The sequence below is a fragment of the Takifugu flavidus genome, chromosome 16 (genome assembly GCF_003711565.1).
Source record: "Takifugu flavidus isolate HTHZ2018 chromosome 16, ASM371156v2, whole genome shotgun sequence".
Classification (NCBI taxonomy): domain Eukaryota; kingdom Metazoa; phylum Chordata; class Actinopteri; order Tetraodontiformes; family Tetraodontidae; genus Takifugu; species Takifugu flavidus.
In genome coordinates this window covers 4,314,781-4,592,247 of record NC_079535.1, presented here as the reverse complement: position 1 = coordinate 4,592,247, position 277,467 = coordinate 4,314,781, and the positions used below count along the sequence as shown (strand labels likewise).

The 277,467-nt window shown below is 48.5% G+C and overlaps 16 protein-coding genes and 2 long non-coding RNA genes across 37 annotated transcripts in view; 10 read left to right on the top strand and 8 right to left on the bottom strand.

The window, feature by feature from the left end:
• Positions 1-3,277, top strand: part of LOC130512943 (pentraxin-related protein PTX3-like) — a 3,819-nt gene extending 542 nt beyond the window's left edge. Inside the window, exons 1-2 of the mRNA XM_057011445.1 lie at positions 1-1,590; positions 2,459-3,277. The exon at positions 1-1,590 is cut by the window's left edge and continues 542 nt beyond it. Coding sequence (XP_056867425.1) covers positions 1,455-1,590; positions 2,459-3,090 — 768 coding nt within the window. The 5' untranslated portion in view covers positions 1-1,454 and the 3' untranslated portion in view covers positions 3,091-3,277. The remainder of the gene's footprint in view (positions 1,591-2,458) is intronic.
• On the bottom strand, positions 1,875-2,466 carry LOC130512969 (uncharacterized). The gene is made up of 2 exons (XR_008946570.1): positions 2,037-2,466; positions 1,875-1,972 (listed from the first exon to the last, which is right to left on the bottom strand). It is a non-coding gene; the product is annotated as an uncharacterized LOC130512969 (long non-coding RNA).
• A 986-nt stretch (positions 3,278-4,263) lies between the features above and the next one.
• Positions 4,264-7,911, bottom strand: slc35g2a (solute carrier family 35 member G2a). Its single transcript, XM_057059549.1, has 2 exons — positions 7,667-7,911; positions 4,264-5,814 (listed from the first exon to the last, which is right to left on the bottom strand). The coding sequence occupies exon 2, from the start codon at positions 5,789-5,791 to the stop codon at positions 4,436-4,438; it is 1,356 nt and encodes a 451-aa protein (XP_056915529.1). The 5' UTR covers positions 5,792-5,814; positions 7,667-7,911; the 3' UTR covers positions 4,264-4,435.
• Positions 7,912-13,079: 5,168 nt separating this feature from the next.
• stag1a (STAG1 cohesin complex component a) lies at positions 13,080-32,726 on the top strand. Its single transcript, XM_057059497.1, has 32 exons — positions 13,080-13,288; positions 23,774-23,972; positions 24,105-24,225; positions 24,331-24,486; positions 24,652-24,748; positions 24,827-24,903; positions 24,985-25,189; positions 25,312-25,463; positions 25,606-25,679; positions 25,753-25,876; positions 25,953-26,051; positions 26,141-26,220; positions 26,346-26,453; positions 26,632-26,746; positions 26,949-27,066; positions 27,177-27,280; positions 27,448-27,540; positions 27,696-27,989; positions 28,081-28,151; positions 28,325-28,493; positions 28,857-28,949; positions 29,075-29,249; positions 29,326-29,465; positions 29,550-29,651; positions 29,744-29,892; positions 30,014-30,142; positions 30,223-30,425; positions 30,507-30,675; positions 30,749-30,865; positions 30,979-31,093; positions 31,165-31,245; positions 31,336-32,726. The coding sequence occupies exons 2-32, from the start codon at positions 23,944-23,946 to the stop codon at positions 31,357-31,359; spliced, it is 3,783 nt and encodes a 1,260-aa protein (XP_056915477.1). The 5' UTR covers positions 13,080-13,288; positions 23,774-23,943; the 3' UTR covers positions 31,360-32,726.
• Positions 32,727-32,820: 94 nt separating this feature from the next.
• On the bottom strand, positions 32,821-36,900 carry pccb (propionyl-CoA carboxylase subunit beta). Its single transcript, XM_057059522.1, has 15 exons — positions 36,602-36,900; positions 36,002-36,121; positions 35,850-35,918; positions 35,718-35,774; positions 35,523-35,636; positions 35,337-35,447; positions 35,137-35,245; positions 34,874-34,994; positions 34,717-34,798; positions 34,518-34,641; positions 34,325-34,432; positions 34,149-34,249; positions 33,962-34,060; positions 33,783-33,882; positions 32,821-33,690 (listed from the first exon to the last, which is right to left on the bottom strand). Exons 1-15 carry the CDS (start codon positions 36,842-36,844, stop codon positions 33,569-33,571), a joined length of 1,680 nt encoding a protein of 559 aa, XP_056915502.1. The 5' UTR covers positions 36,845-36,900; the 3' UTR covers positions 32,821-33,568.
• Positions 36,901-37,450: 550 nt separating this feature from the next.
• On the top strand, positions 37,451-42,503 carry msl2a (MSL complex subunit 2a). Its single transcript, XM_057059515.1, has 4 exons — positions 37,451-37,633; positions 38,288-38,436; positions 39,176-40,566; positions 40,662-42,503. Exons 2-4 carry the CDS (start codon positions 38,295-38,297, stop codon positions 40,962-40,964), a joined length of 1,836 nt encoding a protein of 611 aa, XP_056915495.1. The 5' UTR covers positions 37,451-37,633; positions 38,288-38,294; the 3' UTR covers positions 40,965-42,503.
• A 227-nt stretch (positions 42,504-42,730) lies between these two features.
• Positions 42,731-46,804, bottom strand: LOC130512938 (tumor necrosis factor ligand superfamily member 10-like). The gene is made up of 6 exons (XM_057011437.1): positions 46,555-46,804; positions 45,395-45,532; positions 45,259-45,304; positions 45,070-45,186; positions 43,726-43,970; positions 42,731-43,648 (listed from the first exon to the last, which is right to left on the bottom strand). Exons 1-6 carry the CDS (start codon positions 46,756-46,758, stop codon positions 43,439-43,441), a joined length of 960 nt encoding a protein of 319 aa, XP_056867417.1. The 5' UTR covers positions 46,759-46,804; the 3' UTR covers positions 42,731-43,438.
• Positions 46,805-49,973: 3,169 nt separating this feature from the next.
• nceh1a (neutral cholesterol ester hydrolase 1a) lies at positions 49,974-53,406 on the bottom strand. The gene is made up of 6 exons (XM_057059552.1): positions 53,255-53,406; positions 52,857-53,148; positions 51,745-51,991; positions 51,593-51,662; positions 51,237-51,408; positions 49,974-51,171 (listed from the first exon to the last, which is right to left on the bottom strand). Exons 2-6 carry the CDS (start codon positions 52,995-52,997, stop codon positions 50,551-50,553), a joined length of 1,251 nt encoding a protein of 416 aa, XP_056915532.1. The 5' UTR covers positions 52,998-53,148; positions 53,255-53,406; the 3' UTR covers positions 49,974-50,550.
• A 7,235-nt stretch (positions 53,407-60,641) lies between these two features.
• ppp2r3a (protein phosphatase 2, regulatory subunit B'', alpha) lies at positions 60,642-95,396 on the top strand. 3 transcript variants are annotated; one of them, XM_057058873.1, is made up of 13 exons: positions 60,642-60,844; positions 78,472-81,876; positions 89,745-90,029; positions 90,138-90,241; positions 90,322-90,424; positions 90,884-90,958; positions 91,859-92,102; positions 92,373-92,421; positions 92,516-92,605; positions 92,688-92,863; positions 92,958-93,076; positions 93,211-93,317; positions 93,401-95,396. In XM_057058873.1, exons 2-13 carry the CDS (start codon positions 79,174-79,176, stop codon positions 93,495-93,497), a joined length of 4,152 nt encoding a protein of 1,383 aa, XP_056914853.1. In that variant the 5' UTR covers positions 60,642-60,844; positions 78,472-79,173; the 3' UTR covers positions 93,498-95,396. The 3 variants fall into 3 exon arrangements, with proteins under 3 accessions (XP_056914853.1, XP_056914854.1, XP_056914855.1); XM_057058874.1 differs by lacking the exon at positions 93,401-95,396 and having other exon boundaries at positions 93,211-93,321; XM_057058875.1 differs by lacking the exons at positions 60,642-60,844; positions 78,472-81,876 and adding an exon at positions 87,405-89,015.
• A 4,251-nt stretch (positions 95,397-99,647) lies between these two features.
• Positions 99,648-161,641, top strand: fndc3ba (fibronectin type III domain containing 3Ba). Its single transcript, XM_057011565.1, has 28 exons — positions 99,648-99,770; positions 116,194-116,339; positions 119,029-119,104; positions 132,490-132,566; positions 134,509-134,740; positions 134,818-134,989; positions 135,077-135,376; positions 135,895-136,025; positions 145,821-145,879; positions 147,387-147,538; positions 147,620-147,679; positions 147,759-147,897; positions 148,138-148,191; positions 148,306-148,430; positions 149,103-149,277; positions 149,438-149,524; positions 149,990-150,125; positions 150,453-150,524; positions 150,987-151,105; positions 151,229-151,334; positions 151,501-151,673; positions 151,805-151,918; positions 151,996-152,145; positions 152,263-152,543; positions 154,214-154,438; positions 156,525-156,691; positions 157,101-157,228; positions 157,529-161,641. The coding sequence occupies exons 2-28, from the start codon at positions 116,223-116,225 to the stop codon at positions 157,838-157,840; spliced, it is 3,939 nt and encodes a 1,312-aa protein (XP_056867545.1). The 5' UTR covers positions 99,648-99,770; positions 116,194-116,222; the 3' UTR covers positions 157,841-161,641.
• A 1,456-nt stretch (positions 161,642-163,097) lies between these two features.
• On the bottom strand, positions 163,098-166,514 carry ghsra (growth hormone secretagogue receptor a). The gene is made up of 2 exons (XM_057059322.1): positions 164,800-166,514; positions 163,098-164,358 (listed from the first exon to the last, which is right to left on the bottom strand). The coding sequence occupies exons 1-2, from the start codon at positions 165,626-165,628 to the stop codon at positions 164,054-164,056; spliced, it is 1,134 nt and encodes a 377-aa protein (XP_056915302.1). The 5' UTR covers positions 165,629-166,514; the 3' UTR covers positions 163,098-164,053.
• Positions 166,515-166,855: 341 nt separating this feature from the next.
• On the top strand, positions 166,856-185,452 carry pld1a (phospholipase D1a). 3 transcript variants are annotated; one of them, XM_057059319.1, is made up of 26 exons: positions 166,856-166,874; positions 173,830-174,045; positions 174,151-174,320; positions 174,396-174,538; positions 175,036-175,147; positions 175,300-175,365; positions 176,103-176,161; positions 176,258-176,350; positions 176,812-176,964; positions 177,292-177,441; positions 177,974-178,057; positions 178,886-178,967; positions 179,087-179,197; positions 179,281-179,466; positions 179,552-179,765; positions 179,827-179,955; positions 180,037-180,155; positions 180,267-180,380; positions 181,497-181,607; positions 181,695-181,783; positions 181,876-181,989; positions 182,064-182,113; positions 182,200-182,334; positions 182,711-182,864; positions 183,023-183,140; positions 183,307-185,452. In XM_057059319.1, the coding sequence occupies exons 2-26, from the start codon at positions 173,862-173,864 to the stop codon at positions 183,529-183,531; spliced, it is 3,165 nt and encodes a 1,054-aa protein (XP_056915299.1). In that variant the 5' UTR covers positions 166,856-166,874; positions 173,830-173,861; the 3' UTR covers positions 183,532-185,452. The 3 variants fall into 3 exon arrangements, with proteins under 3 accessions (XP_056915299.1, XP_056915296.1, XP_056915297.1); XM_057059316.1 differs by lacking the exon at positions 166,856-166,874 and adding an exon at positions 167,979-168,139; XM_057059317.1 differs by lacking the exon at positions 166,856-166,874 and adding an exon at positions 169,068-170,635.
• Positions 185,163-187,006, bottom strand: LOC130540280 (uncharacterized). The gene is made up of 2 exons (XR_008954348.1): positions 186,501-187,006; positions 185,163-186,390 (listed from the first exon to the last, which is right to left on the bottom strand). It is a non-coding gene; the product is annotated as an uncharacterized LOC130540280 (long non-coding RNA).
• On the top strand, positions 185,656-220,399 carry tnika (TRAF2 and NCK interacting kinase a). Of its 13 annotated transcripts, XM_057059304.1 has the most exons (35): positions 185,657-185,934; positions 185,965-186,043; positions 191,834-191,899; positions 201,147-201,203; positions 201,744-201,869; positions 202,598-202,708; positions 203,180-203,270; positions 203,502-203,632; positions 203,702-203,756; positions 203,856-203,934; positions 204,010-204,185; positions 204,377-204,642; positions 205,259-205,375; positions 205,979-206,065; positions 206,896-207,084; positions 207,526-208,047; positions 211,336-211,485; positions 211,786-212,046; positions 212,136-212,236; positions 212,683-212,798; positions 213,200-213,297; positions 213,477-213,500; positions 214,149-214,217; positions 214,377-214,483; positions 214,614-214,716; positions 215,224-215,373; positions 215,474-215,570; positions 215,645-215,815; positions 215,893-216,036; positions 216,138-216,272; positions 216,469-216,569; positions 216,659-216,808; positions 217,763-217,922; positions 218,110-218,249; positions 218,591-220,399. In XM_057059304.1, exons 2-35 carry the CDS (start codon positions 185,987-185,989, stop codon positions 218,672-218,674), a joined length of 4,491 nt encoding a protein of 1,496 aa, XP_056915284.1. In that variant the 5' UTR covers positions 185,657-185,934; positions 185,965-185,986; the 3' UTR covers positions 218,675-220,399. The 13 variants fall into 13 exon arrangements, 12 of the variants coding, with proteins under 12 accessions (XP_056915284.1, XP_056915283.1, XP_056915286.1 ...); XM_057059303.1 differs by having other exon boundaries at positions 185,657-186,043; XM_057059306.1 differs by lacking the exon at positions 205,979-206,065 and having other exon boundaries at positions 185,657-186,043.
• Positions 220,400-220,526: 127 nt separating this feature from the next.
• slc2a2 (solute carrier family 2 member 2) lies at positions 220,527-225,139 on the top strand. 2 transcript variants are annotated; one of them, XM_057059321.1, is made up of 12 exons: positions 220,527-220,808; positions 221,137-221,229; positions 221,726-221,925; positions 222,012-222,136; positions 222,215-222,330; positions 222,410-222,572; positions 223,343-223,449; positions 223,589-223,669; positions 223,774-223,878; positions 223,963-224,064; positions 224,393-224,596; positions 224,680-225,139. In XM_057059321.1, the coding sequence occupies exons 1-12, from the start codon at positions 220,794-220,796 to the stop codon at positions 224,881-224,883; spliced, it is 1,515 nt and encodes a 504-aa protein (XP_056915301.1). In that variant the 5' UTR covers positions 220,527-220,793; the 3' UTR covers positions 224,884-225,139. The 2 variants fall into 2 exon arrangements, with proteins under 2 accessions (XP_056915301.1, XP_056915300.1); XM_057059320.1 differs by having other exon boundaries at positions 221,134-221,229.
• Positions 225,140-225,841: 702 nt separating this feature from the next.
• eif5a2 (eukaryotic translation initiation factor 5A2) lies at positions 225,842-230,456 on the top strand. The gene is made up of 5 exons (XM_057059323.1): positions 225,842-225,999; positions 226,643-226,833; positions 226,985-227,089; positions 227,395-227,526; positions 229,006-230,456. The coding sequence occupies exons 2-5, from the start codon at positions 226,672-226,674 to the stop codon at positions 229,072-229,074; spliced, it is 468 nt and encodes a 155-aa protein (XP_056915303.1). The 5' UTR covers positions 225,842-225,999; positions 226,643-226,671; the 3' UTR covers positions 229,075-230,456.
• Positions 230,457-243,569: 13,113 nt separating this feature from the next.
• slc7a14a (solute carrier family 7 member 14a) lies at positions 243,570-257,666 on the top strand. 3 transcript variants are annotated; one of them, XR_008954325.1, is made up of 10 exons: positions 243,570-243,701; positions 249,438-249,954; positions 250,035-250,271; positions 251,071-251,288; positions 251,378-251,524; positions 252,278-252,486; positions 252,565-252,712; positions 252,807-253,305; positions 253,378-253,763; positions 253,800-254,059. XR_008954325.1 is itself a non-coding variant. In XM_057059159.1 (10 exons), exons 2-10 carry the CDS (start codon positions 249,648-249,650, stop codon positions 254,254-254,256), a joined length of 2,301 nt encoding a protein of 766 aa, XP_056915139.1. In that variant the 5' UTR covers positions 243,570-243,701; positions 249,438-249,647; the 3' UTR covers positions 254,257-257,666. The 3 variants fall into 3 exon arrangements, 2 of the variants coding, with proteins under 2 accessions (XP_056915139.1, XP_056915140.1); XM_057059159.1 differs by having other exon boundaries at positions 253,378-253,614; positions 253,958-257,666; XM_057059160.1 differs by lacking the exon at positions 243,570-243,701 and adding an exon at positions 243,734-244,050 and having other exon boundaries at positions 253,378-253,614; positions 253,958-257,666.
• Positions 257,667-259,007: 1,341 nt separating this feature from the next.
• On the bottom strand, positions 259,008-261,666 carry cldn11a (claudin 11a). Its single transcript, XM_057059411.1, has 3 exons — positions 261,266-261,666; positions 260,968-261,132; positions 259,008-259,974 (listed from the first exon to the last, which is right to left on the bottom strand). Exons 1-3 carry the CDS (start codon positions 261,489-261,491, stop codon positions 259,712-259,714), a joined length of 654 nt encoding a protein of 217 aa, XP_056915391.1. The 5' UTR covers positions 261,492-261,666; the 3' UTR covers positions 259,008-259,711.
• Positions 261,667-277,467: the final 15,801 nt, after the last annotated feature.

The following is a 277,467-nucleotide window of genomic DNA, read 5'->3' as shown; positions in this document are numbered from 1 at the left end:
CCTGTCTAAAAGCAAAAGTCCATTTCTGTCACCCATCTCTGACTTCTACCGCTTCATCTCTTCTCTCCATCATGTTTTTCTGTCCATTCCTCCCACTCCCAGCTGGTCTTCTTTCGCGCAACTGACATCTTAAAATGTAGGCGTGGTGGCGGTTGGAGCTGTAATCAACGTCTGGTGGCTGCTGGTTAATGTAGCTGCGAGTCATGTGATGACGTTTAGGACCCTTTAAATGCTAAATGAACTGTTTTTGACAACATTAACTACACGGCAGTGTCCCATGTGCTGCCCATCTCTCCAAATATTTGCAATTTTGTGGAACTAGGAAAGGTTGCTGCATACATTTTTCAAAGGGGACTCTTATTTCCCCTGCTTCCTCTGCAGGTTGCCTTTTTTTCCTGAGATAAACCTGTCTGTCCTCACTTCACTGAATCCCTCTGCAGCTATTAAAACCAGTGGCACTCTCAGATCTTCAGTCTGGAGGTCTGCAGAGAGTAGGCTCTTCCTCTAACCTCGACCTTGCTCCACTTTTGCAGTTTAATCCTGTCGCCTGTCCAACACTTTGTTTGCTTCCAAAGTCATCAGGATCTGTCAACGGTCCGGTGATTCAAACATCCAGCAGGATAACAGGGAAAATGCAACGGCAGCAAGGAGAGAAATGTCAGTATTGACACATGAAAGCTAAAAATACATCAGCAATACTGCAGAGTTGCTTTTATCAAATAGGGCTGTAAAAACAGACTAGGACCAATATACCTCCTACTGTAGGTTTTAGGGTACTGGACTCCTTTACCAAACATGGCTGATGGGGAAAGGTCAGTTTTTGATGCTCATGTATGCCTTTTTCTGTTATTTAAGCTGTCTTCAACTGTCAAAGTATCTTTATATTTAGTAAGATGATATATATATATATCGTATATATGAGGTGTTTGTGTGAATCTGTTTCAACACCCCCCCATAAGACATGATCGTGTAATAAAATATCAAAAGAATAGAGATTCTGTTTTTTATTGATGCAAATGCTTTTTGCTTTTGTTCTTTTGTTTAGCATATGATGCGTGGAGGTTCTGCCCTTCCGGGTCAAAGATGACCAATTTTCTTTCGCGTTTGATAAGAGTGAAATATAGATGCATCTAAAGTCCTGTGTTTGAGTTTACTGCTGTTCCCGCTGCCAGCTGGGCCTCCGTCACCTCCTTTTCAGCCCAACTTTCTTCATTTAGCACAAACACGTTTCACCAAAATGCCCCACTCTCTCCCCAGTCTGACTATTGCCCCAGAACCTCTGTTACTCACCCACCTTCCACAGCTCCCCTCTTCTGTCCCACCCACCTTCACTTCCCTTCATCTTCTCTTATAAACTCCGGCCCACGGCAGCCGGGTCAGTGCGCGGTGCCTGCGAGGTGACGGGGGTGACAAAACCAGGAGGCTGCAAATCAGGGTCTGCACCAACCTTCATTATGCATGTGTGTTCTTTTGTGCACGTTTTGTGTGTCCTTGGCTGTCTGGGCGCCTCCACATGTGTGAAACAAGCAGAATATGAAGCTAACTACGCTGACAACTATGATAACGAGATCTCTCAGGACCAGCAGGGGGGTGAGTGATTTTAGTCATCCTGTTACTTTTTGCTGTGAAGGAATTCCCATGTCTTTCATGAGTTCATGAAAATAATTTCAGTGGTTGTTAGGCAAGCAAACCCAGTTTTATTTATAGTAAATGTGCCCTAAATGGACCAGTTTTTGCACAATTTTTACAATTTATACAATACACCCAAAATCTCTGTGGCTTTGATGCATTTACATTTTAAGTTTGATGGAGCCAACACCATAAAAACCCTATTTCTCTGCAAACTGAAGAAAGAAGGACCAGTTCACAAATAAAAGGGTCAGAAATATACATATATTTATTGGTTTATCATGCTTCATCTCTAAACATTTAGTGGGGAAACATAGGAAAATAAAGCTACGCTTTAAAAACACTCTTATACTAACACTAAATAATCCAAAGGTTAAATGCTTATCATGGGCAGTAGTTTAATTTACATTTTTTCTTATTTAGCAATGTTTGCTAAATAAGGAGAATCCCACTTTAAGGATAGGATCAACTTTATTGATCCCACATCAGGGAAATTCACGTGTCACAGCGTATTACAGCGGTAACACCTTTTTCACAGGAGTCCTGGCAACGGCAAATATTATGTAATGAGGAAGAGGAATGTGCTAATTGAGTTTTATTTGACATCTAATTCAGAGGTTTGACTGATTTAAAGTATTAGAGTACATATATTCAGATTCCATCACTGCATGACCCCGATAATATTGATTTTGTCCCTATGTGCCACCCTTAAGTATATTTTCAAACTACTACTATATATGAACTTCTGGATTCATAAATAATATTTCTGGTTTGTGTGTCAGAAATTTGTAGGTTTTCTTTTATTTTTAACATTTTTGCTAATTGACAGAGAAAGCCACACCTATGCCATGCAAAGCTGAGGAGTTCTCCAACTGGGACAGGCTGTTCATCGCCCTGGAGGACTCCCACATGAGGCAGAACGTGCTGCTGGACTCTTTGGGTCAGTGCTGTGGAGGAATGGTCTCACTCAGGACTCAGTTGGACAAGCTGGTCAAGGGGAAGGGTCTACCTGGCCTGGAGTCAGTGTACAGGCTGCACATGGAGCAGGTGAGGGTCTGGCTGCAGCAAGACTTGCTGAAGCTCAGGGAGGAGGAGACCCAGAGGGAGAGGAACCTGAACGCCACCATGCAGCACCTCCTCCGCCGAAGCCACGAGGGGAACTCCCTGCTGGAGAGGTTGGAGGACAGTTGGAGCCGCAGTGGGACACCTCTGGGAGGAGCGGAGAGCAAGATCAGACACCAGCCAACACAGACGCCAGAAGGTTTAGGGGCGGCGTACGGGTCGGGGACGAAGCCGGCGTCTCCTCTTCTGAGGGAGCAAGACATGACTCCATTGCCGGACACGGCCACGGTCAAACGGGCCCTGGTTGCCATAGCAACAGAGCTGCAGACGGTGCACCTGCAGCTGAGTAGAGTGTTAGAGCAGGTAGGAACACAGAGGAAGGACAGAGGAGACACATAAACCAGGGGCAGAAGAATGATGGAGACTTTGGTCATAATCATTTTGTATATACCGTACACAGAATTTTTAATTAACTATCTGAGCTTGTTGTTTCTTTTTCTTGTTGTAACCAACTTGTATGTACCACAAATGTTGTGGGTTCACTATAACATGAATTAAAATACTATTAAACAGTCTTTTTGAAAAAGGTTTCCTCCTCCTTCCTCCCCCACAGCAATCAACTCCTTTACAGGCTGAAGTTTTGCTGTTATTCGTGGGTCTGACTCAGTCATAGCCTTTGCTGCATTTGCCACATTTTACACCTCTACCTCGGCGCTTGTGCAGTGTGCAAATACCCGAGAGCCGTTAAAAAAAATGTCGTAAATCACTTTTAATTGTGTTCAAGACCTCGCCCTGGAATCAGATGCTTTAAGACTCTGGATGCTAACGAGGCCGCGGCTCACAATGCTTCAACTATTTATGATACACAAAACGCTGCCAGGGCTGTTAGACTGCTGCCAAACCCTCCTGCGGCCACAGACACACATTAATATAAACCTCACATTGGCCGCTTTGGACTGGAGTTTCCACAGAATACGACGAGGCGTTTGTATGTAAGTGCTTTCTGAATTACATGTAATCACAACCGGTCTATGGCAACTGTTTATTGGAGAGCTTGCACTCGTGCACTGACGGCATTATTTACACAGGAATTCCCTCTACGTCTGGTGTGGCAGGAGCTTTAGTGAGGGTTTATCGTTAATGTTCCCAGAAGAGGAATGGGAACAACAGGAAGTGAGAGCGATGAGGAATACGGGGTAGCCTCCCAGAAGAGGAGAGTGACAGTGCACGTGTGTCTGACAGTGCTCATCAAATGCAATAACCGCTCCCCGTACCGCCGAATTATCAGCCAGCTGGCCAGGCGCAGAACCAGCCCTGGCTTCCATCCCTTTGATCTCCATTGTCGTCATCTGCCATCACACGTTCCTCTCTCCATGCCAAGCCTGTGGCCTTCTCTCTTTCAACCCACCTACTCTTCCTCTGATTGTGACTCCTTCTTCCCTTATTGCTATCCGGATCTTAATCGTCGGTTCTTGGCCGAGGCTCAGGCGATGAAAAGTAACCGATGAGCCACTACTGTGAAGAGAATGAGCTGAATAACAACAACATACTGATGACAAGGTGCTTCAGAAATGTGTTGTAGTCCAGAAATCTTTTAATATCACATCACAAGGTCACAGTAACAAACGACACATCAGTGGTACGATGCGAAGAGGACAATAAAAAATGAAGCTCCAGTCAACATTTAGCAGTCTCTTGTGTCCATCGGATCCAATCTTGTGCTGTGAGAGGAAGACCTACATATCTATTTAATGGGCGAGTCTAGAATCTCCTCATACTCTTCTCTTGGGCGGCGGCCTGCACCACGTGAGGGTAGCAGCTTCATTGCCACCAGCCAACCAACGCTCAGCATCACCATCACGCTGCCGACAACCTCTGGTGCGGTGGGGGCCGCTGGCAGCACGGCCAGGTGCAGCAGCATGGAGAAAGGTACCTCCAAGCTCTGAGAGGCAGAGACCAGAGCTGGGTGGAGACGAGTGAGGGCGTGTGTCATCCCCAGAAAGGCAGCCACCGAGCAGGCGGCCAGTCCTAGGACCAGGCCCCAGGCCGGAGCGCTTGTTGGCCAGGACCAACCTTCCCCTACCAATACCAAAGAGGCCGGGGCAAGCAGGCAGCCTGTCCAGCTTACAGTGAATAACGCCGTGCCCACTCCCACCCGCTCCTTCAGCGAGCGATACCCGACCAGCGCTAGAGCCATCCACAGCCCCGCCAGAGCCGAAAGAGACCATCCGAAAGCACTCCTCCAGAACACAACCGGGTCTGTGGGTGCATCTGAATTGCTGTCGTCCTCTGTGGGAAGTAAAATGAGCCCGAGGCCACACAGTCCTGCAGATAAGGTGATCCCGTCAGTCAATCCCACTCTTTCTTCTAGGAGCAGGAACGCCAGCATCGCTGACAGCGCTGTGGTCGTGAGGCGCCAAGTCGTCACGCCAGCTCCGACAGAAACGAAAGTCAGGGAGGAGTAAGCACAGCAGAGAGCGAGGGAGTAGGCCATGCCATAACAGAGGAGACGCAGACGGTATCCATCTGGTCCGAAAGGATTCTCCCCCCTGTGCAACGGCACAGTCACTGAGAGCAGCTGGACGATGGAGCGAACCAGGAGCAGAAACAGGGGGCCCAGAGCGAAGCGGTCGGAGGCCAAACGTGTCAGGACAATCAGACAGCCGTGAGCCAGCGCGGCACCAAGCAGCCCCAACCAGGTGAGCCGAGATGCCGACACGGACGCCTCCCCAAAACTGGCCAGCTGCTGCCCTACACCCTTCCCGGCACCCTTTCCTTCTTTCACCGCACCATCGCTTCCCTCTCCTGGCCCCTTGCTCTGAGGCTTGCTGGTCGAGTCCTTGTCTTTGGAGCCAAAGAGGGTCAGGGGCCACCTCTTGGCCTCAGTCAGCTGCTTCCTGTCTGAGGTCTCCTCCAGAAACGAGCCAAAGTCCTCGAATGACGGGGCATCGTCGTAGCCCTCATCGCCCGGCTGGGGGAAGTGCGTATGTACGCCGGGTTGAGGGGAGTAGGGGGTGTGCGTGGCATATTTAGCTGTGACGGTGTGGGGATGGATCTTCACTCTTTTTTTAGAGCTACTCAGGAGGTGAGTGGACTCCATTTTAAAACTTCAATGACGACAGACTGCAAGATATAAAAAGAGGACACTTTTAGAGCCAAATGCAATATTTATTTTACACTCCCACTGCATCCGCTCTCTCTCTCTCCTCTGGAGCGCTGCCTGATGTCTCATATACCGTTAATATCGCAGACCACAATAGCAACCAGTCACGCCCTGAACCGGCCATGTGGAGCGAATCCAATGGGAGCAACGTGACCTTCATCTGGGTTAGAGATTGCCGGCAATGACGGTTACATAAGTAACTCCTCAGCGCCTCATTTGACTCCCCACCGTCTCACTCGCTCTTTCCCTTCTGCACCATCACCAAGACACAAAACGACATTCAAATTGATTTTTAGGTCATAGTGTGTTTGGGGAGATGTCTCATAAATGTGTTTCCTCCGGTGCTGCTCCAGCGATGGATCCCTGCAGCAGAACACCGCAGATTTGGAACCCTTCCTGCTGCTGCATTTAAGGTTCAAAAACCTTAGATGACATTTTAAGGGCTGTTAAATATGAAATCCCCTCTCTTGTGTACTAATGTTCAGAACTGATTAAGTATAATAATATATCTAATACTTTTTGATTTCTACATTTCTGACATTGCTTGGAAGCGATGTGTCATGTTCAGGTTGTTAAACTTCTTGCAAGGTTCTTTATATAAATGACAAAAGTGATGATGGTGTTTTGAGTGCTGGGTTCAGCTCTTCTACTAGAAGCAGCTTCTGAATTGCTTTCTTTTACACCGGATAGGTCGCTGTCTGATTTTTGAGGAACCTGTTTGACCATTTTGAGTTGTTTATTTTCCAAATGCAAACAGGCACACCTGTAGTATACTGCAATTAAGCGCCAGTCTGGTCTGAAATGGAACCGTAGGACTGAAGAGGACGTAAAGATAAAGAATAACCGCAGGCATGGGTCTGCGCTGATGACATTTGAGATGATCCAGCCATTAACTGCCTGTCACTGCAGAGCAGACGCAGAGGTTTCAACTACAGCTCACCGCAGGAAGCCAAAAAAAAAGGACCTGATGTTCCAGTGTGATTCTTTACAATCTGCAATATTTATGGTTGTGAGAGGCTGCTGACGCAACGCTGCCGTTGATTTAAAAGCCTGTTTCATACCTCACAAAACCTTTGAGTATTGGTTGTGAGTCCGTTTTTAAGGAAATTTGGCTGGCTGCATCTGACAGAAAATACTTTCATAACCATCCTCTCGGGCTCCAAAGCCCAACAAGAAATTTGTTATTAATTGGTCAATTATGCAGTCAGCTTTCCTCACGGTCACATTAAGGCTGATTAGAGCTCATATCTTGTGTAATTTATCACATTGGGTGTCTTTGGTCTTTGAACACTGTATTATGTAAATGGACATGAACTAGGAGATGAGCGTCTGCATGTTCTTCTCAAGGTTAAAGGTTCCTACAATGCGCTCCATGTGACGCGCGCGCACACACACACACACACACACACACACACACACACACACACACACACACACCACACACACACACACACGCACACGCACACACACACAGATAGACGGGAGGGAGGGAGGGAAATGAAGGCTCGGACTGAATCAGTTTAATGATTCATATATTTACCATAAAATCTCCCTCAACACGATGCGACCCGACTGACTGTTAATGCCGTGATGCGTTCACGTCCTCCACTAAAAAAGGACGTAAGTGTGTCCAGCCATAATACTCTGACCCGTGACCCTTCAGACAATTGTTAACGGCTCGTGCGTGAGTCTACAGACATGCACAAGGAGTCACCTGCAATCATTACATAACCGGATCCCATCAGCGCACCGTAAGGTGCGTGATCTACAACACGAGGTTAAAGCCGCCTCATCTCGTCCACATCGACCCACCTGCTTCTCCGGAAAACCAGCAGATCCCGCCGCAGTCAACCTCAGTCTCGGTCAACCTCTACCATCTCCATTTCCTCTCCGTGTCCATGTCTTTTATCTCTTCAGATACCAGCGTCTCCGTCCTCAAGGTCGATCCCACCTGCGCCCTCCTCACTCTGCTTTGCGGGGAGGAAACGTGTGTTTTATTGACCTGCTGCCTGGTCCATCCCTCTCTGAGCACTGATGGAGATGTGCTGCCTAACGTGTGTGTGTAAGGGGGGGGGGATCAGACAGACAGAGAGAGAGAATGGGGTAGGGAAGAATAATCATAAAGTCTGAGCATGCGTAATAACCAGTGAACGCCAACACTACAACCCCATGATCGATCTGTATTATTTATCACCATTAGTGCGTGTGTGTGCGAGATGAATGGAGCCATAATGTCAGAGTGTTGTCGCTATAAAAGCCTGTAGGATATCAATTTATGATTTAATTCTACAGTGTACATGTTTGAGTTTATTAAAACTGTTGATTATGTCTTGAGGCTGGGACCCCAAAGAGCGATGTTAGGTGCTGTATATAAATTAGCATGCAAAAAATAAATACTACCAAGATATGTCGGGTATATTTATTATTTTTACCTTAGAGGACCAACATGTAGAATGTCTGATGCTGCCATGATAGTAGTCAGAAGGGATAATCCCAAAAACACATAAATAAACTCACATGGCTGCTGGGAGATCAGTCTGTTTGGATTCACGGAAGGATCAGCGGACAGGAAATTGGCCTTTTCCCTCTCAAAAAGTTCCTCAGTGATCTTAAAGGTCAACAAGACTTCTGGCTCAGAGGTTTAGAAAGTCCATTAAAAGAGCCTCAGATAGAAGAGCCCAGTCCATCCGCTCACAGATACCAAAGTGGCCCTCAGAGATATGAGCGCTTCCTGGTTATCTGTCTGTAGGTCTGACAGTAGGAACAACAGAATGACATATTAGAGGTTTGGTACCTGAAAAAAACATAAAGAAGCAGAGTTAGAAAAGGGATGCGCTGTTGTGACCCCGGATAACCGCGCACACTTCCATCTTTTATCCATCTGACAGTAATTGCTTTGACATTTTGCAACTGTAGCATTTTGCGCGCGCCATTCTCTTTCCAGCAGGACTAACCTTTGTCAGGTACAGCTGGGTACGCCGCGCTTAGCTTGAACGGTCAAACCGCTTCACGAAACGCCGGCGGCTGCTTCATCGAGCTCAAACATGTGCACCATTGGCAACGTAATCGAAACACACGCTAACTGCCTCTCGGGTGTGAATTCAGGAGACACTAATTTAACTCTAAAGTAACATTTTCTGGTTCAAACAATACGTCTAGCTCGAAAAATTGCTTATTTACATGTAGACATATGAGCTGTGGCTTTGATTATTTATGTAATTATTCTAAGGGGAAAAAAAGGTTTCATGGGGCTTAAAAGAAGAGCACTTTATTTTCTACTCAGGATGTAGAGGAATATCTAGTGTTTCCATGGTTACTAGGACCAAGAGACAGATCTGGCCCAGCAATTTAGGGTACTGCTGTTCAAACCCTGTTGGACTGTGTGCAGCCAGGTTTTTAGAATTAGCTCAACATAGTCAGACGGAGAGACGCAGCCTCCAGGGAGGAGTCATTGATTCACTGGGAGAAGAGTGTGCTTGGTGAGGCACAGATTAGCAGGACAGGAAGATGGAGATGGAAGGTGGTGGTGTTGGGGGAGAGAGCGTTGGAGTAAAGCTGAACAGGGTCTGATGGCCCGGCGGCTTCTCTTGCATTGCGCCGGCCAAAGCGAGATGAATTCTAAAGTGTAAATGAGGACGCCGCTGCCAATTTATTCATTCATCAAGGTCAGAAGATTTGCTGGAACCGATCCTCTAACACACTGTGGCCAAGCCATCACAGGGCCCACATATCACACACACACACACACACACACACACACACACCAATGAGGAAATAAGAGTCAATAAATCAACCTAATGTGCATGTTTGGAATGTGGGAGGAAACCTGACTATGGTGTGGAAACCCAGACAGAGGAGGACAGACAGATGTCCAGCCCCAAACGGAAGCCTGTTGCTGTGAGGTGACTGTGCTAATCTGTTCACACTAAAACCATTAAACCTCTTCCCATTGCAACATCACGGCGAACATAAATAAAGTGAGAAAGAAATAACTGAGTCGTAACTGCGAGCTGATGAGAGGCATCGATCACTGTGGAGAGGGGAAGAACTGGGACAAAAGGGAGATGACAGCAGCAAAAAGAACCTTGGCTCTGAACAACACATTATTTGTGTATTTGGCTGCAATCTGGTTGAAAATTTGTCTCTCTGGTAGCTCTTCATTTTATGCTAAATGGGCCACTCAGACTAGTGCATTTTGCAATACCACAGTGGTGGGAATTGAGGGAGGGATGGTGAGATGAGAGGAGGCTGAAACATGTGGAGAGGCAAAGGCAGGAAACGCCGCAGGGCTGAAAACGCTCTTGGCAAGTTTGGAACGGATTAAAAATAGAGCAGGCGTAGATCGTAGAGTCTCTCTCTTAGTCAACAGCTCCAGGAGGGATGAGTGAGCACTGAATAAACCAAACATTTGTTCCAAAGATGTCAAAGATGGGGACGAAAACAGTTGGAAATGAGTTGGGAGGCTAAAGTTGCCTCTGACACCTGCATTCCCCACACGTGCAGATGCTGTTCAGCGGAGTAGAACCTGACCGTTTCAAACAGTTTACTGCACCTTGCAGCTTCTGTTTCCATGGTTACGGCCCCGGGAAGAGGTTTTTTTTAGATTGCAGTCGATGCTGGTGCTGGAGGACGTTACGTGCGTATCTCCAACAATAGCCATGGTTACCATCCATTAGCATTAGCGGCAGAAATCCTAGATGTAACCAACATTTGAACAAGGAAAACTTGAGAAACTTTTTGTTTTTACCCTTGGCCTCAAGGTAAAAACAAAAAGAAATCCTTCCAAACCACCATACCTCTGCATGCCATGGCAGCTAGAGCTAATCCACATGTATTTCACACCACAGGGTGTGTTTACATTGGCACTGTTAGTGCGGGTTAGCACTCAGATAGGCCGGTCCGTCATAATCCAGTGGTCTTGTGGATATAACAATTCACAGTGTAGTTGCAAGATAACAAAAACACTCTGAGTTCAGTTTTTATTCCGTTTTCTCTCAAAAACGCCCATAAGTTTGATTGGAGACTGTTGATTGTTGGTCATTATGTTGCTTCTGCTTCTCAGTCTGATGAGGGATGGATGAGTCCTCTTTGTGATCAGGTACTCTGCGAACACTAGTCCTGCGTGTCTTAAAGATCACCAATGATCCGAGCTTTACCACCTGTTTCCTCAGAAACGTCCTCAGTCCAGATACTTGATTGCACCCCCTCTCCATTTTCTTATCACTTTAGGGCAGTCTTTTGCTAATACCACACCCCCACCCTCTGACATTCAATCTCCTCCATCTTTTGTTGCCCTTGTCAAGTAAGAGTTCACCCTCTCCCTCTCTGGTAGAACCTGCACAGCAACCCTGGTTTTACCTGTGTAAATCTTAGACCTCAAGAAGGGGTTTGAGTTCACTGGTAGAACTCAAATATTTGTGTATTTCTCTCCCAGTTGAGAATCCTGTACTCACATGTATTCAGCAGGGTTCTGTTCTTGGACCACTGGTCACAATGATGCATGTTTAGATTTAAAAGCTCTAAATTTGCAGCACAAATGATACTAGAATTGTGTGCTCGTTCATGCAAGAAGTGAGGGAAAATCCAAACTGTTCTACAAATTAAACAATAAAAACTAAAAACGAAAGAGTCGGAGGTTAAAGGAGTGATGCTGCTGGTTCTCCAGTGAGAGCTGGAGGTCAGAATTTACGAGGTGCAAAGGGAGACTCATTCTGACATCTGCAGTGATTGATCCTGCTGTTATGTGTTACACCTGCAGTCTCCACGTCAGCACTCAGTGACACACCTGATTTGATTTCTCATTTCCTCAGTTTGTCGGCTACTCACATTTTAGCTCCTTTTTTCCCACCGAAACTATACAAACGTGTGGTTCAACATCTCTGACATCCACACACCTGATATCTTCATGCAGCGGTAGATTTTTTTTCATCAAAAGCGGAAACTTTCCCTAAAACAACAGTTGTGATGCTCATAAAGCCATAAATGAATGTATATGAACCAAAAAAAATATATACCCACCTGATCTGCACATGAACAGTAAATTACTTGAACAGATATTGGTATCACAACAGTATTTGTACATTTCTGGACCCTGATGGAGATGTGCTGTTGCTATGGCAAACAAGAGGGCATCCATCGGATGAACCACCAGACATTTACGTGTGTGTGCCTGCGTCACAACCTTATCTATTAAAAGGATTAAAATAGAAAGAGAAGCCTGGCCCTGAGACCCTCATTAGGAATAAGGGGTGGAGAAAATGGATGGCTAGATTCTTATCATCATTACATACACGCACGCGCTCACAAGAACACACACACACACATACACACACACACACACACACTCACACACACATTCAGACACAAAGTGCTTGATATCTCTTGATGATTTGTAAATGGGATGATAAAAGTTAATTACGGCCTATCCATTTTTTAATCTCTCGCTCTCTGGAAGTGTAAAACTGTAGTGAGGGTCAGTGAGTAATGTGCAAAGAGTTTATACACGTGCCATTTCTGCACAAGCAACCTCTTGAAATGTAAAAGTGTTTGGCTAGTTTGCTGAAGAAAAAGTGTTGTCCAAAGGACTGAAGGAAAAACAAAGGTAAAGAAAGCACCACATATTAAAGGTTAATGATAAACCCATTGCAAAGACTGTGCCTATTTATTCTTGGAAAAATTATTTTGAATTAATTTTTAAAAAAAAATGTTTCCCTCCTCTGGGCAGAACTAACTAGAACTAAAAAGTAAATTCATCAGTAAAATACATACATAAATAAAAACAATTAAATATGCAACTTTTTAAAAAGAAATCCTTTAATGTTTTAGTCTTTAGCAAGGCTTTGTAAATTTGAGATGCAATTTATTATTTCTCATATATAAAAACTCTAAAACCAACCTTAAAATGTCTAGTACTCTTAATTCTGAAACATATATTCAGTGGTATGATGCTCATATGCTTTATATACGATCTACAATCGCCTCAGATTTTAAGCTCTTGATAATATCCTTATCGTACTCTCTGCCCAGGCTTGTACACTGCATACCCTGCTATAAAGGTGTCTTCACTCCACCCGCTCATTTTTGAAAATAAAAGCCTATTTAATTGAAATAAGAGGCGTCTAATTTCCGCTGCGCGTCCCCGTCAACGTCGGCGGCTCTCGCGCTCCCTCCCCGCCAGGAGCCGGAGGCGCGTGTCCGGCGCTGCTCGCCGTGTCCGCCAGGGGGCAGCTGTGTCCCGGTCTGAGGCTGCGCCGCTCCCGCTGCATCGCAGAGAGGAAAATACCACCAGATGGCGGTTTAGGATTGCTGCTCTTCTTTGAAGGCGCGGTTCCGCTCGCCCGGCCAATTTTCAATATTAAAATAAGTGCAGTTATAAAGCCAAAATCGATCGATAGGTTCGGCAGGTGATAATCGATACAGCGATGGTCGTGAAAGGTGAGTGCATTGCGATTTTGTCGCATTTTGTGAGGCGGGAAGGGAGACGGCGCACAGATTAAAGATGGTGGACAGACTGGGGAAGACTGGTGGGATGGGGGATGGGCGTTAGCGGCTAACGGAGGCGAATGTGCTTTCTCGCTCGTCCCCACTCACATTATAGCCTAGCAGAGCCGTTAGCTTGCGAGCTAGCTGCGAATTTTCGGCAAGTCAACTTGCGAGAGGCGTAAGTGGTCGCCGCCGCGCAGCTCTGGGTTCCAGCCCCTGGATTTGAGCCGGAGCCCCAGTTTTGGCTTGTCAACAAACAGGAGCCATGCGGGTGTGACGTGTTTTCTCGCTCTTTCGCAGCATCTCCTCTGTTTGCAGCCGCGTTTGGGTCCAGCATTACTGTCTTGCCCACCTGGCGTTCGCTGCCCTCCGTTGGTTTGTTGTCACAGGCGAAAATGTGATATCATTTCTCTCCCGGTCCGTTTAACCTTCGGACGGAATCAGATTCAGGTGTATTCCCGTGTGCATAACAACAAGGCGTCTTTAGTTTGTACTTTTGATGGGGTCAACATCTGGATCTCTTCCCTTCAAGTTTGCAGATTAGTGCTGACTGAGTCCCTGTTGGATGAGAACGGGTGGTGGTATCTAAGTACCAGGGCGGGTGGGGGGGTTATAATGCAATATTTTTCCAGGATGGACTCGAGTGTGTGTTCCACATTATTATTATGGCGCTTCTTTCCCCTTCCCGCCCCCTTCTGTGCGGGAACCAGGCAACACTGATGGAAGGGGGGGGGGGGGGGGGGTCCGCCAGGCCTCCCTGCAGGGCTCCACTTGTGGCCCTTACCTCCCCTGACCCCTGCAGGGTTCACCCGCCTGCAGCCATGAGACAGTTCACGACCCGTGCACAGCGTTGCGTAACGGCTGTGTTTACAGTGATCATGTGATTTCTCTTCCCCATCAGCCTGTCGGGACTTTTGATGTGCAGCCGGCCCGACCTGTCCTCCACGATCCCGGGTTATAAACTACGCTGCACAGTTTTTAGGCCTCTCCCAGTGCACGCACACACACACACACACACACACACACACACACCTCTGACCCTGATTACAACTCAAATCCTCACAACCCATAGAGAATCAACTTCCATAGTTTGATTCTAAAGATTTCTAGTTTGGGAAAAGTATGAAAACAAATGTATTCCCGAGGCTGTGACCACTGTTCTATTTTGTTTTGCATAAAATCATGAATATTTATGAACAAAGAAAAGGATGGGTCTGTTTTTTGTTTTTTTTACAGAGAAGTCTGGGGAAAGTACGTGTATGTGTATGAATCCTGTTAATCTATTTTTGTCCCGGCGTACAAGCAAAGGAAGGGAATTGATTCCTGAAGCCGAGTTCCCAGATGACCTCTTACATCATCGACCAACCAGTCATTGAGAAGGTTGCATATTGTTTCAGTGAGCATGACTTTTGGCTTAATTATGGGTTATAAAATTCTATCAGTGATAAGAGAGTAAGGACCTGGTGATCTGTCTCATATGGATCATTTATCCAGGGTACTTCAGGTTGTTGTTGGATATATAACTTGCTATAGGGTGGTATGAAAAACCCTTCACACATATATGAACATAGTTTATGTGTTTTTAATGCTGTTGTGTTGTTCTGAAGCTGCTGCCTCCTGCCTCCGGCCTGCAGTGAGCTTTCAGACATGTGCTGGAATGATACAGCCGAGGATGATGGAATCTGCTTGACATTTGTCCAAGTCTATTACACGGCGACCTTGATTCCAGAGACGTTGACTATAGGGAGAAGCGCCTCCCCTCTGTCGGTCCTCGGCCTTTGGCACATTTATACAACAGTCAAAGCCATGCTAAAGAAGGAAAAATGGACTGCTGCTTCATATTCCTCAGAATGTGTTTTACAGATGCCTAATTAGCTTTTTTAGCTGCTTTTGCACGGGCTGTTTTAAACGCTATCCCAAAAATCTCAGGTGCCGTCAAGATTATTCTACAGTGTTGTTGATCATAGATTTGTCTGCAAGTGTGATGAACAGGGAGTCGTTATCAGTCAGGGAGAATAACATTTCTGCTGTAATGGGATCGATGGATAACACAGTGACACCCTCTTCTATTTTTAGTCCAGTCGGGAGTACGTTGTCGGGGTGTATGTTAAAGCTCTGCTCTTCAGCTGTCTAGTTAAGCAGTAATGAGACGGGATGTGTGTGTTCGTTGGGGAGCTGTTCCGTGGTTTGTGATGCAGCTGGTATTCCAACATGGTTCAGTAACTGGTTAGACTGAGTCAACTCTTTTTACCTGGAGTTCAGAGCCGTCTCACTTCGGGGAGAACTGGAATATTTAAGGGAAGTTACTCAACCAGATGCAACAGCAATAAGGCTTCGGTCTCAGACTGGGTGGATCTGAGAGGATCCACATGATAACTGTCAGCCTTCCTGCACCTCTGAGTTGATCCCCGTTCACATGCTATAGGAAGAGCTGTGGGTAGGAAGAAAGCCCCCAACACTCGTGCAGCAGAGGTGCTTAATTAGCTGCAACACTGCAGGACATACTGGAATGTGTCGCCTGGTTAGTCCTCTGGTTGGTTCTTGGTACTCAGACAGGCACCAAGGTTTGACTGGAGGAATGTCTCCAAAGCTGCCAAATACCAGTGAAAGGCCCAGATGATTCAAGTCCACTGTTGTTTCCTCTGCACTGGAAAAGCAATTGTGTTGCTAAATACAAAAGATCTTCCCATTTTAGCCCTTCTTGTGGGAAAATAGTTCCCCATATTTTAACTTTCACTGCGGTTGAAATAAGTAATGTTTCAGGAAGTTGCGCAATGGCTCTGTAGGGTTTGTTTCCATGGCTTTTTAAGTATGAAGAAGGTAATTACAGTCATTTTTAAAGAGGTTGATTTGATCTTACTGCACCAACAAACTTTCACCCATTATCAGCTGCACATTATTTTACATAATGGCTAACGAAATGGACCCGGTGGTGCAGAATTAAATCTAGTATCTAGAAATTTTACAATATTGGCGCAGCCTGTAAGTGAAACGGTGAGCGTGTGATAAAATATGCTCCGAAAACGTCCTATTAGGTTGCATTTCTGTGAGGAAGTGGCCCATTATTACATCTGTGTTGTAAAGTGGAGCTTTGTAGCCTGGAACACATGAATAAAGAGTGAGCCCCGGAGAGACAGCTCAAAGAAGAAAATAACACCGGCGCTTTCATTTAGCACGGGCGCGGGGTGGGATTACTGCTGGAGGAGTGTTGAAGAGCACAGCCGTGTTGCAAAAGCACTCAATTCTAGAAGGACTTCGACCAATAATTGCACGTGGTCAGACTGCACGGCCGAGGCTCGCCTGTTTGTCTTATATATATATATATGCAGCGCAAGAGTTTGGGTTGGCTCATATTCAAATTTACATCGGTCTGTCAAAGCTGCCAGGTTCAAACCAAACACCAGAGCGGAGCCACAAATGTCATTTATCAAGCGCTTAGGAGCATTAGTGTAAACACCGTTGTCAACTTTGGCTGGGGCTGCGTGTGTGTGTGTGTGTGTGCACGTAATGCAGTGGTCAGTGTTATTTGTACACACGCTCTTTAATATTGATTCATTTGCCGGTGCCAAGTCCAGTTCTGTGCTTGTGCGGGGCTGAAAAGGAACACGGGCATGAAAGCAGGGAGCTGCTTCCTCCAGCTTCTGTGGAATCTGCTCATTTTCCAGATGAATAATATCCAGAAAGAGTGTAAAGGATGCAAGGATAACGGCTGGATATGGGCCACCGTGGTGTGCATCTTTTGCTTTGTTTTGGATTGGGATGGATGGGTCGGGTGGATGTGCGCTGGTGTAGCTTGTCTCCCCGCCGTGCCCTGAGACATCATTAGTTTTTATCACTCAGAAGCCATCTGCTCTCCCAACACATCTACAGACATCTTGAAGGCTTCATTCTCTCCCTGGCTGGATATATCGTGGTATTCCCCGTTCAGCTGTACACAGAGAGACGTCCTGAATCTGATTGTGTTTGCCACCAAACAGCGATAAATGCTGTGTTAGCAGTGCCTAAAACTGCTGCTGTATGTCATTTATCTCATTTAGTCTGCGCACTGCTTGAGTTAATGATTTGTAATCAAAATTCCAAATGGGCCCAGAGCTTGTAGAAGTGTTTTCCGTGCCTCAGCAGGAGAGCTTCATCCCTAAACACAACCTGCTTGGGACCATGCAGCTGATTGTGTATTTATTGAAAGTTAATGTGCTTGACAGATTCCCTTTTGTCACTGTGAATCACCTTAAGAGGGAATAAAATGTGGATGAAGCAGAATTAGATCCAAGGCCAGAGGAGAGGAGGGTGCCCAGATGGAGGGGGGATTATTATTTTTCTATACACTGTGTCTCCTTCTGCTCCCCCCTCTCTGCGTTGCTGTCTTTACTGTCCCCATTTCCCCCACCTTCCCATCCGCCCCCACCCCCTTCCCATCCCAGCTCTCCCGGCTCCATTTTGTGTCCGCTGCAGCCGAGCGGGCAGCCATTGCATAGTGAGGGAGAGAAGCCTCCACGGCCTCACCTTTCCCCCTCCTTCAATCATCCATCATGGCCTTAATCACGGAGGAAAACCCTATTTCCTCCTGTTATTGTCCTCCTCGCAGGGCTGTGCATTGTCTGTCTTTGACACCGAGTCAGATGGCTAATCTTTGTGACTTAGTCCTAATCTCATTAAAGCAGGCCGCCACGTTTGGCCTGGAGGTTGTTATACATTCTGAGGCCGATGCTTTTCAGCCTGAGCCTCCAGAGGTTGAAGCCGTGGCATTGAGAGATTTCTGTAATGCAACCTTTTTTTTTCCTCTGCCGTTGCTGTAGCCAGAGATCTGCTTGGATTGACCTCGCTACGTGCTCTTTAATTCTGCGGCGCTTTGAGAGTGTTCTAATATTACATTTGAATGACATTTCTGTTGGGTTCTGTGCATCAAATCTCTAGGAACGCGCCCGGTTGCTCTTTGATTGGCAATGTGGCTCAAAATCTGACATTTTGGTCATGGTTGCCATGGCTTGTGCCTTTGTGTGAAATTCTTTGCCGACACATCTCCATTGTGCGCTAGCTTGACACACAAGTGACACTTAAGCTTTTTTTGGCACAGCCCGACCCAAACCCCGCAACCACAGTGGTGCTGTGGCACCGTCGCTTCATAGCAACAATGTCCTGGGTTTGATTGTGGCTCTGGAATCTATCTGACGTGCTTCTCGCCCAGTCACTGCTGGGATTGACTCCCTGTTGCCTGGTTATTCAGAGTGGAAGCAGTTTATGGAATAAAATCCAAAGGCGTTGAGTTCAGAATGTTTGAATTGTTTGGTTCGGGTTGTGCCCAGAGATCCAGCGGACAGTTGGCTGGGAAAAACTCAACATCGGGGTGAAAAGCCATAAAGAAATTGCAGTGTTAATACAGCAGAAAAGGGCAGAAATAATCGTCTTTGTGCTGTCGTGGGTGATGGAGCTCATCAGCATGTGATTAAAGGAAGAAAGTGGAATAGTTGTCTGGCTCTGCTCGCGCAGCTCCTGATAGATTCACCTCCAGGGCCGCTGAATATTTACAATCTGTAAAACTGAGAGGCTCAGATTTGCAGACCCTGCGCCCGTTATGAGAGCGTACAAGCTCTGACAGAAAGGAAACGGAAGGTTAACGGAACAAATCAGTTTCTATAGACGATAACAGGAAAATCCCCATGTGATGTCTGACGCCTCCTGCTCTGGCTCTATAAATAAAGACTTACTAATGTAAAGGAGCCATAATGGAGGAGGAATGAGGTTTTTTGTGGACTGTTTCTCTTATTCATCATCGAACAATCAGTCGGTTGAATTTGTCTGTGAAGCAAAATAGAGACGAGTTCACGAGGTCAGGCTGTGCTAAAGCTAGTTAGCTTATCTCGTTAGCACGTGTGAATGTGTCAGTGTGTCATAAGTAAACCTTTTTGGAGTTAAGTCTGCGATAGTGTCTGTTAGTCTAATATACCCTCATAATCCACATTCCAAGGCTCTCAGCCTTTCAAACAACTGTTTGTTCCTTTAATCTTTTATGCAAATCCGACCTGAGAAGCGTTCTGCTCTTCTGCTGCAGGCTAAGGAGGAAAAATCCCCCTTTTATTAGATGCAGAGACTCCTGATTGAGACTGCTGCAGATAAACCTGCAGCCAGGGTGACAGCAGGTACATCTGGGACGACTCCAGCGCTTTAAGGATGTCATTTTACTAATCATGACTTTGACTCCACAACCAAGAATTTAGAATTTATTCCTGGATGTTGGATTTTCCTCTGCTTTAAAACAACAAGGGGAACTTTACTCTAATACTATAAATAAATGCCAACAGGTCCGCTTCTGTTAGCTCTACCTTGATTGTATTGTATTGTACCTTGACTGTAGCTGCTTAGCAACCGCTTCCAGCCTCTCATAAATGACCTTGTGCAGCTTGATGGAATTTATGACACGCTCTTAGAAGCCGTCAGGGAAACCATTGTTGTTTCGTCAGTATTGATCCCCGGCTGCAGTCGGACCTTTAATGATGCACACCGGCCCACGTGCTCAATCCCCACGACGAGGTTAAAGTGGACGTCCGAAGGCCACTTGTCTTCTTCACAAAACGCTGGTTTATTGCATCTGTAAGCAGGAGGAAACGGCTTTTCCCTGAATTGTCGCGCTAGAACGGCTTGACTCACCTTCAGCTGCTGTAATTAAATTTACGCCTTCTGAAGAGTGAGGGGAATGAAACAAGTGGATATTTACTGGAAACGCTCCATTTGGCTCTGATGGTTTTATATTAAATCAGATTAGAATTCATTATATTGAAGCACATTTTCACATCATTAATAGGCTGTAGAATCTCGTCTCGGGACGAGCAAACGGGGCAGAGGGAGTCAGGCGGAGGCGGTTTGGTCTGCCACCTGTAAGGACTGCTGCAGCCTTCTTCAGGGAGCAGCCTTGAATGCTTCTGCCTCTTCTGTGATAAACTGCTGTGGTGGATAAAGCAAAGGAGCCCACAGACAGAAAGGGACACGATTAGATTTGTTACCGCCGTGATGTGGAAGAACAGCCGATGAAGAGGAGCTCCTCGCCGCCTGTGTACGCTCTTCAGTCATTTTTCAGGCTGCCAAGTTGCTGCACAGATTTTATTTGAATGCAGTAATGTTGCACCTCGCCCTGAGCTGGATATGAGGCGTGTTGGGCGCCGGGGAAGACGAACTTAAGCGGCTTTGACGCGTCTTCGGTCTGAGCAGTGCCGACTGGCAGTCAGTCAAAGACTTTTCCACTTCCATCATCTCCCATATTTTTTTACTCATCCAACTTTTAAACTTCTGTGTCTTTAGAATTTGATGTTTTCCCCACAGTCTTCGGGATTAATCAGCATTAATACCTCAACTTACCTCTGTTATGGTGTTTCTGAACTTATTTACATTTAAATGGCGGTGAAATTAAGCAAGGTTCTCGTTTGCGGCAGGTTTTTCAATCCGAGTCTTTGTTTTTTTTACATCCTCACCTTCTGGCCACCCAGGGAAAAGGGCTCAGCCCCTGCCTGAACCAGGATAACTGTCTCACACTTTGAATATCGACTACAGAGACAGCACTAACAGACAGGCTCGATCGGCTTTCTTGATGGCAACGCCAATAAAAAGACACAAGCAGCATCTGGGCTGTTTGAAAGTCACGTGTTCTTTCACTCCTGATGTCATTTGTGGGGAATCCGCTGTGAAATGCTGCACAGTTGTAGCCGCAGCTTTGGATCCACAGACTTGAAGCTGTCTGTCCCCAGAGGTAACAGCCAATTATAGCAGATGCAGGGCAGGTTAGATCTGTCAAAAGAGTCAACCGGCAGCAACAGCAAGAAGGTGCGTTCGTGTGTACAGACGAAGCTCGGGAAAGTATTCTATCACTCGGAGGCTTTTCTGGGAGAGAGCCAATTCCTGTGGGAATGCTGCGATTACACATTATCTTCCCTGTTCCATCACTCTCTCTTAATAACTAATACAAGTTGGATCGACATAAACGTCACATTAACAGTTAAAGAATTTTCCCGTTTAACCGGTGTCCCCTCCCGCCTCCACTCAGCCAATCAAACATGCTATCACCACCAGTCTTATGACCCACGCCAGTTGCTATAGTAACACCAGCCTTGGCGATATCATGACACGCATGTTAAGTGGTTCTCAGATCCTCCTTCATTGTCTCTTTCTTGCATTTTTAAATACAGGCACGTGCACAGGCTGAGGTGTCTCTAGAGACGCGTGTTGTTGCATCAGGTGCACATCGCAGTGCTCACTGTAGGAAAAGGGTGAAACACCCGTCTTCTCTGCCGTGGATATTGTTCTTAAAGTTGTAAAAGTTTCGTGCTGCAGCAGCAGGAAATGTATGTTGATGGTGCTTGTCGTCCTCACAGGTCCTGAGAGAGAACGCAGGTATTCCCCCGTTACAGGGCAGCCAAAAGTCGACTAAACTGAGTGGAAAGGGAAGTCGTTTCACATGTATAATTCAGGGATGGGATGGATGAGAGGGAGAAAGAGAGATGCGGGCTGAATACTTTTGTGAGCTGCCATTATGTCGTTTAAAATCAAAGAACAGTTCAGGAGAACTCCATCCTGGCTTTCTGTGGAACCAGCAGAGATCTGTTTGTGGATGTGGGTGTGAAACAGCCAGCGAGGGCGTCAGAAGAACTAATAAAGCCATCGGGGTTTGTTGAGTGCTTAATCAGTCGCTGCTAGCTTCCCTGAATAGTTGGGGCTCGGGGGAAGAAATGACCCTTTTCCGGCAGGATAATATGATGAAGCGCTCTCCAGTGGAAGAGTGAGCAGCAGAGTTGGGAGTGTGAATTACACAGGGCTTTGGAGATGTGCAGGAGCAGCATCTCCTGCAATAAAGGGCAGACCTGGCAGGTATTGCAGCAAGGGGAATTAGATCAGAGCGGCCTCCTTTATTGCTCTGAACCAGGCTGGCGTTAATTAGTTGGAAAGTGTTATTTGTAGGCATCTCCAAGTGTGAATATTAGTAGGCTTTCATGCAGGATTGCCCCTCCTGCCATGTTTTTGACTGATGATAATGTAGATCTTATCGACACCAACTGGCTTTTTCCTTGTTTATGCGGGTGACATTCCTGCTCTCCTGTTTAAATGTACCGGATTAGGCGGTAATTCCTGTTGTTTGGAGTACATCTTGTGACTTTCAGTGGAAAATGTGTTGTCGAATGCTCCTGTGGCGGTTTAATGTCTGAGCATTCCTGCTCCTGCGTAGCAAAAACAAGAAATGGACAGTTCTTTAGTTGGCTATCATTAAGTTTTCACCGTCTGCGTCACCAGAATTACTCTGTCAGGAATATCAAGAGTTTGTCATCTTGTCTGTGGCAACTGGGAACAGCCGAGTTGCCACAGGATACAAAATTACTGGCTTAGAAAGTGGACCGTGGTGTGCTGATTGAAATTCTGTGTGTGTGTGTGTGTGTGTGTGTGTGTGTGTGTGTGTGTGTGTGTGTGTGTGTAAGAGAGAGGGATGGAGAGAATGAAACGGGGCCTCTCCGTTATGTCCGTGCTGATTCCCAGTACAAACAGTGTGAATGACTGACTGTATTTAAATACACACTCTCTTAGCCTGCCCCCTACTGTTGCCCTGATCTACTTTCAAATACACACTTATGCACTAATGCACAGTCTAGGGAAAATAGACCCGCTAAACATTCCGTAGGTGACCAGAAGTGGGCTGGAGCTGGGCTGGTAGTTAAATGAGACTTTGATCATTTGGTACTAATCCCATTTCCCCAGTTAAAACCCAATTAAACATTTGGGCAGAGGACTTTGTGGATCATACTGCCTCCTGTGGCGGAGAGTTGCACTGCTCCTCTGCTGATGCTCTCATTACCATATAAACAGATCTGGAAGTTTGTGGATTGAATAAACCCGCTGTTCGTCTGTATGAGAATAAGAAAATCACATTTCCACATTTCTTTGTCTAAAAATGTTGTTATGCGTATTTTGCTGCTGTTAATGAATTTATTTGTTTCTCCAGTCACTTTCACAGTTTGAACTCATATTCCTTGATTTTCATAAAATAGTGTTTTATGGATTATATATTGTGGTGACTTTACGATACATTCCAGAGGTATTAAAAAATAAATTTTAAAACAATGGTTGTCAGCTATATACCTTTTGAAAGGGCACAGGTTCACTTTATGTTTGATCTGTTCAGTGGTTTTGCTTTTGTAGTTCCTAAAGTGGCCAGTTGGCGTCAGCCTCTCCCCGCTTTCACTGCTCGCCTCCATCAATGGGGGGAAAGTTTCAGCATATTGTCTCAGGGAGTTGTCCCCGAGGGACATGGGGATTATTATTATTATTACCTCAATGAGTTGCTTGACACATTCACATGTCTACTTTTTTCAAAATATGACTTTTTTGGGGGGTTTTATATTGATTGACTGATTTTTTTTCAAATTGACCTCAGTTGCTAACTTTCATTTTTGCTTGTTTCAGGAGCTAAGGAGCATTAAGTGCCAGATAGCTGAGTGCAGTCCTGGACCCTCGTTTTGTCTCTTGCAATATTTTTACTCATCAAAGCTGCTGCACGTCCATTTTTTGGACCTAAATAACAGTTGACACAGAAGGCAGAGTTACTCATCGACAAACCATCACAACAGAGCAGAATGATCACCTCAGAGCTCCCTGTCCTTCAGTAAGTCATACACGCCGCATTAACTTAATTATCCTCAGTATTGTACAGTGATTACTCAAATTTGCATTTCCTGAGTGTTTAAAATGTGTACATGCTCCTAAAACACAGATTTTCTCGTCCTTCATTCTTTAGGGACTCGTCCAACGAGTCTGGAGCAACTGATGCTGTAAGCTTAAGTATGAGCATGAGTGAGATTGAAGATCCAGAAATTAAAGGCAAAAAGAAGAGAGGGAGGCCTGGAAAACAACAGCTGGTATGCATCTAGTCATGACGAAACCCGGTTTAAAGGGTGTAATGTGAGGTTTCGCTCTGAAAACTCATACACGCCAGTCTTTGCTTATCCATTCTTACTCTGCAGACCTCTAATAAGAAGCCGCGGAAGTCACCAACAGACAAGGCCACCAGTGTAACGAGAGGACGAGGGAAAGCCAATGGGGTCGCTCAGCATAATGGAGATGGTGGAGACCCAGTCACTCTGTTTGAGGTCGTCAAATTGGGAAAGAGCGCCATGCAGGTACGCAACAGATCTGTGACCATAGCGGGGATGTAAAGATAAATAACTAATAGTTGTCCAGTTATGTTCAGCTGTTTGTTCTTACTGTGTATTACACTCCTGTCCCAATGAAAAGCATTTTCCACTGGCAAAGGAAACGATTGAACTCTCCTTCTGTTTTTGCAGTCTGTGGTGGACGAGTGGATCGAGTCATATAAACAGGACCGAGACTTGGCGCTGTTAGATCTCATCAATTTTTTCATCCAGTGCTCGGGATGCAAAGGTAGATCGAGCAAAAGTACAGCCTAGAGACGCCTGTTGAGCCCGTGTCAGTCACCCGTCTCTGTGTCTCTGTAACCAGGCACCGTGAGGATCGAAATGTTCCGCAACATGCAAAACGCTGAGATCATCCGCAAGATGACCGAAGAGTTCGACGAGGTAACCGTTTCGGCCCCGCGGGCATTTCAGTCAATGTAAGAACGGAAACTCTAAACTCTGAATGCATTTCACCGTCCACAGGACAGTGGGGATTATCCTCTCACTATGCCTGGACCCATGTGGAAGAAGTTCCGCTACAACTTCTGCGAGTTCATCAGCGTTCTGATCCGCCAGTGTCAGTACAGCATCATCTACGACGAGTACATGATGGACACGGTCATTTCACTCCTCACGGGCCTCTCGGATTCTCAAGTGCGAGCATTCAGACACACGTCAACACTAGCAGGTAACTAGCATGTTATCGCATATCAACAAGACGTGAATTGCTACACAAATGACTGGTTATTAATGAATAAAGAGTTAAACAATGTATCACTGAGCTGATTCTAATGATTCTGTTCCTCATAGCCATGAAGCTGATGACAGCACTAGTGAATGTGGCACTGAACCTGAGTATTCACCAGGACAACACCCAGAGACAGTACGAGGCCGAGAGGAACAAGATCATCGGCAAACGAGCCAACGAGAAGCTGGAACTGCTGCTGCAGAAGAGAAAGGAGGTGGGTCAAAGATTTCTATTTGGGTTGTCTGAAATGTGGCTCACCTGCTCTCTTTTTAGCACTTGAAAAGTTACATTTTCTGTTTATGAATTCCTGGAGTTTAGCATTTGTCCAGTGTAAATTGGTGCTTTTCTGTTTGCAGCTTCAGGAGAACCAAGATGAAATCGAGAACATGATGAACTCCGTCTTCAAGGGAATATTTGTGCATCGTTATAGGTATCTCTCATTGTTATTTCTATTTTTTGTTCCACTTAAGGGCGTTTAAAAGCGACTGGTTGTGTTTGTTCAGGGATGCCATTGCTGAAATTCGAGCCATCTGTATTGAGGAGATCGGCGTGTGGATGAAACTGTACAGTGATGCTTTTCTTAATGACAGTTACCTGAAGTATGTAGGCTGGACACTACACGACAGGGTAGGCACCCGAACACCGGCCCATCCATTCTGTGAGTTTTCCTTTGGCTCACTTTAACTGAAATCCATCTTTTCAGCAAGGAGAGGTGCGTCTCAAGTGCCTGAAAGCTCTACAGAACCTTTACACGAACCGAGAACTGTTCCCCAAGTTAGAGCTTTTCACCAACCGCTTCAAGGTAACGCCTGTCAGGAAAAAAGGGGGTTGGCTTGAATGAAGTCCAGTATTTGAGTTCAGAACTCACGTCTGTCCCGCTCAATCTTTCAGGACCGCATAGTATCCATGACACTGGATAAAGAGTACGACGTGGCCGTGGAGGCCATCAGACTCGTCACTCTCATTCTGCAGTGAGTAACTCCAAAGGTTCTGAACATGAAAGTGGTCCCACATCAGCACTTTAACTGGCTCTTGATTTTCTGGACCTTTTAATCTTACTGCATCAAATGTGACTTATTGTGACGATGTTTTGCAGAGGCAGCGAAGATGCCCTGTCTAATGAGGACTGTGAGAACGTCTACCACCTGGTGTACTCGGCTCATCGACCAGTGGCAGTTGCTGCTGGAGAATTTCTGCACCGGAAGTGAGCCCGGTTCACTTTTTAGTCGCCCTAAAATAATATGGAACTTGATTTGGGTTGAACTTCTGATGAACTTTGCTCTGATAGTTTTAATTAGCATATTCAAATGTATTGCCGTTGGTTTTATTGATTGATTTTTTTATTTTTTTTTATTTTTCCCGTCTGATTTTCTGCCTGTAAGGTTGTTCAGTCGGCACGATCCGCAGGCTGAAGAAGCTCTGGCTAAGCGCCGAGGAAGGAGCAGCCCTAATGGGAATCTAATCCGCATGTTGGTGCTCTTCTTTCTGGAAAGTGAGGTAACCAATACTCACAAAATATGATTTTCTGGGGGGAAGTTGTGGATTATGTGTGCGCAAAAGCATATTTGGGTGTAAATGATTGCGTCCTTCAGGTATTCAGGACAACCTGACAGATACCATAAATAAAAGCCATTTCTTTCTTTTTCTTTCACAATTTCATTTCTAAAGTTTCATACAACTCCTCTTTCCCTGCATGTAGCTGCACGAACACGCTGCTTACTTGGTGGACTCACTGTGGGAAAGTTCGCAGGAGCTGCTTAAAGACTGGGAGTGTATGACTGAACTCCTGCTGGAGGAGCCCGTGCAGGGAGAGGAGGGTAGGGCTCGTGCTCGCGCTGATTTTTACAATCAAGAGTTTCATTTTAGCCCAAAAATCACAGCACAAGAAACTGATGGAGAGCTTCTCTCATTTTTCTGCTGCCTTCAGTGCTGTCGGACAGACAGGAGAGCGCTCTGATCGAGCTGATGGTGTGCACCATCCGACAGGCGGCAGAGGCGCACCCGCCCGTCGGTAGAGGCACCGGCAAACGGGTAAACACACATTACACAATTCGCCTGTGTAAGGATGTGTAGGAAACCTTTCATGTAGCACACACTTAATAGCAATAACTGTATGAATATAAGTAAAAACTAGCGCAGGAGGGTCTTCACGCCTTGGTCTTATTTCCCCGTTTCATTTCAAATGTTTTGTCGTCCAGGTTCTGACGGCGAAGGAGCGGAAAACTCAGATTGACGATAAAAACAAACTGACAGAACACTTCATCATGGCTCTGCCCATGCTGCTGTCTAAGGTGAGCAATGACGGGACCGAGCTGTTGCTCCAGATCATTAGTTAAGGTTGTCAAAGTGCTGAACGTAAGCTGCACCAGATGAGATGGATGCCTTAATTAAAATGTCTTTAATGTGAAGAATTAAGAAGTAAATAGATGTTTCTTTTCCTCTGTAGTACCAGGCAGACTCCGAGAAGGTGGCCAACCTCCTGCAGATCCCTCAGTTCTTTGACCTGGATGTGTACAGCGCCGGGCGCATGGAGAAGCACCTGGACGCCTTGTTAAAGCAGATCCGACTGGTGGTGGAGAAGCACATCGAGATAGACGTGCTGGAGGCCTGCAGTAAGACCTACAGCATCCTGTGTTCTGAAGAGTACACCATAATGAACCGCGTGGACATCGCCCGCTCACAGCTCATCGATGAAATGACCGATCGCTTCTCACACTCTGTTGAGGATCTGCTGCAGGAGGTCAGGCCAGGAGGGGCGGTCCTGAAAATGGAAGCCTTTGGCCTAACAGAAATCTAGATTTGGTGTGCTAACAGATGCCTGCTGTTTTCAGGCTGAGGAGGCGGATGATGATGACATCTACAACGTCTTATCTACTCTCAAGAGACTCACGGCTTTCCACAAGTACGCTGCTTCTCACTATGCAGTGTTTCAGCTGGTTTTAGGTTCTTGGTTCCTATCTGAAAATGTCACGAAATAGTTGCAAATTGTAAAAGGGAACAGCGCTAGTGTTTGAAATACAAACACTATACTGTCCAACTTGACAGTCTGTATTTTCCTCTCTCCTCTCGTCCCAGTGCTCACGACCTGACGAGATGGGATTTGTTTGGGAACTGCTACCGGTTACTGAAGGCCGGCATCGAGCAAGGCTCCATGCCGGAGCAAATAGCCGTCCAGGCTCTGCAGTGCTCCCACTACTCCATCCTCTGGCAGCTAGTCAAGATCACAGAGGGGGCTCCCAGCAAGGTGAGTGAGAGAATTACCTCTCTAATGAATCTCAGATCAGATTTGTTTTTTAACTTTACCCTCCGTTTTAGCTCTACTCTCCAGGAGTCAGTACTGGTGAAAGAAAACCGTCCTAATCACAATCAATAGCTCTCTGCAGTTTCCTTTTGTCGCCCATCGAGGGGCTCTTCCAGCATCAAAACAATGTGTATTGATTTTTATTTTATTTTTTCGTCTCTGGAGGTTTGATGATGTGATTTTCACCTTGTTTCATTGGCATCAACCTTTATCCTGACTGCTGCCGCTGTGCAATATTGATTTCTGCTTGGCTGATGGTGTTAATTCCGTTGGTCTTTGTGTTTTTGCGTGCGCGTGCGCCGGTAGGACGACCTCGTGGCTCTGAGGAGGGTGGTGAAGTCCTTCCTGGCTGTGTGCCAGCAGTGTCTGTCCAACGTCAACACACCTGTCAAAGAGCAGGTACGGACACACCTGCAGCCACTTCACCAGTATCCAGATGTTACAGATGTATCTCTATTACCAACAGGAATGCTGGAGAAGAAAATTCCAATGAACATGACCTCATTTGTGCATCTTTTTTTCAGGCATTCATGCTTCTGTGCGACTTGCTGATGATCTTCAGTCACCAGCTAGTTTCCGGTGGCAGGGAGGGTCTCCAGCCCCTGGTCTTTAACCCCGATGGCACACTGCAGAATGAACTGCTCAACTTTGTCCTGGACCACGTGTTCATCGACCAGGATGATGAGAGCCAGAGCATGGGTAAGCGAGACAGAGGATGAGCTTGTTTGTTTTCGCTCCTAATTTTAAATGAGGTAATGCTTCTCTTTGCCTGCAGAGGGAGACGAGGAAGACGAAGCCAACAAGATTGAGGCTCTGCACAAAAGGAGAAATCTGCTCGCTGCTTTCTGTAAACTCATCATCTACGACATTGTTGACATGCCTGCTGCCGCTGACATCTTCAAGCACTACATGAAGGTAAAGTAACCTGGCAGCAGGAAATGAACCGGAAGGCTTGTCTCTCCAACCGTCAGTGGTTTGAGTTCTATGATTGTGTTTCAGTATTATAATGACTATGGCGACATCATCAAGGAGACTCTGAGTAAAACCAGACAGATTGACAAGATCCTCTGCGCCAAGACGCTCATCCTTAGCCTGCAGCAGGTAAGATCAGAGGGAATCAAAGACTGAAGCACTGTGTTCTTCGGGTTCCGAGCGCGCTTGTGCAGAAACACTTTCCACCATCTGTCTTGCAGCTGTTCAACGAGTTGCTCCAGGACCAGGGACCCAACCTGGACCGAACCTCATCTCACGTCAGTGGCATTAAGGAGCTTGCACGTCGTTTTGCCCTCACATTTGGTCTGGACCAGATCAAGACCAGAGAGGCTGTTGCCACGCTGCATAAGTAAGCCTGAGTGCTCTGAAAGGGTTTTCCTTGAGGATAATGAGAGAAATGTTGGTTGTTGTCTCCCATCTCAACATTTGAACCATTCATATTAATTTTCTGTTTCTGACTCTTTCATCAGGGATGGAATAGAATTTGCATTCAAGTACCAGAATCCTCGAGGGCCAGAGTTTCCCCCGACTAACTTGGCCTTCCTTGAGGTTCTCAGTGAATTCTCCTCCAAATTAATTCGCCAGGACAAAAAGACAGTGTAAGTGCTCCCACCTCTCTTCAGTCTCCATAATTCCAAGCATTTGTAAACATGGTGAAATTTGCCGTGCGTCTCCGCAGTCACTCGTACCTGGAGAAGTTCATGTCGGAGTCGATGTCGGAGCGACGGGAGGATGTCTGGCTGCCGCTGATCTCCTACAGGAACAGCCTGCTGACCGGAGGAGACGAGGACCACATGTCCGTCATATCAGGCTCCAGCAGCAAGACCGGGTCGGTCCGCAGCAAGAAGGGTCGACCGCCGGTGCACAAGAAACGCATCGAAGGTGAGGAGACGGCCGCACAAACATGGGCGCCACTCTTTTTGTCGCTCCCGTCTCACATTTGACCTCTGTGCTCATTTTCAGAGGAGAGTAGCGTGGAGGGCTCGTGGATGATGCGTAACGACACTCTACAGACGCCAGGAGCGCTGCAAACGCCTCAACTCACATCAACAGTCCTGAGAGAGAACAGACCAGCAGAACACATGCCGGACCCAGACTCAGAACCGGGATCGGAGAATGACTACGTACACAAGTGAGCGGGAAAATACACACACAAGCACACGAGTAGAGCTGATTAAAGACACGACGTGTGTGTGTGTTCACAGTTCTCAGATGCAGATGTCATGGCTCGGTCAGCAAAAGATGGAGGAGGTGACCAGAAAGGACCGGACTGGCATGAACTACATCAAGTCTCGCAGCAACCAGGGCGTCCGACAGACTGTGTAAGGACGGACGTTGTTAGCAGGAACCCGAAGCGTTCCAAATATGTCACGAGCGAAAAGCCGATGAGACACACGTTGACGCATGCTGCTTCCTTCTGTTTCGCTCCCGCTAGCCGTGGGTTGATGGAGGACGACGCAGAGCCCATCTTCGAAGATGTGATGATGTCGTCACGGGGCCAGCTAGAGGACATGAACGAGGAGTTTGAAGACACTATGGTCATCGACCTGGTGAGCAAATTCACTCTTTCTCACAACGCGCCATCTGGGAAATGGCTCATTTCGGCTCTTGTCCTTTGTAGCCGCCATCGAGAAACAGACGTGAACGAGCAGAACTCAGACCAGACTTCTTTGACTCTGCGGCGATGATCGAGGATGAGTCGGTGAGTGAAATGGTGACCGATCACTCCGTATCAGCCACTTGGTTGGACATGTTTAAGTCCTGACTGACGCCCTCCTGTCTGTTTTTCCAGGGATTCACCATGCCCATGTTCTAATCTGGGAGATAGAAAGGTTCCTTGCATAACCTGCCAGTGAAACTCTCAAGAATAAGACAAAATCATTGTTGAAGCTTCGACTTTTCTCTTTCCGTGACATGATGGAAGGATTTACGTCATCCACTGGATCCTCCATAGGCTGGGTCTCACCTGGAAGTGTGGAACAATGATCTTAAGGACAGATCAGATGGTCCAGAATCATGTTCAAAACTATTCAAGAGCTTTGTCTTGATTCTAATTTTCCTTCCCTTTTCTAGACAGTTGGCTTCCATCACTGTTAGGCGTAGTTCTGATCGGGTTCTGTTTTATGGTTCCCTGTTACAAGGATCTACAGTTGGTCAACGGAACAGCCTGTACAGACCACATCCCTTGTTTTGGTGTTGCACTTTGATCCATCTGGTTAACTCAAACACAGAGATCTTAATACTAAATGTTCTTTATCTTCGCTCTTATCATCCCCCCCTTCCCTTCCCTTCCCTCCCCCCACGGAGTCCTTGTATGTGGTGGTGCTGGTGCGTGACGTGTGTCAAGTGTTGATGGTGGTGATGAGTAGTCACACGTGCACACAGGTCAACAGCTGTAGACTTTCCTGGAGGAAGTGACGTAACCGTGTCGTGCGTGATGTCAAAGCAAAAGCGCGTGTTTGTGATTTGATGGAGAAGCCACACCCCCCCACAGACGTCCTCCGGCCGAAGCCCCGCCCACTCAGAACTCAGATTACTTCTACACAGACCCTCCAGTAATGGCTTTTTGAAATTAAAATTTAAAAAAACAAAAAAACAAGCATATTTTCAATTCTGTAGCTTTAGTATTAAAGTTTTACATCAAGTGTTATAGTCCGTTTGTACAGGTTTTTTTCTTGAATATGTATCTTGTTTGTTGCCAAATGGTGGCCTACATACTTACAGTATATTCGTGCCCCCCGCACCCACACTCTTCAGTCGTGTGTAAACGTTACCAAACACGGATCATTTGCTGTAGGATAGCAGCTTTCTGGAGCGCCGCACGGCCCGATTGGAATGGTTTCAGAGTTTCGTGTTACAGCAGATTCTGTTGGGTTCGTGGGTGGAAAACAACCTGCTGACAGCGTCAAATGATCCAAAACGGTTTGTCACTGTTCATATCCACTTCGGTTCCGTCTGAGGTTTGTTTGAATGTGTTCTGAATGTTTTCAGCCATCCTTCACATAACGTAGGTCAAATCATTTACCTTCTTCGCCTGGCCTGGCAGTCCTGTAAATATCAGAGACGGATGGATCTTTTCTGCAGTGCAGTTCACATCAGTTGCCCTTAAAATCCTTTGGAAAGCCTGTTTTGTTTTTTTCTGTGAATCTAAAGTCTTTTTAAATAAATAAAATCTGTTATCAATTTCTGGTGAAGCGCTTTTGTTTCTCAGCCGTAAATCAGATTAAAACGGGTGTGTTTTGAAACCAGCATGCTCATTTAATTACAGTCAACAATGGTCCGTGAAACAGCTTTGTTTATTCTGGGAGGTTTCAGCAGTTTTGTTGATCCCCGAGGAACTGCCAGTAATTTCTGAGCAAGTTATCACATTTGAACTTTGTCAGTTCAAAAAGCTCCATCATTACGTTATTGAACTCTTCAAAAGAAAAGTTGGACATCGCTCGGTGGAACGAATGTATTCTATAATTACAGTTGTTTGGACATGGAAGAAACACCAGCCGATGGCAGCTTTCTAAATCTGATCCGGAACAACTTTACCTCTGAAATGGATACCTCGGGGATCCAGGTTTCAGCTCCGGGTAGAAAAGCTGCTGGCTTTGAATGCATGATTGGGATAAAATACATAGTCCAGAGAGAAGGCACATTCCCGGAGTCTAAAGATGTTTCTCTTTATGTGGAGAAACGCAATACAGCAATCTGGGAGCACTGCATAGCAAAGGACCATAGTAACGTCTGCATAGCTACTAAAACAGACTAAAAGTTCTGCAAATCATCCACCATTGTGGAGACGGTTGTCGGTGTTCCTCGGACCAAAGATGACCACGGCTGATCAGATGGTTAGCTTCACAAGGAAAGGGCTGAAATCACCTCCGTTACTTGAGAAACTGAGCAGGAAGTTGCGTATCGTGGAGTGGTAAAACAAGACAAGTGTCATAGACGCTGACGCTGTATAAACGCATTTCACTGACGGAAAAAAAAAAAGTCCCACGGCGGCGGCCGTTACATAACGTGATCGCCAGAGCGCATCACAGAGGAATGTTGGCGTGCTTCTTCCAGGGGTTGACCTGCTTCTTGCTGGCCAGCACCTCCAGATCTCTGCAGAGCTTTTTACGAGTGCTTGACGGCTCGATGATGTCGTCCACGAAACCTAAATTTGGTCCACAAAAAAGAAGACTTGGCACAAACACATGGAGAAAGACGGGAGCTGTTCAGAGAATCTGGAGAGTTGTGAACATTCACCTCTGACAGCGGCGGGGAAGGGGTTGGCGAACTTCTCCACGTACTCGGCCTCGGCCTCGTTCTGGTTGTCCTTGCCTCTAAAGATGATCTGGACTGCACCCTGAGAAGGAAACCAAGAGAACTGATGCTAAACCTCCGATTCAAAAAGGGATTAACCAAGAAAACGGTCATGAGTCCACCTTGGCGCCCATGACTGCGACCTCGGCTGTGGGCCAGGCGTAGTTCACGTCTCCTCTCAAGTGTTTGGAGCTCATCACGTCATACGCTCCTCCGTACGCCTGACACACACAGACACACACAGACACACAACCCGCATCCATTATCTGATCTGGAAAGGCTTTTTTAAGGGCGTTCTCCCACACGCACCTTCCTGGTGATGACCGTTATCTTTGGGACGGTGGCCTCTGCGTATGCGTACAGCAGTTTGGCTCCGTGGCGGATGATGCCCCCGTATTCCTGAGCAGTACCTGTGGATGGAATAACAACACCTGTGTAACGGCCTCTAATTGGTCAATGGTTGGAATCGCTGCTTTAAAGATAACCTGGCAGGAAGCCTGGAACGTCTACAAAAGTGATGATGGGGATGTTGAAGGCGTCACAGAAGCGAACGAACCGCGCTCCCTTCACCGAGGAGTTGATGTCCAAACAGCCTGAAAAAACAGAGCGACGCTAAAATAAACCCGACAGAAAAGACGAAACACACTCAGAAATCCGGCAGTCCTTTCGTTTACATACCAGAAGCCACTTTGGGCTGGTTACCCACAATGCCTACAGTGCGTCCGTTCATCCGGGCAAATCCCACCACAATGTTTTTAGCGTAGCTGGGCATAATCTCAAAAAAGTCCCTCTCGTCCACAATCTAAACAGACAAATGGGAGAAGTTGTAGCGACTTCTGGAGGCTAAATTAGAACTGCGAGTGCCTTGTGCGCGCACCGCGTGCACGATGTCCAACATGTCGTATGCTTTTGTTGACTCAAACGGGACGACAGTGTCCAACGAAGGCACCAGGCGATCACTGAGGAGAGAAGATCTCAGAGATGAGTTCCATATGAAAGAAAAGGTAACAGACGAGGCCCCGGTGGTCGGTTACCTGGGGTCATGGCTTTCCCTGACGGGGGCGGGGTCCTGATTGCTCAACGGGAGGAAGTTAAAGAACTCCCGCATATTGAGCAAGGCTTCAACATCATTCTCAAAAGCATGGTGAGCAACCCCTGAGAAGAAGACATCGGTTACTTTAGACACTCAAGCAGACGTGATGTCCAGGCTACTGGTGGTTGTGGCAAAACAAGGCTAATTGTCCTGGTTATTGTATAAAAAAACCAACAGTTTAAAAAGAAGGCTGTCCCAACGCACCAGATACAGTGGTGTGAGTTTTGGCTCCTCCAAGCTCTTCTTGAGTCACGTCTTCATTGGTGACAGACTTGACAACGTCCGGTCCGGTGATGAACAGGTATGACGTGTCCTGGAGACAAACATACAGGATCACTGCAAGTGTGCATTTCAAATACCGGGACCATTTAGGGAGGATTGAGCAACATTTGACAGCACGGTACCTTAACCATGAAGGTGAAATCCGTGAGGGCGGGAGAGTAAACGGCTCCTCCAGCACAGGGGCCCATGATGAGGGAGATTTGAGGGATGACCCCCGAAGCCAGAACATTCCTCTGAAAGCGGCAACACGAATGAGTCGGACCTTTTTGACCAGATGAACGACAACAAATGTAAGGCTGAGCAAATACCAGGAATATGTCAGCGTAGCCGGCCAAAGACTCAACGCCTTCCTGGATCCGAGCTCCGCCAGAATCGTTCAACCCGATGACTGGAGCTCCGACCGTCATGGCCTGGTCCATAATCTGTGCACAGATAGCATTAAAAAGCACCAGGCTAGAGATAAAAGGTGCCGACAGGTGCAGACTCCTCATTTATCTGTTTACCTTGCAGATCTTCTGTGCATGAGCTCCTGACAAACTGCCACCAAAGACTGTGAAGTCCTGCAACAAAGAGTGACACAACGGTGAACACGGCGCAGGTAAGTTATTGTGCGCTTCTTTTCACAGCTACTGTACCTGACTGAACACGTACACCAGCCTGCCATTGATCCTGCCTCGGCCTGTCACCACGCTGTCACCAGGGAACTTTATGAAAGATAGCAAATGTTTAAAACCTCAAAGAATCAGAGTAGAAGACTTGAAGACCGGGGGTAACAACCGGCCATCACCTTGTTCCTGTCCTGGTCCATGCCAAAATCGGAGCAGCGGTGCTCCACGAACATGTCCGTCTCCACGAAGGAGTCCTGGTCCAGCAGAAGCTCCACTCGCTCCCTGGCTGTCAGCTTACCCTGAAGAACATTGTGATACACCACAGATTATAATGTTTCTGAATACCCATTCCTGGAGAAAAAGAGTTTTGCTTTTATAACACACCAAGTTCTATTCTTTGGCGAAGTTTTGCCAACAGGAGCTGAGAGTACTGGAGCATTTGTTAAAATGTAAAAGATTTATTAGCTATGCTGCAAATGCTAATCTTTATCAGTGCTTATTTTTTGACACTGGCAGTTTGTGGGTAAACGTCATTGACAGTCATCGAGACAAACGCTTATGGATATTTACTGCTTTAAATATACGAATTTCATCCGAAAATAAGGAGGTTAGAACTTTGGTTTATATTTCATTTAGTTACGGTAATAAGAAGTGACACTAATCAAGTTCCACTGCAGACCCTTAGCCAATTGTTGAACATACCCCATCAGCAGAAAGCACAACTTAAAGAGTATTTTAAATAATAAATGCATGCTTTTTTGGAGTTCAGCTGTAATTACCCTCTTGTGCTGGGCATCTATTCTGTTCTGACCTCCCCCGACCAGCGCCGCCTTCCGTTTCTTGTCAATTCTTTCCTTGACCGACATGTGGCTGATAGAATAGCGGCGACACTGGCGCAGCAGGTTCGTCTGTGGAAGAGCAGCAGCGATCGCACCATGTTTCGGTATGGTCAGACATCCAAAAGATACCCTTAAACCGTGAATCAGGCCGCAGCTGCTCCGAGCAACAGTGAAGGCCGCCATTTTTAAGCTGCGTGCCCGAAGGTGACGGGGTTGGTTGACTTGACAAAGGTTTGAGCCAATAGACAAAGGGGGTGGGGTCAGACAGCCAATGAAACGCAGTATCTTTGCGATATGGGCGGGACATAGAGAGAGAATGTTATTTTCCTGCCGTGACTCTTTCAAATGGTAAATATTTGCCCCGAGTTTGGCTACAAGGCAAAAATTATCTCGCGTCTTCAAATTTTTGGAATTTTCTGCTTGTTGCGAAGATAAATATTATCCTACCTCACCCGTTATCAGTAAAGGTGTGGGTTTAGCTTTCATGAAGGTACCTGGCATAAAGTCTATTTACCATATCCTAAAATTTACAAAGTTTAATCCAAAATCTAAAAGTAATTTTAAAAGAATAACGAGTTTCTATTAACATGATTATTGTGTTGATGCAACGTATGCTTTGATAATAGAGTGTACGGAATTAACGAACGTACTATAAAACTTCAATTTCAATAAAAATTAAGTGAATTAATATAATTATGAAATCGATTTCCTCTGGGTACACGAGGAAGGAAAGTTTAGATACAGGGTAAGGTCCCGTCGTACATTACGGTAACCAAGGTAACTAGACAAAGTCTCGCGTGATTATGCCCGTGGAGAGGTTGATGCGAGGAAAACTGGAGAATCGACTGATTGATGCATTTGTAAAACGGATATTTGGCTATGTTTCAAATGCTGCTCTTCAAGTATCATAGTAAACCTTACAAAAACCGCATGATTTCAAATTAGAGCCCGTGTTTCCTTCAGTCGCTTAAGGTATGGGGTGGTGCTAGGTGATTGGATATTTTTTTGCTTGCGAATTGCTTGCTAGCCATGCTAACTTTAGCTGGTTAGCTTTGTTTACATCAAGTGCGCGCCTGGAATTTTAAAGCTGCATTCGAACCAAAAATGTGGGTTGTTCGGATGAACTCTTCGTTCAGTTAGGCATCGATGAGGAAGGGTGTTTTGAAGTAAATGGGCCGTAAGGCCAGTTTCGATCCATCCTGTTAAACGTCTTGCTGATCCAAGCTAGCACACGCTACATGATGCTAACCTTTTGATCGTTTGATTCAATTTGAGCTGTTAAGTAACGCAAGTTAACACGATCAATCGCTAATTTGCCTTCAAATTAATGGAATCTCTGCAATCCAAATAAAAATCTCGGTTGGTCGTTAGGAACTAGTGATGCTAACTTCAACGGTTGGCGAAGCTACCGTCCCTGTTGTGCGTGTCATTCGGTAACCGCGACACCATGCTCCGTGTTGGCAGTTGTGTTTATCATCCATTCACGTTTGCATTAACATTCTGGAGCGGCTGATTTTTGCTCCCCAGGGCTAGCCTGTATCTCGGCTATCCACCGTAAGCCTTGGCTATCTTTGGTACTTCGCAGCGTCTGATCGGATCTTTTTTTGCCGTGTTTCCCGACATCAGCCGAGCGATGAACCCCGTCAACGCAACCGCTCTCTACGTGTCCGCCAGCCGGGCCGTTCTGCAGTGCGATCCGAGGAAGCCTCACACCTTTTCGGATATGTACACACTACTGCCCTTCTTCCGTCAGTCCCTCGCATGCCTCGTCTGTGGTAAGTGTCCCGAAGTCACCGCTTTATAACAGTTGCTCTATAACCACACCAAGAGATGGACTGTGAATGTCATTTTACCAAACGTTTTGCGGGTTTATTGGAGTGAACGTGGGCGTACGTGTACCCGGAGCAGGTGACGATGCGTCGGGCTGCTCATTGCCTCCGGTCTCCTTGGCAACCGAAACTGAGCCCCAGTCATCTGTCCACTCGTGAAGACAGATGACTCCTCTGTTGTGTCTACCGCAGAGCCATGTGTCTCCTGTTCCTGCTGTATTTACCCACTCCGCTTTGCCACTGGGACATCAACACCTGAACCGCCTGCATCTACAGACACGCAGTACTGACTCTTTAGTGGGGGTCTGATTATATTTGTGTCCTGATGCACATTTAAACAGGTGCCAGCAGAAAATAGTCACGCGTTTGGTTGTGAACTGGTTCAAAGCCTTTATTTGATTAAATTGACAGAACAGTCGTTGCAATTATATATAGAGTTCCTTTGAAAACCATTGACTGTGCAATCATAAATATATTGTGCTTTTTTTCACTGGTTATCAAACTATGCAACTGGTTGAAGAGGTAATCTTCCATACTAGTCTATTCTATAGGTGTTATGGCCATTTCTAAACAAACATGAATGATAGAAACTACTTTAAAAGACTCCAGCTTGTTGCCACAGGTCAGAACGTAACTGAGGAACGAACAACCATGTGTGTTCATGGCTCTTTTATTACCTTCCCAGGTAAACTGCTCCAGGACCCCGTTTCCCCGACGCATCCAGAGTGTGAGCATTACGTCTGTTCGGGCTGTAAAGGCCAGAAGATGCAAATCAGGACGTCGTGCAGCCGCTGCAAGGATTATTCTTCCTTCCAAGAAAACAAACAGCTGTCTTTACTGGTGCAATCATATAGGAAGCTCTGTCTCTATGTTACTCATTCACCATTGCTGCAGTTAATCAGCAGCCACGTCGGTGGGTCTCCAGAGATCCTGGGCTTGTTAGAGGAGGTTCTAATGACTCACGATGAAGACATAGAGGCAGATGACCCGGGCTTAGCTCCAGAAGAAGCGAATCCGTCTCTCCATGAATCTCTTACGCCAACAGAGGCTCCTCCTGCCCCTGCAGAACTCTCAGCTGTACCACAGAGCTCCTCCTCTGACCCTCCCCGTTCAAACGGACCCCAGGGATGCAATGGAGAAGTGCTAGAAGACCTAGAACCTTCATCTCCTGAGCTGGAAGTGTGTGAGCTGGTAGAGGAACAACAACAGGCAGGCCTTTCCGTGTCCAATCCTGGCTGCGGGAGTCTCGAACTAAGCCTGAACACTAGACCTCTAGCCCCAACACCGGGCACCGTGTGCTCACTCAGGGATGGAGAGTCCAGTAACAGGGAGCTGGAGGAGGGGGAGGTGTTGCTTCTTAGCGTGGAGGAGGTGTTACAGACATTGGATCCCCTTCAACCCGGTTGCGATTCTCACATACATCCAGACAGGACTCACACAAACATAACTGACAGAGCACACGCACAAATGTACATACAGCTGGACGCTGCCCACAACTACACGCAGATTCGAACAGATCGGACTAACGCGGTCACAAGCCAAGGTGCTCACATAAACTCGTCCTCCTTCGATCCCGCTCCCGCCTCCAAACGCCCGCCCGTGCGCCTTAAACGTAAGCGCTCTCGTTCAGAGAGCGACCGTGAAAAAGTGAAACCGCTCCCCATCGCCTCCATCTTGCAGGGCTCCTCCCACCCGCAAACGCCCAACTCCACGCAGACACTACACACACAAGCCCCCCCGTCCTCCCTAAGAGTTCCAGCTCACACGTACTCATCGCTCCCTAACGGGGGGCCTGCGAAACAGAGTCGCTCCACGCAGAACCATGGCAAAAACGCCAGGAAGCACGTGGAGTCCGGACCCAAGAAGCCCCACTCAAAGGCCCGCGGGGGCTCCAAGACCAAGGACGGAAGCAAAGATCAGCGGCTGATGTCAGGCTGCCTCGTCCCCCCAGCGCCTGTCAGGCCCCCCTATAAGAAGCCGGTGGAGAAGAAAGGATGCAAGTGTGGCAGGGCCACCCAGAATCCTTCAGTGCTGACCTGCAGGGGGCAGCGATGTCCCTGCTACTCGAACCGCAAGGTAGGATGGGGATTTTTTTTTCACCCTGGAGGTCACTTTTTACAGTTAAGGCAGTTAGGCTCAGACAACTCACCGGTGGTTGTGTTCTTTGCCAGGCGTGTTTGGATTGTATCTGCCGAGGCTGCCAGAACTCCTACATGGCCAACGGCGAGAAGAAGCTGGAGGCTTTCGCCGTGCCCGAGAAAGCCCTGGAGCAGACGCGGCTCACGCTCGGCATCAACCTCACCAGCATCACCGCCGCCGCCGCTCTCCGCAACCCGGCGACCACCAGCATCCGAGCAAACACCCTCCTCAACGTCGCCACGGCGACAGGCACCCCGGTCACCACGGCCTACCTGTCCCCCAGCCCCCCGCATGAGCCCAACTACGAGGACAGCCTGGAGCTCCTGATCGGATGAGACGCCGACTCTCCCAAAAATCCCAAACCCCACACACACTCGTGCATACAGTAGACAGCTCGGTGCTGATCGAATGTGATGACTGATGGCTGCGTCTGTCAGTCAACCCGCACCTCCCCAGTGGAGGCTGGGGAGGTGACCCACGGCAGCTACGGCCCTGTTGTCTCCACTAACCTGCTCTTCTTCTGTTTCGGGAAACGCTGAGTCGTCAGAATAGCATGGATGTGCCAAAGCCTCCTGTATCGTGCCTGTGTGTTGGTGTGTATTATTGCCTGTCTGTAGTTAGACCCTAAATACCCAGTTCCAAATGTATTCTGGACTTCAGAGGTGCTATTTCTTTATAGCCCGTGCACATACTGTAAGAGGCAATAGGAACCAATAGCAGGTATTTCAGTCTGTCTGTACGTTAGCATCCAAGTGTAGTTCACGTGTCTACTGTTTTGTTTTGTTTTGAACAAAAGCAGCATTGCGGCATATCCGCTCACAGCATTTCCCACTTTTTGTCACTTGTATTACACCACGTTTGTGTAAGAAACACATCATTGGAGAAAAGGACGGCCCTTACTGCTCCTCAACCTCGCACCGGTTTGCAACTCGACTGTATGCCTTTTTTGTCTACTTAACTCCATCTAAGTACTGCTAACTAATTTGTCTTAATGAACCTGACCGATGCAGGTCTTGTTGAGGCATCGAGATCACGTCAAAGCACTTGGCTGGCTTCACAGTGTCTCTTTGTGTGTGTGCGGGCGCCTGCTGAGATTTACTGTAATGGCGGCGGGGAGGCGGTGTGTAAGCTGTAAGCACTTAGGACTGATTGACTGGCCAAATCACAATAAAAGCGTTCTTGGTTACCATAGCAATAGGAGCATCGGCGGGGAGCCTCGGCTTTGGTGCTCACACACAGTTGTTTACAGTGATGCCATGGATCCTGATTTACTGTCATTTGGAAGTAAAAATAGGCATTCGCGTTCCACGTGTGGGATCGTACGTGGCCGTGTGTTTAAACTGAAGCCATAGGTATCGTTTGAAGCTAAAAATCCTGTACATGCTCGCCGTTGTGGTATCCCAACTGACCAGAGATTATTTTTGACACTAGTCACATCTTCCGTATGGTGGGTGTTTGCGCTTTGGTCTTTCCTCCTGTCCGTTGGGGTTGAAGCACCTTGAGACCCCGCCATAACTCCAGAGGCCGTCGTCGTTTGTGTCGTATTCCGTCTCAACTCCAGCGTGTTTGTCAGTCCAGCCATGGTGACCAAAAACAAAACGACTAAAGAGGACACTGGCAGACCAGGCCCACACCTTCCGCTCTCCTGGAGACCAGGACGTCCCAGGCAGGTTACAGTATGGACAGAACCCCCCCCCCCTCTGTCCGTGTCTACGTTTCAAAATGTATTTCTGTTGGGCATTACTTGAACCCTTTTTTTTTTTTAAATGTTAAAACTTGTTTGCAGAGTGACTTATTATTGCTGAAACATTCACTGCCATAGTATGAAAACATGTAATACAGCAGGAATTAAATGATAGTTTTTTACTTTTTCACTTACGTCTCTTTCTGTCTCCAGGAAACATTCAGTTAAACATTGACATAAACATAACAGCAGACGAAGGGTCTCACACATCGGGCCCCGATTACAACCTTTAAGAGTGGCTTTAGATTGTGAATCCACAGCGAAGGCTTGATTTTTAAGGGCTGCTTTACCATCTACAGGCTTCACAGAGAAGGTTGGGATTAGCACGCCTCAAAGAGTCAAAGCTAACGCGATGAACCGGCTTTTACGTACTTTAATGTTACCATGTTGCGACAAAGACAAGTCATTTTTCATTAAAGCGAAGAAAATGCACGTTTCTCCAGGGGATAATTTCCCAAATATATACACCCAACAGCTGTGAAGACATTTAGAAACGGAACAATTGCACAGTTTCTCATTCTAATTGAAGTGCTTTAATGCTGAGTCCGCGTATACTCGATCAGCGCCCTTCCAGCCGGCCGCAGCACGCACCGATCCGTGGCCCGCGGCCTTCGGGCAAGGCATCCAGCACATCTGTAAACAACAACCCTGATTTTCTCAAAGGGTCTAAACAACTTGCAGCAGTTTGGATAGAAGCTCCTGAAGGGACTGGGAAGCCCACGGCTCACCCCGCTACCAAATGAAATACTCTGGCTTAATCCACACCGAGTGCAGGTCGAGCGCTCCAGGCGTACTTGGCGTGGAGTGTAATCCATGTTTGCTCTGGTAAGTAGCCCTAAAATCAGAGTTTAATGCTGTTGTGAGGCAGGGGATTACTTCACTTCCATGACTTTAAGGATAGCTGGGCGTCCACAGCTTTGATTGTATCCAAACAACGCCGTGGCCTTGAATAATAACCCTGGACCCTGAGCGATCCATTCTTCCACCCTTCACCCACAGACAGCCGCTCATAATACCAAGAGACCCTCTGGCATCTTTGTCCATCACGTCCCTCTTTGGCCCATTTTAGCCCACGAGGAAGGCTCCAAAGTAGCTCGCCCTCCCGTCCATCTCCATGGTGCTGGCGTTGCTAACGGTGATGAAGAGGCGGTCGGCAGGCTGCAGGAAGGCGGTCCCGGCCTGATGCAGGGAGAAGAGCCCCGGCTCCTGGCCCCGAGGCCAGCAGACGCTCCGGGAGGACTTCATGAGCAGAATGGGCACCGTGTAGGAGCTCATCTGTAGGAAAACAAGGTCAAAACCTTCACCGTCAGCAAACGTACCAACGGCCTTCCAAAACCTGAGCAGAGCCAAACCTTCTTGTAGATATACTGGACGAGGTGTGCCCCGTCCTCCTCTGCTGCGTCTCCATTCGCCTCCCCCTCTGTCTCCCCAGCGGAGGACAGCCTAAAATAGGTCTGGGCGTAGATATAGTAGAGGCCTGCTCGGGGCACCAGCAGCTCTCCCGCCCTCAGCTCCATGTTTTGCAGGAAAGACAGACCTCTCTGGCCCTCCCACGCTCCGATCCGCTCCCCCAGGTACCCCCTGCCGGCCCGCGCGCCTGCAAGACCCGGCCCAGGACAGATAATGAGCATGAACCCACAGACAAAGGCATCATTTCAGACAGAAACTGGTATTTTGAAGGTAAAACTGTAAAGCTGGTTGGCTGTCTGAGCCTTTTCTCATGGTTAAGGACTTCAGAGGGAACAGATGACATCCATTTATCATGAGGTAACTGTTTGTAAAGAAAAGAATGCCGTCCGACCGTCTTGCGTTGCAGCAGAAATGCATTCCTTGGGTACAAACTTGAAGGCTGAGCCCGGCTGCGTTCTTCATTTTGGATTTTAACCAAAACCTGCTCCTCATCACAACCTTTTTAGTGTCACAATTCATCTGAATTTATTCTTTTTTTATACAGATAAAAGGACAATTTCTGGGCCTGGTTAGCATTAGCATCATTAAGAAGGTTTATAAATTCTTAAAATAATACAATGTGTGTATTTTAGGCCATCTTATGGTCAGTAAAACAAGGCTGGGTTGTCTCACCGACACCTTTTTAACCTGAACATCTGACCAAACAGGAAATATGGTCTTGATTTCCACCATCTGTTCTAGAATTCTGGTAGTCAGGAAGCATTATGCTGTGGCGGGAAGTTTACTTTGCCACAATTGCTGCGTGACCCCATGGTTTACAGCTCCAACATCTGATAGTTCACCTCACGGCCATCTTGGCGTTTCAGCGCTGCAGTTCCAATGAGCTCATGTTGGTCTCCGAGTGGATGTTTGTGCAACGTTTAATGAAATTTGCTCCAATAGTCCCCGGGAACGGCGTCGCAGCGAGGCCATCGTCTTCTACAAGAACGGGATGGAATAACAATCCGATAAGGGGGCGACCGAGCCAAGGGCGCGCTAGCGGTTGAGGGTTTCCATCCAAGTGTACAGAGCACGAGTGAACACACGCAGGCGTCCAGCAGCCGGCCGTGGGACGTGCTGCTGAAGAGTGTGCTGGTTGTGACGGGACCTTGAGGCACATTCCTCACCTCTGGCCCTGAGAAGACGCGGGCGAAGCAGCACTGAGGTAACCAGCCGTCAGCTCTCTGAGGAGAGCTCTGCATGGCTAACCAGATATTTAACCCTGTACCTCGCTAAAGGATCCTCACCGTCCGCCACCGGCTGCTCCGTGAGCGGGGCGACGCCAGTCACGTGGGCTGCGACTTTAGGGAGGGGGGCCCCCTGCGGCCCGGGGCTGAGGACGGGCAGCAGACCTGTCAGCTTATCTGGGGGAAAAAAGATGATTTTCAAGTGGGAAATTCTCCGCGAGAGGGAATCAATGGAGGGATTGTCGTCACCTCTCATAACATTAGAGATCTCTTTCTGGAATCTGTCAGCCATGGCCTGAAAAGGAAAAGGAAGCAGAAAAGAGGCTGTCAAGGTTCTTCTTCTCCTATTCTGCAAAACTCGACGAGAAGGAAATGAATCGGACACCTTCTCTATGTGGTGGTGAAGCTGTTGCGTGACTTGCCAGCAGGGGTCGCTCTTCTTATCCTCTGCTAGATCTTGGTCGGTGTGAGGGTTGGCGTTAATGAGGCAGGAGAGGCTACCCCGTGAGAAGCTCTCCTGCATCTGCCCCAACAACAGCAAGAAAAGCACCCGGGCAGCCAATTATTGTGTCAAATAACAATCACCGCAACAATAAATACAGCGTTTCCACATTAACGCGAGGAGAATGACCAGAACTGGCCCATCCATCAGTCCAGAATGAACTACTGTGAATGCCTTCGTACAATGGGAAGCAAAAAATAAAGAATCCCCACGAGGGAGGCGCCAGCCCGTGCAGCAGTATCGGGGGAAAGCTAGCTAGCCACAACAATCCTGTTTTTACCCACAAAGCACCAGCCCTGAACAAATCACCGCTGAAGATAACGATGGAAGACGTTGTTCCAAGTACTCCACCACGGTCGGCCGGGCTATGGGAGCACCGACAACGTGCTGGAGACGGAGGGAACCTTTCCTGGGACTACACTGTAGAGTCATATGTTCATAAACAGCTATTTATTTCATACCAGCAGGTCACAGGTCCAGTGCTGAAGACTAAAGGGTGTGTGAGGGGGTCACTGAAGGGGTCACTGGTCATAGGTGTGGTGGGCGTGTCGGCCAATTAGAACTCACTCAGGTGACCTTTAACTCAGGTGTTCAGGGCTCCATGTCTGCTCTAAAGTCTGAAAAGGGCCGTTTTGGGCCGTCGGGGTGGCCTCGTCTTTCCTGCCTTTGTGTTCTGTTATCTGCTCTGCCCACTTTCTCCCGCTGCATTGTTCAGGATCACCGAATGGCACAAATGATTCATTCAATCACTAATAACCGCATCCGAAACGCGAGTTTTGCTGTTTACGCGCCTGCGGAGTGCGCGTAACTGATCATATGTTCTCATGCACGCTAAAGGCGACGGAAACTTTCTCTCGTCTACATTTTGCTTGGAAAGTTCTCAAATTCGCGCACATCTGGGAGTGGGGGGGGTAGTCTTTTAAGAAGAAGAAAAGAGTTACACGACGCCATCAAAACGTGTCTCCTGTCCCAGATTCAGCTGTCAGACCGCAGTCGCCGGAGCGGACCGCCGTGCGTGGAGAGGAACGAACGCGCTTTCTTACCGTGTTCAAGACTTTATTGAAGTACACGAAACTGACGGCGACGGCGATGATCTGGAGGAGGATGGCTGCGAGGGTGATGAGCCCCAGGCTCTGCAGGGAAGCTGAGCTGGCCATTGCGCAGCGTGGAGAAGGCACCCAGATGAGTCCCGAGCAGCAGGAAAACACTTCCAGGGGCAGGACAAGCCAGTTCAAGCTCTGTTGCATTATCAGCTCCAGAGGGAGGCGGGGAGGGAGTGGAGAGAGTGAAGGGAGGGAGGGAGGGAGGGAGGTGTGGGGGCACGGCGGGGGAGTGAACGGGTCGGTGCGAGCATGGACATGGAGGTGAGGAGGGTCCCATTTCGTGATTAACCGTTACTTTTCCCAGGCATGAAGGGATTGGTGGGAACCTTGTGACGCCCTCCAGTACCATCGGGGAAAACCCCGGAAACGTGGCTGTGCGCGTTCTGCTGCGTGCATTCTGCAACCGCAGCACCCGAGTCGTGTCACATGACATCCATCATCCGTTTCCCCTCTGTGCGTTCAGAAGGGTTCCGAGTATGGCTCCCCCTGGTGGACGGTTCCAGTACAGGCGGCGTGGGTCAGACCTGAACAGTTTCCCCTTAATTGGTTGGAACGCTGCTGCACTTTAAAGACACGCTTGAACTCGGGTTTTGGACGCGGGCGATGTCGTGGGGGGTGGGGGGTGGCAGCACCCTCATGAGGGGTCCAGGGTACCCGGTTTGTTTTACATCGTGCCGGGGGAGGGGGGATCTTTAGGAAGAACATTGCGTCCTGGACTTCCCAGCCAAGCGTGCGTACCGTGCATGCGCCACTCATGGACAGCAACTGTTGTCAGTGGAGTGCACGATGTAGTTGTTGTGTAATTGTGAGCAGATGTACAGACACACTCTGCTTTTCCAGGCCTTGAAAACAGGCTGTTGTGTTTTCAGTTGGACCTTGAACCAACATCAGTGCGTTGCTGCAGACATCCTCCCTCACTAAAGCTCTGACTGACACACGGGGTGGACCTTGAGCTGAGCCGGGCTACAGAAAAGTGAAAATGATGTTCCCAATGTTTGCGTATCGGTAGGAAATCATCAGGGGGAGGGAGCTTTGTACTTTTTTCCTGCTATTGTGAGTGATCTGAGATTAAGCGTGCCGAACGTCCCGCCATTGTTAGCGAAGACCTGTGTCGTCCTCCGCTGAGGGGATTCATTTACATCCTCGCTTTAATGATCCCAGCAGAGCTTCCGTCTTGTCGGTCGGGGCCGGTTTGTTGGGGTGTCGGTAGGAGACGGCCACTGCAAAGCTAAGTGTTTAAGTGGCTGAATGCATCCCGATGCATTCCGGCAGCCAATTCCCAGAGCTGTCAGGGAGAAGGTGTGTGAGATCTGGAGAGGGCCTCAGGGGGGAAGACGACACCCTGAGAGAAGCGTCTGTCTCCACTCCCATGGCGAAGTGCCCAACAGAGAGACAGCAACACAGCTTTACAGCATTTATACGCAGGGATGGCAGCATTTTATGGCGTGTTTGATCATTTCTGCAGATGTCGTGACGATTGTTCTTGTCATTTATGACTCTCGGGCCAAATCGGTCACCGACGAAGAACTCTGTCAAACACCAGAACAGGTCCTGACTGGCTTCAAACCTCCCGATGTTTGAACATTTTAAAGGCACCGCTTGACATGTTGAGAAAACAGTCCATCTTGGCGAGACTGATGGCGAGTGAGATGGAGGGTCCTGCTCTTATATCCATCATTAAGCCAGTCATCTTAGATTAGAACATCTAGATTAGAACATCTAGATTAGAACATCTAAGATAACTTTCCATTTAAAGCTGTTAGACATGTGACCAGTAAACAGCAGAGACACTTCTTCTATGTTGTAATCCTTTAAGAATGTCTCTTTAAATCCAAAAGAAATGCAAAAAAACTGCATAAAGATTTTAGAAAAGTAAGTTGCTAAAGAATCTCAGTTGTATTACAACTTTTAAGAGATTCCGAAGAGAGAATTTTGAGTAGTAAATGTAATATTCATCTTAATGTTCATTTTGCTGGCATTGACTCTGCTGTTGGAAGGAAAAAACAGCCTGCAAAGTAAATTATTCCAGGCCAAGAAATGAGGTGGGCTGCAGGGGATTCCCTCGCACACTCGGTGTGGAATCCGCTCATTGGGAAGGGAACAAGGGATCAAGAGATCTGACCCGCCAGCCAGAAAGAGAGGGTCAAAACAGTAAACGACAGAAATCACCTGAAGGCATCTCCAGGCCTTCAGCTGCGAGGTTAAAAGAATGTGTGAGTGTGGCAGCGCAATTGTTTGACTTCCTCTCTCTTGCCCTCTTCCAAAAGCTGTGGAATTTCCCTAAATCCCAGCGTGAGCATGACGACACCTCTTTGTCTTACATATAACACAAAGGCAGGAGCTGAAAAAGTGCCAGAGCAGCACAATGCTCGCAGACATTCTCCAGCGTGTCAGTGGAAGGGTGTCTCCCTGATAGGAAACTATGTGAACGTGGCACATGGGGAGAGTTCTGAACTCCTCAGAGCTCCATCGGAGAGCCTGGTGGGCCAAAGTCTGTCACTTTTGTTACTTCCTCTGTGCTGAACACTTCCTGTTTTCCTGATTTACTTCCCTCCACTGAGCTGATCATGCTCACCTGTGCCTTGTTAACCTGCCGCCCCCTGCCCTCCGGGCCTTTGGTGAGAGAGTACAGCTGGAAAAGCTTCCCTTAAAATTTAAACTGTATTTTTGAGTTTTCATTCACTCATTTTGGAACACCATCAACGCCATTGATAGAATGCTTAGAATTTACGTTTAATCAGCTTTAAAGACTGTGGCCTGTCAAAATATCGGCTTGGAAAGGGAAAGAAAATGTTGCGAGTTCCCAGTCACTAAATCCATGTCCGACCAAAGCAGAGTGATAAAAGCAGCACTCAACAACTTAATTAGGTATTTTATTAATTGTGAGTTACTGCTGGTAAATTTATGTCTATGGTGGAGTTTAGGTTGCTTCCAGGCTGATGGAATAAACGTGTCTCTGCTTTCTAGTAATGCAAAAATCCTCACTGCTGCGCGTCGGGCTTGGTGGAGGCATCTTGAAACTGTTAGACCGGCTGTATTTGAAGTCCACAATAAAGGAAATGTTTCCTCCATGAGTTGGCGTCTTCAAATAAGCTGCATTTTATAAACTTTTGGAAGAAGCTGGAAATTATCCTCATAGAGCTTCGCAGATTAATTGCAAGTTGTTCTGCAGTGACCGAAAGTTGCACGGGGTCCCGTTGCCTGGGAAACAGGAAACATCACTGAGAAATGATTTAAAAAAAAAAAAAAGATTCTCAAAACAGGGATCGGAATTGACTCCCAACAGCACTTTGAAGTATCAAGCAAACCATGGTGGCAGAAAACATGGTGACGGCCCTCAAAAGTCCTGGAAACAAGTGTGAACGCTGTGGATTTATTACCATCTGCATTTGAATGAACAAATAATCAATCCATGTGGTACAAACGTGGAAAAGGAACCCAAAAATTACTGCTGTTTTATAAAATTAGAGACTGTAAACACAGAAGACTTAAATGTAGCAGCAAACCAACTTAATTGATCATTGAGGCAACACAAAGGAAATTCCATTAGCCTAAGATGGTGCTGTTAAAGTCCACCAGCGCTCGGGGTTAGCATGAACGCCACGCAAAGTTAATATAATGTGGGTTTTAGGTTAGACCCGGAGCCCCACTGGTGAAGATGTTGATGAAGTAAGTTGCAGGTCTGAGCTTTAAAGCGTTTAAGTGCCATCGAGCGCCCTCAGTTGTGGGGAAACACCCCCCTCTAGTGGTTTTGATTTGCATAGGCTGCGTGGCAGAGATAGAAGCTTTTGGTTCTGGTACAGGAATTTTAAAGGATTTAGAAGTATTTCCACCCTCTGCTGCAGAATCTCTGGGCATACAAATCTCTGCAGCTACATGAAGTTCCTGAGCTCAGATCACGTGAACAGATTACCGTCTCGCGTCTTGTGGGCACGCTCATAAGTTGTCCTTGAGCCAGTTCAGGTAAGCCCTGACTGCTCTCTTCCCCAGGTCAAAGTCAAAAGGCCATACAGCGAAGCTGAAACAGCCGTGGAAGCCGTCCCCGTAGTGGTCGTTGGTGACCTCCACCCCTGCGTCCTGAAGGCGGCGTGCGTACATCAGTCCGTCGTCCCTCAACACGTCAAACTCGCACGTGAGGATGTAAGTCCGGGGGCACTTGGCCAGCACTTCCGGACCAGCCAACAGCGGCGAAGCCCTCACGTCCAGCAGCCCAGGCAGTTGGACCGTTTTCCCAGGAGAACCTTTGTCCACGATCACAGGTTTGTGCTTCTTCCTGTACTTCGGCGCCAGGAGGACGGTCCAGTCCAGGCGAGCTCTCACCTCCGGGCTAATGTCAGGGTGGTCCAAGGAGCTGTGGTTGTTCTCCAGACACTGGGACTCCAGCGAGAGGTCCGCGCTCAGGTACTGCAGCCAGAAGCGCACCATGAGTGGACGGTACAGGATGGGGATGTGCTGGTTCTGCAGGTAGGACGGCGTGTTGAAATCCAAGGCCTGCAGCACCGGGTAGATCAACGCCTGGACGCTGAATTTCACGCTAACGCCGTCATCGCTCGAAATCTGGAAAGACACACAAAGCCCATTGTCTCTCCTTGCGTGTCCAGAGTGTCTTCCATGCGTCCTACCTCTTGGACGACGGCGGCGGCCAGGTTCCCTCCAGCACTGTCGCCGGCCATGCCGACGCGCTCGGGGTCGACTTCGTACCTGGACAGAACCTCCGGGGACAAGAAGTGCTTGGCAGCAGCCAGACAGTCCAGATACTGCACAGGGAAGTGCACCTCTGGATACAGGCGATACCTACACAGACAGCAGCGTGAGACGCTCCGGCTTCATCGGGCATCTGCTGGCGCCATTTACTGGCTTTGATGTGCTTTATTGTAAAATTCCGTGGTCCTCCGAGGGAAATATACCCACTTCCTATTTAGCTAAAGGGTGATTCCACCATTTTACCTGAAGCTGCACCAGGAGGGGGCGTACTTACTCAACGGAGACCACGACAGTGTTGAGCTCATCGGACAGCATGCGGTTGACCATGTCGTATGACCCTTTCTCTGATGGTGCGAGGGAGGCGGAACAGTCGTAAGAACACTGTCTAAATGAGCAACTACACACTTGTGCGTTCTTTCCACTCACTGCCGCTGCCGAGGGCCCAGCCCCCGCCGTGGAGAAACACCAAACCTCTCCGCAGATGACCGTCCCCGCCAGCCAGCGGCTCGTAGACGCGGACAGGGACCCCAGCAAAAGTGACATCACTGACCCTGACCCCGGGGGTGACCCCTCCTCCGCTGGACCCTGGCCGGAGGATGCTCTCCATGCCTTCGGTGGACCGCCTGATGGTGTGGATGTAGTGGCCCAGGCCGAGCCAGGACTTGACCGCGGCCTGGGGTCAAAGGAGGAGGGAGGGGGGACGAAGCGGATTATTGCCAGTCAGCCACAATAAAGAAGGGTCGTGTATATTTCTGTGATTTTTTTTCTTTTTTCTTCAACTTCAAATTCGAAAAGTGAAAAAAAGAGACAGTAAATGAATGTAACTGTTAGCCAGCTTCCACACAGGTAATAAAACAGCGACAGCAGCTGTGTTGCTTTTCACCTACATTAGGAAGTAGAACAAAGGTGAACACCAAGGGCTGAATAAACTCTTGACGTGACGCCTGGTGAAAAAGCTGCTGGGTGTCATTAACCCTGAATACTGTGCGCTGCCGTGAAAAATTCAGGACGTGATGAATCATTTACTTTTGACCCTCAACCCTGACAGGGTCAGGTCCATTAACGCGCTATTCACGGATTTCTGCTGCGCCTAAACATCACATGTGGGATTCAATGACAATCAGAATTTTGAAATTCCGTTTTATATATAGATTTTTTTGTTTTCTTATTTTGTTTCCTTGTTCTAATAGATAATATTCATCTGTACCCAATTACAGTGAGTTTATTCATTTGATTATGTGTAATTTCACAACATGAATGTCTCGAGGATGTAGGTTTTTTAATTTTTTTTAAATCATCAACCCTGGGGGGAAAAATGCTACTAAATCTCTCATTAAAAAGGTTGAAAGTGGAAGTCTGCGCGTGCACTTGTGCTGCAGGTTAAGCTGTGTGGCGTTCAAAATTCAAAGCCTGTCTTTACTGAACGCAACTGTTATTAAAAACGAAAACAAAAGCCTCTGCAGTCCAGAGCAGCTCTGTAGTTTAACACCTGCAGAATGACACCTGTCTCCTACTGCTACAGTCAAATCCAAGCTCACCAGGGTCATGGTGGTCCTCAGCGCAGCATCCAGCATCATCAGCCGCCACGGCTCCTGGATGGCGTCCGGCAGCGGGATGTAGATGTAATAGGCGAGCGCCGCCGTTAATAACACGGTAACAAAGACAGGCAGAGGCCGCATGATGGCTCCCACAGGCTGGATAATCTCTCCTGCTCTGATCTCACTCCGCACCGCGTTGCCAACTCCTCAGTAAGGAAAGTCGCTATTGGCTCTCCAAAAAGTCGCTAGATTGCGTCTTCATCGAATTTGTATTATTAGTGCGAGGAGAATACTGATGAAATAGAGACAAAAGTGAGCGGAAGGACAAATTCATTACGTTTCATACAGCATTTTTATACGTATATAAAAAAAAATCTATTATCTTTTCAATATCGTACCTGGTATTTTGTATTTCTTTCTGGAGGTGCTGACTGTGGTTGAAATAACAACGATGTAACATGAATCACAGCTATACGACCTTTGAGCACAGACAGCTGGCGCTGAACGCCAGCGGCGGTTGTGCGCATGCGCGCTGCGGACCGCGTTTATGCGCCGACCTCATGTGGGAGACCTATAAGAGCCGATGCAGGATTTGTATGTGTCATTTTTGACAAAACGTCGCCATGACAATTTGAAAAGTATGTTTAAACTTTACGTTTATTAAATTAAATAGGTAATGCCTATTTGTATGCCCTTCTCCTCTCTTCCACCCTCCCATTATGAGCTTGGTCCTGCTTAAGGTTTCTTCCTGTTGCTTGTTAGGGGTCAGGCCCTGGGATTATATAAAGCATCTAGAGAATTTTGATGGTAACAGACTATATACAGACCATTTTGATTTGATCATTGATAATATAAATCATATCCAAGCTAATCTAGAGATATTTTCCAAAGCTACTACAAAAATTTTACAGCATTTCTTTTTTACTATAATAGTTTATTTTTACTACTATGTATTTAAGTGCACCATCTTTCCCAAAAGGAAGTCAATAATGTGTAAAACAGTTTATATAACCAGATTTATATTTGTTTCATTTATTTATAAAAACAAACAACCCCAACAACAATCAAAACATCGTAGGTAGGAATCCCCGTAGATTCTGATTTCTTTATATTCGGCACATCAATCGGGCATGTTTGTTGTTTGTCGCCCTCTACAGGATATTTCTTAATAAAACGTTTCTCTGGGAAAATTCTTATATTAATTTGACGTCTCTGACGTAACCGAATGTACCTCTGGGAATTGAAGTTTTTAATCGACAGCCTCATTTAACAGGCAGTAGTTGTTCAAAATGACCACAGGGTGGCAGCGTAGAGCTGCCGACTCGGTTGTGCTCAGCCACAGCCGCAAAGCAAGTTAGTTTCTGTGTCCACAATATATCTAATTGCGTCATGGTTTTACACAGCATGAAAAATGAGTGTCAAAAACTGTAGATTTGTGACTATGGCTAATTACATTTTCTTAGATGCCAAAAAATCACTACTATATCATTCGTTAAAGTCTAATCCATCAGAGAGACATGATATTTACACATAAATCAACGAAGAGTGTAGAAGTGGCTCATTTCCCCGCATATCGGGATTTACACCCAAAACTAATACTCACTATTTGAGCCGTCACATTCTTGACTATGAATCCGATTAGAGAATCAAGGCAAAGAGAGGGAGAGAGTTGCCTTCGTACTGAAATACTGATGTAAGACAAATTAAAAGTCAACATGTCAATGCAGGACGTTGTTGGGGGGGGGGGGCTTTGTGACACGTGTTGGTAAAAAAGATTAATCCTCATCAATAATGGACTACTTACTGGAAACCATTAAGAGTGCATGTTGTTGAAAATAGAAACAGCTCATTGTCACAGCATTGATCGCTGCTCCTCTGGTGGTGCCTCTGTTTCAAAGCTGTTTTTAGCTGTTCAATCTTCTGAAAAAGTGCAATTTTGACAGGGCGCAACTAATCAATTACAGTAACTATTTGGCAAAGGCTTTCTTGTTTTGAATTCGAATCTGGGAAAGATTATTTAATTGGATAAAACTCAGTGCACAGAGCAACATTATTAAAGAAACCAAGCCGCCAATTTCAAACACATGGCATTGCAATTACACTGCACGCATCACTGCCCACTGAAGTCATCGCCCCTGTAACTGGTTTCAAACTGGTCTGAATCCAGGTCACAGAGCAGCACACGCTGCCAATCGTGTTGAGGGTGTGAAGAGGCTCACTCTTCCTATCTGGGCTATTTATTGCACCCTGTCTTCCCATAATTTAACATTTAAATGAACATCGTGTCCCTTGTGGCTCTGTGTTAGCATGTAAAACAAACACAGGCTGTTCCAAAACACAGTGGCTGGACCACCAGACCGTGTCGGTTCCAACTCCTGACAGACCAGAGAGAGGTTTAAATCCAAGGAAAAGGTCAGAGGGAGCAGATCCAAGAGTGTGTAGTGAAGCTTTTCCATAATAACGAACCTATAGCTGTGGCTATTTCACATACGTTAACGTTGAGTGTTTTCTGGTGTCTCAGTCTGTCTTTGGTTGTGTGTTCATCTTCCCTCCTGTGTTCATTCTACCCACCTGTGTAATAGGCTCCGCCCTCTTCCTGCTGCGTATGAACTGTTTCCTCCTTCCCTTCCGTGCCAGACTGTTTACTTTCCTTTGTGTGTTTGTTCTTAGTGTCAACTTCTCCCTCTTGTCTGATCTTGTGTGTTTAGCTGTAAGTTATTTATTTATTCTACCTTTGATTTAATCGACCGGAGCAACTTTATGAACTGTTCTCTCTGTTTGGGGTCGGATCGAGGCCTGGCCAGACTTGAAGTTGCAATCATGTCGTGCAGGTTCTGACACATATTTGTTGGCTTTTGTAGTCTGAAAAGTATCCGTCACACCTGTCAACGCTGCAGCAAACCTACCTTCACCACAGTTGCAGAGGACAGTCAGCCTATACGTCCTTTGAACTCCATCAAGGAGACCATCAATCCTGCCTCCTCTCAGCAGGCAGGGCCGAAGGCATCAGGGCGAAGCTTAAAACTGTAAATGCTGATGTCATATATCATACGTGCCTCCGCGTACTGCCCGTGATTGATTGTTGCTGCTCTGTTATGGCCTCCCTCTGCTAATCCTGATGGATGGAGCACCCCCCCAGGAAGCAAATGTGCTCTGGCCCCAAATACCAACCAGGAGTGTCCCGAGGAACACAACTAAAGAACCCGAAGAGCCAAAGGATTCCCGGCCCCGGTGACAGATGCCGCAGAACGTCAGCCACGACTTCTGGTGACACAAGCAGAGGCAGAAACCCGGTTGTGATGCCGCGCTGCAGCTGAGCGGGAAAGCGTTCCTCCTAAACCCTAACAGGAGGGCAGGTAGACGACAGCCACGCCGCAGCTGGCAGGAAGTGCCATTCAAAGCAAACAGGGAGAATTTATTGGATTTCCAACCCTGGTGAAGCAGTGCAGATGGAATCAGTGCAGCTAATTCACTTTCATGCTTCAATTCATCATATTCTGAGGCTTGTTTTAAAGAAGAAAAACCTCCAGATAAAACTACCAAGAGGCAAAAAATGGGATTAAACACACCCGCAGAGCATCACGTCATGCTATTTTTAATACTTAAATACTTTTATGTGTGCTTATATGGCTGCATACTTTGTGCAAATATCACTTTGCACAGGAGTGCTTGTGTTTTTAATCATTAGCACTACAGCTGATGATTGTTGACCCTTTCAGAAGGGTTTTCACACACTGTCATGGTGCACTCAACATTCTTACCAAAAGACGTCCCCAAATGGTACATATGTGCTTTAAAGGCCATGTTTTGTCATGCTATTTTGATGTGCAGGACCACAGACACACACACACACACACACACACACACACACACACACACACACACACACACACACACACACACACACACACACACACACACTCACACACATGTATCCGTTGTATTGGATGCTGTATTTCATCTTTAACGCTGGCCAATGTTTGTGTTACCCGCTGGGATAAAGATATGAAACAGGAGGGTTGAGAAAGAATATGTTTTCACTCATTAGGAGAAGGATTACAAGGCCTTCCCATCATGCTTGAGAGCATCTGGTAGAGAAAACATGTCCAGATCTTCAGCCATTCCAGGGAGGGACTCTTGGGATGGTGTTGTCAGAGACAAAAATAACTCCAAATAATCTCTGTAACTGAGCACAACAGTGTCTCAGCAGAAGTGGAGAAACAAAACCACAAAGACAGTCATAAATATGGGGGCTAAAGTCAACACAAACTTCAGGATTGCCTTAAAATCTTTAAAATGCAAAGCGAGGACAGCTCTGATCCTCTGCGGTGTGGAAGTGTTCTTAGACATCTCACTTGTCGGAGGTTCAAAAGTTTCTCCAATTTTCCGCTAAATTCCGGACCACCACCTCCAACTATGACTTTCCACCCTCGACTCACGCAGAATTACAGGAAGCCAGTTTCCACTGGTCTTCTGGGAATACCGTGACCGATGTGGAGACGGTAAAGCTTCAGCCTCCCCGGGCTGCACCTCCCACCACCCGAGGCAGAGTCAAGCACCTATGGGGTGTGATGCGATCTGCGGGCGGTGACCTTTGACCTCTCCATGCATGAGGACAGTGGTACGCTGTTGCGTGGCCTTCACAACATTCGTGCAAACTTCTGCAGAGACAGGAGGACGGGATCGTCCTCGTGGATCACATGACTCACCACAGCAGCCACAAATAAACCCGTGAACACGGGCAGACTTGCATTCTCCAACTTCCTCTCTGGCGCACTCTGCCGCCGCCCTGTCCCCCTTCAGCCTCTCTCTGGTCCTAATGGGATCCTGATGTTCTGGCAGCATTAAAAAAAAGACCCCAACCCCCTCCTGAAGGCTCCCCTCCACCAGAACCAAGGGTGCTGAACAGTGCCCCCCCACCTCCTCAGCTGCTGCTGCAAAGTGACGTTGACATGAAGCAGCTGTTGGGGCGGCGCAGGGGTGTGACTGATGCCAGAGCAGATTCACAGATAAGCAGGCAGATAATTGGACATACAGCGAAGGTGACTTTCAGCTTTTTAGGATCTTCTGTACCGGACCTGGCTGGATTCTGACCTGAGCAACCAGGCAGTTTAGATGCCCCCCTCCCTTGCTGACCTTCCTCTGCAGAGACCGGCGCGCTACAAATCAGACTCACACTCTAACCATGCACGTGCAGTCAGTTTTAAAATTCCGGCTCAGGGAGGCGGCGTGCCTGAAAGTGCACGAGAGCTTCCCTCTTTGTCCTCGTGTTGACATGTGAAGCTGTATTTCTGCCGTTAGTAGCTTTCAGCAGAAGCTCGCACAGAGGTGTTGTCTTCCTTAAAGCCAGCGCGCATGTGCAGCGGGCGTGTGCACAGGCTATTGTCGGTGTGCGCGGTGGTGATGGATGCTCCCTGCTCTATTTTGTCAGGACCTGTCAGCACCCATGTGTTCCTCCGGCCATCTCTTTTGATTTGTGAGTCAGCGTACGACTCATGATCTCATCAGAAATAGATTTTTCCAAACTCTCTTGAAAGGTTTTAGGGAGCTGTGCTGGGAGGGTCTCTGTATTTTAGTGTAGGGGGTTGTGGCGGAGCAGGTGAGTGGTGCACAGCTGTGCAACCTGGGCCTGGAAGCCTGGAATGGGTCTGGGATCTAGGCTTAGAACCAGCAATTTTGATCTGCTTTCACCAAACTACAGAAATGCCCGAAATACGCAAGATTCTCTATTAATTTTTCCAAACTCGACGGCGTTAAGCTTTCCTCCAACTGTTGCAGCGTGTGTGGTAGCGTGGCTCCATTATTGCCCAACGGGCTAAACAAAATTAGACGGAGGGTAAAAGTGTACTGGTCCTGGCGCTGCCATCAGAGACCTGTTACGTAAAAGGTGGAAAACGTTTAAGGAAATTTCTTACCGGTGCTGAAGCTGTTTTTGTGCCCCTCTTTATGTGGCGGACAGAAATTGATACTTTTGGGCTCCAGAGATGGAGATAAATGCACTTCCTGTTTGAATGCAGATCGTGTGACAGTCGGTGTTACGTGAGAGATGCCGCAGCGGCTTTTGGAGGTGCGTGTAAAACACTGATATCCTTCGAAATGACTCCACACCACATCGCTTGTCAACAGGTTCCACTCCCACTCATCGACGCCGTAACTTCACACTGCCACGATGCGGCTGCAGACTACTGCGTGTCCCATTTTAGCTGTTTTTTCCTCCTTGTCTCAACTAACTGCGGTCTGAGTTCCACCATCCAGCCACGCCGGCTTCCTCATCACCCTCCCTATAGTGATGGAAATACTCAGGACCCCAATGAACCCTTATTGACTGTGTAGCTCTAATTATAAATGCATGTGTAGCATAGACAGGCTTTTGCATCATTTTTCTGCAACAGGGAGGAGGAAGGATAATTGCCCAGCAGTCTTTAAAGCAACACTATTACACTCCTCTGCGCCAGGAACTTGATGTTCTTGTCTAAAATAAGTGTAGAACATCATCATGGTCTTTGTTCATGTTGCCGCCAGTTTCTTCTCCAACTGTGCCAAGTACATGCAGGCACTGGAGAGAGCAGGGCCCTCCCTGATGGAGCCACAGATAAGATTCCCTCTGATAAATAGGTGGAGCCACCGACGACCTTCATAAAAATGCAAGCTTCGGTGCCGCCGTGCTGCAGAGGAGCGCTGGGAGAAAGTTCCATTTCTAATGATTCTACTCAGACTCTGGTATTTTCTACTATGCTGACAGACCAGTGCTATTTCTGCCTACCCTGCTAGTGATCCTTTTTAAAAATTCCATCATGATCCGCAGTCTGTGCAGTGCAGTCGACTGCTTGGTCTCCATAGAAACATAGATTTTTGAGCAGAGGAGTCCTCGGTATGGTTAATCTAAACCTGCTGCCTCATTTTTATGAGTCATAGTTATGAATCTAGGGGTGTCTCTCTCTCTTTCACTTTCTCTCTCTCTCACACACACACACACACCACAAACACGCACACATACACACACTACTATGGAGGATATTACACCATGCAGACACCATGTGTTTGCTGCTTATATCATGCATTTAGCAGGACTTCATTATACAGTGGAAGTCTTTCTATAAAGTGGTGCACATCAGTCACATTCTGTAGGGGAAGATAGCAAGATTTCAAGGATTCAATGCCTGTTCACAAAGCCTCTCCTTTCCAAGGGCATCAGGGGAGCAAGACAAATTTTTCCATGACAGGGTTCTTAAGTATCTCCAATCTAGAGCTTTGTCATTGTGGATATATTTAGTAATCAGACAGGGGCCTGATTTCTTCCCTTATTTTTTTCAGGGGGTTATAAGAACATGATGGTGGGACACTCCAGCATCCTCTTATAAGATCTCTGATATTTGTTGTCTTTCTGGCATTCAGGGGTTTTAAGATGGCAGGTTTGCATTTAGATCTGCTTCTGGCTTCTGCAGAAACAGGATGGAGCAACAGAGAAGGACCCACATCAATAATTTTATAAATATCTTGCTCCTCAGGAAAGAAAAATTCATCGATCTTTATGAGCGGGCATCGGCTCTCTGCCCACACAATGGTACCAGTAATTCCTTGTCCTAAAAAGTGTCCATCCTTACCTCTTCCCCAATAAATCGTACTGCAATATAGGTCAAAGGAACAATAATAATTAAGAAGATTAAAGTGAAAATGAAGCGTAATATAGACGCCGGTACATTATGTGGATGTTAGCTTGGTGCTCCGCAGGCTGGGAGCCTGACTGTCACTCTCCAGGAGCCCCCGCCCCGCCTCCCTGTTTAACGGGAACTCCCCCTAAGTTCCCCGGTTCTCCTCTCTTTGCTCATTCTCTCCATGAGCTGTCACACTCGCAGACACACGCACACACACGCACTCGCGGGCAGTGGCTGGATGTCGGCGCTGTTCCCTGCTGCTCGATTCGCGGTTTGTGGCGGAGCTCGTCGTGACAGTTTGGCTGGAAGAGGAGTGAGGGAAGGAGAAAAGAGGTAAGGGATGGTGTCGTAATGGCCCTTTTCTCTTCTTCCACTTGGAAAACTTTACCGCGCCTTCGCGTCCTTCTCCTGCGCCTTTTCGGGCCATCGCATTTGCGCCACCCGCAGTTTGGTTTTCATCGTTTTATTAAATAAGGGCGTGTTTGGTGTTGGTGGTGGCTCGCGCCGAGCCGTGCGCGCGGAGCCGCTCGCGATCTCTCGCGCAAGAAAGTAAGGGATCCTCCTGTTGTGTCACAGGAAGTTTGGAGTTTGGATCCTTGTCGGGTGGAAACGGGTCCGTCCGTCCGTCCCGGCAGTCAAACATCCACTCAACACGACAGAGATCCACTTATGTGCCTGATATATGTCGGGGCTTTTAAAATCCCACCTAATGTTGAGATTTCCTTGACGCAAACTCGTGCGTGTTGCTGCTGTTTGGATGCTGCGCAGTAAAAATGGAGAGCGCACGAGACTCTTGATATCCATAGATTGTGTGAGATTTGAAATTCGCTCTGAATAAAGTGTAGCTTTATTCTTAAATCTGCGCATGTGTGACAAGAAAGGCTGTTTTCATGCATATAACTAGGTAATGCACCTCTTGTTTTAATCTTTATGCATAAATGAAGATGATCAGGGTGTCATTTAATGATTTGTTTGCTTCTGCGTGCGTGTGTAGGTGTGTGTGCGAGCTTGTGCAACTGGGTGGTGATATCCTAACAGATCCTCTGAGCTGGGGGTCAGTCACAGGGTCTCCCCTCTGGAATTCTCCCAGAATAGACGCAACACACAAACACACTTGAGCGACATCTTCAATCAGATTAACATATTTCCTTTTAACAGCGCTCATATTGATCTCCCCTCTTTGATGTCCCGCTTCACAAGGCTGCTGCTGCTTATTAGCACAGAATCGGTTCTATTTCATTGGTCCGTAAATAAAGCGACTTTGAGCAGCCGTGAAGTTGGGCCGGGGGGAGATTCTTACCCTCTTTACCCTCGGTGAAGTCAACGTTTACGCAAGATTCGTCATCAGAGTTCAGCCTCTCCTGAGTGTGTACACGTGTTTGTCATCTTTGGTCCTTTTTTGTGTGATCCTATGGCTCCAGGTATGTGATTGTTTTCATTGTTGAAGAGCTCATTCGTTTTGTCCTCCTCTCATGGCAGTTTTTTCATTGCCAGAGGTGAGCTCTGCCCCCTCCGCTGGGATTGTCCCTCTCCCGGACAGATTGTCTTTCCGTTGTATGGACATTCTTTTTCTGCTACTTATAGATGGTGCAGAGTGACACGCATGAGTCACGCAGGGTTTCGCTAAAAGATCAACAAATGAGAGCTCTCTTGTTGCTCATGCTCATGGATGTGTCACCAAGATGATAGATGCTTAAAAATGTCAATTGTGTGTGTGTGTGTGTGTGTGTGTGTGTGTGTGTGTGTGTGTGAGGATCTTGTGTGCTGTAATCTGACCCTCGCCAGCCATACCGAGCCTTGGAAGGCCAGGGACACTTCTGCATGAACTATGGGGAATGTGGAAGTTTGGGGGGGGGGGGGGGGTGAATGGGCACGTATTTTCTGGAAAAGGCAATTTTAACATCTTATCAAAACCGCAGAACTTGCGCCCTATTTCACAGCTTAACTGACCATTTTAAGGTTGTCTTAAGATCGGACTTAATTGCGAGCATTTTTCCTGCGAAGAATGCAAGTTCTGTGTTGCTGCCGTCATTCTTCTGTCCATTTGGGCCAATAAAAAAGCAGCTGACTTTGCACACGCATGCGCAGGAGTTTTAATGTAAGCTCAGACATACTGAGAATGTAAACCGCGCTTTCTTTTCTTTGGATTCTATACCAGACTTCCTTTATTTTGATTATTTCTCAACATTTGAGCACAGATTTGTTGAAGATAGCAAATGAATGAGCTGCTGGCATGAAGGTGATGCATGGGGGCGGGGCTTCATCTTCATAGTGCCATCTCTTGACCTTAAATGAGATAGAACCACGGCAACATTACTCCTTGTGGAGCCGATGAATAATACCTAACCTGCGCTGCAGAGCTAAAGGTTACGTTTGATTTTCCTCCTCTCTGTGGATGTAGTGATACAATTGGCTGCTGTAATGGTGTGAAAGCAGCTTTATCTGTCTAAACGTACCCAAGAGTCTCAAGTCACAGGGGAGAAATTAGTAAAGTCATGCTTGAGACAGAGAAAGAGAGAGACGCCACGTGGTTAGCGTTCACCCAACCAGCCTCTCAGATTGTTGCTTTTGCAGCTCAAATTGATGTTTAAGACTGCATCCTGCTTCGACTTGCCAAAGTTTTCCACAAACCCCTCGCGGTTGTGCGTCTTTTCGCAGATGCGTGTTGTTCCCGGGTGGCATTAATCTCCAGGTCACACACAGGTGCAGAGGGACAGCACAGCCCAGCAACAGCGTTCCGTCACACGTTACTGGAAACTTGCTCGGCCGTGCAGACACATGTTGGCTGGACTCAGTGTCTAACCTTGAGGATGTCATCAGGGGTTTATCACATTTGGCCAAGTTTGCAACAAAAAGCCCTTGTTGAGGGTGTGCATCGGCGGACGTGACGGTGTTGTTGACAATGTGGCTGTTGTCAAACATTTTCTAACTCCTGCTACTGTATAACTACAGGTGCGGTTAGTTAATATATTTGGGTTTCTTTTAGCATTTGATCTTACAAAAGGATGTTTATGGCAAACTTGAAATCAGCAGGCGGCAATATCTAAACATACAATTAATGTGGGGCTCATTCATGGTAGAACACAATCGGCTGCGGGTGCCAGTTTTCAGTGGTTTTGTTAATGAGGGAGCACCGATGTTGGAAAAATACCAGGCTCTCTAAAGAAAACAGATGGGACAAATCTGCAACGCCGGCACAGACCTGCAGAATAAAGCACAAGAGCAAAGTTACACAACAGCGGCAGACTAACAGAGGTGTGTTTGGCCTGGAGTCGGCACACACACACCTTGTTGGAACAGAAGGTAAACTCCCCGATGATGCTGGAAAATGAATAACAGTTCCGTCACTGTGGGATTAAAAGACGTCCCCAAGGAGACGCAAAATTTAGAATTATGTTTCATTTTTGGATTACTGTCATGTGTAATTATGACTCATTCGCATCTGAATTATGTGGGTGTTTTTGTCTGTCTGTGTGACTGTCTGTCTGCTCCGAGTGATTGTGTGTGTTCCGAGGGTGCGGTGTGTGTTTTTGTAATTAAGTCACCATGAAACTGTATGCAGGCTGCTTTAGGACACCTCTCGTTTATGCGCTCTAATTGATTCAGAGGGTGATTTATGTGCCACCCTGCCCAGCGAGGCACGCACACACACACACACACACACACACACACACACACACACACACACACACACACACCAAAACCCCTTGAATTACTCATCTGCACTGCACAAGGCACTATTGTATTAAGCATCCTCTTGGCATTTTTTTCTGATTCAGCCATTCATTTCCCAGCAGCGCCCCTGTTTGTGAGTGAGTGTGAGTGTGTGGGTGGTCGTCTCATATTCCACCTTACACCGCAGGCTGCTAAAAATGAAGACGTGACAGGGAAAGTGTGAGCGTGTTTGTGAGGAGTGTGTGTGTGTCTTCGGGGACGGGGCAGGGAGGTGCGTTGCAGCACGTACGTGCTCCACCGAGCTCCTGCCCCTCTGCTCAGAATCAGTGTTTTGCATTTTTCAGCAGTGCTGGGGGCGAACGATCAAAAAGAAAGCGGAGAGGTTCACCTGTTGGTTTACATCCTGCGGTTTGTGGCAAACCGTAGACGTGGTCCATCTCAAGAGGAAAGGCTGGATTAGCATTGACTACCTGACCCATCCGTTTAAATTGAGCTTTACATTGTGAAAAATACGAGTAAAACTCTTGGAGATGACAGAAAACTTGAAAAGGGAGATTAAAGAGACACACAGAAAGGAGTCCGCGTATGAATGGAAGTCAGAAACTGATTCAGAGACCTTCCCGTGCTGTTCGGTGGTTGGGTCCATTGTGGCACGGCTGTGAGCGTGCCGATTGGTCGGCTGGGTCTGAATGTCACCACGTCGCGTTTGGCCTGGAATTTGTGTGTATTTGTGTGCGATGAGGCAATAGCTTTCCTTTGTGGAAGATTGTGCTCTGCCTTGCACACTGGCTCTCTTTGTCACCACACAGCATGCACACACACACACACACACACACACACACACACACACACACATACACACTTAAGAATCTGAAGCAGACATTCCTCCACTGTCAGTACATTTGCCAGGAGAAAAAGAGGGAACAAATGAGTGAAATAAAAAGGAAAATGCTAACTAACTGTGGCATTAGTCATGGCACGGAGGCCCCTCTGCCCTGGGTTTGAAGCCAGAAAGGCTGAAAATCATTTTATTTCTGCTTTTTACTCCTCTTTCAACACTTCTCTCTCTTTCTGTTGTGGTCTCTCGCATTGGGAGCAGATGACGCCTGGCTTGCATTAAGTTGTGTTTAATGGCACGTCTGAGTTTACAGACACATGCTTCAGTTGCAAATCCTGAAGGTGTGAATATGTGTAAACAGACCATGTAGGGAGATTTCAATCTGAATTATTGGTGGTTATTTAATCTGACGACTTTGTTTTCTCTGAGTACCAGCTCGCCACCATCCTGATTTTGAGTCTCTGTAAGTAAACACAACATCCAGATTCCAGAATTTGAAAACAAAAGCACAATTTTGCTAATGAGAAACACACCATCTTAAAGCTAATTACCATGCAAATCTCCTTATACACCACAAAAAGCACGTCTGTATGTATGATACGCAACTTCTGACAATCTTTTGAAAGCTTCAAGCATCCGTAAAAACGAGATTTGTGATTATATCAGCATTTAGTTTGAGCGTGTTAATATGATCCATGTTGCAGTAGCTGCAAACCTTTGAATTAAAAAGACTTCACGAACAGATCACCCAGTCTTCAGAGGGTCACATGGCAAATCCAGTCCTCCCCATAAGTGGAAGCTTGTGGCTTGCGGAGGTTTTGGCCTGTACCATTCTGAGTTGTATAACAGACAGACTGACTAAATGATAGAGGAAAAGGTCTGCTTTTTACTGGTCAGTGTGGCCAGACCATCCGTCTCACTGACTACCACAGGAGGAGGAAAACAGCGGGTGGAAGAGCAGGGGAAAAAAAGGTTGCGGGGTCAAAGGCTAGAGAGAATTGAGAAGCGATTTAAGGAGGCTGACAGTAATCCAACAAAAGGGGGAAAGTAAAAAAAAAAAGAGATGTGGGCAAATGACTGGATGCAGTGCTGGAAATCTGCAAGAGAATTTTAGACCGGGCTCCTGTTTTTCATGCCAGCCAGCATCTCGGGGCAGGGAGAAGGTTTTACAGCACTGTGAGTACATAAACATGTGAGGTAGGAAGAGGAGGAGGAGGAGGAGGAGCAGTGTCTGTTCACAGAGGGAAAATGACCCCGCTGCACCAGAGCGCCCTCTCTTTGTGTTTGCCCTCTCTCACTTTAATCTAAATCCATTCAAGAGGCTTCATTGGTGAGATAAGATGTGCTCTGACATTGCCAAGGCTTAAGTGCATCCTTCCCACTTTCTGGTTGGACGAGAAGAGGAAGCAGGCTGCTGGTGTGTGAGGGATGACATCCTTTATCTCAGTCATTAAAGCAAGCCAAGGGAGTCGCTCCATTGTTTATACTGGCCCCTTTATTTCCCCGTGTACTCTTGGAGGACACAGTCACAGAAGTTTCCCACACACCGTTGATGTATGGATGCAGAAGGCTGTGGTGGTCCCTAAAAACTTACACGTGTTTGCACACAAGTTTTGCTACACCCATTTTCATATGTGGGGAAGAAGTTTTCTGGAGTGAAGCCTTGAAAACTTTTTTTTTTTTTGTAAAAAGTTGTCTTGAAGGTTATTTGGCATCCATTGCCAGGGATACAATGTGATTGTACAGTCTTAGTGGAATTTTTGCTCTGCATTTTCTATCTTTTAAGGTTAATTCCAGGACTTTCTATTGCCCCTAGTGGTCTTACAGAATAATTGCAGTTGCTAATAAAACTTTTAAAGGCCCTAATTTAGGGAACAGTGAATTACATTGTGGTTCAATATTTCTTAAGTCCTAAATCAGTTACAGACTGCAATTAAGAGTACCCGTGAGAAGCAAACTGAATTACAAATAAATGAACATTTTTTTTCTAACCGAGCCAAATGACTCCGGTACCATTACCACACCAGAACAGGTGGAAGGCTGAGTGTTCTGGCATTTACTAAATCACAGTGGAGGTCTGACTGATTCATGGAGCTGTTATGCTGGGTGATTGTTGCTGATGCAGCACACTCCTAACCACAAGACTGCTGGGTTGAGAAAGGCAGAGGGACGTCTGGGTGGACAAAGTAAACAGGCTTAAAGTAAACAGCTCAAGTTGTGCTTGGGCAACACGTGGAACTCAACTCGGGTGGCGTCGCAAGATTCTGGCTGAAGGAGCGAGGAACCATCTGATCTACGAAACACTGATAAACTCTGTAAATTCACAGTCACATGACAAGTTCCAAATTTATACAATTTATATACAGTATTTCAGGTTTTTCTGCAGGTGTCAGTGCTACATGTTTGAAGTTTCCATGGTTACAGACAAAGCTGCTGGCCCCGCTGTGAAATGTGCACATGTAGCAGACAGGCGAGAGCAACTCCAACTGGAATTGTCATGCTGAAACCCTCAATATCCTCCAAACGTTTCTTTTTCCTGATTTCCAGCAGAGATGTTGAGATTTCCGCTAAACCGAGACCTGCCAAACACGTGTTGGACTTGTGTGATTGGTTGTGGGGCTTAGTTTCATGGTAGAGCCCAGGGGTGTCTTGAAACCTTGCCTGTCAGACTCATAAAATCTTCAAGCTGATTCGCAAAGCCGGCTTTTACTGGAAGCATAGAAATTAGCATTTTACTCATTTAGCAGTTTATTTGCTCACGGAAAGCAGTGACATTCACCACTGATGCTTTTACTGACATTGAGGAAATCTGTCTATTAATCTAAACCTGTGTATTAATCTAAACCTGTTTATTAATCTAAACCTGCTTTTCAAAGTACCTTTGGGTGAAGAGGAGCTAGCTCCTGTCTCTCTGCAGGAGGCCTGCAACGTGCATGAAGGCTTCGAGAGACACAATTCAATTGTTCTCAGGAGCAAAGATCTCTCATCTTTCTCCTCTTTCCTCTCATCTCTCCACCTTGGGAATTGTTGCCTTCTATCCTCTGATCTGTGCAGGCACCAGTGACAACACCTCATAACATTCCATGTGTGTGTGAGCATGTGTGTGTGAGCATGTGTGTGTGCGTGTGTGTGTTCCATGCCTTGGAGAACCAAGATGCAATAGTTTGATACCGTTGGCATCCATTTGTCAGCCAAGCGATTCTTCTGCTATGTGTTTGAACTCCACCGATCTACGGATCTATTAAACTTTTCTTTCAGTGCTATTCTAGCCTTTGTCTTGTTGCCAAGGATTCATGACGTGGAGCTGAAATCTTTTGTCTGTCATCAGCCGATGCCACATAGTCTGCTGTTGGCTGCAGAACATTTAATCTGCCCAGCATTCCAGATGAAGTGAAGCTGTGTTGAACATTTCAATCGTTGTTCTGTGATTATAAAGCAGTTTTGGAATCAGAAGAACTTTGGAACACACACACATGTCCGAACTCTCACTTTGTCTCCCTGTAATGTTTCTTTTCTGCATTATTATTCATTGAACACCAAGAATATGAGTTGTTAGGAGTGGAAGTTACACAGCGTCCACCCTGTTTGGGTTGTTTGTCTTAAACAAACAATAAATCACTTATTTTTCTATTTGCTTCATAAGATTGGCAACAGTAAAGCGTCACTCATCGTGACTTCAAAACACGACTTATGTTTTCCTGTTATTCCTCCCAGTCAGCTATTCCTGCCCCCCCACACACAACCCACACACACAGTGGGGGGGTGGTGGTGGTTATGCACTGCTAATTGCTGCATATGTGAGTTGAAAGTAATTAGATTTTAAAGATAGTGCCTAAAGTCTCATTGGATGCTCATTTAACATACTTGGACAGAAAACGTGTGTAATTATCATCCTCTGACATTCACGGTTTCGATCCTGATTAGAGACCAAGCCAGGACCAGCTGTCGAATAAGTTGATGTGGCCCCTGCGTGCAATTACGCTGCCATTTTATAGTAACATTGTGATTAAACAGTGATTTAGAAGGTTTATTTGTAGCAACACTGTGTAAAAATCATAGGAACCAAGACAGTCTACTGACGGGGTGTGGGGCTCGTGAGAACCGAAGGGAGACTTTCAGGGTCCATGTCCCTTGGGACACACGGTACTGTTTTTGTTGTTGTTGCTGGATGATAAAGTCACTCCCACAGTTCTGGAGCCAAAATACACAACATGTAAATACACAGGAAAGCATCTGAAACAAAGAAAATACACACACACACACACGGTTATTATGTCATTTAGGTCAACTTTCAGGCAAACCTTTAGAGGTTTAGAGAGGACCCTAAAGGCACCACACAGGTTACCCTGACCAGGATGCAGAGATGAACCTCAGACCCCTTCTTCAGGGCCACCTTCTCGCTTCCTTGAATTTACATGGCTGATGCGGGGACGTGCGTCCAGGTCACAAATCCTGCAGCTGATCTACAAACCCATCCCGAGCACGTTCTCTGACATGCAGGGATACAGCAGGATACGGGAGGTGGGGGTTCAGAGGGAGGCTTTGACAGCAAGAGACCTCAAGTGTTCAGGCTGAATCAGAGGAATGCAGGATACTCTACCCCAGGCGTCAGAACATGTATATATATACAGTATATATACATATACGCACCTCTATAGACGCCAGCTCTGCCCTCCATGTGCACTCCTTCTATGGCTGAAGTCAGCATATTAATCACACACTGAAGCTCTGACAAAAGTGGTGTTGGAATACGGAGCTCGCTACGTGTCACACCTCTTTGTTTTCGTCCGTCTCAGAGCGCTGTAGTCTGTCATTCAGCATGAAGAGGGGATAATGATGGATGGTGAATTATAAAGGCCAAATAGAAAAGGCTCGACTCTCTTATTATGCTTTCTCTCTCTTCCTGGAATGCAAAGTTTCTGAAAAATGAGTAGCGGCTAAAGTTGAGCTACTTGTTCTAATACTTCTCCATTCCAGCTCCCTTTATAGCAAGAACCTCTCTCCTGCTAAACTCCCTAATCCTAAACAGCAAGGTGTCCCTTGGAAGGCAGAGCCTTGAGCAGATGGGAACCTCCTCCCATGACGGATGAGCACTTCCCAAAAGATACAATCCGCAGGCTTAACGTGACGCAAACGTCTGGGGCTTTCTGAATCATAACGAAAATCTCCCAGCTCGAATTTTGGGACTCACTCGTTGCAGGAAGCTGCATTCAAGATGCAGAGGGTGGGGCGGAGATGGTGGCGTGGATCAAAGACTTCAAAGGCCAGGGTCAATTTCATCTGGGCGGGCAGGTGCTGACGGCGGGTTGGAGGAAGGAAGACGCAAGTTAACGCAGTCTTAGCAGCTGCGGCTGATGCCTTGTTTCTTTAAAGCTCCCAACGTGGCTCTTTTCGGCCCAACTTTGCTCATGAACTGGCGTGGGTGGAGGGAATTACAGACCCTCTGTTGTGCCAGACTCTGCAGGCGTAGGTGTCACTGGTTGTTTGCATAAATGGAATGAAGATTATCATTGCACACGACGAGCGCTGAAACAGACAACGAAACGTTGTAATTGCAGCCTCAACCTGTGGACATGGCTGGTTTGGGGATTTCTGTGGCTCCGTCAATGCGGCGGGTCAGAAGCTTCATCCTGAGACTGGGAAAGAACATTTAATGGAAGCCCAACTTCCAACTACATGGCATGATTTTTGGCAAGGTCATGGTTGTGTGTGTGATTTGCAGCCCTAATGGGCAGTGAGCTACTCTAAGGGAAGGCGGTGTGATGTTCCAGGCTTGCAGCCAGTAGAACCATAGTAACAGCGCTGCATTCCCTCTCCGTCTTTGAACTGCTGCTATAATGAGGGAATGTTCTTTTCTGCACCGAACCCTGCAGAGGGTGTGAGTGTGTGTGTAGCACCATGAGTCATAATCTGCCGCAGCCTTTGTCTGTGGAGCCGTGCACTCTGGCCTGTAACCAGGTGTTGTTGTTTTCCTCACTACATTGTACATTTCCATTCTACTCAAGCTGCTGCATGCGGTGCAACTTTAGCAATCTTCTAAGTTTGTTGCCGGATGCTCTGGGAGAGGCCCGATCTAATAAATGGGACTCTGTAAAATGTGCTCACGCTGCTTTTGTTGATTGCACCACAAGACAATATCATCAGTGTGTGTTATCCATTTTCAGCTTAAAGTAGAATACAACAAAGAATCCATCCTTTTCATCAGCAATGTGTGTGTGGAAATGAGGAGGGGATGATGGTTGAGATAAGAGTTTTAAATTAGTGAGTGTCCAACGGTGCTGCACAGGTTACTGCTTCTTTAAATTTGAGGTGAGGCATTTTACAATAAAGTTTGTGTTTGCGTTTCGCAGGTGGACACACCTGGGACATGTCCTCCACTCTTTCGTTCCATTCTCAGGTCTTCTTGCTTGTTCATGAACCGCCCAGGCCTCTGCTGCCTCACTCTGTGAGGTTTCTTATCTTACCTGCATATTTGGATGACTTCTGACTTGTCTTCTTACTCCATTGCCTTCAGCACTGCACCTCAGTGGGTTCCAAGTAAACGTGGGCCAATTTGTCAGTCTTTCGTTGCAGACTTCAACCTCATCTTTTCCTTGTGAAGCTTTATTTCCTCTATCATTTTTTTTGCAGCCGCTCCTGTGTTTCTTATTGTCCCTGCACTGTTTTTCCTGCTGCCTCTGCCCTCTGTTTGATTTCCTGCTTTCAAATCAGGCTTGAGCTTCATCTCCTTTTTTGGAAGATGCAGGGAGAACTTTGTTTCATTTTGGCCCATTTATTTTTTTCTTCCTCCAAAACACATAACTGGTGCCTTCCTTTGCAGTAACTAACATGCAATTTGCTGAGTCCTTCACCTTGTTAACCCTTGTGGCTGCCCTCAGCTCTGGGACGCTTTAGAAGTGGGGAAAATGAAACAACCACCAGTGAATAATTTGTTACAATATTAAATTTGTTTCCTGTCTGTTTGATGACAAATTGAAGTGCAGCGCTACACAGGAATTTACATAAGTATCAGATCCGTTTGGCTCAGTATTAGCAAGCATCTGTTTAGCAGAGCCGTTTCTCCTCAGGAAGGTCCAGAACCGAGCACTGGCCTCACGGCGTCAAAAAAAACCCACATCCCAGACGGAGCCTGAGGAGCAGCAGGCATGAGCGCACTGAGGGTTTGTGGGTAGTGGGACCCTGGGGTGTGTTGATGTCTTAAACAGACGAAAGACAGAGGGGACGGAACGGGACATTTACATATTGTGATGATGGATGATATTCCTATTTATTCTGGGAGGGACTTTTTTTTCCTCTTTGCACTGCTGCTGTCATCAAAATACTTTTAGCAAGAACAAAATTTCAGTCAAGGAGGCGCTTTTTTTTCAGGTGCTGGGCTCCGCTGACACTGACCCAGGAGCTCCGTCTCTGTAAATCAAGCTAGGTGACACCCTCAGAGACAGCAAGAACCACAAACATGTGCGTAGACAAAAAGGCAGCCGGACGTATGACTGACCGGGGTCGTGAACGCAGCTCCCAGAATAGACTCCAAACACTGGGCAAGAAAATATCCCAGAGAGGCAAGACTGTGTATGTGTGTGTGTGTGTGTGTGGGATGGGGGGGGGCAGAAACAGAGGCAGATTCGTGTGTGTTTCTATTTGTGTCTTTTTAAGTATTTTGTTTGTAGAAAGAGTTGATCCAATAAATCACTTTATTGCAAAAGCACCCAGAAAGGTTGCATCCATTAAATCTGTAAAATGCTGTGACTTTACTGTGGTTTTTAACACAGTTGCCTTTTTCAGAGGTTGCAGAGCCACATGCAAATGAAGGAGAGAGGAGAGCAAAGGCGGGGGGCTTTTTAATGTTCTGGTTTGTATGACAGATTAGAAATGCCTCACCAGACTGCTGTCCTTGCACTGACCTGGAAATCTGCTCACAACACTCCAACACCGGCGTCATTTCTTTTTTTAAGGGTATTTATCGGAGTGCTCATTATCATTAAGAATCTGGGATCCATTAAAATCTAGTCTCTTTCCATCCACTCTGTTCAAACAGGCATTGAAGGATGGTCCTCCACAGGAGAAATAGCGCATTTATGAATCCGGTTCCCCCCCTCAGACCGAGTGTATTTGCATTTTGGTTTCCAGCAAAGGGATAAAACCCACAATGGCTTACACGGCCGTGTATAAATAACCTCAGTGTAAGAGGAATATAATGAGAAGCAGACCCTGAGTTAGGGTCCACGCATAGGTAATATAATAATAGTGAGGCTGGCCTAGATCGGCAGCATGCATCATGGAAACACTGATTAGAGGTTTTGGTCGGTGGTTGGTCAGCAGAAATGAGGTGCGTGAGGTGTTTGGGAACATTCTAAGCAGCGAGCCCAGTGTTCAGGTTGAGCTGAGCCACACGCGTAGCAAACGGAAAATAGTGCAAAACGGAGACAGAAGACGAGCGTGTCATCCCTGTTGGGATCAGTCCCACATTGAACACTGAAACAGAAGCCGTTGCATCAGCTGGCATTTTTTCCCTGCTATATTATAAAACACACTCGGGCTGCAGAAACGATAAGATGCACCGCGGCGTCCAGATTTAGATGTGGTCAGATGCACATGGCGGCAAGATGAGGGAGGCGTGAGTCAGTGGTGGGCTCGGAGTACGATGACGATGGGCCGTGGCGACAGGGGTTTGTGGTTAGAAACCCTAATCTGCTCCTCATATGACCCCTCTGATCGACAGGCACAGCAGTACACACACACACACACACACACACACACACACACACATGCACATATAGCTCTCTGAATAGTAGATCTTATAAAGCTGGATATACAGTCTGCTTATTTTCAACTTTTTTCCATTTATTCCACTTTTGTCGCAGTGGTGAAAAAGCACTTTGGATTTCAAATTTCTCTATGGCAGCAGTTTAGGACTAATCGCAGAAAAATTGCAGAAACAGCTTTATCTCCCTCCTGTGGCCGGCTGAGGAATAAATCATAAACCCCAGCATGATCACAACTCCAAGTATGTGAAATAAACTGCTCTATTACCTGGCCCATGCTAATATTGACAGCATGTTAGAGATGGAGGTGGGACATGTGGTCCACTCAGACCTGATTACAACTTTTAACTTTCTCATTTCTAAGAGGTGGAAGAACAACATTTCCAAGTTTAGGGTGTGTAATTGGTTTGCTCGTGTCGGCTGGTTTGGTCTGAGTTGCGGGTTCTTACGTAGGTAACCACTTTTATCCGTGAATTCAGGTCACCGTATTTTCGTCCCACACTCACACTCGTGTGTGTTTGACGATCTGATGTCATGTCTGTGTCTTTACCAGCCAGCAGCTAAAAGCATGACATCATATAAAGATGTTGTTTAAATTAGCAGCAGTGCTGGGGCACGTGAATCAGTGTGTGTGTGGGGGTGACATGTGGGCATTTTTTAAGGTTTAGCTAGCTGCATCTTTTTCCCCCACTCATTTATGTGTCTTCTGCTGCATAACAACAAGGTCTTTGTTTGCTAGCCTTTTAAGGCCAACCAGGAAACATTAGCGATAAGAGAAGATGTGAGTCACTGTTTTTCCTCGGTGGGGTTGGGGGGGGGGGGGGGGGGCAAATACATCCTCTCTTCTGGCCTCAACACCTTCCCTAATGAGAGGTGCTGTATATTGTCTCTGTGCAAACGCGTGTCTATGTGGCGTTAAGGTCTGGCTCCTAATGAGGTGCTGAGCCATTCGCACGGCCCACTCTCGCAGAGATTGGAAGAGCAACTCAGGGTGGGGTGGGGGACAGCTGGTGTGGCTCTGCTGGAGGTGTAAAACTGCAGAGGAGCAATTTAGGTACCCTGGCCTGCAAAGTAGATCCATTTGAGAGGAAACAAGGAAGGAAATCAGGAGCAGTAGCTAGAGGAGGAAAAAACAAAAAAATTGATTCCAACGCTGCGGTGGTGTTTGATAGCACCAGCTCAGATTAGGTTACACCAACCGGACGGAGCTAGTCAGCTGGAGCCAAACAGCTGATGGAGATTATGGTGCATTGTTGAAGCGGCCGATGACAGCCAGGAGGCACAAATACTGATCAGCAGACGCGTGGCTGAGACTCATTTACCCTCCTTTAGTGTGTCATTTATTCAGCCGGTGTGTGATGCTGATTAATCCCATTCCTAAATGTTGTAAATGAAACCACTTTAAATGGTAGGAAGTCTTCTCATCATAGTGATGATTCTTAAAATCAGATGTTTGTTTTTTCCTGCCTGGCGGACCAGAATAATGGAGAGCAGATGAATCACTTTCTTTCTTAACAATAAGACGAATGCCAAATAGAAATTAACCAAATTCTTTCCAACATAAATGAACCTGCTCTTGTCTCCCTTTTATATTTGCCCTGCCTGTTCAGTGTTTACATTAAAAATGCCTTTACAGTTCAGTCCCGCTCAGCCCGACATGCTGTTCTGACCCATAAAAACCGAGGCTAACAGCCCCGGCTCTTTAAAGCCCGCAGATGCGGCTTCATTATTAACAGCTGTGTGTGTGTATGCATGCAAGTGTGTGTTAATTTTGCAGTATAACCCACAATCACTGCCAGACGTGCACTCGCGCTTTTTCAAATCCAGTTTTCCAGTCTTGATAACAACCACATGTTCGTGTCGTCCTGAAAATCTGCAGGTACGTGCACGGCATTTAATGCGAGCGCTTCTCAGCTGCCGTCTTCATCTAAAGTTCATCCTCAAAACCAACTTTTAATACCTAAATTGCATGTGTTGCTCTCCTCTGATCCTCCTCCAGCTGATGTCTTGGCTCAGACGTTTGTCTCACAGCTCATTGTGGAACCTGGCTGACTGTTACCGACGGCGATGGCCTGTGTGTCTGGAACAGGCAAAGGAAACCTTCAGACTGGTTTTACTTCAGTTTTTACTAAACTATCTCTATTGAGCCTGTGCGGAGTGTTTTTAACTAAAGACTAAGATTATTCAGGATAATCCAGATGCCAGCCAAGGCTTATTTCTGCCACTTTGCGCTCCGTTGGGTCCCAGCTGACAAAGACAGCGGAGACTTCCCAGACCTGTCAGTGTGTTAATCTCCAAAAAGCTTAGCGCGAGATTCTTTTCAAGAAGAGATGAGTGTGTCTTTTTAGTGTACTTGGAACACTTCAGAAGTCAACGTAAGTCATTTATGGATGAAGCATGAAGAAAAGTGGGTCAGCACCTCGGTTCCATGCTGGACACTCACATGGATCAGAGAGTCAGAGGAGGAGAAAGAGAGAAAAGGTTCTGATGGATTTCAGTTGGCCTTGGAAATGTTTGTTGTTCAGGAGTAAAACTATTCTAGATCCACGCATGCATGCTGATGTGAGCATTTTTGAGATTTATGGGCTATTCTGTGTTGTCTCCTCTTGGCTTTACCTCCCTGCTCTGATGCCTATTTGACCTTTGACCAGATATGACGATCAAAATCAACTGTTATAATGGCTGAAACCTTCTGACTTTTTGTGAAGGTCGCCAACGACAGCCAAGCAGTGGCACCTCAGATAGTTTGGGATAGCATCCTGGTAACATGACTCCACAGTTATACATTGTTTTATGCTTGTTTATTAGCTCTCCCCTAACGTTAATGAACAAAAATATCTTGAAGGTTTCAATTATTTATGGCTAAAATCCTCCAGCATGTTTTGTGTTTGTCTTTGAATTCATTTTTTTTTGAGCATGGTTGTGTTTCTCCAAGAGCAACAATGGATACAATCCAATAATCTCCCTTTTGTAGCTGCAGCAGAAGTCTCTATTGGTTCGGTTCAGGATGTTCAAAGGCCTGTTTTTCTCCCCACCAACCGTGGAGTTGTGCGTTAATGCTGTGTGTGTTTGTGTGTCTGTGTGGGGTGTGCTTTGACATGGCTTGTGCAAACCTGTTCTGTCCTCTTCAAGGCATATTTGGGGTTCCTTATTTTTGGGCCATCAGATCATAAGGACCCATTTCCCCTTGGAGGCCCCTCTGACCCCTTTCAGTCTGCACAGTCTCACACACACGCTTGCACAAGAACACACACACACATATACACAACCACATTCTCCAAGAGTCTTTGAGTGGCTCCTATTGGGGGTTGTGACGAGTGTCCCGCCGTGATTGAGTGCTTCCTGGTGAAGGTTGAGGAAAGACTTGGTCACATGCAGGAGAGACCAGAAGGAGGGAACACTTCACTACAAATACATCGGGATGGACTTTCAAAACTGCAGAGATGGAACCGTCACAACAGCAAGTTAGCATGTTTTTAGGAAGTCAAGCAGGCAGATTAGCATTTTCCTCACAGGCGTGCGGTCGCTGCTGACTCATATTGTCTGTGATTAGTCAGTAAGCTGTGCAGCCATTCCAGGTTAGGTGTATGCCTGTGAGGATCAGCCTGGGAGAGTGTGTGTGGGTGTGCCAGCGTGCATACATCTATGTGCATGTTTGTCGTCCTGTTCGTTTTCATCACAGTTTCGATCTGAGGAGCAGGCGGCCAGGAAAGATCATTTCCTGCTCCGAAGACTGATTCAGCAGCATCCAGCTGTTGTTGTCAGTGTCTAGGCTGGCCGCCTGCTTTTTCCATACATCTTAATCATTGTTTGTCCAGGTGCCATATCCTCCGATCCCACCCCCATCTCCCATGATTCCCATGAGAACCAGCCTCAGATCAGAGATGTCTGGGCTCCTGTTCTATGTTGTATTGACCTTTTGATGTTGTTCTTTCTTCATGTGGTTATTCGGGTATCGACTTGCTGTCCAGCTCCTTATTGAAGGATCTATTCTTGCTTTCTCTGTAAATGTGGAAGGTACTCGAGGTCTCACCACAGGTTAGGTACATTTGTATTTAGTTCCTGTTCCTAAAGGCTCTAAGGAAATAATGGCAGCTGTGAGGATGATGGGAAAACAAACACGAGAGGAATAATTTAGGAGTGAAACCGATGGTATGGATGCCCTTCTGATGCAGAAGCTTATGTTTTTTCTTCTTTAAGTTTGATGTTTGGCAGCATAATTGCAGTTTTCATTAATAGTAACTAAAGTCTTCTTGACTTATTTACTTTATTATTGTTATTAATTATATATAATTATTACTTATTTATTTATGAGCTCCTCAAAGGTGCTTTATCTCCATCCAGAAGCAGGAACGGAGCTATTTGTTACGCATCATGGAACATTTGAGTTTTTCCAACTTTTTTTCATTACTTTTGTTGTATTTGGCAGCATGTCTCCACTTGTTCCCTTCAATCTTTTGATTTTTTTTTGTCTCCAACACAGTTTATTATATTAAAAACAAAACCGTGAAATGTATAAAGGAGTAATTCAGAATGAAGTCAGAGCCACAGGTGGTTGATCCTTCTGACACACCTCATCTCACAGAACCTGAATGCAGTTTCGTAATGATCTTAATGATGTACTTTCTCTTTTTCGTTCCCTCTCACCCCCCCACCCCCGCCCCCGCCCCCTTCTCTACCTGCAGGTGGTGTACTCCTGTCAAAAACACACACTTCCACCGACACATGGATGACAGCGGGAGGCAGACGGGACGCGGGAGAGCGCAGAGCTGATACTGACACGCACAGCAATCAGCCATCTGTGGTCAGACTCCCGCAGCTCTGCAGCTGCGCTCTTCAGCTCCATCAGAGCACCAGCGCAGAGTGAGAGGGGATCTTTGTAGCTGCGTGGGGACGATCCTCGGCCAGGGAAATGCGAAGGCCTTGCCCGGCTCGGATTAGGCCCCTGGGGCTTCTTCTCTTGAGGACTGGCTGATACCCCAGCTGGATCTTCTGCTGACGCTTTCCTCTGTGACTGTCATTAGCTGCTAATGAGCTGCTGCTAGACAGGAAACGGACACGGTGCCTGTGGAGAGACAAGGAACCTCACAGCTGTTATTAAGAGGCCCCAAGTTCTCGAGGAAGGAATTTTTTACTTCCAAAGGAGAGAGGAACACTTGTTACATTTTTACTTGCTAATGATGAAATAATCTAGATTTCCGGACATTTATTTATAGATTTCAATTTTATAGATTTTATAAATTTTTCTTTGGTGTTTTTGAAAGTGTCCCTATGGAGTGAAGACAGTCCATTTTTGCGAGGCACTTAGGGTTTTCTCGTTTTTTCCCTTTCTTTTTGCATTTTCACATTATTTTAATTTTCTTATGCCCTGAAGGATACTCATCGTCATGGCAGCAGCCTATCGTGTGGTTGTGAGCAGTGTGAGCTGCTATAACAGCGTGGTTGTAGACCGACGTACTCACTTCCATTCTGTGCATTACTGCTCAGGTCCGTGTGGGGCACTATCCCAGGGAATTGACTGCACCGTCGCTCACCGTGGCACGTGCTCCGAGCTCCTCAATGTGCCTGATTCAGCATACATTGACTCAAACAGTTCACCCTCCAACAATATTATCACTCAACAACTTTCCAACCATGGTAAAAATACCCTTAACATAGTTACCAGCTATAATGGCGGCTTGGAGCGGGCAAGCAGCAATGGCAGCTTATCTCTAGGCGAGGACAGCCCTACATGGCGTGGTAAAAAGAATCCTGTCATTGGAGGATCATTAAGTAACCTGAGTTCTTCAGGAAGTCTCAAGGATATTACCGAAGAAGCCATCAACTTGGCAAGTGGTAAGCTGAAAGAGTTTTCCTTTGACAAACTTCGACACTCTTCCTCAAGCCATGTCACATTACGTAAAGGTCGCAAAGTCCGTCCCGACTCTTTTACCCGTCGCTCTGCTGATCTAGAGATTATTTACGGCCACTTCAGCCCCCATAACGCAACAAACGGAACTACAAATGGCAATACACATGATATGGGTATTCCAAATGATGAGAACCTGCCCCCTTATGTGCCAGGGAGAGGAACAATCCTAGAGGAGATTAAGTTAAAGGGCAGTACAGGCAACTTGTCAACCAGCAAATTAAGTAGCGGTTCAAACAGCAGCCTAACAAGTATTGGGTCTTTGGATCAAAGTTTGAATGCAGTGGCCTCACTTTACCTCAACACCCTTGGAGAGGAAAACCTGATTTCCCGTTTACTTGAGAAGACACGGGCAGAGGCTGGCCCTGGGGGAACAGGGGGAGAGGACATCCGAGCCTGTCTCGATATTCTACTTAAATGTTCAGAAGATTTAAAGAAATGCACTGACATCATCAAGCAATGCATAAGACAGAAGGCTGGTGGAGAGTCACAGGAAGGAGGAGCCAGTCCCGACAGCATCTATAGGGCAGTAATGACTCGACTTAGTTCCTATTTAAAGAGACTACCTCTGGAGCTGGAGGGCATTGGGAGTTTGGGGAGCATGGTCCAAGGTGCACCTGGGAGTGGACACAATGATCTTGCGGAGCTTGTCAACACTCTGCATTCAATCCAGCAGGGGCCTTACTCTCCAATTTTTGGAAATGAGCAGCCCCCACGCTATGAGGATGTGGTACAGTCACCCCCTCTTCCAAAAACTGTTCCCATGCCATCCTTTACTTTTTCCAAATCAGATTCCATCCATAGTAATCCACCCCAATGTTTGCCAGCCAGAACCACTCCACTTACCAATGGACTGCAACATTCACCACCTTCCACTCAACACAATCTCTCCCCCCCAAGTGTTCCATCCCCCAGATCCTCTCCCACACAGTCTACATCCCCTTTCTGCACTTCCCCTACACCACCATATGCACAAACCCCTCCAGCATCACCAATGGAGGCACTATATATTGAAGAGGAGGAAGCCGACGTAGACAAGACATCAGATCAAATCTCAAAGCAGATATACAGCCCCACTAAAGTAACTATCAACCAGAACAAAGGTGGGGCAATACTGGGCCAGCCTATAAATCTATCTCATCCACACACATTCAATAACTCTTTAAATTTGCCAGCCCACAGTGGGTACAACCCCTCTTGGTCTTCCTCTGACACAAAAACACTTCTGGCACCTAAAGTTGCCTCACATAGGAATGATGACATTGACAAGCTGCTTATGGACTTGGAAAACCTCTCTCAGAGCATGAGCCACCCTAGGACTATTGAGCCTCCTCTTCCAGCCAAAACCAGGAAAAGAGAAGGAAGCCTTCAGAGAATTACTCCCAATGAGGCTGCAAATCAGGTCATCAATCAGCCAAAACTGTCCCAAGTTCAGAAGCCAGATAGTCACCCAGTCATGAACGGCCCAACTTCCAGGGGTCACATGCAGAGTCCCGCCCCTCCAAAGAACAGTGAAGTTCCCATGGTGGGAGAGGAAGAGGATGGAGCGCTGTTGTTGAGGATCCTGGAAAGCATTGAGAGCTTTGCTCAGGAGTTGGTGGATTCTGGGGCAGGAAGCACAGGGAGTGCTGAGAGGAGCAGTGGAAAAGAGCGGGAGGTGATGAGGCTCTTACAGGATACTCTTGCCACCACTGGTAGAGTTGAATCCTCTCTGGAAAGCCCAAATTCTCCAGCTCCTGCCACTACACCCATTGTTGCCCCAGCAATACCACCAAAAAAATCCCAAGCGAATACCACAGCCGTTTTTTCTACATCTGCACCCAAAACTGCCGCACCGGAAACTGTGTGCAATCCTTCTTCTGAACTCGCACCAGATGTTGCCCCTGAACCTCTGCCTTTACCTGAATTTAGACCAGAACCTACAGAGGAACCTACACCAGAAGCTACGGATATACCTACACAGTCCTCCACAAGTGATGCCGCCCTGGAATCTCACTTCCCCTCTGGAACAGCTGTACTGGAATGCTTGCATCCTTCCACCCATTTGGCTGAACCAAAATCTGTGGCGGCACCCGAAGCTCCAGATCCTGTTGCCGTCCCAATTGTAGAGGCAATAATGGACTCTGCTGCCCTCGAGTCTGGTTCAACTCTCCTCATTCAGCAGACACCAGAGGTGATCAGAGTAAGTCAAAAGCACACAATATAAAAAGAACTCATAAAATTCACATTTTTGTGCTATCTAGCTTTCATTTTTCTCCTTGTCCACTTAGCAATTAGCAAAAATCGTGTTCAGTTGAGAATTCTAGGCAGAGATGAATAGCAGTGATCAAAATCCTGATACAGTTGTCACCCTAGCTCTGAATACATGTGTGTGCATGCACTCACTTACGCCCAGGGGATTGTTTAAAAGTAATTTAGTGCGGCAGATGTATTTTGTTTTGAAAACTCAAATGCAGGGTCACCTCGGGCCTTCCTAACCTAGGTGTTCAGTAGAGTTGGGAAATTACACATGACAGACAAAACCCACACAGTTTTGAGTCACTGCTGCTGATTTCTCTTCCTGCACTAGTCCTTTTTAAACTAATCTAAATGTGCATCTCTCCTCATCAGCCTGCCATTGTTCTTTAGCCATATTTACTGATTTAAGCTCTGGTAAAGTGCCTTGGGGATTGTTAGGACACTTTTTTATGAGGTTACCATGGAAGCTGCAACAGTCAGAATAGCCAGTACTGAATCATGATCGCATTATGATTCGGTTTTCTGGTTCCCTGCCTCCATATTTCCTCTTATTGCTGCTAGCTATTCAGGTTTTCTTTTTTTATGTTTTGCCTTCGCTCCTCTTTGTTTTTCCTCTCGGTGTCCTTCTTTCGCCTGCGTTCTAAGGGTCAGTCTGCTTTGACAGCTTCTCCTCCTGTCCTGCCATTGGCTGTCCTGTTATTTTGGGAGCGGTGAAAAACAGTTGTTGCTGTGTGTGGAGCAGCGCAACCCAGCGAGAGTTGCTGATTGGTGCCCAGCAGGAGGGGGTTTCAGGGTGGGACCCAGTGGGGCAAGATGTAGTGGGATCTTTTGGCTTACTAATGGGTTCGCTGCCCTCCACTGCACCTCACCCCTGGCTGAGTGAAGTGTGAGGACAGACTAAATTTGTACACCTCTCTGTACTATGGCATCCCGCTAACAGACTCACTGTCGCCACGGTGTAAAAGGACCTGTATGCTGGGGGTGTTCTGCGTGCAATCTCAACAAGATGTTTGTGTTTGTGTGCATTTCTGCGCATTTGCATATATGCATGCAGCATATTCATGTACCTGTGTAGGTTTCTGCACAAATCCTCTGTAGGAAATGTTGCTTAATTTGAAGTTTATCTGTGCCTGTTCATTTGTTGGGCCAAAGCAAAGGCAACCCAGTTACTGTGGGTCACATCTGAGGTCTGGAATACTTTCCTGACACCCTACACGCGCTGGCACCCTGAGGACTATACTAATATTCCTCACCCCCAACCTTGTCTCTGCCTAGGGTGCACATTAAAGTGCCAATCAGACTATAAACAAGACAAGCCCCCCTCGCACACATGTGAAAATACCCCCGCACACAACCACTTACACTGGAGAGATTTGTGGCTGTGTTTCCTTTGGCACTGGCTCGGCTTTGATGGGAAGCTGTGCTAAGCCCTGTGGGACATCGTCCGATAGCATCTTTATCTGTGTCTGTATGTGGACACATGTTTATTGTTCACTCGCTGCTGACAGACTAATACAGGGTTTTCTGCACCCGTCAGAACAGACCCATTAATCTCCATGGAGACAAGGAAGCCGGTGAAAATAAACCTGAGGATTGGTCAAACTCAATGTCGAGATGCTGCCACAGTGATGCTGCACTAAGATGCTGCTAAATTAACTGGTGGATCCTCAGCTCACCACCCTTTGCTCTGCGCGCTCTCCTAATCCCCGAAAATGGCCCTTGACCCTTGGCTGCCTATTGTTGTCAACGTGATGAATGCCAGTAGCCATTCTACAAATTGAATCAATGTTTGCTTGTGTCAGTAAAGATCGTTTTCCCTATTTCTGGACCTAATTGCTAACTGGCACATTCTTTGCTGAAAAAAGTGCCAAGATTGGCAGTTTCCTTTGGTGAATGCAAATTGCTGGGAAAATGTACTCTTCCAACCACTTCAATTTGCACGTGGTTAAGTGGCAACCAGTTCAGGCTGGAAACATGAAAAATGTACCTGCAGTATTCCCACAGAGCTCCTATAAGAGTAAAGTTTCTGTTGACTTGTTACTGTAACTGTCCTCTCAGCTGAGGAGTCCGGTCTGATTTTCCGGCCCAAGAGTGAAGAAAGGAACCGCCGACCCTTCAGATCAGCTGTGTTTGGCACAGGGAGCCTTGATAATAGAGTAGAGGAGGCAATAAGGAGAAAAGCCTGGAGATGGAAAAGGAAATAACAAGCAAACAGGGAAGCCAACTGAATGACTGTGTGACAGCACAGGGGAGACTTTTTTCACTTGCAGAAGATGTGAAGAAAAGAGGAATTCCTGCTGCACTGCGGGTTTGTTGACTCTGGCACAGGATGACATCATTCCTCTTTTGCTTCCACAGGAAATAAGGTCACAGTGGGAACTTTGGCAGAAAAGGAAAATACACTTGTTTCAACCCAACAGCTCGAAAAGGCAGATGAATGCAGCCATTTATACGGTCCCACGTTCGTACACACAATGCCCTTCTGGGCCCGTTGCTATGTGTTAAAGGGTTTTTCCAAAACAGCTTGTACTCTCCAAGGTTAGCCCGGAGAATATTCCACACACGCCTTGTTGATAGGCGTGAAGCGCAGAGAGCTGGGAGGCTCCGAACTGTGCACGACTGGATCAGAAGAAAATTTCTCAAGCACACGCTGAACGTTTAATCAAGTGACGTCATGTTTCACCACTCGGAGGCCAGACGACGGCGTCCAACTGCTGCTGTCAGCCATAGGCCCGCCCCTCTGAATCCACACGCACACACACGGCCACGTCGCCATGCGAAAAGTTCAGTCCGAGTTGTTGCTGCGTAACTCTTTGAACCTCCTCCGGCGACACCATGGAAACCACCACAACATGTTTGTAAGCAGTGCGTAGCTTTTGGGATTCCCCCCCCCAATCAGATTGGAAGCGTACAGGTTTATTTTAGGATACTGTCAGTGTTGATGTGGGTGTGTCTGTGACTGTGTGTCCAGCGCTCCCGAAGCCCCCAACCTGCCCTCTCTCTCACCCCCCCCCCACATCCTCAGCTTCTCTGCTCATCTCCACACTGTTACTATGAGCTCTCTATAAAATTGTAATACTTAAACTAGAATTTATAGCAGAGTGCACTTAAATAAATAAATAAAACTATGTGCTTTTATATTTACTTTAAATACCCACAATGCAGTGCAAAATTAGCTGAATACATAGATATACTTAAAACAATCACTGGATTCTTCAAAATTCTATTTCAAATGGAAATGCTTTCTTTAAATTAGTGCTGATTTGATGCAATACATATTTTATTGTTGTCACAAGGGAACAAAGGATATATTTTGACATCTTTTGTTATCTGCTGTCGCTGCAGACTGGTCAGTATTTGCAGAATTGAAGTGTTCTGAGGAGTAGGAAGCTTCTGCCCTCTAGTGACAGCTGGACTACAGGTCAGCCCGGACGTAACCTCATTTCTCAAATCTACAGCGCCATCTACCGGATGAACGGTGCTTCTGTTTTTCAGTCATTTTCACTTGAAGATTTGGTTTCCTAAAGTCTGTGGAAGGGATGTGGATAATGACTGAGCCTATTTTATTTCCTGTATTCAGTTAAAATTAGGTTAACTGGAGATGCATTTCTGCCACCTTATCCTTCATCCTGCCTGTTTTTTGAGCTCTTTAATTGAATCTTGACTTGCTTTCAAGTCTTAAGACAACCATGTAATGTAAAATCCGTAAAGATAGCCACATGTATGTAAAGGTCTACAAGGTAAAGAAGTCAATAATATGATTATTATTAAATGTTAGCAGCTGATTTGCAGCTCTTCCTGCAGATAATGTTTAGTGAACCTTCCATCTAATCCACGTTGCTTTAGAATTTCTGCTCCATTTTGTTCGATTTCTTTCCCCATTCCTTTATATCATAAACAAGACTTAATTTACAACCTTGTTTTTCTGTCTCTTCATCAAAAAAGAGCAACTGGAACTATTGTCTAAACAGAGACATGCAAACACGTGCAAAATGACAGTCGTGTTAATTAGTCAGCCTTTGAGTTGCTGGTGGGCACATTTTCTTTTGTGCCACTTGTTTTTGCTCAGGTTTCCAGTGTTTATGCTGTGCAAGGTTAGCAGCTGTCAGCCTTCACCTCGGGCCGACACTATGCAGGGAGAGACCATTTAGATTGATGTGTTTAAGTAGTCGATCATTCCAAATCTTTTTTATCACTGATCTTTGAAATTAGGGTGTGTTTTGTGCATGTTGATATGCACGTGCCTCCTTCTCCATGAGCGGAAGCGTGAATAAAGCCATGGGAGCTGCATTTCCTGCTGCTGGCGCGATAACCCTGGGAAGTCTGCAGCTACTACTCAATCCAGGGAAAGGGTTGTCGCCATGGAGATGGCATTTGGCAGGCAGAGTCTGAAGCGTGTGTACCGGATAGGAGGGAGGGTCGCCTGTTTTAACTTCAGTTTCACTGCTCTGTAGTCAACCTATCGGTGCAGAAAATTAGTTTTATCCCTCATAAGTCCTGGCTTGTTCGTCAATAAATGCAAAATTAAAATGTTAATTTACTGAGTGCATTGCACCAAAGCAGGGAAGTTTATGACTTGATTCCATGACAGCCATTTCACACCAAAAGGCAAGTAGCAGTCAACATATGGAGGGATTTTATTTATTTATTTGAACTGTGGGAGGAAATGAAAATAAAAAAATGATGAGAGAACAAAACACTGCAATGCCTGGAAACATACATGAATCACAGCTGTTAAAAATGACAAATATCGGTATTTCAGCCGTCAATCTCCAGTAGATTTGATGGTAAAGGTACCGTAACAGTTCTGCCATCTGGTTCCGTGACTGAAATTTCCATCTCAAAGCCTGTGTGATTTGCATACGTGTATGTGAGTGTGTGTGTGTGTGTGTTGGGGAGGAGCGCCTTCGAGTGAAGTCTGCCCAGAGCTTGGAGCAGAAATAAACCTGAAACAGGTTGTTATATTTAAACAGATACATTTACAAGCAGCAGAAAGACGCGTTTGCTCAGCAGACATGTGCGTGTGTGTTTAGGAAGTCGTATTGTTCACAGTAGTTACCTTCACTGCAAGAAACACCTGTTAACTCACTCACACACACATAAGACACATGTGTCGGTGCATCTGTGCAGCAGGACATGTGTGCACATTCAGTGTGGACGCAACAGTTGGTGGATGTCCACCACTTGCTGGACAGCTGACCTTCTGCTTCGGTGCACATGTCTGATGCATGCAGCGGAGGCTGGTAACTCACCTGTCACTGCGGCCATGGAGTTGGATTTGGTTTGTTTAGTGGGTGGAGGGAAGCGTTTGTAGTCCTCCAGACCAAGAGAACATATAGAACAGCAGAGAACAGAGCCTTTTGTAATCAGAGAAAGAGGGATGGGATGGATCCCGAGCTGTTTCTTTATTATTCATTATTGGAGGCGATTCTTACTGTGCACTGTTTCCTCCTGCAGCACAGAGGTGAGAAGTCATCATGTGACCTTGCAGAGGGACCTTGAGTGGCGCTTAGGCGAAAGGTGACTCATATTTCAGGAAAAAGAGTGTTGTGAGCGGCGGAGCAGCAACTGTCTTAGATGAATACAACTTAGAGTTTCTAAATCCTCCCTCGTCAGGGGTCACTAAATCTGCAGAACCCATTATAGCGCGAGCAGGCAGAAGACTCTCCATCTGCTGTGAACTCAACCTCAGTGGAAACCTGTTTAGTGCGCAGAGGCATTGTGAGGAATCAATAGTTTCTCTTTATTTCACAGTTAGTGGCGGCCATTGATGTAACAGCATGTTTGAACAGTACACGATGGGCTTTTGTTGTTGCGTCGAGCAGGTTTTAGCTGGACAGGTTTAAAAATAGGTCCCTGCAGGCTTGAGTGTGGAGTGTATTACTGGGTAAAGAGTAAAGGGTGTGGAGGCTGGAGATGTAGGAGAGGCCTGAAAATCTTGGAAGAAAAGTCAAGTTTGAATGACTTTTTCGCTTGTTCTCACTCCTGAGAGGGTGTAAGGACAGAGAGAACCACCATCCACAAACTTTTATTTTATTTCCCTTCAAACGTCAGAGTGTCTGTGTCATCCCAAGAGTGAATTAAATGCTGGCAATTGTGAGTTTCAGCTCCGACTCCGTGTGCGCTTGTGCTTTTTGAAGTCCGAGCGAGATTTAATGCCTCTTTAAGTCTCGAGCACGACCTGCGAAATAACCTCGTGTCAACAGATGAAACAACAGGTGGTTCGGCTGCTGATTCATCACCCCCTTCCCGGATCGCTCCCCGGGAAATATTTGGGCTCGCTTGTTCTTTGCGCTCATGTTGAATTAGCGTTTTCGGCTCCGCCTCTGATTTGGGGTTCAACTCCGGGTTCACACTGGCAAGCTTTAATTAGACACGGGGGCCTTACGGGGCTTCAGATCCCGCAAAACACAGATATGCAACGTGGCCGAACAGCCTTTTACACCCGCCCCCCCACCCCAGCCCCAGTGCTCGGGACAGCCGGTTTGGTCCGAGAGAGAGAGAGAACGTGCGTGTGTTACCATAGTCCGGCATGGCTCATGTTTCCCAGTGCAGTTTGTCAGAGCTGAACTGGCAGCAGGCACCAGTGAGACCACACCGAATGCATACATCCAGGACGGACGGCAGGACGACGCAGGTCTTTCTACCCGGCCGGGGACGCCCCGGTTCAAAGCTGCAGGTGTGGGTGCCATGAGTTTGCCTTGGGGCCTTTACGGTACTGCTGGAGCATCAGGGAGCATCTCTCTGCTCGGTCACTGTGCTGGGTTGCTGCTTTGGGGGGACACCAGTGGAACCAGGAGAAGAGGAATCTGCCACTGTCAGGACAACTGAAGCTACACACAGGATTTTGTAGGCGCGTTTGAGCGGACGGTGAATAGTTCACTTGTTCGGTGACAGAAGGCTGCGCCGCTGGCCCCGTCCTATCAGGGGTTGTGTGTCTCAGCCCCCGCCATGATGATCAAAGAGACGTCACTGCGAGGGGATCCCGACCTGAGAGGGGAGCTGGCCTTCCTGGCCAGGGGGTGTGACTTTGTGCTCCCCTCACGTTTCAAGAAGAGACTCAAGTCCTTCCAACAGCAACAGGTCAGTCCGTGCAAGGAGCCGGAAGAACCAGGTCCAAGTCTGGACGTGCATGAATACTCCTTACCATTTCATTTATTCTAAACATACAGCTGATCCGCCGTGTCCTTATACCAGAGAATGACATGCCGGGGACGGCAGGCTATTCTGAAACACTTACCAGCTGGTTATTAATAGGGCGAGGGGCCGTAGGAAGAGAGTGATAGAATGATCTCGGTGAAGGAGAGGGGGTGGGGAGACACCACAGCTGTCCTGCTCAGTACACCCTCAATGAACGCCCTGAAGACGGCACGCCAAATACACCGGCCTCCACCGAGCTACTGCTCCGAGTACCTTGGACTTAAGTCCAGTGCATGATCTCATCATCTGACCTTTTGATTTCTATGAATACATCAATCCAACGTTCACAAGATATAAATATATGTATTAATACAACCTGCTAAGAAGTGCTTTTTTTGGTCTCACTGGTGTCAAATTTAACCATTTATGTGATTGATTGAAATTCCTGCCCTCCTATAATCACACATTTACTTGCTGACTGCTGCAGTGGTTCTACCTACCTTTTGCCACCAGTCATTTCGAAAATGAGTCATTTACGGTTGGCGCGATGTAGCAATGTGGCGACTGTCACATGAGCGGCGCTAAGCTGGACTGGATAAACCTGTGTAACTATACACATCAGGTAACCCTGCTCACCCGTTCCCGCACATCACACCTCTTCTCTCTTTTCAGGTCCAGTCCAAACCGGAAAAGAAACCCGGCACGCCTCCACCGGCCCCTGCGCCGGCCACAGCCTCGCCCGCCCCCACGCCCCGCTCCCCCAGCCCTCCCCCGGCTCCAGTCATAGTCACCCCTCCTCCGCCTGCCATCAACATTCCCAGGTTCTACTACCCTCGCGGGCTCCCTGCCACTGGTCCAGTCGCCAACCACGATGCCGCCATCGCTGCCATCGAGACAGCCTTCAACGAGTTTGAGGAGGAGAAGGCCGACATATATGAGATGGGCAAGATTGCCAAGGTCGGCAGCTCTTTAACTTGAAGCTACAGTCTTTATGCTGCTGTCTCAGCTCAACAGTACCGGATGGATTTCAAGGTTAATTAAGGTGTTGCCTGTGTTTTTCTTCAGGCCTGCGGGTGTCCGGTTTACTGGAAGGCCCCCATGTTTTACTCAGCAGGGGGCGAGAGGACAGGATTTGTCTCCGTTCACTCTTTTGTTGCGACCTGGAGGAAGTAAGCTAGACCACCTCGTCCATCTGGGTTATAGTAATAGGAAGCTGTGAGTCTGATGGGCTCCCGCCTCTCTCCTGCAGGTTGCTGCACAGTTGCCACGATGATTCATCAAGGTTTATTTACCTCCTCGCAAAACCCGGCTGCAGCTACCTGGAACAGGAAGACCTTATTCCTCTGCTGCAGGTGGCGCTTCCCAACAATCACCCGTTGTTGATTCAGTTTTTATTACTTATAAAGACGTGCGTTTACTGCGTGTGATAACTACTAGCATTTCAGTGTTTCTGCTCACATATTTACCTGGATCCCCCTTTATGCTAATGCCATGCTCCATCATGTTTTTAAGATGGCTCGTTAAGGATAAATAGACTTAAACACATCCGTAAGTGACTGTTAGGACGTTTCTCAAAACAGCCACCACAGCTTCTGTGACTCCTGGTTGACACATGGCTGCCTTAATTTCTTTTTCAGAGCTTCTATGACGGTGAAAGTTTTTTTCATCAGTTTTGGGTTCAGTGTTGTTTTTTTCCTGACGGTTTCATTGAACTCAGGTTCTGACGACCACTTCTGCCAAAGTTCCTCTGTGTTTTCCACAAACATCTTGCGGTGTTTTATTTTTGTCACTTCCTGTTTGTGCCCGTTTAGGACATAGTGGATACACATCCGGGTCTCACGTTTCTGAAGGATGCGCCGGAGTTCCATTCCCGCTACATCACCACGGTAAATGCCACAGGAAACCTGTTGATATTTGTGGCTTAAGCCTTCCAACAATCTCTTTACTGTTCAATCTTTTGGGGTCTTTTGCGTATTTAGTTGAAAGGGGGCCTTTTATTGTTTATTTTATACATTCGTATTATCTACAGATGTGAGAGACCACAGTGATAAAACCACCGTCGCGACTTTGAAATCCTGAATCCTTTCATATCCTGATGAAGGCTCCTCTGAGCAGAAAAAGTGATTAAGCTTTTTCAAACATCAGATTCCTCAGATCCTCAGGTGAAACTTCACAGGTTCCGACAAATAATAGCCGTGGCTTCTCAGAAGCCTGTTTTTCCCAGAAGGCCTTGCGCTCTAATCGCAGATACACACTTCTGTGTTTTTATTAGCTTTAGCAGCATCACTCGCGCTGCTGTGTGGCTGCCTGTGGTCACATGAGTGCCCGGAGAGCACATGTGTTTTTTATCCAGAGCTGTGCCTGCACAGAGGCCTCCACTCTGGTTCACCGGGGTGCTGCGACATCATGGAAACGTCCCCCTCACTATCCCGCAGCAGCAGAGGCATCCTGACCCCACACATGCCCATATAAAGACATTTCCTTCAGCTCCGGTCAGCCGATGGCTACCGTGTGAGGCCACAGTAGCCATGGGAACTCTGCATGCCAGGAAATGCTCAGCTACGCTCTTTAAGTGCAATGTTTCCGTGCCAGGTCGCGCCGAGCTAATATTTGGAATGAAGACAAAATATCAGGAGTAGTGGAAACACATCCAACTAGCAAGTTTAGAATGTCAGGAAAGAGTGAGAACTGTGTCTGAGGGCAGCCTTTCGGGATTGGAATTCTATTTCTGCTCTGTTTAGTTTGCTGCACGTGGTCTTCCTCTCAATAGCGTGTGATTGTTCCAGGTGATCCAGCGGATATTCTACGTGGTGAATCGTTCCTGGACGGGTCGCATCACCATGATGGAGCTGCGCCGCAGCAACTTCCTGCAGACCTTGGCCCTGCTGGAAGAAGAGGACGACATCAACCAGATCACCGACTACTTCTCCTACGAGCACTTCTACGTCATCTACTGCAAGTTCTGGGAGCTGGACACCGACCATGACCTTTACATCGACCCCAAAGACCTGTCCAGATACAACGACCACGGTGAATCCTTAAAACGCCGAGGAGGAAAGAATGCAGTCTTCGGGCTACACAGATGTGTTATGATGTGTAAATCTATCGCTTCTCAATTGGAGTGATGTCCACAGAGGTTGAAATATGAAATGTTTGTGGACATTTTGAAGAAATCTGCTTCCATTTTGCCAAACTTTGATTCAGTCCTTGTGCACAGAGGTGCACACACTGGTTTGTTGCAGTGCCCATTTGTTTTTGCATCTCTCAACTAAATATATTCCTCCCTCTCTGCCCCGACAGCCTCCTCAAACAGAATCATTGAAAGATTGTTCTCAGGGGCTGTTACTCGGTAAGTGGGAACACACATAAACAAAGCCAGGAGCTGATGACTTCACCATAACACCGGTGGGGAAGATGAATACCTATTTATCTTTGGTTTCTAGGGGCAACGCAGTGCAGAGGGAAGGCAGGATGAGCTACGCTGAGTTCGTCTGGTTCCTCATATCTGAAGAAGACAAGAAAAACCCCACCAGGTGAGGGATGCTGGAGGCAGATGTGAAGCAGCGGTTTAAGCAGCGCGCCTTGTAAATGTGACCAGATTCTCCGTTTCTCCAGCATCGAGTACTGGTTCCGCTGCATGGACACCGATGGCGACGGCGTCTTATCCATGTACGAGCTGGAGTATTTCTACGAGGAGCAGTGTGAGAGGATGGAGAGGATGGGCATCGAACCCCTGCCCTTCCAGGATCTGCTCTGCCAGATGTTGGACTTGGTCAAACCAGAGAGCCAAGGTTAGTGTCAGCGCAGAACTCCTCAACACCTTTTCACTGTCCTTCCTGTCCTGTCTGGATGTAGTCTACAGGCACTGGTCTGCTCTCCCCCCAGGTAAGATAACGCTCGGCGACTTGAAGCGCTGCCGGATGGCTCACATATTCTTCGACACCTTTTTCAACCTGGAGAAATACCTGGACCACGAGCAGCGAGACCCATTTGCTGTGCAAAAGGTGGGACTACCCCCCTCCCTCACATGGATTATCTCACTGGTTTACAGTCTAAAACCATTTAAAGGCACAATAGCATTGGCCCATCTTCATCTATAGAGGTATTTCTGTAATACTTGGTGTTTCTGCTCGTCCAGGACATTGACAGTGAAGGTCCAGAGCCATCAGACTGGGATAAATATGCTTCAGAAGAGTATGAGATATTGGTGGCAGAAGAGACTGCAAATGAGCAGCTGCACGAGGGGTAAGACCGAGTCGTTCCTGCCGATGCGCCTCATCAGTTATCAGCAACCTTCTGTGTATCTAAGAGCTAAACTGTCCTCACAGGTCATTTGATGATGACTATGAATCCGAGGAGCTGCAAATGCCCGGAGAGATTGCCAGTAAAATGGACAAACTTGTCATATCCGACCTGACGGCATAAACCTGCCACCCTGGAGGTCCTCTCTCCTTCTCTGGAACTGACTTATTTAAAAAACAAGGATGTGAGGATAAAGAAATTGTCCTTCAAAGACTGCGGAGGCTCCTCTGAAGTGGTTTGTTGGGTTTTGTGTGTGTGAGACCAAGAATCGACACTCCTCCTTGTCTGGTGCAATAAAGCGCTCAGAGAAAAGAGTCTCCACCTCCAGCTCTTCAGAGAACAAAGAGAACAAAGGGAGGGGGGGCATATGAAAGATAAGCTCTTAAAGGACAGTGATGTAATGACTCTTGTAAATTCTCTACTGACAATCATGCCACAAGACAATCACCTGATATCTCGCTGCCACTGTGTTCACGGCTGACCGTCAGTCAGAACCGGCCTCTCACTGTGCGCGAAACAGCACCTCTCTGTGGTGAGGTGGCGGAACTGCATGCCATCTCCTGTATCATGGCGGGCCAACTTTTCCAGGAGGTTTTTCTAGGTCAGTGCTCCACCTCCGCTGCTCTATTTAAAGTCCAGCAGTATCAGCGCTCCACCTCAGGACTCCCTTTTGAAAACATTTTTACACTCTGGAAGCACTAATGGATGAATAATCCCATCACTGCCATGTGTCTCCTCTGTCAGTAAACGCAGGAAAACTGGTTGACCGCTCCGTCAAACTCTCTGGTAGAGTTGCCCACGCATATCTGCAGGTCACACGTGTAATTATGCAACAGCTATGCACCACTGTGAGCTCGTTTCCAGCGTTTTCTTTTCCTCGCCATGCCAGAGTCCCTTTGAAATATTTCGACCTGTTTTTGTCACTGGTGCAGCCACCCTTCCAGAGTCGTGCCAGCTCTCTCTGAGGCATTCTTCCTGTGGGGCGGGCGCCAAACACACCACTGACAATGCATCAAAAGGGCCGCTTTTTGGCCTCGGCTGGACAGAAAACGCCCCAACTCCGGTGTCGCGTCGTAAGGCTCTTTCTCCATGCCAGGCTTTTCTGGAATAGGTAATGTGAGATTATTCCACTGGATTTTAGCTGACTCAGCATTGGGAAAATATGAACCACCCTCTATCGAAGAAGGCGTATATTTTTGGATAAAGTAAACCTTTAAATTAATGACAGAGCTGCACTCTGGCGGGGAAACGCGCAGGGTTGCATCCCGGCCTCCCTGTAATAGCCGGTTGAGCTCGTGTGTGTGTGTGTGTGAGCGTGCTTGTAAATCATGGGCAAGGCCGTGTTTTAGGAAGCGCGTGATGCAGCACTCTCAGCTCTGGGCCCTTATAGGCGTTGCCACGGGAACATTGTCTGTATTTATCAACTGTAACTTGCTTTACGGAACATATGCAGCAGGCTCTAGTCGCCACCCCACAAGGACGGGGACTTTCAGCTCTGCAGCCACTGTAAATGTGCCCGACTGTATTTAAGTGTATTATTGAACGAACAGTAAAAACAAGGTTTTTAATGCTTTTTTTTTCCTCTGTATTTGCTGCGCCACTGTGTGGCTCGGGACGGGTGGGGTAAATTATGTCAGTTGTGTGCATTTTTCATGCATGGTGGAGTTGACTGGGAGAACCTCTGGAGAGCATGAGATGAATCCCATCCGGCGAGGAACAAGGCCGCTGTCCCGTCTGCGAAGGAACGGACGCTGGAGGAGACGCCGGCTCATCGGGTTGGTGTTCCTGCAGAACTGTGGACGGGAACGGAACATCATCTCTGGTGACTCTGCCTGTCACACCATGCAGGACTGTTATTGAGAGACAAGACTTTTGCTTTGAAACTTGATGCAACCTTCAAATCATGACAGTTAATCTGTTGGCTTTTCTCTGTTCGCTCTCTTTTTCCTTTCTTTTCCTCCTTCTTTCTTTCCCTTTGCCTGAGGTTTCAAAGTTTAAATAAATATATTTCAAGATTGCTAATTGAAGATTCTGTGAGGGTTCTTGAGGTGAGGATATGTTCACTGAATGGGTGATTAGGGCACTTTTCATAAGGACTTGATGAGTTATCACTGACCAAGAGAACCTCTGAATCAGTCCAGTTAGAGACGTCATCAATGTCCTCATTAGCAGACCGATCATCAGGTAACATTGATGTAGACAAGAACAGATTTTTCCAGCGAGCTTTTTTTTAGCTTACATCATTTAGCTTTAATGCCCATAAAGCTGCGATTTTACCTAATGGTTAAAATAATCAAGTCAAAGGGGGAAAAAAGTCCTTCTTGTCCAGATTTCCACTTTCTCTCGCCTTGAATAAAATGATTGTGTTGTGAATTCTCTTTTCGCATCGTTCCTCCGGGGTGTGATTCATGGTAAACCAAGCACGACTGCAAACAAAGCGCTTCTGAAGGGGATTTATTGTTCCAATTGTCCTGGGAATGGTGTAATGGCTGGCATTTCACTGCGTTGTGATTTTGTACATGAGCGCTGTGTTTTTCCGTGGAAGGTCGGAGCCGTTCGGTCATTGTTTGAGATGGCGCTTTGCTGCTGGATGACAAATGCTGGGGATGAGGCAACCAGATTGCTGGCCCACCTCCCCTGAATTAAACGCATTCCACTGTCATGAGCGCCAAACCAACACCAGACCAACAGAAGATGATCTGTGGGCTAGAACAAATGACAAAACTGGTAGAGCAGCCATGATCCAGACCGGAAAACTCCAGAAACGATCAAGGGGGATCATTTGGTTATATTACAGGGAGGAGGGTGTGTGGGCACCGAGGGTCAGGAATCAGGCCGAGCACATACCTGTGATACCAGAGACATACGCTTTGGATAAATCTGTGGGGGAAAAATCCCTAAAAGAATGACGAACTGGAAGCCATTCTCATTATTGGAGACGTGCAAAGGACAGCAATGGCTCTTCAAACAGGCGTCCTCGAAGATGACAAACGCGGGCATGCTAGCGGTGTCGCGCTAGAAATGCCACGAGGCCTTTTCCCACAGTCTTCAGTCTAAAACAGACTCCGTGTTCTTTTAGAATCAGCGACTCTCAGCTCCATTATCAGAATCCTGGGTAGCGTTTGTGTACAGTAGCAGCTGTTATGCTAATACCCAGCTAAGCTTGAGCAAATGTTCCAGTGTATTTGCTCACAGGCATGTGTAGATTATAAGCATGTAATCATAGTTTCCGAGTTTATATCAGTTAATAAAGTGTAGCTTTCACGGTGACCCACTGAGACAGTCAGAGCCAATCATGATCACCAGGGGGCGCTAAACACGAAAATACCTTGCTTGAGCAAACGGCAGCATTTTGCAACTTAAAGCCACATTTTTATTTATTTATTTATTTTTAAAATTTTGTTTTTCTCCTGTACTGAGCATAAATGATCATTTAGGTTTAAATACAGTCTGTTGCATTCTGAAAATTGCAGCGACTTCTCTGCATTTTGAAACCTTGCATCATGAGCATTCTTGCCAATGGGTATGAAGTCTATAGCAGATTACACTAAAATATACCTCAAACGACAGTTGGGTGAGAGATTCCTGACAGAACTGTGTAAATGAGGGAACGGGCGACAATAACATATTGAACCAGCTGTCAGAGCTGAAGCTGTCAACAGATAGAGCATCTAAAACCACCCCCCAACTCTCCAAACTTGATATAAGTGGCTCAAACCTTTCCCATAATGGGACACTGGACTTAAAACATGTAATAAATGACAGAGTGATGCGTAATAACATGACTTGGCATTTTTGAGCGGAAATGTCCCTCTTAGACCTGCAGACAGACAGGTTTTATTATAAATGATGACGGGATCTCTGTTAGAGGATCAGCCAATGTCTTTCTTTCCTGTTGCAGACACACACACACACACACACACACACACACACACACACACACACACACACACACACACACACACACACACACACACAAAGGAGACATGTCTGCACTTGTTGGTGTGCTGAAGGTTTTGGTTTGCTTCCTTTGAACTTGTGATGAGCTAAATTCCACAAAGTCTCACACACACACACACACACACACACACACACACGCACACACACACACACACACACACTCTCACACAATCGATCTCAGCCTCCTCTTGCTGCCAGACGCCCATTATCATCTGTCACCTGGTGCCGTGAACTCGTACCCACGGATCACGCTCGTGCAGACACACCCTCGTGCACGCGTGCAGACCAACGTCATAATTAACCTCTCAAATCCCACATAGGAGCTGGCAGCATTCCAGAAGCTTCTGCTGCCGCTTTCCCCGCTCCGCTTTCTCCGTCCTGCAGGAAGATGGAGTCGATACCATCCGATGGCTGCATACTTCAAAGACCTGTGTCGAACAGAGTGTGTGTGATTACAGGGAGGGCTCGCTTTAAAGGGCCTCAAAGTGGAAAAATCCAAGAGCAGGATGGAGAGAGAGGGAGAGCGAAAGCAGCTGGGCTGGTGGTAAACATCTGCTGGAGGTCTGGCCCTGACGTTCAGGGGGAAATAGCTGCTTCGCTGCTCCAGGATCTGCTCCCTCCCGTCTCATCCAGGCTTCTCCATGGAGATAATCTAATGCGGGCCGCTACCAGGGGCCAGATCCACTTTGGCTTTGTTAACCCGCTCGTCGGAATAAATGGACAAATCACATGTTTCCCCTCTCATGAGCAAACATCCACGCGGTGTCAAGTTACAAGCTGTTGCGCAACAATCAGTCCTCCCTCATTAATGCAGATTTGGTGGATGTCAGTACCGGAGCCTGATGGAGCGCTGCTGGAAACCAAGCTCGTACCACATCTGCATCGGCCCCGGATGATCCAGAAATAATCTCTGATCGCCAGGTCTTCATTACCATTGTTATTATTCTCCTGACCTGCCAGCTAACCTCAGCGGAAAATTTGCATCGAGCTGACGCTGCTGAGTGCATCAAGGTCCAGCAGAAATGGCAACGAAAAAGGAAGGAAACGCACAGAAATGTATGTCTGTGTGTGTGAACTAGAGATAGAGGAAGTTTGAAAACAAACACTCTCGGGACTGTAGCTCGTTACCGGGTCCAGTTCTGGGAAAGTTGTGGGAACCTGTAAAATCTGTGCAGATGTGGTTGTTTTTGCAAGCGCGCCTCTGATATGAATTATGAATCTGGCAGTGTCCTCCCGTCCTGTGATCCTGACACCTCCTCGCCAGCATCACCCGTGTCTTAAAGGCGGGCGCTGACACGCCTGAATAATTCCCCCCACACTTTAAAACCCCTCTGTGTTTAACTGTAGCCCTGCAGCCCGCTCAGGGACGGCCGCTGACGCCAACGCGTCCTCCCCACGTGTGTCACATCTGGGCCCTGATTTCTGGGAGGGAAAAAACCAAGCCTGTAGCCACCGTGACCTTTGAACCCGTCAGCTGATGGATGCTGGGTTCCTGGGACTTTGCCCCGCTGTCTCAGGCTACCCCTGGGATGCAGCGTTGACCCCCCTCAAATGGGTTATTCAACACAACCGTGCATTATAAAGCTCTGTGGTGCCGCTTGAAAGGTTCTGCGTGACCAGTGGGTCCGCAGTGACAGGTCAGATGGCTTGATATAAAGAGGGGGCATGTCATAATGAAAGATAAATACAAACCAGCCCAGACTGGCCCCAGCCTGCTTTTATTTGTTAGTGCTCACCCACCCTTCTGGGCTCAACTCAACCCCTCAGGACAGCAATTCTTTAGGCCAGAACAATATGTCATACATGAATCTATGGTCCGTTTTACAGCAGCGTTTGGGGAGGAATACAGTTAAAGCCCCGTTTGGAATGTCCATGTAAAGCTTTTTTGGGTCCTTATTTAGCTTTTCTGCCCCCGGGCATCAAGGGCCCCTTATTTTCTATTTGTGTCTTATCAGGTTTTGTATTTTATAATATATTTTACCGGACTTTTTATCTTACCTCTTCTACTGTTTCGCTTCAGCACTTTGGCCAGCTGCAGCTGTTTTTAAGGGTTTTTAGAAATGATGTTTGAGTTATATTGAGTTAAAAACTCAGGCAGCAGTTGGTAAATACGGTACTCTGACTGCTAAATGTACCAATTATTTGTTGCTGTATGTGAATGAAACAAATGACGCGTGATGAAACATTCGTGTCTTCAATGAAAATTAAAGATAATTCCGTTTCAAAGGGGGGGAACTTTTGTTTTGGAATTCCCGTTGCGCGCAGCGTGCGTTACGGTAAAGTGGGCGGGCTTTGACCCACATGTGCGTTGCGCTTTGATTGACATGGCGGAGTCTCGCAGTACGCGTCGCGCCGTGCCAGTAGACAGTCGGGACAGAGCCTGGGAATAAAAAACGCGCAGCCCCGTCTTATTCAAGACCATTTTATTGCAGCGAGGTGAGTTCTTTTACACTTCTCTACCGGTACGAGCCCCTTTCTTGCCACCAAGAAGGCGGCTGGAATCGGACGGAGGCGACACTCGAAAACTTTTAGAAGTGCGTGTCTGTGCGTGAGCTTGGAGAAGCCGAGCGCTGACGCCGGCAGTCTGGGCCACTTGGCCAGCGCAAAGGAAAAAGGAAAACTGCTTCACAGAGGAGGAGGAGGAGGAGGGGGGGTAGAGAACCGAAACTTTAAAGAAAAATACATTTTATTGTTTGGAAAGTACAAAGGAATTCCGCGTTGGCTCTTTGCGCTTCTTAGCGGGGCGAATGCGCGTCTTTTTGGGAGTGCGGGTTCCCGGTGCTTGTGCTTTAGGGAAAGAATGCGTGTTTTCTTTTTCGTCTCTCAGGACTTCGGATGGAGTGAGTGCGCAACAGGAGAGGAAATCTTTCTTCTCCGGCTCACTTCTGTGGAGGACGAAACGCGGCGGCTGCGTTGCGGCCGCGCAGACGTTGGTCCGGGATGTAGTTGCTAGAAAGAAAAGGAGGTGGGGGAAATCAGGAAATAGACACTTTTTATTGCTGGAAAATAACTTGGAGTGGAAGATGCTGAGGCAGTCGGATTTGACAAGGCGGTTGCGAAATGGTTGAATTGACTCTATTTGGAGTTCTGGGAGTTTCGACGCGGCGCGACTTTGTGCGCAATAGAGAGCAAATGTAAGAAAAGTGAGGTTTGGAGAAGACAAAACTCAACTCCAGCAGATCCTAGCATTCCTTCCAGCCAGTCTCTCTCTCTCCCCCCCCCCCCCCCCTCTCTGAATCGACTACGTGTCTGTGTTTGTGCAGCAAAGACAAATCTCTCGGCCGCCTCTGATGCAGACGTGGAAATCAAACATTGGTCTCCTGCTCAAGGCGAACGGTTATCAGCCTTCCACGTCCTCATTCGAGACAAAATACCGAATCTAGGCATTCTGGGACCAGCGTGATTGGCCCCCGTCTGTCCGGCAGATGTGCTCGAAATTGGGGAGGGAAAAAAAAACAAAACAAACAAATTAAAAAATTGGAGATGCCAAAAAATAAATAAAAGGAAAGAGGAGGTTGTTGAATTAAGGGTGGTGGGGGTGGTGGGGGGCTCTGGCTCTGCAGTGCTCTGGATCCAGTGGGCACGTTGGAGAATATAGACACACACGCTGACTTTTTTTTTTCATGGGGGAGAAGGAGAAATCCGATCCCAAATACGTGACGTCAGATGAAATTCCTTTGGTGGAAGCTGATGTGGCCGTGTGTATTTCCCTGATATTTCGGCGTCCATCTTTTAACAGAGGGTCCATTTTTCTGTGCGCTTGGCCGAACACCCACCTTTTGAAACTGTCCAAGGGCCCCATGGTGGCGCGTCCCGAGCCCGCTCAGATTGTGCTTACTTAACCCTTCTCTCCAGCTTTCCCGGGTTTGCTGCTGACATTGTTTCTCATCCTGCATCTCAACGTGTGAAAGGAGGTCCGAGGGGGCTGTGCTGCGGGGGTGTGTGGGGGTGTGTTGTCGTTTTTTTACAATGATGAGGCGCAGATGGGTCATGGGAATAAAGGATCTCCGCCGGTGGGTTTGAGGACCTGTGTAGCATCAGGTTCAAGGTGTTGAGCTGATCCCTGTTTCCCCCCGGGTGTCCGAGCGGAACAGGGATTTTGTATCCGTCCTCTGGTAGTTAAGCCTCTTTGGCTTCAGCATTTATTCCCAATGAGAATGTAAACAAAGCTCATAAGCGGCATTTGAAATGTTACAAGAGCCACTTTGTTTCTGCAAATCTTAGAGGAAAATAATGGTTTCGGCTTCAGTCCTTCGTTGAGGATGAACAATAACAGTTTGCCCAGAGAAACCCCCTTTTTCCTGTGGTTGTGTGTTTTGTTTCATGCTGAAGTTAGGTTGGGGGGGTGTTGTTGTTTTCTCTGCTTTTACATGGACAGGCTTGAATAAGCCTTTATATAACAACGTAGCACTATATAAGTTAATGAGCTGCATTCTGGAGCCGTTTCAGCTCTTTGACAAAGGTACACGACCCCCTGTAACACCCCCTACCCCCACCCCCGCTGCCACCTTCCTCCGGAGGTGCTTATTTGTACGTGATTTTAATGGAAAATGGCAGAATCGTGATGATGCCGAAATAAATTTTTGTCCCCTGGATTCATACCAGGGATTTCAGCCAGGTGAGAAATCGGTCTTGACATGTTTTCAGCTCTTTTGTCACGTTGCTATTTCAGGTAACAGAACTCTTCCCGCGTGCACTCTGTTACAAAAGGAAAAAGTCGAAAAACAAATAAAAACGCCTCCGTGCACGTGTTGGATAAACAACAGCTGATCTGGCCCTCTGCTTCTGTGACGGCTAACGCTCCAACGCCTTCATTTTAGTCATTTTTGAATCCCACTTCCAGAAGCCGTCTGCTAACTTTAAATTCTCAACCCCCGACTGCCCTCACTTCTGAGCCGTTTTTATGAGCACTTTGGAAGGTGGGCTCATCATGACCTCAGGCCAGAGCCGGGCTCGCCGGTTCTTGCCACCGCAGCGTTGCGGCTCACCGGCGACCCAATAAAACGTTTCGGGTACGTCTGGTTCGAAATGAGGTCGGAAAAGGAGGATGAGGCCGCAGCCATTGTGCCCGCGTGTGTTTATGAGTGACTGGTAACCTAGAACTTGCTACCCAGGGTGTAGGGTTACAGCCCAGCGCTTGTTTGACGAAAGTGCGGCTATAAGGTTTCGCAGAATCTGAAACGTTCTCAAAAGGCGCGCGGTCATGGGAAACGGGCCCGCTCGGACTCGGAGGGATTCAAATATAAGGCACTTTTTGCTAACTTTGGCTACACGTGGTGCTGGTCGGGACATTTTTGTGAGCAAAGAATGCTGATTCCAGAAACTAAAATTCACATTAGTGGATAATAACGATGGTTAAAGTGGCGCTCCAGCTGTTGTTTCAGCACTGAGGCAGATGCATGTGGCCTGAAACTCCAAGAAAATATTCCCTCTGTTCATCATCTGGGACTTTCATTGTTTGCAAATGATCCTCCGTAATTAGCCTTTACTGGTCACGAAGATCCCAAAAGAGCCAGTTGGCTCCCGTCGGCCCTCATTTTTGGGATGTTCGTTGCGTGCGTGCGGCTCCTTGCCAAGTTTGCAGTCGCGCCATCTGTTTCCGCGGACGGAAACAGGTGCTCCTTCCCGACCTGCCGAGGCGTAACCGCGCCGGAGCCCCGGCTCGTTCAGGTGAACGCGCCACTTCCCGCTGCCTCTTCTCTGGATGCGCCTGGGGGTGGTGGCGTGCTACAGGGTGGAAGGATATCAGAGCTTCTGCACTTTCTCTCAGTGACGGTCGGCGGCTCCAGAACGTGCTGATGCTTTGATGTGTGAGGGGTGAGGAGAGCAGCCTAACCTAAAGTTCCTCTCTCCTGGTTCCTGTGCGGGAAGGCTGACTTTTACCTGCGTCTGATATTTGTTCGGCACCGGGCTGCAATATTTACCCTCCTCCTCTCTCCTTTCTCCCTCCCTCCTCCTGTTTTGTCTCCCGTGATAATTTCCTGCATTGTTGACAGTTGATTTAGAAAAAGATAAAAGAAGCCTTTCAACTTCCCTGCTGCCTGTACCCCCCCCCCCCCCCCCACTGCCTCCACTCTTCTGTTGTATCACGGTGGGCAGCGCAGCGGGATCGCAGACTTTTTGGTCTGGTTTCACCATTTTCGGTCCAAATAGTGTCACATATTGCACAGGTGATGTCCTGAAGTCCGCGCTGCCGCCATCACAGTCTGAGCGGACGTTTGGGTGAGAGGAGGGGGAGACCGGAAGGGAGATTTTGGGTGGAAGAGATTTATGGCAAAGAGATGGAAATCAGGCTGTTGAACCTCCTTCAGCCGCAGTCGATCCAGATTCTGTGTGTTTGTGACACAGATGCTCACACATGCTGGCACTTTAACCTAAATCCAAATCTGAACCCTCAATTGGCCTTTAACGTCGACGTCAACGAGGATCAACCAAAAGGTCCTTACTTTGCTAGTAAAATGCGTTTTCTGGTACTCGCTATAAAGTATGTGCAAGAGCACAAACACACACACACACAAAAATTTCTGCCTGATATTAATGGCTGTATTTAGGCCTCTGTGTGTGTGTGTGTGTGTGTGTGTGTGTGTGTGTGTGTGCGCGCGCACACTAGAACCACGCCGGTCCACTGATCACTTATGTTTACAGTTAAATATGTTTTAAAGAATGTACACAGAGGTCCACCAGCATAAATCCTTCAAACCAGCTGTTGTACACAACATCTGTGGCCCACCAACACCCAGGGGAGAGAAGCAATACTGAAAATGATGAATCCACTGCCGATGGAAGGCGAACCAGACTGTTCTCACTCCGGGCTTTGTCACCTGATAGTGACAACTTTAAGAAGGTTCCTGTAAGTTCTGAACACTTAAAGGAGCTTTTTCTGTCTGAGAGGATCATTTATGGGTGAATTCCAGAACCATATAAGTTTTTTTTTCAATTCTATGATCTCTTATTCACAACGGCGTCATTCTGTTGGTGCACTGATGATGCGGAATCACTGGATATTTCCTCAGATTTGTCAGAGCATCCCTATGGGAGTGAGTTTTTCCCCACCGTTACTCTATTGTTTCTCATAAATATTTGCTTGTGCTTATCGATAGGGCTTTAAACATGTGAGGTAAAATGCATACGTACGTTAGGTTGCATATTAACTTCATTTTTGAATGAAAAGATCAGACAATTAAATAAATAGTTGCATCTAAATTTGGCCTTGTTCTTTTGGCGATCTGTCAAAATAGTACATTTGGGAGAAAATAACTCTGGAACTACGGACAGAGTATACAAATAGAATGTGGTTTATTACTTAATGATAACTAAAAATAAGCCCTAAAAGTCCTTAAAGTCTTAGAACCTGGGGTCTGGAATCCTCGTCTAAGTGTGGGCCCCTCAGATCTTTCTGACGTCCCATCGACTGTGATCCGGGTGGCTGCAGATCCGGGGCTCCTCCAGAGGAAGGAGGTGTTTTTTTTAAAAATGCAAAGCTGCATTTTTTTAATGACCTTTCCCTGGTAAAGCATTCCCCTCGTTCTGCTCCTTTTTCTGAGCCCCTCGGAGATATTCACACTCCTCCCCACCCTCCTCTTCCCGTACCCGTCCGGGCTCCGCATACCTGTCATTGCTCCTTCTTTTTGTCCTGGAAATGTGCCTGGAAAAGCGCGCGTCACGCGACTGAGACGTGCGAGCGATGATTTCATAATCACAAGTTTGCAGCAATAACGTTAGCGCCTCACTGGCTGCAAATTTGAATTTGGGGGGGGGGGCACCTGATCGGGCCGGCACCCTCAGGCTGCGTTTAACTTTTTAACAGTTTAGGGTTGAAAGGGTCTTGCCGGATAACTGGTTTACTATCTAACGCAATCTACCACAAATCACTGAAACATCACCACACACACACACACACACAAACACACACATGCACACGCGTGCCTGAATCTGTGTGAAATCCTGAGGGTGATTGAGGAGTAGGAATGTGACCTTTTGACCCTAGGCTATGGGGAGGGGGTGTTATATGTGCGTGAGTGTATGTGCAAGATGTTAGGCAGTAAGTGTGTACACTTTCCACTGGCGTCCCTTCAGGCAACGTTTTTTCCGATGGTTTGAACGCCGCCGTCTGCTCTTTTGTCACACTCAAACGCGGACAGATTTAGAAGCAGAGTTAGTCATGAAATCAGGCATTGAGGCGCTGCCTCCCCACTCATCTGGCCCGATGTGCTCCCGAGGATGGTGTGATGGAGAGAGGGAGAGAGCGTCTCGTCTGTGAGAGGAGAGAGGGGAGTCTCATGGAGGTGTAACTAAACAGTCCATCCCTCTCTCACCCGCCGTCCCACACACGCCACCCACCGAGCAGGCTTCTTCACGGCCCATAAAACTAATGATCCAAACGTCTCTCGGTGGTCTGTTTGCGATCTGAGAGCGCGAGCGTGTGCGCCCACGTTCATCCGCTCCGGAGAGATGAATGGGGGGCTCAAGATAACTTCCCGACTTTGCGCACCTGTCTTAATTAAGATGCCGCGCAGTCCTGTGGCGTTCTGTTCGTGCGCGCCGGGTCTTCAAACCTATCGCCTCCGCTCTGACCAGTCACATCCCTGACTGACGTTCCGTGGCGGCTGGATCTGGCGGTTGGCTCGGTAGAACCAGCCGAGATGTCGGCCGTGCCAAAGCCCGACAAAAGTTTCACTTCTTTTTTTTTCTTCTTCTTTTGTTTAGTTCAATAAAAACAAATCTGTTGAGCCAGAAGCTAAATTCTGCAGCTTAAATGCTGAGCAGGCGTTTCACTGTCCCTCGCTGGGTTCCATATAATACCGACGCTGCAGCCGTGTTTTGGTGCATCGCGTGTGTGTGCGTGCGAGTGTGCGCGCGCACTTGCTTGTTTTTGTGTGATGGAGTTCAACCGTGCCTGTTCACCCGATGGCTGCGTTCTCGTGTGTGCCCGCCTGGGTCTGTGTCGACGTGCGCAGCGAGGAGGAAGTGCCTGTGTTTGTTTAAACCAGGCACGCTCAGCCATGTGGGACAATTTAGCGGGAACCCTGCACTCCCATCTCGCACCCACCCCCGCCCCTCCCGCTTGGCCCTTCCCCGAGCCGTCCTTTCACCCCCCTGATTTCACCCCCTGAATGAGCGGCCGTCTTTTTAAGGCGGAGGGTTTGTTTGGTAAGTAGGGCCACTGGTGGGGGGTGGGAACCCACTGAGGATGAGTGGAGTCATGGGCAGGTTGAAGCTGGAGGTGCGCTGGGGGAGGGGGAGCCGTGCAAAACAACAAAAAACCCCGGGTGTGAGTGGGGTAAAGCATGGCAGATCCTCACAGGCCACTGGCGGTTTACGGTGAAACACGGTGCAACTGCACCAGCTGCCCCGTCTGAGCCCGCGCCGGGTCCAAGAAGATCCGGCTCTGCAGGGAGAGCGCCGTGCGTCTGCGGGGGAGATTTATTGCACAGATCTAAAAACATCTCCGAACAATAAAGTAAAGTCTTCCTTGTTTCCTTCTTGAGGGAGAGTTGGACTGTAACTCGGTTCATCCTGCACCTGACTGCCAGCTTTCTGCTTCACTCGACAAATCCGTTTTCTCCTTAGTTTTTATTAACTCTTTTTTTAAAAAAATTGTTGAGCAGATTATATGTACAGTTGTGCTGCATAAAGGATCAAAAATTAAATTTCAATCCCAAATTGGACCTTTTTAATAATCACAAAAGTAGTTTTTAAAAACCTGGTAAATAAGTGAAAAAGTGGTTTTAAAACACTGCTTTTATCAGGGTGGTGCTATGCTATCACTATTGGAACACCTGATTGACTCTTGGAGGTGTGTGTGTGTGTGTGTGTGTGTATGTGTGTGTGTGTGTGTGTCTGTGTGTCTGACATCAGTAGAGTGAAGCTCGGGGGAAAAAAATCCTGATTAACTGTAGGATTTGGAATGTTCCCGACTGCAATGTGGACTCCAGTGGATCGTCGTTGCTGGTGCGTTCACCTCTGCAGCCTCGTGGAAGAGGACCCCCGCGTGTGGCCCCAACGGCCCTGGAGATTTGAAAGGGGGGTTTTGGCCCCTCTGTTGGGCCGTAGCCTCTCAGGATCTGATGGACATAAGCTTCAACTGTGGAGGACCGATGGAGGGCAGGAGGGGGGGTGTGAAGGATGAAAGCGGGGGGGGACAAAATCAGGAAGCAACAGCATGAGTCATGTTCATGTGCTTCTGGAAAAAGAGCAACTTCCTCTGTATTAGACAGGCAAGAAGCCTTTTTCCCTCGGGCGGTCGAGCACACTGCCGAGCGACGCTGAGATGATGGAGGAGTCTTTAATGGTGGAAGTCATGACGGCGATGACACCCGCTTTAACGATGAGGATTGGGAGGAGCTTGCTTGTTTAGCCTGCCTGTAAACTATTACTGCATGTTGTGTGAGAGTGTGTGTGGTCGCCAGTTCGTGGAACCAGGCACCAAACATCTGCGAGAGCTCTCGCCCCCTCCGCCGCCGCCGGTCGATGTAATCGGTGCGATCCGCGGAGTGACCGTGACGCGCGGCTTTGCAAAGTCGCCTCTTCACCACGTGTGTGACTGTTCGCAGTTCCTCCGTTTGCGCCCCCGCACAATGATCCGCGTTGTTCCAATTATTCTTTTTCTGGCGCACAGAGAACGCACAGAGTGAGATCTCGCCTCGCTGGAGTTACACTGCTGCTACGTGGCACAGATCGGACTGTCAGGGCCTCTACTGTGGGTTTACTGCCTGCTGGCCCCCATCCCACACACACACACACACACACACACACACACACCACACACACACACACACACACACACACACACACACAGCCAGCCCACAGCCATACAGCTGCAGGAGGGAGGGCCCCCTGGCAGATGCACACATCTGCCGGAGCTAGATGGGCCGCCCTTCTGTGAAGCTATAGCAGCTAACGCAGGAGTCCCAGTCTCACACAGAGCTGATTGTAAAGGCCCTGCCTTCCTGAATAGCTGGGGGGGTTTGTTTTAAACTTAGGTTGACTCTTTATCCGCCGGCTCATTGAATTATCTCCCTCCATGCTCGCAGGCGCACACATCCCCTCGCTGCCCGCCGCCTGTGGTATGACAGGCCGGACTAATGTTTGTTCTGGAGCAATAACACAATTAGGATTCCACGCATTGCTCTCTCCACACACACTTGGCGTGCAGCGAGTGCCCCCCCCCCCATTCGCTCCCTTCTCCTCTTCCCTCTCCGTCGGTCTTCTTGCCCTTCCCGTCCTCCTCCCTCGCCGTTCTTTTTTTAGCTGTAAATTCCAGCGACGGCTCGCAGAGCATTAATTAAGTCCCAGCGGTGAGGCAACAGTTAATTTGTCTCTGAAGTGGCCTGCAGTCAACATCACACGGATTTCTCAAAATATTAGTGCCACCTTTAGGGAAACGGTCGTTATTTTCCAGTTGTTTGCGAAGCCCTTGTTCGTGTCGTTGGTGGTTAACCAGCGTCAGTCAGACCGTCGTTTCCGTCCTGCTGCCTGTGTTCTGGTGCAGGCCTGCGTCCACACACCCATTAACTTTTGTCTCCATTCACATCCACGGACGCTGCCCTCCCACACCTCCTGAACGGGGTGTAAAAAGGCCATTTCCTCTGTTTTGTTCACTGGAAAGCTGATGCCTCATTGACCCCTCCCTCACTCACCACCTCCCTTTTTTTTGACTCCCCTGTGTCTTTCATTCTCCCCTCACCTCTCCTCGCTTCTCCGTCTTTTGAACCCTCCCTTTTTTTGTCTTTGTGTGTGTTGAGGGTGTTGTCTTTATCTTTGTATGCGTCTGTCACAGTTATATAACTGTAGCGGCTCAGCGGGGAGAGCACCGCGGCTCCCGCCTCCTGCACCGACAGCAGCCTATCAGGGGCGATGATTTGCGAGGAAGGCGGAGTCATTCCAGGAAGTGGATGGCAACAGTAACAACCTGGTAATATTGGCAACATTGACTGTGGCACCTTGGAGAAGGTAGAATGTTGGCTTGAGTCAGTGGAACCTGCTCATAACAACCACTGATGCACTTTAATGCATTTCTATAGACTACAGTAAAGTTAAGTACTTTAACAACATTTTTCCATATTATATTGGGTTATTTTTGTTAATTTCTTGGGGGAAAAAGCTTGAAACCTCTGACTTGAGTTTTAGAAATTCGATAGTTCGATGCGTTAAAATTCAAATGGAGATTAACAAACTCCGGCGATTTGGCCTCACTTTAGTTTTTGTAGCCACTCAAATCTTTGCGCTCCGTTTGAAGTGTTTGCAGCATGTTGAGACGGGAAGCTCGAACGCACCTTAGGCAGGGCTGGGTCAAAGGGAGGCGAAGCCTCTGGGTCATCTGGTTCTTGGCCTGCGTTCCTGGAAATTGGCAGTGATTAGTGGATTGGATGGGTGTGTAGTTGGACAGATGGGTGGATGACAGAGGAGAAAGGCTCTTGCCCTAGGTGCTCATTTTCTGCGCGTTCAGAGGGTGACGGATGGCCGGAGAGGGTGAAGTGCTGAGCGTGCCTTTTACAGACCCGGTCTCGACTTGTTGGAGCTCCGGGTGCAACCGGCGACCTCCAAAAAGGCCACGGATGGGAGGAAATGAAGGAAACAGAACAATAAAGCCAACAATGGCTCCAAGCCCGTTAATGCAGAATTAGTCACTGGCGCCTCAAGTGTTCAGGGTGTCTGCAGTTGCATCAAAACGAGTGTTTTTGTAAGCCACAGACTGCTGATACATCTGGCTTGATTTACTGTATATGAAGGAGGGCTGCAGCGTAACTGACTCGCATGCACTTTGGGAAAAGAGCGAAAAATGCTCCTTCGTCCGGGGAATGTGGGACGTGGCAAAGACAGAACGTCCAAAAGTGCAGCACATTATTCGACTGCAGCAGCCAGAGTCTGCAGGGGAAAAAGACCCTTTGTGCTCAGGTTTTTTTTTAAAAAAAGGTGGTAATGCAAAATAATCTTTTATTAGCTCCTCTTTGCAGCTATGTTAACTTTTGATCATGATCAACTCAGCTGGCAAAGGAATAATGATTGTTTGAAGAGGAGGGAAAAGGGCCCAGATCAAGGTTTTTAATGAGGCCTGAGCAGCTGTGCTGCTTTAATCCACTATCAGATGAGGGTTCTTCAGGTGCTGGATAAAAGGTGGTGGGGCTGGCTGGGGATGGGGGGGTGCTCTAAAGGCCCCAGATCAGGACGTTCAGGGACGAGCTTGTTCATACACGGTTTACGAGCGTGTGCATGCTTTTCAAGAGTGTTTTTACTCACATGGGTCCGTCGCATTCCTCTCCGCCCGCTCCGACTTCTTTCCTTGTGGATGACATGTCATTACTGCAAATACAGGGCAGGATGCGCACACATGCAGACACACACACACACAGACGCACACAAACGCAAACGTATGCGCGCATGCAAGCGCATGAGCCGACCTGGTGAGCAGTGGAGGTGGAGGCCTGAAATCTGGAGTTGTGTCTGCAATACTTGACCTTAGTCTCTCTCTCTCTCTCTCTCTCTCTCTCTCACACTCACTCACACTCACACTCACACTCACACTCACACTCACACTCACACACACACACTAAAGACCGAGAGGGAATTTGTAAAAGATGGAGCTTCTTAGGTCCCCATGTCTGCCTTCAGCATGTATGCATTAAGTGTGTGTGTGCGTGTGCGTGTGTGTTGTTTATGTGTGTTCCTGGGTCCAGGCTTGAACACAGTATTTCTCTTCACCCTCCTCTCCACCCTCTTTCCCCTCCCCTTTCTCCTTTCCTGCATCCCTTTCTTTCCCACTCTACCTCTCTCCTGTTAAAAAGGTATTCAAGATGTGTGTGTGTGTGTGTGTGTGTGTGTGTGCGCGCGTATTTATTAGACAGAGGGTGAGAACAGGTCTCTGCTACACTGAATACCTTTTGTGAGAGGAGCTGGGGTAGAATGGGAGTGGTGCTGGTGGCACTTTCCCACCATATTTAGAAGCCCCCCCTCCACTTTCTCCAAACACACACAAGAATGCACACGCACACACATTTGCACACCCCCCAAATTGTCGCTGTGTATTAAATACCAGCACAGATTAGAGTTGTCAGTTGCCAAGGCGACGTTTAATGGCGTTCCAATCCATCAAGCCCTCCAGTCTCGCTGGGTGGATGCTGCATCTGTGCATGTGTGTGTGTGTGTTGTGTGTGTGTGTGTGTGTGTGTGCGCGTATTTATTAGACAGAGGGTGAGAACAGGTCTCTGCTACACTGAATACCTTTTGTGAGAGGAGCTGGGGTAGAATGGGAGTGGTGCTGGTGGCACTTTCCCACCATATTTAGAAGCCCCCCCTCCACTTTCTCCAAACACACACAAGAATGCACACGCACACACATTTGCACACCCCCCAAATTGTCGCTGTGTATTAAATACCAGCACAGATTAGAGTTGTCAGTTGCCAAGGCGACGTTTAATGGCGTTCCAATCCATCAAGCCCTCCAGTCTCGCTGGGTGGATGCTGCATCTGTGCATGTGTGTGTGTGTGTGTGTGTGTGTGTGTGTGTGGTGCAGGAGTTACAATGACCAGGTTACCAGGGCTGACACCTGAGAGCCTCCCTCACAGCCCCACCTCTCTCTTTTTAGGCCACCACAGCCATACAAATCAAAGCTTCCAGCGGCGGTGGCCAACATGCGCTAATATCAGGGGTGCGAGCATGACAGCCGGCCTACGTGTGACACGTTTGCATCTGTCCGCTATCCTGCCTCGCTCTCTGCTTGTCGGTGTTTCCAGAGCTGCACTCGTGGCCGCTAAACCGCAGATTTGAGTTCCAGGTTAGTTTCAGTTTCAGCTCGCTTTCTTTTTCTGGGGAAACCGTAAGAGAAAATTCCCTTCCCAAACTGAAACTCAAACTGACCTTTACCAGCAACACTTTGGTGACCTGGATGAGCTTCGACAGCAGTTAGCGTTAATGTGATATGCTTCATTTTCACATCCCCCCCCTAAAGTACAATAAGAGCAAGAAGCCGGCAGCTGTGACCGATACCAAATCTGATAAGTCAGCAGAGTTCAGCCGTCTGGGCTCCGCCCCCTGTTTTCACCACAGTATGAAGTGAATGCTGAGCTTTGTGGGAGGAACCCAAATTAGAACCGACTCAAAGAGTTCCTCGAAAAACGGCGCTGGATAAAAGGACGGCGAGCCCGACTGTGTTTCTATTAGTGGGCAACGCTGGCGCTGCTTCTGGTTGGGCTCTGAACTGCTGTCCAGGAATGGAAACGGCGGTTTGCCCTCCCACAGCCGACCACGGAGAGGCTTCTTATTAACCTACTTCAATTAATGTATGAGTTGCCGCGATAACGACTCAAGTTGGAAAGCCCGGCGCTGTCTGTGCTGGAATTGCCATGGAAACCCTGTCAGTCTCACCTGGATCTCTGTTTCTGTTTCGTTACATCACCGGCTGATTCGGTGCCATCTGAGGTCAAGGCTGACGTGAGATCAGTCCCCTGTCAGCTCTTTGGTCTGTGGGCAGCTCGTTTCGTCATCGGCAGGAAGGAAAAGAGAAGACGTGGAATAATAATGCGGTTTATATTTGCTGACTTTTATCCTCCTGCTGCTGAGCAACATTCCAAATGTATTTATCAGTCTGAGCGCCGCTCGCTCTGACGGTTCGGTGTCGAAAGAAATCTTATATCTGCTGATAGTGTCCACTCAACACAGGGAACGATTGGTTTACAGCTCCCGTCTCCACGGTAACCACATCCGGGTCCATCTGGGACCCTATAATCAGTTGCTGTTCAGAACTCCTCCAAAGTTGGTGGACTGGGTCATTTCCGACCGATTGTTCAGGGTCTAACTGAAGCGGCGGAAGCCTTCTCGCGCTGCTCGTGCACTGGTTTCTGCCTGTTACGGGTGAGGTGGCTGGAAGGAAGTGAATGGCTTCTCTGGACTCTATGGACGTCCCCCAGGAGGGACCCAGGCGGCTCCCAGAGCAGCACGTGTGAGGAACGGCTGCTGTGTCATGAGGTCAGAGCTGCCTCCGGATCCGTCGGACCTCTGCGGCCGGCGTGCACACGCGTGCGTCACATCTGGCTCTGCGTAGCGTTTTATGCTAAAGACGCACAAGGTCTTTCTGTCCGGTCACACAAACAAACACACACACACACACGCACACACACGTGCACGCAGACACGCGTGCGAACACTCAGACAAGCGCGGGGTTGTTTACTGGTTTCTGCTCGGAATTTTCATATTTAACTGGTTTTTTCTTCTGCTGGGAATCGACACCTTATTCCTCCCATGTTCCGCAGGGGAATGGAAACCACTGTGTGAGTGTGCGTCTGTGTGGGTTTACACTGCTGTGTGTGTGTGTGCGTGCGTGTGTGTGGGTTGTCAATAACAGCATCCATCTGGTAATGGTTCCACTGGAAATCGAGGATCATAACTCATTCACAGATAGGTTCGGTCTTCCCAGATCTGCGTATCGGACCACAGAGAACAGCTGCAGGACAACATCTGCACCAACATTTTCCCAGCATTCAGCAGGGCGTGCGAGGGCCCCCACAGCACCCGTTTCTATAGGCCATACCTGCGTTTTGGAAACTGCAGGATTTGCTGTGTGAGTGGGGTTAAATCCGTTTTTTAATCCAGTTCCAGTAAACCTCAACACTACAGGAGAGTTTGTGCAGGTCCTCCCTTTCTGGAGACCCTAATTAGGGTCCCTAACGAAGGAGGCTCCAGGACAAATGAGCCATTTATGTTGCGTTTTGGTCTTATTGTTGTTCCTTCTGTTGACTCAGGCTGAGGTGTGTTAGTGAGTAATTACAGATTGTGTAAAAGTCGAGTAATTTGATCACAGAATCATTTGTGAGCGCCGGAAAGGTCACAGACCCTCACAAGCCGGGTCCTCCCCTCCTCCCCTCCTCCCCTCTTCCCCTCCTCTCCTCCTCTCCTCCTCCCCTCCTCTCCTCCTCTCCTCCTCTTCCTTGCTTTTTCTTGTCTTTTTTTTTTTCCTGGCAGAGCCGAGCGCGGCGTTACCGTCTGTCTGCCTGGTGTGTTCTGGACGCTTCCCCTGCCTTTTTCGGAGGGGGGACCGGCCGGGGGCCGAGCTGGGAACAGGGCTCGGATGGAGAGAGGGGAGGGGAGGGAGGGTGCGGGGATTAAATGAATAGCTGGAGTCAGGAAGGCAGAAAATGACACAGAGGCTGGTGTGTGTGTGTGTGTGTGTGTGTGTGTGTGTGTGTGTGTGTGTGTGTGTGTGTGTGTGTGTGTGTGTGGTGTGTGTGTGTGTGTGTGTGTGTGTGTGGGGGGCAACAGTATGAGGCACAGCTGTGTGATCCACTAACCCTCTCAAAGACCTCGTCAGAGGCAGAAGACACCCGGCTGAATCGTTGACACACAGCTGCTCACAGGAAGCGTGCGTGCGTGCGTGCGTGCGTGTGTGCGTTCGGAATGTTCGCCTCACCGACACACGGCAGCTACAGGCGGTCCGCTCCATCATTCAGTGGCTCCTGACAAACGCAGCTGAGGTTGTTTTGCTTTCTGAAGGTGGGAAAACTCCACTGAGTGGCAGCGAATTAAAAGCGCTGATGTCATCTCCCATCCCCCCCCCGCGACAGATCTCGCCGTGATTGGACGAAACGTGTGCGTGGTTGTGGATGGACTCGGCCCCCCAGGCTTTTCCAGCGGCGGCGCCCGTCCGGGCCGTGCCTGGGCCTCGTGCCTGAGCGGCGCCTGCGACGACCCACCTCTGGAGCTTCCAGCCCACCTCTGAGCACTGGCATCTTGCAGATGACCCCCCCCCCCTTCAAAGAAAACGAGTGACTCAACTCATGTCTGTACAGGAAACCAGAGAGAATGAGGTTTTTAAAAGTCCCTCTGTGTTCAGTTCTCAGGACTCCTGCTGCCTTCAGCTTTGCTGCGGTTGGAGGTTTAATTCCTCGCCCTCGTCCCATCTTGTTTTTAGATCTGCTTTATTTTACCATTTCATTACCGCTGCACCGCCGTCTGCACGCATCTGCGCATGGCAGAACGCGGCGATCCAGACCGATTCCTCGGAAATGTGGGAATTTGAAGCCCTGCTTCTTCGAGCCTTCCGAAAAAAACAAAAACAAAACACGCTTCAGATGATTCTGACGCAGCTTCACACTCGTGTGCGGGCTGTCATGCACGGCAGTCGTTTCTGTGCCAGGATGCAAATTGTGGTTGAATTTGGCTCTCCTCATGTAGCATAAGAACATGTAGCATAAGAACATGTAGCATAACAACATGTAGCATAACAACATGTAGCATAACTTTGGCCGAAAAGCCAAAAATGCTTCTTCAGAGGTACCAAGGGTGGGAATTCGGACGCTTTTTGCTGTGTATGAGTGTAATTTGCAGAGATTTGCACATGTTAACTGCCCCCCCCCTTCCCCGTCCTCCAGCTGCCTCCAACGGTCCGAGTCGTTTGTGTTTTCATCTCCCTTCACACGTGTATACTTTGGCTTTCTCTCAAACAGGATCGACCTCTCTTGTTCTCCTGTATTTACAAAGCCTCCAGCAGGTGCACTCGCCTCCATTCAGCTCCTTCTCTTAGACCTCATTCATCTCCTTATTTTATTTCTTTTTTTTAATGTTTCCATCCTGCAGGATATTAAGGATAATCCCGTCTATGTTTTACAGGACTTATTGATGAAGAAGCACTTTGGATCGCCGCTCTTTTATCTTTCTTTCTTCTCTTTTGGCACAATATGACACGGCGCGCTCATGCTAAACCAATACCCAGGAAACGGGCGGCGTATTAAGAAATCCCAGCGCCATACAACAGAATCTATGTTTCGCTTCTCCCTCCGCAGTTGTTTTCCTCCTCTTTTGTGCGAGCAAGTTTTTCTTAATACTTCCTGGTGTGATAACTGTTCCTCTTTCTCTGTACTTTCCTAGGTAGGGCAGTTCAGTGAATTTCTCCATGAATGTACGTCACAATGATGATGACAGACCAGATTCCACTGGACTTGGCTCCCCCCCCCCTCCTGAACGGGGATGTCCCTCTCATGCCTCACATGGTTAACGGTGACGCCGTGCAGCAGGTAAACAATCACACTCGTACGCTAATGTCACCGGCCCGTTGCCAGGCGGCTCCGCAGATGCTTCCCTTTGTTGTGATGTCACCGCGCGGCTCATGGTCAGCTGATAAACAGGAAGAAGGATCAAACCGTCACATGCACCGGCCAGACAGAGATTTCTTTCACGCAGTCTGACTAACTGGCTCCGTCCACAGATCCCAGGGCCTAGCTTAAATGACTTTGGTTAGTGTTTCCGATGCTTCCCCCAGCCTGCCTGATTTTATCGGAAACAAGCGGCTCCATCTGGCTCACCTTCAAAGCTCCGGGCTCCGCCTGCGCCCTCCACCGACTAAAAGAAATGATAAGCATAATTGAAAGTCGTGGCTAATTACCCCGGGCAGGCACACTTGCGGGATATGATGGTGGCGTTCCCTCCTAGCACGCAGGACAAGAAGCAGGCTTTTCTTTTTTTATGTTGCCTGTGAGACCTGGAGCCCTCCTGCAGTTTAGACTGTTGAAACAGACGAGAGCGGTGATTATATAAATTTGAGCGCGCACCGGTGTGCGCTCATGTCGGTGTTTATTGTCTTGGCCTGTCTTACACTGTGTTTCTTTTACCCGTCTGAGCCGCGAGCGTCTGTGTTGAGTCTGAGTCCATCTGTGTTTTTGCTCGTCTATCTTCTTTCCGGTCGATCTGTGTTTACCTGCCAACATCTGTTTAGGTGTATGTTTAGCTTTGCGTGTTCCTGTGTGCGAATGGCAGAGACACTGGGTGCATTGTTATAGCACCACAGCCTATCAGAAAGTCATGTTTACTGTGTAAACAAGTGCAAAAATCACGTCAAAAGAACCCCGGCGCAGTTATCAAACCTAAAAGGATGTTTGATTTGCCCTTTGGCTTTCTTTAACAGCTGTGCTCTGCTCTTAACACAACTGAAGAAGACCTTTTTTACATTCATGAAGCCTCTTTTGTGCTAATTTATGCTATGCTGGGCTAGTTTTTAGCCATGTTTATATGTATTCAGCACACTTACTTGGTTATTTCCGCTTCAGAATCTGCAATATTCAAGAGTTTAAAGTCACAAAAGTTTTAATTAATGGCAAAAGTTTTTTTGCCTGACAACTTTCCACTTCCCAGTCACCACAAAATGTGCTAATCTCCTGCGCATGATCCGTGTCCAGAGAAGACGAGGATGAGCTGCCAAACTGAAGAAAGTCAGACAGCTTCACATTTGCTGTGTTTGACAGCCATGTTTTCCTCTCTCTGTTTCTTTTCTTTATTCCTATATCTTCAACATTATATCATGGCCAAGTTGGCTGGAAATTTACAGATTTCAGCCCTTCCAAAGGATTTGATTTACGCGATTTTCCAATCCTGAATTTAATACCGTTATAATTCACCCCCCTTACCCCCCCACTGCTGTACAAAGTTTAGAAAAGCCATTCAAACATCGGGTCCAAGCACATATCAGCTGTTGCAAAGGACGTTTGTTACAACAGACATGGACATGGAGATTGAGGCCTTTCAGCAAACACCATTTGAGGGCAAACACGATTACCTAATGCTAGCTCCAGTGCTAATAGAAAATGGGGATTGTTGAAATTTCTCTCAAGTGAGGTTGTGGATGCACCACTTTTTACTGGTATGTTTGTAGCAAATATAGGATTAAATAGCTTTTTTGACCTCCGCCAAGGAAGTTATGTGACAAACTTCATCTGCCCGTCTGTCAGCAAAAAACTTCAACATCAAAAAGTTCTGAAATGATTTTATTGAATTTTTAGGAAATCTTAATGATGAGCAAAGTAATCGGTTAATAAAATTTTGCGATGTTCTGGATTCCGGAGGCACTCTGACCTTTGTTCTTTCAAAGATCAAAGCTCTTTTGGCTTAAAGCTGATGTTAGGTAGCCTTGCATTACTACTGCCTATAGATTATATATGTGGGAAATCTATGACGGAGGTCTTTTATTCTAATTCATTAATTGAACCGCTTATTTCCCACGGCGGCGTGGATGCACTTTCTCCGTTTGATCCCACCCACATGGCCCGACATGGGCTTTTCTCAGTCCTTGGGAGATATGGTTCCGCTCTGTACCATACTGTGGTTCCCATAGCAACAGCAGCCGCTGCAGCAGACAGGGCAGGAAGCGTATGCGTGTGTCTGCGGGAGAAGAGCAGGTTAGCGCTCAGATGGGAGAGCGCGCGGCTAGCGCGGGAGCAACGGGGGGACGCGAGGATTTCGCGATGGCGCACCTGTAGAGCGTGATCCGAGCCGCGCTTGTGGGCGTGCCTGTGCGCGTGCGATGGAGGGTCACTTGTGTCACGTCTACAGCCAGGTGTGCACCCTCAACCATCTGTATGCGGGGAATATGACGGTAAGTTCACGCGTCTTTTCCAGCTTACTCAGCAGACACCAGCGCAGGTTACAGATTCAATCGTGCGCCTGCGTCTCCCTGCGCGTTGTCATGCACTTCAGACGTTACTTGTGTGTCATTGTGAACTGGTTTTGGTGGTTTGGTGCCAGTCTGTCTGTTTAAGGGGCTGTCTGTGTGAGGCAGCAGTGTTACCTCACCCTCGGCTTACCTAACACCTCGTGCGTGAACTCAATACTCCGCTTTGCCTTCAGTGGTTATTGTGTGTTATGTCACCTCCTCGAGCCACAGGGAGAATCTCTGATTTGTGTGTGTGTGTGTGTGTGTTCTTTTCCCCCCAGGTGATCCTGGTGCAGGTGAACCCCGGGGAGACGTTCACCATCCGGGCAGAGGACGGCTCGCTGCAGTGCATCCAGGGTCAGTAGCCAGCTGTTAGCCAGCATATTAGCGTGTGCGCGCTCGCGGTGCTTGATTAGACGCCGCCAATGGCAGCATCGAAAGCACGGCGACGGTCCTGCGTTCACTTCTTCAGTTCATTTTTAATCCAAGAAAGACAATTATGGCTTTTAGTTATAATTCTGGCAGAATGAGGCTGTCTGGGAAGGTCCATTATTTCTTTTTTTTGCATCACGGGCAGAAACTGTGTGATCTGCAAATGATAAAACTCTAGTTGTTTTTTATTTTTGAAATAAGACGGTTAGGTCCTGTCTTCTGTTAAGAAGTCTATTAATATGAAGAGCGGCAGCGGAGGTCTTGTCACACGGCAGCAGATCTGATATAAAATGTGAGGTCCCAGAGCCTTCCACAGGGTCATATATCACTTTATTTCTAACAATAGGGCAGCGAGTGTGATTACGGCCGTTCTTTGTGGCTCTATCACTTCATCCCTGAGGAGGAATGGACAAAAGATACAGCATTAAGTTTGAGCAAACAGAAAAAAAAGGGCTGAGAAAACGCTTCTATCTGAGCCTGTGGGTGCAGAAGAGGCGGGCAGGTCTCTGGCTGTCTGGCCCCGCGTCTGATGTCAGCTCATGAAAAGACTGGAAGTGTTACACACTCGCAGATTGGAAGGAGGTGGCACTGACATGGGCTGGAATTCCCCGGCTGGCGTCTCACTTTGATGATGTCAGTGGAGCTGAAACTGTGAAAGGCCGCCTTTGTTTTCTCCTGTCTCTCTCTTCTTCTCCTGCTCCTCCTTGGCTCCGGTGCTTTTTGGGCTTCGCCCCCCCCCTTCTCCTCCTCACCACCACCACCACCAGGACCCCGTGCTCTATATTGCAGCTAATTACAGTCCGCCTCCTTTGCCCACCGTGTAATTCAATTTTTCCCTGGAAATCAGAGGGATTGACCCAGGCGGGCCCTCGGAGGCACAGATAATGTCAGATTAGGCGCATCCGCCCTGTCATTTACTGTGCGGAACGTTCAGATACAGTCGATAAAGATAGGATATGGACTGTGCAGAGAGGAATTAAAGGCAGATGAAAGAATGCGCCGCCGCGTGCTGCGAGTGTGCAGACAGTGCGGGCATTGACGCAGCAGCCGGCCGGCGTTGGTGCGCTCGCATGCAAACGTAGCCTGGAGGACAGACTGTACCTGTGTGGGCTGCCCCTCCCTGCCGGCTCCTGCAGTTGGTGACAGTTAATTGTGGGGGTGGGAGAGGTCTCGGGGTCATGTTTGAATGTACATATTATTAATGCGAAGGGCCACACACACACTCGCTCGCTCGCTCTCTCTCCTCCGGCCCGTCTCCGGAGGAGGTCGCCGGGTTTAACGAGAGGCGGAGTACGGCGGCGCGCTTCGGAGGCTAACCGAGTCACTCTTTAGACAAGAGCCTCGGTGTGATTACCGGGGCCTCCAGGTTGGTGCACGCTTGAGTACGTGTGTGTTTGCACTTCGGCTCGGCGCGAGTGTGTGTCAGGCACAGAGCGAGACAGCAGAAACTGTAGCCAAGGTTACAAGGCGCTTTTGATATGAAGTAACCTCTGTTTAGGGCGTGCAAACCTGCCCACGTGCACGCGCGCACACACACACATGTGCACATGTAGACACAGGAGCCAGAAAAGGATCTTTCAAGTGACCGTTTAGCCTTCTTCTGCCTCCTCTGAAGCTAAATTAGCCCCATGCTAATTCTGATTGGAGGCCCACCAGATTTGAAAACGTGTTGATATTCATAATAGACATCGGCGATTGTGCTTTAGCTGCTATCATCCCTTTAATCTGGCCGTTTAAGTGCACCGGGCATGCGTGGTGGGGTGGAAACGACCCATAGGAGCTGTGGGTCAAACATTTCACGGAGCGTTAAGGGTGGGCTGATTAGATTTTGCTGGTCAGAGGTCAAAGGGTCAAGTTCCCTCAAGGACCCCGACCTCCCATCCGTTCCATGTGACCCATTGAACAAATACTTGTGCTAATTATGACTGGGTTGTACGTTGACTTGAACGATTTCTTTGGTGGAAGTATCTGCAGGTGCTCCCAGCTGAAGCGCTCAGAAGCATCTTTTAGATATTTAATTTCTGAGCGGCACTTTAGGCCCCGGTGCCCAGGAGGGACGGATTATTAGAGCCATTTATCAAAATACTGTCATCGACCTACTTCCTTCAGCTGGGACTATTTTATTCTAGAACATTGTGAACGTTATGTTGGATAATTAATTAGTCGGCCAATGAATCATCGAGTATATCTGTGGATCATTGACGCTTTTTTTACTCATTAATTTGGGAAATTCACAAAAGTTTTTAGAGGAAAAAAAATGATGGGATGGAGATGGGATCAACAGGTTCAGTTTATATTAACTGGCAATATTTTGGTGTGTGTGTGTGTGTGTCCCTTATTCAAACACATTAATCATGGGGCTCTGTGAGGTAAACGTTGCCCCCCCCCCCCCACTCGCTCCCACTCTGTCCCACCATGTTGCTCCCATGTACAAACTCCTCTCCCTCTTTTTCCCCTCCCCCAGTCGACCCCCCCCCCCCCAAGATCATTCCCCTGAGCTTTCCCACACTCACATCAAAGGAAAAGACTCCAGAGGGTGTGTTCGAGCACCCTGCTATGGAATGTGTGTGTGTGTGTATTCTTGCAGATGCTACATAGTGAGCATTTCACCTGCAAAGTGGGGACACTTTGACTGGTCCCCACAAGTCCAGGGGGATTTTTGAGGGTTTTAAGCCGAGAACCGGGTCGGGGTTCTGCAGTCAGGCTGAGGAATAATTTAGTTGTTTTTTTTAACATCTTCATGAAAATAAAGACGGTAAAATTAGGACATACACAATAAATTACAAAAGAAAAACAGCAAATAGGTGGTCCTCCCCACTTGTGAACTGACCCATGTCACTAGTAACACAGGCTGCACGGTGGTGGCACCCTCTGTCCTTAGACCCTCAAACCGGGTCAGGCAACACATTATGTAAATAAGTCCTCACAACAATACTGTAGAGCTGCAAACGCGTGTGTGACGCTTTACTGCGCCGTTGGCTCTTTGTTGGGTTTTTATGAGGGGTGATCAGGCCAGAGGCTCCAAGGAGGATGTGACATCAGGACACATGGCTGCTGCGCCACCTTTAGCCTGCTAGCATCCGTGACCTGTTGAGTCCCAGGTGAGATGGCGAGAAGTTAGCAAGCTAACAGTCGCGCAGAAATGTGACCTAGCAGTCCAGGTTCAGCCAGAATAAATGTTTCTTGAGGGTCATCGCCATACAGAGATGAAGAAAATAATCCCATAATTGTATCTTCTATAGTGGGATGTTGCCTAAGTGAGAAGATGATGAGGCTCTTTGCTGAATTCACTTCACATCTACTTGAGAAGAACCTTTTTAGCAGATGGTAAAAATTTCCCTGCACGCCTGTTTTCAGACGCAGTTTCCTGCCGAATGCTCCGCAGCTCGTTGTGGGTAACCTTTGGAGTGGGGCAAGTTCGGAGCGGACATTCGTTTGTCCTTTTATTAAGCTTTAATTGGAAGATTGTGATAAGAAAAATGAAAATAACCCGCCTGCGTTCCGAACTGAAAAGCTCCTCAAGGCTGCGTTTGGAGGTTAATGCGTCTCCGAACGAGCGTCTGATCGCTTCACCGAGGAACAACAGAGGGTTTGGATGCTGCGTCCCTGTTCTGATCTGGGCTCCGGCTCCATTCCCCCTCTAACTGCATCCTAATTCTGTTATCTCATATCTCTGTGCTTCTGAAATCAATGGGGCCCTCTGTGATTAACGTCAGCCGTACCTGCTTTCTGCTCAGGGTTTATTAGTCTGAAGAAACCCAGAACATCAGGTAATTGAATCGTAATTGAAAGCTGCTTTAAAACCATTTCACCTCAACATGAGGGGTCTTAGCTTCCTGTCTCCCATATATATACGTATATACAGTGATCCCTCGCTATATCGCGGTTCATCTTTCGCGGCTTCGCTGCTTCGCGGATTTTTTTTTTTTACAGTGCCTCTGAATCCTGATTGGCTCAGGGGCTTTACTGTTGTCTATAAATAAAATATTGACGCTGTACTGTATTGATTTTTCACTTGTCAACAGTTTTCGTTTCTGTACACTCTGCCAACTTTACGTTTGCATTTTTTCAATTGAAGACACACGTGTTGATAAAGAGGAGGAGGACGGACTAACACTTGGTCGCTTAGCAACCATGGTGAGAATGGCCACTGAACTTCAGTGCACGGCACAAGAATGGGACCCTTTGATGAGTCGTTCATTGCAGTTCTCAAATATAATTGAAGGTGGCATATCCGTTTATAAAAATCTTCTTGCCCAGAAAAAGAAAGAGCGCCAACAACTGCCTATAACAATGTTCTTCTCTCGGAGAAAGACTCCTGCGCCTTCAGTAGAAACAGACGCTACAGCGGAGCGGAGTCAGGACGCAGAGGCACAGCTGGGACTGTGAAATACGCGAGTGACAATGTTTCCAATCTTGTACAGTATTACTATATTAAAATTATTGTTTTAAACAAAGTTTGGTCTTTAAAACAGGTTTTGATGTTTGGTTTCATTCTACTGTTCAGTATTGCATTGTAAAATAATTTAAAAAAATAAAGTTGCTACTTCGCGGATTTCACTTTTCGCGTGTTACTTTTGGAACGTAACTCCCGCGATAAACGAGGGATCACTGTATATATATATTTAGCCTTTAGTGGACCTGCTGACGTCCTCTAGATGGTTGCATTTGTGGTGCGCCCAGAGAAAAAAGGTTCACAGTGACTTGACAAGCGGCTAATTCTTGGAGATCCTCAGAGCTGAACCATCTGTGGGAAATTTGGGGGCTGTTAAAATGGTTTCTATGGTGGAGCATCTCATGGCCGTGTTTACACTGAGGCAGCTGGGTCTAAACACTCTCAGGGAGGGGTGGGGGGGTGGTGGTGGGGGGGCTAATACATTTTTCTCAAAAAGGCTTCATTTGGGATTCCGCTCTGGACTGTACCATTTGTCCTGCTATCATTTACACGGGGTTCTGGTGCATCTTTGCACTCACCAACCGTGATGCATTGTCATGTTTCTGGCTTGTTTCTGGTCTCCTGTTTCTTAACTGACTCAACTTCCACATTGAGCTTTGAAACTGTTACGTCAGCGCAAGTTTGACTGGTGTTTGTGGTTGTTCGAACCATTTTTAGCACAAAGCATGTGAGGAATTTTCTGAACGGAAGTCCGCTGATAAACCACAGACGTGTCATAGCCAACGCGTCAGCTCCATGTTTGGCTGTTGGCTGCAGGAACCAATAACAAAGCTGAGGTTATAGAGCGTTAATTACCTCCTCTGTGCAGGTTTCGGTTAGCATGTAAAGTTAAATATAAGCAATTCATCCTGGGGTGGGGGGGGCGGAGTGGGGAGTTGCCCTCAAGCTGAGTGAAAAGTCAATTGTCAAGATAAATGAGCGAGTGTCTAAATTTCACATTGTTTCCCCACTGAGTTTAGGAAACTGGTCACCATGGGAACGAGCTTCCACTCCAGGTGGTGTTTAATGGAATGTGGTCCCTCTGGGCACAGTTTGTTGCGCATACCTGCCTCTTTCTTTTTCCAGAATTTTCATCCCAACTGTGTTTAGCGTGAAACAAAAGGACAGAGAGGACTGGTTGGATTCTTTTGGCACAGGCTAATTAAGCCGAGTGTGTGTGTGTGTGTGTGCGTGTGTGTGTGTGTGTGAGAGGAGTGCTTGTTGTTGTATGCCCTGCCCAGCACTCCTTTATAAACTCAATGCCCTCACACAGTAGGGCAGGAACGAGCTGAAGGAGGAAGGGAGGGACGAATAACCCGAGTGGAAAGAAGATGGGAGAATGAAGGAAAGGTGAATCAAAAGGGAGGGAGGGAGGGAGGTAAAGAAAAGGGGGAGAGTGAAGGAAGAGGGGATGCATGTTTGGTCGTGTCCACTGCCATGCATTCCGGGCGAGGCCGCTTCCTCCGAGCGATGACCCCGGCCACCCCTGCGCTGCTGACTTGGTCGGCTCTAACCGGCTCCAGGGATGGTTGTATTTGCTGTTGGGACCGGCCCATGAAGGGCAACATCGGGCTGGGCGGGGGAGGGGGGGGAGAATACCGTGTCTGTCTTCACACACGGCTGTGTGAAAGTAGCCGTGTGTGTGAACGGCAGCTGCGATGAGGGGAGCGCTTACAGAATTTTCCAAAGAAAAGAGCTTTTCCAGGGATGAAATTCTTGGCTCCGCTGAAGCTCAGGGTACAGTCGGAGCTCTTCTCCCTCCCTCCGCCCTCAGTCCCTCCTCCCTGCTCCTCTCACTTTCCGATCTCCTTCACTTCCTTCTTCCACGTCTCCCTCATATCTGTGTCATGCCTGGCGCAAGCTGACGTGCACCCAGAAAAAGGGGCTCCAGCCGTGACTCCCCCTGTTTTGTAGGTGTCTGTGAGTTCCTGTGCTTTTCCTAGTCACTCCAAGCTTCCATGGGGCATTTGGAGGAGAAATTTATGGAGGGGGGGAGTTGATGGTCTCACACTTTTGCGCTCGTGCACAAATGTGGAGGACGGTTGTCAAACCTTTGACCAGACTGGTGAAGTCGCACCTCCTGACAGTCCAAACCGAGGCTCCAGCATCTTTGCTCTGGGCTGTCAAAGGCAGCGATGGTGATGGAGAACTTGTCAGACCACGACGGTGTTCAGTTCCTTAAAAACTAGGTCCTGATCCTGTCGTTACAGGACGATCTGCGTTGGGAACGTTGCATCACGTGTTGCAGCTGCAGCTTCTTCCCGTTCAAGCAGCTTTTAAAATGTCATCTCACACTTGGGACCACAAGTGTGTTGCAGGCACAGTGCTTGTTTACATTATTAATGTTTGCCTCAAGGGGGGGGGCTATGGTTTGCTACGATGTGATTGGACGAGCCAGGCGAGACTCTACAGGGCTACTGGAGTCACACACACACACCCTTCGTGTCGTTCATCTCACCTAGATGCTTCGACATCATTACACACTAACAGAACCTCATCTGAACTCTGATCAGCCAGCAGCTATAGAACACACACACCCACACACACCCACACACACACACACACACACACTTAAACAAACACATACATACAACATGAGGAATTCAGAGTTGGGGAGTGGGGGGGAAAGTCCCCGCTAATCTAGGGCTTCCAGTCTTGCCTTTGCCTTTCTTTCCACTGACATTCACACGCCTTTTTCTCTCTTTTTTCTGCCTCCCTTCCTCTCTTCCTCCCCCTACACACACTTTCTTTGCTCTTTGTGGTGGACACAAACTCGGTGCTGTTCAGACTGTGACTCATGTGCGAGGAATGCCCCACATTAACTGGTGGAGAGATAGAAGGAGGAAAGTGAGGAGAGGAGCGCAGCTGGATACAAAAGGGCTGCAGCTTGTTCAGAAAGGAGGACACACACACACACACACACACAAAAAAGAAATCGGTAAACCAGTTTTCCAAAAGTGTTGCTGCCTTCGTAGTGGGTCAAGGATCGAGAACCTTGTTTTGTCTTGCCAATCGGAGGGGAGTGTGTGTGTGGGGGGGTGAGAGTTCCGCTCCGGTTCTGTTTACGGACCAACAGCTGGTGCGCTTCTTTTCTCCCTCTTTTTCCTGCTCTCTCCTTTCTTACTAGACATGTACCACTGATTAGCAAATGGATAAAATGAGTCATCAGAGTGTGGGTTGTGTATACTTGCGTGCGCATGCTTGCACACGTATGTGAAGAGACGGCGTGCAAGCGTGCACGAGGAGCAGCGGTGATAAGCGGGCTGCATATGCTACGCTACATAGCACGTGTGTCCTAAAGGTTTGACAGTTTTACGTATTTTAAAGTTTAAAGCATCATGGAAAGTGTGTGTGCGCGTGTGTGTGTGTGTGTCTGTGTGTGTGTTTGGCCCATTTTGTGATATGATGTTTGTACCGAAGTGACCGAAGATTTGGTCAGTGTAAACTGTTGATGTCAGTTTGTGCTGCGGGTGGTGTGTGTGTGTGTGTCTGTGTGTGTGTGTGTGCGTGCATACATCGGTGTGTGTCCATGTCAGTGTGACACTGTACGCACATATGCCGCAGCTGTAATCTAAGCAGGTTTGGAAATTTTGTCTGGTTTGGAAATTTGTTTGTCTCAGCCTGCACACACACTTTTGTTGGGGTGTGTGTGTGTGTGTGGTGTGTGTGTGTGTGTGCATGTTAAGATCTCCAGAACAAAGCAGGCCCCGGCCTCTGCGTCCCTCCAGACGTTACGTTGCTCTCCTCTGGAACAGACCCAGCAGCAGAAGTAGGTCGCCTGACAGCGCCCCTCCTCTGGGTGGGGGAGAGGTGGCTGGGTGAAGGTACGGGCTGGCACCCGGGTAACCAGAACATTAGACAGATCCTGGCCTGTGTGCTGAGCCTGTGGGTCTGTTTCCACCGCGATCGTGATAGGATACGCATGGATGTTAAGGTGGTATTCAGAGAACAGCGACAGGCTTCAGTGGGACAAATAGCGATTAAGGTCTCAGCAATAGTTTCTTGGTTGTGCGTCCAACCGAGTGTTCATTTTTCTCCCAGGAAAAGGGTGGGAACGCTGGAATTAAGGCATTTCAGAAATTAAAAAAAGAAACGGGACGAGCATCAGATTTATAATAGGCTGCACATGTTTCTTCACAGCTCTGGGGCCATGGAGTGCTTAGCACTCGGCGCTGCTGCTGTCTTGGCCTGTTTTCCCTTTTAAAACAGTGAAACACAAGCTGGAGCTGAAGCTGACGCGCCTGCAGGTTACCGTGAGACAGCGTTCCCCAAAAAAAGGTTTAGCCTAAAAATGCGAAACCTTTTTCTATTCGCACAGAATACGATGGAAAACGATGGAATCACCTGAAAGGGACTGAGATTGTTTTTGGATGTTTCTGAATCCCAGTAACAGTCTGACGCTGGAATGTGGCCTAGCCTGGGCTGTCAGAGTTCAGGCGCTAACTGAGGCTAATTGTAGCACTGGTACAGTTTTGAGCTCAGAGTAGAAGAAATTTAGCAAAACGACACAAAAATGAGGGATGAATACGGAGATTGTTGTTGGAACAGTGTTGTGACAGCCCGGTTAATGCGTAAGACTGAGGAGTCTGCTTACACATAGAGATGAAAACACACACACATTCAGACCCACTCAGACCCACATGGCAACGTACGTAGCCGGCTGCTGTCTGTGTGTGTGTTGCCGTTCGCACGCTCACACATGTGACTGTGGCCTCCTGCATCAGTGCTCAGAGGGTCGACCAAACGTCGGGCAGCTCAGGAAGTCCTGACTTCCTCCTCCATCACCGAGTCCGGCCCCGCCCGCGGCCGTGATCTCTGCCCAAACTTCACCAGCGGTGAACGGAAGGGATCCGTGTTTGTGAGCGCGCGGGCCGGTGCGACATGTGTTTACACACCGCGCCGCTTTTAGGTCGTCTCGCAGATTTCCTGCACCCGCAGAACTCCCCCCCTCCATCTTTTATCCTTTATTTCCTCTCCTTTTTTCTGTTCTGGTTCTGTCTGACTCTACTATATGAGTTCCCTGAAAGATATATGGACATTTGTTTCACATTTGTGTGTGTGTGTGTGTGTGTGTGTGTGTTATGTGTGTGTGTGTGTGTTATGTGTGTGTTATGTGTTAGCCAGGCAGGAGAGGAAGCAGTCGTGGGAGTGTCTTGCTCTTGGTGCTCTGAGGACAGATAACATTACCCTGCTGATGCTTACATAACTTCCAGGCAATGCCACGTCACACACACACACACACACACACACACACACACACACACACACACACACACACACACACACACACAGGACAGCTGCTTCCATGGTACTGTGTTGGGACACACAAAACTTGCGTGTCTGCTAAACACATTATTTAAGTCTGTCTTTTTTTCCTGCCCGTGTTCCTCAGATTATTCTGACTGTGGTTGTTTTGTTTTTAAGTCAGCTCACAAACTTTTTATTTTTTTTTTCTTGGATACCAGCGCAACACTGGGATTCCTAAGAGGGTCGACATTTCCTCTCCATGTGGTAACCACATGTGTGACGCTAAAACTAAAGGGGAAAAGTTGTGTTGCGCTGTGCATCACCGTTAAAGCTGGCGGTCGGTTTTTATGTCGGACACACACTCGTTGCGCCCGGTAAACACGTGCGCGGGAATAAGTGGGGTATTATAATGTGCGAGTTAAGATTCCAGATGTAAGTAATTGGGAGTTCTGAAGGCTGCTGCGCTTTCTCTCCCCTCCCCCCCTCGGTTCTGTGTGTTTTTCGGTGCAGTTGCAGCTGCCTTTGACAGCTGTTATCACGGGACAATCCTGACGAAATGTTGCATCACCTCCAGCGGGGGCAGGAATCTTCGGACGTAGTCGACCCGTTTCCAGTTGTCTCCTTCTCTTGGGATCCAGTTAGTCACAGACGGCTCCAAAAGGGATTTTCTGGAGGAGGCGCAATAGTTAGCACTGTCGCCTCATCCCCCGGGGACCCATATCCACATGGGTTCTTTCCAGATATTCCGGCTTCCTCCCAAAGTCAAAAGCGAAGGAATCGGAGCTAATTGGCTACTCTAAATCGACCTTAGTGTGAAACTCAGCTTGCCTGCTGGATTTTCTGACCCACCAGGTAGACACACTTTTCACCAGGGTTCCCACTTTGGGAGGAGAGAAAACCCGGCTCAAATGTAGCTCTTAAGGTCTGGGTTTCGACACCCCTTGACTACAGTGTACCCTGCTTCTGGCCTGAAGGCAGCTGGGATAAGGCCCCTCCCCAACCCATTAGGGGAAAAGACATAAAGGGCGGATGGATTGTTTTAATTACATTAATCACAGGCTTTGTTGTTTAATGGTCAGTTTAGTTTCTGCAGCGAGGTTGGCAGACCTGTCTTGCTAGCATGAAAGTGCTAATTATGTCTGAAACGCTACAGTAAGTTTTGATAGTCAATTTGTTTCTTTGAAACCGTGTTTGCAGATCCCTGTTGGGGGTGTGTAGGTTTGTGTACCTGAAACACAGCTGGACTAGATCAGATGCTGCGTTTTGACTCATTTCTTGGAGTTCAACAGCTGTGCGTTTCTGCGCCTTTGTTTACGTCCACATTTAAAACAGGATGTTTAGCATGGATGAATGTATATATGGCTCGTGTAAATCTTTGGTGGTGACAGTTAAACCCCCTGAAATGAGTGTGAGTGTGAGTGTGAGTGTGAGTGTGAGTGTGTGTGTGTGTGTGTGTGTGTGTGCGCGTGTGTGTGTGATTACACAAATATTCTCTTCCTCTTCGCTGCTGTGCGTTCTCTGTACTTGCTACAACAATCGCTGTCATCATTCCTGCGGTCTTTCGGGTGCCTGCGAGCGCTCCAACAGATCGTGCACGCCGTGCACGCCGCGCCACAGACGGTTGTTTCATTCGCCGCAGCGTGTTATGACACCGCATCCGTACCTACTGGAGGCCTCTCGGAGGATCTGGTTGCACATGCTAATGCCCTCCAGTTGCCAAGGTGAAATGCAGTGATGTCATTCCACAGGCAGGATATGATCTCATCGCTGATCTCTCACCCGGACTCTCTGGTGGTCGGAAGTGGAAGGAGCAACAGATGGAAGATGAGAATGCGGGAGGGGAGCGTGGTTTGTTAGCGGAGTTGTCTGGGATTCCAGCAGGATTAGGAAGAGGAAGTTGTGACTCTATTTGTGGTGCTTAAGGGGGCAAAGCTGGAGGCGTGAGCGGAGAGCGACATCCACGCTACGCCGCTAATGGCTCTGCTGTTCACGTGCACGTCCACTAACCACCGTTTGAGTACACATCCTGGCATATCCAGATTTTGTCCTGATGTCAAAGGGTCCGATACTTTGTGTTTTACAGCATTCTGTGTGTATGTGCTCGTGTGTGTGTGTGTGTGTGTGTGTGTGAGTGAGGGAGAGACGGAGAGAGAGAGAACAAGAGAGAGAGAAGACAAAGAGCGTCTTGTGTTTTGGGGAGATGTTGGTGGTTAGTTGGCCTGTTGGGCCCAGTCCTGGGGGCCAGGGATGGGAATGCACACTGTGTGTGTGAGCGTCCGTGTGTGTGTGTGTGTGTGTGCATAGGAATGCTGCTGTTTGCTGAGTGAAGAGCACAGAGGCAGCAGAGACTGTCCAAACACATGTCTGTTTGTTGTGTGTGTACGTGCATGTATGTGTGTGTTTGTGCATGTGCGTGTTTTTGGGTGAGGCTGAGGGACAATGTCTATTTGAGATGGTATGCGGGTAAAGGAGGAAATCTGTGTTAGCAACTCTGATGGAAAGATTTTTACGTGCGTGTGTGTGTGTGTGCGTGTGTGCGTGTGTGTTTCCCATGTTATGACCTTTTCCAATCAATGAGGACATTCATATTCACTGCTAGTGGAGCAGACGGGACCTAAAGAAGCTCTCTTGTACCTGTGACCTACTCACCACAAATACACATTTATACTGTCTTTCTGGGGCCCCTTAACAACATAATTCATTCTCCAGGCCCTTAAAGTTACGATTACCGTACAAATTAAAACGTCTATCATTAACTATAGAAACTATAGAAATCCTTGCCCTCTCACGAGCCCTTTCATGTTGGGAGGACCAGCCTAAATGTCCTCACTTTGATAGTAAACTGCATATCCTGCTTCCTGCTGTGCAGCATATAACATAGTGGGGAGAGAATGACTGAGGAAAGGAAGGAACGGAGTGGAATAAAACCAGGGAGGGAAGGAAGTGATTAATAGGTGGAGGGGTGATGAGGACGCAGGAGGAACTGCTGCAACAGTGACGGAGGAGTGACGGGGAAAAGGCAGCATCATCAGGTGGGGGGGCCGGATTCAAGGCTGTCCTGTGATGGAGGGTTGTGTTAAAACATTTGCCTTTATATCACTCAGAAAGATGGGAAACCAACAGTTTCAGAGTGTCGGTTGGTTGCGGGAAAGAGTGTGTGTGGGTGTGTGTGTGTGGGGGGGGGCTCTGTGTGTTTGTGTGTTTGTGATTTACTCAGAGGCCAAGCCGGCCCCCAGCTGTCCCAGTGGCATCCCAACGACTTTACCAGCCGCAGACCTCCACCGGAGAGAAGCGGAAGAAGAGAGAAATGGAGGAGTTTGGGGGGGGGGGTCTGCTGCAGATAGTGGAAAAGTCAACATCATTTCCAATCTGCTAATTCTATTAGAATCTCTGGGTTTCTGAGCTGTAGTGGGCGGTCATCTGCCCCTCTGGGTTCCATCCATCCACCATAGATGTGCTGTTAGAAAGCCGTCGCTGTCATCTGCTCCATATTTAGGGGGTTTGCCACCTAAGACGAGCTAACTGTTAGCATCTGCGAGGCTGTGTGTGTCCCCGCATGTGTGCTGCTGACTGATGGCTGTAAATGAGAATTTGCCTCTGAATAAATATTTCTTCTCCTCCCCCGCAGGTCCTGCTGAGGTTCCCATGATGTCCCCAAATGGGTCAATCCCCCCGATTCACGTGCCACCAGGATACATCTCACAGGTCTGCACTCTTTACTCGCACCTTTCACGTGTGAAGATGCAAATGAAGTCGTAGGATTTTTAATAAAGGGAATATTTATTATTCCTACATGGCACAAAATGCAACATGAGCATTTTAAAGAGAACAAAGTGGTTATTTTTAATATTTGCCATCTGATTTGTGCGTCATTAAAGACTGTCATCATCACGAGAGTCACATGACTGTAGTATGTCTATTGGGGCCAAGTAGACTTAATGAAGATTTAAAGTTGGTATATGCTGAAATTCAAGTGAAAGCTAGGCTAGCTAAGCAATATAAGAAGCTAACACGTGATGTTGGCAATGTTAGCTTCCTATTTTCTCCCTAATTGTTGCCTTTAAATAGGTTAGCATATGAATTAAGAGAATTCTTTAAACAAATTCAGTCATGAAGTGACATTAGATGGAGTTCGCAGCGAGAGACAGTGTCATGTCCTCAGAAGTATAGTCTCACAGGCCTGCGCTTGGTCTCCATGCCAATGGAAGTCAGGTCATTGGCTCACCGCGGGTGCGTGTTTGCATGTGTGCGGGGGCTTGTGTGTCGATGGGTGCGAGGCCAAGCATGAGCGGGAAACTCTTTCCATCTTATATAAACAGTCCAGAGAGCGAAGATGGGGTCCTCGCTCTTCTTTTTTTTGTGAGTGGGGGGCTGGAAGATGGAAGGGGCTCAGCAGTCGTGCGTATTGACAGATGGATTCTTGCACATCCTGGCATGTGTGTGTCCTGCGGCCTGTGCTAATGGCTGCATTGTGTGGGTGTGGGTGTGGGTGTGTGTGTGTGGGTGTGTGGGGGTGTGTGTGTTTGCAGAACCCTGCAGTAATGTCATTTGGAATGTGTGTGTTTGTGCCCCGGTGCCAGTAAACGTTGCGTGGGCACGGAGGGCAGACACACATGCACTCATGCAGGGACTTTGCCCCTGTTTTCCCGTCAACACTTTGTTTTTTTGTCCTGCAACAGCGGCAGGAATGAGGGGCAGATCGGGGGCCTCCTCTTCCTCCCCCTCCTGCTCTTCAACCCCCCCTTCCCTGTGTTTTTCTCACTCAGATTAGTTTTGTAACCCTCTTTCTCCAGCCCTCTTTAAAACTCCCTCTGCTTTTTTTCTGTCAATTTCTGGCAATGAGTTCGTTCCTTCTCATTGTGCACGAGGGGATTTTCTTTCCTTGTATTGGGAGGGGGGGTGTTATTTGGTGCGTTCAGAGCTGTGTGTTGTTCTTAGGAACCAGTCGATGACTTCCCCTCTCGGCAGGGAGTGTGTGTTTGCTCTCTTCTTGGAATGCAGGCCTGTGAAAGTGTCCAAACACTCAGAATGTGTGTGGATGTGAGAGTGAATTGGCAAGATGGAGGAAAAAGTATGTTGATTTGAGATGTTATTGAAAGCTACAGATCATCTGATGACAACGTTGAGGAGTCTTTGAACACAAGTTATCGCTCAAAAGAGAGGGGCCCTTTCTTATATTAAATGATTGACAGCGTCATTTTTCTCAGGTCAGACCCTCAAATCTTTAAATTAGCATTGCTAAATGGGAAGTTACAACAGAATTGCTTCTGTTGTTTTAGTTCAGATCCTAAAATTCTGGTATTTCATAAGAATTAACTCGTCATTTATTCCTACTTTGGTTGTTATTGTGTCCGTGGCTGAAGCTGCAGGTTGAGTAACCAGCTAGCTTAACACGCTGCCTCAAAAATCACACAAATCAACCTTGAATTGGTGTCTGCAGTCCTCAAATGAATCAAATGTTCAGGCCCGAATGCTAAGCTAATCAATTAGCTGGAGGGTCACCCCCAAATGGGCCCAGTCCTGCGGCTCCATGCCAGAATATTTGCAGTGTTCTGACCTGACCTGGGTCAAACCCACTGTTTGGACTCGTCCATGTCCACCATTTGCTGTTACCTGTGCTTTAAACCCACATGTCTCCGTCTCCCAGGTGCTGGAGGACACCACAGGGGTCCGCCGGGTGGTGGTGACCCCACAGTCTCCGGAGTGCTACCCTCCCTCCTACTCCCCCGCTCTCTCCCCCACGCACCACCTGCCCCCCTACCTGGCTCACCCCCACTTCATCCCCAACTCTCACTCTTTCTACCCCCCTGTCAGCCCCGGGGAGCTGCCCCCCCACCAGTACTACCAGCACCTCCCCCCCCACATGTACAGCGATCAAGGTACGGCGTCCGTGGCCTGTAACCGTCAGGTGTGACTGGCGGAGACTTTTCAGCCTGTTTTCCTCTGTCGTGTGCAGAAATCATCCCCGTTTATGGGATGTCGAACTTCATCGGCAGAGAAGACACATACAGTAAGCCCCAACCCAAAAAGACAAAGGAACCGAGACAACCAGACCGACAGAACCGGCTAAACTCGCCCCCGTCCACTCTATATAAGGGCGGCATGGGTACAGCGTACAATGGATACAGGTGACCCCCCCCCCCCCCACACACACACACACACATAAACTGTTGCTGTTTTTAAATACTGATGCAGTTATTCTCATTGTGACGCAGCAACAAATCCCACGCTCCCTCGCTGGGGTCGGTGGGGTCAGGGGGCGGAGTCGGCAGTCCAGGAGGCAAGAAAGTGGAGCGGCGCCTGCGCAGCAGTCCCCGGAACGGCGAGCCAGAGACGCAATCCCAAGGTAGGGGGACACAGGCGGCCTGTACGCAGCAGCTGTTTCTGAAACGTGGGGTGGGGTGGGGGGGGGGGGGGGGTCAGGAGTCGGGGCCGATCCTGAGAGGAGCCGTGGCACATTCTGGTTCTCTGAAGGCTCTTTGTCGCCACCCAACAAAAGCAGATCATATCTCTCTTTGAAAGAATAACTTCTATCCTCTCTGACCTCTTTCTCGGTGTCTCTCTGCGAACACCTTTGTCCTCTTCAACCTCGGTGCCCCCCTCCCCCCCGCATTCAAGCTGCACACCTTTAGTTCCTCTCGTTCCCTCTTGTTTTCTCACAGAAAGGGGAAAAAATGAATGGGTGTATGGACGAGGGGATCCGGGCCTGGTGGGGGGGAGCTGGGACGGTGGGGGGGGGGGAAGGCCGTCTGAGCAAACCGCATAGCTGAACCTGTCCCTGAGCGCTATCATTTTACCCCCGCTACAATGCTGGCCTTGTTGGCGAAGGCTTAGCCACAAGGGGGGGTGAGCACGAGGGGAGGAGGGGGGGTCGCATACCTGTAGAGTCCCGCTTGGGATGAAGGAGACCTTTGAGCTCTAAGATTCAGACACGCCAGCTCAACCTCATTTCACACACACACACACACACACATACACACATAAACTGTTGCTGTTTTTAAATACTGATGCAGTTATTCTCATTGTGACGCAGCAACAAATCCCACGCTCCCTCGCTGGGGTCGGTGGGGTCAGGGGGCGGAGTCGGCAGTCCAGGAGGCAAGAAAGTGGAGCGGCGCCTGCGCAGCAGTCCCCGGAACGGCGAGCCAGAGACGCAATCCCAAGGTAGGGGGACACAGGCGGCCTGTACGCAGCAGCTGTTTCTGAAACGTGGGGTGGGGTGGGGGGGGGGGGGGGTCAGGAGTCGGGGCCGATCCTGAGAGGAGCCGTGGCACATTCTGGTTCTCTGAAGGCTCTTTGTCGCCACCCAACAAAAGCAGATCATATCTCTCTTTGAAAGAATAACTTCTATCCTCTCTGACCTCTTTCTCGGTGTCTCTCTGCGAACACCTTTGTCCTCTTCAACCTCGGTGCCCCCCCCCCCCCCGCATTCAAGCTGCACACCTTTAGTTCCTCTCATTCCCTCTTGTTTTCTCACAGAAAGGGGAAAAAATGAATGGGTGTATGGACGAGGGGATCCGGGCCTGGTGGGGGGGAGCTGGGACGGTGGGGGGGGGGGAAGGCCGTCTGAGCAAACCGCATAGCTGAACCTGTCCCTGAGCGCTATCATTTTACCCCCGCTACAATGCTGGCCTTGTTGGCGAAGGCTTAGCCACAAGGGGGGGTGAGCACGAGGGGAGGAGGGGGGGTCGCATACCTGTAGAGTCCCGCTTGGGATGAAGGAGACCTTTGAGCTCTAAGATTCAGACACGCCAGCTCAACCTCATTTCACACACACACACACACACACACACACACACACACACACACGCTCGCGCGTCACATGGGCGTCTGAGGGATCACAAAGAGCAGCGTTACCTTCAGAGCCCCTCAGACCGATCCTACCCTGCAGAGGAAGACTGGAAAAGCTCCATTCCTGGAGTCAGATTAGAGGCGTCTCACATCTGGGACGTGTGTGAGTGTTTCCTACTGCCTGTGAGATCAGCCTGATACGCCAGAGCCCCTCAGATCAGCCCAGACGGACGCTAAAGTCGGGACGGTTCCTGCCCTAACTGATTGTTCTCAGCATTGGTTCTAATAAAACCAGGGCTGTCGGCCCCACTTTGAGGAATCCATCCTCAAAGAACAAACAGCTGGTTTCGCTTCGAGGTGCCCTCTGACCCAGTGGCATCCCGGAGGCCCCACTGTCCGATGGGGCCGAGTCTGCGTACGTATGGAATGAAGGAGGCCCGCTGGGCCGCAGATCGACGCGCACCTCCTCCGATGTGAAATCACGCCACACAGCTGTTGCGATCCGGCGCTTCCTTCGGTGCATTTCCAGTTTGGGGAGGGGGTTATTCTTTTCCACAGCTCCCACTGAAATGTTCCGCTTACAACCTGCTGCAGACCTGTAGCTCGGTCTTGTGTGTCTGCTCGCTCGCACACTCGGGCCACGCGTGCAAGTCTGAACATCTACAAACGCAAACATACGAAGAGGCGTGTTTGACCGCGCTGCAGCAGGGGAGACGACACAGCTTCTCAGTGTACACACACGCCGGCCGGGCTGAGAACACAGAGCACAGACAGATGAGGGCGGGTGGGCGGGGGCGGGGCGGAGCGGCGCGGCGCGCGGGTTCCAGCGGCGCTGAAGGCGGCGTCGACGCGACGGCTAACAGGCAGCACAGACGCAGACATGTCAACATGCTGTCTGCGCTGGTCTGCCAGGGCCTCAGTACCGGCCTGGAGATCAGGCTGAGTCAGCTGGATGTACCACATCACACACACACACACACACACACACACACATATGTGCAAACACCCCGTGACTGGGCTTCCTGTAAAACAATCAGAGCATGAGGGTCCAGAGGATTTGGCGGGAGGAGACGGGGGGATAAACGGAGAGAGGAGGAAAGGGGGACTAGAGGGAGGGATGAGAGAGGAGATGGATGGAAGATTTGAGGAGGGAAAAAAAGGGAGACTGGTCGAGTGGAGAAATGGAAAGATGGCGTTAAAGAGGAGAGAACAAACATTCCAACAAAGCTGCTGCTGCTGTTAGGTCCAACCCAGAAACACACACACACACACACTCGCCTACGCTTTGCCCTTGATGCCCTTGCTCTGTGTGTGTGTGTGTGTGTGTGTTTGTGTGTGTGTGTGTGTGTGTGTGTGTGTGTGTGTGTGTGTGTGTGGCTGTTGCTGCAGTGCCAGTAAAGCAGCAGGCTGGAATTGGCGAGCGCTGTGTCCATTTGCCAGAAAAGTCAGTTCTACGTGCTATTTTTCCTCCCAACCGAGCTGCTTCTCTGAGCAGAAACAGATGGTTCTCGTCCCCTCCGTTCCTCCGTCTTGGCTCCGCATCGCCACCGCCGCACATCCTGTCTCCTGCTCGGAGAGAACTGGGAGTTCAGCAGGAACACGTGGAGCGGCGGTCCCGGCTCCCCTGTCTGCGCTTCTACGTCACTGCAGATGTGGTCCAGTTCTGCAGCGCCTGATATGATCAGATATCCAGACTGTGACGTAGCCGCCGCAGGAGTCGTTAATGACGAGGTCGGGAGCTCTTCAAACCGCTGCGGGACGCATCTCGACCATCATCTGCGAATCCAAATCAGCCCAATTTAAAAGAAAAAACAGCATCGGCTGCCAAAGTGAATTCTAATGTGCCAAAATAAGTTATGAAACAGGGCGAACAGAACCGAACCGCAAGCACTCAACGGTCGTTAGCGTCTGGCGTTTTTAGCTTGTTTTAGCTATTCCCTTGGGTATCAAGTATTGTAGCTCTTTATCGCACATCTCTAATAATTCATCATCTCTGTTATCAACCTAGAACAGAAACGTTATGAGTCATTTTTAAATAGCCTGTACAGTATTTGTCGCTCTAAAATCCCATAAATGACGTTCTGAATCTATAAGGAACCAGGAAGTGTAACTGAGGACGGTCCCAGACAGCAGCCGATGCCCTGCACAGATGTGAGGTTTGCGGTGCTACTCTGCTATTTCCCCCACTTTTTTTATATTTTACTCTGGCAACCTTTCCTACTAATTAGCCTGATTCATCGGATGTAGACGGCTGGTGCAGTCGGTCGGCGTCTTCCCTCCTCACATGCGACCATTTTTAAAATTTGTGTTGCTAAAATTTAAGATCGCGCCACTTCGGAATGTTGCGGGAGTCACCGAGTCGTCCGGCGGCAGCTACAACCATTTCAGGGGGTGAAACTGTTTGCAGGAGCAGAATTTCCTCCAGTGCTCGATGGCGTCATCGCCTTCTGACCCAAGTCAAAGCCCCGCCTCTCCTGCTCTGTTTTGATGTGGATTGCCATGGCGATAATCGTAACCCCCCCCTCACCTCGCCCCCGGTCGCACGCTCAGCTGCCCCTTCCCGCAGACCCAAATACGGCCATGTTTTTAGGGCAAGGTGTAGGGCATTGGGGTGGAAGAGATGGGAGACGGGAAGGGGTGGGGGGGGACGAGAAGTTGTAGAAATTCAAGAGTCACCAAGGCAGCGTGTCCAGGACACAAAGGGAACAAAGGATGGCTTTAACCACAGGAGGAATGTCTTTCCCGCTGATATCATGTAACAGGACTGGTGTGATTAGAGGGGGGGGGGGGGGGGGGTGTGGGGGGTGTTGCCGATGCCGACAAGAACACCAGACGTTTCCCCGTCCAGTGGACTTGTGATACAAGCGAAGCATGTGTCACACTATCTGGCTACAGCGCGACAGCAGCGCGTTACGTAATGTTGCGAGTGTGTCCTGGGGGGCAACTTTGACTTGAACTAATGAGGCACACGGCCGTGAAACCACAGGCCCAGAAACCTATACTGCAGGGTGGATCCCACCCGCCTCAAACTGTCAGAATGAACGTGTCAATACAGATTGCTTAAGCGTCGCGAACTGAAACTCCTGGAAATGAAAAAAGGGACTTGTTTTTCGGTTCTGGTGATGGTTTCTGGTTGGCCACTGCGGGTCAATAGAAGAGGCATCTTAGGGGGCCCAAACTCTTCTATTCTCAGGTTAAAAGGTACTTTTGCTGAATCTTTCAGTGTGTCTCTTTTCTGTCGTGGTAAAGTGAGGTTGGAGGGTTGAGCGTTGCTAGGTAACAGGCACTAATGTCGGCATTGTTGGTTTGACTATTTAAGATGTTTAACTTGAGATAAAATGGGATTACGTAAGGTGGGAAAACAATCTGGGCTTCTTAAGAATTTAGACCGAATATCTATTTTTGTAAAGATAATTTTTTCTTGCCGTCACTCACGTTCACGTTTCACGTTTAATCCACTTGCGAAACATCAAAACTTTTACCAGGTTTTCGGAATAAACTGCTCTTAACAGTGTAATGGCAACGTACAGTATGTCCGACCTCAGTTTCCTTGTCCAGCATGTAGGCTACCATCAGCAAAAAAAACATTAACCCAGATTCGGTTACTCAAATCCGATGCTTAATGAAGTGTAACAACCCAGTTTTTATTTAGAAAGTAGGAAAAGGTTTGGTATAACAGGAAGTTTCCACTAATCTGTTATCATCAAAGTTGGCCTCTGTTTCAGCTTTCTGTTAGCCTCTCTCTTAGCCTCTGTTTCATCTCTGTGGTAGCCTCTCTGTTAGCATGTTTCAGTTCTGTTAGCCTGTTTCAGCTCTCTATTAGCCTCTGTTTCAGCTCTCTATTAGCCTCTGTTTCAGCTCTCTGTTAGCGTCTCTTTTAGCCTCTCTGCTATCCTGCATTTTCGACTCTCTCCTGCTGCCTCTGCTGTCTGTCTCTGGATTTATCTTCCCCTCTGTCTGCCAGTGTGCAGTCACTCAAGACTTCTTTTTTTGGGCTGAGCCGGGTTGGATGGGGTCAAGGTTCTGAGAAATTTATCCCCATAATCCCCCACCGCCCGGTCAGGTCGCCGCTTCGCTCGCAGCACGTACACACTCCCACTCATAAACGTGCACGGCGCGCACGCACAGGCGTCCGTTCTCCGCTTGGAAAGAAAAGCAGTGGTTTTAGGTTGTTCAGCAGCTGAGGCGCTCGCGGTGGGACAGGGTCCGTCTGTGTGTCTGTCTGAGATGAACCGGCTTCAGTTCCACATTTCTGCGCTGGACCTTGTTTATGTTCTCTTCAGGTTGAGCAGAACTTGTCAGATATTGAGACGGCACCGTCTGTCGTCTGGACCCACCACACCAATAAACCAAAAGAGCCCATTTACATGAAACATGCTGATTATTGTTTTTTTTGCAGAAACAATTTCTGTCCATTTTAAGAACGCTTTCTGCCCTGCTGGGAGGTTTTTCTGTCCATTTCTGCGTGCCAGAGCCTCCGTCTGTCCCTCTAATCCCCTCCTTAAACGACCAGAGCTCTGGCCATGAGAACCAAACCTTCACCAAGACAACCACAGTTTCAGGCATGTCCCAACAATCTCCCTGCAGTGTGTGTGTGTGTGTGTGTGTGTGTGTCTGTGTGTGTGTGTGTCCCAGCTGCTGAAAAGATGGAATGCTCACTATGCAGTAGATGATAATAGTGTGGAATCCAAGGTCTCTGCTCCTTTTTCCTCTCCAACTTGTCAACTCTTATCCCCATTCCTTCCTCTCTGTCCTCTCCCTCTGTCCCCCTCTTCCTCCAGCTGATTGGTCGGTTTCTCTGCTTTGTTCTCTCTGATTAGAGACGTCTCCAGATCACTATCATGCCGAATCGCACCCGGTCCCTCCGAGGCGACACAAACACACCCACTGTTGCCCTGTGTGTGTGTGTGTGTGTGTGAGGAGTGGGGGTTGAGCGGATGGCCGTTGCCACATTTTTTGCATTTTTTCCCCCTCCAGGTTTTTAAAAGTTCCTTTTTTTCCTGCCCCGCTGCAGACAGGCTGCTTTTAAGCACCACAGGCTGCCTCGCAGGAGGAATTTAACCTTCTCAGCGTGAAACCTAATCAGTCAGTTTTAGTGCGTTCGTATTTGTGAATGAGAGTGTAGACGTTCTTAATTTGTTGTGATTAAAAGACAAAAAGTGTTTTCTTCTTCTTGAGTGGGATCGGGGGGGGGGGGGGGGGGACTGACCCTAATGAGTTTCCATCTCATCAGATCCACATTGTCCTACTTTGCCTCATAGAATAGGATTTGAATCTGGAATTTTCCAGGTGTTTTCCAGGTTTGGGGGGGGGGGGTGTCAGGAATCTGGAACACGTAATCGGTGATGATGAGCGCTGAACAGAGGATATAAAAAGCTATATTTGAGTCAAGGCAAGTGTTAAAGAGATGAGACACACAGGAATGTGTGTGTTCCTCTGTGTGTGTGTGTGTGTGTTCTTGTACTTGCTACATACTGAGTACCAAAATCGGCATTTCACTAGCAAAATGAGGACTTTTTGGGAAGTGAGGACATTTCACAAGTTCACAGGACTGTTTGAGGATTAAGATGTGTTTTTTTAGGTTTAAGACCAAATTGGTTTGTGTGTGTTTGTGTGGGTGGGTGTGGGTGGTTGTGTGTGTGTGTGTGTGTGTGTGTGGTGTGTGTGTGTGTGTGTGTGTGTGTTTGTGAGAGAAAATCAGTGTCATTCCCATGTTAAATATGAGCAAGTGGCAAATTAGCTTAGTTTAGTTTAGCAGAAATACTTAATATGGGAATATGGCTTTACTGTTGTTGCTTTTGGGTTGCCAGGCAACCAGCAGGGACCGCAGGAAGTTAATGAGCTCATGAAAAAAAATCCTTCAAGCGAGTGCCAGTGTGTACGTGTAAGCTAGTTAAAATAGTTTTCACCACTGCTGCTTCATAAATGACGCGTACCAGGGTGAATCAAATGGCACCATCGTAATAACCATAAAATAATCCCAATCAGTCGTTGGAGCTGGAATGGAAATTCACCAGGTCAGATAAAGACCTGACAGCTAACGCACCCTCGCGACAACTGCTGCGACTCTTAGAGCCTGCTGCTGATCTGAGGACAGCGGTGCTGCTCTGCGCCTGCTGATGATGTCACAGCTCTTTTTGTGCCATTCCTCCCTCACATCCAGCAAAGCCTCGTCTTCCCTCTCACCTTTCATCCCTTGCTCTCCCTTCCTCCCGCTGATCCCGGGCTCCCTCTCTGTCCTTCAATTTCCTTATGTTTTTAAATCTAAACTCTCCCCAGACCCGCCTCTGCCCCCTACTCCTACTGCATTTCTGTTTTTCCTCCATTTACCTCCTCAGCCTTCTGTTGCCCCCCCAAACGCACGCACACACACACACACACACACACATTCCTCATTCCCGGTCATTTTCCTGCCGCGCCGTTGCACTGCCTCGCTCCGTCTAGTCGTCCGCGCTAATCAGAGTCAGGCAGTCAGACGGACAGGATATGAGGTCACCTGAGGAGAGGAAGTGAGGCTGCGCGGGCAGCACATAAACACAGCAGAGGAGTCTGGGTAGGCCGCGCCAGCGGAGATCTGGGCTTTCGGCCGTCGGCGTCGGCCGCGTGTGGTTTTGTCAAGCACTTAAGCGAGCGGACGTGAGCGCCGCGGCGTGCCGTCTGCGAGGTCGGAATTTTACTGCTGATGTCACAAGCTTGTCAGAAGTGCTGAAATATTAATCCGTGCCGTAACTGCGGAGTTATTTCGGTCGGTGTTTTGGTGCAGATGGTGACCTTGAGCTGAGGACAGACTGACTCCATCACGGGGAAGCGTGAACATTAATGTTTAGTCAGATAATCTCACATATTTGGGCACACTAGGTCAATCAAATCCTCATTAGCATGAAGTATTTTGTCATTTTGGCTAACGAGATTGTATTTTTCACTGTAGTGAAGCTGCTTTGGCACAAACAAGGTCAGGATTCGATTTCACGAGTGAAATTACAACGTAATGAGCTCGTTTTGGAATCGGCAACCATGATTAGAAGCCGTAAAAATGCAGCGACGTGAGAACAGTTCTGATCTGCATGGGAAAATAAACACAAATCCATCACTTCCTGTAATTTTCACCTGCATTTTCACAACATAAACACAAATTTAAGTCCTTTTAATGGGCGATAACCAGCACCTGTGTGCAAAGTGTTGGTAAAGTAAAGTTCTTTGAGTGGGAGTGTGTGCACACATATGATCGCACGTGAGTGGGGCCAGTTAGTCCAGATGTTGTTCCCGTGCAACAGGAAGTAATCTGAAACGTGATGTTTTCAGCTATGTTCCACTCTCCTGGAAAACCACCCGGTTTAGGGGAAAACAGTGAATTTTCAATGGATCCGAAGCTGGTGTGCAATTTTCCAGACCAGGAAAATAATGGAAGCTCTCCTGAAACTGTTTGCTAGCTGTGAATATTGTTTAGTTAACATCTGCTCACACCAGCTGTAAGGACGTTGTAATGGAATTTGGCCTCTTTTTGATCCCCGCCGTGCTCGCCGTAGCAGACAAGTAGTTACAAGATCATGTCGTTGTGGCGGCCATGTTCAGTCAGCTGTCTGACCCGCTGACTGACAGGGTGGCTCGGGCCTTTTATTCCATAAAAGAGAAAAAATGTCTCCAAATGGAGGAAAGTGCACATGTGTGTGTGTGTAGGGGGGTGTTTCCTCAGCCCTGATGCAGAGTGTGTGTTCCACCTGCAACACACACAGAAGCTCCACAGTCTCCTGCTTCCACCCCTCATCAGTGTCCTGTAACCTGATCCTGTCGGCCTCGCTCTTGCCTTTTTATTCCCTGCCACACACACACACAGACACACACACACACGCACATTACATACACACTGAGGTCAAATCCAGGTTGCTTCCATGACATCACTGTTGCCATGACTCATAAGTGGACCCCCAGGCACAGTAAGGCCCTCTCCCCTACAAAAACCTGTCAGAAGGACTTAACCACATGTTCATGAGCACGAACGTGATCTAATTCCAGGATCGCTCCGAGAATGTGCCGATATTCCCAACAAAAACTTCTATACACACACGGGCCGACTGTACATGTGGTCAGATGTGTGTGTGATGGTTGACCTCCACGTCCTGCATCACATTAACAGAAACAGGTTCATGTGATTGACGGCCCATTCACACACACACACACACACACACACACACACACACACACACACACACACACACACACACGATGATTCACAGTTGTCAGACTCAGATGGAGAAAGCAGGCCTCACAGTCGGAAAAAGCCTTGGCTCATGAGGATCACACAGGAGAAGGCCTAATGTTCCGGTCACACGTACACACACACACACACACACACACACACACACACACACACACACACACACATGCTCTTAGTTCTGTAATTCACCTGTAGACGCGTTGTGTCATTGGAGCTGTAACATACTTGACGAGAGGCTCCCAGGATGGTCACAGTTCTCATCTCCTTCTATCAGAAAAGATTCTTCTTCCTCTTCTGATTACCTCAGAATTTCTCCAAACTGCTGATCTTTAATTATGGGATGGTCTCCGTGTCCATCTCCGGGCCATATGAGTCATCTTTGATCCCTATTTTATGCGTGTAGTTCAGGAATTTGTGACTAATATTGTTCTGCGGAGCGCTGGATAATTTAGTGCTCTACTTTTCCAAGAGCTGTGCTCATCACTGTACGGAGAAATGGGCCCGATCAAGGGCTGCATCGCTTAACGTGCTTCTTTTCTGAGTTATTTCTGGGTTGTGTTGCCCCATCGTGTGGATAATTAATTATCGACTGGATTGTTTTCACTGAAGTGGTCTGGAAGACACGGTGCCTTTTACTGCACTTTTCTTTGCTTTTACAAGTTTAGATGCTAACCTGGAATAATAAAAAGCTCTAGCTTCTTAGATAGAGCTGTCAGATGGCTTATGGGACATTAACCCACTCCCATTCTCAATGTACAGCTCTGTTTTAACCAGCTCTGATGGAATCACTGACTTGTGGGATTACCGTAACTCTAATTTCAGTAAAAAGTTATGATTGATATGGTTATGATTTCTGTGCCATCATTTATTTTCATGTTTTGCAGAGCGCTGAGTAAAAGGCCTCAAATGCGTCTGTGATGATGAATAGTTTTCCTGTTTCTCTGTGTCTGCAGATCATGATTCAGAGGGGAAACGTGTTCAAGACATGCTGTCTACCATTGAAAAACCACAGGTTGGTACGCATACCTTCTCCCACCGCTGCACACACACACACACACACACCGCTCTCATCAATCATCTACTGTCAGATGCAGTCATAGCTGGCAGGAGGGTTAATATCTTTTCCTAGTCTTCAACCCATCTTTGGAATGGACAGACATGTGCGGACAGTAACGTTATATAGGTTATTACAGTGTGTTTTGGGGTCTGCCGTCATTTCCAGGACTCGTCACAGTCTCAGGCATCAATGACGCCTTGCTGCCACATGAGGGCAGCATTTGCCCAGACATGCCACGCACAGCTATATATATATATATATATATATATATATATATATATATATATATATATATATATATATATATATATAATTAATGGGCAGAAAACAGCATTGACTGCTTTTCTCCCTCCTCCAGGGGGATGTGAGTAAATGAGGTGTTTGTTAGGGAGGAACCGCTCACTCTGAAGCGCTTTGGTCAGCAGGCTGCTCAAATGGACTGTTTGATGAGTTTGGAAAAGAGCGTTAAAGGAGGAAGCCTGATAGATTCCACTGCGCTCAGTGCAGACGTGGTCGCAGGTGTTGTAGAATCGAGCTCCAAATTCTTCATACCCCCCCCCCCCCCCCCAGTTTAATAAAAATATGAGAACCATCCAGTGATCTACTTTGTGTGCAGCGCCCTCTCCCCTCACATGTCTGGGAGCTCACAGCACGCCTCCATTTACATGCACATGGCAATTTGATTATGGCCAATATGCCCAGTAAGGCATTATACCAATTATAGTGATTACGCAGGCTGGTTAATGTGCATTCACGTTCATATTTCCGGGCCTCGGCGCAAAGACAAATTAATCACCGTCCTCAAATCAGATTAAAACTCAATCCTGCCCATTAGTCTTTAAACGTAGCGGCAGATATCTCACATTTTCTCGCAGGCATCACGTTTGCGTTTCGCGACCGAATCTGCACGGATGAAAGCGTCCCCCGCCGCGTCTCCCATCGCCGCTTCAGTCTCCGCCTCAGCGGTGCCGGATAATAAACAGATGGTTTCTCGGGGATCACTGTCGACAAGCCGGCCTCTAATTGCCGCCCCTCGTCCCTCACCTCTGCCGTCTCGCCACGCTGTCGCAGCGTTCTGTTGTGACAGCGTTGTCTACCCCCCCTTCTGTCTGCCTGCCGTGCACGTCCCTCAGCATGGCTGCGGTTAGCAGCAGCCTCCAGGCACAGTTGTTGCCCAGTCGGTGGATATGGAGTCTGGAATAGCAGCAGACTGTACTAAATCAGAGGAAACTGGCTCTCCCACCATGTGCCACAGCTTAAGCTCCCCATAAACATCCATACGCTCGCGGCTGACTCGCAATAAAACACGCAGGAATGTCAGAAGGCCTATTTCTGCCGCTTTGCTCGTTTAAATGTTTTGGTTTTGCTCCGTCACGAGGCCAAAGATGCTGAAAAGCTGCAATATTGATGCTGCAAATCCCCCCCCCCCCCCTCCGCTCCATAACGACCGTCCTCGTTGCAGGTTACCGATGTGCAGGCCCGCGCTGCACGCCTGTCCTGGGCTCCCCCGGCAGGGCTGGTGAACAGGCACAGCAACGGGATGCCCGTGTCCTGTTGCTTCGAGGTGTCGCTTTCGGATAAGGGACGAGACGGGAAGTATCGCCTCGTGTACAGGTAGACGATGCGTAACAAACGAGCCGAACGCCACGCTTCAGCGCGCCAGCGAGCCTGATTGTGCGTCTGTGTGTCTTTCAGCGGAGAGCAGCTGGAGTTTCACCTGAAAGACTTAAGGCCAGCGACAGACTATCACGTCCGGTGAGGATTTAGCTCCAAATCTGGGTTCTCCGCCCTCTCCACCTGTTCCGAATGTGGATCTCCTGACCTTGTGTTTCAGGGTGTCTGCGACATACAACTCGGTGCGAGGCTCCAGCTCCGAGGCCGGCTCCTTCACCACGCACTGCAGCGTCCCCGATGTCCCGTCGTCCCCGAAACTCACCCACCGCTCTAAGAGCACCCTCGGCCTACAGTGGAAGGTACAGCCGCTCCTCCGACCCCCCGGCCTTTGGCCCGCTGACGGGGTGGGAGCCCGTCTCTTCATTCTGCCCTCTGAGCCTCTCTGCATGAGTCATTTTTACCCGCTGACATCAGTTAGCCAGACAGGATATGAGGTCATTGATGAAAACATGGACGGCCTCCAGCCCGGCGGATCACCAGCTAATCTCCTGCTCTCTCTTGTCTCCCGTCTCCCGGCTCATTTCCCTGTCATCCATCAGCCCCCGGGCGACAACGGATCCAAAATCACAAACTACCTGCTCCAGTGGGACGAGGTACGCGTCGCTCCTGACGTCCAACACGTCACGCTAATGCTCCTATTTAAACTTTTAAGACCTATCAGTGCATCCAGCCCCCCTCCTTACGTCAGCGGTGTTTTCTCTCTGCAGGGAAAGAAGAACAGCGTCTTCAGAGAATGTTACTTCGGGAGCCAGAGACACTGTAAACTGACCCGACTGTACCCGGCCTGCGGCTACACGTTCAGAGTGGCTGCGCACAACGACATCGGCGCCAGGTGCAGTTGCTGCAACATGTTCATGAGCGCAGACGGGTTTGATTTTGGAAATCTCAGCACAGCCTGTGATGTAATTGAGCAGCTGTTATCAGGGATGGGACTATTTAGGGGTCACGGGTCCATTAAAAGCTGTAACGGGTGCACTGGTGGGCTGAGGGTGCACGTGCTCAGCCAGGGGCAGAATGAAAGGAAAGCAATTGCCAGCAAGACATTTTGCATCCACGTATTTTCTCGCTTTCTATCTCTCACAATTATGTGGATAATTGAAACGACTTTAAAGCACTCGCACCCTTTCCCAATGGGGCTGTTGTGGGTCCTGAGCCATCTTCCTCTGCCGTCTTGTCCTCCATCTCTGCCTCCTCCATCCTTCACCAACCTCCCCTGATCTGTGGAGGAGAAGGTGATGGAGGGCGGCGAGCGCGCGGGAGGAGCCATTAGCTTTAATGCATCCGTCAGCCGCTGCAGCCTGACTTCTCCTGGGAAGCCACGTGCAGACCGACCTGCTCGTCACACGGGGGCTTTTGATCGTTTGCCATTTTTCTGGGGTTCCGATCCCTCCCCCTGCACCTCCTAATGGAGCCGCTCCTCAGATCTCCTGTCTGCTCTCTGACACCTACATACTCCTCCGTTATTCCGTCCTAACGTCACAAAAACGTCCGCTTGCTGTTGCAGTGGCTTCAGCCCAGAGGTGGTGTTTTACACCACGGGCACCCTGCCCGCCCTGCCGCTGGCGCCCCGGCTGGTCAAGGCCGGGGTGTCCTGGGTGACCCTGGAGTGGGGGCGACCTGAGGGGAGTCCCAGTGAGGAGCAGCTCAAATACACGCTGGAGATCCAGGAGGACAACACCGTGAGTACCGCACGTCCCAACACTTGACCTTCAGTTTCAGGGTCGCAGGGGGTCAAGATTCTTTAAATATGTGGGTGTTGCAGTAAAGAGCGCTTTAGTAGAGGGCAGCATGTCAAAAATGCCACTTAATGATGGAATTAAAGTGAGATTTCCCCCCCAGGGAACGGACTTTCATCCAAAGTACACTGGAGAAAACTTGACCTGTACTGTACAAGGCCTGAAGAGGAGCACGCAGTATAAATTCAGGGTAAGCGGCGGCGCGAGCGTGCACGAGGGTGCGTCAGTGACGGCGGGGCCTCTTTTGCTCTCTATTTATCTGCCCGATTTCTTTGAAATCGGGCTTCATTGCAGAGCGAGCCGGGCCGGGCTCATCATCGCAATCAGACTTTTCTGCCTTTCAAATGTAAATCAGCCCCCTTTTTTAATACATGAATGAAACAGAACACTTTACCACCAGAGAATCGGGTCGTAACACGGGGCAATCCACGGGCCCTTCAGGAGGGAGGGACGTTTAGAGGGAAGGAAAGTGAACGTTTGTGTCCTCCAAGCACCAGGAGGAGCCGTGGATGACGGAGAAGAGGGGAACGGCTGCCATGATTCCAGACGGATCCAGTTCTATTGTGTTTCCTCATATTTGTCCTTTCTCTGACGCCTCTTTGCCTTTTCTTTGGCTTGTAGTCCTTTCCTAACCCTCCACATGCTCTCCCTGCAGCTTATAGCCTCAAACACGGAGGGAAAGAGCAGTCCCAGCGAAGTGCTGGTTTGCACCACCAATCCGGACAAACCGGGCCCACCGTCTGCCCCCTGTGTCACCGCGGCGACCCCCTACGGATTCACCGTCACATGGGGTAAAGACATAACCGTGCGAGCTTCTGAGTTGCCCCAGAGCGCAGAAGGCTGTTTACTCCAGCCCTGCCGGCTCCGCAGGGGTCCCGGCCGCGGGTCTCAAATGTGATCTTTATTATTGCGTGTGTTATTTCATATTATCATAAAGTCTGTGTGTATTCAGCCTGACGCTTTTATGAGCGTTGTCCCGAGCGGCTGCAGCTACACGCTAATGCCGGAGGATGCTAAAAGGTCAAAAACCTCTAAAATCGGAGGATTTATGTCGGCCGTCGTAAACTAGCGCAGTAAAAAGCTTTGTGTGAGTCCTAATCCATCCGTCCCCCCAACAGATCCTCCCCTGGACGACGGAGGCTCCGACGCGCTCACATACCTGCTGGAGATCTCAGAAGGATCCTCCGAAGGTACGTCTGGGATCGGGCTTTCATCCGATCCTCCTTTTCACATCAAAGACGGCGCATCAAAGAGAACAGAGAGAGTCTTTGGGATCTGCAGCAGCGTTCATCAGTCGTTAGCTTAATTACGCTACGTTTAATAGGAACTCGGGTTCGTAGTTCTCTTTTACATCATCGTTTCAAAGGAAAACTCAATTTGATCCCCTCTGCCGTTGCCGTGGCTGCGCGGCCAGACCCATAGATTCAAATGCAGCGTTGCGTAATCACAGCAAGGACCCTCAACACAATTGTTGTTTACACGTTGCATAAAAGCTGTTCACCTACATAATCCAACAACGCAAACAGCACTTGTGTAGATGACGCTCGGTCATCTGTTACGGACGTGCAGCGAGTAGGTCAGCGGGCCTCGCGTGGCCGCGCGCTCCAGGAAAAGGTTTTCCTTCAATTGTCCTTTCCTGTGCGGACGTGCAGGGAGCCAGTGGGAGGTGGCGTACAGCGGCCCAGCCACGCAGTGTGTGTGTGAGCGCCTGGCACCGGGGACCTTCTACCGTCTACGTGTGTGTAGCATCACCACCGGGGGACACAGCCCTGTAGGTCACACACAAACACACACACACACACACACATGTTTATGACGCTGTGATTTTTGGATCTGCCCGACTAATCCGCTCCAAACCGCTCTAAACTGCTCTCTCCCCCCCGCTCTCCTGAAGTGTGCCGCCGGCGTTCCGGTCCCCACGTTAAGCATCCCGCCGGGGCCCTGCCAGCCGCCGAGAATTGTGGGTAAAGCCAAACACAAGGAGGTGCAGCTGGAATGGGGTGAGTGCAGATGTGCACTGACGTTGTGAGAGGTCTTTCCCTTCTGCCGTTAGCCTTAAGTGTTAGCTGGTTATTGGAGATGAGCTACTGGCCTGGTCCACACAGTTTATTACTGACGCTGCAGACCCAGAGTCCCACTTGAGCACGTGTGTCTCTGTCTCCCCAGACCCCCCTGTGCTGGAGGGAGTGTGTGATGAGTGTGTGTTCAGCCTGGAGATGAGCGAGGGCGACACCGAGCCAGCGGAGGTCTACCGCGGCTCGGAGCTGCAGTGCACCGTGGGTAGCCTGCTACCCGGCGCCACGTACAGCTTCCGAGTGCGTGCTGCCAACCAGGCCGGGGTGAGATTATTAAACCATTTATGAGGGGGGGGCGGGGCGAAGGGGTCGATGGCTGCTACACGGGCCAGAGCGGCGCCGTGGATACGGAAAAAGGCTCAAATCCCATCTGACCGTGTGCGTCCGTCCTTTAGTCCGGCGCGTACTCCGAGCCGACAGAGGTGACGACCGCGGCGGGACCCCCGGGGCAGTGCGGCGCCCCCCTCATCACTCTCAGCGGCAGCACCTGTGCGACGCTCACCTGGGAGGTGAGGACAGACCACAAATCAGGCCGCCGCTCCGAGCGGACCCGACCCGAGCGCTAACCGTGTTCTGGCCTCCGCAGAGTCCCGAGGGCTCGGGCACGGACATCTCCGAGTACCGTCTGGAGTGGGGGAGGGAAGAGGAGCCCATGGAGCTCATCTACTGTGGAGCGGCCACGCAGTGCGAGCTGTCGGAGCTGACGCCGGCCACGGATTATTGCTGCAGGCTACAGGTGAAACACACGTCCTGAGACATCTGAGCGGTTCCTTTCGTCTCGATGACGCTCGTCCTCTTTTAACATATTTTCCCTCCTTTATCTTCTTCGCTGCTTTCTCGCCCTCCGACGAAGGCGGCGAATCAAGCGGGAGCGGGTCCGTACAGCGAGCAGGTGAATTTCCGCACCCCGGCGACGACCCCCGACCCGGTCACCTCCCTCACCCTCCTGGACCTCCCGGCCTCCTCGGAATCGGGCCACTCGCCCTCCACCTGCCTGCTCCTCAAGTGGGAGGAGCCGAACAACAACGGGGCGGAGATCACGTCCTACGTGGTCACTCTGGACGAGCAGACGGTCACGGTGGAGTCGGGAACGACTCACCTGGTCACAGACCTGCAGCCAGACAGTGATTACAGGTACAAGGTTTCTGATGTTGCATTCATTTGGCCCCGATTAGCTTAGCATTAGCTAGTTAGTGCTTAAATTCATCCCCTTTGAGGGGGAGGAAGAGAGAAGTGACTCTAACTTACCTGAATAAATTCAATCTTAAATTAAACGAGAACGACACAAAACTTAGAGCACCGGCTTTAAAGCTAAGCTAATTAGCAATGAACGTTTTCACATCTGAAAACTGGCGCAAATCGTCCTTCATGGTGAATTTAACGGTGTGGTTCATTATTCGTTTGACAAAGACGTAGCAGGTGAGCAGCATTAGCAGGTTTTTCTTCCACTTGAGCTGCAGAAAACAGCTAATCGGAGTCGCCGACTACCTTTGTTATGCCCTTGTCAGTGGTTTTGCTGTTACCTGAGTGTGTGTTTGTGAGCACGCAAGAGATTATGCTGAGAATTCCCTGAATTGAGGGAGGGAGAAGCTGTGTGTGTGTGTGTCTGTGTGTGTGTGTGTAATCCACATCACTGTTTTCATTCTGAGGTTGTTTTTGTCCTGATGTCACTCTGTTCTCTTGCATAATAGCTGTCACACCGTGCGACACCGTGCATGTGTGTGGACCTGTGTGTGTGTGTGTGTGTGTGTGTGTGTGTGTGTGTGTGTGTTACTGTGTGTCATAATGACGGTAATTCTGGTTGTTATTTACAGCAAAGGGTACTTCAGATCACATTGTCGTGTTTTCTGGGTGTATTTATGAGGTGTTGCCAATACGTGGGCTTGATTTTTAAAATGAGAAGTCCATCTAACCTCATTTTAATAAATAATTTAGGTATAAACCATTCAGCATCCATTTATTCAGTTCTACGTCCTCCCCAACATAAAGAAGAAATTTAGACTTTCTGAGAAGGTTTTATGGCGTCGCGAATCCAACAAGTGGCTAAAGGCAGACGTCATCTTTGCTAGCAATGCTAACAGCACTGCTAAGCAGTCAAAAGCTGACTTTAACCGCCGTAGTTGGTTCTTAGACTGAGCGTTTTCGTAACAAATAATAAATAGCAGATTGCAGGTAGCTGTGATGCCTCAGAAACATAAAAAGCATGAAAAAGAAAACAACAGCACAGGAAACACAGCCCAACAACATGTTTTCCCTCATTATCGGGAGCTGGGCTCGGCTCGCTCGGCGTCAGTTACCCAGTTGATGGAAGTTGCCCTTTCATCAGAGCTGCGAGAGAGAATTAGGAGGAAAGGTTATATAGCTACCGAGAATCAGACATTTAAATACCAGCTGGTAGCCCTCTTTAGCTTAGGGGTCCTCCGCTGAGGCCCATTAAAAAAAACAAACGACTGTTTGGACTTGATGAGCAGTGTGTGATTTCTCATCATATGGTCGGTGAAAATCTCTCCTAATGAGATCACGTAACCCAACAAATGCTGCCAGTTCTGTGTGCGGCACGATTGGAGAGGCTTTTATGCTAACAGCTAGTTCACCAGAGCAGCTCCTCGCTGCAGGCTACTCAACAATTTCCAAAATTGCTCTGCAATCCCACGTATGGCTGCATAATATGGATTTTAGCGCGTTTATGTCCATGGTCTGTGCGCACGTACGGCCATTATTTCCAATATATGAAAATGACCCATTTTTCTACCTTATGCGGATGATCTTTATGCGTCATCTCTTCCTCTCACCGTGTCTCTTAGCGTCCAGATCCAGGCTGTAAACGCTATCGGCTCCAGTCCTTTGAGTCCGCCGCTGCTGGCTAGGACACGCCCCCTGCCCCCGGCCCCGCCCCCTCTGGAATGCGCGGCCGCCGGCCCTCAGAGCCTGAAGCTGAAGTGGGGCGAGAACGCGGGCGGCCTGCACACCCGCGTCCTGCTGACTGACGACGTGGTCTACTCGCTGCAGATGGAGGACAAGAACCACAGGTGAACCGGAGCAGCGCACCGTTAACGGCGTGATGCCACGTTAGCTTAACGTTAGCTCGGCTCGCGACACGTTTCCGTCTCCTGAACCCAGCTGAGCCGTGAAAGCGAACCGGGGCTCAGAAGGTCAATACTGAACCGTACGCTTTCATTTTTTTCCCGGGTTGGAGGTAACCAGATGTACCTTTACATAGTCACGCCGGGAGCATGCGGGGCCGTCTGGGATGCCGCCTTTAAGAATAAACACTTCATTTGTCTGAGTGGGCTGACAGTTTTGCCAAGGAGAGCAATGGGGCAATTAGGAGACGGAGGAGGCTGGCTGAGGCAGAGCGGCGTGTGGAGAACAGGTTTGGATCGAGGCCTGTGACGGCTGCAGCTGCTGTTTCTGTGTCCGTCAGGCACGTTTGCTTCCTGCTTTTGGCCCAAATCCTCATTTGCTGATCAGTCAAATCAAAAAGCTGACCTGTAATGAGCATCGGAGCGCCGCGGTTATCCCGCCTTCGCCGTTTCCCACCTGTTCGCCCGCCGGCTCTCCCTCTTTATCCGGCGTCCTCCCATCCCACTTGGCCGACGGTCAGTATTTGAATTAGCACTTAGCTATCATCATGTCGACACCTCGGCACCCCATAAACGATCCAGCAGGCGGCGGGCAGCAGATGGGGTCCCGTCTGGGAAAGCTGCGAACCTCTCCAACACGTGCGCACATGGCGAGGGATGGTAGCGGCCGTGTTAGCCTGTGGTGGTGCAACTGGCTGAGCTGTTAATAGCCGCAACGCTAGATTTGATTATTTTGCTGCTCGGCGGGGAAAAAAGACAGACGTGAGGCCTCCAATGACCCGGAAATAATGAAATAAATGAGGGACGACCCCCACGTGAGCAACAGGTCGACGTGCACGACGGTAAGAGAGGGAGAGGAGGCAGCAAAGGACAAACGGAATTTGATATCAGCGTCCTGGGTCCTGCCAGGCGGGAAAAACTGGAGAGGAAGCGGCTGCGTTAATGGCTGATGTGAATCTCCAGAGGTCCTGCTGGGGTAAAGTCACCTTCCTCACAGTAAAATGAGATAAATACATTTGAATTAGACCTTCCAGAGACAGCAGTCGGGGGAAAGGGCCAAAAACCAAATAGACAGTAATGCAATTGGCTTAAAATAGGGCAGCGAAGGAATTCATCAGCCAAAGCTGGAATTATGTTTGCCGCTCCTGCAGCTGGCACTCCGGAATGTTGACAAACCAGAGAGTTTTCCACTTTTAATCCTTCTTTTTCCGATGCCCTTTTCCACCTCCTGCCATATTTCATGATTAGCAGCGACAGATGTGATTTAATCATCTGTAGTAATGATGATGAAAGAGGGGAGGTGGACAGGTTGTGTTGGGGGGGGGTAAAGGTGCTACTGCAGCCCATAGTTGACCAGATCAGGGGCCAAAACCAGATTCAGCCAGATTCTCCTGGTTTCTCCCCTCTGGCAGGATCCGGATCGCCCCCGTCACCGTCGTGAATAAAGATAACCGATCCTCGTTAGCCAGGCGTCGATCGCTCCGGGTGACGAGAGCTTGTTAAAATGGAGAGGTTGAGAAGTGACTCATCTTTCTGGGGGGGGTTGGGTTACGCGCATGGTTCTGTAGAAAAGGTCGATCGGGCGGTTCCCCTTCAACCCTGATTCCCCTTCGCCCCCTGACCTCCTCCAGCTGAAGATAACCACCCGCTCAAATGAGCTCTTTAACGATCCAATTAAATCCGCTTCTGTCCGTGGAAACGAGCAGAGTTTGGAGAAGATCTGCGCGCCAGAGCCGCTCTCGCCGCGCCGCTCTCGCCGCGCCGCCTTGAGAGCTCTAATGAGAGCTCTTCATCAGTCCGTCGCCACCCACCGTGAGTCATGGAAAGGTTGGGAATGATCCATCGGAGGTGCAGCCATGAGTGAAATCCGGCTCCTCATCCTTCATCCCTGCTCTTCAAGGTTCCTCACGTCTCCAAATCACCGGCGGTCGCTCCCCCCCCCAAGTCTTTTACCCCCCTCCCTTTTCCCAACTGCATGTTTCCTCCCTCCACGTGCGACTCACCCCCCCCCCCCTTCCGTGTCTCCTGGCAGGTTCGTGACCATCTACCACGGCCCCAGCCACACCTACAAGCTGCAGCGGCTGATCGAGTCCAGCAGCTACAGCTTCAGGATACAGGCCATCAGCGCGGCCGGGGAGGGGCCTTTCTCTGACACGCACACCTTCTGCACCACAAAGTCTGTGCCCCCTGCGCTCAAAGGTACCTTATAACCCCCCCCCCCCGCTTCCAACCAGTCTAGATTTGCAATCCACCCTCTGAAAGCTTAAACTGCTAAAATGCTGATTAAAAAACCAAACATTGTTGCACATCGGAGGGGTTGTTGTCAGATACGTGTGCTGGGTCCTCATTGTTTGCAGGGGGGGGGGGGGTTTGAAGTACGCTGTAAGGGAGGGAGGGGGCTTATACTCCAAATGGAGTGATTGCATTAGTGTTCATCAGTCATTTAGCATTAGCAGAAAAAAGCTATGCTTCGGTGAATTGTAGCCATGGCAATTTCTTCCAAGGGTGGACGATCTGATATCTTTGTTGCAACACTCCCCCCACTCCCCCCGTGTCTTAACTGTTATTGAAATCTTATCCAGGGACTGAGATGATGTTGTTTTTGCAGCTCCCAGAGTTCATCAGCAGGAGGGCAACACGTGCGAGATCACATGGGAGACCGTCCCACCAATGAGAGGAGATCCTGTGAGCTACGTGCTCCAGGTGCTGGTGGGCCGCGAGTCGGAGTACAAACAGGTTTGTGTCGCACAGACGTAACACTCCAACCATAAAACAGCAAGCAGCCATTTCCCACTTCACCTCCATTAGCGTCAGTTATCTTCCCCTGACGCCTGTCGGATGCTGCTAGCAGCTGCGGGTACCTCGAGTTAGCTACCTGTGGCTGCAGTTTTCCACTGTTTGTAGTCAAGTTGGTTGATTTTATTTTAGGTTAGTTGCAGCTGGATTAACGTAGCCGCTGTAGCAGACAGCCTCTGCCTCTAGGCGCTGCTAGCTAGCTCGCTAGCTTTGTAACCATCGCTCTCCTTCCATTAACAGCTTTTTAAAGGCGAGGAGGCCTCGTTCCAGATCTCTGGTCTGCAGAGCAACACAGACTATCGCTTCCGTGTGGGGGCCTGCCGGCGATGCCAGGACTCTTGTCAAGAACTTTGCGGACCACTGAGCCCCTCCTCCCTGTTCACGCTGCGCCGGCAGGAGGCGTCGTCGTCGGGGGAGCCGTGCGCCACGGTAGCGGGCAAAGGAGCCAGCCTGATCTCCAGCGACGAGCGCTTCGCCGCCCTCATCGTGTGCGTGTTCGCGGGCTTCTCCATCCTGATCGCCTGCTTGCTACAGTACTTCTTCATGAAGTGAGGGAATTTTTAACTATAGGATAGAAAGAGAAACAAAAATATCTATGAAAGAACCGAATGAAATCAAAACACTTGAGATATCTACGGCTATGTATGTTTTTTAGTCAACCGTATCGATTCTGTTCATTCTTCCTCCTCCACCTCCTTCCTGTCGTCTTCTGCCTTCGCTCAGCTTCGTCTCTGTCCTCGTCTGCCGAGGGACGCCTCGTCTCCTCGTCCAGGAAACCAACCTGATAATCAAGCCTTAAACTAGCTGTGAGCAGAGCGCTTGCTCCTCAGACCCACTCGCATGTTTCCTTCTTTCCTTCTTTCTTTCTTTCTTTTTTGAAGAGAACTCATATCCTATAATGTTAGAGAACGTGTATACAGTATTTGTTGATGGTCATCGCCTTGTTTTTTGTTTTTTTTTCCTGTTGCTTCCGCTGCAGCCTTTATCCGTTTCAGCCATATTCCAGTCTTGGCCTCCAACAAGCTTTAGCAGTTACTACCGTGCGCATTATTACCGTTGTTATTATTGATTTATACTCTCCAGGCTGTCAGTCTGTTCGTGCAATCTGCACCCGCTCTCTCTCACACACACACGCACGCGCGCGCACGTGCACACACACCTTTCCTCCAATCACATATCAGTCCTGAACATCCAATCGCTCATCAATTCAGCTACCAAAGTGATGCAATTCATGTGGTGTAAGATGCTGCTATCCTGTGATTTTTTTATTCTATCCTAGAAAAAAGAAAAACCAGTAGTGTGTGTGTGTGTGTGTACACACACACACACACAATATATATATATAAATATATACATATATATATATATATATATAACAAATATATATGATGCTACAGAAGTGATGTAATATAAGTGATGGTAATGTGAGGTCTGAACTACGGGGTCAAAGGGGAGGAGTCGGTGCTCGGAAGCCATGTTTGAAGGAGCCCTTTGACACTGGTCCCGGGTCCGAATATTTTGCAGGTATTTGGGACGTTGGGGTGTAAGTCGGGCTGAGCTTTGTGTTCGGCCGCACTTGTAGCTTCAGAGCCGTCGGTCCCCCTCCGGCGCTCGCCGGGAGCCGCCAGCGGTTAGCTTGCGCCTTAGCCCTCCCGATGGTTCGTCGCTCTACTTTCTCCTTCCGTGAATCGATACGTGTGTGAAAGCTCCTCGTCTTCTCCTTCCTCCCACGTAATCACCCGTAATCACCTTTTGCTCTGGCGGCTCATCCCCCCCTCCGCTCGTCCTCGCTCTCTCTCTCGCTCACTCTAACCACCAAATGGTGCTTCATTGATATCTAATCAGAGCAGTAGCAGGTCTGTGGTCTCTCCTCAGATGGACGTGTCCTCTGGGGACTCAAACTAATGTTCACTAACCAAACGAGCCTTTGAGCAGAATACAACGAAGCAGGGCATTCTGACCCATCCCCCGCTCCCAGCCCGCTCTCAGTCCCTCTTAAACCCCGACACACACACCAAGGTACAGCCCGAGTCAAACCCTGACGATCCAAAGAAATCACCACGGAAACGGGGTTGATGGGGACACGGGGAGAAGGGTGAGGCGGGGGCAACAACAACAACAAAAGGTGGGTCTGCGAGGGGTCTGATCGCCCCTCGGCTCTGATCGTCAGCCTGTAACATACCTCAGGGATAAGGCCTCGCAGAGGGGAGATCTGACACGCCGTGGTCGTCACGGTAACCGCCTCTTCGGCTTCTCTTCGGCTTCCTCCCCGTCTCTCGCCCCTCGTCTCCGCCGTCTGTGTCCTCTGTCTACGCTGTGCCTTGCTCCTGTGCGTCAGTCAGCAAAGCGTTCTACTAGCTCAGAAACACCTTTGCCAAAGTTGACGGGAAAGTTAAGTTAGAGTTCTTTTCTAGGTTTTATTTATACTATATATTTGCATACAGTACTTTACATGCCAATTACAGTGCAATCTTCATTTATTTATTGTTGAAAGATTAAGAGACAAGTGTAGTTATGTACTAATTTTTTTCCTTTTGTAGCATGTTTATTTTTTTTATCATTTTTTTAATGGATGTATGTTAGATTGTATGATTAAGGCCAGCATTCCTTATCTCAGTAACCCTTTAAGCATTTCCCTCACAGCTGTTGGGAACCTATAGCTGATCGGTCCGTACATTGTAGCTATCATTACCGTTTCAGACATGTAACCAAACAACTCTTTGTTTGTGTGTGTGTGTGTGTATTTTGATTTTCCTTCCATCTCCTGTTCTGGTCTTGCATAGCTAATGAGGTCCTGTGATGCTTAGAGGGACATGTAGCAAAGCGGGGTCAAATCACCTGTATGGGGGATAAATGTTGCTGCCTTTGGCTTTTACTTTCTTCTTGTTTAGTTTTATAATGAAGCTTCTGATATCTTTATTTTTGTTTTATTGCCAAAGCGCAGGCTTCTTGTGTCCACTAGATGGCGCACCCGCGCGCAGTCATCTAAAGGGTTCTGTGATGTTTATTGCTAACAACACAGCGTTATGACTATTGTTATTACTATTCTCTGAAAAGGAAAACGAATCAACTTGACCTGTGATTATACTTCTTGTCATGATATCTCATATTTTGTCAAGCAAAATGTGCCATTTTGATACGTGTAGTCCCTTTTTATGGAAGCCCTGATTTCATTATTTTCATTTTCATTTTTTTTTTTTTAAAGAAAAAAGGCAAAAACAATCATGCGATGATTTCAGGCAGATGTTGACAGTAATAATATTTGAGGACTCCTTGTTCAAACTAGTGCTGGTATAGCAGTAGTGAGTATTTTGTATCCAGTATTTTGCTAAGAGATGTGCTAATATGCAGAGATGTCTATAGAGCTATAAGATGAGGTGGTAAAGCGTCGTGGCTAACAGAGTTGAAGCACTTTTATACGCCGAGCATTAGACTTGATTGGGGTTATTGATGAGCGACGAGGTGGAGGGAGGTCCTCCGCTCGGTTCCAGACACTACTGCCAGCGCCGTCTGTTACATTCGTTGGCATTATCCGAGTCATTGGCGTCACTGTGACATTGGCATCGCCCGGAGCGCGGCGCCTCTCTCTAGCTAGCCTGTCGTAGCTGACAGGCGATCGAGGCGCTTTGTCTTTTGTAACGGCCCGATGTTCCGTCGCCCGCCGCCTCCTGAGCTGCCCCTCCCCCCGGGAGGGCAAAGGTCAGGTCCGCAGAGCTCAGGCCAGTCGTGTTGGTTGGTGTCCACTCGGAGGCTGCACGTTAGCGGGCAGGGTACTCCCTTTATGTCCTTCTGATTTTCCAGATGCTGGTGACTTTTGTTTTTGTTGTTTTATTCGTGGACGCCTGGCCCCTCCCACCTCGCCACCCTACAGGTCCTGCACATTTGGTGGCCACGTCGAGAACGAGAGACCGTTAGTCTGCCCAGCATCCTCCCCGCCCCCCGCCCCCCCCACGTCTGTGCCTTCTGATCACTTTCTTTTTATTTTATTTTTTGTACATTTTACAGTAAAGCAGCGATTTTCACTGAGAATTTGGCGATCCGACAAAAAGGCTCACAGGTATTTAACTATTTTTAAGTCAGACAAAGTTTAAGAAGAAGAAAAAAAGGTTTATTTTTACCTCGCGATTTCAAATGAAACATTCCAACGTCGTCATGAAAAAAAGAGAAAATCCATTCGTTTCTTCATGTTTTGTAAATGTAGACAATTTCATATGCATTATATTAAAGAAACTGCCATATCAATTTTAATGTATAGATTTTTGCAAATACTACCCTATGTATGTAAGACGTAACTGTAACTGTAGCGTATATATAATATATTTATGCCCAATAAATGTTTTGATTTTTTTCTGACTTTGATTCCGTTTTGGTGTTTCCTTCTCATGAGGACGCGTCGCCGTTCGGGGACGTTTCAACGTTGAAACATTTAAACATGTTTAGGACTCAGGTCAACAGCTGTGGGGGGTCGCAGAGGTGAGGGAAGGAACTGTTGAAACGCCGTCAAGATCTGGGTGAAAACTTTACAGTTTCTGGTGTTTGATTTTTACAATTTCAACTTTCTTTACAGTTCTTTTTTTTGGGGGGGGGTTAGCCTTGGTTGTGTTTATTCAAGTATTAATTTTGCCGTTTACTGCCTGTGGGGTTTGTGTCGTGTTTTTAGCCTTTTACAGTCTCGGAGGATATTTGGAAAATCCCTTTTACAAATGTTTTACAAATACTTTAACACTGGTGTTTGTTTGGTGTCCTTGTGGGGTGGGGGTGGAAATGAGCAACTAACCAGGGAATATTAAGTTCCAGCTCCAGGATCTGGTCCGACCCAGAGGTGGCGACAGCCTGAATGTGCCGGGTTTGATGGTCACCAGGTTATCTTGAGTCTGGAACTCTGCGGTCCAGATTCATACGTCCTCACAACGACCCCAGCGTTGCAGCTCAGCTGATCAGTGGGACGGGGTCGTCCTTTATCTCAAGCCTTTGTTTGGAGGTGCGGCGGGCCGAGAATGCAGAGATTTCAGCGCTTTCGTCTCTCGCAGCTGCTATTAAATGGAAAGTTTCCCAACACCAGGCTGTTATCGCTCGCTGTCACTCAGGGACCTCAAGGACATCAGGAGAATATAAAGTCTGGGTCAAAGGTACAGCTATATGGGGGGGGGGGGACAAAGCTGTCTGTAAAACCGTTGTTTTCTTAAAAGTCCCTGTTTAGAACGAACGTGTAAAGTTTATTGGGGGGAGAGCTGAAAAGCGGCCTTTTCCATGTAAACACTGAAAAGTGCTCACACTTGACAGAAAGTCCATCTGTTGCTCGTTCCGCCCTGCACAGGTCAGACAGAGATGCGTCCTCTGCAGCCTCCTACTCCTCATCAAGTGGTCGTTTATGCTGTCTCTCCTGCTCAGCCCACATTTAACACACTATTGTGCTTTCTGACTCATTAATCAAACCAACTGTTTTGTGTTTTTTTTTTTCTCTGCAACTTCAAACGACTGTTTGAGGGTTTGGACGTGGTTTTAAAGTAGAATTGGGCTCAGGTTCGAGTTTGATTCAGAGGCGTGGGGTTTAGTCGGAGCCTGGTACCGTATCCTGCCTCGAAAAGACAGCAAAACAAGTCTGTGTGTGAGTGTGTGAGACACATATTCAGACAGACCGTTGGTTCCTCACCTGCGCTGATCTGCGATTATGTACCAGCGTCTTTTAATGTCACACAGAGCCAAGAGGTTTTGCAAGTTTTGGTTTGCTGTTGGCGTCACCGTGGAAACGCACTTGAACCCACTCAGAGATGTTTGGTTATGTAAAAAAGGGGAAGAAAAACATCAAAAAGAGTTACCTTTTATTTTCTCTTTTGCAGCGGGACAGAATTAGTCATTTAAAAAGGACAATCGGCAACAATCATGATTAGCTTTACACCCCTAAGAGCGGGGAAACCTTCTGATATGGTGGAGGCTGTCAGAGGCTAATTACAGCATCACAACATTGATATTTACATACGAATACATGCAGACATCATCACAGACAGATCACAGATCCTTTTTTGTTCAAAAAAGGTGACACGCTTCACTAAATCGGACATTTTACCACGACAGTTGTAGAGAAAAGCTCTCCGGTTGAGCCGGAAACCTTTGTCATGCCCTGCAGAGACAGAGACAGAGACAGAGACTGCCTCTCCCTCTCCATCAGCCTGAGAGTCTGGTTTATCTAGAGAGCTGATTTTTTTCTGTTTGCACTCAAAAATGCCACTAAGAGACAAATTAATGTCGGAGATGCAGTCACATCCCAAGGTCTCCCGTCTGTGGCATCAATAATGTGTGAATGCTGCAACTAAATAGCTTGTATAAACCTTAAAACTACTTCATTTACTTCAAGCTGCGTCCTTTTAACATGAGCTGCGGGACAAAGATGCCACGTCTTTAGAATTGTCTGTATAAATATCACACTAGAGGGCCCAGAGGTCTTTGAGTGTGTTGAACTGGTCTGAAACCTCAACCTGGCTGTGAGCAGCTCATCATTCTGTTGGTTCCTTCTTCAGTTTGAACGTTTGCAATCTTTGACAAACGTTTCACACTCGGAGAAGTCTGCGTTATGGAGGCGCTCAGCCGTTTGGATCAATATAATATCGGATCAATATAAGCACTCCGGCAGCATTTGTTGAAGTAGACCAAGGAAAGAAACATAAAAATGTTGATGTTCTGCTGATGTGCATGGTCAAAGTGCGCCGAGGCTTGCGTGGATGCTCGCTGTCAGACATCATGGCTCCGGGGTCCGTGTGGGAGCGTTCAGAAGCTGACAGTGGACTCCGTCCAGCCTTCTCCCTTCACCGTGCTGGCCGTGCGTCCTCGCTGCGGGTGGCTCTCGCTCACGCCGAAGAGCCGCGCCGCCGCGCTCCTGTACTTCCAGGACATGGTGTTGTACAGGATGGGGTTGATGGCGGCGCTCAGGTAGAAGAGAACCACTGACACCAGGCTGCAGTACTCGGAGAGCAGCGAGAGCAGCGGGGAGGGCGCGTCCAGGGAGCGGAACTGCAGGTAGCGACCCACGTGGAACGGTAGCCAGCAGAGGACAAAGGCCAGGACCACGACCACTGAGGAAGAGGAGAAGAGGGACAGGAGGAGGGGATGAAACAGAAAAATGATCAAGATTTAATGGTCGGGTTTCTGCCAGTGTGATGAAAAAAATGCATCAACAGTGTCATTTTATGGCATCACAAAATGATGGCAAGATTATAAAGATGAAAAAAATCACAATAGGAACAGTCTGCAAAGGGGTCTGCATGCACTTTGAACTTGTTTGTATAAGTTATATTTTTAGAAACCCATTATTTCAGATGTTTTAATGCTTGAATGACTCATTGCTCCGAGGCTGTAAATGTTACTTTAATAAGGGTTAATCAAACCACACATTGCAGTAATGAGCTTTATCCGGTTCTAATTGTAAGAAAAATACTTTTTCTTTGCCATCCACCACGATTCCTGATCGATGTGGAGCAGGACGCGTGCGTAATTTGCGCGCTCATTAAACCTACCCAGCATCTTGATGGTCTGCCTGTTGCTCTTGTCCCGGTAAGCCACCCGAGAGTTTATGGTTGTCTCTCTGTGCCTCAGCCACAGCCGGCGGCCTATGAGGCCGTAGAGAACGGTGAGACAGAACACCGGCATGAAGAAGAACACCGAGCTCAACCACACCATGGCCTCCATCAACCCTGACTCCACCGCGTACTGGGTCATTCTACACTCACGGGTGTCCACGGCCTCCAGCGGCCAGCCACTCTCGTTCATTTCAAAGGTGGGATTTGTAAGTGGCATGCTATCCTGCTCCACTCCAACCATGAGGAACACGGGCCCGGCGCTCAGGAGGGACACTGTCCAGAGCAGAAGGATGAGGGCGCGCACCCGCCGCTTGGTGACCAGCGCCTTGGCGCGCAGAGGGAAGCAGATGGCCAAGTAGCGTTCCACTGACAGCGCGGTGATGCACAGGATGGTTGAGTAAGTGCAGGACTCCGACACGAACTGGAACAGCTTGCAGAGCGCGTCCCCGAACCGCCACGGCCTGTACCTCCACATGCGGTAGAGGTCCAGCGGCATGCAAACGAAGATGAACAGGTCCGACACGGCCATGCTGCACAGGTACAAGTTGGTGGTGGTGCGCATGTCCCGGTACCTACTCACAACCAAAATGGTCATGACATTACCGACCACCCCCACCGTGAAGAGCACCGAGCAGGCGACCGTGATGGCCGCGAGCAGGGGGATCGAGTAGTAACTGAGCGGGGGCAGTTCGAGTTCAGCGCTCCCTGACGCGTTGTGGCTCCCCTCCCAGCTGCAGTTCGGGGAGAGACCGGGGCAGGTGGGCATGTCGCCGCGCGGTTATTCACGGGACCGTGTCTGGCCGCGCCGATTCTGGAACTCGTCAAGACCATTCGGGCTGCCCCTCTCTCCCGGAGTCAGTGTTGGTGCCGCGGAGGTGATGGCGAAGGCTGTGGCGGCCGTGCGTAAAACCAGGATGCGTGCGCACGCTGCAGTTTCTCTCCAAGTGAAGAAGAAAGGAGTCACAATTGTGTGGGAAAGAAATGCGCCTGGAATCCAAACAGGAGACACAACTGCCCATTTGTCTTTGCAACAGCTGTTTCTGTGCTGGAGCAGGTTGTGAGAAGAAGTGAGGAAAAACAAATGGGTTCGAATTCTGCAAACTCCATCAGGATATACGCGTCAGATCAAACTGCGCCGTCCTGCCAAAAGAAAAGCCATCAAAACCAAATATGTAGACGCACTGTTTTGCAGATGAACATCCTTCACGCGTCCCTCCGCCGTCGGTGCGTCCCCGCGTTTGCGCCCCAGTCACAAACAAACCAGTTGATGAGCTGCAACATGTGACGGTGAGTCAGAGGCGGAGTGGCGACAACGGCGCTGCGCTGCCGAGGCTCTGTCCCCTGAAGGACACCCATCAGCCAAACGCAAAAGGGTGAGGCACAACCACCACGCAGACAAGCACGCGCGGACGGAACGGAGGCAGTTTGATCAAAGTCACAAAAACGATGAAAGAGCGTCGCATCTTGAGGGGGGTCGCGAGAGAGCCCGACGCTGATCCGCCACGCATGCCCCCCTACTCATGGTGCGCTTTCATGATCCCGAGTCCAAGTGCGCAGAGCAGCACCCACAGGTGAAAGGATGCTGGGGAGGGAGAGGAGGGCGGGCTACCGGATCCAGGTTTGCAGCGCCACCTACCGGTGCGTCCACATAGGAAACGGGAATTGGCTGTCAAATTGTTGGTGTAATGTTTGAAAATGATCACTGAGGTAGAAACCCAATATTTGCTTTATTTCCAGCCAAAATGGCAAAGTAAAGAGCCAGCGAAGCCTTTGAGTTCTGTTCCGCGATCTCCATGATCTTGTTATCTGTCTCTGCCCTTTGTGCTGTGTGTTTACTTAGATCCGACTGCCATTACCACTTTATTGCCACTATACAGTGGATGGGCAGGGAGGGGGAGAGAGAGAAATAAACACTGAAACCCAGCGAGAGAGAGTCCGAGTGTGGGATGAATACGAGCAGGACCAGTTGTGTCTTTAAACCATCTCCGAAAGCTTTTCAGAACATCTGGCAGGTACCGTGTCTGCAGTCACGTGACATGAGTGTGAGTGTGTGTTGGGCAATTTCGGGAAAGACGTTGCTGTTGATGTTTGAGGCGGGTGCTGAACATGAACATGGTCAGCGACCCCGTCCTGGTTGGCGTGGCTGTGACCGTGTGTTCCTGGGTGACCCTGAACCTTCTGAGATCCGATGTGGCTTTGGACAAAACTGCCACAGGAACTAATATTTTGGTGACATTCTTCTGAGTTAATAATTCCAGGGTGTGGTGGCAGAGAGGTTAAAGTCCCTGGCAGGAGCTCACGATGACATCAGTGAAGAAGCAGCAATGCATCGCAGCACTTTGAACCTTTCAGCGCACACCTGTATGTCACAGGAGGAACCCCTAAAGAATCGGGCTCACGCACGCGCCAGGTGCCGCTTCGAGAGGGGCAACTTTTGCCCTCAAAACCAACAACCACATATATTATGGAGGATCCCATCCAACGCGCACCTCAAACGCAAACATCGGTTGCACTGACCGTTGCGAGAGGCCCGCAGTCCAGCTGGGTTTCCCATCAGACCCAGATTTTTCCAAAGGAAACTGGGATCTCAGGTGAACCCTTGGTAGGTCAGGAAACCCAGCCGGACTGTTTGAGACCCCAGCTTGAGGAGACGTTTATTATTCCTTTCCAGTTTTGGACTGCAGTTTCCCCTTCTGTCCACGAGGTGGCGGCAGAGACCCGCTGACTCTGGGTGTGCGTGTGTCCAATAATCTGTTATTTGCACACGCACAGCTGATCTTGGCGGGACATTCCGCAGAGTTCTTCCACCAACCGGGCGGCGTGTATTTCTGTGTATTCCCATATGTTGTTGCTTATGACTTAACGATAAGCAACAGTTGCAGAGACCAGACAGAGGGGCGGACAGGACGGTGACATAAGAGACAGCAGGATCAGAACTCTCCTCAGGCGGCTCCTCCTCCCGCCAGCGCGTCCAGAACTTTTCCCTTCTATTATTCTGGGACTTGTTGTCCAATCAACAAAGGGAGTGGGAAGTGCTTGCGTCTGCGATTGGTCCAAGGTTGGAGAGAGCCCGCCCCCCTCTGAGGAGTTGGAGAGAGTTCACGGTTAGTTTTCCTCCTCAGCCTTATTTGTGGAGAACCAGAGTGCGGGGCGAGAGCTGCGTGAACAGCTGCGCGGACAGGGGTGCGTGTGCGCGTCGGCGTTTTCGTCCATTCAGCTTCGAGAAGCGGCTCGATCGTTCAGCAACATGTGGGCTGCGCGTCCACAAGGAGGGCAGGTTGGTGAACGTCTCCGTCTCTGGCGGTGTGTCTGCCTGCGCGGCTCAGCCCGATCCGGGCCGGGCTGAGCCCGATCCGGGCCGGGCCGGGCCGGGCTGAGCCAGGGTGGGGTGGAGTGTCTGTGTCACCGTTCCTGTCAGAACGATCCTGCTCCATGTTGACAGTCGATGTCCGGAGCTGAGTGGAGCAGATCAGGCTGCTGGGTGGAGGTCACTGCTGAGGTGCAACAAGTGTGTCACCTGTTTTGTGTGTGTGTGTGCGCACGTCTGTCTGTGGGTGTGTGTGTGTGTGTGCACGTCTGTCTGTGGGTGTGTGTGTGTGTGTGTGTGCACGTCTGCCTGTGGGTGTGTGGGTGTGTGTATCCTCCTCTCAGGAGGTATTTTCCTCCTGTTCCCACCACTGCCCCCTCTCCTTTCTCAGCTCTGCTGCCCTTGTCTTTCTCTGACCTCTGACCTTTAGTGTGCTTCCTGTACCGGCGCTGACCTCCTGACCCCACCTCCTGTTGCACCCATTTACAGTCAGGATTGTTGCCTTTTGTCTGTTTGGGATCCACATCAATCATTAATGGGGAGGGAGAGCTTGAGTCCAGAACCACTGGATGTCGGTGACCTGCCGTTGCGTAAGAGCTGCTCTACCTTGGGGGGGGGGGGATTGGAAGGGATTTCAGATATTTTCAGCAGCAGGCAGATTAGTGCATATTCATTCCAGATGTAGTTTACCTGACGCTCTCAGTCAGCGTTTTCGTCGTAGCTAATTTCAGTCATTTTATTGATCTGGACCGACGGTCGGGTCCAATATTAAACGGTTTCTGCCGGAGAGGAGTCGGAGCTTTGGCTACAGGCCGGCTCCTTTGGGCTTCTTCTCTCGTCGGGTTCAGTCCAGTTTGCATTTATTTGTGTTTAGACTTTCAGGAGGTGTGACCAGGTGCCGAGGCGAGAGCTTCGGACCGGGGGTACGGTTCTGGTGGAGTCCACCGACTGGTCTTCATTTGGAGGACGGTTCAGGTTCTGGGGAGCGACGCTGAGCTTTTGACGCCTCAGAGGTGATCCAGGAAGAGCGTCCCTCAGTGGTTCTGGAGGCCCCTCCCCCCGGGATGAGCTCAGCCACGGCGAGGACGTGGAGCTCGCCACCTCGGCCAATAATGCCGGCGGCCTCGATAATTGGCAGGAAGCCTCGATGCACCCTGTCATTTCCTGAGCCGCCTGTGGTGGTCAGCTCACTGGTTCTGGTCTTGACTCGGCCCTCGGTAGGGCTGAGTCAGGCCTGGCTGTGGCAGAAAAGGAGAGAAAACGGTTCCATCACTCGCCCCAGTACAATGCCGCCTTGTGTTCCCGCCGGCAGAACAGCGCCGTGGCGACGATGACGGCGGCGTTCGCTCCTCCACTGTATTTCTTTTCAGACCACATCCACGTCCCCCTTCGCCACGGAGGATTAGATAATAGGCAGCTTTAGTGTGGGCTGAGAAACAGAGGTGTCACAGACCTCTCTTGTTGCCGTCCTTTCTCTCTCTCTTGTTCTCTCTTTCTTTTTGTACCATCTGCGCCACGAGGAGCTTGGCACCGCTCGCCGTGTAAAGGCCAAGTTAGCTTTATTTCATCTTTACGCACGTATGTGTGTGTTCTGTCGCAGCCCGTTGCCGAGCGGCTGCGTTTCCATGGACGTGCGGAATAATTTCAAGTAATTAAGACCATTAACTGCATCCCGCGCCGCTCGACCACACGTCCAGAAATAGACGACACATCTCACAAGTTAGCTATTTTTTCACTGTGTAATCAGTAACAGTGCGGCTAGCCGCTAAAGGCGTCCGGCTCTTTGATAATGAAGCTCTTTTCTGCCCGTCCCTGACAAATATTGAGATGGCTGATGAAGATTTCTGAAAAATGAAAGCCGTGTTTGACCTCTGCGCTGACCCCGCTGAGACAGATCAGGGCTCAGCGCCGGGGTGGAGGAGAAATGAATCACAAATGGTGATGTTGTAATATTTAGTTTCCCTTCTGTAGTTGAGGTTAAACTAGCTTAAGAAGCTGAGACTCCTCCATGAGGAGTGACTTTCAGTATGAGCCACTAAGTTCCTCTCGAATGAGAAAATAAGCTGACTCGGACCACATGGATCCGTCTCGCAGCTGGATGCCAGAGGGCTCAGGAGCGCGTTTTAAAGATTTTCCTCTTGATATTGGAAGTATAAACATTCTCCACCCAGCTCTGCATGAGAACAGCGCAGCTGGTTCACTTCAAAGCTCTTCACATGAGGGCGGCTCCGCGGCTCTGGTAGCAACACATTCTGGATTAAAAAACTCTTGTCTGAAGTTTTATGGCATTTTAGCGGCAAACCACGTTTGCATGTTCACTGTTGGGAAGAGGACTACGAACAGGAAGTGGGTGGAAGAGATTAATGAACTGAGCGTGGGCGCACTTTAAATACAGTATTGATTGTGGATTAACCTGGTCTGACCTCATGCTGCTCTGAGTGTTTCTACTCCCAGCGCTGTTTAAAGGTAAGCGATTAAAAACATAAATGAATCAGAAATTTTTAATGAACCAGTGAGTCATTGTGGAGTAAAACCACCACAGAAAGATCAGAAGTTGCTCGCAGTTTGATCAGCTAACCGCTAATGGTTGCTAAGTCAAACCTTGCTGTTTGATGCACAGAGCTCAGTTTTGGGCTGCAGTTTAATTGTACGTCTTCCCAATTTGACTTTTATCGTCGATAGAAGCGCACGTCTCACCATTAGCCTCCACGCTCTTAGTTTGGTTATGGTACAAAATGTTACCAGGAGGGGCAGAGTTTTTACTTGTTTCACAAGGACCTTAATTAGGTGCATTTTAAGAAAAATACTGCTTCTCGGGGCACGCCATAATCTGGCACGCCATAGCTTTTTATTCATGTTATTTCCTCAGGAAAAATGTGTCCAGCAGCATCCATCTCATCTGTCCACCCTTATCTGCTCCAGTTATCAGTTTTTGTATTCTTCCGTTCCTGCTTTTCCTGTTTTTCTTTCGTTGCTTACACTGGGACGATTCGGTTTCCTTTCTTGTCCCACCTTCTTTATAAAACATGCGCCTCGTCTGCGACGAGTGGGTGGGGTTAGAGGGATCCCCTAAGGGAGGGCAGGTTCTGCTGTTGTCAATGCAAACTTTGAAACAGCACCTAGCGGAACATTTGTCCACCCTCAGGGCCCCCTGCTGGCCGACCCAGCAGTGTCCTAATCAGCCTGTTGGCCAGCTTAAATGCTCAGCACACAAAGTTGCAGCCATACAAATCACGTGTATTTAAATGATTTCCAACGGTGGTTTCCCTGTTTTATGCTAGGCGACGCTCGCTTGGCTAATGTCACACAGGGTGAGAGGATAAACAACATATGTCAAACTGTTATTGGAGAGCCTGTTAGCAGGTCTCCCAAAGCCATAATTAGAGCCATGTGACACGATCATAGTGCTAATTATCAATAATCACATTTGCCTTAATGAAAAAAGGTGTGTAAATATGGTAGCAGCGTGTTTTTTTTATGGTTTGCTGGAGCAAGAGAAGCTAGATTTCCCATGTGTGACATGCAGGAAAGAACGGCCGCTTTGGTCTTCCAGCGATTGTTTTCCTGCTCCGGTTGGACCCCACTCCAAAGCCCCCTTTTTCCACCAACATTCCCAGGAACGTTTATCAGCTGAAATGTCCCGGTTGAAAAATGTCAGTTTCCAACTCCTGGAAAATCTATTTTATTCAGGTTGATGGCGTGTGGGGGAGGGGGAGGCCGGTCAGCCTTCACGCGACTATCGTGGTCCTTCTCGTAATCTGGTTTAAGACCTTTCCCGAGTTTGTTTCGGAGCGTCTCCCAGTCATAGCGCCTCCTCCAGCTCCTCGGCTGTCCTTCCATGGACTTGGTCGTTTGGAGTCTCAAAGACCTGCCGAATGATGTTTGATAGACTCTGGACGTGTAAGCCTGTTCCTCCAATCAGCGTCCTTCGGCACATAGCTCCGCCCACCGAGGATCTAAGGGAATCTAAAAAGTCCTCCTTGGCTTGGTACAGTTGTCAGGCAAAGCTTGGAGTGAGGGGGGGGAGGGAAATCCCAGCGATTTCAGTGGAAACGCGCGCATGCTTTTCAAAAGTGCTTTGCGTTCCTTCATCTATTACATCTGTTATTATCTATCTATTATATTGACCCGGGACCGGAAGCAGCCACACACTTGTTCCGTCGCTCCCACGGCTACTTGGGAAGCAACGACTCCTGCAGCGTGTTTCCGTGGCGGGCCGGGCCGCTGCGATGGTGGGTGGGGGTGGGGGGGGGCGCTGGTGGGTATTCTTGGAGCGTGGAGATAACTGCAGCGTCATAAATACTTCCTTTGGAATCCAGGCGCACATGCCTCCTCCTAAAAACAAACCCAAACCTTGCAGACGTGGCCAAAACCAGAACCAGACTGACACGAATGCTGGATTTTACAGTAGAGGAAGCAGGTCGCCGTGGCGACGACTCTGACTGTGAGCATGTCGAAGCTTGTTCAGTGCACAAGGAATGTTTATCTCCTGGTGTACCCACTCGCTGGTGCCTTTCTCGGCTGTTTATCCCAAAACAGATGTGTTTTTGCCGTCAGTTCTGGACCTGAGAGCTTTCATTCTCATCTCATGTGGGCTTGAATGACAACCCCCCCCCCCCCCCCCACTCACACAACCTCATACACAGGCCCACCCACCCGAAAAATCCGAGCGTTTTTTCTTTTACTTTGTAAAGCTAAACTCTTTGGAACGGAGACCTTGGCATCTGCACTGTGTGAGCTTCGGCGGCTTTTATTGGCTGCATCAAAGAACTCTAATAGCATAAAAGCATCTTTGTGAGTTAGTTTTGGGTTCTTCGATGGGCCTCACAGTTGCTCAAAGAGGAGGGTTGAGCCCCGCACTGCAGCACATTACACATTAGCAGGTGCTAAAATGATATCTCATGCGAAGCTTTTAGCCTCCGACCGCCTGCATGAGCAGCTCAGGACTTTAGGGAACGCTGCTTTTGTTTCTGAAACTGGCAGGAAAAAAAAAAATTCCCAACAAGTCGAGCAGGTTTATTTGTTTCCAGCTAGCTTGAGTTTCCTCAGAGTTCAGTGCACCTTTTTATTAGGTTGAAGTTTCTGTTTTGTGCACGGCAAATATGTACACAAGATGCGGCGCAACGCTCCGTTCGCCGCCGTCTGCGCCAATATTTACTTAGATGATGGAGGAAAAAAACAGTTTCACTGTTTTCTGAAGTAAACAAACAGTCTGTGTATATGTTGCTCATTACCTTAAAGCTGCCTCGGCAAATTAGATCCTGACGCTGAAAAACAGTGACTGCCCCCCCCCCAGGACGATCAGCTAAATTCCAAAATGCCGTCACAACACGGCCCGGACTGTAATTTGCCAGGTCACATCCAGCGCGACTGGTTATTACGTGTTTAACTTGTTGAGAAAGACGTGTTTGCTAATCCTTTAATCAGCCCTTTAATTCAGCTTGGATTTCAAAATGAGGTCGTGGTGGGAAAAGAAAAGCAAGAAAAAAGGGAAACGGGGAAAGTTGGTGCCGCTTTGTTTCCGTTTGATCGCTTTGATCATTTCCAGGTCAGCCTTTGATCTGGTTCTGACCGTCTTTTCTGTATTCAACACATTATTATTTCCTGTTTGGTTGTTTTCCAATGAGAGACCTGGCAGCAATGTCTCTCCTGTCCTCTAGGGGTGCCCTTCTCTGGGGGTTAACTGCTGAACATGCTGCCCAAGGCTCCGCCCACGACAAGTAACCTCAACCTGGTGAGTTCTGATTTTTCCAATTCTACGGAGGTCCCGGACGTTCAAGACGGCATCCAGATGGCGGATCTTGTGGAGAGCCTGGACACCAGAGAGCTGGACATCGGAGACGGGGAAGATCTCGACTACGATGCAAATTCGCTAGGTGTGTGACCTGATGTTGCAACCCAGGGGAGCAGGCTGAGTAGATGCAGCCTGCCCCTCGGTACGTGCACAAGCATCACGCTAACGCCCCCGTCTCCCTCCCCAGGGGACTGCCGCATCCAGTTTTCAGCGGTCTACGCCACAGTGGGCTTCAAGGAGGCCAGCGCCAAGGTCTACCTTCCCACTGTGCCCATCACTGCCCGCATCCTGGAGATGGAGAGATTCACCACCGCCCAGGACCGTTTCAACCTGTCGCACCACCGGAGCGTCAACAAGGTGATGCACGTGCACGATCACAGACGGGAAGCCCCACAAGTGACTCACTGCCAGTATGTGTGTGTGTGTGTGTAGTCTCTGCCAGCGGTGTTCAAGATCGAGCTGAAACACGGCGAGTTCACGTGGTTGATTAAGAGGAAAGAGAAACACTTCATGGAGCTGCACAGGGAGCTGCGGACGTACAAGACCTTCATGAGGATCCCGCTGCCGTCACGCAGGTTAGCGTCTGTTAGCCGCCTGTGTCACATGACAGGAACTAGCGTTTCCCTGACTAGCGTAGCACACCAAACGCAGCATGCTAAGAGTCTGTGGTGTCCGCTTGGTCTTTATGGTTATTACCCACAATCCTCAGGGGGTCAAAGTCCAAAGGTGCATTTTTATGATGTAGCATCTCCCTCTTGGGTTTATAATATTTTTAAACCAGTTTTTAATGGGTTTTTCATACAGATTCCCAGCTGCAGTACCCCTGACGTCAGCATGTAGACAGGAGCCTGATTTATAATATGTATCATCGGTGTTTTTCAGGTTTTAAATTTGAATGTCAACACAGCTCCTGTAGGAAAGAAATAATGTGGTAAAATTCCAACACTAAAGGTTGAACAACACCAGGCGCCACCTCCAGGCTGTTCTGTTCCATCTGAAGTTGAATGGATGGAAACTTTGTGCATGGATGAAGAGGAAATGTGCGTTTAAAAAAAATGCCTCTCCCTTTTAGCCACACAGTGAGGAGGAGGACGGTGAGGAAGAGCGAGGTGACGGAAATGCCCTCCCTGCCGAGGGGCGGGGGAGACGATCTGGTCCGTGACGAGCAGGTGTCCAGCAGGAGGGTAGGACACGGTTGCTATCTCACACATTAGTGTTTTTCCTGCCTGACTGCGCTGGTGGTGTGTGCATGTTAGCGAGAACCCACACAGTTCTTTTAAAAATAATATGATTGCCAAAACAGTGTGTGCGTGTGTGTGTGTGTGTGTGTTCACAGAGACAATTAGAAGACTATTTGAACAAGCTGCTGAGGATGGCCATGTACCGCAAGTACCACCATACTGTGAGTAATCCTGCTGTGCAGCTTTATCTACCCTCACCAGGGGTGCATGGCTAAATGCCCGCGCAGCTTCAAGCTAACCTCACTTAGCACGTTTTTGCTGCTGAAGTTGTCAACGTCTGGAATGGATTCCTGGTCCGACCCATTCAGGTGCATGTCCAGTAGTCACCGTCTCCGAATAAAAGCCCGTGGAGGAGGTTGGTTTACCGTTAAACGTCCTCCTCGCTGCAAACGCAGCGTTTAGCTGCAGGCTAGAAAACAGACGCTTATGGACGCTGTGTTATGAAGACGTCGAGGTAAAGGTGGCACCGCCAGTCGTCGGTTTGCTAAAATGGAGCGTGTGAAGCTCTGCTGGCACGGCAGAAGGTGGAGTGTTGACAGAAATGGTTACAGTGTTGACTCGTGGGATTTCACCCTGTTGACGCCGTCAGGAGATTGAAGCACTTTACTGCTGCACATTTGAGCTGCAGAGGAGCAAAAGACCACGGCCTTTCTGCCCATCTCCCACCTTTACCCACCTCCCCATCAGCAGGAGAGCCCTGCCCCATAGGAGCCTGGTCCTGCTCAAGGTTCCTTCCTGTTAAAAGGCAGTTTTTCCTGCCTGCCTGTCCTGGAAGTGCTCAGAGACTATTAAGATTGTATCAGATATTATACAGATAACTTTCAAGTGTGTTCATGTTGACATGGTTCTGGACAGCTGATTCCAACATCCCGTGTCTCCACTTCCTGTCTGCCCTCAGATGGAGTTCATCGATGTCAGCCAGCTGTCGTTCATTCATGATCTGGGGCCCAAAGGACTGTGAGCGTCTTTCTCATCCTTAAATCTCGTGTTTTTCCCCGTCCGGCTCGTTTTGCATCCCGCAGCACACGAAGGTGTCTTTTCTGTCTCTGCCAGGGAGGGGCTGATCTACAAACGCTCGGGGGGGCATCGCATCCCCGGCATGAACTGCTGTGGCCAGAACCAGGTCTGCTACCGCTGGTCCAAACGGTGCGTGAACAGGCACAAATACACCTGTACGGGCTGGGCCGTGACGCACTCTTTCACCCGACGCTTAATCCTTAAACATACATGCAAATATTTTAGCACTGCCATCTATCGTCCCGTATATGGTCCATGGTTTTTGCCCAGCACGCCTCTGTTCTGGACGCGGAGCCTATTTTCAATCTCGCCGCGATCAAAGATGGGGAAGAACGAGCACTTCTGAGCGGCTGAAACGGAGGTGTGATGGATGTGAGGCACAGATTTCTGGCAGGAAGCTGTCGGAGCGAAGGCGTTAAACTACAGCGAGCGCCCGCTCATCCAGTTGCACCGACCAGCTCTGCTGCACAAACACAAAGGCGGCGTTTAAAAATGAGCTCCTTCCAGCCCTCTGCCGGGGAGAGAAATGAGCTGTGCACGCTGTAAATGCAGCTAATGGAGGGGTGTGTGTGTGTGTGTGTGTTTCACAGCTGGCTGGTGGTGAAGGACTCGTGCCTGATCTACATGAAGCCGGATTCTGGAGCCATCTCCTTCGTGCTGCTGCTGGACAAAGAGTTCACCATCAAGATGGACTCCAAAGACACGGAGACCAAACACGGAGTGCGGATCGACAGCCTCTCCAGGTGTGTGTTTGTGTGTGTGCACGTGTCTCTTAAATGATAAATAACGTTGGCAGACGTCAGCGTGGCCGCCATCTTCTGGCGAGAGGCCGCAGTTATCATAAGCCCCGCCCACCACCTGTCGTTTGAGGCGACAGGATTGACAGCTAAACCATCGAAAGTGTTGGTACCAACACTGAGATAGAATTAGGATCAAAACCAAGACTTAAAAAGGTTCGTGGGATTTGGACACATGGATCCATCTTCCACCGTCTGTCTTTGCTATAAATCAGGTCGTGCTGATACAGTTGTGTTCCTGTTTTTGCCCGTCTGTGCTCGCCATGGCGACAGGACCCTGGTGTTCAAGTGCAGCAGCTACAGACACGCACGCTGGTGGGGTCAGAGCATCGAGAGCTTCGTCAGGAATCACGGGAAGGCCTTCCTCCGGGACCACCGCTTCGGCTCGTTTGCACAGGAGCAGGAGAACATCCCAGCCAAATGGTAAAACCGCTGGGGGCTGGGGGGGGGGCAGGCGTTCCCATCTGTTGGTATCCTGAGGGGGAAGGAAAACTGCTCAAACCCGTTTTACACTTTTATTTGTAAAGAACTTATTTGTAAAGAAAACGACAGCGAAATCTTCAAACATGGTGTGTTTTCCGTGCCTCTTCGCGGTCGCTATGGAAACGTATGAACAGCCACCTCTCTCTTCGCCATCTTTAAGACTCTTGTTCATCGCTTCCCCCTCAGCTGGCAGAGGCCGCGCTGCTGAATCATCCGCCCTAACGACAGAATAAAACAGTCTTTACAGCCGCCGCGCAACCTGAGAGAAAACTCCTGTTTTCCTCGGGAAAGCCGGGGTTGTCACGGCAACACAGCGCTGGGTGGAGCTTTCCATCAAAGTCTTTATGTTTTTGGGTTCTTATTGTTTTTTTTATAGGGTTTGTTTCACTTTTTGGCATTGTCTCGTCCACACAACCATCATTTCCATGTTAATATTTGCGTTTTTTTCCCTTTAAAACCCAAATCTTTCCAGGTATGTGAACGGGAAGACGTACATGGAGGACGTGGCTAATGCTCTGGAGGAGGCGAAAGAGGAAATCTTCATCACCGACTGGTGGTGAGTTCTGTTCAGCAGCTTTTCAAAGCCAAGCGTCCTCGTCTGCTGCTGCGTGGTCACCGAGCAGTCACGGCCCTTCTTTATTTCCCTTGTTTCCGAGGAAAACTGCATTTCTGCTGTTGATTCTTCCCTCGGAGTCTAAAAAAAGTGGGAGGCAGAGTAGGTTTGTTGTCATGGCTACGCAATAAACGCGCTTATCATTTGTTTAATGCCGCCTTCACACGTCTCAAAACACACTTTTCTACCTGTAGCAACCGGTTTTATTCCATGTAAAGACTGAGAATGTGAGAATGTGTGTGTGCAGACCCCCCCCCCCCACACACACACACACACACACACCAGGCAGCTGTCCGCCTGTTACTCCTACAGTCATCGGCGGCAGGCAACACAATAGTACCGTCTCCAGTTACAGTCTGATCCGCATGGCCGGAAACAGAAGCAGGCGTTTGGGAAGTCTCCAGGAATCTGCTCCCGCTGTTCGCCTGGAAGGAATCGTCTGAGGAGCTGGTCATGTGACCTGTCGGGTGACCCGCATGACTTCACAAGCGCGCGTCCGGTTTCACAACGCCGCCACTTCAAACGTGGCAGACGGCCTGACTCAAATCCTCGGGCTCGGAGGCTGTAATCAGCGAGCTTAAGCTCCGAACCCAGGAGGTCCCGGAGTAACGGGAGCCGGCGGATCACGGGCCCCTGTCGTCATGTCGCATCGCTCATGTGAACAACTCGCGGGCTATTTTTAGTGGCGCGCTGCCTCCGGTGGCTTTTCGCTCATCACCCGTCGGACATTTTTCAACGGTTTTCTCCCGTCTTCCTCCTCCTCTTCCTCAGGCTGAGCCCAGAGATCTTCCTGAAGAGACCCGTGGTGGAGGGCAACAGGTGGCGGCTGGACTGCATCCTCAAACGCAAGGCGGTGAGGAGAAATCCTGGAGCTCGTCAGGACCCCAGAACGTCATCAGATCAGTCATCCACTGTTTTTTTTTTTTAGAAATATTCATTTTAAAGGTTTCTGTTTCTTCTGTGCCTCCAAAGCAACAAGGCGTCCGGATCTTTGTGATGTTGTACAAGGAGGTGGAGCTCGCGCTGGGCATCAACTCGGGCTACAGCAAGAGGACCCTCCTGCACCTGCACCCCAACATCAAGGTAACTGGTGCATTCTGGGTAAAGACTGCAGGGCAGGCGGACGGACCTCAGACGGGATGGTGTCCGTGTGTCTGGGCCTTTAGGTGATGCGACACCCGGACCACGTCTCCTCCTCCGTCTACCTGTGGGCGCATCACGAGAAGATCGTCGTCGTCGACCAATCGGTGGCCTTCGTGGGCGGGATCGACCTGGCGTACGGCCGCTGGGACGACAGGGAGCACCGGCTGACGGACGTGGGCAGCGTGACTCGTTCCGTGGCCGTGGAGCAGGTCGGGACAGGCTCGGAGACACGCCCCGCGGGCCGGGACACGTCTCGGAATGAGCGCAAGCACTGAGCCGGTTCCCTGTTTCCAGGCTGGCCGCGCCAACGCTCTGCCCGGCAAGGGCGCGCCGCCGAGCGGGGGCGTCTCCGAGAGCAACGGGCGAGGAACGCCGCCCAGCGACCTGGCAGAGCTGCCCAAGCTCAAGGGGATCGGTCGGAACCGGAGGACCCGCTTCAGCCTGTACAGACACCTGCAGAAGCACGCCATGCAGCATTCAGACAGCGTGGACAGCGTGGACAGCACAGGTGTGTGTGTGTGTGTGTGTGTGTGTGGCATCGTGCTCTACTTGCGTGTGTGTTTGTTCAGGCAGCGGGTCGGTGCGAAGCCTCAAGACGGACGTGGGGGAGCTGCAGGGCAACACGCGCTTCTGGCACGGGAAGGACTACTGCAACTTTGTCTACAAGGACTGGATCCAGCTGGAGAAGCCCTTCGACGGTGCGGCGCACGCGTCCTGACGCTCGCACGCCGACCGGCAGACGCCGTCACATTTCACCTTCTTCTGCTCTGCCTGCGCAGACTTCATCGACAGGTACACGAGGCCCAGGATGCCCTGGCACGACATCGCCTCGGCGGTTCATGGCAGAGCCGCCCGGGACGTGGCCAGACACTTCATCCAGCGCTGGAACTTCACCAAGGTCCTCCGCTCCACTCCGGAACCGCAATGATGGGAAACTTTGGGAAGTTTAGCCAAGTATGGCGCCATCTTTCCCTCCTCTCATTCCTCTCTCCCTCTTTCCTGCCTACAGATCATGAAGCCGAAGTACCGCTCGCTGTCTTATCCATTCCTGCTGCCCAAGTCCCACTCCACCGCCAACGAGCTCAGATACCAGATCCCCGACTGTGTCACTGCCAAGGTGCAGGTGAGACATCGGAGCAGAGGGCACTTATCAGGAAGGAGAATCAGGAATGCAGCCATTCGGGTGTTGGTTCGAGGATCAAAAGAGCGACGTTTGTATAGCAAGAACCAGCAAACTAGCATCTGAGCTCCAGCTCAAGGTTAAAAAAGGAGAGAAAACTGGTTCTTCTTCAAGCATGGAATGTTTTTTCTTCATTGGCTTTGGCTGGAAGGCTGTTTACAACAGTGCTTTTCCATAAGTCATCTAACCTGTATTTGAAGGCTTCCATTCTCTCTCTCCTACTTTCTAATATCATTTTAGCTAAATATAAAGTTAGCTCATAAAGTTAGATGGAGCTTTCACATGCAAATTTTTTTGGTCAAACACTTTTATTGCTGCTCTCGCTGTAAGCGTCGCTCTTCCGGTTGCACCGCTGTTCCGGTTGCACCGCTGTTCCGGTTGCACCGCTGTTCCGGTTGCGTCGCTGTTCCGGTTGCACCGCTGTTCCGGTTGCGTCGCTGTTCCGGTTGCATCATTGTTCCGGTTGCGTCGCTGTTCCGGTTGCATCATTGTTCCGGTTGCATCATTGTTCCGGTTGCGTCGCTGTTCCGGTTGCATCATTGTTCCGGTTGTGTCGCTGTTCCGGTTGCGTGGCTGTTCCGGTTGCTTCATTGTTCCGGTTGCATCATTGTTCCGGTTGCATCATTGTTCCGGTTGCGTCGCTGTTCCGGTTGCGTGGCTGTTCCGGTTGCATCGCTGTTCCGGTTGCGTGGCTGTTCCGGTTGCGTGGCTGTTCCGGTTGCATCACTGTTCCAGTTGCGTCGCTGTTCCGGTCGCGTCACTGTTCCAGTCGCGTCGCTGTTCCGGTTGCGTCGCTGTTCCAGTTGCGTCGCTGTTCCGGTTGCGTCGCTGTTCCAGTTGCGTCGCTGTTCCGGTCGCGTCACTGTTCCAGTCGCGTCGCTGTTCCGGTTGCGTCGCTGTTCCAGTTGCGTCGCTGTTCCGGTCGCGTCGCTGTTCCGGTTGCGTGGCTGTTCCGGTCGCGTCGCTGTTCCAGTTGCGTCGCTGTTCCGGTTGCGTTGCTGTTCCAGTTGCATTTGTGGTCGGCAGAATCGCCTCTTTCACGTTTCTCCCTCTCAACAGGTGTTGCGTTCGGCAGCCGATTGGTCAGCTGGCATCAAATACCACGAGGAGTCCATCCATAACGCTTACGTCCAGGTCATCGCCAAGAGCAAACACTACATCTACATAGAGGTACGGCGGTGGCGAGGCCGGGATATCAACACTGAACTGGAAGGGTTTGTTTCAATGAACTGGTTCCCTCCCACTTTTCTCTGTCAGAACCAGTTCTTCATCAGCTGTGCCGAGAGCAGGCTGGTCTACAACAAGATCGGAGACGCCATCATCGAAAGGATCATCCGGGCGCACAAGTACGTCCCTTCCATGACCTTTTGGACTCCAGACGACCGACTGAAATATGTTTGGTATTTCTGAATCATTGTCTTGATGTGTGTGTTCACAGGGAGGGGCGGAAGTACCGCGTGTATGTCGTCACGCCTCTGCTCCCCGGGTTCGAAGGAGACATCACCACGGGAGGCGGGAACGCCATCCAGGCTGTCATGCACTTCAACTACAGGTGAATCACACGAGCCCCTGTCGGCTGAAGGCGGATGGCCGTCAAAGTCTGACCGGATTCTGTTGTGTCCTCAGGACCATGATCAGGGGGGAACACTCCATCATTTCCCAGCTGAAGAAGGAAAGTAGGTCCACACGGTCGGCGCGGAATAAAAAACGTGACAAAACTGCGATTTTTCCTAACGCCGTTTGTCGTTTCACCCACCCGCAGTGGACGATCAGTGGATGAACTACATCTCCTTCGCCGGCCTGCGCACGCACGCCGAGCTGGAAGGACGCCTGGTCACGGAGCTCATCTACGTCCACAGCAAGATGCTCATCGCCGACGACAACACGGTCATCATCGGTCCGTCTCTCATCCGCTCCCGTCGCCTTCTTTTTTTCCCTGTCCTCGTGCTGTTTTTGGCAGCTATGATGTAAATCCGATAGCCTTTCTGTCTTGACACCCGTGAAATGTGAGAAATCTAAAAATCTGGATTTGTGGTCCCATAATTCTCACCATGTGTGGCTCGAACAGAATCCAGCCTCGTGAAATACGTCTCGCCTGCGCCATCTGGTGGCCAAAAGACGGCTCACCCACGTCAACAACAAGCGAAACAAATATAAATAATCCAAAAAAAGTCCTTAAAGACTTTAACACAACTTCAACTGCATTAAATGTTTTTAATCAGCTTACAGAACTGAAAGCTCGGGATTCAAATTAAATTTAAATGTCCTTTTAGGTTCTGCTAATATCAACGACAGAAGCATGCTGGGTAAGCGCGACAGCGAGGTGGCGGTGATCGTCGAGGACTCGGAAAAGGTGGCTGCGGTGATGGATGGACGGGAGTACGAAGCTGGACCCTACGCACTTCAGCTTCGCCTCGAGTGCTTCAGGTGTGTGCGAGGCCTTTTTATTCCTTCCCAATATTGGTGCAATATTGTCCAGCTTTTCATGGTTATATGTAACACACTTCATCTTTAACAGAGGGGAGGTGTTTTTCGCCTCCCTTGAACTGAATATGTTTGTTGCTTGCCTCTTTTGTGTTGCGCAGGACGATCCTGGGAGGCCACAGTGACACCAGTATCGACCTGTCTGATCCCGTCAGCGATCGCTTCTATAAGGAGGTGTGGATGACCACGGCTGGCCGCAACGCCACCATTTATGAGAAGGTACGGGTCCACCTTCACCTGCAGGGTTAATATACGGGCCATAACGATAGACAATAATTAAAGTTGTGAGTATTTGAAATGGCCACCAGGGGGTGCTGTAGACCAAGCGACAAACGTTCTAGTAATCTGGCGCTGTTTCGTTCTCTCTGTGCGTGATCCTGCCCAGGTCTTCCGGTGCCTCCCTTCATCCTTGGTGAGGAACATGTCCGAGCTGGAGCAGTACCAGTCCATCTTGGGTCTGGCCCAGACCGACCAGGCCCGCGCTCAGGAGGAGCTGCGCAAAATCCACGGCTTCCTGGTCCAGTTTCCCCTGGATTTCCTCTCGGAGCAGAACCTCATGCCCTCGGTCGGCACCAAAGAGGCCATGGTTCCAACTGAGATCTGGACATAGAGGAGGCACCGGGACTGAAACACATGAGGTTGTTTTGAGACAGTCTGCAGTGGAACATCTGGGGGAGGTTTGGGACGCGTAGCACGGAGCCTCCAGACCGCGGATCACACTTCTGAACCACATTTGTGCTGGGAAACACTGACAATGACGGGTTATTGGAGTAAAATGAAGTGGAATGATCTGAAGAACAAAGAAAACACTTCTGACTGAGACGGGAGTCAAACTCAACAGAAGCTCAGTTGTCTGCATGAGAGGTGCTGCCAGTTCTTGATTTTAGAATCTTTTCAACAGTTTCAAAATGTTCAGAGATTTGTGATTTCCTCACCACGGTGCAAGAAGCCACGTGGGAACACCAGCCACAACCCACAAGCTTGTAAAACATGAAGTGCATCGGTCCCGATATTTCCACTTTGCCCAAGGTGCCTCAGACAGGTGTGGTTTTGGTGTTTGACGTCACTCTTTTCCAGGTACAACTGGAATGGAAAATCCAGAATCCCACAGAATGATCGTGGGAATCATTCGCTCCTGGGGTGGGATTTGAGGCCTTCCTCTTCTCAGTCCTCCGACCACAGTTTTATCCTCCAGCCCATCAGAATGACCCTCAAAACCATGTAAAAGAACCTGAACCAAACATTTTCACTTCCAGGTGCATCTTTTTTTTTTTTAATTCAGTGTGAAATTAATGGGTTTTTAATGTGTGTTAGGTTATATTTGGGGGGTTGAGGTGACCTGTATGTGACCGGTGGGACACCTGTGTCTCCTGTTGATCCCTCTCTATCAGGACGTCCTGGTGCCACCCCCCCAAAATGTGAACTTAAAGAACGACAACTTTTTAAAAAATCATCGGCAACGTTGTTGCTTCCTTTGAGATCTTTTTTATCGCACACATTGTGTACGGGACCACTGACGGATGCTAAAAGAAGCCATGATTGAAAAGCTTTATTTATGGACTGTGAATCATTCAACGTTTTCTGAAGATTGCTATGTTTTTTTGTTTTTTTTAATGGACGTGTCGACGGTTGTGGGTTCCAAAATCTTTCTCTTCTACAACGGCTTTTCATTCTTTATCTTCACCTTGTGGTATTTCTACCTTTTTTTTTTTTTCATTTAAAACGTCTGTTTAAACCAGCCTGTAATTGTTAATTTAAAGAGGAATAAAAGCTTCCTGGATTTCCAAGTAAAACTGGTGATGGTTCCAGCCCCTGTACGTAATGTGTTCTGAAGAAGTGGAGGAACTCGTTGAAACCTGCACCACCGCTTTTATTGCTCGCGCACAGATTTGATCACCTGAATTCACCATTACTTATCTTACGCGCACACACTGGACTGAATGGAACCTCTTCCAGCGTATTGGAGAGGCAGTTGAGTTTTGTTTCCTGTTTTGTATCCTTACGTGAAGGTTGACTCATCTGAAGCTTGAATTGAGAGTGTGTACGTGCATGAGTTCACTACAGTGCCTAAAGTCCGTCTGCTGACAGCTGCTTAAATACACAAGAAAATGTTTTCGGAGATAAGACGTCTCCTCTGTGAGAACGCCACTAATGAGTTGTCGGTTGTGGATGTGCTAAAAAAATGTTAAAAAATTAGTTTGATCTTAATAGCAGATGGTAAATGGTCAAATCTAGGTCAAGGGAGAAATGTCAAATTTTACTTTTTCTATTTTCCCTTTGGCTCTAGTGACTTTTCTGTGGAGAGCAAAGTGCTAAGTGGCGAATGTTCCCATTTAAATCTGGATCCCAACCATTTTGAACCTTGTGTGAACTGCATGATGTTTGTCCGCCATCTGCCTGATGGCTGTGATAGGAAGGAAGGAAGGAAGTGCTATGTAACCATGTTGCTTAAGTAGTTTTCAGTTTTTCATCACTCTCACTAAAGTTATTACAAAATAACATTTCTCAAAAATAAAAACCACACTGAAGAACAGGGTGTAAACCTTCGACTTCATTATTGGACGTTTCTGCTGCTGTTCTCTGGCTGTTTTTTTTTTTTCTTTTTCCAAAGTTTTTAAAGATTCAGCAGCAGGTTGCTGGAAGACGAGAGAACCCCTGCAGCTCCGCCAGCCCCGCCCACAGAGGGGCGTGGTCTGCCAAGGAGGCGGACCCGTGTTTCCCCTCCCTCCCGCCGCGGCTGTCAAAGCAGCGGCTCCGGCAGCAGCGGCAGCATCGGATTTTCGGGTCTTCGCGAAGCTTCACCTTTTCTACACAACCGTCCACAACCTGCAGGCATGGAGCCGCGCACGCAGCGGCGCACGGTGGCCTTCTCCCGCGTCCTCAGCGCCCGTGCGCTCTAGCCGTGCGCCCCCGCCATCCCCGCCGCTGATCGTAAAGGAGACCCGAGTGTTTCTGTCCATTGCGAATATCTGGAGACACAGACCGAGAGGAGCCCGCAGTCGTGACGGCAGAGGCCGTTTCGGGATACCGCCGCAGCCGGGAGCGCGTCTCTGGTGTCGACCATCATGGCGAGTGACTCTCCAGCCCGAAGTCTGGACGAGATAGACCTCTCCGCGTTGAGGGTGAGACCATCGTGCTCTCCTTTCCTTTCCTGCAAGCTAAACTGCTCTGTGTATGTGTGTGTGTGTGAGTGTGTGTGTGTGTCCTCGCACCTGACAGCGGTCTTTGAGCAGCCCACCGCCGGGCAGGAGAGGCGCGTGTGTGGGAGCAGCCAGACCACCGCAGGCTCCAGATTGATGGATCCTGTTATAAATAGATGCTGAGTGAGTCGGCGGCTGCCGTCTCCCCTCCGAGTCGGGGCGAGGAGGCTTGTGTGGTGCAGGCTTGAGGGATGGGATTGTGGTGACCTGGGTGGGGGGTTCCAGGCCCAACCGCCTTGATTCAGACAGCGGTGGAATTTAACGTGAATCTGCCCGCAGACATGCGGACAACAAGAAGAAAGTGTGTGTTGATAACTAGAATTGTCCTCCTCATCGCTGAACTATTTGTGTGTGCGTGTGTGTGTGTGTGTACGCTTACTTCCAATCTGATTGAGGTTCTTTTGTTCATCCGGCATACCGACATCCGCGCAATCATCTCCCCCTGCACCCGCGTTGGTGCGTGGGTACCCTCGTTTCCGCTTCGCCGAGCATGGTGCGTGTTATTCTGAGTGTGTGTGGGCGGGCGGGTGTGTGCCATGCCGACAGGAACAAGTAAGGGGAAGCAGAGACCCGCTTGCTCGCTCCGGAACCGGACCGCATCGCGTCCACAGATGCGGCCGTTTCCGTCTCCTCGGTTGCGCCTTTTCTGCGGAATCTTTCCTTAAACGGTGTCTGTCTCTTCATGGAGCTGGTGGATGGACGGACTGACAGACACTCTTACACCTGCACCAACAGCACTCGGGGTGGGGAGATTGGAGACACGTGTGCACGTTTGCATGCTCGCACCATCATTTCTGTGCTGGTGTGCGGACTGTGAACGCCCACCAGCAGCAACCAAGCGCATCAACCAAGCGCAGCGCATGCTTCCTATATTTGAAGGGGTTGCATGAAACACATGTGCCCCCCCCGCAAGCTGTTTTTCATCATCCTCTTAATAATAAAACTCTTTTTACTTACTTCCTCCATCGCATGTGCGCTGTAGTGGTGAGTGCGCAGTGAACCACCGGACTGGCTAGACAGGAAGTAGGTCAGCTGGCTCTGATGTGGGGGTAGGGTGGAGGTCATGGTGTGTTGGGGGGGCTGTATTATTTTGGAATTATTGTGGAATGAGTGGTGTTAATAGGGAATTTTGTGCGTGTGTGTGTGTGTTCGGGAGGTCAGGGGTAGCTAGCGCTTGCGTGGCCACAGGCCCACTAACTGTTGCGTTAGCACTCGCGTTGATACAAAAACACCGACGGAGCTGCGTGGGAAGGAGAGTGAAGTGGCTTCTCGCATTTGCAGACTTTTGCGCCTTTCCATTATTTTCCGTTTTCGCACGCCTCGCCGGCTCCGCGCCCGCCGACCTTTTGCGCGTTCTCACAAAGAGGAAGATGCACACGTGCACACGCAGGTCAGAGGCGTCATCCGGTCAGCCGATGGTGGGGACAGATGGCGGCGCAGCTGGGGGGGCTCAGGTGTGAGGGGAGATGAAAGGGAGAGCAGGTGAGGGCGACGCAGACGCGGCCGGTGAAAAACGGGATCGCTGAGAGGCGAGAGTGTGACCAGTGACTAAAGTAGACCCTTCTCCACTACCCCCCCTTCCCTCTCACTTCATGGATCCTTGTTGCCCAGTAAGACCGCATTCCTCTGGCCCCTCACCGCGGACGCCATAGTAACGAGGCCACAGCAATGCCCAAGGCTCACACAGAGCTTATTCATGAATACTCCATATACTGTATGGCAGAAATGCCCCTCTCCCTCCCACCCTCTTTTCCACCGCCCCTGCCTGCTTCTACTTGACCTAATTTTACCGTCCCGAGTCACTGATGGGGACTTGAATTCGCTTTTATACTTAAGGAAGCACTAAGATGTGGGATTAAAGCAAAAACCTACTGGGGACTTCCTGGATCCTCGCTGGGTTTCCCAGGAACCGGCTCCCAGACCTCGAGATTTTTCTGAATAGATGTGGGATGTCATCAGTGGCCGCCCGAGTCTGTTTCTGTTGACGCATACTTGCTCCGCCCATTTGCTGAAGCATGCATCCTGGCCTTGTGTGGCCTTGGGACAGCTAGGTATCCCACAATGCCTTTCAGCTTTGCTGGCAGCAGCAGTGGCGGAAAGTGCGTACTGCAAGCTTGTAAGCGCGGAGCAGGGCAAGAAAACGGCAAACTCCTCGCATCGTACGAGAAAAGTGTGAATTCTGAATGAGGGCGTGCGAGCAGAATACCCGCTGTCCTGCAGCCGGGGGGGTTCGACGGATCGACTGAAATGACAGCGAGGACAGAGTGGCGGCGGCCGAAAACCGCGATGAGCGATGGGGAGGATGGAGGGTTGACAGGAAAAGGCGTGAGATGACAGCTTGGCGGAGATGGATGGAAGGAGAGGCGGAGGCGAGGACGCGGACGGGTTGATTAGCATCACGGAGCGAAGTCTGCGGCGTACTGGGGGGGGCTGTAAATCTGTGATTGGGAGTCGGTCGCGTCTGGATGAGACGTCCTTAGTGTTGGGACGCCGTGCTGAGCCGCGCCGTTAAAGGGAAGCAGAGGCCGACCCAGAACGGCGCCCATCATCCTCCCTGAGCTCCTGACGCCATCCCGCTCACTGAAGAGCAGGTTGAACTGTGATAATCTCGCGCCTCGCCTCATCCGGGTGTCCCCAGAACTCATTTTGGAGGGCGTTCGTGAAACGTTGTCTAAAAGTCCTCAGCTAGGGGACGGTTTAAAATGGCGCTGCCTGCCCGTCTCACATGTCACACCTTCTTACAGATCAGGTTTCAAACTCAACAACTGGTACTTCCATTTGGTTGGATTAACTGAATACCTCTGAAGGCGCTCCTTAGACTGGAACTGCCTATGATGCAGCTCTGTTGCGTAGAAGGGTGGCTCCAGCTGTCCAAACGCCCGAGGCGTGGAGGAATTACTGAAAATGAATAATAGAATTACCCAGCAGGTATGATGTGTTTACCTGCTCCGAGCCGGAAGGTTGGGATGGCAGTGTGGAAACTCACTCGGTGTCTGGTGTAACACAAGGACGTGTGTTTGGCCAAGGGTTCGGTTGAGAAAAGGTCCTCACAAGTGTTGCAAAGTGCAGGCCTGCACTTTAAAAGCCATTATTTCTAATGGCCGGAGCCGCTCACAGAACTATATCATCCATTCCGGGTCACTTCCATCTCCCTGAAACTGGAAAGGTCGGAACCTACTGGGACCAGAATGCATTTGGTTGAGTTTTACAGTCTGTAACAGGTGTGCCGAGTCTTTAAAGCTCCTGGTGGTTTCACAGACGCTTGTTTCTTAAAGATGCTCCTGCTTCTACAGTTGTTCTGGTTGGACATCCCCGAACCATGAAACATTTGAATAAAATGTACATTTCGGCTGCCTTGCTGTGATTCAGCAACTTTCCGCAGACACGGTGTGATTCATCGTCACCGCCGGAGTCATGTGGGAGTCATGTGATTCTGCTCAGGAGGGACATGAAATAAGAAATAAGAAAAAAGAAAAGGGGAGGGGGGGTTGGGGAGACGAGCCCAGCGCACAGATGTGAGCCCGCGTGCACGTGCGAGGTCCGCCGCGCGCTGAGAGCTCATTCTGCGAGTGGCCCATAAAATATGAATGATGCCGTGCTATATTTTTTATCAGCGCGCCTCAGGATACGTATGAACTGGAGCGAAAACACAGTTTCTGTGGCGCTCCGCGAGAGGAACCCGACCTGGCACTTTTGTGCACACGTGCATGCTCTTTCCTGCTACCAGAACAGTTTTTATTTTAAAAAAAACAACAACAAACCAACCAATAAAACCCTCGCTGGTGCATCTTGGGAGTTTCCATCATTGAATTGGCTGAATTGACGCTACGGCGAGGGGAGGAAACGCTACCTGGAAAAGCACATGGAGGCAAAACGCCGCCGTCTGCAGCCTCTCCTTCCCCCGGACGCGTTTGGGTTGGGCGGGCGCTCTTTTAATTCCGTGCCCACTCATCCGGGCTAGAACATTTGAACGCCAGCCCTTGTGTAGGAGGTCTGCCACGGTGTGAGCGCGTGTGTGTGTGTGTGTGTGTGTTGTGTGTGTGTGTGTTGTGTGTGTGTGTGTGTGTGTGTGTGTGTGTGTGTGTGTTGTGTGTGTGTGTGTGTGTGTGACAGCGGGAGGATGTACTTGAGACGGCGTGTCTCTGCCGCAAGAAGAACGACAGGAAGGCGAGAGAGAGAGAGGAGCAGCAGGGCCTGTCTTCAGGAAACGCTGACAGGTTGACGGGTCTGCTGAGACCCGCAGAAACAAACAACCAGAGACGGGAGGAAAGTGGAGAGGGCAGAGACAACAGCACACGGACACACTCGCAAAGTTCTCTGCCTTCATCCGGCCGTTGGCCTGTGGCGCGGCGAGGGCCCGCGATCATGTCTGCGGCGAGCAATAGAGGGGGCGGTGCAGAGGGAGGCAGGAATGGCGAGGAGAGATGGGGAGGGAACGGGGTTGGTGTGATAAAGATAAAGAGATGCTTTATGGGGAGCTGTGTTTAGCACCAGTCCCATTTGGATCGGAGACCATGAGCTAGTGGTGCCCTCAGGGTCAAGGCTAACTGTTAGCATGTCACATGCACTGTTGATTGTGTAGAAATCTCAGCATCGGCGGAATTTTGCAGTCACGTCTTTGTGGTTTTTCGCTGCAACGTCCTACAAAAAATTTAAAAAACACATTTTATTATTTTACTGCAGTTCAGGAAGTTCATGGCCTGACTGGGTTCGGACCTCCGTGTCACACCCCTGTGGACTACCCTGGTGGCTCTCCTGCTAATCTTCATCCGGATTAAATCCAGGTCAAAAAACAGATATTTGTGTGTGAAGGGTGACGCCAGAACAAACGACAGGCTCTTTATTACGCAGCTCTTCTGAGCAGAGTGAGACATCCGTTGATCTGGTTAAAGAGCTTTGTGTTCCTGTTGGAATGAGATTGTTGGAGAGCGGGAGCCGGTCCTGGACTCTGTCAGGACTGAAGGAGGGAATGTGTTGATAAAAGAGAGAGAGGGAGACATAAATGGACTTTAGTTGGTGAGACGGTGCCTGGTGAAGTGAGAGGAGAGGGTGAATACCAGCTATTGTTGGAATGCTGCAGCAACACACCACAAAAATGAAGGGCTCTGTGTGTGTGTTCATGTTCGCATGCACTGGGGTCAGCGGGTTCCGGGCTGGACATAGCGCGGGCTTCGTTGTCTGGCTTGTCTGGACTGGTCTGTGGTGTTCCATCCAGAAAGCCCGGAGAGCTCAGGTGGCAGAGCAGGACAAGGGTCGCCCCCGGCGGCGTTGATGAGCTTTAGCCTTGCTAGCGCATTAGGGCTAAATGTCAAGTGCAGCTGAGGCTAATTGGAATGTCTGAAGTAATGAAGATCTTAATGATGCTGATGGCAAAATGACACATTGGTGTGATTTTAATGCTAATTACCAATCAAAACAAATTGGAGGCGGTTTAATTTTGCCCGCAGGGCAGCTGAGTGTACAAATGATTCTATCCTGATGAACGTTCCCCAAATTTCTGTGAACTGCTCTTCTGAAGCGTGTAGCATGCTAATCCTCATTTACCAACAACTGTGCCTGAGGGAAAGCTGCCGCACTGAAACTAAACAGGAAGTGATGTCACAGGACCCACTTTGATGAACCCCTGTTGGTGCAGGCTGAGATGTGCTTCATTTTAGGTGTTTATCAACCTTCTTCCAAATAATTCCAGCGTTATCTTCTTTGTCTTTCCAGGATCCTGCTGGCATCTTTGAGCTGGTTGAACTGGTGGGAAATGGCACATACGGGCAGGTGTACAAGGTAAGATGCACGTAGATAAAGTGGGCAGCTTTCCAACTGTCTCGTCAGCTTTTGTAACCACGGAGGCTGTGGAATAAAGTGGCACCGGTCAAAAGCCGCCCGAAAGCTCGAGAAAAATGGAGCGAATGTAAAGGAAACATAAAAGCAGCAAAGGGGGGGGGGGGGGGGGGCTGAAGTGCTTTTAGGAGGATTCCTTCAGTCATTTTCTGCCCATTTTCTCTCCTTCTGTCCCAGTTGCACTTCCTCTTTACCTCTCCTGCCCCTGTGACATGTGACGTTTCAGTGCGTTGGGACACAGGAAGTGTCTGCACTCGCTCGTCTCGAGTTGTTGTGGTTTGAGCGTTGGCTTTTTTTTCAATGTCAGCTGGACTCAGCTGTGTCCTGCTGTCGTGGTAACCCTATCTGCCAGCCTGTGTCACTGTCTCCACTTCCCCTTTCCCCGTGTGAGGATGATGATGGTCTTCACTTCCTTTTCCTGCATCTGCAGCTTCACCCTGCCACGGCGCAGGATGTGGCGCAGGCGAGGGACGCGTCGTTTAATGCGTCCACAGAAATGCGACGGCCTCCGAGAGCGGGCGCAGGTTGTGGTTCTGCGAGGGTGCATGTTTAATGGAGCAGGGAGTCAAGGTCAGGCGGCGGCGCCGAGAGCTTTCCTCGCATCTGATTGGGCGTGATGAGGTCAGACAGAGGTCGGCCGCGTCTCCTGAAATGATCTGACACGCCGACACGTGTGGACGAGGACGTGGACGCAGGCAGAATCCCAAAGGGAAGCGGAGAACTTGAGGATTTTCTTCTGCCCGCGTTCTGCCGACTCGGCTGTGTTCAGTCACGGCTCATTTGCCGGCTGACATTCTGCCAGTCTGTTGCTATACGTTAGCTAGTAGCCGAGCGCCTGTGGCGCTGTGGCGGCGTGCTCTGGCCCCCTCTCATTCAAGAAGCCGATGCGGGGTGATTTATGATTGGCTGTCATAAACCCACTGGAGTCAAGTCTCGGGGTTCCCGTGGCAACGTAGAATGAGCTGATGTTGAAATATGCCTCGTGTGGTAATGAGAAGGTTAACTCGAGCAGAAAGTGTAAAAGCTGCATGTAATGTGGCGTGTTATTATGACTTGACATATTCAAAATGACTGACATTTGACCTTGTTTTTGGATTTTTACCTATTTGGCAGCTTTAAAAAGCAGTTAAGCGTTAAAGCAGTTTACTTAAAAACGTCACGATCTGCTCCAAAAACAGGCTTTTTAACCTTACCAACACCAAATAAACCTTTAACTCCTTTAACTCTAACTAATACGCAGACCAGTCACAACGCTGAGTGGTTAATCTGATTAATCTGACAGATTAATCTGACATCTTGAGTGGACCAGCACCCTTTTTCTATTGATTATTGCTAATTTAGACCCCAAACTCTCTAAATCCTAATCATTTATTCTGGCCCTTTACTGCTGCCTGTTACTGATATTAGCCGCATCATTTTAGTCGTAGTTTACTCTAATAATCCGCCTGTTTCAGATCCACTCTGAACTGGGTTCGACCGGGCTCACACACACAGACGAGCGGCAGAACCACTTGATCTATTTTAAATTCCTGGTTCTCAGCCGAGCTGCCTGCGAGCAGGTGAAGCTCCCGCTCACTGAGAGGGTAAATTGACCTTCAGCCGGGTGGGGAGCGGGGAAGCAGAAGTGCTCGGCTCCATCTGAGCCGTTTCCCACAACAACACATGAGCGTGTTGGTTCTTGTCAGTGGGCTGGAACCTCAGAAAAACACACTTTATAAAAAATTCTTCATAGGTTGACTCTGAGAATAAATGGGATGTGCTGACTGGCTCTGGGCCAGAGTGCCGCCGATGTACCTCCGATCACGCGCTTCAAGCATGGCGCCGCTCTGATGTTCGCTTTCACGCCATCGCCGGCAGCACGAGAAGCACAAGACGGCACGGAAATCCTATTGTGGTTTTTAAGGGTTAGGGTTAGGGTTAGGGGCTAACCCTAACCCTAACCCTAACCCTAATTATTTTTCATCGACTATGCAGATTATTATTATTTTTGACAAAATAATTTTGAGCTGCTTTTTGTTCCCCCGACACTGAATTATTCATTTCTGGACGGGCAAATTTAGGCCACCTTTGGGCTTATTGAAATTTTAATACGATACTCAGACCAAGCCAAAAAACCGCATTAGGTGGGAGAGAAACTCCAAAGCGATTCATTTGGACCGGTTTGGCTGCAGATTGGAGGGACGGCGGTCACGCTCGGATCATAATAACCGATGTCGGCGCTCCCTGTGACATGTCGCTGCGGCGCTGTGCGTCTGGGAGCGACAGATAACAGCTTTATCAACAATTCCATTACCCCATTGAGTTAAAGGATCCCGATCTGCCCCGGGAACTGCTCCCCTCCCTCCCATCAATCCCGTCTCGGTTAAAAACAAAATAAAAAATAAAAAATCCGCTTCCAGACTTCGGTTACCCGGCGACAGACGAGTGTCTTCAATGGGGGAAAAAGGATAATTTTAGCCTCCGTCTCCTGTTTCCTCGCCTCTCCTCTCTGCCCCCCCAACGCTTCACCCCTTCTCTCTGTATCCATCCTATCGATATCTAATCACGCTTTTCCTTCTGTTTCCCGTCTTTTTTTGGGTTGAATCGCTGGCCCAGGCCTGAGACTACAGTAGATACGGTTCCTCCCGGCTCCTCTAAAAGGCCCATAAATAGAGAACACTGGTTCTGTTGAATAATTAAACACCTCCTCCCTCCTCATCCTTTCTCCTTCATCTCCTCCCGTTTTTTGCCGTCTTCCTCATCCAACGTCTCCCTCATCAGGGCTTTCATCCTTCCTCCCTCCAGATTTGATCTTTCTCTCTTCTCTTTTTCCCTGAATATTTGATGGGCCTTTTGGGGGGGCGATTGCACCCCCAGGAGGGGTGGGAGCGTTGGACCGTCCGCGGCCCGCCTCCGGCCGGGGACACTTCCCACCCGACTGACTTGACGAGTTATTGACTGACAGCCGCATCGATCGGCTAATTGATGAAACGCAGCTCCGCGCCGTTCCCGCGGGGGCCATTTTTCTCTGTGACGGCTGCAAGGACAAGTGAAGAGGGCAACTAATCATATCTGCCCACAAAAACTCGTGCCCGGACACGTGAGCGATGACGGGTCCGGCCCATCCCGTCACAGACCGTCCCCTCGGCGCTGGCCCGGGATAAAAGATCTCCAACGCTCGCGCACGTTGCGGGGCGGGATGGGGAGAGGAGAAAGGAAGACATCCCTTCTGCAGCCCCCCGGGCAAACGCTCCACGCCACCTTTAAATATTCCCCAGACACCCCCGGTGATGGTCGGGGAGCTAACCATATGAGTCTTTACTGTATGTGCTCACCCGGCGTGACAGCAGCTCTTTACAAAATCAGCCACGTGGTTTCCGTTTAGTGTGTGTGTGTGTGTGTGTGGGGGGGGGGGGGTCCATATGCAGTGGAGATTGCAGGAGACGCCTGTATTTGAACACAGGTGCCGTTAAAACAAACGAAAACGGCCGACACTGGAGCTCGGGACGCAGGCGACGCCATCTTGGGCGGAGGCCCGAGTCTGGTGACCCGTTTCCAAAGGAGGTTTTTAGGGAGCCCGGAAACTCGAAGCCGAGGTGGCGTTTTTCTGCTCGACCAACAAACGGGACGTATAAAAGCTCAGATTTAAGGCTGCTGCGTTCAGGGACGCGCCGACAGCTCTCTCCTTCTGCTTTTATTGTTTTACCTGGAGTGCCCTTTCCTGTTTTCCGCTCACTCCTCCGCTTCCGTCTCTCCCCTCCTCTGCCCTTTGAAGCGCCAAATAAAACTCCAAAAGTGTCCCCCCCCCCCCCACCATATTCATCTGTAGGAAGTCACACTGCAGAGGACTCCGGGAGGGTTCTCTTCCCTTCGGAAGCGTGCGCAATGTGAGAAACGGGGCCGAGAAGTCTCCGGGAAACCGTACGAAGACACAGTGACGTCATTTATTCCTCTTTGTTTGATGTTCCGGGGCTTCACGGGAAGGGAGCTCAAACGGGGAGCGTACCGGGAGCATCTCTTATTAACACTATTAGCACACGCTGCGCTGCACGCCGCTGCGCTCTCGCTGTAGCGGTACAACACCTGACACGTCCCCCCTTTCATTATTAACATGACCCACAATCCCTTGCTGTCTGTCGCACACGCAGCTTGTTTGCGATTACCAATATTTGCTGCCTCCCGCGTTCCGATATGAAGTATGTGTGGATGGAGAATCGTTATATAATCCCATAACTTTCCATTTGGGAACATTTCTCCTCGGGGAGGAGTCAGAGTTAGCGTGGGGAAGGACGGCGAAATGATCTGTTAAATGAGTAAACGTTGTATGTGCTAACATTGGTGCTAATATTGGCGCTAATGGTGCTGCTAGCAGAGCTCAGCTGATGGTGCGAGAGCATATTTAGGGGTTTATTTATCCTCAAAGACGTTGAATGAGCACGTTGGCGGGCGTAGAGCCGCCACTTCACACCCTCTTCACACCGCTTTTCCTTGTCTGACGTCCTGATGAATGAACCGTGACTGAGGTGGATGCCGCTCGTTACCCTGGGAACGGGCAGATGTTCTCGTGCACGCTCACACCTGGCAGCGTGTTCATTAGCCTACATCCCCTCTCCTGTCGTCCCCAAGGCCACGCGCCCTACTTACCCACAATGCACTCCTGCCACCTAAACAAGGGTCAGCTAGCTTTGCCCCGTGTCGATAACCTTCTCTCCTTCTCTTCTTTGTGCTCTGTTTCCAGCCAGATCCTCCATTTTTAATTAAAAAGTGCGCCCGGTAAACAGCTGCTCAGCCGCTGATCAGTAAATCAATAAGCTATATCAGCTTCGACTTTTCTCTTATTCTCCGCTCGCTCTGTCCTCGCTCGCATTAATGTTTTTCCACAACCTTTAGCTCTCAGCCTTTGTTTTGCGGCTCTGCTCCACTTCATTACAGCCGCCTCTATTCATCTTCCTGTCCCCCTCTCCCGGCGCCTCCCTCGCCGCCGCTCTACCTACAGTAAATCAGGTCGGCTCCGCGGTTGACCTCCAGAGCCGCTGGAGCGCGACGCTTGCACGCCGAACCTGCCGCCGCGACCTTCCTCTTCCTCCGCCGTTATTACCCTAAACGGGGGGGAACCGGCGGCGAAGGTGCTGAATTATCACGCCCAAGTTTACGGTGAGGCGAAGCGTTGGTGGGAACGCCGTCCTGGCTGGATTTGGGCTGCGGTCTATGGAGGCACGAGACCAAATGGGTCAAAACTGAAGCGACGGCTCGGTTCTGGAAGGAAACATGGAGAAAGGGGGAAACCTTATAAATGTCACATAAGGGTCATTTACCCCGTCCGTGCACGTGATGGGGGGGTTACGGGAGGTTGGCGATCCCGTCTGTAACCCCGGATGAGTCTGTTTGAGCCCAGTTTGTTTGTCCGCCGTCTCGTTAATGAGCCCGTTTCACGGCGAGCCGGCAGGTTAATGAGCGGCGCTGTTTCCGCTCAGATGGGTTGTTGCTGAGCCGATCGCGGCGGTTCGATCAAAGTGGGATCAGCGCACACTTGTTGTCTGAAGGGAGGGGCAGCCCCCCCCCCCCTCCCCCCCACTGATACACGCTCCAACAATAACAGCCCCCTGGACTCTTCCACAGATCATCGCTCTCATCTTTCCTCCTCTTCCTCGCCGTCGGACCTTCTATCTTTTTAAATCTCCTCTCTAGTGTGTGAGTGTGAGCGCACCCCCCCGGGGGCACCTCTATATTTCCCGGCCGTCGCAGTTCTAGATTGGAACGGAGGCCTTTGTCGCTTTTATTTACTGCCTCACTGATTCCGCCACAGCCCGTGTGTAGGTCGGCGTGCGCCGGAGCCGCTGTGGGTCTGGGCCCGCCGCTGATGGAACGGTAATGAGGTGTGTCTGCCGCTATTGCCCCCTTATTTCTTCGGGTTCCTCGCGGCAGAACTCCGCCTGCCGCTTGTCGGCCAAAAGGAGGCTGAGGTCTGCATTGTGGGTCCCGGCGGCGTGCGGAGGACGCTGCGACTGTGAGCCTGGCGGCGGCGGGTGCTGCGGGAGCGGCGGCCGCGGCCGCGCTCCACCCTGACGTGTGCAGCAATCCCTGCTTGACCTGCCTGTCAAATCAAGCCAGCCAGAAAGGAAAAGGCTTTGAGATCCAGCCCTGGGGAACATCCCATAGCCCACTTTCCCCTCAGATTCTCCTGATACTGTTACCATGACGACAGGCCCGGTGCCAGGGCAGGATGTCTAAATGCCATTCTTGGGCTTCTTGGCTGGATATATATGCTGTGTGTGTGTGTGTGTGTGTGTGTGTGTGTGTGGATTACCATGACGGCACAGATTAGGATTATGGTGTGACCCATTTCCTTTCCACAACGAGCTGGCGGCGACCCAATCTGGCAGCCTGCTCCTCCTCAACCCTGCATGTGCGCGTTTATACGCTTTAGTGCTGTGTCCCCCCCCCACCCCCCCCACTTCAAAGACCGGCGGTGGTGGCGGCGGAATTTGAGGTTTACGGCGGCCTGGCGAGGGATTGATTTTAGGCTTCAGCGATCAGGGATGCTGCTCGACCCTCTGCTCCGAAACTCAAAGGACGAGCCCAGACGGAGCGGGGCCGCCGCCATCAGCTGCCATTGTGGTTAAAGATGTGTTTTGGTTTTATACGTCACATGCTAGTCGTACATGCGTGCTCGCGCACGCCAGCCGTACCCTCGCAGGCCCAACCTGACCACGCCAGCGCTCATAAAGTTTAGATTCCACCATTTAGAGCATCGACTGCCTTGTTTGAAATGAAGTTACTGGTAAGTTAATCAATAAATCCATTTTCTGTGGCTGCTCCTCCTTAATCCGGCTAGCTGGAGGCGAGGGGCAGGGCCACGCCCTGGACAAGTGTCCAGCTCATCACAGAGCTAAAATCTGGACAAAATAAAACCACTCGCATTCATTTGAAAGTTTCCAGTTTCCACCAGATCTGGGGTTGGAACCTGGAACCTGCTGGTTGTGGCTGTGTTGTGTGAATTCTGGGCGGTTGCCTGTGACCTTGCAGCCAGGCCGGCAGCAGCAGGACAAACATGCTGTGAGACTCTGAACTCATCCTCCGCTCGTCTCCTCAGACCCCCCTCCCTCCCTCCATTCCTCCATTCCATCTCGGGCTAAATGGCTACTTTACCTTATCGGGATGATTGCCCCCCCCAGCTCACCGCCCTTGCGCGTGTGCATGCGTGTGTCAGTGTCCATGTTTGTGAGGGTTGTGTCTACTGTAGACCGGCCAGCCAAGACTGTTGCTAGGCTACGCTAGGAATTGTCCTCCACGGTGAGAGTGTTCAGAGGGGTGGAGGTGGGGGTGTCTGTGTAATTACTTGGCAAGGGCACAGATGTGCTCACAAACAGAATACACACACACACACACACACGAGTGGTTTGGTGTATCGTCTACATGGCAGCAGGTTGCATGAAGGAAGTGGCTTTACTGAAGCTGGAACTGAGAGCAATGCTGAAGTGTGTGTGTGCGTGCGTGCATGCGTGTGTGCGTGTGTGTGCATACGTGCGTACGTGCGTGCGCATCTTTTTTTTAGCTTTTAATAATAGAACCTGATGGTTTTATGACTATTGTTGGGACAGAATTAGTTTAGGTGCACCGAGCTAGCATCAGCATTTTTTTCAACCTTTATTTCTGAGTTATTAAAGAGTATTTTTTGTAAAAGTGCTACTACGATTTCTTGGGTGATTTATATCCGAGACATTAGCATTAGCCTAAGCAGCAACCTGCCAGTTAGCGCTTAGCTTGGGCTCCTTGCATCGTGTGTGTGTGTGTGTGTGTGTGTGTGTGTGGTGGTGTGTGTGTGTGTGTGTGTGTGTGTGTGTGTGTGTGTGTGTGTGTGTGTTTATGCTAGACAGTGAAGACCAGAGTGAATACACGTCACCTGACAAGTGACACAGGGAAGTGAAGACTTTCAGAATTGGGCAACAACGTTGCATCAAAGTCTTTCGCTAAAACCCCTCCGTGCACACGCAGGTTGCGCACGTCTCTGGGGTTTTTTACTGGCTGAGAGACGTAGACTTCCTGTCAGCGGCGTGCAGTTTGCAGAAGGATGCAGATGCAGAATCGGAGAGAAAGGGCTGCTTGGAGTCGGCTCAGTCATGTTGGAGTACGGCCTGCTTTTCACAGCCCGCTGCTCCGGGGGGGGCAGAAACATGGGAGAAGGGAGGAATAATCAAAGGAATAAAGAGGAAATTGTTGGAAGTTAAGAGGGTTAGATACTGAGCGAAGGAATCGGAGGGATAAGGGAGAGAGAGGAGGAGAATGCGCAGATCTAGGTCAGAGAGTGGAGAAAACGAGCGGAGGGAGGAAGGAGAGAGGGAATCTGGAGTCGCCTGCTCACATCCGTGGATCTCATGTTGTGGAAAAGCCTTTATTCACTCCGCTTTGACGTTATTCGGCGTCAGCATCTTGGATGAACACTGGTTTTACCTTTTCCCAGTCAGATCAGGAATTAAGAAATAGAGTTCGGTCCCCTCTCTCCTTTTATGAGCCTGGATGACTTCAAGGCTCCTGACGTTCCGTCTGAGCGGCTCCTGCCCCCAAAATGGCTTTTTCCTGTGTTTTATCTGTGTCTAAGCGCTCGTGTGAACTTCTGCTTTGTGAGTGGTTGTAATTCCTTTGTTGCGCTCTGACAAAGCCGCTCCTTGTGCCTGCGGAATTGGGGCAGTCTGATCCTAATGAGAAATCCCTTTCCAATCTATCTGACCCATTCTCACAGAATCGGGACCAAAACAGCCAGATTGCCGTCTATGACCCGGTGCTTCGCTCCCGGTGCCCCCCCACCCCCACCCCCCCGGCTCTTGATTTGGCTCAGTTGATATTAGCATCTTTTCATCTTGTGCATCTTCAGCAGGGCTGCCCCTGATCCGGGGCAACATTTTGGGCCCCCACACAACTTCCAACACGAGTCTGCGAGTCTTTTCCCCCCCTGAGCTCCGTCGAGTGTGTTTTTAAACCACAGTTTGATGTCCATCTCGTCCAACAGTCATTCCAAAAACACCTTGACACTCCCGTGGCGTTCCCCGTCCCTACTTCCCTTCATCATGATCTTCCCACATGTGCCGGTCCAATGATCGTCGCAGCAGCTCCTAAATGATGCGTTTAAATCGAAGGCCTTCGCTGATATTAGCAGCGGCTGCCTATATTCTGCTAAATCAATATTTGTCCTCTCGTCTTTCTCCTGTTCCAGGGTCGCCATGTTAAGACAGGCCAGCTGGCAGCCATCAAGGTCATGGATGTCACCGGGGTAAGATGCGCCTTTCTGCGCACACACACACGCACACACACACACACACACTACACATCTCAAGTGACTTAACCACCGCTGACCGCGTCATCTAATTAGGAGCTGTCAACCAGTGCTGGTCTCGTGTGCCTGTGATTAGGTCGACAGGAAGTGAGGACGGGCCCATCGCCATGGTGATATTAGCTAGAGTTATGGGCGCAGCAGTCAATTACAGGAAGCGAGGACGAATAGTCGCAACAATAAATAATATTAATCACTAATTGAAAATGAAATGAAGGAATTGCTTAATATATGGCTGCTGAACACTAAATTGGGGCAATCAGCGGCTCATTTTCCGGTATTATTTGAGTGGAATTTGCATATTTTAAGTAAGCAGCTGTCTCCATAACGACTCGCTTTGAACGGCTCCTTTGGCTCTGTGGCCTCAGTCGTATTTAACAAGGGTAATTAAATCAAACTCATTACTGGGCCACACTTAGCTGGTAGCTGCAATCATTCCCTAAATATTGACACTCCTTTTTGTTTTGCCCCTCATCTCAGGATGAGGAAGAGGAGATTAAAGCCGAGATCAACATGCTGAAGAAGTACAGCCACCACCGGAACATCGCCACCTACTATGGCGCCTTCGTCAAGAAGAACCCGCCCGGCATCGATGATCAGTTATGGGTACGGCTGTTTCTGTGCCTGTTTATTGGTGCCTCTATTCACGCACGTGTGCTCGCCAGCGTTCAGAGTGGCGGCGTGTGAACGAGTGTGTAGCTGGCTGCTGCAATCAGGCATGTGCGAACGTGATCCGTGGGAGAGCGCTCGCCTATCTGATGCTGCAGCATTCCTCATATAGCAGGACGCACCAACAAGCGTGTGCAGAGCGTGCACAGGACCCGTTCACCCCCCACATAGTCCCCTGACTCGACACTTTTTGCCCGAACCTGAGCAGGAGACGCACGTTTGCATGCGGCGACAGGCTCCTCCCCGCGCTTGTGCGGACCGCTGAGGGGGGGCGCTGTTTTGCCTTTGTGTGTAAGGACATGTTTGGGAGAGCTGTTGGGGGGGGGGGGGGGTAACTGCCAGCCTTTCCTTTCCCCTAAAGTGATGAAGAGGAGTTTGAGACAGAGCCAGGATTGAGGATTGGATGGAGTGATGAGAGGAGAGGGTGGATGGAGGGTATTCATTACAATTCGTGCAAACTGGATCAGGCTAAAACTTGGCAGCACTATTTCTGTAGCATTTAGCACTTTGGTGTTATGATTAGCAACCAGATGAAAAGCGAAATGTCCTTTTATGAGCAAATGGATCGAACTGTTGGCGTTAAAGATTTGTTTTTAAGCAGATCCGCGTCGAGACGGCTTCCCTCCCCCAGAGCTGTCAATAACTGTCCATGTGTGTGTCCGCAGCTGGTCATGGAGTTCTGCGGTGCCGGCTCAGTCACCGACCTGATCAAGAACACCAAGGGCAACTCCCTGAAGGAGGAGTGGATCGCCTACATCTGCCGGGAGATCCTCAGGGTGAGCAGCCATGTCCAAATCCCTTCTCCTTCTGTCTGATGAGAGATCTTTATGCAGGAGCGTTCATCAGATCTGGTCTTGATCGGACAGATTGAGTCAGACTTACCAACTCTCCCTGTCTATCGGATCCAGTATTGGCGGTTTGTGGCGTTCGGGGCCAAAGGCCTGACTGGCTAAGCGACGTTCTTGGCACATCTTGACATTTCCAGAGAAAGATTAACAGACAACAGACAAAGAGCTCCTTTCATAATTCCAGTGTCCCTCACCCCGCCTCTCTCAACGCAGTCTGTTGTCCTATTTCCCCGATGTTATGTCGCAATATGTTATTCAAACCAGAAAATCTTCTTCGTTCTCTGCCGGAAATACACGGTGATGGACTTTGGGAGAAGGACAGAAGCGAAGGACCCTCTGGTCCTCCTAACATTGCTCGTATCGGTGAGAACGGTGCCTTTATTTTCTGTCTCCTCGCAGGGCCTGAGTCATCTCCATCAGCACAAGGTCATCCACAGAGATATCAAGGGACAGAACGTCCTGCTGACTGAGAACGCCGAGGTCAAGCTAGGTGTGTGTGTCTGTGTGTGTAGAATGGGGGGTGGGGGGGCTCAGAGGTGTGTGTATATGGAAATGTAGCTGTAGGTTGGGTTGGATAACATCCATCTTTTTGAGCAAATGGAGGGGAAAATGAGTGAATTTTAATAAGATTTAAGTTTTATGAAACGGCGATCTGTCTCAAGTAACGACCCTGCTGGCAAAAATTCCTTTTTGCTTACTGGTTTGTGCGTTTTCCCCTCAGTGGACTTTGGTGTGTCGGCCCAGTTGGACAAAACTGTGGGAAGAAGGAACACGTTTATCGGGACGCCCTATTGGATGGCGCCGGAGGTCATCGCCTGCGACGAGAATCCTGACGCCACCTACGACTTCAAGGTGCTTCTCTGCTGAAAGCCCCTCTGGGTGGGCCGTTAGCGATGGCTTTAACCTGTCATGTGTTCGCAGAGCGACCTGTGGTCTCTGGGAATAACGGCCATAGAAATGGCAGAAGGAGCGCCACGTACGTGCACACTCACTCACACACGGGGGATTTGATGATGTAACGGGATGTTGTTTGTGTCGGCGGTACTCACCCCCCCTCTGTGTCTGCTGACCACAGCGCTGTGCGACATGCACCCCATGAGGGCGCTCTTCCTCATCCCGCGCAACCCGGCGCCGAGGCTCAAGTCGAAGAAGTGGTGAGTGCGGCTGCCGCGCGCCCGTTGCGGTGCATCCGGAGGGCGCGACCACGTTCACGTTTGCCCTGTGTTCAGGTCCAAGAAGTTCCAGTCGTTCATCGAGAGCTGCCTGGTGAAGAGCCACAGCCAGAGGCCGAGCACGGAGCAGCTGCTCAGGCACCCGTTCATCAGGGACCTGCCCAACGAGAGGCAGGTCCGCATCCAGCTCAAGGACCACATCGACCGCACCAAGAAGAAGAGAGGCGAGAGGGGTGAGCAAAAATGTGGTTGGGGAGGGGGTGAGTGGCGTGATTTATACAGTACAGGCAGGACTGTGGCAGCAGTCAGCGTTTGACCCGACAGCTCGACGCTGATGTGCGCTGCCTCCCCAACGTGCATTCAATTTGGAACCAAAAGCAGAGTTTCTTTGTTTTGGTTTTCTCATCTTGGGCTTTTCTCACAGATGAGACGGAGTACGAGTACAGCGGCAGCGAAGACGAGGATGAGGACAGAGACATGGGAGAGCCCAGCTCCATCATCAACGTCCCGGGCGAGTCCACGCTGAGGCGGGACTTCCTGCGCCTCCAGCTAGCCAACAAGGAGCGCTCGGAGGCGCAGCGCCGGCAGCAGCTGGAGCAGCAGCATAACGAGGAGCACAAGCGCCTGCTGCTGGCCGAGAGGCAGAAACGCATCGAGGAGCAAAAGGAGCAGAGGAGGCGGCTGGAGGAGGTGAGGAGGAGGAGGAGAGATCAACAGATGTTTTTAATGCAGCACAGAGGATTTACTGAATCAGAAAATACTCTAAAAAAGCTGAGCCCCCTTACTTACACATCAAAATGTCATTCAGCCTTCTTTAAAAGTCTACACACACACACACACACACACACACACACACACAGAGCCTTTCCCCAGTGTCCCCGTCTCAGTTCCAGAGAGCAGACTTATGCTCTAAAGAAATCTTTAGCCCATAATCTGTGTGCTCTCTCTGAGTTCCCACCAGGGTTTTCCTTTCAGTCCACAGCTAAGTGCCGCGGCTCGATTTGGCTAACACGGCCTCTCTGAGTAGGCCAAGTGTGCGTGTGTGTGTGTGTGTGTGTGAGAGAGTAATTGAATGGCTGCGTGTGCAGACATGAATGCGGACCTTGAGTCCAAAACTTGCAACACTTTCTCCCTTCCGTGGTCAAAGGGAAGACGAATAAACCACGCAACGATGCGTTATATAAGTGGGAATCCTATAAGCGATAGCGGTGATATTCAGTCTTTCATGTTCTCGAGTGTTGGGGGATGCGACGTGATGTGAAACGCGTCACTTTGTTGCGATCCTGAGGCTTCTCTCCGCTCACAGCAGCAGCAGCGAGAGCGCGAGCTGAGGAAGCAGCACGAGAGGGAGCAGCGGAGGCGCTACGAGGAAATGGAGCAGCTCCGCAGAGAGGAGGAAAGGAGGCACGCGGAGAGAGAGCAGGTTGGTACGAGCTCCTGCGGGCGGGCGAGCGAGCGAGCGCCGCTGCACGCTAACAGGCCTCCCCTTGAATGAACGGAGCTTTGCCGTTGATGGTGCTGTCAGGTGGTGTTGGGTTTGTTCCCTCTTTCTCTTCCTTTTTTTCCCGCTTTCAGGCCCTTAAAGGCCTTTTTAGAACAAAATACAAATTTGAAATCTGCACTTTTGGATCCAGCTTTATTGGCGACAGATCATAGTGATCAAATTCCAGTTTTGACGCCTCAGAAAGCAGAGGAATGTTCAGGCTTGTATTTAATAAAAGCCGTTTCCTCATATTTGTACTATGAGTCTTTTCTCATCTTCTTCCTGATTGTGTGTGTTTTTACTGCCATTCCCACCTCTCTTTGTTTTCCTCCCACTGTTTTTAACGTGTCATATAAAGATGTGTTCAAAGCACCACCCCCCCGCCAGCTATGTGTCATCTTTCCTTTGTAAGGCAGGACAGATGAGTCCTGACTCTTACCATTTCTATAAATCTCTCTGTTTCTGTCTGCCCCCTCCCTTCCGTTTGTCTGCGGGAGCGGAGCTTTCCTGATTCTTGTCTCTCTGTGCCGACACGCTGCTCAGGAGTATATCCGTAGACAGCTGGAAGAGGAGCAGCGGCAGTTGGAGATTCTCCAGCAGCAGCTGCTACAGGAGCAGGCCTTACTACTGGTAATAGTGGCACTTTCATGTGCTGCTGATGCCCCCCTCACCCCACCATCCCCTCCATCTGTGCTGTGTGCCCGCCCCCTCTAAACCCCCCCAACTGCATGCACCAGCATGGCAGCAGCACCGAGTGACTGTCTGCCGCCACTCAAACTGTTCACTCCAGATTTTAGGAGCCGTGCGAGGCCGTGACCCGCTTATCTCTAATGCCGGGGTCAAATCCGTTCCAATCCCAGCCGCGTGCACGTTGCCGTTACGTTGGCTGGATCTCAAAGGATTCCCAGGATGCTGCAGTCAAACTGTTTGCTCAGCTCCAATTGCGTTTTGCCCACACAGCATGATGGCATCCACGAGAAAGTAGGCTGTTATTTTGCGTATAGGGGCTCCTCTCGGGGGGCCACGCGTCGGGTGACAGCCGTGCGGTTTACAGACCCAAGGTTACAGCACGTGCACGTCACAATCTGGGGGAGAGAAACCTCCCGCATCGGTGAAAGTGCAAAACGAGATGTTTGGAGACCCGCCGCCTTCAAATTGGGTCCTAAATATCACTATGCAAGATTAGGCTGGCTAAAGGTAGTCCATAGTTTGAAACGGGGTATCCAAGGAAACGGGCCTACATTTTCCTTTTACTTTAACGGGTCTGTTTCATTTTGAGCTCACTTGCGTGACGCTTTTGCTCCTTTCCCACTTTATTCATCTAAAAATCCAACAACCTTTTGGGATCCAGCCCATGACGTCCCCCCCCCCACTGCCTGTCCCCTCCAGGTTGTGTTTGTGAATACTCAGCTCTGACTCTGGGACCTGTCCTCCCTCCCTTCCCCACCCCTCCGTCGCAGGAGTACAAGCGTAAGCAGATCGAGGAGCAGCGGCAGGCGGAGCGGCTGCAGAGGCAGCTGCAGCAGGAGAGGGCCTACCTGGTGTCGCTGCAGCAGCAGCAGCAGGAGGCCAGGCAAGCCGAGAAGAAACAGCTGTACCACTACAAAGACATCGTCAACCCCAATGACAAGCCTGCCTGGGCCAAAGAGGTGAGATCCTGCTGGCAACGCGGTCTCTTTCGCTCTCCGTTATGTTTCCTGATGTTATTTACCACAGATGATACTGAGCCAGCCACGTAGCCTTATGCTGCCCGGGTCAGCGAGCTAACTAGCATTTATCCTGTTTATGTAAACATGGCCTGAACCATTAAGCTCCTTTTTCTCTCACACGTTTGATTTTTTTTTTTAGCTGCTTTGAGCAGCAAAGCAGCCGGCTGCTGCAGCGGCAGCTGGAGCCATCCAGAAGCATCCAGAAGCTCAGGAGGTTCCTGGCAACTGGATGCTTAATTCGGTTTTTCTAACATATTTTTCAGCAGGTGCGGTGATACCTGGGGAAGTTACTGCTTCCTTTGTCTTACTGTGATGTTTGCTTTGTGCAAGCGTGTGCATGTGCTTGCCTGCTGCTGACCGTCCTCTGACTTTGACTTCTAGGTCCTGAAGCAGCAGCCTGCTTCATCCCAGCTGCGTCATCACCAGTCATTCAACCACCCAGCTTCATCCTCTGGCTGTCACGGCCAAAACAGACTTGGGGCCCCTAAGCGGACGCCGTCTCACGGCGCTCAGAACCCCCCGAAGCTCCTCCCTCAAATCCGTATCTCACCAGATCCAGGAGAGCATTTAGATCCCGGACTGAAGCAGGAGATCAGTCAGCAAGTCAGAGAGTTTAGGGCCCAGAAACTTGGCCAGAGGGGGTGCAGCCCAGGGCGCATCCAAAACAACAATCAGGCACCCAGTATGGGACAGACTAAGACTCCCACAGAGCAGCTAGGCCGTGGTCCAGTCAAGCAGAACCCTCAGGGGGCAGGTGATAGGAAAGAAAGAGCCAAAGAAAGCCTGCTGTCTCCTCCAAATCAGGCAGCTATCCAGGTGGTGTCTGCTGAGCCAAAGGTCAAGGGCCAGATCCAGATACCACATTCTGGAGCTAAATCGGTCTCCATTCCTGCCTTCAAACCGGTTAGTGCTCGTCCCCGCTGCAGGTCGCACTCCCCCCGCTGTAGAATAGACGTAGATGTAGAAGAAGAGTGCCAGGGAGGACACGGGAAAGTGACGAGGGAGGTCCGCAGTCAGGAGTCCCTGGTGGGACACTCCACCTGGGAGTGCACCTCTCCTGACCCGAATGACCTCCTCTCCAATTCCTTCCCTCCCCTGTCTTCTATCCAAAACCGTTACTCACTCGCCTGCAACAGCGGCGGTTTTCTCCAGGTCCCCAACAATGACCTTCAGCGCAGTTTGTCCTCTCAGTGCCTGCTGTCCAGTTCTCCACCTAGTCCACCTTCCTCCTCGGGGGCTGTCCATAGTCCGGTGTTAAATATGGGGCACCTCGCCCACCTCCTTGTGCCCTACCAGGTCTGCAATCTTCATGTCCTCATCCCCCAAGTGACCCCTAGCTGCTCCCCTGATCGGTCCCCCTTTGCATCACAGACATGTATCAATTCTTTTGAGATAGAAAGTTAGACACACAAACACACACACACACACACACACACACATACACATACACACATCATTGCATAGTACCCAGATGGCCAATTTTAAAAGAACAATTTCAGAATTTTAGTGTGGTTAATTAAAAACAACGGATAATTGTATTCCAGTTTCTTTCATAAGCCTACTCCAGCGCTGTAGGTGGCGCCACACTAAGACACGGGGAACGTGCATATGCTGTGTCCTCATTCATTTATATGCTCACTACCTTCAGGTCACATGACTGCAAATTACAATCTTTTGGTATTGGCTCGAACATAACATCCTTATGCTGCGCTAAAATGACCTCAGTCATCAGTGTTTTCATGTGTGAATATTTTTTCTATGTGCACTCTAAAATAGTGACGATCCCGAACACACCCACCCATACACGCACCCTCTCCCACACACACACAGTGAAGCGTTGTTTATGTACAGTAAAGTGTTGCTTATAGTGAGAATATTGTCATGAGATCCAGATGAGGGGGACCGGTTTGAGGGGGAGCTCAGACCAAAACCCTGTAGCCCCTTTTTGTCAAACCAATGGCCCATTCACCAACAAATCGCAGTGGCCACGCCCCTCCTAGACATACTGTATTGGTGTGACTGCCATCAGGAAAGCCCAGCCATCCCAGCATCTTTTTAGGTCAGTCTATGCATACATCAAATCCCGGCAAATCCTGGCTTGGTGGTGGGTGCTGGCCGAGCGGTGGGGTCGTCCTTCTAACAAACCTGCTTAGTCCTCACATGCTGTAGAGGCAGCGCTGGTCCTCGCTAACACTTGGTTACAATTCTCAGCACTGTAGTGAAAAGAGCTTTTGGGTGGTTCAGCAAAATGCCACCCGAAAGGTTTTTCCACTGCAGTTTGTATTTGGTATAGACCATTGTAGTTATTATCGTAGTGTTATGTATCTTCTACTAAACACCTGAAGGCTCGTCGGTGCTCTCTGATCATACTTCATTTTAAGAGGGAGGTTTAGTGTTGTTGTATCCACCAGAGGGCGCTGTTACCCGACTCGGCTAAAACTCGCCTGCACTGTTGAGGTTTATATTCACCTCCTTTTCTGTGGGGGGCAACATGCCTGAAACTGATGTGGTACTGCTGAAGCATTTATTTTTAGCTCAACTGTACTTGCTATATTCTCGTAATTCTCTAGCTGGCAGTGAGTAAAGTAAATATCCAGGTCATAATCTTGAATAATCCCAGTAGATTATATGATTTTAAATGGGATTAGTGGGAGCCTCAGAATGGGATCATTGTCATTGCATGTGCATGTTTACGATGGGGATTGACCTGATCCACCTGTCCCTTCAGCGTGTCAGGAACCATGATTTAGAGCTCTGATAGTGTTCCTTGGACTTTCTATTTATGGCACAATAGATCATCTCTTAATCTGATCACACTGGAACGATGTGCTTTCTGCCTGACAGTGTTTGGCACCCGTCGGACAGACTTGCACGTGCACTAACAATCAGATGTGTGTTTGGGTGAAACCATCAGACGCGTCACTACTGATACAAATCTGACCATGGACCATGGTGTCAATAAAGTTGTGGCGTTGGCAAACAAACTTCCACAGAACGTCTTAGATGAAGACCTACTTTATATTGCCAAAAGAATTTGGCCACCTGCCTTGACTCACATATGAACTTTAGTGCCATCCCATTCCAAACCCTTAGGTTCAATATGATGTCAGCCAAAGGTGTTCTATCGGGTTCAGGTCAGGACTCTGTGCAGGCCAGTCAAGTTCATCCACACCAGACTCTGTCATCCATGTTTTCATGGACCTTGCTTTGTGCACTGGTGCACAGTCATGTTGGAAGAGGAAGGGGCCCGCTCCAAACTGTTCCCACAAGGTTGGGAGCATGGAGTTGTCCAAAATGTTTTGGTATCCTGGAGCATTCAAAGTTCCTTTCACTGGAACTAAGGGGCCAAGCCCAACTCCTGAAAAACAACCCCACACCATAATTCCTCCTCCACCAAATTTCACACTCGGCACAATGCAGTCCGAAATGTACCGTTTTCCTGGAAACCTCCAAACCCAGACTCGTCCATCAGATCGCCAGATGGAAAAGCGTGATTCATCACTCCAGAGAAGGCGTCTCACTGCTCTAGAGTCCAGTGGCGACGTGCTTTACACCACTGCATCCGACGCTTTGCATTGGACTTGGTGATGTATGGCTTAGACGCAGCTGCTCGGCCATGCAAACCCATTCCATGAAGCTCTCTGCGTACTGTACCTGGGCTAATTTGAAGGTCACGTGAAGTTTGGAGCTCTAGCAACTGACTGTGCAGAAAGTCGGCGACCTCTTTGCACTATGCGCTTCAGCATCCGCTGACCCCTCTGTCAGTTTACCTGGCCGACCTCTTCCTGGCTGAGTTGCTGTTGTTCCCAAACTCTTCCATTTTCTTATAATAAAGCCGACAGTTGACTTTGGAATATTTAGGAGCAAGGAAATTTCACGGCTGGATTTGTTGCACAGGTGGCATCCTATGACAGTTCCACGCTGGAAATCACTGAGCTCCTGAGAGCGGCCCATTCTTTCACAAATGTTTGTAGAACCAGTCTCCAGGCCTAAGAGCTTGGTTTTATACACCTGTGGCCGGGCCAAGTGATTAGGACACCTGATTCTGATTGGTGGCCAAATACTTTTGGCAATATAGGGTGTGAGACGGTCTGATGGTTGGAAGGGGTGCATGTCGGGGGATGATTGGTGATTGGTTGGGTGCCGCCGTGTACCCGCCGGTGAGTGATGGAAGTGTGTGACCTCTCCCAGGTGGAGGAGCGATCTAAGATGAACAGGCAGAGCTCCCTGGCACCCAGCCGTCCCTCCGACCCCTCCCTCCCTCCCCGCTCCGAGTCCTTCAGCAGTGGTGGCATGCAGCCTGCTCGCACCCCACCCATCCACCACTCCATCGAACCGCAGGTGTGTGTGTGTGTGTGTGTTTGGGCCTGTTGGTGTTTCCCGGTAACCACTAACCAACCTAACTGTTCAGTTCCCATTAAAATCTTATTACAGGTTCATATCTGCCTATCAATTATTCTGTTTTCTTGTTTCCCATAACTCCCTTCTCTAAAAGTCATTTATTTTTAACTCTGAGGCTGTCTTCCTGTTTCTAACAACTTTTCTTCCTATTTAACTCTTCGCTCTTCTTTCCTGGAACGCTGCATCGACTTCAGTTATTCAGACATTTTCTCCCCCCCTCTGTCTTTTCCCCTCCTTTAGATGGCCCACCTGGTCCCAGTAAAGACCCACTCAGGCTCCATGTCCGGCTCCCAGTCGTTGCAGGACCAGACGGGTACGGCTCTGAATGAGGCCGTCAGCACAGGATCCCCAAGGCCCGAAATGCCCCGACAGAACTCGGACCCTACGTCTGACGCTCCCGGACCTCCGCTGTCTGTCTCTAGTAGAGAGGAGCGGGACAGAGAGAGAGACAGGGAACGGGACAGGACCGCCTGGCTGAGGGAGGAGGACCTTCCACCCAAGGTTAGGAAGTCGACATCAGAAGAGACGGAACTAAAGAGCGGACGAGCAGAACCGCAGTGGTGATCTTCTGTCTGTGTGTTTTTGCTCAGGTCCCCCAGAGGACCACATCCATCTCCCCAGCTTTGGTTAGGAAAAACTCCCCTAACGGAGGCGGGGGCCCTCGGTCAGGTTCTCAGCTCATACGTGCCAGGTAAAGCTCATGCTAAACACTGTTCATGCAGCAGGTCAAAAGCTAGAAACACAACTATAGATTCATAAACAAGTGAAAGATCAGGATTAAAAACCTATACTGTGCTGTGCTATGCTACGCTATGCTAAACAGCTCTTAATGTTTACATTAAAGCTATCCTAATGAAGGAAACCCTCCCATCGTACAGCTTTGTAGTATTAAATTCCAAATGAAAACAAACATAAAAAATACTAAAGCGTGTAAGTTATTCACTTGTATACTTTCTTGTTCAATAATATGCTATAAGTGCCGCATTACATAATGTGGGGTCATCTTATGTACACTAGCACCATTTCTAGAGCATCTATATACTATATTACATGATATACTACACACTACTATACTGTACATCTTTGTAATTATGACACAAGCTCATTTCTTTGACGTGTTTTTCTGTCCTGTATCAGTAATCCAGACCTGCGGCGCTCGGAGCTCTCTCTGGAGGCCGTGCTTCAAAGAACTTCCTCCAACTCCTCTTCCTCCTCCTCCCCCTCGTCTCAGGGAGGTTCCACTGAGAGGAGAGGTATGAGACACGCTCGTGTGCAGATGCACGGCCATGCAGCCAAACAATCAGAGACTCGCTCTTCTCTAATAGTGGAAGGCATGTCCACACACGCGCACGGTGGTTGCCCAGGATATCAGCAAGACGTTGTTTATCTCAGTTCTGCTCTGTGCCCCGCTGCACATCAGGCATCCGTGGAGATGTAGGTGACGACATAGGGCTGATAGAGACAGGTGCAGTGGGACGTGTCCAACAGTGGGTCAGAGAGAGATCTACTAAATGCAGGGAAGAGATACCGAAGAGAGGAGATAACCTAAAACAGTACCCAAACGGTTAAAGTTCTGCTCAAGCGGGTCGATAGATTCAAATACGGGTCACTAGAATAAAAGGTGGTTGCTTTAATGAAGAATGTGTGCACGCAGGTCAAGCCCAGCAGGAAGGGTCCCCTCCAGGAGCCAATCAGGAGGCCAGGACCAAACAGGAGGAAGGCCATGAATCAGCCAGACCGAGCAGACCTGCGGTGAGAAACACGTCTCCCCCCAAATGCGGCACCCCCCAACACACACACACACACATGCACGCTGGCCTTCCGTCTGGATTCTCTCCTCTGGAGGTCTCCTCGCCCTCTTTGTTTCTCTGCTAATTATCTCTCTCTTACTCGCTCTTACATTTCTGTCTCTTTGTCCCTTCATTCTTCAGAGCTATAAGAAAGCCATAGATGAGGTCAGTTACACTCGAGTGCCCTCTGCTTTTTTCCTTTATCCTTATCTCAGCCTCGGAGCTCCTCTGTTTCCCCTCTGGCATGGTGAAGTATCACAGGATGATGATGTTTACTTTAGCTCCAGAATATGGTCTCGCAGGGGTCACGACCTTGCATGTGTGCCTCTGCACATGTACCTGACGGGAGTGCGAGTGGACATTCGTCCGTGCGTGCGTGTCTGCGTGTGCATGCATTTGATATGCGAGTGTCAATAACCTGAAAAGCCACTGAAGCTCCTTTCTTGTTTCTCTGTTGTCATGGTTACTGGGCAGGAGGACCTGGTAAGGCCACCATTTATGATGGTCTCCCCCCCGTCTCCCACTCTGCATGTCTTGGTTAGATGGGTGGGGGTAGAAACACAGGAACACATGCATGGGAGGGTGGGGCTGGGGGCCTTAGGTACATAGATGATGATGAGTTTTCATGACACAAAATATAAACCATAAAGCTAAACGGGTCTCAGCAGAAAACGTCCCAGATCAGCGCTCACGTCGCAGGACACCAGTGTTTGTTATATATCAGCCCGATGGCCTCATGCTTTGGTCATCGTATGTGTTGGGGTTTTAAGTTTAATTTTTCATTAACTCTCTCTTTCCCTGTTCCTTTTATAGGACCTAAGTGCTCTGGCGAAAGAACTCCGAGAACTGAGAGTCGAGGAGGGCAGCAGACCCCCAGTCAAGGTAAAGGGGATGTTTTATACGACGATGGCGACGAACAGAGAGAAAAATGACAAATTAGCCGTTTTCCACCAGTGACCTCAGTTTGTTGTTGTTTTTACCACCAGTTTAGTCCAACTGCAAATTTCCCTTCAAGCCTTGTGTGGTTTTACTTTTGTAAAGGTGACCGACTACTCGTCCTCCAGCGACGATTCGGAGAGCAGCGATGAAGACGGGGAGGTGGTCGGGCACGATGGGACGGTGGCAGTTAGCGACATCCCCCGTATCATGTGCGTCTCTTAAAGGTTTTCCTGTTTATATTGTCCAGGATTTAAGTATGCATCGTCCCAGTAGCGTGGCCTGAGTTGGGAAATTGGTTGTAGCTAATTGAGTGTGTGTGTGCGTGTGTGTGTGTCTCAGGCCAGCAGTACAGAACAGCACTGAGTCATATGGAGGGCTGCCTGAGGACTCTCGAGGAGAACCCTATAACAGCTCCAAGGACAGCACTCTAATGATGAGAGAGGTGATGAATGATAAACACACACAGACATTTTTTCCCCTGCGAGGACTTTCATTGGCGTAATGCATTCTTGTCCTTTTCACGCTATGTGGTTTCAACGCAATTGGCCGGTCGCCAACTGGTTTTCGCTCTCTTCCCCTGAATCTAGCGTGATAAATATTCAGTCGGGTCACAATGACTAAAAAAAGCTACAGCTGATGAGAGCAGATTAGGCTATTATTAGTTGTTTGAAAACTAAGTAAAGGAGTCGGCCACGCCTGCTGAGAGTCGTGTATTGTGAACACACCTCCGACCTCCAGAGTCCCGACCAGACGACAGCTGACAGTTGCACAGTGTGAACAGCACGGCGAGCCATCGACTCTAAAGTTGTGTCCTTTGAGATTGTGAGGATGAGTCAAAATGTCCTTACTTTGCTGGTGAAATAATGCAACCTGGACCTCACAATGTCACTAATGCAAGAACGCAAACACACACGCGCACACTTGTTTAGTTGACTCTCCTGTGTTTCAGGCTGGGGAGAGGAGAAAAGGCGTTCCCTCCGAGAGTAACGGCTTTGGGAATCACGGTAACCTCGGTAATCTCCCTGACCTCTTGCAGCAGAGCAACTCGCCTTCAGCCACGCCCACAACGACCCTGCATGAACTGGGGGACATTTCTGAGGTCAGACCAGCACCGTAATATTCTGATAACTGCATTGGAGTAAAATTACACCTCAGTAGTTTGAACGGCGTGTACCTTCTCACCGCTCCCATCCTGACAGTTTGGCGTGGGCGGGTCCGAGGCGTCCTTCACCCCCTTTGTTGACCCACGCGTGTACCAAACGTCGCCGGGTGAAAACGAGGAGAATTCGGCAGCAGGTAATCCAACATCTGGAGTCTCATTTGAGGACCCGTTCCTGACACTGACGTCCTCTCATCCTGTGCTGCGGCAGCCATGTTTGCGAACGAGCTGCTGAGGCAGGAGGAGGCGAGGCTGAACGAAGCCAGAAAAATCTCCGTGGTCAACGTCAACCCCACCAACATCAGGCCTCACAGCGACACGCCGGAGATCCGCAAGTACAAGAAGCGCTTCAACTCGGAGATCCTGTGCGCGGCGCTGTGGGGTAAGGAGGGGGCGGTTTTCACTCCCTGGCGCCCTCCGGTGTGCACGTCTTTCCTAACCGTTCCGGTGGGTGTGCAGGCGTGAATCTGCTGGTGGGGACCGAGAACGGCCTCATGTTGCTGGACCGCAGCGGGCAGGGAAAAGTGTACAACCTGATCACCAGGCGGCGCTTCCTGCAGATGGACGTCCTGGAGGGGCTGAACGTGCTGGTCACCATATCAGGTCAGCTTCAGGTGCTGGGGAACACTGAACGGAGAACCTCCGCTCGGCTTAAACGGGTATTTGTCACGGTCCTTTCTTTGATCCCCATCTCACCGTTCCAGGGAAGAAGAACAAGCTGCGTGTTTATTATTTGTCGTGGCTGAGGAACAGGATATTACACAACGACCCTGAGGTAGAGAAGAAGCAGGGCTGGATCACTGTTGGGGATCTGGAGGGCTGTGTGCATTATAAAGTTGGTAAGGATCTAAATCTGTGAGCAATAATCAGTCATGTGACATCCTCCTCTCTCTAAATATGGACTCGGCTCTCAGATAGTGACGTTTTTTGCTACCTCATTGAGGAGTTTTGATATGAAAATCAACTAAACCTGATCTCGTTTAGTTTCCTTGGAATGTTTCCGTAAATGGTTGGTTTTGTTTTTGATGTTTCCAGTAAAATACGAGAGAATCAAGTTCCTGGTGATCGCTCTGAAGAACTCTGTAGAGATCTACGCCTGGGCTCCGAAGCCTTACCACAAGTTCATGGCCTTTAAGGTACAACAAGCCGCACACACAAGCCCACTCAACATACCTGACGTGACCGCGGCGGTTTTTCCTGACTTTTTCCTCTTTGTCTTTTTCAGTCCTTCACTGAGCTGCAGCACCGTCCCCAGCTGGTTGACCTCACGGTGGAGGAAGGCCAGAGGTTAAAGGTCATCTACGGGTCGAGCGTGGGCTTCCATGTCATCGACGTGGACTCGGGCAACCCTTATGACATCTACATCCCCTCTCATGTTAGTTGAGTGTGTGTGCCGGGACCCTTTGTGGTTACCTGCTGACCTCCCTCCACGTCTGCGTCTCTTGAGGGTTAGCTTGTGTAAAATGATGTTATTTTCCCCGACATATGACCTCTGACAGATTTGCTGTTGAAAAGCCTGATGGATGCTTGTGCACACTCGGCTAAATACGATAGGTTATCCATGACCTGTTGGCCCGTTGAGGATCCAGACTGGGCTTTAGCCCATTGCTGGGGTCCTGACTGCACTTGAGTCCAGTTTAGAACATTGTGGAAGGTGCAGCTTCATCAATACTCAATGATTCCTTATTGCTGCTTGTGTGCCGGTTATTTTGCTCCACTAATCATCAGCTTTTGCTTTCTTTGTGACAACGCACGGCTCAGCCTGTCGATTTATAAACCCCCCACACCCATAGCGTCAGCACCAAACTGACCTGACCTCTTGAGGTGATCTTTTATTTTGACAGTTTTGTCAGTGATCCTTGCTTCCTGTCCCCTCACCTAATGTGACGTCCTGCCACCCTGCTTCCCCTTAAAAGGCATTTTTATTCCACCAACTTTCTGGCAACAGAATCACACAAATGGTCATTCGACGTGTGTTTTCACTCATTGATTGTAACAAGGATGCAGAGCAGGTCTTAGGAACGGCTGAGGCATGACCACAGGTCTTTAAGCATTTTCGAGTGTGCAGTTCATCTGTGCGTGTGTTCTTTACCATTCTGCCATTTTAGCTCAGGTCAGAGGAAAGCGCTCTCACTTTTTTATTAAACACGCTGATGCTCCTCCTGTCTACCTTCAGAGTTTAGAGGATTATAGGAGGGTAAAAAATCCAGCCAAATTCAGCTCCATTAAACACTCCTGAGCCGTTGTACTTTAATCCAATGTAGATTATGATTATGTCCAGCAGATTTAATTAAAGCCTCCCAAATGTGTTTGTATGTGCCTCTGGCAGATCCAGAGCCAGGTGACGCCGCATGCCATCGTGGTTCTGCCCAAGACTGATGGAATGGAAATGCTGCTGTGCTACGAGGACGAGGGTGTGTACGTCAACACTTACGGTCGGATCACCAAGGACGTGGTGCTGCAGTGGGGAGAGATGCCCACCTCTGTCGGTACGTCTCACCCCCACCCCCCACTCGTGTCTGCATTCGTGCATCCAAGAGTCGAGCTCATCTTCGGGAATGTCCTTGTTGTCTTTTACTGACCTCCTGTGGCCGTTCGGAGCATTACACTTTAAAGACGACGCCTGTCGAGCGCAAAACGTCTTCATGTTTCCTTCTTCCGTTCTGTGTTTTCCAGCTTATATCCATTCCAATCAGATTATGGGCTGGGGTGAGAAAGCCATAGAGATCCGTTCTGTGGAGACGGGTCACCTGGATGGAGTTTTTATGCACAAGAGAGCCCAGAGGCTCAAATTTCTCTGTGAACGGAACGACAAGGTAAAAAATTAAAACACGCAATTTAAAAAGAATAAAATATATACACTCACACATACAAATACACCTGACCACACAGTGCATCACATAAGAAAAAAACATTAGTAAAATGTCAAGTGGGAATAAGGTTTTAACACATTTGTTTGACTGAGCGAGCATATAAGGACACCTAATAAGTAACCTGATGCGTGCTTATGATTTTTGTTATTTTTTAGGGGGTGCTAAATGTTTAACAAATTCAATAAGTTTGCAGTTTTCCTCCTAGAACTTAGTAACCAATGCAGTGGAGCCGCCGTTGATGATGGTAACGGTCTATAACCGTGATGATCTTTCTCTCTCTCCAGGTATTCTTTGCATCGGTCCGTTCCGGAGGTAGCAGTCAAGTTTTCTTCATGACCCTCAACAGGAACTCCATGATGAACTGGTGATGACTCCTCGCACCATCACCGCTGCACCGCTCTCTCCCACTGGGCCGACTCCTCTCCCACCCAGGCCCGTGGTGGAATCTCACAAGCGTGAGTGAGACACGACGTTGGAACTTTGTTTTCCTCGAGAGACTGGGAGGAAATCGGTTGTTGTAGCGAAAAATACAAAGATTTGTTAGCCTAGATAACGTCAGGTCATCAAGAAGCCATCGCTCCTCTACCGACTGGCAAAGTGACGCCGCAGACTGTCCAAATATCCCGACATTCTCAGTTTCCTCCATCTCGTGTGTCGGATTGGGTCACTGAAGTGCACAGCTGTAAAAAGACACTTTACATCTGTCTCCTATTTCCTCTTTTTTAAATCCAACCCATCGTGGAGATCCCGTTGTCTGTTTTTGACACCTGTGTCTTCCTCTTTCGGCTTTTTCCCGCCCGCCCTGCCTGGAATCATCGCTGCTGAGCTGCTCGAAGGTTAACAGAGATGAATACGACTCTAATCGAAATCAAATATGCCCTCCCAAATATGACTTTGCGGGGGGCAGCAGATGGGTGACAAACCATCACGGATGCCGGCAGCAGCGGCGGATGGCAGGATTGATTTCCCTTCCCCTCCGTCGCCCCCATCCTCCTCCCCGCCATCTCATCAGACTCTGGGTAAATTGAATCGATCCAAGATTTGATGGCATCGCTCCGATAAATACGAGACTGCTGCGCTGTTGTAATGTTATGCAACAAAAAGGTCCGAGACCCTTTAAGGCGAAACCGCCGGCTCTCATTCGTCTCCACCCTCTTCGATCACTGAAGGTGCTGCATCAGATATACTGTAACATTCAATAAGAGTGACTTTCTGCTGGTGTGTGTGTGTATACACGTGTGTGTGTGTGTGTATACACGTGTGTGCGTATGGGAAATTCATCCAAATCCATCTTGGAAATCCACTTCGATCAGTCAAAATAAGGTTCCGTTTTGTGATTCATCGACTTGAGAAGTCCGAAACAGGAAGTCCGAAGATAAATCTGTGCATGTGAACGCCTGTCAGTCAAATCTAAGTCCCGCCCATGTTTACAGTGCCAAGCATGACGTGAGGTTTTACAGTCATCGTTAATTTCCTGTTATAACACAAATACGATGTTCTTTTGATGATGTTACTAATTTGACCTGATTTGATTAATTCTTGTTTTTATCCTCTTTTGTTTTAGCTGATTTATAAACTCATCACTACACTCCAGTGTGGGTTAGTTTTGTGCGTAGCCAGAGCACCATCTTGCAGATTAGACTTAATCTGAAGAGATTAGAGGATGGAAGAAAAAAGATTCCCTGATGTTATCATGAACAAATAATCATGTGTTTAATATTCTTTACACATTGTCACACTGGCCTGTGCATTATTCACTGTTTGTTTTACGGGGGGTGTAGGCTAACTTAGCAATAAAGAGCCGAGATCAAGGAACCGCTGTCTTCCCTCTGCACATGTGTGTGTGTGCGCGCGTCGGCGTGTGTGTTAAAGGGCGGCATCATTGCAACCCTTGGTTCATGCCAACGGTCACCACGAGGACTTTCAGAGACGAAACCACTGTATTGTTTTCTTTTTCCTGGATTGTCACTTATTTTTCTTTATTTTAAAAGAGCATTACTAATGTCCTGTTTGGGGATTTATTTGTGTGCGTATGTTGTTGTTTATTTTTCAAATGAGAGGTTGTAAGTGAAATAAATGCAACTAGAGAATCACTCTGCTGCTGCTGTTGTTGTTTCTGAGACGTAGCTCGACCCCCAGACTTTGTCCACCTCTTTAGTATATCATTAACAGGAGATGGAAAGAGTCAAAAAAGAAGACTGCCTTTTCTGCTCTTGCATGTCGGCAGAGCAGCCGTGTGCAGTTACCTGTGGCACCAGGTGGGATTCCCCAGTGATTCTGATTGTTTTATCAGTATTCCTCGCTCTCTTGGCAATGAATGCACTCAGTGGACTGAATTTAAGATAAACCGGACCAGAGTCCACCATGTGAAAGGGCTCTGGAAGTGTGTGTTCGCCGTGCGTGTGTGCGTGTGAGGCGATCAGTGTGTGGACACGGCGTGATCAGGCTGATCATTCCTGACCCTCTGCCTCACACTCTGGACCCACCATGGAGTCCAGCAAGGTAAGACGGACTCTCTGCATACAGATATATTGGACATTTCTGTATATTTCAGAAATGTTTGAAACATTATCAGCCTTTAAATGTGTGTGCGGAGCAGCGGCGCTCCTGATTTTAAACATGAACGACTGCTTAAAAAGTAAGTTTGAAGGATTCTTTTCATATTTTTAACAAAAGAGGTGAGACAGGTGAAATGTGGAGGTTTCTTTGTTTACTGGACCCTTCATGCACTGCTTGGTGACCACACAATGCTTCATGTGTTCCCAACATGTTTGTTCATTCGTCCGTGCGTGAGTCCTTGTCTGAATATTAACCTGTCCTCCCACAGCAGATAACGGGCACTCTGGTCATGGCTGTGTTCACCGCAGTTCTCGGGTCCCTGCAGTTTGGTTATAGTCTTGGAGTGATCAACGCCCCCCAGAAGGTAGTAGGGTCTCAGTCTGCTGTCAGTCAGGCTGCCAGTCCAGCCCATAATATATAACTGGGCCACTTTTTGACAAAAAAATTTAATAAAAAAAAAAAAAAGCATGAAAATTCTAAATTTGAGTGTCAGGACTTCTGATAAAACAAAGGATAACCTTCACACTCATGAACCTTTAGTTCCAGCTAACTATATCTTATCATGAGGAATCTAAACTACAGCATTAAAGTTTAATGATCAATTATCAAACATTAACTTCAATATGTATCCAGACATGCTTGTGTGGAATATTACATGAGCATCGCAAATTATTGGATACTCCTCCGTGTTTTTACAGTATCATTAAGCAGGCTTGAAAACGCATATTAGTATTTTCTTTTGGTAAATAATAGCTGTAAATTTTGACTTTAAGATACCGTATTTGTGTGTCCTCGCAGTGATCTGATGATCTGCTGCAAAATGTTTCATCCCTGATGGTGCTTGTTGTCCTCTCCGCCAGGTTATAGAAAAGCACTATGCCCGGTCCCTGGGGGTGTGGTCAGAGAGGATGCCAGGCAACAGCAGCGACACAGGAGACAGCCCAGACCTGGGAATGCATCCCGACGTGACCATGTATTGGTCGCTGTCTGTGGCGATCTTCTCCATAGGTGGCGTGCTGTCCTCCTTCTTGGTGGGCTTTGTGGGAGACCTGAGAGGAAGGTGAGCGACGCCACGGATCACACCCGCTCTCATCCGTGGTCGGTTTTTGCTGCAGCTCTTCCACCTTTTCCGTCTGCGTCTAACAGGGTCAGGGGAATGTTGGTGATCAATGTTCTGGCTGTAGTTGCTGGACTGCTGATGGGTCTCTGCAGGAGCTGGAAACCTCACATCATGGTCATCTCAGGCCGTTTCATTATGGGCTTTTACTGCGGTACCAGCGTTGCCATCATTGTCACTTGAGAAGTGAGAACCTTCCTCTAGAAATTCATTCAACGTGCCTGTGTTCCAGGGTTGACGTCAGGATTAGTGCCCATGTATATTGGTGAGATTGCACCCAAGGCTTACAGAGGGGCCCTGGGAACATTACACCAGCTGGCTGTTGTTATCGGCATTCTGATTAGCCAGGTGGGACATAATGAGACACACTCTCAGTCTCACACACAGACTGCAGCATCATGCCTCCCCTCTTTACATGTTGACGTAGGTCATAGGCCTGGAATTTATCCTCGGCAACGATGACATGTGGCCCCTGTTGCTCGGTCTGTCTGGTGCTCCGGCGGTGCTCCAATCGTTGCTGCTGCCCCTGTGTCCAGAGAGCCCGCGCTACCTCTACATTCTCCTGGGCAAGGAGCAAGAGGCTCGGACAAGTAAGATTAACACACAGCCGGCTTTGCTTTGAGGTCATGCAATCGACTATAGACGTAGTAGTTCTCCAGCTTCTCTAGCAGATAGGTAGGTAGGGAAGGAAGGATACCCAAAATTTTCTAGTATCGTCAAGAAATAAAGAGTTTAACACTTGAAAATGCTGCAAGGACAGGGGCTAATGTTCACCTCCATGGGCATTGTCCAACAAATACTCTACTCCTTCAACCAAAGCACACAAGAGCTTAAGATGGGAGCATCTGGTCAACAAGGATCGGAGATGGGGTGGCCATGTGGGGCAAGAAAAATGAGGCCTTCAAAAAAAGAGAGACGTGATTCAAGAAGAAATCATCAGGTAGTCTGCTGAAATTCTGGATCTGGGGGACTAATCAACAGGGCAATGACCCAAAACATCCAGCAAAAGAAGTGGATTCAAACAACAATTTGAATATTTCGGAACCGCCTAGTCAAATTCTTACGAAAATTACTTAAGGCATCACTGGAGAGGGGCCATTACAAGGAAGACTTCCAACCACAAGAATCTGGAGCAAAGGCTCGGTCTTAACTGCCAGTGCTGAAGCACCTGAAGTAGCTTTGGGCTTTACTGGATTATGTTTGAAAAGGTATTTGGTAGTGCAAAATAAGTCAGTTTTTATTGCAACAGATCCGATGGAGCCAAGCGTCTGTCTCAGTTTACAGTCTACAAAATGACTAAATGCAGGTTTGCTCAGTTCTTTTTTTACTGACCTTCTACTGGCTATGTGTCTGGCTGCAGGTCTGCTCCGTTTAAAGGGGGCTTACGACCCAACTGAGGATATGGAAGAGATGAAGAGAGAGAAGGATGAAGCGGACAGGGAGCCCAGGGTCTCCATCTTCTCACTGGTAAAAGGGAGAGTCACTTAGAATACATCCCCTGTTACATAAAGCCACTTAACCTCTTTCACCGCCATTTTAAATTTAAATGTATGACCAAAAACTTGGGCACAGATGTCTGAGGATGTCTTGTTTTGTCCTTCCCAAGATCTGCTCCTCCACGTACAGACAGCAGCTGACCGTTGCCCTCATGATGCACTTCTCCCAGCAGTTCTCTGGGATTAATGCTGTGAGTAATGAGTACATCATACAATTGAACTTTGGCCCGATTTTTAAATCAGAATCAGAATCAGAAGATAAAGGACAGAAGATAATTTCCTTTTGTCCTCTAAGATTTTTTATTACTCTACGGATATCTTTGAGCGAGCCGGCGTCAGCCAGCCGGTCTACGCCACTATAGGAGTCGGGGCGATCAACACCATCTTCACCCTGGTGTCCGTGAGTGCCTTTATTTGTAACCGGTTAATGTAGATGTAATATGTACGGTCCTGAGCCATCTACATGATTGACAACACCTTCTAGGTTGTGCTGGTAGACAGGGTTGGGAGACGCACGCTGACCCTGGTCGGTCTAGGAGGAATGTGCTGCTCTGCAATTGCCATGACAGTAGGCCTCAAGCTGCAGGTTTGGCCACCGTTTCTGCTCATTCAGACATGCTAAGCTGCATTTTCAGAATTGTACCTTTCCCGCCCGAGGAGCTAGCTGTGACTTGACAATTTTCTGAATTAAAACAGCTAAACAGAAGACGTTAAACAGGGCCAAAAGAGCCAGAGCATTGATGGTAAAACCGGAAACTCAAACACTGTATTCAGTGTATGCAAATTCCACATAAATCTAGCTCACCTTGTCCTGCACCAACGTTGGAGAAAACTGCTACCAAATGTTAATGCAGGAGAATCCGAACATGTCTGTTGCCAATTGTGACTCCTGCTTATTGCATTCTTCCCCCCAGTCCGAGTACTCCTGGATGAGCTATACCAGCATGTCGTCCATTTTCCTCTTTGTGAGTTTCTTCGAGATTGGTCCTGGCCCCATTCCCTGGTTCATAGTGGCTGAACTGTTCAGCCAGGGGCCTCGGCCCGCTGCCATTGCCCTCGCCGGCTGCTGCAACTGGACCTGCAACTTTGTGATAGGCATGACCTTCCCGTACATACAGGCACGTGAGAGGGAGAAGAAATTGCCACTCCATCTCCTCCACTCTCACCTTCTTAATCTTCTCTTCATCTTCCCCCCCCCCAGGCTTGGTTGGATGCCTATGTGTTCGTCTTGTTTGCGGCGCTGCTGCTCTGCTTCACCGTATTTACGCATCTCCGGGTCCCAGAGACGAAGGGCAAATCTTTTGAGGAGATTGCTGCTGGTTTCCACAAGGGCCGAAAAAAGCGGCAACAAAGTCTTACAGCTGCTACGGAACTGCAGCAGCTCAAAACCTCCACAGATGCTTGAGGTTGTGCCAGAGGAGTATTGGGTCAAATTGGGACTGGGAAATCTATCTGAATGTGTGGGGCATGCACAGTATTTCACAAATCCTGAAGTATTGTACCTGTTTAATAATGTACTGTATTAGTATTATAAAAATACATTTTTTAATAGATTTTAAGGAGTGAAGAGCTAGCTACTAGGTACCCAATAATGAATTAGTGTCATATGGAGCAGTGTTTACATTTAATAAAGTACACTTTTTGCCCCAATAGGCAATTATTATCTATTGCTGAATATTGTTTATTCAAAAAATAAGTAAATAAGTTTTCTTTAGGAAGAGTTAGGAAAAATGATTGCAGGTCTGAGATTTTACCATAAGAGTGTAAAACAATCATGTCACTCAAAAATGTTTTATTCACCTAAAAAAAAAAAGCAAAGGTGTTCAAAGAAAGAAGTTCTCTTTCTGAGAAAAGGTGGAGGTGAACTTCCTTCATGAATCATGAAAGAAGAAAAGGGGGATTTGGACAGCTTGGCTTGCTGATGTGAGGAATTAAAGCGATTTAAAGTAGCTTCGTAGCGCCCCCATGTGGCCACAATCTAACATGCGTCAGTTTCCTGCGAAAAGCTCAGCAACGTGTAATAATCCGGAATCTTTTCTACGTAAAACCAAAATGGATGAATGCACAGCTACATAACTGTCTCCACCTGCATAAATCTTCCGTTTTCATGTTAAGGAATGACAACATTTAACTTCCATTTAGGTGATAAACAGCAAATGTTTCTTTCTTTTCTCCCAGTTACCGATGTGTGAGGTATTGAACAGCCAGCGTATCCGCGAAATTTGTTTCGCACGCCAAATTATAAAAAACAATAATATTAAAATCACTAAGCGACATACAGGCTGTTAAACGCCACTTTTTTAAAGTAAAATGTAAAAGAAGAGAGCAAAAGCTCCAGTAAGGCCTCTTTTGTTGGGGAGTAGGTGAGTGCGGACGTTGGAACGTTTGTAGCCGGCGGCTGCCGCCCCTCCCCCGGCCGCCTCCCGTCACCGTAGCCTGTACCTGCCCTCTCCTTCGCCGGCCTACAAAAGCCCAAAGCCTGCCAAACGGGTTCCTCTCTTCGGTGAACTCGCGGCTCACGGTAAGCAGAAACCCGCTCCTCTTTAATGAATTATTTCAAAAGTTTCTCCTCAAAAATCGGGCAAATGCGGCCAACAGGATGTTTTTGCGCGTCGCGAGGCGCAAAGTGGCGCGTGAACCGTTGTCTGGACAACACTTGTCAATCATTAATTAATGCGGAAGTTGGGAGACGCACTAAAGAAATGGGCGATCGCGCCTTTATAACGTTGGCATCGCTGTGACGAGCCCGATGCCACGTAAAGACACCTTAAAGGCGCCTTCCTGCCTTTGTAATTGAAGCAACCTTGTTGACCCGAAATTAAAACGCTTAGTGTCAGTGTTTCACCTTTTCTCAAGAGTTTTTAACTCTTCAAGGCACTGGCCGGCTGGGAGAGGCCCAATGAATAGACTTGTTTCAACAAGTTTGTAATACAAAGTCGACATAAAAAATGAAACTAGCAAGTGATTAAATGTTTTTTTTAAACATCAACAAAAAAATGTAGTAATGAAGGAAGTAATGTTCATTAAAAACAAAATTCAGAATTAATTTTTTTGTCTCCCAGGCATACCTTTTTGAGCTTTTACAAAGTGTTTGTGTGTTTTACTGTAATATTGTTGATGTGATAATCGTATTGTCTGAAGAGAATCTCTCGCCTTCTTTCTAGAGACATAACCCAGCCTGTTGCCCATCACAATGAACGATGATGAATATCAGCCTGTGGGTTCTGGAGCCTCTGAAACATACCCAGCACAGTGCTCCTCTCTGAGGAAAAATGGCAATGTCATGCTGAAAGGACGTCCCTGTAAGATTGTTAACATGACTACCTCTAAGACTGGCAAGCATGGACATGCCAAGGTAAAAAAAAATGGTGTATCACTTTGGAATGCATGGCTTTAGGCACTGGTGCAATTTAGTCTAATGGTGTAGCTTTACTTGTTCGCCCCCTGTGCTCATTCTACCTATAACCAGATGCAGTCAGGTTGTTGTTGTGTTTGATCCTCTGCAGGTTCATCTCACAGGAATTGACATATTTACCGGTAAGAAGTATGAAGATATCTGCCCCTCTACCCACAACATGGATGTCCCAAACACACGTAGGAAAGATTTCCAGGTTAGATTTACCATTTAAAACTGGAAATGTGTGTAAGGCGATAATTGGGTGTGTTGCATTAGTGAGAGATGAGGTGGCTTAACTGTGGGTGTCAATAGATGACTCTTAAACTTGTTTAGCAGGTTTTGTCTGGGCCTACAGCATCCCTTTTCCTGAGTAGGGGCCCTACTCAGGTGGTAATGGTCCTTTTAAAACATCAAAAACCTGAATGTTTTTTGATGAAACCTTCATGAGCTGTACATTACGTTTTATGTAAAGTTTTTAACTTTACACAATGTAACATTTGCTCTTATTTCTGCATCAAGGTAATTAGCGAGAATGAGGGCTACCTCCATTTAATGGATGACGAAGGAAATATGAGAGAAGACCTCAGACTACCTCAAGGTGATCTTGGCAAAGAGATCCAGGCAAAGCTAACGAATGAGGATGAATTTTCGGTAAGGCTTATCTACTCACCTCCAGACCTCATAAAACATGCGACTGGTATCTGGTGCCTAATGTCCTCTGATTTCCATATTTGATTTTAAACCTTCTATTGAACATAAAGTGTTATTTTGCAATATTATTGCACCTTGCATTACAGTGGGACCTCTACTTACAAAATTAATTGGTTCCGGAAGTTGTTTCGTAACCTGAAAATTACGTAAGTAGAGACGTGTTTTCCATGTAAATGCCCTAATCCGTTCCAAGCCCCCAAAAATTCTGACATATTTTTTTTTATAAATCATAAAAATGCATCAAAACATGTAACAAATACATGTTACAATTAGATTACCGCACACTAAATATAGGAATTCAGTGCAAGGCTTCTCCAGGAACAAAATGAACTTTATTACAGGCTAATCTTACATTAGCCGTCATTACTAGCAACAAACGTTAACACTTGTGGTAACACCGCCATCTAATGGACAAACATACGAATACCCACAATAAATCCCGAAGACGACGCTGGGATACACACAAACCTGTACAGATTGACGTCCCTCCTAGCCAATGGGATGACAGGAAGATGCTAGGCGATAGCCAATGGCAGAGCAGCTACTAGCATTTTTGCATTCGCCAAACTCCGTGAGCTGCAAGTAGCAGTGATATCGTATTTTTTCCTTTAGTATCCTGAAATTTCTTTCGTAACAAGAAGAAATATTTTCCCGTTGAGACGCTTCGTGACCTGAAAATTTCGCATGTAGAGACATTCGTAAGTAGAGGTCCCATTGTAGGTCATTCAGTGTGTGTACCATTTGGGACATGTGATACTCTTTGCTGCTGATACTAGGGCTTCACGTTTTATAGAAAACCTCTCATCATTAGAATATTAATATGTGCAATAGTGACCTCGCAAAGCAGCCCTTCAACTGGGACAAGTGTACTTCTACTCCCTCGACTGTTCGTGCCTACACTTCTGGAAAAACGTTCCGAAATCTTTCCAAAGTGATTGCTATACCTCCGCTTTAGAACGTCTTCCAAACAAAAAAAAATACAGTGTTTGTGGGTGTACGCCTTTCCCAACTCTTAAGTTCCAATCCTAAATCAGCACTTTCTTTAACATTAATTCCTTCATCCTATAGCAGCAAACTTGGACGACTCATAGTTGGTGGCAGAGAACAGTCACTGAACTGGTGGTATTTCTTTGTCAGATGCACCTGTTTCCATCAATAAAACTGGACTGAAGCTTTTTCATTATGTTTTTTGCTTGTTCATTCACTATTCACCTGTCAACAGGGCCAACCCAAAACAGAAATACATTCAAATTAAAATTTAACAGGTTATATATCGCAAATCATATCACCATCGCAGTATTTAGATGTGTTTTCGTATTCAGTAAATGAATAGTGAATAGCATAAAAAGAGTGTTTGATGTCTGGGTGTTGTGTTTAATAGCTAGTGGAGCTCAAATGCTGTTCCTGTTTCCCTTTAAGGTTACTGTTCTGACAGCAATGGGTGAAGAGGCTATAATAACTATTAAAAACACACAGAAGAAGGACTGAGAATGAGGGTTTCGTGGATGCTCCTGGACTCCTGGAACTCGACTTGGTCAGCTCCTGCAACGTTGATCTCGGGCCACCTCCCATTCTGCTCAGTCAATGAAGTCCTTCGCATTGAGCCATTGTTCCTTCACCTGGCAGTGGTAACCAATAATCTTCCTAAAATTTATTTCAGGAATACTTAATAGAAAATTTGAGTATCCTTTTTTTTTTGGTTTCTTCTGAGTGCTATGTTTTCAATTATATCTTTTGAAAAGTAAAGTGCTTTGATTTCAAACGCAATCTGCTTTCTTGAAATGTCCCCTAAAGTGTTGATGAAAGTGAATTTACAGAGAGCTGTATCTCTATTCAGGTATTTTTTGCCCTTTACCTCTTCTGGTATGTTAAAAACTCCTGAACAGGTTTTCTGCAGGGGTGTGTGGCTTTAAGAAAAGTTATTTCATATATGTCTTGAAAAAAGCCCAAATCTCTCATCCAGGATGAGTTGTTGAAGCCCAGAGCTTTTGTCTAAAAGCTGCTCTGTTGTCTCATGCTTACCAGTTAACAAACTGGTTCTTCCTGCCGGCTCTGATGTTTCGCCATGCTGCATTACTACGGTTACACAACAGCCTTTTTTAGGCATTACATTTTGTTTTATTGTTTGTAACCTGAAAGCGTCGCTGTGGATCCTAGCAGCAGGATGGAGGTGAGGAGGCGCGTTACCAGAGTGACGATAAATATGGTTATTGGGATATCGTCACGAAATGTCTGTCTCCTTTTGTGTTTGATGTCTTTCCGTTCTCTCTCTTCTAAGTACCCTGATTTTATTTTGGGAAAGAGATCATTTTTTTTGGGGGGGGCAAGGTTCTAATTTTAAATAGCTTTCAACTAACCTTTTAGTCAATAAATGCTTGCTGTGTTTGTTTTTATGGGGCAGAATAAATTATGTCCATTGTTAACTGCTCATTTGAGACGAACACCAGTTTTGTCCATCTGTTTTCTTAATTTTCCACTTCTACAAAAACAAAATTTGATTTCTGTTTCTTTTATGTGACTTGTATTGTTACATCTACTTTAACAATGTCATCGCTGTTGCCAGGTAACATTTCATGAGCTTCCACAAATGTGCTGAAATACTTTTAACATTTAAGTAGTTAGAGCCCTGAGACGTGCCGATGGTGGCGGATCAGCAGAGGGCAGTGAAGTCTAAGATGTCATGTTTCCCACACACCGCAATGGTATGAAGCCGCTTGACCTGAGGTGATTTCACCGAAATTAATAAACAACGACGCTGTTTTTGTTATGTGCGACACGGATTCCAACTTTGGGATCTGAAATTTCTCAAATGGCAACTTTGGCAAAAGAATTTGCAGCAAAGAGTTTTATTAAAGTTGTTAAATCCAAAATATCTGTTACATCTTGTCCAAATTATGTGTCTGACTGTCTGTTATCACATGTTATCGTGCAGCCTTTGCTGACCGTCTCGTTCTGCGTGCGTTTCCAAGGAAAGGAGGAACATTGTGAAGGCTGATCTTCCTGAAATGTGGAGCTTTAGGAGCGATTTATTGGGTTTGTAAACATGCGTGAATCCTGGCTGTGCTAGTATGCAGAAACCTTTAAAGGCGGGGTGTTAAAACGCGCCACTGCCAGGAGTGCCAGCAGAAATCTCTGAAAACAACTCTAGAACAAATAGGACTGTGTGGTTCATGTCTGAGACCCTCTGAGGGTCGACACAATTACTGAACCCAGATTTTGAAATGAAAGTCTTTCAGTCCTGGAATATATGTGGAGGAGGGCAGGGGGGTGCTGAGCTCTTCCTCTTTCATGTGTTCCACCCTGCTGAGAGACGAGCGGCAGGGAGGTTTGTTGTGATTGTATCACCATTTATGGCTACAGATGCAGAAGGATGAATGCCACAGCTGCTCGCTCCAGACTGATATCTTTCATTTACTGTGGACACGTTGTCACCTTGACTGTCGGGGGCCAAGCGGGTCTTTACCCTCCCTCTTCAAACCTCAGTGATTTCCCAGGGCTGTGGCAATTGCTCCTTTTGTAATAACCTTGCTAAAATAAAATACACACAGTGTAACAGAAAACTCTCCAACTAATCAAATTTGTAAGAATCAAAGTATCTGGTTGTGATTCCTAATGGGAGAAACTGCTGTTTAAAAGGGACAAAAATCCAGTGACGTGTAAAGCAAACCACACAAACTTTAATGGGTCATTTCCATCATTGATCAAAGTAATGTAAACTGAATGAATGCATCCAAGTTGACCTTAAAACTAAAATAGGGTTTTGTCATAACCAGAAAGGAGGCGCAACTTTTTGAGTCATAGTCTTTGTCAGTACAAAACTAAAGAGTAACAATGAATAATCACTGACCGGAATGTGACTTCCAGTCTATTAGCATGGAAGTAATAAGCATGCTAGCTTGAAAACATCACTCGAAGCCGTTGGGTTCGATCAAGCTGAGGATTTTAATCCGCATTTTTTAATGCAAAGAACATAAAGTGATGAGTGTATAAGTCTCCCTTTTGTGGTCAAATGCGTGATGGTTTCCCTCTCCACCTGCTCCCCTCCGGCTCTGCTTTGAACTTCTGTGTGTTTGCTTTGATGTGTCTGTATATTGTTCTGGGGGCATTTAGCAAACGGTGGGAATGTTAAAAGGTTGCAGCCAACATCCGGAGGTGGGAACACCATAACGTGGACCTGGAGTGCTGTCGGTTGGGTAAATTTAAACCAGATGAGGTCTCCTTCTCACAGCCCAGGAATAAAAACAGCATTTTACCTGATATTTCCCACAACCATCAGACAGTTTATCTCTATTCAGACGTTAGACGGGGTTTGTCTGCTCCGGCTTCACGCGGGGAAGCGTTGGATGTCATTCTCACGCTGATGAACGGGGGAAGATGTGACAGGAGGAACATTTTGGGAGTGGTGGAAGAATGCTGAATGCTGTTGTCCTCCCCCTCTTTTCGTCCAGGACAGTGCTGGGATCCTTTCACCGTGGTTACATAACAAGAAACGTTTGAAACAAGAGCATGTTTAGCTCCAGAACTGGGGGCAGGAGAAAATATTTTCACAGGTTCCAATGTCGTCACCACGCTTGTAGCCAACACCGTCACCTTATCGCCGTCCACTTGCTGGGTTGTCTTTGTTGATATGGGGAGATATCCCTGTTGTTCACAGTGCCTGGGAACCTCAAGGACACCGAGCAGCATCACGTTGGCAACCCCACTGTGTGTTTTTGCAAAGTTCATCTGTGTTTTGTCTTCTGGGGGACGTTGATGGCTGGAGAAGACGAGTCTGCCGCTGGTGCGATGCCGCTCGTGATGACATCCTCTCTTTTTGTGCAAAGAGCAACGCCCAACAGTCACCCAAATCTGAGAAAAGATGACGCCACACGCACACATGCGGTTTATGTGTTCCTGTATTTGCGAGATAGTGAGGCCCGAAATAGAAATTCAGCTTGCAGAAGAGTTTTTGCTGAAGTGAGGACATTTTGGATGAGCTCACAAAGGTTTTCTCAAGGGTCACGATTAGAATTGGGCCAGGTTAAGTGAGAAAATGGTCTAGACCATTTTCTGAGTTTTCTCGAGGTGAAATAAACGAGAACAAGAAAGTTTGAAAAAGGGAGCAAAAGTCCTGCCTGTCCGTGGAGAACAAAGTGTGAGAAACTCCCGAACCCGGGAGCAAATTTTCTCTCTTCTGGAATCACCTTCGTGAATCATGTCCTCACAAAATAATAAGGCCCAAAGATGTGTGCCCACATCATGATGATCATCATGATGATCATCATGATGATCATCATGATGATCATGCAGTTGATTCTCCTCTCTTTAACCACTACTAGAGGTCACTTAGTCACACAAACTGGATCATGAAGTATAGTAATTCACACCACTGAATGTCCCCACAAAGATAGAAGTACAGTGGACGGAAGTGATTGCACAATGTAGCTTGTACTCTTAAAGTGGGATAATATTTAATAGTTTATTTTGCTAAAGGGGGGGTTGTTGCGATTAAATTGTGTGTGGGGGACCTAATGTGGTACATGTGTTCTATGGGTCTGGGTGTTTGCGGACTGAGGACAGGGAGCGGTTATGAAAACAGCATAGCCCAGAATCCAATTGTCCGGGATCACAGGTTACTGCCGGGGGGTTGAGGGATAGGCTCGACCTCTGGGGGGAGGCTGACACAAACCCCCCACCACTCTCAGTGTGTGTGTGTTTGTAGGGGGGTAGAGTAGAATGACATTACAGTAAAGGAAAACCAGCTGCTTTCCAACCTTTTTCTGTGCAGCCACCACAGCCACAGCGCGTGTAGCTCCTGACAGAAGCTCTGGCTGGTCAGAACCGCGGCTGTAGGGCTGCAGTACCTCCAGGTGGCAGCAGGGGGCGCCGTAGCAGCAGCAGTCGGCGAAAGTTCAGCAGTCTGTCGAAATGTCTTGTGTTAACCAGTAAATTTCTCCACATCTGACTCGCACCTGTTGCAAAAACGAATGTGCATCATAGACCTTAAATCACGAGTTGGTGAATTCGTAAACATTGATAAACAGCTGAAATTGAAAATCCCTGGTGTGGGGGCAGAAGCTTGCTTATTGATCAGGGTTGAACATAAATCACATCCTTTCGCTTTCTCTTCTCTCACATTGCTTCCTTTCATCTGTGCCGCGGAACATAAATGTGGCAAATGTGAGGAGAGGCTGGTGCATTGTTCTCTCTGATGACGTCCGCCTGCTCGTGCACACGTCTTCGCCTCCAGTGAAAGGTGAAAAGGTGGAAATGACACGTTGATTAGAGAGGAGCGCTCGGCCTTTGCCATTGTTGAGGTGTCCGGACGTCTTTGTCCAATAATAAACACCAATTAAGAATGTGCATCTCTGCATGAACTGAAGGTCAGTTGGGAGCCTCTGTTCAGTTGGAAACATTTCCAATGGAGGCCTAAACCACCGTAGTTTTCCTACAGCTGCAGGAAATGACACAACACACAGGCACAGGCTTAAAGGTTCGACCCCGTATCTGTTTGAGTCATGATTGATTCATGATTACCATTAGCGAATCAAGGAAAACTCTGATAGAAACTGTCTCGGAGGAAAGAAATGCTATTTATCTCAGTACATTTTATAATACTACTATTGCGTGTGTTTTTAGCAGATCTTTTGAAGCCAAAATGTACTGGAAAGACTGGATTTGAAGGAAATTCACATACAGACAGTAATCATTTAGTCATGATCCCGCAGCTCCAGAATCATATTAACAGACTCTTCCTGTGCGTTCGTGCGGGGCGAACAGAAGAGCCATTGAAGCCACTGGAGCGGGACTTTTGCGAGGCCGTGTTGAAAACAATGTGAGGGATTGAGGAAGACACACCGCGAGCGTGATAGCAAAGAGGAGCGCTGGGGGGGGTGGGGGGGTGTCAGGGGTCTTTGGGGGGTTCATCACCGTCAGGCGTGTCATGAGAAAAGGTTTTCCAGACAGGACAGCATGAGAAAATATTTCATTTCATTGCAGCTAACTCTCCAAAGGATCTCTCACCGCCGCTTTTATACATGATTAGTAATTTAATTATGCAGAAAACCACAGAAACTCTGGGGCTGAGCAGTTAGCATGCTTCAGTGGACACAGCATTGTGTGACATTTCTCCAATGCAAATTGGTCTTTTTGCATGGTGTTTTTGTACATGCTACATAGTGAGAACAACAACATGCATTTTACTGGCAAAGCGGGGACATTATTCCTGGGGATAATAGGATGGGATAATAGGCTGGACTGTGTATTATCAATGAAAGAATGAAAGACCTCGCAACAATAGCACAACTGTGTGGGTGTGTGTTTGTCTGCTTATATGAACAATTTTTGACCATAACAGTGAAATTAAAGCATGTTTTTCATGGAGAGTTAGCAGGACAGAGAGAGCGCGCGCACACACACACACACACACACACATACACACACACACACACACACACACTCACTCACACACACACACACACACACACATGTGGGTTGTGGTTTGATTATAGACTCCACCAGCGGTTTTGTTTCTTCTGGACTCTGCATACCTTTTCCTGTTATCACTCTCTCCGTCCCATAACTTTGGTGTCCATCTCCGCGTCCACCCTCCGTCTCTCTGGGACTCGATCAAAGGCTGAACCCCTCCGAGCGAGCATCCATTTTCATCATACCGTCCAGCACAAGTATGTACAGTATTCCCAGCACTCCCAGTCTGTGGGTCACACTCCAGCAGTGCGCTGGACCCCGGAGACTCATAGACTCATTTACACGTGATCACTCATATTTACAATCACCACGTATCAATTAGGAGTTTTGTTCTCATGCGTTTGCTCGGTTTTAATCAAAAACAATGAGTGGTGTTTTAGAGACAGTCCTCTCTGGGTGTAAACCAGCCCGTTTCACTCTACAAAAACAAAACTGTAAATTCTCACCATCTGTTCTGAAACCCGTCTGCCTGTCCAAGTATGGCAGAAACTGCAGCGCTAAACGATATTTATTAGCAACGTATTCTAGAAAAAAGTATTTTTTTAAATAATTTTTTAGTGTTTGATGCCAAAGGAACTTGTTTTTATTTAGAGATTATGGGTTCGGGCTTTGCAGATTAAGAACACCAACTTTATGAGAGCAGATCTGCCCTCTCATCCCTAAAACTCTCCATCTGATGGAATCGCCATTTTGCGGTGGGCAGATGTGTGTATTTTTGATCCCCCCGATGGACAAGAACTCAATGAAAATATTCCTGTGTGTTTTGATATTGCTTGAGCGATGGTATAAATGCAGGGGTGCATATTTCGGGCTCTGCTGGGTCCGTGTGTTGGCGATATTGGCGACTACGTTGTTGTCTTGCTTGGACCGCTGTGGTTTTTACGATTTATATCTGGCGGCTGCTGGTTTCAGCTTCCAAAAGTTCAGAAATAGAGCTGTTTTTCTTGCAGTATGCTAACAGAGATTGGGTTTCAGGAAAACATACGCCCGCGCGAGGCTGCGTGTGCACACAAATCTGCTGCAAACAATTCTTGTTGCTTCTGTTCCAGTCCTCCCAACACGTTCCCTGGCTGAGTTCTTCTGCAATACTTCAACAAAATAGTTGATCTGTCAGGGTTTGGTCCCAGTTTTGGGTGGGAATGTGGGCAAAGGAGGAACGCAGCTGAGAACATTTACTCAAATGTGTTGGGAAATATCAATTTAATTAACTTAAGTTGAAGTTCTGAGGAAAAATCAAATGAACATGACCCTAAGCCTTCTCCATACTTGACAAATTACATGCTGAACTGGACCAAATGTCATTCATTTAATTTGCTCACTCATCTTCTGTTAACCCTGATCCTAATTAGGGTTGCTGGAGGCAAACGGTCCCAGTGGATGGAGGGCCAAAGGCAGGAATCCTCCCTGGACGGGTCGCAGGCCCCGCCACTCACAGCAGAGGGCAAATCTCCAATTAACCCAGCGTGCTCGTCTTTGGACTGTGGGATTAAACCAGACGAACGCAGATCATAACGCACTTATAAGACAAGTTCGCAAAGCAGGAAGTGAAAAGTGAAGGCAATTTTTGGGAGGAAGGCACATATAGGGACAATTAGAGACGCTGAATATGAAGATAACACGAATCAATCAAGAGTTTGTTATCTTATCTTGGAAAGAGCTCTAAGCACTTTATAGAAGTAAATGTGAACACTTTTATGTTTGGAAATATGTTGATGATGTTTTTACAGAAATGAAACACACCTTGTAGTTATGCTATATTTGTAAGATCTGTGATGGTGTCAGCACCAGTCTAAATGTCTACGACTTGTCTTCCCAAAAATGTCCTCACTTTTGCAGGTGGAATTGTTATTGTTTCTTGAGTACACACACACACGCACACGGACACGCACACACACAGTGTAAACTGAGCCTCATCATCTGGTTTTGTTTTCCATAATGTCCGGTTTTATCCACCGTTTGGCCCTCTGGTTCTTCTGGTTCTCTGCTGACTCACTCTCACAGTCTCACACACTCTCACTTTTGAAACTGTACATCACACACACACACACACACACACACACACACACACACACACACACACACAAATCTACTTTTAAGGGCTGTACAGGGAACATTGCTGCGTACCCGGTCACTTGACCCTGTGTCTTGATATGTTAATCATTTCCTGCTGCCTAATCCAATGAATGGGCTGATTTGACCGACTGATTAGATCAGGCGGACCACAGCCCATCATGGAGAGCCAAAAGCAGAACCAGAGCTGGGGTCTATTTGCTGCCGTGGCCACTTAAATTTCTACTTTCTTCACTTGATGGAGAGAAAAAAGGTCGTGACCCCTTGGCGAGTTTGGAGTTCGAACCCATGTGGACAGCATGTTTTACAAATATATGTGAATCCAAATGAAAGTACGTCATACATGATTTGTAGGAATGGCTCGGCCCCTGAACCCCGAGGCAGTACGATGGTCATATACGTGCACATAATTAGAACGGCCACATAGAGGTGACCCTGTAGGTCAGACTGAAAGGTTCAGTTTGAGTGGGTATGACAGTGATTAATGGGGGGAAGTTTACAGAAAGGTCTGCTTCATGTCTTACGGCAACATTTTATTCATTTTCACTCCTCGCCTCATTCCATAAATCCAAAGATGGCCGACAGGGTTTTGGAGATAGCAGCAGCGTGGCTTCTGTCTTTGTAACGTGATCCAGGCAGCTCTCTGTTTATCATCCTGCACCTGGGTGGGGGGTTGTTATAGACCTTAGAGGCAGATGTTGAATGAGCTCCTCTCTTTGTCTCCATGTGTGTCTGGGTGTGTTTGAAAGGGCGTGTGTGTGCATATGTTTTCGCTTCTCATTTTCTATCCTCGCGTCAAATTAAAAGATGTTTTTAGGAAACGGCCGCGCCTACATGGAGTCCAAAAGATGGTCCGGGGAGGGCAGCTCCCTGAAGTGTTCCTTGGAGTGTGCTTTGAGGGACACCCTGAGACAGACCCAGGACATACTGGAGGGTTTCATGTTTCCCATCCTCCAGTTATAAGGAGGAATATCCTCCACCATATCATGCCAGAACGATTTCCACTTTTCCCTCTTGTTGGTTCAACCAACCAAGATTACAAGGAAATGCAAACACACATTCAACAGCCAAACGGTGAGGATAAATGAAAGGCTGCAGGGAAAAGGGCTAAGAGGAAATTAATGTTTACGCACAGCTGTGTGCGTCTGCAGCCTGCCCGATCAGGTTTATCTGCAGGTTTATTGGTTACATAACACGGGTAAGGCTGAGCCTCAGCAGCCCTCTGGTGGTCGGCTAAAGCAAAGGCAGAGGCCCCTCCTACCTAAAAAGTTGACCCATAGATCCGCACATCTGCTAAGACAGGACCTGTTGCTCTTATGCACTCGGACTATCTCAGATTTTAGGCGCTTTTTGCTGACATGAAAGGCTTGTTTAGCAAGGAGATTAGGTCACTGAAACCTAACTAACTGTTCTTTCTCTGTGGGCTGAGCGATTGTTTCCAACTCAGGCTTCTGCCAGTTAAAGGAAGGATTTGGATCTCACTAATAACAACTGCTATTCAATTCAATTCACTTTTCTTTATACAGTTAACCATTGGGACTGTCTCTAGACACTTCACAGAGACCCAGAGCCTGACACCAAACAAGCAACAGTGGAAGCAGAACCTCCCCTTTAACAGGAAGAAACCTTTAGCAGAACCAGGCTCATGTGGCTTCTATGACACAGGAGGAGCGAAAAGGGTGAAACAAGGCAATAAATGCAGTTTTCCTCTGGAGAAACTGTTTTCACTTGCGGGCAAAGAGCTGGTGGGTCATGGCTGGGTACTTTAACTGGCCAACTGCATCTATCTTTATCCAATCAGCCATGGCGTGAGATTTAGAGCTGGTCCGCAAGTGGGCTAACCTGATGCAGGCTGGCTGCTGATGGTCAAACCTGGCGGTTCAGTAATGAAAAGGAATGAAAAAAATATGAAAGGAGTCAGCCTCATCCCAGCCCCTCCCCCTACTGTCCATCTCCATGGTGATATGCATGTGTGTGTTTCTGTGAGGGTGAACAGAGGATAGAGGGATGAGAAATAAGGAGCAGTGAGAGGGAAGAATAATTTCCCCAAGGTGGCAACGGTAAATGAGTGTTTCCCGTCTGTGATTGGACCGAGGCTGCTGCAGGTTGGCGCTGTATTACTGCTCTGCATGACTTCATCGGCCAAGATATTAAAGTGCTCACGTAAAATAATCATTACCTTTTTTGCTCTCTCGCTGCCTTTTTTAGCCGTTGCTGCTGGAGCATCACATCATTCCCACAAAAGGATAAATGAGTAATTGCTGATGCACACGGAACCATGTCAGGACACACCTGTCTGGGAATGTCACAATCGATGGCCTTATCCAACAATTTAGCTGAAAACTGCTTAAAATTGGCTTAATTGAGTCAGAACTCCTTATCATCTGTTCAAAAAGATGGGACGTTAGCTTTTAGCCTGATTTACCTCGCAAGACTGTATGAGATCCAGCAGCAGACGTGAGGATGCAACTTTAAATTTTATTCTTGCTCACTTCAAATGCACGTGCTGGGAAAATGCTGTAGTTTTTACCCTAATTGCTTTCTAAAAATATTTGTAATGATGTTTTCACTCAAAGTACAGAGAAAGGTCTTGTTAATATAATTACAGAAACATGGACTCGCTAAAAAAAGGCAACAAATTAGATTAATACTGCTGACTGTGTGATACATCAGATACATCCAATTTGCACAATTGGGGCTATTATGTGTTCTATGAAAAGCTGGGGCATGTAAAAGATGTTTGATTATCATGTAAATTCATTTAACAGGCGTGCGTATGCATGGTTTCCATGGTTACAGCCTGACAGAGTACTGACATATCATACATCATCTACATTTCCAGGGTAGAACAATTAAATACCAATTTGACCTCTCTCTCTCTCTCTCTCTCACACACACACACACACACACACACACATTGCAAATGAGAACAGATAAGGTATATCTCTCTGTCGAGTGTTTGCGGTGTGTTCGAGTGCTTTTATTTTTTGACGTATTTCACACTTAATTGCGGAGAATGTGTTTAATACGACACACTGTTGCTCTTAATCACATCTGAAAGGAAGCTTTTCTCATATTAATACGCCCAATCATGGCTAAGCAGCCATTTAGCGATGCATGTGTGTGTGTATGTGCTGCTGTGATGGAGGCAGCTGTTAATGACCACGTTCGTGAAGCAAACGCCGTTGGGAAAAGAGCCCAAAAGGGCTGCAGAAGGAGTGGAGCTCAGCTCCCAGGCCTCAAAGAGACTCCAGAATCCATGACATTACCTCACAGGGAGGCCAATTAGCAAAGAGAAACCTCTCGAGGGGGTTGATATTTACAAAGTCTGCGCTAAGCTCTGGTTTACAAGTGTATTTATCGTTTCTGTACAAACCTGGCAATTATTGTGTGAAAACAATCAGGTTCCATCGTCTCAACCTCCCACTTCAGTTGGTGGAATTTCTAAGTTTGCAGAGTGTCGCTTTGCTTTTCTACAAATGCATCTATTGAATCTTTGGCACTGATACAGATATATTCATGTTTCTCTGTGCAAAAAAGATTTGTTTAAAAGACCGGTTATTTAAAAAAGGACCGTCATAATGCAACAACAAATGTGCAAACAGAGTGGATGTTGGGTAACAGGACTGTGTGAGTGCAGACGCGGCCACATAAAAAATGGATATCTGCAGTTTTTAGTGTTAGCTGATGGAGCTTTAGCTCACGAGCCAAATGCTAACTGATGCTTTGAGGCTCCACTTTGACCTGGAGGTAGGAAGCACGTAGCGTTGCTGAGAGGTGAACTATGGTTTTCTAAATCTGCCTCATAGTTAGACCTCTGTTTTCTCTGAATCTTTTACACCAGTCCTCTTCCTCACTCCCTCTTCCTCCTCTTGCACAGATGTGACACGGGGAGAGTTCAGACTGGAGGAGGGCTACGGTCTGAATAATGCATCACTCTCAGAGCGTTTCTGAGGAGCCCGACATGGATGGAAGAGACACCATGGAGCCTTTCAGAGGCCTTGGAGAGCGCGAGCATGCGTGACATTTATTACCCTGAGACACTGGCCACACTACAGTTCTGCGCACACAGACATTTATTATGGTTCGTGTGTGCACTCGCTCCCGCTGGTTCTGATGGAGCTGAAGGGTCGCCGGCGCCGCTGCCCCGCAGCCCCCTGTGGCCCCATCAGACGCCATTGCATTATGGGTAGCGGCACTTCAGCCTCACAGCTGTCTGTCTGCTAAGGGCACAGTCACAGTGAGTCATCCTCTGCTTTCTCTCTCTCTCTCTCTCACACTCACACACACACACACACACGCACACACTCCAGCTGGACTGTACGGTGGCTGACATTCAGCAATGGGGGGGAGACAGGGTGAGTGTGAGCAGGAACAACAACAGCAGAGCTGCAGCCACGGTGGCATCAAACATGTCGGTGTGCCTCTCAGTAAATGCACAACAGGAAGGAGGCCCGGAGGAACCTGCACTGGTTGGTGGGCGTGGCCTATTTCAGACCCTTTGTTTAAACACAGACGGCTGCAGCAGCCGTGCACGTTCACTTATTCACTCGTTCATCTTTTATTAAACCCTGTTTCTGTCTAATCAGCTGCGGCCAATCACAGCAGTTTCAACAGGTCGGGGGTTCAACACCCCCTGTTGTGGCTTTAAAGACCAGCGCCGTGCCCCCAGGTTCATTGTCAAAATGTCACCTGGCCCAGCCTGCGTCAAACTCTGACCTTATTATGTCTGACAGACATGGCCCATGGTGACGATATTATGGGATGCTCCTCGGCTGAGTGGCAGGTTCACAACTCTTTGCATTGATCTTCCGCTTAAGGCCAGTGAACATACGAGGTGAGGAGGAGGAAGACCACTTCAGGCCCCACTGGGAAAAACCTGTTGTGTTACTGTTGCTTTTCTTTCTTTTATTGTTCCTTGAAATGAAGACAGAGCCCATCGCTCAACATGTCACCATTAGGCCTTACTGGAAATATGCCAGAGCACACTGGTGACACCATTTAGCGATTGTTCACATTAGCTAAGCAGGCATAAAAACAAACCTTAAACGCAGACATGAAATTACACACGGAGACACGTAAAGTGCGTTTACCTGCACATCGAAATCGGCTCGATTGGCGCACATAATTTGTGCAACCGGTCTTTCTGGGAGTTTGCAGTACCTTTATTGCCACCTCTGAACATGAAGTGGGAGGGTATTACATGCTTGTGTGCCTCTGGTACCGCTCAATTTACTCCTGTTGTAAATGAGTCTCTCCTCATTAATAATCTTGTGTTTACTTTATTGTTACGTTTTTAACATATTGTCATTTGATGGCGGACGGGAAAGCCCATTTAAAAGCTTAAAAATAAAATAGATGCCCAAATACAACAGATAGCTGTCCAAATCTAAAATGTTCTGTTTGCTCAGATTACAGTGGTGAAAATGAAGAGGTCTAAAATTCCTGAAGGATTGTTTTAACTCTAGAAACACAGCACCATTACAGCCACCCTGGTTTATTTTTAGAAAATAACAGGTCACTGCTTCTTTAGAGGGATGTTTATGGAATCCCAACTGCATCGGGGGAACATGGGGATGGCCACTGTTTGTGTTCACTCATCTCCCCCATCAATAATTCTCTGGCCTCCTCTTGTCACTGCTCTTAAAGACGGGGGGAACCTCCATGTCAACGGCACCTTCTCCTGTTTCATGGATACATTTAATTTGTCCAAATGGATTTGCAAGGGCAGAGTTTTTGTCATGGATGAAATTATTTTCAACCCCCCTGAGGCAGATGTTTCCTGTATACTAGATATTGGTTTGCTCGCCTCCAGATGGGGTGTCGGGACAGTGCATTGTTAGTTCCTCAAATGAGCTCACAAGGAAATTGTCAAAGCCATTAACAATAATGCCAAAGTTGTCTGTCACTGTACTCAGAGCTGTAAATCTCTGTAAATCAGATTTGGATTTGTTTGTTCCAGGTAGTTTTACATTTTCCCTTATCAAGTTTGCGTTCCCATTTGCGCTTTTATTATCTGATGAAGCAGATTGCTTTTGTTTTATATATGTACTGTATAACTTTATTTCTAAGTGATGTAAATTTAGCCCAGTTCTACTGGGACAGATGGGCCAGATTGACTGGTCATACCGGGACAGAGAGGGTCAACAATGGGAGAAAATGGCCGCTGCCCCTAAATCCTAACTAAATTGGAAGAGATTAATTCCCTGGATCGTCTTCACTGACAACTTAATAAACACAACGAACCGCTGCGCCGCTGACACAGGTTCCGGGAGGGGGGAGGTGGGCTGGGGAAGGGGGGGGGGGGGGGGGGGGGGGGGGCGTGATGACGGTCCCGGACGGTCCGGGATCGACGCCCGCTCAAACCAGATAAATAACACGCGGTCACATGTGGTGCAGCGGGCGCCTGAATAATTCAAACCTCTTTACATCACCAGCCTCCCCTCCCAGCTCCTCCCCCCCCCCCCCCCCCCCTCCCTCCCTCCCTTGGGCTGCTGCACCGCGCAGTCCTGAGATGCTGCTGATGCTGACCGACTGCAGCATCCGACGAGGGTCTCCTCTGATCCCGCCGCGGCACCGTGAGTGATTTTTCCACCGCTTTCCCCCGTTTTCCTCCTCGCCATCGCGCTGCGTCTCTCCTCTCCTCCCGTCTCCCTCGGTGCCTGCATCTCTCTCCTCCCCCTTTTGTCTTCTTCCTCATTATATTCTCCATATAAGCGAAGGCGCATAGCGCACCGGTGGCCCTCGGTGATAAGTCCGAAGAAAGGGAATTAAAGGAAGGAAACGTCCCTGACAGACGGGAGCAGAGAGTTCGGGGTGTGTGTCCGACGGGAGCTGCATCAGCAGCGGGGGGTGGGGGGGGGGCGGTTTGAGGGTGGACGGGAGTGCAGGAGGAGACAGAGGCGGCTGAAAGAGTGCAGGCTGCAGGTGAGAGCATCCGAAAGTGGAGCTTAGGCAGTCTGTCTATCTATCTGTCTATCTATCTATCTATCTATCTATCTATCTATCTATCTATCTATCTATCTATCTATCTATCTATCTATCTATCTATCTATATCTATCTATCTATCTATCTATCTATCTATCTATCTATCTATCTATCTATCTGTTTCTTACTACTTCATCCACTGGGTGTCAGCTGATTTAAACACTGATAACTATGTAATATTTATAACCCTCTTTCCTGTTTCCTTGGTAATATTTTGCATGTATTTTAGTAATCATTTGATATAAAGCACCATTACATTTTTTTTGTGGTCTGTGGACACTCAGTGGCTGAAAGCCTCAAGCTGGAGATCTGGGTTAATCCCTAATGACATGGCGAGATATCCCTCTCTCTCTCTCTCCCTCTCTCTCCCTCTCTCTCTCCCTCTCTCTGTCTCTCTCTCTCTCTCTCCTCTCTCTCTCTCTGTCTCTCTCTTTACCACAGCCTCCTCCTCTTTGCCCCCTCAGTTGACTTTTGCCCACGTTTATTAAGCGTTGATGATAGCGCGCCGGTGCTTGGAAACGTTGCGCTAACAGGTGCATCTTTTAACAGGTGTCTGACTTTTTTCCTTTAATCTGTTCATTTCTGAAACAAAAGTGTACCAACACGGACACGATTATGTAATCGTCCCCATCCCTATTGAAGTTTTGACGCTAAAGTGACAGTTTTCTGATTGGTTGTCGACAGAGGGTGATGGAGATACGGTAGATTTGTCTGCCGGTGAGCCAGGTGAAACATCAGTGTGGTCTTCCGGTGCTAACCGTCTGGAATAATGTCAGATCAGGAAGCTGACAGAAGATGCACAGATGGGTTAAAAAAAAAGTACATGCAAAGATGCAGAATTGGACCTAGATTCAAAAATAAAGGTGTCATCAGCAGGAAGATGGAACAATCATTGCGGCATCTTGTTTGCAAAAGAAGCATCGAGTGTGCTGAAGCTTGGTGAGAAGCACAGGTCACATGTTTGTGCAGCACCTGAGGAACTCTTGATAAACTCATCAGAGGCCTAGAACGTGTCACTGATACCAGTTTGAGTCGTAACATCACTGCATTTTGGGGGTTATTAGCTAAAACAGCTCATCCCTCTTTACCAATGATTGAATCAATTTGGAGCCGGTTCGATCCCAGACTTTTCCCAACGTGGGTGTTTACATGTCATGGATGAGTAGATATATGGATGAATGGATTCAAGATCTGCTTCGATCAATCCATACTCCATTAGCTCCAGCATTGAATGACTTTTTTCGCATGTCAATATGCTTTACATATGATTCTCAGGGAATCGGATCGGAACACGGATATGCGTGGCTGATGGAACGCCGATCTGAATGTAATTAAATCTGCCCCTCAAGTGCGACATTAATGATTCATCGATTCATCGTTGGCTCTAGTTGGAAGCTTGTGAGTGAGTGCAGGTAAACGTTTAGCAACAGTTTTCAAGCAACATTGTGGCCTTTCTATTAATGAATGGATGATCCCCCCCCCCCATCAGACACTGCTCGACACTGACGTCAGCGGACCTGTCTGTGCAGAAAGGCTAATAGAATCAGGACCTCCAAGTCGCACGCACACACTCGTCGTCTCTATTCATCTCTGTCAGCGGGCGACGCACCAACGCGCACGGCTCGGCTTATTGGAACAACAGGCAGTAAAGACAGGACAAAGAGATGCGGCCCGGGGCTATTGTGTGGAAGGATGAGGGCTTTAAATGTAATCGGATCCTCGTCATGTTGACTTTCCTGCATTTAAGATACATTTGTGCTTTTTTAATTCCTGATATTACTATGAATGCTTGGAAAACAAGATCAAACCCATAAAAGAAACTATTGATAAAGGATCCAAAAAACAACTAAATTCTGCCAGCCAGGGGGCTAGTAACATACTCCAGAGCAGCTAAGCTAACTGCCAACACACGCGTGCATTGCTCATAGTGTCATGTGTTAGCTTCTCTGGCCATACCGTTGTGCTAAGTGCGCTGTGCTAATTGTTAGAGTTGCGACTGCCATAAAATTGGTGTGAAGACGCTGAAGGTCAGGTGTACTCTCACGTTGCCATAGTAAAAGAGAAGGGAACAAAGGTCATGTGACTTGATGCTACTCCATTAACCACGGTAAAAATAAAGATGGTTATAAAGGCGATACTATAAATAAATCTGTCTCACTAGTTAAAGACACGCCTTCCAAGAGATGAGCATTAGCAGATTGGATCGATAGTGACGATGTTGCGGGAGGAAAATGTCTTTTAGCCGGTGCTTCCTTTCACCATTTCCTCTGAACGTCACCGCCATTCGATGGTGGCGATGGAAACGGTTCCTCGTCAGAGTTAGTCAGCAGTACATTATAATCAATGAGCCAGGGCAGGATTTAAGACCCCGTGGATCAGATTATACCACTGAATGCTCGGAATTGGACTTCAATTTATGGGAACTTTCCTATTATGGCCGGTGAGCCAAGGAGCCATGGGGGGAGGGGCGGTGCTGTTGTTTTTTTCTTTATTTGGCTGTCTGGAGGCTGGCTGAGCATATGTCAGGCTCCAGGCTCCCACCGTGCTGCGTTAGGGAAGATGGATGAGGATGAGGAGGGCTGGATGAGGAGTGAGGAATTTATCTGCCCTGTTATCTTGCAGGCTATTTTACAGCTTCCTGAAACGCTCTGCCAGCTTCTACTTGACTGTTTTTTGAGCTTCCAGTGTGAATACTGGTTACCATGGGGATCAAACCTCACATTGACTCACTGGGATACAGTTTATCGTAACTGATATCGCAGAAGCAAATTTAATTGACTTTTGAAGGTTGCTAGGTTTGATCAGACCACGTACGGATCTCAAAGGATCATGGGAGTTTTCTAGCGTAAGTAAACACAAAGGTTCCCCTCTTGCCTGCTAAATTGCTAAAACTCCTGCTTTTTCATCATATGGACGCTTTCAAACAAATCCTCGGGATAAACCTGCTGTCATACGCATGCGCCGTTTGACCTTTGACCTTTCCTCCCACCCTTGATGCACGGTTAACGTGACGGATGATGATGTGACTGACAGGAAAGGTGACAGCTCTTTAGAAGGATCGCCTTTTCCCACTGACGCGTGAGCCGCTTCCTCATCTGTGCGCCGGTCCTGGGACGTCAGGGTCGCGTGCCAGGTTTGGTTGCCAGGTCTTGTTCAGGAGGGCTCTTAGCTTTATTAAGGCGGTTCTTCCTGTAAAGGCAGCGAGAGCTCAGTCAACTCATTCAGCTGGTAATCAGACAGAGGCAGGGGCAGCTGCCGAGACGGGATTATTCCCGCCTGATTAAACACAAGGATGGATGCTTGTCAACCGCTTTAGCTGCAGGGGAAACGCTAACGCAGCGTCGCCAGGGAGGGGTGGCAGTAATTATATAGAAAGTAGCTCTCAATTGTTAACTGTTTGCTCAGCACGCTAATGTCGATATGACTGTGCATGACAAGGTGGCCGCCGTATCGCTCGCCCTTGGTGAAATGACAGCAGTTTCTCAAAGCGCCTTATTTGCTCACAGCTTTCTTTACTTCAGCAGCGTGGATCGCTTGGTCCTCATGCTGTTTTGTTGTCACACACCGTGGGACTTCCTGCCTCCGAATGACATGGCCTTTTTTGTCTTTTCTCCAACTCACAACCACTCTGTGATGAATAACTTAATGCTAGCCTCTCTGTTAGCATTCAGGATTTTGCAGGTTTGTTTGTTTATTGTCTCTGATAAAGCTACAGGTGGTATTATTAGCAGAAAAAGAGCTAAATCTTCCACCCAGAACATTGATCCGGTTCTCCTTTAAGCCTTACTGGACCCATTTTTAGCTTAAGACAGCAGAAGGGGAGAGACAGTGAACCTCAATTTCACAAGCAATGTTATTTCTCTTGTCCGATCGTGAATGGAATTTATCCGCGTGTTTACGGGCTGGTCGATACGGCCTCTCTGCAACGTGAACCTTTACCAGACGGTCAGTATCGACAGACAAGACTCCAGCGGCTTTTGCTGCTGTTTTGCTAACGGTTGGCTGGCGTTCTGTCCCCACATCGACGCCTGTGTAAAGACAGCACGCTGTAACCTGCTTGCTTCGAGTGGTCCTCCACGCAGCTCAGTTTTATCCGTCTGCTGACAAACACTCGGGTGAAGGCAGGAGGTGGTGACGGAGACAGAACATTTAATTTATGGTTAGCTGGGGCTAGCAGGCTGTGAGACCGGTTTTGTCTGTGATAGTCCCCACGAAGACAGAACTGCAGCCATCAGTGTGTATTAGTTGATTAAAATATCCCTCTTAAAGGGTTTATAGTTTTATTGGCTGGAGCTTGATACGCACATCAGGTTCACAGGAAAGTTCTTTGATTCTCTCTCCCACTCACACATGCACACAGTTGTGCTTCTATCTCAGTGAGGACTCATTTTACCCTACGCTAATCCCTGTCTTAATTTAATCTTAACTACCAAAAAACCCAAGTCTTAGCCTCCAAACAGCCCTCTGTTGTATTTGCCAGCCAAAAATACCCTCACATCTTACTAATGTCCCTAGATACCAGAGAAATTTGGTCCTCACTATGTAGCTTGTACAAGAAGACACACACACACACACACACACACACAGATTTGTTGACTTTTTAATGCCGTCTCACATCTTTTTCTTTGATTTTTAATTACTTTTATGTTCTCTTTGCATATCCGTCCATCCGTCCATCCATTTCCACCTGGGTACGAACGTCCCTTCATCCTCCCTCCCTGCCTGTATCGCTCTCATAAATGAGTCTTTTTCTCTCTCCGCACGTTCGCGTTCCCCCTAAATACAGCGACACTATAGTGGAGGTCTGGACCCCAGTTAAACAGCTGGGTAATTGCGGCCGCCATTTGTTTGAGTGGCTCGCGCTATAGCTGAGAGGCAGAGCGGCACACTGTTTTGGGAGTGCGTTTAATAATTACAGCACTCACTGAGAGTGGGTGAATGATATGTTCGCTCACTTTGGCTGAGAGGAGAAACGCAAACAGTCAGTTCTCTTTTTCAGGCTCTTTTATGGCGCCGGCGGTCATGAGATGTCAGAGGAGATACAGGTCGAGCTGTTGGATGTGGTTTGTGGTGTAAGGGTTTTAAGCCATAGAAAAGGGTGAACTTGGCTACTATAGCAACGGTGCTACGGAGGGATGGTTGCTAATTAGCTACTTCCTCTTTCGGGTAGACTTCATCTGAGGACACATGTGGAATGAAGCTCCATCGTTGACTTTTTTGTGTTTAGAGGATATAGTTGAAAATTGGCATCATGTTTTGAAAGACAATAGCAGACCGCGTGAGGTAAATTTTATAAAACAATTGAGTTTCCTCTTTATCTTTACAGATTATCTATAGCCATGTGGAGACAACTTGAGGTGCCACTGAAGTAATCCAGGACATGAAAGTTGGGGACAAAAACAAAGCCTTGGAAGACTCCATCATATAAAGAATAGTTTATAAAACTGTTAAAAAAACACACACACACAGAAAACATCACAAAGCAAACTTTTCATTTTTGCCCTTTGACCCTGTCACTTGACCTTTAGCCCTCAGTATGAGTGGCCTCGCCGGGAAGCTTGACCCCCGCAGGGTGCAGTGGGGCTCGGCATGGAGAACGTTTACGTCCCGTATCCTGAGGACCAAACCCGTGGAATCCATGCTGGACTCGTCCATGTCGGGGACCAGCTCGCACGGGACCAGGCTGGCCCGGGTGTTGTCGACGGTGGACCTGGTGTCGCTGGGCGTGGGCAGCTGTGTCGGGACGGGGATGTACGTGGTGTCGGGGCTTGTTGCCAAGGAGATGGCAGGCCCGGGCGTCATAGTTTCCTTCATTATTGCTGCCGTGGCCTCCATACTGTCAGGTGGGTGGACCTGCCTCCTTTCTCCTTCTGTCATTGGTCTAAAGTTCTTTCACTCGACTAATAACCCACCTGTTCCGCAGGGGTGTGTTACGCAGAGTTCGGGGTGCGGGTGCCCAAGACCACGGGATCGGCTTACACGTATAGCTACGTAACGGTGGGAGAGTTTGTGGCGTTCTTCATCGGGTGGAACCTGATTCTGGAGTATCTGATCGGGACCGCGGCGGGGGCGTCGGCTCTCAGCAGCATGGCGGACTCGTTGGCTAACCGCAGCATCAGCCACTTCATGACCTCTCACATAGGGACCCTCAACGGCTTGGGTGAGCGACCGCCGCCAGAACGTTTACCACGCCAGCTCCTGGGATTGTGCGTTTCCATAACAGTGCCACGACCAAAAAAAACACCGCCTGTGAAATCAAAGTCTTATCAGATTCTTCCAGTCAGAATTTTTATTGCATATTTTGGAAATCCAATATTTTTGGAAAGTTATCGCTGCTGTTATAATTCGTAATGCACAAATTTCCAGATCGCGGTGACGAGAGCTAATCTGATGAAACGTTATCGCCGAGGTGTGTGCCAGCCCGGTCTATCTGGGTGACATCGCCCTGACAGGCGCTTCCTGTCCAACACTGACAAAGGCCTTGCGGTCACATGATAAGCAACATGAGCAGCTGTTCCACAACATCACGGAAAGTTATTGTTTCCTTTCCAACCCGGAGAGAGAAAAAAACCCAGCAGGTTCAGACACGGGTTGGAATATCTCCCAGAATAAGTTTCTTTTTTTCGCTTTTGAGTGCACAATGTGATCCTGGGGGTTGCAGCATATAGACCTGATCCTGGGAGAGGCACAGTGACTATGCATGCTTAGTTTTTAGGGAAATATGTTTTCTAAAACCTCCACCTTTCTATTGATTTGAAGGCAGATGATCCATTTCTATTTTTTAATGGAAATGCAGCATTTTTAACATTAACATTTGAGTTGAAATGTGCTTTAAAGTTACCTGATGCAACTATTTTGAAGCCCAACTGGTCCATTTCCAGTTGGGCACAAGACAAGACACTAATCAAGACCAGCACATGTGTACCAACAGGCAAAATAACCAGAACCCTGTCATCCAGGTAAAGGGGAGCAGTCGTACCCGGACCTGCTGGCTCTGCTGATTTCGTTGCTGGTGACGGTGATCGTGGCTCTGGGAGTGAAGAACTCCGTGGGCTTCAACAACGTGCTGAACGTCATCAACCTCATGGTGTGGGTGTTCATGATGATCGCGGGGCTGTTCTTCGTGAACGTGGAGAACTGGGACGAGGGGAGGTTCCTGCCCTTCGGATGGTCGGGGGTATGTCTGCGCAACGTGGTGCTGTAAAAGTAATAAAAAATGAATGGGGGGGTACTTCAACACCATATTTGTCCTCTTGATCGCTCCAGGTGATGCAGGGAGCAGCTACCTGTTTTTACGCTTTTATTGGATTTGACATCATTGCGACAACAGGAGAGGAAGCCAAGAGTCCCAACACCTCCATCCCCTACGCCATCACCGCATCTCTCATCACCTGCCTCACTGCCTACGTGTCTGTGAGTCTTTTACCTTCGTATTAGCTTGTTAGCAGGATTTAATCCTCAACATGTCTGGAATATGAATGAAACAGCACCTTCTCCCAAAGTTTAGTCGGCTGGACCCACAGCTGATATTAATACCCATTAAGCCTGAGTTTGACTTGTTTCTGCTGTGTGGTTGTTGCCATGGCAACCGTGTAGCTATGGCCTGTCAGAATGGGAATTTTAGCATTATCCTGGAGCCAAAGATTACATCAAAACCCAGGCTAGCTACACTACAGCCATGTCCTGTTTTTGAGTCACTGACACTAGACAAGCAGATGCTGTAGGAAGCCGTTTTGGAGTGTGGTCATAAATGGTTGACAAAGGTTGTCCACCTGGTTGGACAAATGGGTCAAAGGACGCTGAAGGCTGGTAGGGGACGCGCTCTGTGAAGGTTGATCTTTTATTATTCCTCTCACTTTCTGCAATTTGCTGAGGCAAATCCCTCATCGTGACAGATGGCTCTTCTGGATGGATCACACCCCCCTACACACACACACACACACACACACGCACGCACACACACACACACACACACACACACACAGAGCTGTCAGACTAATGCTGCAGAGGTTGATAAAAGCTTCACTACAGTGTGATCCTGACCTGCAGGTGGGGGTGTGGTCAAAATGTCACTTCCGGTTCAGAATTTTACAGTTTTATTTATTTCCTTTTTAATAAAATGCAAGGTGGAATGATTTTATTTAGACCTCCACCCTCTTTGCCTAGGTTTCGGTGATCTTGACCTTGATGGTTCCCTCCACCGAGATCGATGCCGATGCGCCGCTCATGGAGATGTTTGCCGTGCACGGCTGCATGTTTGCCAAGTACACCGTAGCGGTGGGCTCCATCGCTGGGCTCACCGTGTCGCTCCTGGGCTCTCTGTTCCCCATGCCCAGAGTCATCTATGCCATGGCGGGAGATGGCCTGCTGTTTAAGTCAGTCCTGTTTTTTGTCACTTTTTTTTTCTTTCAATCAAAATACAACCAGCCTAATTAATTTTCCCATGTTTCCAGGTTCCTGGCCAACGTGTCGTCCTACACTGAGACCCCTGCTGTGGCCTGTGTGGTTTCAGGATTCCTTGCGGGCCTTCTTGCTCTCCTGGTCAGTCTCAGAGACCTCATAGAGATGATGTCTATTGGAACCCTGTTGGCCTATACTCTGGTGGGTTTCTACCTTTGTCCATCAGGCCAAACTTAACAAATCAGATTTTAAGCTTCTGTTATCTCCCAGACCTAAAGCTTTCCTTCGTCCGCAGGTGAGCCTGTGTGTCCTCCTGCTGCGATACCAACCTGAAGGGGACATCCACGGCTTTGTCAACTTCCTCTCGGAGGAGCAGAACAAGGGCAAGAGGAAGGAAGGCGTGCTGGCAGAGTGCGAGAAGGATGCTTGTTCGCCCACCAGTGAAGCCGACGAATACGGCGGTCCACCCACCAACACCTGCGGAGCCAAAAACCTGCCGTCCTTGGGCGACAATGAGATGTTGATAGGCAAACCGGACAAAACCGCCTACGCTGCCAGCCACCCAAACTACGGCACCGTCGACATGACCACCGGCATTGAGGCCGAGGAGTCCGAAGGCGGGATGTCCCGGCGTTTGAAGAAGCTTATCGGACCGCGCTACTACACCCTGAGGATCCGACTGGGGCTGCCGGGAAAGATGGACCGGCCAACTCTAGCCACAGGGAAAACTGTGACTGTGTGTGTGCTGCTCCTCTTCATCTTCTTCTTTGCTTTCTGCTCCTTCATCATTTTTGGTGAGAACGCACAAACAAATTCCAGCAGAACTCTGTGGGAAACACAGATTAACGTCACTTTTCTCTGTCCAGGATCAAGCAGCATTGCACAGGGTCACTGGTGGGCGTTGCTGCTGCTGGTCGTGCTCATCATCTTCATTGTCCTGCTCGTCGTTATCATCCTCCAGCAGCCAGAGAACCCCAAAAGGCTGCCCTACATGGCTCCCTGTGTGCCCTTTGTGCCCGCTTCAGCCATGCTTGTTAACATCTACCTCATGCTTAAACTATCTGCCATCACCTGGATACGGTTTTCAATCTGGTGCCTCGTGGGTAAGTGGACTCTCCACCCAACTCGTCGCATAGTGAGGTCATAGGTCAAGCTCAAGACAATTCAGCCGACTCTCTGATCAGAGGGGTTTCTGTCGCAAGCCTTTGCAATTGCCTCTATAGCGCCCCCTCTGTTGTAAATGATGCTTTACCTGCAGTTGGTGCAGAGAAACCACAGATGAAGTCACTTGTTACTATTCCTGCCTCAGTGATATTGAACTGGGCACCTGCGAGTGTGTTTCAGTTTCGTGGAAACGATCCAACGATCCAGCACAAGTTAGCGTTAAAAATGTAAGCTACATCCTCCCTTGTTCACTCGTACAGGTGACTCTGTGTGTTTCCTCAGGCGTGCTCATTTACTTTGGCTACGGCATGTGGAACAGCACCCTGGAGATCACGGCCAGAGAGAACGAGGTGCACGCCTCCACCTACCAGCGCTACGACCAAGGCGTGGACGAAGGCTTCTGCGGCTTCGACGACGATTTCTACCCGCCAACCTCTGACGCCTGGGGTGGGGCGGAGGATGGGTCGGGGGGGACCACGCCCCCCATCGCGAAACCCAAAGGCGGCGGGGAGCCACTGAGGGGCGGAGACAGGACTGTCGCCAATTGCGCTCTCGCCGAGGAGGATCCAATGGATTTCTGAAGGGACCGACTCTGCATCTCTCTGAATGTACCGCCTTGTCTGCTGCGTGGGGATGGGGGGTGGGCAGCGCTCCGATGATTTTGTATACGTGCGTATGTGTTTATTCATGCCTGCATGTGTGTGTACTTGGCTGCATGTCCAACCCTTGGGCTGGAGACTTCCTCACCCGTGGAATCTGTTAAATGTCACAGTTCACTTATTGGACTTCTACGCAATGGCCTGATCAAAAAAAAGAGCATAGAGAGACGAAATTATGAAAGATTCAATGAGGACAAGAGAAGAGGTGGAGTGAGCGACGGATGAATCAGCACCTTCTTCTTCTTCTTTTTCATCTTCTTCTTCCCGTTTCCTAATTTGACAGGAAGTGACAATGCGACAAGCCCATTTCCTGTATGTGTGCTGGGATTCTTTCAAAGATCAACAAAATTCTTTAGATATGAAGTGTTTTATACAAAAATCAACCCTAAATTCTAGCCCAAGGTTTTGGGGTCAAGAAAGAGACCATGTTGATATTTTCACAGGCAGTTCGTGGACTTTGCTTGCAATAGTGCCTTCATCTACTGTGCGTGTTTGTGTTTCTTATTTCTGGTTTCTGCTTTAATTTCATAAGTATCTTCTCTCGTGCGAGGGTGTCCGAACAATCAGACCTTCACGCCAATTCTGTGTGTGCGTGCACTGACGAGGTGCATTCTTGCGTAACCGTGCATGCGTGGTCTCTTCCCACTCCCCGCCCCCAGCATGAAATCCAAAAAATCAATCCCGTGGCAACTTAGCCGCTGATGGCGCGTTAAACGTAAACGAAGAAAAGACAGAAAAGGTTGAATCGTTGTGGAAAACCTGCGGGTTTACTGCGATGACTTATACCGCCTGGTCCAGGAAATGTGTTTTTCTCATTTCTGCGAGTATCGTGTTATTCTTCAAAATCATGTTTAAGTTAAAAGATACTTACATTTAATGTTTTTGGTCGTTTTCCAGAGGTCCAGTGTCTATTTCCAGAAAGTGATATTTACGTCACATTTAGATATGCTTTATAAATTATTCAGCGATTACAGTTTATACACACCACACACACCGGACCATTAAATTCACTATTGCGCAGATATATAAAGACACTGTGGAAGCTTTTATGCTACACGAAGGACATCGGTTCTATACTGAAATGCGCTACTGATTTTTACGTTAAATTTGTGGCTCTCTTGTCCGATCGCTTTACTCTCTTTCACCACTTCCTGTTCCTTTCAGTTTCAAACCTCACCTAGATGTCGACGCTCATCGGGCCATGTGGGCACAGAGCTGCCACCCTGACAGGCTAGGGACTGGTTTCCATCTGAAGCAGCGATCTATTACGTTCCATCTCAGCTCATGACTCTCCTGATTGGTCCATGGGGCGTTGACTCCTCTTTGTGCTTCTGCTCCATCCCAGACTCAAACCCACCTCACTCACGCTCCATATTGCCCCGTCTTGTTCCTATTTTCATATTAATGATGCTGTTGTTTCATCCTGAAAGGATATTTTGGGTCTCAAATGCTGGTAACTGGAGAGCTGTAGAGCTCGGCGTACAAAGTTAATCCTGCCAAGTGTTTATGTCAAAACAAAGAATGTATGCGTTGGTGAAGCATGGCACATAAACCAAACAGCAGAGGGTGTGGACAGTCCTGCTGCAGTCCACCCTGGTTGTCCTCCTCTTGCCCCTTGTTGCTGCACCTGTCCCTTTCAGGGAAGCCTTATTTGTCTAATGCACTAAATCCAAGGATGCCACGCTAACCTCCCCACCACCCACCACCCTCCCTCTGCTGCTCCCCAATTAATCCACACCTCAGAGCTAAGCTTCACAGAGTTAAAGGCCCAAAACAAAGACCGGGCCAAGAAATTCCAATGATGATGGAGCATCCAGATGCTACTTGGCGTTATTCGAGTTTATTCCTTCGTTATTAAACTCGCTAATTTAATTAATCTAGACTGAAATCACTCTTCAGCCACAGTTCATTGGGCCACTATAGATGGTGGAGTGCATGATGGGAATGTTTGCCAAGTTCTGCACAGGAAAACATCAGCAAAGAATCACGCCAGGGGTCTGTGTGTGTGTATATATGTGTGTGTGTGTGTGTGTGTGGGGGGGGGGGGGTGTCTGTAATATCCCCCACCATGGTGAAAGATCAAGGTCCTTCCTAAAAATATAGCACATCCTGGAAATTTAGCACTCCCTCTTACACGCGAAAGTATTCAACTGCATCGCAGTTTTATATAAAAACACCCACTTTTAGATGACCTCACTCCGCTTTGCTTTCATAACCCAGCCAAAAATGAAAAATGTACTGTCTGCTTGTATTGTGTGTGTGTGTGTATGTGTGTGGGGTCCGTGCCTGCACCTCGATGTGACCGTCTGGTGAACGTGTAGCATGGGCTCGTCGGTGTCGTATCTGCATGTCGTGACTCAAGTGAAGCAAATGCAGGTTTGGCTTTTATACCTGGGAACAACGGCTCAGACCGATTTACGCCCATTTAAATCAACCGTACAGCCCCATCTCCTTCTATACGTCAGGATATCATCAGGGGTGAGAATAGAGATCGGCTGGAAAGGAGATTACCCTCAGCTCGCGCAGTAATCTCCTCCCCAGGTATGGAATCCAGGGCTTCATTTGAAAGCAAGGAGATGTAGCAAACGCGTGGACGCGGGGTCCCGCCGCCGCCTTTTCGAACCCTCTCAGTCTGCACGAGCCAAAGTTCACCGGGTTTGCTCACGGTTCGCGTGCAGGAGGTCAGCTAATAAGCTACGACTGTCTGGTAATCGCAAAACGGAGGAAAACGAAGGTACTTTTCTACAGCTCGCACCTGTTTCCGGGTCATCTTTGGGTATTTATGCACAGCAGAGCCGGCTGGAGGGACCAGCCTTCACTTTCCTGTGTGTTTAGTCACAAGGTGGCCGAAAACAAAGGCTCAACAATATTTTATAACAACCTTAGTGTCTCCAGAATGAAGCGTAAAACCATTTTTTCCAAAAGGTTGTGTTAAGAGAAAACTAGCAGAAGGTTCAAGTCAAAGCTGAAAACCACGCAGAAACTATTTTAATACACTCCGATCACCAATGTTGCTTTGAACGTCAGTAACTCTTTGGTTCCTTTGGTCTGGATGAAGACGTGCCATGTTGCTCATGTGCTGTGTTCGATGTTCCCGAGCGTCCAGTCAGCGTGCCGGACTCGTTAAGACTGGCTTCTCTCGCAGTTGGATGCTCCTTTTCTCTTCTGTATATTTTGGTATCAACTTGTATCATATTGTTGGTTCTATGTTGTTTTTTTTCAATGGTTTCTTCCAAACATGTTGGGTTTTGCTCCTGGTTGCACTGTTTTTCGCTGAGTTGTTGATATTGCTTCCATGCAACAATGAAAGTTATTTATTGCAAATACAAAAACGACTTGTTTTTCTCTGCTTTTTCCTTTCGTTTTCTGAAGATTTTCAGATACTTCCAACAACATTGGATCAAAACTGTGTAATTTTGTGTGACTAAGGTCACACGTGAGCTATTTTGATCCAACTCATGAAATTGGTATATTAGATCACAAATTCTTGCTATATTGTGTCATTTTTAGGAGAAGAAATTGGCTTCCATTCATTATAAAACAGATATTTATGAAACTAAATCACAAATCCCGTTGTGGAGATAATTATTTTTATTGTAATGAAACAGAAAAAAGTGGCCAAAGATCAACTAAGTTTGGAGGAATGCCTGATTGAGGCTGGAACAGAGGTGAGGACAACATCAAGGCCTTCAAGGAAATCAAGGGAAATCTAGGACTGCTGCATCTTTCAGATCAGGTAACCAACAACTTAGCTGCGAACCACTAAAAATCCAAATGATCAATGTTTACTGGAAACATTAGCACACATGGGGAATTTACACACCCTCAGAATGACCCTCAGAAACACATCAGTGGTGGATGAAACTGCTGCTGGAGAGGGCGTGTGTACAAAACAGAACATTTTGCAGATGTAAGAAAATATTTGTGGCCTGATCCAAACTCCAAACTCCCCCGGAGTCAAAAATAAAACACACTAACAACTGTTGGGTAAGAGAGGGACGCTGTGGCCTGTCCAGGTCCTCCCACTCCCCATTTCCTGCAAATTAAACGCCTCTGTGCTTTGAACGTTCCAGGGAACACACACACACTCAGGGATGATAAACACAGCCACTAATATGACAGAATGACCTGTGCAAATACAGTAAGTCATAACAGCACGTTTGGATGTGCAGGTTGTGTGTCTGTGGGTGTTTGAAGATAAGTGGGAGACGAACACTGTGTTTCACCAGTATCATGTCATATCTGATGACCTTCATTTGGACAGCAGAGATACAGAGACTTGTGTGTGTGTGTGTGGTGTGTGTGTGTGTGTGTGTGTGTGTGTGTGTGTGTGTGTGTGTGTGTGCGTGCGTGTGTGTGTGTGTGTGTGTGTGTGTGTGTGGTGTGTGCGTGTGTGTGTGTGTGTGTGTGTGTCACTGTCTCATCTGTGGTGACCCAACTCTGAAACTCAAGGTTACCTGATATGGTCCATGAGTAATAATTCATGGTTTCCTATTGTCCTTAGCCTATAATCACAGATAGATGTAACAAGCGCACACACACACACACACACACACACATTAAGCATGTATTCATCTCCAGAGTAATAACAGGGAGTCAAATATAGATTTTTAATTGTTTTTTATTATAGAATGTAGAAATTAAACAATGAAACAATAAATAAGGGGTCCAAATTGCCAATTTTGCTTTATTTTATTTAATTTTTCCAGGATAAGTGTATCTTTCAGTGCAGCTGGGGACAAGTTTGTCAAAGATGTTTAACAGAAACTCTTCGTAAACACAGTGAAAGGTAAAGAGGGAGTTAGTCATATTACAACGCGTACGGTAACATTTGATTAGGAATAACAGATGAGGGACAAACCATTAAGGTTTTATAAGCTTTCCTTTTGTGCCAGCTCAGTGCAGAAACCCAAACGATCTGTTCTCCCATCCCATAATAAAAAAATAAAATCTAAATATCCATCAGTCAACACGGACAATAGTTGTTAATACTGCTAGGAAAGAAAAAACCCTGTAAATAACGCCGAGTAATCAACACAAGCAAAAACCCTTTTTTTGGAAAAGAAATCACGAAGATATGACATTTAATGATTAAAGAGAATCTCCAGGAGCGAAATAGAAGCGATCTGTGATGTATTCCACAGCAGCTGGTCTGCTCCGTTTGTCCAACAAACGCTCCAGCTGTGGGAACAGAAGCTTCGGCAGCGACAGTCACAGCGGCACATGTCAGCATCTTCATGTGTGCTTGTGTTTTCTTTGTTTAATCATATATAAATCAACATAATCAGCGTGGTTGCTCCTCTTCCAGTCCACATTACTGCCTGTGCGAGTCTGTATACGCCTGTTATCCAGGCGGGAGCCACAACCGTCCCTCCGCTCAGACGTGGGCGCTCTTGGCGTGATTAGTGGTGGAGGTGGCGGGCGCGTTCCCGCCTCCCTGTTTGGAGTAGTAAAAACGGTTGTGGTCCTGGAAGGAGCGGGGCGGGGAGTCCGAGGAGCAGCAGGTGAGGAGGGAGCCGCCCAGCAGGGAGAAGACGGTGCCTATCCAGCCGGCATAGAGGGAGAAGCCGAAGGACATGAGGCCTTCCTGCTGGTGAGCCCCGATGGGGAACCAGACGGTGGACACCAAACTGCACAGGCCTGGGGGGACAGGAGCGAGGTTAGAAACCACGGAGATGAAACTGAACAAGATATGTCCCAGCAAACTCATCTGGGGAAGCAAAACGGGGATAGCCAACATAATATTTTAGAAAAACTGTTTCCAAATGCTAAAATATCAGCCGACCGTTGGGGAATTGGAAGGTGAGAAACAAAACAGACGACTGTTATACTGTTGTGAGTCCCTCCTGCTGCTGTGTTCTGGGTGTGGGGTGTAAAATGCTGCTCCTGAAGCAGAACTTTATCACGACGCATGCGTCAGCGTTGGCCCGTCACATCAGACGCGCTTCAGTTCCCGGAGTCGGATATTAACCTGAACCAGATTCCCTGTAAAGTTCTGTTTTCGAGGAGGCGTTCCAAAGATAGCAATGTTTCAGATGGCCCGTGCTGTTGCTCGCAGAGGGCGCTGAAGTCTGCAGAACAACGTCAGCAGTGAGACCTCGTGGCGTTCTGTGATCCTCACCTTCACCCTGAGAGATTCACCCAAGATTCATAAAAACACTGAAAATCCCCCCCACAGCTGAGAGGAGCAGAGCTAGCGTGTGTTGGACTGGTGCCTCCGGAGCGCGTAAATCTCTCAAACGTGCACATCCTGCAGGAGAAGGCTAACAGATGACGTGAGGACTGACAGCTTCCCAGCTGAGGACAGAGAGACGCGGCCACATTCGGACAAATAAGCCAACTACTGATTTCAGAGAGTAGCATCAACAACAAGGCTCCTGGTATTGTGGAAACACTGGAAAAGGACGGATGCAGGTGCTGAAGCCACGTTTAGAGGATGTGGGCGTCGGAAAACTGCCAGAATGAGCTCGTTTAGAATCACCGTTGAAGACAGTTTCCATATGGCGCAGGATGAAAGTAGGTGGGGGGAAGGAATGTGATGGGATCTGTGGGGAAGGGTTCAGGAAGCTTTCAAGAATGAGGTAGGGTAGGAAGAGGTCGGGGGTCACAGCGGGCGGTTGGCTCAGTTCTTACCGACGATGAGAACCAGCACTCCTCCCAGGACGGCGCGCCTGTTTTTGGAGCCCTGGGCTTCGTTGCCCAGGCTGATGCAGGGCATGGACATCAGGAGCATCACCACCGCCACGAAACCCAGGATTGAGCCAGTGATCATCAGGGCACGGGTGGTCTGGATGTAGGCTGCAGAGACACACGTGACGTTTGCGTTAAGGGTCTGAGGACGTTTCAGAATGCACAATAAAGAAAGGTGAGTGTGAAAAGAACAAGGCAGGTTGATTATAAAATCAGATGAATAAAAATCCAGAGGATCCACCTGGCAGGTCCAGGATCTGCGTCAGGGAGACGCAGTGGTAGAGTCCAGTGGAGATGACGCACTCCGCCCAGGGTCCCTTCGCCTCCAGCTCATCCATCTTCTTGCAGGTATTCAGGCCGTACTTGCACATGTTCACCCATTCATTGGTGGATATCGCGATCACGACACCCATCCAGCCGAGGCAGCTGACCAGGAACCCGCCGAGCTGCAGACACGAGTTCGCCATGGCGCAAGCGAGTGCGTAAAGACCCCCTTTACTTCTCAGGAACCTGTTGAGTAAACTCTGTAGCCCGCGGAATCAACTGCTGCCTTTATAACCAGGATCTCCCAGCAAGAGTTTTATTCCAGTGTCTCGTTTCCCCCTCCGTTTCTCCTTGATTCCATCAGCGGAGCCGAATAAATGACGCTTCGCCATCATCGCGGGGTTTTATAGACAGGAGCTGAGTCATGGAAAAGAATCCAAAACTCTCCACCAATCACAAACCCACTCAGATAACAACGTGGAAAACCCCCCAAAACTTTTAATATATGCACAGAAAGCGCAGGTCCGCGCGCTCCTCCGGCCTCGGAGACATTCACCGTGAGATCTGCTGCCATCTTCAGGCGAGTGGTTGAAACAGAGGATTCGGTTGGGGAGTTTAAATAAAAAGAAAAGATATAATATGGAAAATCCCTTCGCGTCAGCATGTTTCCAGAAACAAATGAATCCACCCCCCCCCCCCCCCTCTAAGAATGTGTGCATGTGTGGCTTGTACCCATATTAGTGTGGTTTTAAACGTTCCTCCAATAACACGATATTGTACCTGAGCCGTTGGTGCTGTTCTACGCATCACCAGCAGGGGGCGGTGCAGGACAGTGAGGGTTGCGGCTGCAGACGTGTTTCCTTCCTTCCTTCCTTCTTCCTTCCTTCCTTCCTTCCTCCCTCCTGCCCTCGGAGTCCTCAACTCATCACTCACAGCCGTGTGACGCGGCTGCAGCAATCAGTCCAAATGGAGGACAGACTGAGGCTGTTTCCGAAACCACCCCCCATACCCTACATAGTGCACTCAATAGTGTGGACGCCATTTTGAAATAGTGTCCGAAATGCTAGTGTGCATCGCTGGACCCTATGTAGTGCACTCAATGTATCCCACAATGCACTGCACGAAGTAGTGTACAACCGATGCACCCTAACTCGAAAAATATATCCCATCAGCCTTTACGGTATCACGTGACAATCTATCAATGGCGGGTAAACAAGGAGAGATGACTTACAAATGTATGTATTGTCGCTGTTTGTTTCACATTTCATACTAAAGCGTCAAAGCCGTTACTAACTTTAATACTATTACTACTAATACTTAATGCTAACTACGTAGTTCACTCCATCCATGTCCCCCATGGAGTGAGTAGTGAATAGCGAACGAGTGTGTGGTTTTGGAAACAGCCTGAGACTCACTTCCACAAGGTCGTCGGCCCCTCCGAGGGCAGGCGGGCAGGTGTTCGGCACAGCGGGTCACCTGTGTCACACAACTGCTCAAGGTAGTACAGTACACTCCTCCGCGACAGTCCATCAGGCTCCTGCTGATTACATTTACATCCTGATGCTTCAAACTAACTCGACATGTCTTTTTCTTTTTATCTTATTCTGCTTTTTAATTAAACTCAACCAGCTGAAGCCAGAAATACAAAAGTTAAATAACGAAAATATATGAACAGGAAAATAAGACAAGTGAAATTTGAAGCAGTGGCAGCTTTGTGGTCGTGACATAAATTATTGATCTTCCCTGCAGCTGTTTCAAAATGAAAATTCCGTGGGAAGAGCAATAGAAAATAATGTGGAAGGGTCAAATGATGTCCCAGTAATCCCCCTGTAGTCGGACCCCAGCGTGAGGGGGAGCTCCGCGCTGATCGCCATGTAGAAATTCATACATTTACAGCGTGATTTACATCCAGACTGAAGCTTTTTTTAGAGCCAATCTTCTCCCACCTGATGGTTTTTGCACTGATGTGCTAAACAGTGGTGCAGATAATTACCAGGAAATGGAATCGTGCAGGAGGAAACGTAAACAAGCAGCAGTCACAACTGCTGGGACGGTGCCGCAGAATCTGGTGCATAATTCCCCCTTTACACATGCTGTGGTCAGCCCACAAAAGGGCTCCAGATAATCCGGATGATTAATAATATACAGAAAGAATGCTACAGATATTTTAACAGCAAACTCAGATAGCTTCTCCAGAGCTGTGATGTCTGTTTTAATTCCTTTTCCCCCCAGAAACACCCATTAAAACAGAAAACTAATAAGTGAGGTTAAAGCTAAAGCTAGTTTTTCCAATAACGTGCTGTTGTACACACTCGCTGGGATGGTGATTCCAGCCAGCAGAACTTTATTACTTGATAAATTTTTGATGCGCTAGTGCTAGCCGCGGCGTCTCGCCCTCCGTGCGCCTACAGTATCACCTCGGCATCATGTTTATTCAACAGCGCATGATGAGAAGTCATGCTGGAGGGTAGGGGTGAAACCTCAGCCCCCCCCTCCCCTTCCCCCCCAACGAACTCCACCGGTTGACCTGTTGGGAGTCCGAACTTTCTGACGTGCGTCTAACTGGACTCAGCGGGTTGACGGACGGGCAGAAGCGTGACGCCTCCATTTGTCTGGACAGCCTGAGGACGGTTGTCTCAGCGTTGGAGGACGACGGTGCAGAAACGCAGGTGGCAACGTCACACGAGGCGGTGGAGCGGGAGCGGGGGACTCCCGCCACGAGTCCCGGAACAGCTTGTCTGAGGCAGGAGGAGGCGAACGAATGGGAATATTATGCTAACGAGAGGCTGCCACCGAGGTACTGACGCAAAGGAATGATGGGACTTCGGCCCTCCTGGGACAGCGGTGCTGAAGTTTAAAGCCCGGCAGAGCGAGGGAACGACTCCTCTGCTGCCCTTCACGTCGTCACGGCTGACGGTCGGCCAATTGGAAGAGACGGAAACTAATGACGCCGTCTTTGCCTGGCCCGGGCGAGAGTGGCAGCCTGGTCCAGAGGTGGGGTTAGTGGGGGGAGGCGAAGGGGAGCTATGATAAAGTGATTGGACAGAGACGAGGACCCAGAGATGCCGGCCCACCGTGATGGAGCGGCAGCCATAATGGATGAGTCATCCCGGCCGATGGGGGGGGGGCAAGAGGCACTTTTTCACCTAGTTGTCAGGCTACATTCTGTGATTAGCAAGAGCCAGAAACTGGGGGGGTGACGGCGGCGCGGCTCAGACTGATGAGGTTTCTGTCAAAACGCGTCACAGCTGGTGTGTTCAGGAGCGCTCATCAATCAAAGCCGCTACGTGCACGAACTGCTGCGAAACAATCAGTTCGGTGACGGCGCCCCAGCACCAAGGTCCTGGGTTCGACTCCCGCCCGGGCGTAGGCGCTGAAGCCCTCCCAGTTTAGCCTGGGTGTCCTGTCATGGACCCTGGCACCTGTCCAGTGTTCCCACTGGGATGTCCTCCAGCACCCCAGCGACCCTCAAACAGGAGACGGACGCCCTGCAGTCTCCCACCAGGACGCAGTTTATGACGAATAAGACGCTTTTTCTTCTAAAAGAATTCAGATTTTTTATTTTTTTTATCAGTAAAAGCAGTTTAAAAAGCTTCCGTCTGCTGTTGACGTGCATCTCTTGTCTGGATCTACAAAAGCAGGATTAGGATGGATTTTGCTCCTTTATTTATTTCTTTTTTCTTATCCTTATTCCACACAAAGTCCTGCGGCGGCCCTGATCTGCTGCCCACCTGTGAGTCGTGGCCACGGCCAAAAGGAGCTTCAGCACCAAGCGCTGAAGCCGAGCGGAGCCTCCAGCCTGAAAATAAGTCGCTTGCTTCATTATTCGTTGCTCGGCGCCGAACCCGGTCGTGATTTTGGTGGGTTTGTCTCACTGCCAAGGAAAAAACGACATAATCTGGTAAATATTATGGGATGGGATTACACGTTCCGGTCTAAGCGCCAAATTCTATCCAGAGAGATGGAAAGATGGGCAAAATCCAACAAAAAGATAACAGTTACAGATGGTGACGCCCTCCAGTCTCCGCTGAGGGAGTCCACAGGTGAATCACGCGGCTAAATTCTAACCAGGACGCTTCCTGTTGTGGGTTTGAGACGGTCTTGGAACGATGAGACTTCTCATCACTTCTCATTGCAGCGTTTGATTGAAGGCGGTTGCCACGGCAGAGCCGAGTCCCCCCCCCCCACCCCCACCCCCCCACCCACGGGTGTCTGCCTTGTCGAGGCCATCGCTCATCGCTAACTGTGTTAGCCATTAGTATCAATTAATCTCAACAAATTCTGTTAGCCATTACGCTCCATACATCATCACCAGCCTTGCTAACTAGTGCGAGCGCGTCCCTGTGGGAGGGGAGGAGAGACACGGGTGCCATTCTCCGTATGGTGGGGGGGGGCACTCGGTGATCTATAGGTCACAGCGGCCCCCAGGGGCTGAGGCGTCTTTGTCAACACTGTAAATTTGTTCCCAGTGAAACAGCAGAATAGGTCATTATCGCCGGGGGAGATTTAGAGCTAGCGGGGGGGGGGGGGGGGGTTGTTCTCAAATAAAGGTTCTCAAACTTTTTAGTCTTGTCACATCAATAAACATTAACCCCCCCACTGCACCACTCTTCACCCCTCTGTGGTCTGCCGCCCCCTTCAAGTCATCCCTGCTGAAGTTTATGTCGCTCTTTCCAAGATGGGCTGTTATCTGATGGGGGGGGGGGGGGCTCTCGGCCATGGCAACCGCCTTCAATCACGGGGCTTCAGCTGTACATCATCTGAATCTGACACTGCTGCCAGGGGATTAAAGCTACGCCACATATGAAGCATCCATCTTCTGGTTACCGCCCATTATTGCTAATCAGGGTGGGTGGGGGGAGGGGGGGTCACCTGTCCATCAGGGTCCACGTGCTCCAATCAGGACGAGGGAACCAGGACGAACAGGAACTACTCGGAGGACGGCCGGAGCCGCAGCTACGCCGTCACGCCACCGCGACGTCGGCACGGTTCCTCCTGCAGGAACGTTTCCACAGACCAGAATATGAATTGAAGCCTTCATTAACATCACTTCAGCTCTGATCTTTTAATTTTACAGTCTGTTGCTACTTTCTAAATATATCTACACGAACCTCTGGGCTGGAAATGCTTGGACAGATTATATAAAGTCATTTTGTTCCCAGACAGCCACCATAGGTTCGCTGATAAAAACTAGGACGCTCCAGATCTTCCAGGATGACTCGGCAAAAAAGGGAAAAAGTGCTAACCCCAGGGTATTTGATTCTGGTAGAAATTAAAACCAATCTGTGGAGCGCGAGGAAGTTTTAACGACTACTGGTGCCTAATGGTGCCAAAACTTGCCACTTAAATGAGGCAGCGTCACTTCCCATTTATGGCTGGTACTTTCTTCCAGAAGCCCAGATGATCTATTTGACTGTATGGAGGTTAAATAAAGTATGGATGAATCATCTGAATGTGTCATCTTTAGAGGGCACTCTAAAGCAAGCACGGCCGCCATTATTTAGGCTAAAATTGGTGTAAAGGCTCATCACTTTTCTAACGGTAAAATGGCGGGAGTTGATGTTTTCCCATTATCAAAGCGAGATTGTGAGGCTACAATGTTTGATTGTTCAGAGCTACAACCCCGACCCTCAAACAAGATCCTCGTTTGTCGACTGGGTGTCTCGATTCGTTGGCTTTATAGACTGACTGCGCTCATCAAAACAGCTCAGTTACACCAGCAGACATTTGAAGCAGTTAGCGAAAAGGCTACTGGAGCTTCTGGGTTGAAGAGAGCTAATCAGACTGTGAAACAGTCATATTTATATTAGCCAACCACATGCTAGCACCGCTAACAGGGACATACGGCTGTGATGGTGTCCATTTTAAGTGTTGTGTCGTACCATTTCAGAGTTATTGAGGGCATTTCCAAGTCAAATTTGGGTGTGAAGCTAACTTAAAACATTTATGTGCTCACACGTTCCACAAGCATGAGGCAGTTTAGAGACGGGTAGAAACAGTGTGTTTATTACAGGTACATGGAAGAAGAAGGGTGTTGACATTAGGCCTCATTTGTTGTTCATTTACATATATTTGATTTTCTACAAGGCTGATCAGGTGATTTAATGCCATAATGGTTGAATGATGCTACATTCAGACAACTAAGCTAACCAGAGAGTCCTTATCCAGGCAGCTGTTCCGTGTCGACTTTTACCGCTGACGTAGCCGGTGATCCCACGGTGCTGATGCACTTGGGATGGCAGAATTTATTATTTGTTTTCCAGGTGAGATTAAGTTGAACAGTCGGGGGTCGTTGACCCGAGACGATCATTACTTATCCGCCGGCGCTGACGTGCACCTCGGTGTTCCTCAATTACCAGCTGACAGACGGGCCCGCCGAAAACGGGGTCAGCGCGAAACCCCAGCCTCCCAGCGTATATTAGGCTAAATCTCCTTCCTCTCACCTCGCCGCCCCCTCTCCGGGAAGTCTCGGGGGAACCGGAGGAGATTGAGCACTCCATTGTTTCTGCTAATGCGGTTTAGCTGCCCGTCAAAAGGGCAGTTGGGAACATCTCTGCCAGCTCGTCTGTCACTCTGAGGGGCCATGGCGCCCATGCTAATGCCTGTAGCATATGCTAACATGCTCACACACCTGCACCACACCTGTGTGTGTGTTCCAGCGCCCAACTTTTCCCTGCGTTTACTCATGGCGGCTATCCTACGTCCTTCCAACTTTATACTTAGTTTTAAACTCTGAACCTTCCAGTTAAACTTTGCCATAAAAATGCATTTAAATGTATTTATCTCCTATCTGCCTCCGCTGGCTGCAAACCTGCTTCCCCCCTTGTAAATAAACCAATTTAATCTCGGAGGCTGCTCTGCCCTTGTGCATTCCTGCGTCTGTGTGTCTGTGCCTCAAATATCCGTGCACGTTTCTGTGTGTGCAGTAGAGACCAACGATCCCCACAGGACGGTGTGCACATTTGCAGGCGCGCGCACGTGCATCCTCCCCTGTCAGCGCCGGCTCCGGCGGTGCCCGGCATACAGATCGGAAATCTGCATGACCTTGCCTATCAGCAGCCAGCCAGCCGTGGCATACCTGCCCCCTCGTGTTGCACGTGCGCGCGGACTCCTGCCGCCTCCGTCTCGCCGTCTTATTTGTGCAGCATCAACTGCACGACACAAAACAACAGCCTCATGTGTAAGTTCGGTCGATTAGCATCTGATTGGGCTTTTAATCCTAATGACTTTTTCGTCTGCACGCTTTAAGATCAGAGTGGCTTTGTCAGCCAGTTCCAGCCAAAAGTAATAAAAAAAAAAACCCTCTGGCTTGTCCCCAAGTGACTGCAACGGTTGTGCAACTTTACAGTTTCAATGTATTTCAGCAGGCACGTCTTTGCTCCATGGCGGCAGCGGTTTGCAGCGCTAATTGCTCTCAGAAACGCCTCCGTGTGGATGTTTATAACCAACTTTATAGTGTTAAGAGTGTGTGTTAGCTCCTAGCACCTCCGGTGCTGAGCAAACCTCCCCTGGATAAACAGAGATTAGCCTCAGATGCGCTCACACGTGCACAAACACACCAAGCCAGACTCAAAGTAAATGGCAGGCGATGCGGCGAGCAGCTACTTTTAATGCCGTTTAGCCGAAGGAAATCCCGATGATGCCTCTCATCAATCATCCGTGTGCGAACAGCCGCACCTCTGTTATGTTTTGTTCTGATTCCAAACTCGCTGTCTCCTGCGGGGGGGCGGCGTTGAAGCTTAATTTATTGCTCTGAAGAAGCGGTCTGGCTGCGGGCCCCTCGGTGGGGAAAGTGAAGCAGAATCTGCATTAGCCTAATAATCAAAATGGCTGACACCCCTCCCTCTGCCCCTCATCTGCCACCGCTGGCACGTCCGGCGGCCGTTTGTCACGCTTTTAGCCCTCTCATATGAGAGCGGCGTCGACTTCGGCCCACCAGGAAAGACAGATGGCACATTTCAATAAGCCTGTCTGTCAGCCGGCTCCAGAGAAGCAGAGGGAGGAACCCAGTAGCTGAACTGGGCCCAGCTGAGCTCACGGATATGCTTAGTTTTGCTCGCTGTCGTTTTTGTGTCTAAGTCAGTTCGCTGCAGATCACATAATTGTTGGAACGTTTCATGAGCAAAATATCGGTTTGTTCCAATTTCGTCTTAATGCTAAAATTAAGAAGCTAACGAGCTCAGCGCTGCGTTATCTATTCATGCGTTAAATGAGAGAAATGAATGTCCTCCAGAAATCCAACTTAGCTTAAAACTTCTTTTTATGAGAAAGTTTGGAAAAACTATAAAAGCACTGCGGTTGCTGTGGTCATGACTGCTAACGTTCTAGAATCTTACCTGTCATGTCGCTGTCTGGTTTCAGGGGAACGGTGAGTTCTTCTGGGATGGCTCAGGCACACCATGAAACGGGCTGGGAACCAACCGGTACGTGTCATTTGTGCCTCCACAGGTCATACAGTGGTTAAGAAGTGAGTCGGACTGTTGGGTTTGGCCGCTATCGTGTTAGCATGTGCTAAATAAATCCAGATTTCATGGTTGGGTTGTGTTTTCAGTCTTGTTACAGAAACGTTATCGTCTTTGTGCGGCTCCTCCTCCTGCTGCTGCTGCTGAGAGCTTCCATTTTAAAGCTGTTACTGGTAATCAAATATTAACATAGATATTTAAGTTCTCAGACAGTATTTTTTTTAGTTAAACACACTGTCTGAGGTAAATGGAGCTCATGAAGTTTTAACTGCTGCTGGGAGACAAAAGAAAGAAGAGTGTGTGTCTGTGTGTCTGTGTGTGTGTGTGTTGTGTGTGGTGAAGGATTGGGGGTCCCGAAGGGCAGCAGTAGATGGACGGCCCGGGATCACGGGGAGACGCTGGAGCTGAGCTGACACCACCGTCTGAATCAGGGCTTTCTGAAGGTCTTTTCTAAATTTGCTGTTTGATCTTGGCCAGTAGGATCAGAGTGGGGGGGGTTCTGGAGTGAAGAGTTTAATCTGGAGGCTATACAGACTGGGCTGGTTTCTGATTCGGAGCGTTGCTCGGGGATCCACGTCGGCCACGCAGGGTGCAGTTCTTCGCTGGCTCTGCGCTGCTGTGGTGCATGCTGGGAAATAAAGGGAACCCGTGTCTGGAAGGGCCAGTGTTGATCATTTATGGAACCGGAGCAACTGTCCATCGCAGGAGATTAATGCTGTGGATTCAACCCAGAAGCAGATAAATCAGGCCCGGAGCGGCCGGCCTGCACCCCATAAATCTCCCCCAGCGGTGGGACGCGCCGCCCGCTTCAAAACTCAATTGTTTCTTGGCGCTCCCGTGACAGAAGCACTTGCGCGTATAACTGCGGTACAACCGGCGACCCGCCGTCGGACTGAGTCAACGCAGTCCTCCGGTTTAGCGGCGCCATGGCAACATTATTGATTGTAAAACAACAAAAGGCTTAATTGTCTCCTCCGTTTGTGATGTGTTTAAGTCCTGCGAGGGCCGCGGCCTTATCAGCACCGAGCCAGGCGCCGAGAAACGGCGCCCGGAGCGAGGCGCGTGTGGCGGTTTCACTCATGCGCGTTAGCTCGCACGTGGACGGGAGCGGGCCTACCTGAGCGGGCCGCCTCCCGAGGCCATCCCGTCGGTCCACTCACACACACCCATGAGCCCCTCCTGACGCACGGACGCCGCGGCCGCGGGAGGCGGGGGAGAAGGGATTTGCTAGTTCACCGCCGGCTGTGGAAACGACCGCAGCGCTTTGGCAAGTTCTGCTTATGTGGGATTTAAGAGGCTGAGAAATTCGAGGACAGTTTTTACGCCTGTGATTCAATCCGCCGGCTGATTGGCAAATTTAATACAGGAATGTAAGATTTAAAACCCCAGGGGCACAAACCAGCTCTCAACTACTTCCTTTTCAGAGGGATGTCATAAAGAAAGTGTCATTGTGAAGGAAACTGGTATCATGGGGCATTTGGGAAGATATTTCCCGTCTTAAACTCCACACGCGCGCCATCGGAAGCCTTGCGTCACGCCTGTTTCACACGATGAAGCAACGCTAAAACAGGTCGTGAAATATCAGATTTAATTATTTATGGCTGCCCGGACTCCGCATGACAGTATTATCAAATGCACCAACGTCGGCTCCCCGCCGCTTATTTTCCAGCCGGGCCGGCTTAAAGGGATAAGAGGAGCCGTCCGAGGGTCATCTGCCGCTCAGGACGGGCCGGCGCCACTGATCAGGATGTGCTGGGTGCGCACAAGCATTGTGACGCTGTGGAGCGGGAGATACATCATCAGCAGATGTTTTCAGCCAGGCCGAGGCTTCTGCTGCGTTCAGGAACCCCGGGGCCGGTCCTGGATATTCTATAGGCCCCCAGGGACGCTCACACAGGGACAGTGATGTCATAGAGCCATTGTCCTTCCTTCTAGGCAAACCTCTGACTCCTCAAGTCCATGAACCTGCAATGTCTGATCGCGATGTCGCCGGTAGCCATGGCAACCACCGCTGTTAACGCCACAGTGTCGATAAACGTTATAAATGTGTGCTTGGTACAGTTTGCAGGGCTTAACTAACCTGACAAAAAGGGATTTTTTTCCAGTTTACACCTGTTGTTCTTCCTCTTTCAAGGCCTCATTCTTCCATATCTGAAGCGAAGCCGAATCGAAGGCATGTTTAGGCTCTAAATATTGTTATTAAATGCTGTTTTTGTGGTTCACAACCCAAAGTGGGCCCTTCAGTGGTCTTTATTTATAATTCCTCTGCTTCCCACTTCAGGTGAGTTATGCCCACTTAAGGATATGAAAGGGGCTGTTTTTCCAGGTGGTCTCCAGAAACCTTTTCATGTTTAGCATCTAGACCCAACATGATTGCATTTTGGAACGTCAAGCACGATTAGAGCATCCTGCTGGATCCAGAACCTCCCGTTAGTGTCGTTTCAGCGCTGCTCAGATGACTCACGCCGAACAAAAACGGCCTCGCTGGCACGTCCAAGGCCTCATTATCCCCTTTGTTTACACCGAGCTAACAGACTATTTGCCGAGCTCCTTTTACACATGAAATGTAGCTCAGTCTTTGAGCAGGAAAGCATGTGTGAGCGCGGCGCTCTCTAACATAACCATGAAAAAGGTCGATTAGAGAGCCGGAAACTGTCCGACCTGAAGAATCGGAATGCTCAAAACGCCCCCCAGGACACAGCTCCGCTCGCACAGGCTGCTTAAGGAGATTCCAGTTGTGGTTCTGGATCAGATGAACGCTGACCAAGGTCAACCAAAACTTCATCTCCGTCAGTCCAAACCCGTCCCTTTGTCTCCTGTTGCCATGGCGAATGCTGATTGAAAAAGAAATCGTCTGTAGATTGGATTAAGTGGTTTACGGTGGAGGTTTTTAACAGAAAGCGCCGATCGTGCGGCAGAGAAACGGCACCTGAATATGAATGAAACGGGTCGCGTCCGAGCGGAGGAAGGAGGGACGGAGGAAGAGGAGGAGAGGTCTTCATAATCTAATGGTGAGCCGAAACTGCACAAGAAAGTGAAGCAGTAATGGCCACAATGAAATTATATGGCTTTTAGATGATTTAGAGTTTTCCCTTTTATGGTTCTGGGGACAGTTGGAACTGTGTTTACCGCAAACCTGTAAATCTGGGTCCTTGTGCGTCCCGATGACTTCCTGTCCGGAACGGACGGAGCCGTGAAATCGGAGCGGGATATCTCTGAAGCGCGATAATTAATTGGCTCGCTGCAGCAGAGTTAAAGCACAGGTCAGGCAGATACCAGCCCGCTCTTTGATTCTTTGATGTCATAATTTCCGTGGCGGGATTATTGATTCCCTTTAAGTCCAGCTGGGATGGAGGAATCCTCATGAATGAAATAAGCGGAACTTCTGAGGAGTGGAACTGACTCCACGTTAGCAGTATCAGCTCTATCAACTGGAAAACACACTTGGCCGATCAATACATTCTGTTTGTCTGACACAAAGGCGCCGTTTTTCTGGCCGTCACACTTTGACCTTGACTCAAACAGCAGATGACAGTTTAAACAAGTGATCTTATCGGTCCCATAAATAAGACGGATGCATTTGTCCTCCCCGGGAGTAAAAAAGGAACTCCCGCCCTTTTGTTTTCCACCCTGTGAGGTCAATATTCATTAGCTGTCACTTTGGAGCTTAATTATGATTCGGCTTCAGTAAACGCTGCTCCCGCTTCATTATTGGGCCTCCTGGCGTGCGGCGGCCCGCGGGTTACTGTCCAATCGCTCGTCTCGCCCCCCGACCCTGCAGTTTTCTAATCGATGACCCGAACTGTCTCATAACTTAGAAATGACACTGCGGCGCCCGAAGGCAGGAGCTGAGCTGACTGGGTTCCTGTTTTTGCCTCTGGAATGGATCGATTCTTTATTGACTGGACTATTTATTTCTGGAGTCCTCTTTAAAGGTTGTGACTACTCAGATTTGTGGTTGATGTATTTGTGGAGGGGACTAAACCGCTCTTGCTTGTAGAGAAGTGACCAGACACGGCAGACACAGTATTTCTTTATATCGGGCAGTAAAGTGTCTAAACAGGGAAAATTCCACTATAACCCCATTTGTTCAAGCTGGGCTTTAGAAGTCGACACTTGTTTCTCTATTAAAGTAAAGGGAAATTCAAATAAAGCCGAGCCAGGAGTTTTTCCTGGGTGTTTGTCAGAGTGGTGGAGAGAGCTCAGCCCACAGCAGTGTTATAAAAGAGATTTAAAGAAAGACCGGTAAATGAGGAGAATATCTGCACAAAAGCTGAAGAGTCTTTCAGAGGACGTCAAATCTCTTAAAGTGGATTTGCAGTCATATAAGCTAGCTAATGTGAAGCTCTTTAGCAGCTAACACCTGCTAATGTCAGTAACTGGTGGGTTGCTTCTCAGTCTTCCGCTTCCACATTTGTGGTTCCTGACATGTGTGAAGCTGTTTACTGCCGCCGACCTCCGTTTAAGATTATTTCAGGAGGGTCCAGAACAGCCCTGCTGGGGCTGGGAGCTGCACGATCTGTGAGTTATCAGTCACCATCAGGTGGCCCCAGAGCATCATGTGTGGAGGGACTGTCCGTGTGTGTGTGTGTGTGTGTTGTGTGTGTGTGTGTGTGTGTGTGTGTGTGTGTGTGTGGTGTGTGTGTGTGTGTGTCTTGAACCAGAAGGACAGAAGCACCCTCAGGGTGAAAGAGTGTGCTCTGATTTATCTCTGTCTCACCTCATAAGGGCCCATACACTCGTTTATTAAATGGACCTATATTGATTTTCCATCTGCGTTTACATATACAGCAAGTATACATGTCACACTCTATAATGCTCCAACCATATATGAGAATATTGGCAACTGGACTCTCATCTGTCCATATCGACATTCCTCATGATTATTAATGCAGCTGTGATTATATAACACACGCTGGGTCTACTTAACGTAAAGCTGACATGCGGCACATGTCACTGTGCATCCTCTGTGCTGTGTATGTGCACACAGAATTTTAAGTGGAGTAATTTATATGTGAGCACCTGTGCTGATATATGGGCAACATCCTCGCTGATTTAGGAGCATATATAATAAGATATATGCTTCTAAATCAGCAACAGGTATGTTAAAAGCTCTTGAAAACGCATCTCTTCTGAAACCACCTCCTTTCTTAACGACATTTATCTTTTCCCTCCTGTCTCCTCCCGTCTCCTCCTGTTTCTGTCCCTCTTCCCTCCCTCCCTGCAGCTCTACACCGTTAGTATCACCTGTACCAGGTACGTCCGTAAGGTTGTGTTTTATTCATATTGGTCTCAATCACATAGTGGCTTAAGTGTCTCGCTGTAAACCGCGTTGGACAAAAAAGTCTGCTAAATGCCTAAAATGTAAATGTAAAATGTTACACATTAGCTTTGCATGCGGGAGAACTGTGCGAGTTGTCATATTCAGTCCCACGTGTGCAGTTGGGCACTGCAAACACACATGCACAGCTTCGCCACAATCTTAGGATTAAAAGCTCCCATTTCTTTGCGCATTAAACATGTGTGAGTGTGTGTGTGTGTGTGTGGTGTGTGTGTGTGTGTGTGTGTGTCTGTGTGTGTGTCAGCCTGTGTGTGTGTGGTATTAGTGTATTATAAGGGAGGGGAGGATTTTTTTTTTTGGCAGTGTGCTGAGCTGGGAGAAGGTTCAAAGCTATGGGCTCATTTTTGCCATCTTCAGCTCCCGAACCACCCATGACCTCAATTAGCTTTGCCTCTGATAGACACACACCCGCGTGAACGCGCACACACACTCACGCACACAATTCACAGGATAAAGGGATGTCAAAAAGCGACAGCGGTGATGAGGGATTGTTTCCAGCCCAAAAGTGTTGATGTACAGCAGATCAAAGATCCTATCAATAATAGGAGGGATCACACAGTGAGTGAAATACATGGAAATCAAAGAAGCTCTGAAAAAGAAGACAAAAGAGGGCACAGAAAGTGAGAAGCATCTTGAAAAACTGACTGGAATACCTCATTCTGATTGGCTGGATGTCATCAAAGTCTTTTCATTGGTGAATCCAATCTACAAATATATTTTTTGTTCATTTGTTTGTCCTGGCTGGGAATATCAGTAATTTCTATATTCGACTTTCTCTTGTCCTTAAATGTTGCTGTTGTGTGTAGTGACCAACGATCCCCAATGGTGATACGTACTGATGATACGTGCTGTTATGTGGAACCCGTTGATAAAAATCCCTTTTATTCTTTAATTTGCAATTCAAACAGATGTATTTTCTCTACTGTTTGCAGGGCAAGAGTGCTGAAGGTTAACGTGCACACGACCTGTTGTTAAAAATCCAATAAACAGACATAAAAAGTGAGAGGGGAGGGGGAGGGAGGTGAAGTAATAAAGCCACCCAGCAGGGAGACTGACAGAAAACCAGGAGCAACAAATGCAAACCTAACGAAACAAAAGCCCGGCGAAGAGGAGCGCGCTGGCCGCGCACAGATGCAGGAGGAGGACGCCGGGATCCGTCAGACGGCGGGCTTGCTGAGAACCAGCTCGCTGACCTTCACGGGACAAGCTGTTAGAATTTATGCGCGCTCTCACTTCGTATTATTGGCTCAGAACAGCGAGAGTGCGTACGTGTCCGTTGCCTCTCCTGCAGGAAATTTGGCGTGCGGGAGCGCGTGAGGTTGAGGATGATGTGTGGAAAACCTGCACATCCACAGCGGGAGTGAGGGGAAGATGGAGGGTTTTCCCTCCCCCCCTCCCCCTCTCTCAGCCCTCCATAGGAGCTCCATTAGACCCTGAACTGTGTTATCTTATCCTGGAAAAATAGCCAAACCGCCTGCAGTTCAAAGCAATTATTGTACAGCGTATCTCAGGAGGTGTTACAAATGAAACATGACACGGGTGGCGCCTGTTTCAGCTGTGAGCAACTGAAACAGGCTCATGTCTTCATACTCTGACATCACATCAGGAGAGGGATCCATCCCAGGCGCGGATGCTGGTTCTTTCTGGTGTTGGAATCTGACAGCAACCTGAGGAATAATAACAAAAAAAAGTATTCCTCCTTCTTTAAAAAGAGACACTGTCAAACAAAGAGAAGGCCTCAGGAAATACTGAGTCACTGGAGGGAACAGGGGCTGAAATGCCTCTAATCGAATACGTCTCCATTGTTTTCATGGAGAGGAGTGAGGGGAACATTCAGGAGCTAAAGATCATCACAGCAGCATTTAACACTGATGGATTAAATGACTTGAATTGGGGAGTTTTTGCCCGATCAAAAGACTGATGAGAACGAGATGTTGTTTTCCCTCGTTAAATTCAACAGCTCTGAAATTTATAGTTGGTTAACGGCAAACTTCCCCCTGTCCTGTTCAGCAAATTGCGTGTTTTCAATCAATTTGGGGCGTTCCGGAGGGTTTGCTTTACAACCCGAGTTCCCAGAAGTGAATTAAAATGCCCGCGGAGAGGAGTGCAGAAGTGTGCAGGAGGGGCAGGGTTGGGGGTGGGGGTGGGGCGTTGGGGGGGCGTTTTAGCTGCTTGTATAGGTGGAAACATCGTAAGCAAAACAAATTGCCTCCTCGTTGCTATCCCGCAGAGCTAATACCGGATAGCTGCATGCAAAGCGGAATTTTGACAATAGCCGTCGCAGCAGGTTTATTTTCTGCAAATTGAATAAATATCTGCTGCGCGGCTCAAAATCTCAGGTAACTTCAGGAAAACTGCAGCAGCGGCGGCACCACA

Excerpts from the sequence above, each read along its gene's own strand:
- msl2a (XM_057059515.1), top strand. The coding sequence starts at position 38,295 with ATGAACCCCGTCAACGCAACCGCTCTCTACGTGTCCGCCAGCCGGGCC. Across the intron at positions 38,437-39,175 it reads CCTCGCATGCCTCGTCTGTG|GTAAACTGCTCCAGGACCCC; the intron begins GTAAGTGTCCCG and ends TTACCTTCCCAG. Across the intron at positions 40,567-40,661 it reads CCTGCTACTCGAACCGCAAG|GCGTGTTTGGATTGTATCTG; the intron begins GTAGGATGGGGA and ends GTTCTTTGCCAG.
- ghsra (XM_057059322.1), bottom strand. The coding sequence starts at position 165,628 with ATGCCCACCTGCCCCGGTCTCTCCCCGAACTGCAGCTGGGAGGGGAGC. Across the intron at positions 164,359-164,799 it reads GCAGACCATCAAGATGCTGG|TGGTCGTGGTCCTGGCCTTT; the intron begins GTAGGTTTAATG and ends CCTCTTCCTCAG.
- nceh1a (XM_057059552.1), bottom strand. The coding sequence starts at position 52,997 with ATGCGGCCTCTGCCTGTCTTTGTTACCGTGTTATTAACGGCGGCGCTC. Across the intron at positions 51,992-52,856 it reads TGAGGACCACCATGACCCTG|GCCGCGGTCAAGTCCTGGCT; the intron begins GTGAGCTTGGAT and ends CTTTGACCCCAG. Across the intron at positions 51,663-51,744 it reads CTGGGCCCTCGGCAGCGGCA|AGAAAGGGTCATACGACATG; the intron begins GTGAGTGGAAAG and ends TCGCACCATCAG.
- slc35g2a (XM_057059549.1), bottom strand. The coding sequence starts at position 5,791 with ATGGAGTCCACTCACCTCCTGAGTAGCTCTAAAAAAAGAGTGAAGATC.
- slc7a14a (XM_057059159.1), top strand. The coding sequence starts at position 249,648 with ATGAGTGGCCTCGCCGGGAAGCTTGACCCCCGCAGGGTGCAGTGGGGC. Across the intron at positions 251,289-251,377 it reads TGCCCTTCGGATGGTCGGGG|GTGATGCAGGGAGCAGCTAC; the intron begins GTATGTCTGCGC and ends TGATCGCTCCAG. Across the intron at positions 253,615-253,957 it reads TTCAATCTGGTGCCTCGTGG|GCGTGCTCATTTACTTTGGC; the intron begins GTAAGTGGACTC and ends GTGTTTCCTCAG.
- LOC130512938 (XM_057011437.1), bottom strand. The coding sequence starts at position 46,758 with ATGCAACAGAGCTTGAACTGGCTTGTCCTGCCCCTGGAAGTGTTTTCC. Across the intron at positions 45,305-45,394 it reads TTCACCACCACATAGAGAAG|GCCATGGCTGACAGATTCCA; the intron begins GTGTCCGATTCA and ends TTTCCTTTTCAG. Across the intron at positions 43,971-45,069 it reads GGAGCAGCCGGTGGCGGACG|GCGCGCGGGCCGGCAGGGGG; the intron begins GTGAGGATCCTT and ends CGGGTCTTGCAG.
- pccb (XM_057059522.1), bottom strand. The coding sequence starts at position 36,844 with ATGGCGGCCTTCACTGTTGCTCGGAGCAGCTGCGGCCTGATTCACGGT. Across the intron at positions 35,919-36,001 it reads TGGACCAGGACAGGAACAAG|TTCCCTGGTGACAGCGTGGT; the intron begins GTGATGGCCGGT and ends TCTTTCATAAAG. Across the intron at positions 35,637-35,717 it reads ATGCACAGAAGATCTGCAAG|ATTATGGACCAGGCCATGAC; the intron begins GTAAACAGATAA and ends ATCTGTGCACAG.
- cldn11a (XM_057059411.1), bottom strand. The coding sequence starts at position 261,491 with ATGGCGAACTCGTGTCTGCAGCTCGGCGGGTTCCTGGTCAGCTGCCTC. Across the intron at positions 261,133-261,265 it reads GCAGATCCTGGACCTGCCAG|CCTACATCCAGACCACCCGT; the intron begins GTGGATCCTCTG and ends GTGTCTCTGCAG. Across the intron at positions 259,975-260,967 it reads AGTGCTGGTTCTCATCGTCG|GCCTGTGCAGTTTGGTGTCC; the intron begins GTAAGAACTGAG and ends CTGTCCCCCCAG.
- eif5a2 (XM_057059323.1), top strand. The coding sequence starts at position 226,672 with ATGAACGATGATGAATATCAGCCTGTGGGTTCTGGAGCCTCTGAAACA. Across the intron at positions 227,090-227,394 it reads CACGTAGGAAAGATTTCCAG|GTAATTAGCGAGAATGAGGG; the intron begins GTTAGATTTACC and ends TTCTGCATCAAG. Across the intron at positions 227,527-229,005 it reads CGAATGAGGATGAATTTTCG|GTTACTGTTCTGACAGCAAT; the intron begins GTAAGGCTTATC and ends TTTCCCTTTAAG.
- pld1a (XM_057059319.1), top strand. The coding sequence starts at position 173,862 with ATGCTGCCCAAGGCTCCGCCCACGACAAGTAACCTCAACCTGGTGAGT. Across the intron at positions 175,366-176,102 it reads ACCGCAAGTACCACCATACT|ATGGAGTTCATCGATGTCAG; the intron begins GTGAGTAATCCT and ends GTCTGCCCTCAG. Across the intron at positions 178,968-179,086 it reads GCATCCTCAAACGCAAGGCG|CAACAAGGCGTCCGGATCTT; the intron begins GTGAGGAGAAAT and ends GTGCCTCCAAAG.
- slc2a2 (XM_057059320.1), top strand. Across the intron at positions 222,573-223,342 it reads GGAGCAAGAGGCTCGGACAA|GTCTGCTCCGTTTAAAGGGG; the intron begins GTAAGATTAACA and ends GTCTGGCTGCAG. Across the intron at positions 223,450-223,588 it reads GGGTCTCCATCTTCTCACTG|ATCTGCTCCTCCACGTACAG; the intron begins GTAAAAGGGAGA and ends GTCCTTCCCAAG.
- fndc3ba (XM_057011565.1), top strand. The coding sequence starts at position 116,223 with ATGTACGTCACAATGATGATGACAGACCAGATTCCACTGGACTTGGCT. Across the intron at positions 149,525-149,989 it reads GCACGCAGTATAAATTCAGG|CTTATAGCCTCAAACACGGA; the intron begins GTAAGCGGCGGC and ends CTCTCCCTGCAG. Across the intron at positions 154,439-156,524 it reads ATGGAGGACAAGAACCACAG|GTTCGTGACCATCTACCACG; the intron begins GTGAACCGGAGC and ends GTCTCCTGGCAG.
- ppp2r3a (XM_057058873.1), top strand. The coding sequence starts at position 79,174 with ATGGCAGCAGCCTATCGTGTGGTTGTGAGCAGTGTGAGCTGCTATAAC. Across the intron at positions 90,959-91,858 it reads ATTCCCGCTACATCACCACG|GTGATCCAGCGGATATTCTA; the intron begins GTAAATGCCACA and ends TGATTGTTCCAG. Across the intron at positions 92,864-92,957 it reads GGTCAAACCAGAGAGCCAAG|GTAAGATAACGCTCGGCGAC; the intron begins GTTAGTGTCAGC and ends CTCTCCCCCCAG.
- stag1a (XM_057059497.1), top strand. The coding sequence starts at position 23,944 with ATGATCACCTCAGAGCTCCCTGTCCTTCA. Across the intron at positions 25,877-25,952 it reads GCTGGACACTACACGACAGG|CAAGGAGAGGTGCGTCTCAA; the intron begins GTAGGCACCCGA and ends CCATCTTTTCAG. Across the intron at positions 26,747-26,948 it reads TCTTCTTTCTGGAAAGTGAG|CTGCACGAACACGCTGCTTA; the intron begins GTAACCAATACT and ends CCCTGCATGTAG.
- tnika (XM_057059304.1), top strand. The coding sequence starts at position 185,987 with ATGGCGAGTGACTCTCCAGCCCGAAGTCTGGACGAGATAGACCTCTCC. Across the intron at positions 201,204-201,743 it reads AGGTCATGGATGTCACCGGG|GATGAGGAAGAGGAGATTAA; the intron begins GTAAGATGCGCC and ends CCCTCATCTCAG. Across the intron at positions 203,271-203,501 it reads GAACGCCGAGGTCAAGCTAG|TGGACTTTGGTGTGTCGGCC; the intron begins GTGTGTGTGTCT and ends TTTTCCCCTCAG.